Source organism: Anser brachyrhynchus (genome assembly GCF_964034855.1).
Source record: "Anser brachyrhynchus genome assembly, chromosome: 16".
Classification (NCBI taxonomy): domain Eukaryota; kingdom Metazoa; phylum Chordata; class Aves; order Anseriformes; family Anatidae; genus Anser; species Anser brachyrhynchus.
Genome location: NC_137734.1, coordinates 1738814 through 2012443, shown reverse-complemented (window position 1 = coordinate 2012443; position 273630 = coordinate 1738814). Strand labels below are relative to the sequence as shown.

Genomic DNA, 273630 nt, shown 5'->3' with positions numbered 1-273630 from the left:
ACCCTCTGGGTTTTCTGGCCCAGCTTCATGGCTGCCCCGTGCCGGCCGGGCGATGCCCAGCGCCGGGCCATCCTGAACACCCTCCTGGCCCTCAGCGCCAGCGCCGTCACCACCGTGGTGGCCTCCAGTCTGCTGGAGAGCGGCGGCAAGCTCAGCCCGGGCCACCTGCAGAACGGCAGCCTGGCCGGCGGGGTGGCCATCGGCGCGCTGGCCGACGTGCCCATCACACCGGCGGTCTCCCTGGCCCTGGGCAGCCTCTCCTCGCTCATCTGCCTGCTCGGCTTCCGATTCCTCACCCCGCTGCTGGCGAGGAGGCTGGCTCTGCACGACCACTGCGGCATCCACAACCTCCATGGCTTGCCGGGCATCCTCGGCGCGGCGGCCAGCGCTGTGGCCGTCCTGGTGGTCTCCAAGGACACCAATAGGTGCCAGCTCTCCCAGGTCGACGGCAGCGGGGTGGCGGAGGACCAGGGGGGCTGCGGTGGTGGCAGGCAGGCGCTGTGGCAAGTGGCAGGGCTGGCTGTGGCCCTCGGAGGCTCGCTGCTCAGCGGGATGCTCGCCGGCGCCGTGCTGCGCCTGCCCTGCCTGGCCCCGCCGCCCGAGCCGCTCTGCTTCGAGGACTCGCTGAATTTCAGGATCCAGGGGCAGGCCGAGAGCCCGGGGATGGGGGACACCACCGAGGAGGTGGCCCTGAAGGAGCGGGTGTAGGCACTTGGTTCGGGATGTTTCCAGCGCCCGGTGCCCTCTCGTGCCAAACGCCCGGCGTCGAGGCAGTGCCGCAGCGTGCGTCCCTTCAACATCCTCCCACCCCGAGGCTGCAGGTCCCTTCCTCTCCCCCTGGCCAGCCCCAGGAACTGACCATCCATCTCCACAGACATGGAAACGGCCTGCTTGGGGTTTATCTCCCGGGATGGATCTCCCCTGAGTGCTGGCCCGGGATAGCAAACATCCCCCTGCTATGTCCAGCTTCTCCACCGCATCACTCCTGCCTCACCGGCTGCCCCGGCTGCAAGCCCAGGGCTGGGAACAGCAGTGGGGTGAAGAGGAAATGACCACAAGCAAGGGATTTTAAAGGGATTTTATCACCTGTGCCGCACTGGGCAATCTAACCTCTGCCAGGTCTCCCTAGGCGAATTGCAGCAGATACCTCCCTTTTTCACCACAACGGCAATGAGGCCTGAGCAAGGAGAGGGGCTCAGAGAGCCAGGACGCACGGAGCACCCGCACCCCATGGCACCCTTGTCCTGCCCCAAAACCAGGCCTGGGAGAGCAGGAAGGCAGCAAGGAGGCCAGGGGAGCCGGGGGACCCCGAGGAAAAGCAGCAGCCCCATCCCACACGGCAGGGAGCAAGCCACTGCCACCCCACCGAGGACAAAGCCAGCAGCCCATCGCTCACAAGCAGCAAGCCGCGAGCGCGGGGCCGCATCCTGCCCAGAAAGCGCCGTGATTCAGAGCCCCCCCCAGCTCCGTGAGTCACCGTGCCCCTGCTCCGCGCCTCGTCCGATCCTGCTGCCACGCAGACAACGCTGGCGATGCTCTTGGGGGGGCGAGGGCAGCAAAAAGCCCCCCGCCACCCTCTGCAGGGACGGGGGCTCTGGGCACGGCGGCCCTGCGCACGGAGCCGCGCGGAGCAGGGCTCAGCGGTGCTGGATCCCCTCTGCCTGGCGCGGCCCCAGGCGGAGCCGACACCAAGATCGAGGCTGGGGAATTCGTCCTCCAATAATCACAAACAGGCTCGGGAGCCCGGGCGTGTTTGGTTAATTGTTAGAATAAAATATTGTTCAGCTCTGACAAAGGAATCCTGCCCCGCAGCCCGGCGCGGCAGAACAATGGGCCCCGGCGGAGGGAGCCGCGGGCCGAGCAGCGGGGCCGGGGGGCGGCGGGAGGCAGCGAGGCCCCGAGCCCAGCCACGGCATCCCACCGGCATCCCACCGGCATCGCCGGCCCCACGGAGGTGTGCGTGGCGGGGGCACGGAGGGGAGCTGGGGGCAGCCCGGCCCCTCGCCGCCATCCGGCTCCCGCTGGGCGTCGAGGGCCGCCGGAGCCAGCGCCGTCCCACGGAGCCGCGGTGCCACCGGGGCCCGGGTGGGCTGCCGCTTGTTTCAGGGCGAGCCGGGGCTCCCGCTGAGCCCGGCATCCCGTTGCTGCTCTCTTCCCCCCGTGCCGGGGCCTGCCGGCTGCGCCGTGTGGCTCCGGCTCCGGCGGGGCAGGGAGGAGGGTGCAGGCACCCTCGGGGAGCTGCCACGGGGAGGAATCGTGCAGGCACACGGCGATGTGTGCGCACACACACGGCCCAGAGGCTGCAGACCCCTCGCCCATCACACAGACAACGGCACGGTGGTGCAGAGCCCCCCTCTCTCCTCTCCGTACTCGGGGTTTTGCATGCTTTGGGCCACCCAGCCCCCTCGCCAAGGCTCCCCCCGGGAAGCCCCCCAGCCCTGAGTTGCTTCCCAGCGTTGCCCAGCCCTTCCCTGCGAGGATTCAGCCTCCTGCAGAGCAGCTCAGCACCACGGGTGCTGCTCCACCAGCATGGCCCCAGCACCCGTGGGGCTGCAGCAGCATGCCGGGGAGCTGGCAGTGGGGCCACGGGCTGGGGGGGCGCGGGGAGGGGAGCATCCGGAGCTGGGCCTGGGCACACCCCGCTGCTTGGTGGCATGTCCTCGCACGGGCACGCAGTGGCACAATCTGGTCGGCAGATGCCTCCGAAACCAGCAAGAGGCTGGGAAGCTGGGGTTGGGGGGTGGGGGGGGGGCTGCCCTTCCCCGCTGCGGGACCCCGGTGTTGTTTGTCAGTGTTTCCAGCACTGTGTTGCTCCCCCGAGGGCTCACCGTGCTGCTCGTCACAGCACCGCGTGTCCCACCGATGTCCCGCGCCTCCAGCCCACAGCCTCCACGCGGGACCTGGGCTCAGGATCTTGGCATCCCACGGCCAGGGGAGCCGGGACCCACCTGGGCCGTGGCACGGCTCCGTGCGGCCCCAATCCCGGCTGTCCCCGTCCCCCGGGACCGGCCGTCCTCCAGCTGGAGCCGGGCAGAGATGCCGCTGGGTGTGCCGCCCCGAGCCCAGCTCTCCCTGCTCCTCCAAAACAGCCGCTCTCCAAAGGATGGAGCAGTAAAATATTAACCAGAGCCCCTAGCGTTTATCACACCGTAAATCTGGGCTTTCAACAGCTTTACGATGCTGCAGGGAGATGGGAGAGAACAAAACGCTGTTCTTCTTAGTCAGACACAGGCTGCGTGTGCCAGTGCCCCCAGCGCTCGCTCTGTGCCCGCGCTCGGGGGCCGCGAGGGGCCGGCACCCCCCAGCCTCGGCCCCCCGAGCCCCAGCCTGGGCCGTGGTGCAGACAAGGACCGAAACAGGGCACGGCTTTCCTGATGGCCAGCAAGGCAGCTGCTGGTGCTAGGACGAGGATGGCTCTGCTCCATCCCAGGGACAGCCACATTTTGGTGGGACGTGGCGCTGCGAAGGGGCAGGGGCGAAAAGCGCCCCCCCCATCAGCTCTGCAGGAGCACAACAGCCACCATCCTGGGTGATGCTGTGTCCTGGGTGATGCTGGTTTTTGTTTTTTGTTTTTTTTTTTCCCCTCTCCCAGCTCAGCCCACGGCCAGGTCCGGGCCGCAGCACGCTGCTCTGGAATCAAGGAGCACCCCGGCCCCGCGGCCCCGTGCCCTGACCCCGATTCCCCGGGCGGTGATTGCAAAACAAGAGGTGAAGGGAGGAAGCCGCGGCCGCGCTGTTTGTGGGGCGGTCGGACGCATCTGGCAAGGCGATCACAGCCGGCAGCCCCGGGCACGCACACACCTGCGGCACGGCGGGCGGGAGCGTGGCACGCGCGTGCGAGGACGCGGCAAAACCCACACGTGCATCCTCACGGCACGGGGCGCAGCCCCCCCCCCCCCCCCCCAAAATTGGGGTGCAAGCAAAGGGCTGTGCACCCTTTTCTTGCATCCCAGATCTGGGGGGAGGCTGTGGGGATGTGCGCCGGGCTCTCGCCGTGCGCCTGCCTGCCCCAAGCGAGGCGGGGGCTGGCGCGGTGCCGACAGGATGCCCAGCGCCTGGCACTGCGCGGGGCGGCCACGGAGGCCGGAGGGAGGCCGGGAGGGAAGGAGGGAGGGAGGGAAGGAGGGAGGCAGCTCGGTGGCGGCTGCTGGAGCCACATCAGAGCAGCCCCCCCGGAGCAGCCGGGAGCGTGTGGTGCTGCCCTCGAAGGAAATGCGCTCACTCCCATGTGCTGCACACTTGGGTTTGCCTCGCTGCTATTTTTATTTGACTTTTCAGGCCCGTTTCCTTTTTCCGGCTGTTTTGCTGTGATTCCACCGAAGCTTCGACCTCGCTTTTCCCCTCCCTCCCTTTAGCCTCTTCCTTCACTCTTTCCTTCCTTTCCATGCACTCATTCCTGCCACCGCACCGGGCTCCCTCTCCCCCCGCCGCCGGCGAGCGCGGCAAGCTCGCAAACACCCCAAACACCCCCTGCACGTGCTGCCACGGCCAGAGGCACCACTGCGCACCTCCTGCCACCACCCCAAGCCAGGAAAATGATGCAAAACCACCAGCAGCGGGCACAAACCCCCCTTCCCCAACCTGCAGAAGCAGCCGGAGCAGCTGCACCCATCCCCTGCAGCTGGGTCCGGGTACCCCGGGGGTGATTTCCAGCACCAGCTCCTCGCTGCTAGGAAAGGGGCCGGTTACGGCTCCGTTTTATCTGGGAACGTGCTGACAGATCAGGGAGGGGTCCCTTTGCTCCAGTCTTGAGGCAGAAATGGAAGTGAATCACCCAAGACGTGGTCCTGTTTGCAACGGGGCACGGGCGTTGCTGTCACCCCGGCCGTGCCGTGCCGCGTTCCCGCGGCACGGCACGGCCGGGGCGGCAGCAACGCCCCCGGCGGGACCCCCCAACCCCATCCTCGGGGAAAAAAAAAGCAGTCCCAGCCCCGGCTGCAACCCATCATCCGAAAAAAAAAAAAGAAAAGAAAGAAAAAAAACAGGAAAATCGCTCGTTCAGGGGGTCTGTGAGTCACGCTGGTGGGCACCCGCGCGGAGCAGGGGGCGCAGGGTTATTTTGGGAGGTTTGGCGGGGTGTTGTTACACGTGGGGGTGGTTGGGTTGTGTTTTTTTTTTTTTTTAATTATTATCGTTATTTATTCTCTTTCCTCCCTTTAACCTGATTAAAACCACTGTCCGCATTTGATCTTTTGTTTAGGAAAACAAGGAGCGGGGGGGGGGGGATAAGAGGGGAAAAATAAAAAAGAAAATCCCAGCGCAAAGCCGCCCAGGGAGGCAGCAGAAAGGGCACGGGCGAAACAAGGCAGCGCTTGGGCGCAGCGAGCTGGGGGGCTCTGCGTGAGTCCCTTCCCCGAGCACCCCGGGGACCACCCGAGGAGGAGGATGGGGCTGGGAGGAAGGGGCCCAGGCCAGCACCGGGCCGGGGAGGAGCGTGGCACCGGCGCTGCGGTGGAGAAAAGCAGGGCTGGCGTCACCCTGTCTCATGCCAGGCTGGGACAGCACCTCCCAGGGCCGGATCCTGCCCAACACCCGGCCTGACCCCCACTAAAGCAAGGCCCGATTCGCGCCCCCAAAGCAAAATCCCGCTCCTTTCCCGTTAAACCAGGGCCAGCGGCGTGCCGGGGGACCCCTCTCCCACCCCCCCAGCAATGCAGCCCCCCGGCTCCGCTCCAATCCCAGAGGCAGGGCAGGGGGCACAGCCCCCAGACCCCCCCCTTCTCTCCCCAGTTTTCCCTTCCCTGCCTCCCCCCGTGGCACAGAACCGCTTGCAGCCCCCCGCGAAGCCCCCAGCAAAGCGCCCCCATCCCCTGCCGTGCGCACGGAGGGGCCCCCCCCCGGCCGGGCCACCCGCAGCCCCGGGGGGGACACGGGGGGGGGGGACCCAAATGGGGGGGACCCGAAGCGTTTTGGGGCCGGGGGATGGTTGTGGGGCCGCGACCCGCAGCCCGCTGCTGCCACCTCGTGTCCGCGCCGCAGCCGGGAGCGGGGATGGGGAAACTGAGGCAGGGCGCACAGCACCGCCCCCGAGCACCCCCACCGAGCCAAAGGGGGGGCAGGATGGGGCCCCGCGGGGTCCCCCAGGAGCACCGTGACCCCCCCACACACACAAGGCAAGGCACCAGAGAAAGCAGCCGGGGCGGGGGCGGGGGCTGCGAGGGAAGGAGAGGATTTATTTCTGGCTTCCCACGGTTTGGAAGCGGGGCCCTTGGGGCTGGGCTCAACGCCGGTGGTGCTGGGTTCCCCCCAGCCCTGGGGCTCAGCTCGGAGGCCAAACCTCTGGCTCCAAGCAGCCAGAGCTGCACCGAAGCTCTGACCATGCCGGGGGGGGGGGGGTTCAGTGTTTGTCTGCGTTGTGCCAGGGCAGCGGCTCACGCTGGCACCCTGCAGGCACCCTGGGCACCCTCAGCCACCTGTGGGTGCGTAGAAGTCCAGTGCCAGCAGAAGCCTCAGCCCCGTGGCCCGGTTTGTCCTCTTTGGGTCCAGAAAAGCAACCATTGTCCCCCAAAAAAGCAGCAGGTGATGCAGGGTCAGGAGCATCACAGAAATCCATGTCTCTCTCTCCTCCTCTTTTTTTCTGTGCTTCCCCTTCTTCTTCCCCCCAGCCTGGGGTTGCCCAGCTGGCTGCTGCAGCCACCCTACAGCACCCACCCCGTGCAGCGGGGCCAGTCCCTGGGGCACCGCTTGGAACAAGAGGACGAATTAAATTCGGGCACCCCCTGGTACCCCCTCAGCCGGCTTCGGGGTTGAATTTCCCCCAGGTCCCGAAACAAGGCGCCGTCAGCCGCGAAACCAGAGCGCGCGCCTCTGCGGTCCCGCTGGCCGCGGGGACGAGGTGAGGGGAGGTCCCCGAGGCAGCCTAGGAGCCCCGCTGGGGCACGTGCAGGGCGTAGAGCTTCTCCCAGCACGTCGCCAGCCGCTGCGCCTTCCTCGCGATCTCCTTCAGCTGCTTCCTCCTGCGGCGGGGCTGTGCCGGGGCACGGGGTGGGCTCTGCTGTTGGGGTGCCAAGGGGGCGAGAAACATCCCCACCAGGCAGCCGTTAGACACGGGGACGGCGGCCACCGCCAGGCCCCTGAGCCCCAGGAGAGGACACAAACCCCACGCACGGGAGGTTTGGAGCTGCAGGCTGCCCAGGCCACCCACAGCCACAGTGAGGACGTGCCCCACGGGCACAGGTCCCTAGGGTGGAGCTAGGGACCCCCCCCAGCCTGCAGCACCCACCCCGGACACCCCTTAGCACATCCACGTGCACGGCAAAAGGTGGTTTTCCAGCGTCCCCAGACCGCATCCAGGAAGGGTTAACCCCAGCTGATATCCCCACAATGGCAGGGAGATGCCCCCAGCTGCACTGTGCCATCCCGGGGCTTCCCCGCTGATTAATTGGTTAATGAGTTGTTTGGTTAACGAGTTGTTTGGGCAGGAGAGCCTCCAGGCTGGGGTTTCCCCAGCAGTTCCCCAGAGGAGCCCCGGGGACACCCAGGCTGGCGCCCTGGGGAGAAATCCCAGTTCTTGCCCACGAGCAGCTGGGCGTGAGAGCAGAACGGCTCTCGTCGTGACTCCCCATGTGCAGCCAGGGAACTGGGAGCTACTGGGGAGACTGGGAAGGGGCAGGGCTCCCACCTTGCCGATTTTCCTGCAGTTCTCCCTGAGCACGAACTCGGTGTTCCTGGCCACCTTCCACACCGCCACCTCCTCGGGGCCACGCAGGGTGCCGCCCGCCACGTCCCGCAGGGACATGCTGATGTTGTAGATGGCCAGCAGGATCTTCTGGTCCTGGGGGGGGGGGGGAGAGGGGAGAGCAGCCCCGGGCGGGGAGGGGGCTCGACAGCTCCTCGGGGGGCTCAGCCCGCACAAATCCCCAGCCCTGGGTGCTCACCTTGTCCGAACGGCAAGCCAGCCCTGCCCGGCTGCTCCTCTCCGCTGAGCCGCTCAGGTTTTTCTGGAGAAATAAAATAAAATAACGAGGGAAATAAAACAACGAGGGCATCAGGCACCCTAAAGCGCTTTTAAAAGGGCTTGAAAAGGGGCCGCATCCAGCTCGCCAGCACCCCCGGGCGCACCGGGCGGCCCCTGCTCACCAGGTTCTGGATCTCGTGGAAGATGACGGCGCGGTACTGCCGCAGGATTTTGGCGATGCTGCACCTCTTGCCCCGGCCCAGCACGGCGACGAGCAGGAGCAGCAGCACAGCGCAGGAAAGGGCCCTGGGGAGAATCTGTGCAGGGAAGGGCTCAGCATCAGCTGGGGGGGGAGGAGGGGGGGACACGGGGAGGGATGCAGGGGGGGTCGGGGCTCTGTTTTCAGCTCCTCGCCACAGGCATCAGGCAGAGCTGCCCCTGTGGATGCAGGAGAAGGGGCAGCAGCTGTGTCCCAGGGGTGGAAACCCCCCCCCCCCCCGGCAGAGCTGTCCCCTCCAGGGCAAAGCCCCCATGGGACTGTTCCAGTTCCAGCCCAGTCCGAGCAGCGCTGCCCTGGGCGGATGCTGAGCCCCCCCCGGTGCCAGCAGCCAGGCGCTCGGCACAGAGATGGGGCAGGGGAGCTCTGTGCATCCGTAGGGTCTGTCCTCATGCCCGGCTGCCCCACTGGGGACCCCGGGGGCTCTCCCCAGGTCCCCAAATCCAGGCCCTCAAGCACCAAAGATCGAAGGGAGCTGCCAGAGACCCGCTCTGCCCTTTGGAGAGGAGCAGGAGGCGTGCAGCTGCCTGCTGCCCTAGCGCAGCTCCGAGCAAACAGCTTCAGCCCCCCCCTTGGGAAGATGCCCCCTGCAATTCCACAAACCCCAGAGCAAGGACGCGGCCGTCCTGCCCCGGGACGGCTGCTCGGCATTTCTCCAAGCCCCCACACGGCCCCGTCTCGTCCCTGCCTTGGGTGCCCCGCTATGAACCCCGGCCAGCAGCGGCGCAGCCGCCTGCTCTCGCCAGCACATCCCCGCAGCCTCCCAGCCCCGAGGCTTCCCGGCAGCCCCGAGCCAGCCCCGGCGGAGCGGGGAAACCCAAAGGCTGACATCTGAGCCCGGCGGGGAGAAGCTTGGCAGTACTGGGCGGGGGCGCCCGGACCCTCCGAGGGACGAGTTGAGGCGCTTTGGAGAGAAGCCAGCGCAGCCTCAGGTGACCGGGACCGGGGATATTTGAGCAGTCCCCCGGCAGCGGGGTGAGGATGGGAAGAGGATGGGAAGCCCCACGCACGCCGCAGCTGCCGGGAAAGAAGCCCACGTGCTTCTCCTCCCCTGCACGCCGCTGCGAGATGGCACGGCACCGGGCCCCAGGCTGGCACCAGGGGGTTTCTATCAGCTCCTGTTCGCAGCGAAAGTCCAACTCCCTCCACCTTTTCCCCCCCCTCCAACTCCAAGCATCAGGTCTGGGCAAGCAGAAAGCAGCTCAGCACCTTTCAAAAACAGCTGCTGTGCTCAGGCAGAGCGTGCACAAGAAGGAAAGGGCCGGCGGCTCCCAAGCTCATGGCTCCCTGCAGCTGACCAGGTGGCTTCCAGCCATGGGGGGATTTCGTCTGCGGGTCAGGGCTTTCCCCCCCCACCCTCCTCCTTTCTGGATCTCTGAGCTCTCTGCCCCAAGGCGCAGCTCACACCTCGGTGGGTTTGCTGCCATCCCAAATATCTGGTTCTTGGGCTTGGATTTGGCTCAGGAGCACCAGCCGGTTCCCTCGCTGAAGCCCAAGCCCAGGCAGATGCCACCTGTCCTGCCCCGTGGTGGAAACCTGGGGGTTTGTTTGCAAAGCCTGCGTCTGCTCCACGCTCCCTACTCGATAAAGGGCTGTCCCTGGCTCCAAAGGGCGAGGAAACCTGTCCCCACCCTCCTGCTCCCGCGGCTCAGCAGGACGGGGAGCTCAGCGCCCTGCTGCAAACCCAGCACGATGCCAGGCTGTGAACCCAGGGGCACCACCCTGGAGCGGACACACACACACACGAGGATACCAGCAATTCCACACGCAACCGGTACAAATCCCACCGGGCTCCTTCAGCGCTCACAACCGATGCACACCTCGCAGGATCCTGGTGCTGGGCTCCATCCCTGGGAGCCGGGAAGGGCAGGGGAAGAGCCGCTCCGCGCTGCAAAGCTGGCCGAGAGATTTTGCCCGGAGATGATTCAGCACAAGATCCAGGAGCACAATTCCTCGGGGGCGCAAAGGAGAAGGCTGCTTCCCCAGGGACACCCCGACCAAAGTCTAAGGGTTGCTCTCAGGAAGCCTGTGCCGCCAGGAAGGCAAGGCCACGCAGTTTTACTCCGAGCACTAAGCCGGGAACGACTTCCCTGAAGTGCCTTATTGAACAACTGGGACCGAATTCCAGGAGCAAGCACACCATCTGCAGCATTTCCAGGCAGCCGATGGCACCGGCATCTCAGCCCCTAGCACGGGAGGAAGCGCGGCCAGCGGCTGAAAACCTCAGCGAGGGGCCGGGGCAGGAGCCAGGAGGGCGCCACGGGTGCTTCCACCGCCCCCATACAGAGCAGGGGGACCGGAGAGGGACTGGGGGGGGGAGATGAAGCCCACGAACCCAAATCTGTGCTCTGCTCCCCTCCTCCAGGATGGGGGAAAGTTCCAGGATGAGGGAAATGAGGTGTGCTGCCGGTCTGGGGTCATCCCGCCTCCCCTTGCCCCCGTGCCCGCGGCAGGAGGGTCGGGCTGGGCACGGCGCTGGCTGCCCCGGGGTCGGGCTCGTCCCCTCCGGCTGGCAGGGAAAAAGGAGCCGGGGAGCACGGCTGCGGGGCTGCACGGTGTCAGGCACCTGGCAAGGAAAGCTAATCCCTTCCCCGGCTCTAATCCTCCGACAAATACCAGGAGATAAGGGAAATCACCTCTAGCGATAGAGCAGCTCCCGGTGGCACCGCGCTAGGCTCGGCCACCCGAGCTGCAAGGCGCAGGCGTTGGGGTCCCCAGGCCCCCCCCCAGCCAGGTGGTCCCGGTCCCTATCCCCTGCACCCTCCTCTCCAAAGGGGCTCTGATACAGCCCAGGGTCCACAACAGACCACAGCACCGGGCAGGAGGAGAGCGGCCACCCTACACCTCAGGACCAGTGACACTTTTGGGACCAGCGACGCGTCCGTCCCCGCGTCCAAGCCCCGGCCCAGCCCTCCCAAGCACTTCCACGCCCTCCCGGCCAGACCAGCCCCTTCCCCACCAGCTCTGACCTCCATCCCCACCAGATCCAGGTCCTATCCTGACCCTGGTCCCATCCTGACTGCTCTGAGCCCCCTTGGGGCCAGACCACCCCCACCCCGACCGGTCCGAGCCCCATCGTGCTCCCTAGCCCCACTGCTCCAAGCCCTGTCCTGGGCAGACCAACACCAACCGCGTCCCGACCCTTCCCAAACCCCATCCCAACCCAAGACCCAACCTACCCCATCCCGACAGCTCCCCCACCCCAACCCCACTGGTGCGGGGGGCTCCGGGTCCATCTCCCCCAGCCCCAGCACACTCACCATGGAGCCGCGCAGGCACTGGGGGCCCCCAGCCCGGCCCCCCGCTGCGTCCCGCTCCGCCGCCGCGCTGGGGCTCGCGGTTTGAACTTGGCTCCACGCGCGGGGCCGCGGTGGGAGGGGACGGGCCCGGCCCCATAAGGCGGGGGGGGTGGGGGAGACACCGCTGGGCCCAGCCCCGGCTGCCCGCTGTCTCCCCGCAGCATCGCCCAGGACCCCGCAGGACGGAGCCCCCAACCAGCCCCGCTGCGAGCGGGAGCCGCTGGGCGAGCGCAGAAGCCGGGGAAGGAGAGGAGCGAGCTGCGGGCTCGGAGAGGAGCTGGCGGCGGCAAGCCAAGCGTCCTGCTCGTGCCGAGAAGCCGTGCCTGTAGGGTCAGGGTACAAGAGGCTCCCTCTTCCTTGAAGGGCCCGAACGGGGCTCGCAGAGAAAGCGCTGCGTGGGCTCAGCCCCGCGGAGGCCGGGAGGGAGACGCGGCCCCGCGCGGGAGCAGGGCAGCGCTGCGGGAATCCGCTGAAGCCCAGGAACAGAGGCCACCGTCAGCATAATTAGCATTTCCTTAATGACCATCATTCTAAATCCACAGGCTGCTGCTAGCCCTGGGTAGCACCTGTGGCTGCACACCGCAGGCGGCCGAAGTGACCGTCCCCGGAGAAGGCGGCGGGACACCGCTCAAATACCCGCACGCACGCAGCGTTCCCCTGCTCTCAGCCAAACCAAATCCTCCTGCTCCCCCCCCCGCCCCAAGTTTTAGGTTTAGGGGCGCATCGCCCTTAGCACACAAGCCCAGGCGGGGAAAACAAAGCCCTGACTCGCCGCCGCTTTCACGCAGGATGCGCTGAGAGACAGCCTCACACGCGAGACTCCGCTAGCGTGAGATAAAACAAAGAGCTGAAGAATCCGACTTTTCTCAGCTTGGCAAGTGCGAGCAGGAGGCATCTGAGCAGGCAAATGTTCCATCAGGCAACGTGGGAACCACAGCATATACAAGAGCATACCGCTGAAGACAGGACCCATATAACTTCTTTACGGAGCTCTATATATAGTTAAATTTCGTAGGTGCCATAATCCATTTGAAAACACAAAGCCATCTCCAAACGCTAAAAGGCTCTAAGATGGATGATCCCTCTTTTTTTTTTTCTTTTTTTTGAAAAAGAAATTCTAAAAACCCCAGGCCGCAGAACAGGGAAGGCTGCAGACGCAAGGAGCAGGTGGTAAAAGGAGTTGGGTGCTGCACAGCAGTGCAGGTGCAGGTCCCCTGGCCCAGGGCTTCCAGCCCATCCCAGGAAAGCCACCTCTCCTCTCACCAGCCACAAGAATCAACCCTGCAAGTCCCTCCCTTGCCTTTTCTGTTCCTGGGCACTTGGGTACCCTCTGCCCAAGAGATCCTTAAATACAATGCTGCCACCTGAAAGGGGCAGGGAAAGTGCACTGATCCTGACCAGCACACAAAGCGTTTAACTTTAGGGAGATGCTCCAAGCACTTCACAGCTCAGGAGTTTCTCCAGCAAGAGCCACGCCACTGTGGTTCCAATCACCTTTCCCATCTCTCCTCCCCAGGCACCAAGAGGAGGGCACCACAGGGCCGAGGAATTAAAATGCCACCTCGCACGCGGCTTTCCCAAGCACTTCGCTGTGCTTCAGCGCCACAGAAGCTGGAACTAACCTGCAACTCTGTTTTCACCTCCCAGACAGGTGAAACCCAGGCCCCACGTCCCAGCACTTCCACAGATGACGTTATGGAAGGAAGGCAAAAGCCACGTGAGAGGCACAAGGACTTGAACGCGCTGAAAACTACTGATTTCTTTCTCCTGCAGTTTTTGGCTCAGTCTTGAAACCCTGGCCTAGCCACGTTCCCTTCCCACACGCCCACCCTCTCCTTTTTCTCCTTTTCACAAGGGATTAACATCTCCATCCTACTCCCCAGCCTCGCCCCGCTTCACCTTCACATCAGCCCACATTCAGGGCAGATGCCAATGATGGCACAAAACCCCCAGGCGAGTCCCTCAGCTCCCAACATCTCTCACTCACCTTTGGGAAACTACAAGCCCAGGGGACATCCACGATCTACACCCTTCTCAATGAAAATGCAGCTTCACACATTTTCATCAGCTACTCAAGAGAAAGCACAAGCGCTCACAAGATTTCTGTTATAAATCCAAAAGACAGGCTTTTGCTTCAAGGCCAAACATTTCTGCTTCGGTGTTAAAACGCAGACTTTTCATGTGCACTGTTGCTTTTGGCAGAAGGATGCGGCACAACTTGGTGTAACCACCCCTGGCAGAAATGTTCCCAGAGTGGTGAGAGCCTGGCAAGTTCAAAGGTTTCTGCTATCAGAGCCACTCTTCCCAGTCAGAGTACAAAGGCGAGACCACATTCAAAGAGAACTTAAGGAAACAAAAAACACAAGCCATGTTTTATACATATTTTCCAAATAAGTTTTTTTTCCTCTAGCTAAATACATTACATAATGCACATACACAGACCTGAATACTTCTTCTACATCCTAATACAGCAGACATTACACGTTTCGGTTCCATGAACGATCACAAGTCAGTCAGGTTCGTTAAGTCAAAATAATATAGATTGCAAGTATAGAAAATTGAAGACAACTTTCAAAGGGTCCCAAACACAAAGATCTCACTCTAAATAATCCGCTCTTTGCCATCTGCACTCAAAGATGGCCATGCCAAACACCCACAATGAAAAAGAAGTTGCCACTGTCTAAGCGCACAGTCTCTTGATGGCTCTGACGAAAGGTGATTCCTTTAAAAGGGCCTTCAGGGATTGCTGGCTTTTGCCTTATTACTTTAAAACACCACTGTGCTTAACGCAATCGGACACCTAGAAGAATAAGGTTATACTATGTACATTTAAAAAATTAAGGAAAGTCTCTAAAAATATGCTCTGGAATTTCACAAAACGCTCCATCTGCTCAGGTTTGAGGAGTACTCGAGTTGTGTTGCAGCTTGCTTGCAGAGGAGATGAAGTTAGACCAGACCTTTGGCCAAAAAAAGATTTATTATTATTATTTTTTTTTAAAAAGGCTCACCCCAGCCATTCCCCTCAGCAGAGCCCTACCCCATCTCCTCTGAGGATATTCAAAAACAGCAACACAACAGATGCTGGCAAAGAAATTGCATCAGGTGGGCCAAACACCAAAGAAACTGCACAAAGGAGGACAAGGACAGGACAGGCGCTTCATGCTGCAGAGGAATCCAGAGCAACAGCTAACATCAGAAACCATACAAGCGCTGATTAAGGCTTGTATTTACAGAGGGGATTCAGGCATCAAAATGGAAATGCCAGCACAGCCTCACAAAACTGCTCAGCTCCCCTACAATTACACCAGCAGCAACATTCAAAGGGGAATTAGATGCACTTGTGCTGCAGAAGCTGATTACTGCATTGTGTGAGCCAAGAGCACTATCACCAGGAAAAGGAGGAGGACCCAGCTTTGCTTTTTGGAAGAAAGATCTGTCACGTTGCCACCCATCTCCTGTCCTCTGAAATCTGCCACTCTACGGGCAAATGAACTGAAAGCAGGTAAGCAGGCAGGTCCTGCAGAGGCGACTGATCCAGCTGAAGCCAGCGTACTCTAGAAGGTGTTTTTAAGCTTGGCTGCCACAAGCACGAGAATCTCTCCGATCTTCTTCTGCCAGTTTGCTATGTCCTTGGAAACATCACACCAGAGCTCTCCGTGGCGGGGTTCAGCATTCTCGCAGCGCTTCCTTACCTCTTCTTGTTGTTCCTATGAGGAAGGGAAACAACAGTTTGCAAATCTCTTAATGCCCTCGTTTGTTCCAGCAGAGAGCCAAAAATTTAAGTCCCCTCCCTAATTCAAACATTCATCCAAAGCTTTCCCCCCACCTCCCTTAAAGGCAGTTTGGAAGCCTGGGTTAAAATTCTCCTGCCTTGCTGAACAAACCGGCCTAATTACAGTCAAGCAACTTTTGGATACACCAAGGAAATTGCAGCAGAAACTTCCTTTGTGTTACCACCTGCATGAGACAGGTCAAGCGAGAGGGCTCTCTAAAGTCAGAAGATAAACACTCCCATCACTTCAGTGATATCAGGCAGTAAAATCCACCGTAAGAGATTAGAACAGATTGTTCCTACAGCTGTGTCCACGTGCAATCTGCACTTAACACTTGTGCAGACACGGGACGAGTTACACACATCCGGCACCACAATTACAGGAAAATCTCCCAGGAAGCTTGCGTTTTACAGAAGCAAGATTGATTTCAGAGCTTTTTTTTGCACGAACCAGCATGACTGTGGATGGCGAAGCAACCTGAAAGACAGCTCCGCTAATGACAGTGTCCTTTAAAAAGCACCACACATGCCTGTTCATGCTCACTCAAGACCAGGCGTGACAGCCTCAGCCTCCTCATCTGGAAGCCAGACAGGGAGCAGCAGCGGTGTGCGTGGCCCAGTGCTGCAGCAGCTCCCAGGACAAAGTAACCACCACCAGCAAGGGATTCCTGCTGCCTTCCCCTGCTCCCTGTGCCCAGGTGCACGCTCACCTCTGTGCCGTGCTGAAGCTCAAATTTGTAAAAGAAAGCCCAGGCGTCTCCCAGGTCAGAATCTATCTTCACTGTTCGGTGGAACCACTCTCGAGCCTTGGTTATTTTACGCTCGCTCCAGAATAACCTGTTGAGAAAAGCAGAAGGGAAGAGAGAACCTCTTCAGAGGAACACAGCAATCTGCAAGCACTCCAACTTAAAGGCTCTACAGATATTTCATTTCTTTGTTCTCCCAAGAAGGGAACACCAGGTTTCGCAGTCATCTGCAAACTGCACTTGCCCCGGGAAAGGAAGAGGCATGAGAGGACTGGAAAGAACATCCACCGCTTCCTCCTTACTCCCCACACGCTGTAACAGGTAAATACAGTCCCAATTAAAGGAAGAGACAGGCTCTCGGAGAAGGGAAGGATTACTCTGAGTTCCATCTTTGCTAACTCGTTTGCTTAATTTTGCTGTTCCAGATGTAGTGTACAAAGGGACAGGATCACACACACCTCCATCTATTTTCCCTCCCCCAATTTTTTAATATTTCAAGTTCATTTTAGCATCTAGCAATTAACGTCTTAACAGTTGCAAATTATATGCACTGGAGCCATTACCACATGCGGTCACAGGCTCAGGTACACTAATCTTGCTCCTTCCACCTCCACTTCACGAGGAAAGGCGAGCGTGCAACGTCCCACACTCAAATCCCGGCCTGGCGCTCAGCCTGACTGCTGCCATTTCAAAAAGGTACTTGTGAATTCTTAAATTTCTCCCCGGTAATTAACCAGCTGAATCAATAGTCTATTGGTTTCATTCCTTTGCATTAAAGAGTTCATTTGAGCTAGTCAGGTCCTTATCAAATCAAACAGCCATCCCTCATAAAGAGCTTAGCCAGCCATAAAATTATACAGCTTATGTGATTGTTTTTAAGCCCTATAATACTCTTGATTGTTCCGTGTTAAATAAACTGCGATTTAAAAGAGCACGAACAACGATAGCACGGGCTAAACACCTGCAGGTAGGGGCCTTTTTCAGGCAACATTTAAAGTTTTCCACAAATGTGCGGCAGGCCGTGGCATTACCGTACCTACATGCACATCGTGATGGGAGGTGGAAGCTGTTTGCGTTGGGATTAGCTGCTAAACTGCCTGAGGTTGTACCAGAAAGGGCCTGGAAGCAGCTTCAATAAAGCAAAAGCTAACGTTTTTCCTCACTTGCTCCTAAAGCAGAACAAGGCAGCTGTTATCTGGCAGAAGCCAGCGTTGCAGTCGCTGGAGTGTATCCTACAGTTTTCTTTGGCCTATAAAAAAGAGTTGTGAAAGAATTGGGCAACTGTTTGGGCAGCGTGCTTCCTGCATTAACCTCTTCTGGTCTTCACAAAGGAAGAAAAAGCAAGTTTGCTCCAATCGCTACTGCTGTAGTACTACACATCGTCTACACATCTACACATCAGATCAGAAGGGATATGGTGAGTCAATTCTAATAATAGTTTTCCATCACTGGAAGCCTCACAACTTGATTTAGAAAAGAAGACAGTTCCTAGTGGATTATCTTCCTGTTCCAGAGAAGCAAACTACAGGGTGACTTGTAGTCTGCATTCCAGGAAGGGCCACAACTGAAAGAAAAACTGACATAGCAGAAATTCAGGAAGGGAGAAGACTAAAACAGCACAGTCTAGCTCAAGATTAAAAAAAAATCTGACAATCTAGGATAGAGAGAAAATATGAAGAACACAGCCACATAAAAAGCAAAGAACCACCTGCAAAAATTGTCCGTATTTTCAAAAATACTTAGAACACACCCTATAAAACCTAGTGGAAACCTAGCTCATCTGAAAACACGCTAAAACTCCACTTAAGGGGAAACAAAGATGCAGTTTTCAGACTGCCAAAACCCAGCACTCAAAAAGGACTCAGCGTGAACGTATCACTATGCGTGCTGCAGCCCCAGGCCCACCAGAACAGCTGGAGGGCAGGCTGACATCCCCTGTTTTGAATCAAGGCAGAGCAGGAGATTTGCAACGTTACTAGGAGACAGCTTGAGAGCTGTTACTTGCTTTGAGGCTGATTAGAACTGCTGCAGCCAGCATCGTGTGGTCACGCTCAAGTGCAGTGTTTCATCACGGATGCAGCCACACACAAAAACGCGTATTTTTTTTTACTACATGAAGCACAGGAACTCACTTGGCCACAGCCAACAGGACATGTGGGTCGTGTTCACACTTCTTCAGAGCATCCACACTCTTGGTCTTTCGTTGCGGCCGCGCTTCAAGGAAAATTGCCTCTGACCACAGGATTCCTTAATTAAGTCAAGTAGGAAGATTTAGTGGCATTTCAGGCTAACCCTCCCCATCCTGCCAGCAGGCCAGCGCTCTCCAAAGCGAGCGGCACTCCTGCCCCCATCCTGGAAGTTATCCCCATGCCTCCACCCCACTTCAAATCACTCTTCCAGCACGCCTATTTCCTTCAGTACTCTGAAATTCGGTTACGGATTGTACCACACTGGACCTTCAGTTGTAAATTGTTTCTGTACCATAACAAAATTTAGTTACAGGTAGCACCACACTGGACCTTCAGTTCTAAAATGTTCATGTACCATAACCCAGCTGCAGCTTCCACACTCCCTGTGCGGGTGTGCACGAGACCAGAGCTTGTGCCTTTCCGATGAGTCACTGGAAGCAGTGCAGTGGCAGAGGGCAACTCAGCAGTAACCAAGTGAAAGACTTCCATTTGTCTGCACAGGTACCTTCAGCAGCAGAAGTCCCAGAAGTGAACCACTTGGAAGCAGTTCCAGGGGTGCCAAGGAGCACCACAGCCTTATTGCTGCTGGCTCCCCGCACCTACGATGAAGGACATAGCAGGCCCAGGGAAGCTGGGTTTAATCCCTAGATCCTTTCGCTGCCAAAAGCAAGAAAGGAAACGTGCTCAGAGGAGCATGAAATCTTCAGTTTCTCACGTCAGCCAGCCATACCTGCTGATCACTTCAAAGCAAAGCCTGAAAGCTCGTGTCTGCCAGGACTCTATCAAAGTGCTCTCACTTCCCATAAACTGCACCACGGGAATTTATACAAACTTTGATGACTGCAATGACAGACTGCAGCAGAACTCTTCCCTTCTTGCCTGTTTCCTCTTTGTATATAGGGTCAAACCCTATTTTACGGGTCTCTATTTTCAGGCCTGCTGAGGACACAAGCACCACTGTACTTCGGTTTCCTTCTTTGTGCCATGAGCCGTAAGGAGCAGTAACTAATTCAGCAACTGATGGACACAGGTCTCTGGTTTACATGACTGTAGGTGTCCAATAAACTAATTCCTGCAGGTTTTTTCTTTGGTTTGTAGAGTTTTAAGATAAAGGTTGGAAGCTATTTTACTTAAACAAGACCTGAGACCCTGCTGCCTATTTCCATAGCAACAGGCAGATTCTGTAAAAAAGCCTGTGGTGGCAAACACACATTAAGCATTAGGTCATTCACAAAACAAAGTGGGGCTTGTGCGGTAGCTTTATTGACCCACTCGCACAGCGAGCAGCTTGCAATGAGTTTATCATGTCATAAAAGCCACTTAATTCCCATTATTTCACTGGGGCTTCAGCAGCTGCCAATTAAACACCTTCCAAAACCAAGCCTGAAGGCAAACAAAAAAGGCTTGCCCTGTGGTAGGCTACTACTTTTTGTACTTACGTGACATCTTCTCTCCAAAGATGTCAACATATTTAGATGATTAAGCCTTCTGCCTAATTCTGCCAAAAAATAGGGAAGCATTCTGCACTTTCGCCTCCCATCCCAAGAGGCGAACGCTTCCACTGCTAGTTAGAACCATCTGACTTATGTTATATGACCTATCTGCCCTTCCTTAAATATATTAAAATAATGGCAAAGCAGGACTAAACATTTACGGTACACGATCCCCTAATCACGACTGACTGAAGCTGCTGTCAGTGCATGTTATTAAGCACAGGCCTGTCTCGTAGTGAAACCAGTGTGGGCAAACCACCAACAGAAGTCTCCTACGGCCAGCTACACTCCAGCGAGACAGGGAAAAACCCATCCTTTTTCCATTGAACTCCCTAACTGCAAACCCTTGAGTCTTTCTTCAACTTTAAACCCTGGCAGATTTTTTTTTTTTTTTTACCAGCTTCAGAGAAAAGCCACCCAAGATGCTTTACCAGGAAAGCTGGGAACAAGCTGGGGACCACAGACCCCAAGACATGAACACCAACCCGTGGCCTCTCCGGTGTAAGACACCAGAAAGCAACCAGGATTACTCACAAAAACCCTCAACATCTCCTTTGCAGACGGACGACCGACACCTCTCCGCAACGCGGTATTTTGAAACACGGCCAAAAAGGACATCTTGGCTGATAAAGGCTTATCTTTTTCCACGCAAATATAGTTGTGTTTAAGATAAAAATGAGACCCATCTCACCTGAATTGGGGCATTCTTGCAATGCCTTGGCCATCAGAGTATTTGCAATATTCTTTAGCCCAGCTCTGTACTCCAGTCGCACAGACTCTAACCTGGTAAGGAAGACACCCAGTGATGGTATTTATGAAAACATTCACTGCGTGGAAACCAACAGCAAATCACGTGGAAGTTACAAGAAATTACAAACATTTGCCCATATTTTAAATACATACGGGTCACTGACATCTTCCCATTCCTCTCCATTTAAAAACAAATGTAACCTTTATTTTATAATGGCCTAGGTTAAAAGTTATATGAGAAAGTGACTACAATAAAAACAAAAGACCCCCCCCGGCTGAGATGTAAAATAGCCGTCCTGAAGCATGTATTGGCCTTGCACGGACGTGAAGGGAATTTGGGCTACAACTCACCAGAGATCTGGATTCTTTGGATTCTTTAGCCGAGACTTTTCCAAGATGGCTCTTGCTCTGGTCAACTGCCCCACCTTCTCTTCCAGCCGGGACAGCAAAAGCCACAGGGGTATGGAATGGGGACACTTTTTCAACTGTTTAAAATAACAAAAAGCATATTATGTACATTTGAAAACATATTATAATCCCTATAGAAATCGACTTCCTTCCTTACATCCTCCTGGGGATTTTGGAAGTGAAATAAAGCTGACTACATCACTCAAATTTCTTCTAGTTAATCTTACAGCAGTGAACAGTACAGAAAATTAGTTTCTCCTATATCTAAAACAGCCAGATAACAGCACATCAGTTCTGACTGAGCTATCCCAGTAGCATGAGAAAAGAAAGAATACACTTCCCTTAACAGCACACCCACAATCTGTGCTGTCTGGAGATGGAGGGCTCTAATCCATAACCAAATCACAGAGTATGCAGGAAGCACACTGCCTTTGAAGCCTGGGAAGTCATTAACTTGCTTCCACATTACTTTCATGGCTGATGAGTTTCAGGAGTGTTCATACATGAGGACACCAATTACCATTTAAAAGACAAGTGTTCTGCAGACCACCTCCTTTTACAATGTCTATCAAAGTTCATTAGCGAGCTTTTCTATTAGTTCTACTGTTAGTCCTTACAGGTCTCAGAGAATTATTGTGCAATGACTTTTTTCATACTAGTGAGTAGTCAAACATACAGCAAACTCTCTCAAGCTAGAAAGCGAACATGGATACTGAGTAAGACATTTTTGCCGCTTCGTTCAAGATCCCAGTATTTTTCTGTTACTGCTTTAACCAATAACAGGGAGAGAACAGAAATCACCTCTTCATTTACCCTCCAAATCCAAGTGGAGGGACAGACATCTGTCCGTGCCAGAAGCACAAAGCAAACTTGCAATAACATACACCTTACCCCTTGATTGTAAGCCTCCCGTGCTTTCTCTACCAGCTCCTTTTGCTCCTCGATTTGTCCTTTCATCATCCACAGTTTGGGGAAGTCCTCATAGTGCTTCAGGGCTTCCTCACAGAGCTCCTGGGCTGCAGCAATGTTTCCAAGCACCCATTCTAACTTCACAGACTTCATGAAGACCTGAGAAAAAAAGCACAGCCATTTATCGCTAGCAGCCATTGAAGAAACTTTACTCTGTCAACGATATTATTCTGTCAACGCAGTGGGTTCCCACATTCATATATTCATTAGCATGTTATTCATTAGCTACAGTTTGGAGTAAAAAAAAAAGTCAGGGTTAAGTTTCAGGAACAGATAGCAATGAGAAAGGTAAAACACAAGTATTAAGGGAATTGGGACAGCGATCAATCTCTTCCTCAACAATTAGCAGAAAGCTGACAGAGCACAGCTTCAGGAGCACAACCAATAATAACTTTGAGCCAGCTTCATCTGCACAGAACGATCTCCTCACACCCAAGCTACCAAGAGCACCTATTCCTAGTTATGGCTTTAAGCTGCAAGTGCTGCCCTGCTAATTACACACTGGTAAATGTGCTTTTCTGCCCCCAAACACCTTCCTTTTTGCTTGAAGCTGTTAGAAATACATTACAGACTGAAGGCCAGTTAGCTGCTCTTTAATCCCTGTCCTCCCAGTTCCCAAACTCCCCCCATGACTTTGCAAAAGAGGCATCACATCTGCCGCAAGAGTTTCAAACTCCAGCTGGACAGAAGCTCCCTGACTGACAAAGAAGGAAGAGGCCAGTCTAAAAGATCAAGAACGAAGTACAAATCGGGGGCAAGGGGAATCTCATTTTCCACATAAACCACATCTTTTCTCTTACTTGGAAAAATTAAAATGGTTCTGTACGCACAGCTAAAAACTGACAAAGTTTATCATACCAGAAGTAAGGGTAGAGATAAACGCAAGTGTGTAACTTTAAACAAACTGGACTGGTGCTGTCTTTAGCACTGCAAGCATAAGTGAGTCTTCTGTGAAAGTATTTTCTCTCTCTTTTCCAAGACAGGCTTTTATGCAACAGGAACGTTATACAAACAGCTGTAAACTGGGAATTTCCTGACTTTTGCCATTTGCGTAGAAAAAAACTGAAACCCTTCACTTGATCCTAGCCTTTTTTCCCATCATGCCCCGATTTTGTGTCGCAATTCACTGGAGAAGCGCTACAGTGCCTGCAAAAGGCAATGGCAGGGAGCCATCTGGTCAATCACTAAGGCCACAGAACTAAAGGAACTTCTCCTTCCGACTCAACTCCCCCATGGGCACAAGAAGCCTCAGTCTCTCCACCCTTCACACATCCTTACCCTTGCCGTGGGGGCACTGCTGCGAGCTTTTGCCAGCAGCCTCCTCGCCCTTTCATATTCATTGTTTTCTGACTCGAGCTTCACGGCAGCCAGCCAGATCTCCTCACTGTTGGGGTTGGCCTGCAAGAACATAAAATGACAGACAAATGCATACAGTGAATCAACAGCAGATTTAATCCTTCATTTGATCCAGATTAAAATTGAAATCAGAGCTTTGTCAATCCACACTAGGATATTTTTTTTTTCAGTTCAAGCTCCTCCCAGTCTTCCTTGACCTTTGAAGTTTACAGAAATTCTACAAAACAGATGCACAACACAAAGATATATGCCAGTTGAGAAGTTGGATACTTCTCAATTGTTGAAAACCATTAATGCTTGATCTTCTGAACTTCCAGTTAAAATACTGGAAGAAATCACAGGGTCTGTCACAGTGAGACCCTCACTTTATTATCCGTGAACAAAAAAGCTGGAGCTCAGATTCTCAGCTGAAATCTGTGAACAACACTCCTCCAGTTCAAGTCATCTCAGTGACAACCACGTCAAGAAGTCTTCAGGATATTAACAAAAAGTGCCAAGAACAAGTCTAGGAAGTAACTCACTTCTACCTCCCTGCTCAGAAGCTGTTTTTTTTATTTTTTATTTTTTTTTACAGTCACTTGGCTTTTGAGGCCTCTTTCCCAGCGTACCACTCTGTCCATCTTCCAGCATCCAGTGGATGATTCCCTTCATTTTGCTGTGGATTAGTGGGTTTGGTCGAAGCCATAATTAATAGGGCAACCTCATTAATTAGGGCAGATCACTACCCTTTTTAACGAGTAGTAATACAGTCTGTTTTCCAGCTTGCTGCCACCTTACAGGAGGACGTTTTTGCCACGTAAAACTATCAAAGAACAGTGCAAGACCCCTCATATTGAGAGACAGCAGAAATCGGGTGAGTGTTGACAGAAAAAGCCTACTCTGTTCTCTTTAGCAGTCACACCGAACACCATCACACACGTGTAACATACCCACCTGGAAAGCCAGGGCCAGAATGCTTCTGGCTGCTGGCACATCTCCTGCCAGCCACTTCGACTTGGCACCCATGAGCCAGAGCACTTCTGCTTTGGGACAGTGAGCAACAGCTCTCTGCAAAAGAGCCTCCAAGGATTCTCTGAGACAAGAAGGAGCAAGTTACAATCACTCGAAATATTGCCAGAGGCGAGCTCTCACACACCATTTCCACTATCACTCAATGCTATAAATATTGTTGCAAAGTCCAACATTGTAAACCTTGATAAGTTGTTTCATTAACAAGGAAAGGGTGAGGTCTTTTTTCACAAGGGTTCTGAAATCAGCACTCCACAAACGGCTCATTGTTCAGACATCTTTGTTTGATAGCTTTTGCGGAAAGACTCTGTGCATAAACAGCTCATTTGTCTTGGAAAGAGCCAGTCTTCTAAACAAACCTTAGCAGAAACCAAGACAGGAAGTTTTTCAGAATTATTACATGAAGCTGGCTTGATCTTATTGATTTTTTTTTCCTCCTCTAGAAAATGGACTTCAGGTAGAATAAGGGGCTTAAAAGCAAGCCACTACTGGGAAAACATGGGAGAACAACATCAAAAGCAAAGACATAGCTGATCCAAAAAAAGCCTTGAATGATGTAGGACTCAGCATCTGCAGTCACTTCCACACAAACTTTAATAAGACTAACTCCACATCTGTAAGTGGTCTATTACATAGACTGTTTTATTATAAACTGTGGGCAAAAAAGGTTCAAACGTGTAGTACTTTATAAATAATCAAAATAAGAGGCCCAGGCCGTGACAGTATAATGCCAATCTTAGTTCAGATTCTGATACACATTCGCAGTACGATTAATCAGAAAATGCCAGAGATGCTCAGACAGACTCAGTGCTAAAGTAATTTACCTACAAAAATTAAATGAAACACATGCTGTATTTCTAGGTGACTTGTCATTCTGTACTCCTAATTTTTTCTAGAAATGCCTTTCCCAGGATGATTATCCCTTACCCATTCATAGCTATTTTTACTAAGTAATCCCATTTGTCAGAGAACTTTTTATGATCTTACAAAGAAAAAAAAGATTCTCTGACCACAACCTCAACAAAGAAGGTCACACCAGCAAACAATGCCGTTGAGTTTTCACCAGCTGAACTCACTCCATTTGTGGAACAGTATACTTTATTGCTGATCTCGTAGCTTTTCTACCTCCCTGGTCTAGCAGGCTGTATTAAGGAGCCACACAAAGAGGGTACACATACCTTGTTCCATGGTTCTTTTCAAAGTACGCCGCTCTCAGCCACACACTCTTCTTGCTTGGGAAAACTTGCAAGGCATATGCATAAATCGCTCGGGCACACTCCAGAGCGTTATGAGCAACACACTAAGGAAAAACAGACCGGAATTAAGTCAGCTTAGGGTTGCACTGAAGTCAAGGGCAAGAAAGAATGACACAATTCATAATTCAATACAGAACTCAGTGAGTAATATATGCATTGGGTCACTCTATATAACAGAGCAGTTGTTATCAGCTTTTTAAAGGGAAGCTGGGAGGAATTTCTATGAGTCCCTCTAGCAGCGCACAAGCATCACTGGCCTTCCAGAGGGACTGACATGCAGAGGCCAGCCTGAAAAATTAGCAAGGTTTTGCAAAGGCTTCCGTATTCACACTTTGCTTTTTACATGAAAAACTATAAGCACATTAGCATGTTTACCTACTGCTGTAAACCCAGCTCAAGGTCACTGAAATGGGTATTTCTCATGCTGAAATAGAATTTAGTTTGTAGTGCATGTTTAATGGCCAAACGCAAGCAGATAACATGTGAACCACATCCGCTTTCACTGATTAAAATATCCTAATTTCCCTGGTTCCAGTTCCATTTCCCCCACTTTGAAAAAAAAACAGTATCACAGCTGGACATACGCTGTCTGCATCTTCCATCCAGGTATGTTTCCGATCTTCTTCCTCAATCCCAATCCCAATCACAGCTCGCATGATTGCCTGGCACGTGGCCACGCTTCCGGCTTTATCACATTCCTCAGCATCCTAGAGACAAGAGTAACAGCCTGCTCACTTGGAGAATCAGCACAGTAAGTCAGATTCTGCAGCAGCAATTCCTCAGGCACAAACACGGGGACACTGCAGGTCACTGTACGTTACAAGTATCTTGTTACTCAAACAGGTCTTGACACCAGTGAGACTACACCCACAAGGAATGCACTATAGCTGTGCACAGAATCAGAGAAGGAGAGAAAGTGTGACAACGCGTGACATCTCCGGGCTGTAAGGTCTCCTCTTACCGCTGTGCTGACTTCCCCTGGGTTGGGCCAGGCATTAAAAAATGCAAGAATTCAAGAAGAATGAATCGTAGCATCGAAGCTACTGACCTTCTTTCAGCTTTGGTTTTTAAGTCTGAAAAAGAGCTAAGCAAGAACTGCTCTTAAATACACTCTCACCCACTGTTAAGTTACAGCTGCAAAGGCTGTGTCGCTAGAGTACATACAGAAAAGTGTCTGACAAAGCTTTCAGAAGGCTTCGCATGACTTGCTTAAACTTGTTAAAGAGATCTCTGATCAGGTAACAGAAATGGAACAGTTCTAGTACCAAAAAGGAACTCGAGAAGACAGATGCAGAGGGTTTTTTTTAAAAAAACAGAAGTTGAAATTAACCTTTAATTGTAAAAAGAGAGTTATAATTCATTTAGATGTTAACAAGGATATCCGTTTAATATTAAATAGTTTGTTCGTTACCGATACTCTTTTAAGCACTGTGCCAAGAACATTTTGCTGCTTTGACCCACTGTAAATTATATCAGTAGTAAATTGTTTTAAAAGGCTTGTGCTTAATTATAGCAACAGTACATATTCAGGAGGAAAAAAGTTATTTTAACCTGAACATCAAGCGATTTAAATGGCAACAGTCTTTGAAGTGTCTTACTAACTCAGGAAACTCAAGCACCACAGCTTTCAAAGGCGACCAAAACACTGAAAAGCCGTACAACTTCTTGCTGCTTTTCTAGTACAGAAGGTCAAAAATAGGATGATGTGTAACAGTGTGATGAACCTGCAGAGGTCATGTTTTGTAAACATTACCATGTAACATGGTTCCCTAAGTCAGCTGTGAGTACTTTGCACAGCCTCAGGAGGCAGTGTGAGCCAATAAAGGACAAGCAGAGTATTTCCTATCTGCTCCATACACAATGTTTGTATCGACTTCTTACAACACCACCCGGCAAAGACTTAGCTGGCAAACAGGTACCTTTTAAGCCAAAAAAGACATATGCAAAAAATATACAAATAATTCCCTGGAGATTTAAGGCCTCCATGCTACCTGAGGCAGCAGCTGCTTCAGCTTGAAGCTGGTTATTTTCCAAAAGAGAAGCAAACCAGGTATTCCTCAGCTCGACACACATAATGACACCCCAGGGTATCGCTTAAATTTGCTCTTGGCCCTCCTCAGTGCTTTAGTCTCACCTGTTGTATTTTCACAGGGCTCTCCACCAATAAGCCTAGTGCAGAATAGCTCAATCCCACAGTATCTAGCATCAGTAGCCTTCAAAACAGAATTTGAAGGGTTCACCTGGGTCGCTAACCAAGACCAAGCCAATACCTGTATCCATTGCTCTCTGTTGATTTCCACCCCGTTAGCCCTAAGAGATGTGATGGCTCTGTCAATGATTTTCTCCACCATCTGGGTGTTTCCATTGGCTTCTTCCAATTTGGCAGCAGTAATCCAGATGTGACGATCTGTTGGAATATTCTCACGGGCTTTGTTGAGGACTTTACGAGCATTCTCATATGTCTCCAGTCTTGCCAGCGCAAGCCACAGCTGCAGAGCAACAAAAGATGTATTTTAGATTAGAACAAGGAGATGACAGTGTCAGCCCAAAGAGATAAGCAGCTTCATTCTGTTTGCTACTAGTTGGCAATTGTCCTCACGTAGTATAAGCAGGCTGCAGAATACCAAAGCAGAAATAGTAGAACCAGACTCTACGACTGTCCTTAGAGCTAAATCCTAATCATCTCAAGATATCATCTTCGTTTGCCAGGCTGCTGCACACACTCTTTGGTTCAACATTTCAGAAACAAGCAACTTTGTCTTAGATTCCCCAAGCTACGCATATGCTTGTTTTCACAATTGTCAAGGCGCTAAACATGAATGTAAACATGGCTAATTGGCCACTGCAGGCACAGCAGTACACTGGCATAACTAATCTAAAAATTACGCAGGAAAATGAGGCATATAATAACTACCAGACAATTAAGTCTGGGGAAAAAAAAAATAGTTCTCTACTCATCACATCCTTCATAAAATGCCTAGTAGAAAACTAGTGCACTTACCTGCCTTTTGTTGTCAAAGCTCTGCTGCTAACCTAAAACAGAATGTAGGAGGTTGCTTTATTTTCCTTTTTTTTTTTTAAACTTACTTCAACGCTAGTTGGGCAGCATTCCACAGCTCGACTCAGCATGATCCTGGCATCCTCAGGTTCTTCTAACTCCACAGCTGCCTTCCACAAACGCACTGAATTTGGAACATGCTCAAGGGCTAGAGAGGCAAAAACAATTATGTAAATCATGATAAAGAAGTTCCCCAAAGAGAAATACTGTTGTCAGAGATGATGCGTTAAAGGCCTTGTCTTACTACAGATGAAATTTCCTGAAAGAACGGAGGGAATTGTACTTACACTAGCTCTTGCTTCAACGATGAGAACTTAAAATCAGAAAATAAAAAAAAAAATACTTAATTTTAATTGGAAACAGGTTTTGGCGAGCCAAGAGCTTTTCTCATTACAAGCTGTAATTGCTTCCTCTTCAGTAAAACACCTAGCTGAACAAAGCCTCAACTCTCAGCATGGTTAAAGGGTTTCTGGCTTCTGATAAACACTCCAAACATATTGTCTTCATACATACCAGGCTGGTATAAAATCTTGAATATATGAGGGTTAAGTCTACATTAATCTAATAAAGAATTTCACACTCTTTAGGATTTCCATGCCTCATTAAGTTGCATTAAGACAAATGCCTTGCAAACAGGGCTCATCTGACAAAACCAGAAAGTCCTTATTTTCTCTGAAATTTTTACCCATGAATGTACTTTCAAAACCAATGAAAAGCTAATTTTTTCTACTTCTACTAGTGAAAAGGATTTAGAAAAAAAAAATTAGCTTCTGTCACTACAGCTTAGATAACCATACAGGGAGTAGTATTGGCTTCATTGCCTCCATGGTGATTATACATAAATGTGACGTAGTAGCAAGGACTGAACACATCCTTTATCAATAATGAAAGTAAATGAAAGTATAATTGCAGGACCACATAAACAGGAGAGAAGATGCATCTAAAAGTACTTCGGAACTTGCCAGGCTTCCAGGCAATGCTGTTTCTTTAAGCACTCCTGCAAAGGCTGAGGCACACTGCTGAGCATGAACTTCAGAGCACATCCAAGCTCTACAGAAACGCACAGAGCATTTACAAGTAGTGTGCACCGAGCGTCTGGGCATTAACCATTCCTCCTAGAGTCTACAGCAGCAGGAGGCTTTTCTGAAGCATTTTAAGTGAATAATATCAGTGTGCAAGAGCTGAAAACACCGCTCAGCAAGACAGAGCCTGTTTTCATAGACAGAGTGTTCGATTTTTACACCTCAAGATGTATTTTAAACACTCAGCTTGCTGTCTCTGTAGCCAGAGAGAGGCTTTAAAAACTCCAGACGTTGTGCTAGACGGCAGAAATGCACACAGCCAACAGACCGGAGAGAGAAATGCATTATGAAAGATCACACTTTAGTGACATTACCTGGCAGTCAGCCTTTTATATTTTTGGACAAATACTGGGTTAACCTGCCACTTGTGTTAAGAGCATATACCCAAACAGTTCCAAGCACTGTGTTACTGATGCTCCCCGGGTAGTACAGGAGCACGGTGAAGCTGACTGCTAACATGCAGAGAGTGGAAACAGCACAGTAAAGCATATCCCACTCCACTAACAGCTTTGTATCAGAGGTTAAGTAGGTGGTTCCACAAACTGGAGTAAGATACAATGCTTAAAGGAAATGAACAGCCTCAGGACTTAATGCACAAGTCATTGCTTTCCCACCTGATGCCCTCCTACCTGAGCTGGACTCAGAAACCTACTTCTGCTCATGTAAAAGTGTTTTCCTGTTAAGCATCTGTTACTGTTCTTGCAGAGAACAAGGTGTCGCAGCAGCAACGCTCCAGAGAACACTGCGCTGCTTGGCCAACGAAAATAAAGCTACCAAATAATTAATATTTGAACTCCCACAGCCTCAATCCCAGCAGTCTTGAAGTGCCTTTCATCCACGCACTGTCACATGCAGTAAGGGACCGTTTCACACCGATATGCAATTTGCACGCAGTAGTAAGAAGGAAGCAATTTACTCCCTTTGAAGCCAAGTTATTTAATACTGCAGACTGCATCGCAGAGATTAAGCGTATTAAATCCAGACCCTTTTCCCTGTCTAGATTAAAGTCATGAGATGTAATTGATACAGTTGAATACTTGTGAAGGATCTAATCTCTACTGAGACAGGCACATCAGTCAAAGTAATCGACTAATACTGTGAACCTGCAAGGAAAACCTGGGCCCACGACAACACAAACTGCTGTTACAAGAGAACAGGTTTGGGAAAAGATGGCAATTCCACAAAAGAGGGAAACTTCCAAGTTCAATACAATAAAGATGTAAGGTTTTGGGTAAGCACCACAAAGAAAAGCTGTTTGTCAAGAACACAGAAATTGCTACACTAAAGCAAATCCCAAGGCTCACCAGGCTCAATGATATGAGAACCCCAAGGCCTTTAAAGCTCCTCCACCAAATATCACTGCGGTCCCTAACAGGTTATAGACGAGCCAAAACTCATATATAAAGTCTGACATCTTTTTTAAAACATATCACAAGAAGATTGTTAAAGCACCCTTTTCCCCTTAGAGCATATTTTTTTGAATTGCTTCCATCTACCTCTCTAACCTTGACCAAGATGGAATTGTTCTCAGTAAGATGTCATTTTGCCATTGCTCAGCAGGAGCAGCTTTCTGCTGGGGGCTGTTTTGCAAATACTAGAAGCACTCCACTCTGACCCAACGGCAGCGTGTTCCAGCGTTCAAGCATACATTATTAACAACTGTATTTTCACCAAGGAGGAAAAAAACAAAAGCATTTTTTAAAAAAATTATGGACATATCTTGAACAATTTACAAGACAATGCAGAGGGACTCGAAGACTTTGTTCCCTGGCGCTGCAGAAGCTCTCACCTTTCCTCAGAACGCGCTTCTTTGCCCGGATATCTGTCTCCAGCTCCGCTGCTCTTATATAGATCCGGACGGACTGCGGGAGGTGGCGGACAGCTTGGGCCACAACAGCCTTGGCTGTATCCCCAGGCTGAAGCCGAGCAGCTTCTAACCAAACATCTTCACTCTGTCAGAAAAAAAAACCTTTCCTTTATATCAAAACAAGTACTGTGAGAACCTAAAACCAGAGCTTTCAGCTAAATGTGTTTTTAATATTGCAGATAGAGAAGCAGTATCAGGCTGTAGCTGACAGGAGCTTGACAGACAGATGCTGCTGCTTGTAACCACCACATTTTCCTACTGTCCTGCAAGGGCCAGCAGGGAAGCAAAGCAATTCTGACCTTGGGGCACATCTCTGTTCCTTTCATGATAAGATTCCGAGCCACCTGCAGCTTGCCAGTGACTTCCTCCAGTCGGGCTGACGCTATCCAAGCTGGTGGGTGATGAGGGTTGGTCTCTCGTACAGATTTGAGGAGCAAACGAGCTTTTTTAATATCACTAATGAAGGGAAAAGACAGGTAGAAGTTGTCAGCATGCTAGCAAACAATCCTCCTGAATCAGTCAGTACAGTCAGCTCTTCTCAGCCACACTCAGATGCCAGTACCTGTGACCTCAAACATTTCCAGACTGGTAACAAACTATGTACTACCAAAACAAGCTTACTAACGTACATCAACACACAACATTGCCGTGAGAATTAGTTTAGTATTTAAATATATTTTTATATATTTATATTTTAAGGAATTACAGCCAGGCACTTGCAATTGGAAGCTAATAACCCACAGCATTGATTTAGGTCAGGTCTTACGATCAAGATTTGCACGTACTGTTTTGAGTTACGTGGCAATCCTTTATTACACATGGCTTCGGAGGTGACCAGTCAAGCCTGAAGTAGCACCACACAGGTACAATTATTTCCTGGCTGGCAGGCAGCTGCCCACTACCATCACTCTGGCATACAGTCCGGGGACAGAACAGAAACAATCCCCGCAATTAATTCATGCAGGTCAGATGCTAAACACATCAGTTGAAAGAATACTGGACCTCACGTTAAAAGAATTCATCCCCTGAACTCACCTACCATCTTTTACAAACTAAATATTAGCTACAAGCCACCCATTCCGGCAGATTTCCATTTATATGCAGGATCAGAGCCCTTATTAAGAGGCTGAATCAGCCAGCCCTTAAACTTACTTGATATCACCTCCGTGTGTGGGAATCATGGAATTCAGGTCTGTCAGATATCCTTTGGGATCCACTACAGTCTGGCCACTCACAGAGTCTGACACCTGGGAAAGTAAAGCCAACACTACTGAAACGACCGCTCACAGCCCCACAACCTGCCTGCACAAGGCACTGCTGCTACACAAAAAAAATCTTCGGGCACTTATCTGTTACCAAGACCGAGGAAGAAGGAAAGGACAAGCCCTTCCCTTCCTGATTAGCTTTTGTCCCCACTTCTAAAACACACGACTTTACAGTTAAAAACTTAGTACCACTGCAAAGCCAGAAAACAAGCAGCTTGGCTTTCAGCCACTACAAGGTCTTGCAACCTGGACAGCTGAAGCCCATCTTTTTTAGTTTGAACCAGATTTGGACGGGAAAATCAATAAAGAGGAATGAAGTCAACTACACGAGAGTAGTATTTTTCATCTTTCTGTCCTGAATAAATCCTGAAGAAATGTCTTCCCTGACAAAGCTGTCAGCATGGTCTGTCTGAAGTCTACCTCTGGTGTAACAGTGCAGTTCATTTTCCCATCACGACCAGGACTTCCAATGACAAATTGTTATTACTCAATAAATTGTTAGTGTAGAGACCATGAGACTGGGAAAGGAGGAGTGAAAAATTATTTCTAGTCGCAGCTAAGCTATTTCTCCCATCTAACACCCAATAAAATGAAAGACTTTCCTAAAACCAGGTCTTAAATAGCAGCACACCACCAAATCCTGTGACAGATCCCACCTTCCAACGTGCTTACCTGGCTTAGCCTCATATCCATCAGGGTGTTTCTGGCTTGGCCGATCTTCCTCATATCCAGTTCTCCTGTCCCAGGTGTCATTAAGCCTGGTGTCATTCCTCCTGGGTATGGAGTATTCAAGCCCCCTGGATAGGGAGTATTCAATCCACCAAATTGCTAAGAACAAGAGTGAGAGAAACATGTTCCTAAAAACCTCTTGAGATTTCTAAAAGAATTCAGGCTGTATGTCTACAAAGCAGTCGCATGGGCATTTGGTGCCATTTCAGGGCCAGTCAGCTTCTTCTGTAACCGTCATGACCACAGTAGCAACGAGCAAATGTATTTGACTTATTGTCAACTGAAAATTAAATAATTTTAACTCAAGCTCCTGGGCTGAGCAAGCCCCTAGGTGAAGTCGAACTTTGTTTTCTGTTCCATTTCTGCAAGACATTACTGTAACAAAAAAGGATGTTGGTTAAGCTCACTAGAACTCATTATCACCATTCTATGTCCAAAAACACTACAACAAAAAACACTTTTTTCCACTTTGAACACAAGAAACAGACTTCCCCTGTCCACCCTCAGGCTTTGTCTGGCAATGGGTAAGCACTGAAAGATTCCAGCGAGGACAGGGATTTAACATCCACAATTCCTTTGACAGACTTGCAAACTACAGCAAGATTTTCAGTCAAGAATTTTTTTTTCCAAATCCCACTAACGAACGCACAGATTAACCTTTGCCTCTACTCAAAAAGAGCACGTAAGATCATCAGGCCATACTCACCGTCTGGCGTGGGTCAACAGTGGTGTGATTCTCCCCCGACTGTAAATGTTTTGCAAAGAAGCTATCGGGTACAGGAGTCAGCTTCTCATAACGAGGGTTCCTCTGCCGTTTGTTCCTGGCATCGCCAACTTCTGGAATGCTCAGCCACTCTTCTTCCGTGACCTCCGCTAGCTTCCGCTACTCAGACACGAATTGCAATCATTATTTAGTTTAGAAATGTGTTCCTTTAAGCTACTCGCAGTCCTTAACAGATTTAATTCATTTTGAATTCTTTCAAGAAAAAAAAAAAAGACTTAGAGGTCAAAGATCAGATTTTTTTCTTCCCCTAATCCAAAGTAAGAAAAGAATTAGATGCATTTAATTAGAAGTTGGTTTTAGTCCAGACCGAGATTCCAAACCAATTTCGTTCTTAAACCCTAAGCTACAAACACGCAGATTAATCTCAGTGACTGCGGCGCCGCTTTATTACTAATCATTAAACAATAGCCAAAATGATACATTTTATTTAACAGAAGATTTAGTCAGCAGATCCAGTTATACTGTCTGACTGTGCAACTGTAACTGCCTGAAAACTACACGACAGAGTGTTCCAATCCTACAACAGCTTCTGCACCACCAGCTACCAGCTTCGTACTCATTTTTTTCCCCAACACAAAGTATTTGTGTGATAATACACAGATTTTAAGCAAATAAATGCAGTCACACGCCCACCTCCCACAAAGCAGAGACAAAAATCACACCGATGACAACATTTTGTCCTTACTTTCAAGTCTGAGAACTGCTGCTGAATTTTGGGTCGTTCCATACGGTATTTTTCGATTTCCTCTTTCTCCCGTTGCTCCCTTTGAGAAAGGAGGACCAAGGTTACGCTCAAAGTAACACCGGGCAAGGCGTTAAGTATTACAGAAAATGGGATTTGATCGGAAGGCATATAAAATATTTTTTTCCAGAGGGAAACTCTGAAATACAAATGAATTAGGAAACATCCCACAGCAGTGTCGGATTAACCCTACCTTCTCTCCTTCCTCCGTTCATCCATCCTTTTATCCAAAGCTGCATAAATAGCATCTGCTTCCTCGTCATCTTTCTCATAGGGACCGCTTGAGAACAGGCTCCCAGCATAGCCATTGAACTAAGAATTTGAAAAGAGAAGAAAAAAGGAGGGAAAAAGAGAAAAGAAAAGGAGAACGCTCAGTCTCATGCTCCTGTTACGCACCGAGCACAGCCCACTGCAACCCAGGGAAACAAAGAGCCCGGAGCAGGTGAGTCTTAACAATCTTGCACCAGACTAACACAGCCCTTAAATAAAAGCAGCTTCCTTCTACCACCCCTACTGTTTATTTTCCCAAATCATTTCAAAAGAAAAAATGCTTCAAAATTGCTTCTATTAAGCAATAAACAAGTTCCCAGTGCAGAATGGGCATTTTCCTCCGTGAACAACTTTTATTTTTAACTCCTGAAAGCAAACAAAAAGAATAACGCAACGTTTAACTAACCAAAGGGGGATTTAAACACCAGAGACTACACAGGCCGTGTAAAGACAAATATACTTCAAATCACACGAGTTTTGATTTCATTTGTGCAGGAGAACACAAAAAACTATATCCCACAGAGTACTTCAACTAATAATTTATCTATGGACTTCTTCCCAAGACGCTCAGTGCTCTGTACGGATAATTAAACCACGACATCTGGACCAACGCCAGAACAAGAAGTCTGCGAGCACTGTGCCATTACGTGTAACGGAGTCTCAATAAAAATAAATAAAAAAGGAGCATTATTGGCAGACTACAGGAAAGCCTGGCCCCGAAGCCTCAGCTAACAGAGGGTTTTTATAAAAAAAAAAAGGGAACGGGGAGCTACGGGATTTCTCTCCCCCTTGGGGAAGAGCATCTCTCCAGGACGACCACCATCCCATCACCTCGTCGTAATTGGTGTCGTTCAAATCTTCGTCATCGTCGTCGGCCGTCTGGTTCTTCTTCATCTGGTCCCCGACCGTCCTTTTCCCGGGGGGCGCATGGCGGTCATCCACGGGGTCGTTGGCGTCACGAGCGGGGCCGATGTCGGAGCGGGTGGTGAAACCGGTGGCCCTGCGGTGACAAAGACGGGGCAGGGAGTGAGGGCGCCGCAGCCCCACCACCGCACGGGCACGGTGCCACGGCCGGTACCGACCCCAGCTGCTGCCACCGGTACCCCCAGTGCGGGCAGGGCACCGGCAGCTCTCCCCCTCCCCCCCCCGGGGGTGGTTTTCCTGCAGGGTTTGGGGTTTGCGGAGCTCCCGGCTCTGCCCCTGCCCGGTACCGAGCGGGTCACAGCGAAAGGGGCGCCCCGGAGGCCGCACGGTGCTGGGGCAGGGGCAGGACGGGGTGACCGGGGACCGGGGGGGATGACCGGGGGTCCCAGCCCCTCACGCAGCCGGTCCCGGTGCCGAGCCACAACCGGGGGGAAGGCCCCGGCCCCACCGGGCCTGAAGGCCGGGCAGGCCTTGCCGTGAGGGGTACCGGGCCCGGTAGCGGGGGGAGCAGGGCCCGGTGCAGCGCCTCACCCGCGGCCCAGCCCCGGTACGTAGCCGAGGGGCGCGGGCATGCCCAGGAACGGCTTCTTCTTCTTGTTCATCGCGGCGGCGGGGAGAGGCGGCGGCGGAGCGACAACGGCGGCGGCGGAAGCAGTGCGGTTACCCGGCGGGCAGCGCGGCACTTCCGGTTCCGGGCGGGGCGGGGCGGGGCGGGGCCCCCCCGGTGCGGCGGCGGCATCGGGAGGGGAGGGGGGAGCGGGAGGAGGAGGAGGGGGGAGGCGGGCGCGCATGCGCACAGCGCGCGGCACCTGCACGCGCACCTGCACGCGCGTGGGCACGGGCACGCGCACACGGGGCCGCCGCGGGTGTTAGCGCGCGTCCGTGGGCACGCTGCGCGTGTAAACGGCCCTCGGTGTGCACACGGGGCGTGTGTTAACGCAGCTGGGCACGCACACGCGCTGCGCGTGTCAGGGCGCGTTTGTGTGCACACGGGGTGTGTGTGTTTACACGCCTGCCTGCGCGCACACTGCACGTGTAAATGCACATCGGCGTGCACACACACCTCGTGGCAATGCGCATCAGCGTGCACACAGTGCGTGTGTTTACGCACCTGCACGCGCACACGCTGCATGTGTAAATGCACATCGCCGTGTACACAGTGTGTTAACACACTTGTGCATGCACACACGCTGCGTGGCTGCACACATGTGCATGCACACACTGTTAGCACACTCCTGCCTGCACACACACGTGTTAATGCACGTCTACACGCACACACACTGCATGCTAACACATCTGCATGCACACAGTGTTAATACGCTCCCACCCGCACACACACTGCTTGTTAATGCACGCCTGCACGCACGCAGTGCATGTGTTAACACACATCTCCATGCACACACACTGTGTGTTAATGCACGTCTACATGCACGCACACTGCATGTTAACACATCTGCATGCACACACTGTTAGCACACTCCTGCATGCACACACACTGCGTGTTAACACACATCTGCACGCACACACTACACGTGTTAACACATCTCCATGCACACGCACTGCACATGTGCACACCCACCCGCATGCACGTGCACGCACGCTTGCCCACGTGCTCTCACACCCTGCACATGCACACACACACACTGCACACACATACTCCATGCACACACACACACACACACACACGCATATCACCCCCGTGCGTGGAGCACACCCGTCCTCACGCTGCTCACACATTCAGCCTGCACCAGCACAGCTTTCCCCCACGTGTGCGTGTGCAAGGAGCCACGGCCCTGTTGTTCCCCCCCTCACCCCAAACGCTCACTGCGGGGTGTGCACGGAGCGTGCCAGGCTCACGGCCAGCACCCCCTGCACCAGCAACCCCCCAGGTTTCCAAATGCCTCCAGGTTTCCAAACGCCCCCCGGGTTTCTGAACACCCCCCCCAGTTTCTGAATGCCCCCTGGGTTTCTGAATTCCCCCTGGGTTTCCGAATTCCCCCCAGGTTTCCAAATTCCCCCCGAGTTTCTCAATGCCCCCACAGTTTCTGAACGCCCCCCGGTTTCCGAATGCTCCCCAGGTTTCCGAATTCCCCCCAGGTTTCCAAATGCCCCCCACATTTCTGAACGCCCCCCATGTCTCAGAACGCCCCCCGGTTTCCGAACGTCCCCCGGTTTCTCCCCGATCGCAAAACCCTCCCCATCACCGCCGTGCCCGGCCGACGGCCCGCGCAGGCAGCGAGGAGCTGGGATCCTTGCTAATTAATTAATTACAGGCTCGATTCCCCCTCTCTGCCCTCGCCATCAGCACAGCAGGCGGTGTAGGCCCCGCTGGGAGCCGCCGGTGCCCTGCTGCGACCGGGCGATCCCAGCCTGGGTAGGGAACAAATCCCGGGGCAGGGAGAGCCGGTGCCGGTGGTCCTGAGGGGTTTTGGGGCAGGATTCGGCCTTTTCATGGCTCTGATCCCCGCTAGGGCTCGGCAGGAGGATGTCTGCGTGCTCCTGGCTGCTCCTAAAGCAGCTCGTGTGAGCTGTGAGGTGGCAATTATCGTTAACGGGGGACGAGCAGCCCCCCAGCCTGGACCAGGCCCGAACCTCCCTTTTCCACCTCTGCTGCCCTTTGCTGGGCGCCCCACGGCCTTTCCTGCCCACCACGGGGTGGATCGGATGCGCAGCGGGTCAGCAACCCGCCTTGCCCACCCCGAGGGGCTCGGGGACACCTCAGCTCCCTGACCCACACGGAAAAGGGGCAGCGAGGGGGGTTGAGAGGGGCCGGGGGGGGATTTTGGGGCCGTCCCCTCCCCGCACCCGGCCCCGCTGCAGCTCCCGCGCCTGCCAGGCTGCGCAGGGAGCTGAACCAGCTGCACGAAGACAAATGGCCCCATTTTGCATGCTAATGGCAAACCCAGCCCCCAGCCACTTCCCATCCGTCTATTTTTGGGTTTGGCTGGAGACAAAAAAATTTAAAAAAATAAAAAATTAAAAATCCCTTTTGCCGAGCGGTTCGGGTGGCAGGGCCGGGCACAGCACCCTGCGCCCCCGAGCCCTCACCCAGCACCTGCCAAGCGGGGACATCGCCGGCCCCTCCGCCTGCCAGCCCCCTCCATCTCCCTGCTTTTGGGGCAGGATTTGGCCCCAGCCCATCAGCTCTTACCAGCTCTTGCGGCTTTTATGGCCGGGCTAATAAAAGACAGCGCTGTCCCAGCACGTCTGGCCTCGGATGGGGGCTGGAGGGAGCTGGGACCTGAAAGCCCCAGGAGCTGAGCTGGGAGCGGTGGGGAGAGCAGGAAGGTGCCTGGATGGGGAACAGGAGGGAGGGAAAAAGATCCCAGCAGGGCTCTGGAAGCTGCAGGAATTCCATTTCGGGGGCTATCCCCCCAAAAACGCAGCTGACATGGTGGGCAGCGCAGCGTGACCCTGTCCCGGGGCGGATTTTCTGCTCTGAATTTTCTCTTTTCCCCCCACGCCGACACAGAGCTACAGAAGCAGCCCCTCCTCCCAAGGGTTCCCCTCTCCTGTCCGCGCTCCAGCCAAGGAGAAAACTCAGAGTAATTCATGGGTTCGGTAAAATCAATCGCAAATGATTTTTAATCATCTCTGTGCGCGTAACCCGGTGCTCGTTACGGATCGGTGAGCGCAGGAGGGAGCCAGCAGCCGGGCTCTGATGGAGCCTGAGCCTCTGGCCCCACACCCGGCCACCAACTGGAGGCACTGGGAACTCTGGTTTGATTTTCCAGTGGTGCTGGAGGGCAGCGGTTCAGGATGCGGCCTTCAGCCTCCTCACCAGCCAGGTCTTGCTCTTCGGAGACCCTCGTGGGTCTCTCCCCTGCCCTGTGTGTTTGCACAGCGCTCTCATCTCCCCAGACTGAGGTTTTTGGGGTGGGCAATACCCCCCCCCCAGGGAACGACACCAATAATGTCGGTGTCGTTCCCTCCCGAGCGGACCCAGAGTTGTCCAAGCCCGGTTCAGGGCTTTTCAAGTTCAATTTCTGCACGGCGCGGTAATAAAAGCCGGCGTCCGCAGGGGATGCAGCGCACGTAGGCGCAGACACGCGCGGTAATCGCTCACAAAGGCTTGAAAGTGAAAAATAATCACTTAAATGGGAGAGCGAGGCCAAGCTCATTTACTGCAGATCCCGCTGGGGGCCGGGCAGCTCCACCATCCTCCCCGCAGGGCAGGATACGGCCCGGAGCCGCTGCAGAGGGGTCGCCGCCAGCCCCGTGCCCGCACAAAGCCGCCTCTGTCCCCTCGCTGGGGACAAGGGGAGGACAGCGGGGGGATGCCGGGGCCACAGGGCTGCCCTGCACCCGGGGCCGTCCCCACGATGGATGCGTTCAAGCAGCACGTCATGCGGCAAGAACGCAGCCGTGGGGACAAAGCACCCGCAGGGCTCGCTCCCTGCAGCATCTCCTGGTGTGGGCACAGCGTGGAGCCTCCTGTCCCCTGTCCCAACAGCGGCAGGACCCTCTGCCACCGCGCTGTCCCAGCCCCAGGGTGTCCCAGCCCCAGGGGACACGGGTAAAGAGAAGCAAATTTGGCCACCGTGACCCCGCCGCCCTCTGCGCTGCGCTGGCGCCGTGCCTGCCGTGCGGAGGTGTCGCCGCTTTGCACCCAAAAATGGGATGATTATTTGGATTTCAGCTGGGGAAGTGAGAGAAAAAGACTAGACCGGGGGCTGGGTTTAATCCCCGCCTGCTCAGCTACTGAATTAACACTTTTGGAACCTGTTCTCACTTGATTATCACCCGGTGCCGTGAAATCCTCTGAAGACAGGATGTCCTACCCAGTGAAATCAGCGCCGCGTTAGGTAAATACGCTCCCTGGAATTGTAATTAGTCCCACGCACAACTGCGGAGGGGCCCCGAGGCTGCGGGCAGCCAGGTGGCGGGGAGGTGGCGGGGGACCTTCAGCCTCTGCCCCGAAGCCACCTGAGATCCTGCAGAGATGAGGGTGAAGGCCGGGAGGAAGGTGAAGGTGGGGAGGAAGGTGAAGGTGGGGCTGGAGATGAAGGCGAAGGTGGGGATGAAGGATCTCAAAGCCCAGAGCCAGGTGCTCAGCCCTGGCTGCACCAGCACCGTGCACCCCACAGCCGTGACCTCCCCCTGCACCAGCCCCACAAACGGCCCCAAATTCCCCCGTGGTTGCCATTTCTGTGCCTTCCTATCGCTTCTGATTTGCCCAGCAAGTGTCAGACCACTGCTCCAAGGTCTGGTCCTTCTGGTGGCAAAAGACAGCAGCAGGCAACGGACGCACCAGGGCGCAGGGGCAGCTTTCCACTGGCATCCCCTAACGCTGAACGCCCAGACTGGTGCCGTGCTGCTGGCCGTGTGCGTGCCGTGTAAAGGACCAGGAGCTTGAAGCGAAGGTTTGAGGCTGAAGCTCACAATTAAACACCACGCAGCTCGCTCACCACCGCGCCGTGACAAGCAGAGCAAAATCCATCCAAGCCAGGCCGCACCTCGCCCCTGAGCCGCGTAAATCCTAAATCGGGTGGTGTGAGTGACCCTACACAGCTGGCGAGCTCCGAAAGCGGGCTCGAGGCAAACCAACACCAGGCCACGAGCCCTCGACGTGAGCACAGCCTGCCGTGAGCCCTCTGGGGACATCCAGCAGCCAGGTGCTGCCAAATTTTTACCCCAGCGATGGTTTTCATCAGCGCCGGGCGCTCACCCCAGGTGCCCGCCGGGGCGAGGGAGCAGGATCCGACCTGCGAGGGCTGCAGACGCCTCGTGGAGCCCAGGTGGAGCTGGAGAAAAGTCCTCATCCAAAATGATCTGGGCCAAAAAAAATGCAAAATGTGTTAAGAAACAAAAATAATAATAATAATGGCAATAAACACCTGCACGGGGGGGGTGGGGTTGGAGGTGCAGGGAGGCTCCTGGGCAAGGCTGAGCCCCCCCGTGCACAGCATCCCCCACGGGGTGCACGCGACCCGCCACGTGCCTCCTCGGTTCGTAAAGCATCCGTGAGCACGGCGCACGTCCCTAAAACACTGTTTTTAATTTTTTTTCTTACTGGAAAGAATTAAAATGTTGCTCTGAGTCTTTTATTCTCGCTGTAAATTGATCGCGAAGCTAGGAAACATGAATCACGCCGCCTCGTGCCCTTGTAGATGGTGGCAGCGTGTGTGTGTGTGTGTGTCCCCTGATTGGATTAAGTTGCAAATTTACAGTTTCGTTTCGGGAAACAATATTAAAAAAAAAAAAAAAAAAAAAAAAGGGAGAAAGGAGGCAAATGGTGCTCTCAAATAATTACAGGCTGCCTTGAAAATAACTGTGACGTGCAAAAATCCAATTAAATATATCTATAGAAACCTCCGAGTAAAAGAGCTTCCATAGTCTCAAGTCCCCCCCCCCGTGTCCTAGGGAACATCCGTGAGGTGTCTGAGCAAGCAGCAGCAGCACAGCACCCTCCCCTGGGAGCTGCAGGGCCACAGGGTGCTGGGGATGCTGGGGACCGCAGCCACCGGCCGGCGAAGGGACATCCAGGTGGCCTTGGTGGCACGTCGGTGCCACCCGAGGCAGGCCTGCCACAGTGAGGTGTGCGGCTTTACGGTCGGCGTGGAAATCAGTTATTTTCCGGGAGAGAGGATTTTCGTAAGTATTTCCATGCCCAGCCTGCTCAGCACCATCCGTCAGCCCGCTCCGAGCGGGAGGCTGTGGGCACACAGCGGATTTCTCTTCTGTCTCCCTGCGAGCGCCTGCACGAAATCCTTTCAGGCCGTTCCCGTGAACATTCAGGGGAGCTTGGGAAAAGCCCTGGCAGCGTTTTGCTCCCTGGCGCTGGTCCTGAGCCCACGGCCAAGGGCGCGGGCTGGTGCTGTGCGTCCTTCCCCTGGCTGCGTCTTCGCTTTGCCGTGGGTTTCAATAAGGAGCGGGCGAGCAAAGCCCCGGCGAAGTGAGCCCCGTTTCTCCCTCGACAAATAACTTCCGTCTGAAGTCTCTTTATCTCCTCCTCCTCCTTATCCTTCGCGGGCTGCGTCGGGAGGAGAGCCGGTGGGTAATTAACCTCCTTTCTCCTCTGCCAAACGAGCGAGCTGAATCAGCCCACCCTGCACCCTCCGGGGAGGCGCAGGCACGGGGATGGGCACGCGCTGACATCGGTGCCCCGGCCCAAAGCCCTGACCCCAAAGCGGGGGGGGCACGGGCACCAGGCTTTGAGCTTTCCAAGCCATGTCCTGTGTTGGGGTTCCGCACGCGGGTTTTTCATCCCCTTCTTTACCTCCTGTTTTCTCTGACTGCGGAGAGCCCTCGGTTGAGAGTCCCGCAGGCGGAGCGGAGCCGCAGCCGCTCATTTCACCCTGAAATCTTACAGCCAGCTTCCCAGGGCCGGTTCCTTCTCTCAGGTGCTGAGATGTGGGGATGACAGCATCAGTCCCGAACCCACCTGAGCCAAATTGGGGCAGAAAAGGGAAAAAAATGGGAAGTCGGGGTCAGCAACACCTTGGCTGGGTGGCGGCTCCGTTTTGGGGCAGGGGAGGGATCCCCCTGCGGACAGCCCTGCACGGGGCTGGCACATGAGACCCCTCCGCCCTTTCCACACCCCTTGCAATCCCATTTGAAAATTTCTCAAGTTATCACATTTCTTTTTTTCTTCCAAATCAGCACATCTGAGAAAAATGGCTGTTTAAAAAACGGGGTTTACAGCAGAAAGGCCGGGAGATGCTCGGCCACGCGCGGGGCTGAGTCGGTGACCCCGAAATGAGGCAGGGGTGCTGCATGAGCCGAGGTGTGCGGCAGCACGTGGGAGCCTGGGCTCTCCCCGGACCCTCTCCAAGCCTCGCACAGGCACCACAGCCCTGCAGCTCCCCCGGGGTGGGATTTTTTTCCAAAAACGTGAGGAATTATAGCTGGGCCAGCAGCCCCGGGCACCCAGACCTCGCCGCGGCATCGCCGCACAGCAGGAGGACGGTGGGTTTGCGCAGAGCTGTTTGCAAATGATGATGAGGGAAGGAATTCTTTCCCCCGTGCGCATTAAACCCTTCCTGGAGAAGTGCAATTACCACTTAGAAAAACCAGGAAAAGCAACGGCTGGGAACGGCGCAGCACTTATTTTTAATAACAGCTTGGCGCAATCTGCACACATTTTTCAAACAACGTTAGCCTTCTCCTGCCAAGGCCCCTGCTTAACCGTATTTCTCTTGGAAGATTTCTGCCGTGGCTTGAAAGCTCTGTGCGCAGACGGAGATTTGAGGAGAACTGGGAATTTAAGAGTAATGGAAAACGGGCCCGCTCTTTATTTGAAGGAGCCGGATGCCTGCGCTGAGCAATATTGCCCCAGCTTCCCTCCCGCAGCAGGAATAAGAGGGATGCTAACAGCACGGGGGGTGTTTTAGTGCCGCTTGGTGCTGAGCTGTCCTGTCTGTGCCACCCTGGGGAGGACATGGGGCCGCCTGCGCTCCTGCTGGGTGGCTCCTGCTCCTTTTTAAAGAGGCGAAAGCTTTGAGAGGGAAGGCTGCACCCGCGCTGCACCGAGGGGTACGCAGGCGAGCCGGGTGAGCCCGTGTCGGAGCTTGAACCTCATCCACAGCAGCTCCTGAGCGAGCAGCCAAAATTCTGCAGCTTCGGTTTTGAACAGGTATGAGCCTGAGCAGCCCCAACGCGAGCCACTTCATCACCGCGGCGGTGTCATCTGGTGCAGAGCCCCCCGCGCACGGGCGGTGATGCCCGGTGCCTCGCGGCCGCAGCCCGCGGTGCCGACGTGCTCTTGCCCCACCGGAGCTCCCGGACGAGGAGGACGCGTGGTTTTGAGACCAGCATCCCGCAAACCTGAGATTTTCTGGTTTTTAACCAAGGGCAGGGCATCGCCTGGTGCCGGGGTGATGGGGAACACCGTGCCAAGCGGCGAGGCACCGTGGCACGGGCACCTGCTTGGCTTTGTCCCCGTCCCACCGCATGTGCGTGGCTGAAACCCTCCAGCACGTGAGCATCAACCCCTGGCCGAGATCCGCGCACCACGGGTGAAGGCGGGCGCCTCCAAAAATACTCTCGGGGTTGCCACTGCGGGGGAGCGACGAGCGCTTGTTCCACGAAACGCTGCCACGTGGCGCTCGGGGACATTTCTTTTGGGGGACATTTCTCGGGGACATGGCTTTTTGGCCACCCACCGGAGCGTGCACGGCCTGGATGGGGACGAGCACCCTCCGGCACCCATAGGGGCAGAAGGGAATTTTTTTGGGGGGGAGGGGGGGTTGGCCTTCGGCTGGGGTTGATGCTCAGTGCCGAGGGTGCTGCTCTTCTCCGCGCTGCGCCCGTGGCACGCACCCGCTCGCCCACCCGGTGTCCGCCGCGCGCCCCCGAACCCCAAATCCCTTTGCTTGGGGGGGGCGCTTGGGGGGTGCTGGTGCTGGAGGGGGGGGACCCGGAGCAGGTCGGGGCTATATGGGGGAGGGGGATGCGGGGGTCTCCGGGGGGCACCGGCAGCCCCGGGAGGGGAGCGGCGGGCGGCAGCGGGGCGGCGCGGCGGGCGGAGCGCCCGGGGGTGGCGGAGAGCGGCGCCGCCCCCGGAGCGGGCACCGGGGCGGGGCGGGCCGGGAGCTCCCGGTGCCGGCGGCGGCGGCGCTGTGGGGGGGGGGGGGGGCCGGGGGGGCGCGGGGGCTCCGTCCCCGCCGGAGCTGAGGATGAGCTGCGGCGACGCCAAGGACATGGAAGGTAGCGGGGATGGAGGAGCCGGGGAGGAGGGGGCTCAGGTGCACGGCGGGACGTGGCCCCCCCCTCACACCCCCCCCCACACCCCGGCCATCCTCGGGGGATGCCCCCCCCCCATCCTCACCCCCCACCCCAGCCGCCCCCCTCTGTCCCCGGTGCGAGCTCCGTGCTGGGGCTCTGCCCTCTCCGTCCCGGGGGGGTGCTTTCTGTGTTCCCCCCCCATTCCCCGAGCTGTCCCCACTGCCCCCGGGGGTCTGCCCCCAGCCCTGGGGATTCGTTTTTCCGTGCCCCCTCCTCCAGCCCCGGGGCTCTGCCCCTTCCATCCTTGGTGACCATCTGTCCCCAGCCTTATCCCCAGTTTTTTTTGGGGGGGGCACCAATAAAATGGGAGGGGAAATTTGGCCGGAGTGGTGCGGGTGCAAGGGCAGGGGAGGCCGGAGGGGTGCTGGAGCAGGATGGGACCCCCAGGAGGGGCTCGTGGGGGTGGAAGGGGCTCGCTGCAGGCCGGGGTGCCCGTGCCGGTGGGCTTCTGCCTGGAGAGCCTGCCCTGCCCGCACCCCCCTGGGCACCCGACCCCATCCTGGGGTGCCCGGGGACCTCCTGGTGGTGCCCCCGGGGTGCAGGAGCACCCCCAAAGACACACGCAGCCCCCAAAATGCTGTGCCCCAGGACCTCCCACCGCGGGGCTGCTCACCCCAGAGCCCTGCTCCGGAGTGGGCGGCACCCACGCAGGTCCCCCCGCTGCATGGGCAGGGGGAGCACGGAAGGGGCTGCTGCTTTTTGTTCCTTTCCTCCTCCCGCTCGTGGAGAGCAGTCACGGGCTCGAGCTCCATCCCCGGGCACGCGACGGGCTCGGGATTTGACCTCCGTGAGCAGGGAATTACAAGGAAGGCGCTGGGATGATGCTCGTCGCGGTGAGGTCCTGAGCCAAGCACGCCCCAGGGATGCCAGGGAGAGGCTGGAGCTCCCGGGTGTCGATCCTCCACTTGGGATTTGGTCTTGTCTTCCTCGGGGGCCAGCAGGACTTTGGGAATGGTTCAGGGCAGGACCTGGTCCCTAGGGACATTGCCCGGGTATGGCTTCAAGCACAGCGTGCCCCGGGGGTCCCAGAGAGCGGTGCCGTGCCCCTGCGGGCCTCTGGCACTCCATCCCTGCCAGCAGCGGCTCTGCCCTGCACCACGTGGAAGGGACGCAGGGGAGCGGGGCAATGGCAGCGCCAGCTGGGTTCGTGGCTCACGTGGATGCTGCTGGAAGCACAACAGAGCCCCCGAAGAGCGGCCCCGTGAGCAGAGGCTGTGCTGAGACCTGTCCCCCTGTCCCGGGAGTGGCTCAGCTCTCAGCCCCGTCCCCACCTGCCCCCCAAGGACCGGCTCCTGCAAATCCCCACCGCAAATCCCCCTGCGGCTGCCGGCAAACCTCTCGCGCCATTTGGTGCCAAATGTCCCTTCCCCTGGGAGGCGTCGGGAGCCGGCAGGCTGATGGCGGCGGGTTTTTGTTCCCTGCAGCAGGGTTCCCCTGGGGAACCGCCCTGCTCCCCGTGCCCCCCACCTCAACCCCAAGCCCCCCCTGCCTCTCCCCACGCACCGGCCTGCAAACGCATCCCTGCAGCGGGTCCACGGGACACCCGGCGGCACCAGAGGCGCAGGACGAGCGCCTGGTCCGAGGCCGTGCTGGAAACCAGTGGCGGAGGGAGCTGGTGCTGGGCTCCCCGCACCTCTGCGCCTTGCTCCTCCTCGCACCCTTAAGGTGTGAAGTTGGCTGCTTGCAGCCACTTTCCCCCCCTTTTTTTTTTTTTTTTGAGTTCTCTGTCCCAGGAGGTTCCCACCCACCTCTCCCCAGCAGGGACTGCTGCTGCCCTCAGCCCCCGTAGCGCTTTCCAGCCGGCCATAAAAGCATCTAGAGGGGGGGAAAAACACAGAGCGCCCATCGCCGTCCCACCGCCCGCTGCCCCCCGTGCAGCAGCCCGGCCTCTGCGCCCTCCCTCTGCCCGCCCCGTGCTCCTGGAGGGGTGCCCAAAAGAAAAGAAAGAAGCCACCGAGGGAAAAGGAGCCCGCGGCCATTCCCAAGCCTGCGGGGGGATCGAGCCAGCGGCGAGGCGCCCGTCCCGCGGGGCTGGCGGGAGAACCGCAGGGGGGACAGCAGCCCGGCTCGTGGGAATTCGGGAAGGCTGAAACCCCCCCGACCCCCCCCCCCGTGCCCAACGGGAGCACCCTTAGGGTCCTGGGAGCAGGGTGGCCCAGGGCTATGTATGATTTTGCCGTGGTTTTGCCCATCCCAGGGCGCTTTGATGCCCGGCCACCTCCCGGCACCACGCAGCCCCCCCTGCAGCCCCCTCCCGTCCCGGTGCCAGCTGCCCAAACCCACCCCCCCCCGGCCCCGGATTAGGCAGGGGCACGCGGGGCGAGCGCGGCGCAGATTCAGATCAAAAGGCGCGGGGGGGATTAAGGCCTTTGGGAGGTGCTGGCTTTGCCTGGCGGCACAGCCGGTGGGACACTGGGGAGGGGGCTGCGCGGGGTCAACGCGTGTCCCCCCCCCACCCCGAGCAAGGCCAGGGGGGGATGCCCGGCCTCGAGCCGGAGCCGGGGCGAGCGTGCGGCCGCCGCTTATTGGCAGGAGGACGGAGGCAGTGAGAGGAGGCAGTCAGGTGTGGAAGAGGCATGAGGGGAGGAAGGGATGGAGCTGCGCTCGTGACAGCCGGTGCCGAGCGCTGGCGCGCATCCCTCCCCCTGCGAGGATGCAGCAGGGCCGCCCGTCCCTCTGCTGCGTCTCCGCCGTCCGCGGCTCGCGGGGTGCCCCTGAGCCAGGTGAGGGGGGCACGGGGCTGGGGGGGCGGCTGCGGGTGCACCCCAGGGTGCGGGTGCAGCCTCCTGCTCGGCAGAAAGAGGGGCGGAGGGGATGGGGAGGCTCGCTCGGTTTTGGGGGGGGAAGGACAGATGTGCTTCTGGGGGTGGCACGGGGAGGAGAGGGGAGCTCGTGGCGGACCTGGGGGCTCCTCTCCCTGTGCCCTCCCCTTGCTCCGATGTGCTATGTGCGAGCCATTTGTCCTGGCTCAGCACTCCCTCCTCTCACCTGCACCAGGAATTTGGGGTCCCTGGTGCCGGGCTGGAGGAGCAGGAGGCTGGGGAGGTGCTGCTGGGGCTCTGGGCTGCACCACGGCCGCTGCAGCCCCCGCCACGGAGCAGAGCCTCCGACGCTCCCTGCTCTGCCGTATTCCGGGCTGGTTTCCCCCCAGCGGTTCCCCCCTCTCCCATCTGCTCCCGCTCTGGCTCTCCTGCCTCGCCTCCAGCCCCGTTTGCTGGAGGAGGAGATGCCCACGTCCAGCTGCTGCGTGAGCCCTGGTGCTCTGCGGTCCCCACGGGTCCCCCAGCCCAGCCCCGTGTCCCGCTGGTGCTCGGCATCCCCGCGGGTCTCGGTTCCATTTCCTTCCCGCAAAATCCCCAGCTCAAGGGCGAGCCCTTGCCAAATGAGACCGACCGAGCACGAAGTTTTATGGTTAAGCCATAATTTCCTGACGGTGGGGTTAGCAGGGGACAGCTTGGTGGCGGTGCTGGGAAGGGGCGCTGCACCCGGAGCTGGGCGGCCGCTGTCTTCGGCTCCCATCCGCGTCCCCAGCCTCGGTCCCCCCGGGGCAGCGAGGTCCATGCTGGGAGCAGGGAGCTGCCCACAGCCCTGTGACACAGCCACAAGCTCTCCCTGCTCCGTTTTTAGCCGCTTTGTCTCCTGGTGAGTCAGAAAAGGTGCTCAGCCGCTGCTGGTGCTGCAGGGGCTGTGCTGCCCGAGCTGGGGCCGACGAGCTGCTGCCCCCCGGGCTCTTCCCGTCGCGGGTGCCCGCAGGCTGCGCTCAGATCCCCTTCAGTTGTCCCCAGCTCCGGCCTCCCCTCCTGGGAGGCCGCTCTGGAGCCGAAGCGCTCGCGGAGCCAGCTCTGACACCCGGCTTCTCATTTTCCGCTTCCCGGACTGATCCAGCGCCTCCAGTCCTCAGCCAGGTTTATTTCCGTACCGGCCGTAAAGCCAAGGGGCACCGCTCACATCCCGCTTCCCCCCTGCCCAAAGGAGCGCGGGAGAAGCCCGTGAAACCTCTCCTCCCTTAAAATCCCTGGGGCCGAGCAGCAGCGGCTGTTCTCCAGCCCCGTCACCCTCCACCCTCGGTTATTTTTCGCCGTGGATCGTTTCTGGTCTCTGTTTTTGCGGGGTTTCGCTCTGTGCCTGGCTCGCCGGGGTCGGAGCAGGCGCTGGGGGATGCTCGGGTCTCTTATCCCAGCCGGCTGCCCCTATCCATGCGTATCCTACAGCAGCAGCCGGCCCCTTCGCCCCCCAGCTCCGAAGGAGAGCTTTCCCCCTTCATCACAACGCAATTACATGAAGTGCAGCAGCCTGAGCTTATTAAAAGGGGCGAGGGACAAAAGGTGGCCGTTGCTGATGGGTTCTGTGTGCTGGTCATCGCCTGGGTGAGCGCCGTCGGGGTGCCCAGGGTGGGTTTTGTCCCCCCGGGACCTCTCCAGCCCTCGGTGGGGACGGATCCGTCCCGGTCCGCGGAAACCGGCTGCGCTCTTCCCCTTTACGCGCCCTGCCACGGGGGTGAGAAAATGGGTTTTCCGATGGGTTTTCTCCCCAGTGAGGGGTTGACGGAGAGGGAGGGGATTCCAGCAGTGGGTACGCTCAGGTCCGTCACGACACGGGGCTGCAGCCTGGGGCTAAAAGAGGCATTTCTGGGCAATGCCGCTGGGTGATCAGATACCGCCGCCGCCACCTCTCACTCCCTTTCCCCCCCGCAGCCACCGCCGCTCACTTCAGCTTCTGCCGCAGCCTCCTGGAGCACACGGTGTCGGCCGAGAACCTCAGCTACCGCCTGCAGCGCAGCCCCGGCACCAGCCTCACCTGGCACGACGGCCGCAGCCAGCGCGCAGAGGGCGCCCGCGCCGTCAAGCTCCTGCGGCAGCCGGGCACCGAGGGCGCACAGGTACCTGCGGGGTTTGGGGGCGGGGGGTGGGGGCACCGTCCCCACGGCTGCGAGGGGGAATGAGCCCCGCATCGGTTCCCCAGAGATCCGTTTTTTGCAGGCTCGGGCCTTTAGGGGATGAGTTTTTGGGGGGTTATTTGGCAGGGTGTGGGTTACGGGGGGTGAGGAGGGGATGGGATGCGCTGGGTGAGCCCTGTGCGTCGCCTCCTCCACGTTCGGAGGTGGAAGTTGGCACGGCTCTGCAATAAATGTGCCGGCACCAAATTCCTTATATTGCCTTACAATCCCGGAGCATTATGGCATGTCGTTTAGGAGGTAAATGGTCCGAACCTGGCTACAGTTCTGAACTTTATTGCGTGAATGTGCACTGCTGAAGCAGCGAGCCCGAAGTTCCCAGGCTTCGCTTCCTTCCCTGCCTCTGTGCTGCCGTGGGAAGGGGTGGGAAGGGTCCTGGGTGCCTGGAAACCCCGAGCACCAACAGCTTCGCAGCTTTTGGTGCTTCACGAACCTGAGCTGCTGATGGCGTGAGGACAGGGCAGCAGCGACTGCGTGCCTGAAGCCCTTGGGAGAGGCATTGGGAGGCAGCAAATCCAGCCGGTGACCGCTGGGAAGAAAACCTGGGAGATAAAAGGGCACAGCCTCTATGGGGGGACACATTCACATGCTGGGGACCTGGCTGGGGGGTGCCAGAGGGGAGCAGGGCCCCGCGGTCCCGGCGGGATGCTCCGGGAGCAGCAGCAGGGCCTGGCTCCCGCATCTCCGCACGGGGACAGCGGAGACACAGCGGCCGCTCTCCGGGCTCCTGCACTTGTCTCGTCCCTCCCCGTCTGTCTCCAGGTGCCTCCCAGCGGGATTTGGGGGTGCAAATCAGGGCTTTATTTGTGCCACAAACGAGGGAAAACGCCCGAGGGAACGGAGGTGACGCCAGTGGCTCGCTGCAGGTCCCCACGCAGCGGCGCGGGGACGGCTCCCCCCGGGCACCCCCCGCTGCCGGGCACCGCTCCTGCCTGCTCGCCTCAAACGCCAGCCTCTGCCTTCACGGCTGAGGGTTCATCAGAGAGACAGCGCGGCTCAGCCGCCTGGAAAACCAGCCCGGCGCTTATTATCTCTCCGTCCCCGCCTCGAGGAGCCGGCGGGGCCGCGTCCCGCAGCCCCTGGCCCCGTGCTCGGCTCCGTGGGGCCGCATGGCCCAGGCAGGCACCTCTCCAATTTGTGCACACGAGCTCAGCCAGCGCGAGAATCCGAGAAAATTGCAGGTTGTCGGCCACCTCTCCCCCCGCGCCTCCACGGGCTATTTGGGTGATAGCTGCTGGGAGCTCCCCGCTATTTCCGCGCGCGGCGTTGGGAAGGTAGCGGTGGTGGGGGCAGCCTCGCCGCTTCTCATCGCCGCTTGGAAGGGAACCCCGGGCACGCAGCCCCCAGGACTGCCAGGAGCCCACCCAGGACCCCCGTTCCCCCAGCCTGAAGCCGGGTGTGAAGTTTCCTCTGCTTGCAAACCCCGCCGAGCCCATCCGGGGAGCGCCTGGGCTTCGCCTCGTGGCCGTATCCTGCTGCAGGACGGCCTCTGGTTATTTATCCACCGCCTCCCAACTTCGCCTTCTTCCCCCTCATCTCCTGCGGCCGCAGCAGGGGCTGCTTGGTCCCTCTCTGGCCCCAGATGCACCTCGTGCATCTTTGCTTTTTCTGGGCCCGGGGGTGCAGCACCACCCACGCCCCGGGGCTCACCGGAGCACCCCAAACCCCTCCGACCCTCCGCCACCTCCCGTTCGCCACCGCTCGGGGACGTGCTATTGGTTTCAGTAACCGCAGGATGTCTGGAGACCCTGTTACGCTAATTATCTCCGCTCCTCTATTAGGCATGCTTAATTAGCCAATGTTCACACATCGAGGTCGGCGCTGGCGCGCTGCGGTCCGAGCGCCGCCGACCTTTGCGGTGCCGCCGGGTTCCCGTGCCGGCTCCTTGTCCCTTCGCTGCCCGGGACGTGGGAGAGGAGCATCCCCGGAGGGCCCCTGGGAATCCCGTCCCCTCCTGCTCAGCACCCCCGGAGGGCTCCTGGGAATCCCGTCCCCTCCTGCTCAGCACCAGCGCGGATGGGGCTCATCCTGCAGCCCCAGCTCCGCGTGAGGCTGCCCTGCGAGAAGCGGCCTCGTCTCCCCGCGCCGTTCCGGCTCGTGGGGTTTGATTCGCCGCACGCCGAGATAAATCCAGGCTGCAGCAGCCCTGGGAGGCTGCAGCTGCTGTCACACGGGCGAGGAAATGGAGCCGGCGGGTCCTGAACGCCCCAGCACCGCGCCGGGCCGCGCGGCTGCGGAGGGAAGGATGCGGCGCGCGCGCGCCCCGGCTCTCCGTTAGCATCCCCCGGGGGACATTGGGGACCCCCAGGGTGACACCCAAGGGTGGCCCTGAACCCGGGCGATGCTCCGCTGGGCCGGGAGGCACCCGGGGAGCTGGGGCTGGCTTCCCGCTGCCGCTTTTGAAGGGAACGTCCCTGGCAGATGGGATGCTTCCCAGCACGGGGGGGGTTTGCTCCTCGTGGCGCTGAGCCCCGCTGACGCCTCCCTTCTTCCCCCCGCCCCGGGCAGGGCCGTGCCTGCGATCACTATGGCATCTACCACACCAGCCCCACGCTGGGCAGCCTCACCAAGCCGGTGGTGCTCTGGACCCAGCAGGATGTGTGCAAATGGCTGAAGAAGCACTGCCCGCACAACTATCTCGTCTACGTGGAGGCCTTCTCCCACCACGCCATCACAGGTACCGCGCGCGCTGCCCCTCGGAGCTGCTGCTCGTCGCCCAGAGCAGCTCCTCGGGGTCGCCTCGCACAGGTTTTAGGGCGGCTGGGGTCTGGGCCAGGCTCGGGGTGCTTGGGGAGGGGGCAGGCTGGGTTTCTGCCCCCCCTCCCTGGTGAGACTCCAGCTCCAAAGCAAACCCGCTCCTGGTGGGCAGCAGGCGTCTGCCCCTGGCCCAGGGTGGGCTGGGGTTTGAAATGAGCACAGGCAGCTTAGGGGGGATTGTCTTTGTAAAACAGGGAAGAATAAGATCCCCCTGGACCCTTTTTTTTTTTGGATTTTAGCAGCAGAATGTGCCTCCCACGCGTACCAGCTGGTCCTGAGCGGTGCTGCCCACGGGTCGTGTGCTGAGCCGAGGGGCTCGGGGCCACGCCGCAGACCCAGGGCAGGGATGGTGGCTGTGACCCTTTAGTACCAGCATTGTCCCCGTCCCACCACGACACCACGTCCGATGGCCGAGCAGAGCTCCTCAGAGCTCCGTGGGGTCAGAGCAGCGTTAGGAGCTGCTGCTCTGTGGAAGGTGCTGCGAACGGAGCTGCCGGGCACCAGCCATCCCCTCCCCTCCGTGCCCCAGCAGCGGCAGCGTGCGGGGACCAGGGCAGAGCAGCGGGGACAGGCTGGAGGGGGGGCAGCGCAGCCCCGTGCCCGGGAGGGACGTAAAGCCCTAATGCAAGAGCTCAGCGAGCCCTTGTGTGGGAAATAAAGGGAGCATTAGCTGGGAAGCGAGGACAAAAGCTTGGTTGTAAATCCCTCCTCTAATAGCCCCTGGAGTGGAGGAGAGTGGCTGGATGGGGACGGGGGCAGCAGCGCTAATGGGTTTTGATGGGTGCCCCGTTTCCCCCGGCTGCCGGCCTGCGTGGGGTCAGGAGGACGCGTCCTGATGCGGGAGGTGGAGCGGAGAAAAGGAGAAAAGGAGAAAAGGAGAAAAAATGGAGAAATGGAAAGCTTCTGCCCGCAGGGACGGGTTACGTGATCGCTGGAGCCAGCACCTTGTCCTGAGGCTGGCACCTTGAGCTGCAACCCCATGCTCTCCAAAAACAGGGCCACCCGCCCCGATGAGGCCAGGGCACACGGTGTGAGGCTTCTGTCCCTTCCCGTCCCATCCCATCCCATCCCATCCCATCCCATCCCATCCCATCCCATCCCATCCCATCCCATCCTATCCTATCCCATCCCATCCCATCCCATCCCATCCCACCCCATCCCACCCTACCCTCTTTCCCTATAGACAGGGTCCATGGGGCGGGAGGATTTAGGATTTTTAAGGATTCCACCCCTTTCCCCTCCCTTGCTCCCTCCACACGTACGCGTGTCCCCAGGCGGGGTGCTGAGCAGCGCTGTGCTTGCAGGTCGGGCGCTGCTGCGGCTCAACGGGGAGAAGCTGCAGCGCATGGGCATCGCCCACGAGGCGCAGCGGCAGGAGGTCCTGCAGCAGGTCCTGCAGCTCCAGGTGCGCGAGGAGGTCCGAAACCTGCAGCTGCTCAGCCAAGGTAGGCTGGGAGGGCAGGGAGCTGAACCCCGGGAGGAGGTCGTGCCCCTCTGCGGCCGGGTGGGTGAAAAGGGGAGCAGCGGTTGTGAGAGCCAGGGCCACCCGGCTGCCCTGCTCCAGCGGCACGGTGCCGGTGCAAATCCAGCCCGTGCTGCAGCTGGGGTGGGCGGTGGTGCACAGGGGCAGGTCGTGGAGCACAGGGACAGGTCGTGGAGCACGGGGACAGGTCGTGGAGCACGGGGACAGGTTATGATGCACAGGGAGAGGTTGTGGAGCACAGGGACAGGTCGTGGAGCACGGGCACAGGTTACGATGCACAGGGAGAGGTCGTGGAGCACAGGAACAGCTTGTGGCACACAGGAACAGGTTGTAGCGCACAGGGACAGGTCGTGGAGCACAGGGACAGGTCATGGAGCACAGGGACAAGTTGTGGCACACAAGGACAGGTTGTGGCACACAAGAACATGTCGTGGTGCTCAGGGACAGGTCGTGGTGGCAGGGAGAGGTCGTGGTGCTCAGGGACAGGTCGTGGTGCACAGGGAGAGGTCGTGGAGCACAGGGACAGCTTGTGGCACACAGGAACAGGTCGTAGCACACAGGGACAGGTCGTGGAGCACGGGGACAGGTCATGACACCCAGGGACAGGTCATGGCGCACAGGGACAGGTCATGGTGCTCAGGGAGAGGTCGTGGAGCACAGGGACAGGGCATGGAGCACAGGGACAAGTTGTGGCACACAGGGACAGGTTGTGGCACACAAGAACAGGTCGTGGTGCACAGGGACAGGTCATGGCGCACAGCAGCAAGTCCATTTGTGCCAATTGGCATTGAGAGGACTGGGCTCTCCAGGGCTGGCTCCACCGTTGCCACCCTGCAGGCTGTTTATTCCTTCCTCTCCCCTCCTTGTTCCAGCGTCTTTTGGAAATGTCTCCTAGCTGCTCCGTCTGTTTGGCAGATTGTACCAGCACTGTGAACCGAGCACCTCTGGGATGGACTGTGCACCGCAGATACGAGACCTGAACCGCGTGCTTGGAATACGAAGAGACAGCTTCCAAGCCGCTCCGGGGCTTCTCTCTTTCTTCTTCTCTCTTTCTTTTCTACGAATACGTTGCTGTGCAGAGATGGGACGCTTCCTTCAGCAGACGCGGCTCCCAGCCAGAGGAAGAGGAGCAGAACAGCCCCGGGGCTGGATGAACTTCTGCCCATCTGAGCCTGACCCTTCGCAGGGTGAAATTGCAGGGGGAAGACGGCGACGAGCGGGGCTCAGCCTGAGCGCGGCCACCCGCGGGACAGACCGGAGCCACGCGCGGGACGCTGAAACCTTGGGCACGTGAGCGGCGCCCCAGCACCTGGAGGCTCTCAGCACGGCTGGGGATTGCTCCGGGCTCTGCCCGTGTCAACGCCTCGGAGCTTGTCCGGGGAGCTTTAGCTTTCTCCTCAGGCTGGGCTGTCTTCCAGTGCCCTGGGAGATAAGGTTGTTGGTAGCGAATAAGGTGGCCTGATCGGGCAAAAAAAAGGAAAAGCGGGGCAGAGCGGCCAGCGCCTGGCTCCACTTTGTGAATTAAAGAGGAGCTGAGGCACCGATGGCAGCACCCAGGCGGGGCTGGCACGCCGTGGCCGTGCTCCGGAGGACGCTGCGCCAGGAGCTCTCCGCGTCCTTCGTCCGTCCTTGTCCTGCGGCCGCCTGCCTGGGCCTCCCATCCTCCGGTCCCAGGGGGTTTATTTATTCCCCCCTCCGAATTCTGGCCACACTTTGGCCGGGCTCCTTGCAGAGCTCTGCCTCTCCGGGGCTTTTGCAAACACCTGACCCTGGCGGGGGCTGGTGGCGGTGCCACCGATGCCAGCACCGTCCCGATAACCCGGTGATGATTTTTGGGGGCGACGGTTCCTGCCGAGCCGGCGGGCAGCACCCCAGGGCCACGGGCACCAGCTGCACCCCGGACTTGGCAGAGGTGGGCGCCCAGGAGCCAGTGGCCGCCGCGCACCGCTGCCTCCTGCTGTGTGAATAAAGTCAGACTGGTGTTTTAGTTGGCTGGGCTCCTGGCTCGTCCCACGGTTTGACCCGTTCCCTGCTCAGAAGTGGCCCCGGCACACCTGGCAGCAGGTTTCCATGGGGGTGCATGAGCAGAAAAACTGCCGTTTGCTCAGGACTAGCAAAAATGATGATGGCACCCAAAGGTTTTTGGTCTCCTTAGTAAAACCCCCAAGAACAACGTTCCTCAGGGCGCTCCGGGCACCTGGAGGTGCCCAAAGGGTGGCACCCGGCCCGCAGGTGGCTGATGCCCATTCGTGTGCTGCCCTCGCTGCCGGGGGGGGACAGGCAGTGAGCCGCAGGGCCCGTCTGCAGGCAGCCCCCCTGCCTCGGGGGCTCCGCTGCTCACAGCCCCTCGCCTCCCTGCGAGCACACAGAAATCTGAATTTCTTCTGCTGCTGCTGACCTTTTCAAAAATGCAGCCAAATTGGCTCCCCTCACCTCCCTAGGACTTCACCAGCAACAAAGCTGAGCGGATTTACTGAATTTTAAGAAAAAGAAAGAAAACAACCAGGGGGAAAAATGCTCTCTCCTGCAGCGGCGGGGCTTGTGCCAGCGCTCCGGGCCGTGGGCTGTGCCGAGCCAGCCGCGGTGCGCAGCAGAGCCCTGCGCAGGATGCGGCCCCGACGCCTCCTGATGCATCCCCTATTAAATCTCTGAGCCTGGTCAGATCAGGGCTGACTAAAGCCTGGGTAAGAAAACCCGTGGAGAAGAGCCAGCTCGATTCCCCCATGAGATCCCTGCCCCGGTGATGGGTAGCGGGGTGCGGAGGCAGCCGGCCGGTGGCACCGGGGTGCCCAGCAGCTGGTGACCGTCCCCATGGGGCCGGGTGCTCTGCCCCGGGGCAGCCCCGGCTGCTGGGCTCCTGCTGCGGGCGAGCATCGTTAGAGGGAGATACTGAGCTTTTTTGGGAGAGCTCCAGAGAGGCGAGGAGGAGAAATGGCTTCTCTCCCGGCTGCCGCTTCGGGCTGTGCTCACGCAGCGGTTTGGTGGCAGTTTTGCAGTCAGGGGACACAGAGCGGGGCTGCGGCTGTGTGGGGCCACCCGTGACCCCCTGCCCCCCCCCCCCCCCCCAGTCCATCCCAAGGCCCCGCCGTCCCTTGGTGGGACCCCTGATCCGACTCCATCTGCCACATCCACCCACTCCAGGCTGCGCTCCGGCTCCTTCTGGCTCCTCTCCTGCAGCCAGAAACCCACCGAGCGCAGGGACCCCACGGAGAACCCCCAGGTACCGGGGTGCCCGCCTCCCTTCTGGGGTGCTGAGGGCAACAGCTCTGCTTTTTTTCTGCGCCTGCTGCAGCTGGGGCAGCCTGGCTCTCGCACGAGGAGGACGAAGGAGGCAGGAACCCCACCAGCGCCCGTGGCTGAGCGCAAAGCACGACCCTCCCGTGGGGTCCCTATGGCCCACCGAGGGATTCCCGGTGAGGACGGGGCTGGAGGAGCAAGGGGAATGCTGCAGGCAGGGCAAGGGGGTGTCCCGGCCCCCCAGAAGCTGCCCTGGTGGGGTGAGAGCCGGCTGAGCCTTCATCCCCACCAGGATGGTGATGGGGAGCGCGGAGCATCCCGTGAGCAGGCTCTGGACCATGGGTCCTGCGCTGCACAAGTGTCTGGCGCCACCTAATGCCCTCGGGTGTCCGAGGGGACCCGGGCTGGGCTCTGCAGGGACACGTTTGGAGATCCCTGGGCCACTGGGTGCTGCACCGGGACCGGTGGCACGGGAGGGAGAAGGGTGCGAGAAAACGTCCTCTATTTCTCTAGCACTTACCTGCCACTGGTATTCCAGGCACTGCCCCAAAGCAAGCAGCGCCAGACAATGAAACGCAGATTAATAGGGCTCAGATTCGTGGAATATTAAAACCAGGCAACAATCAAAGTAAGCAGAGGACACCAGCGAGCATCAATCAGCCCCGTGCAGCGGGCAGGAGGATGCGGGCAGCAGCACCAGGGCGGCCGGGCAGGGAACGGCCGCGATCAGAGCGCACACGACCTGGACGCGTCTGATTCACTTCTGCTCTTGGCTGGTTTTTTTTTGCAATAGGCAGGACAATGAGCTGTTGGCATAAAAAATAACGGCTAGCTTTTTCTCGCCTTAAAAAAAAAAAAAAAAAAAGAAAAATCCAGCAATCCCTTCCCAGTGGCAGAGGCAGCTTGCAGATTGCAGTGAGGTTTTTCAAGCAAAGAAAAAAAACAAACCCACAACACAGTTGCACACAGAAAATGCATGCCTAATTTGTCCAAGTAATTACCGAGCCTGGCTTGATGATACAGATACCTCCAGGTCTGAAACGCTGCTGATTGCTCCTCTGATTCAGGAAACGCTCCCAGCTCCCCCGACAAGTGCATTCATGCTTGGCTACAGAGGCAGCCGTACATTTCCCTGGCTGCGCTGGGCTTTTGGGGCGCGATTTGCTGACGGGTGTCAGCAGCTGCTGAAGGGCTCTGCTGAACGGAGGCCGGTTCGGATCCTTCCCTGGCGGGTTACGTGCTCACCCGAATTAGGAGCCTGTCCTCCACCTGACGGGTGGCTGCGAGACCGCCACCCGCACCGAACCATTGCCTTCTTGGTGCTCCCGGGCAGCTCTTTAGGAAGCTCCCTGCACAGGAGACCTGTGGGCACCCGCACACGGGAAAGATCATGATCCTGGGCAAGGAGAAGTCCCAGCTGATGATGGCACGTGGCACCTAGCCGGACCCCACAGCCCTGGGCAGCAACGGGGAAGGCAAAGGGGGACACCAGGGCTGCCCGCGAGTGCTGCGAGTGCGCTCCTGCAAAGCACCCGTAAAGCAACTCGGGCTTTGGGATGAGGCCATTTAGGGGCTGAGGCCCAGCAAAACAGCTCCCCCAAGGACGCTGTGACATCCCAAAACCCCAGTCCCCATCCCAAAGCCCCGTTTCCCTCCCCAGAATCCAGGTTTCCATCCTGAAGCTCCAGCCCCTGTCCCCTGGCCGTGCCAGCGCTGCGCATCCAGGACTAATCAATCTTGAATCATTGCTAATGAACTTGGGAACAGCGTTGGGCTGGATCAGGTGCCACTCAGGGCAAGATGGATAATATAATTAAGATTTCCTCAAAGGTCCTGTCTTTCGTACCTTGTTAATTAAGCTGATGCAGGGGCCCTCCATGCGGAATGCGTAATGAGAGGCTGCCGGAGACACGGAGCTGGCTACGAACAGGAGGCGACGCTGGCAGAAACGCGGCGCTGAGGACGTTTTGGCAGCCGCCTGGGGCTTTGGTTCCCCCGGCGTGGCAGGGAGCTGCTCCCTGCCGAGACGCTGCTGCGTCCTTTGCACCGCACACGGGGCCGAGCACGGCACGAGGACACGGGCAGGGATGAGCCCGTCCCCACCTGGGAGCTGCAGGAGGAGGCTCAGCACCACGGCTGAGCAGCGTTCGGCCTCCCAAGGGAGCAGCCAGGGCCAGGGGAGCAGGGCTGTGCCCGGGGGAGGCAGGGACCAGGGGACGCTGCCGCTCCTCGCCGCTGTCCCCACGGCCCGGGCACATTTTCGGTGCTTGCACTCCTGATGGTGACTTATGACGGTGAATTAATAGCCTCTTAATAAGGGTGACAGTTCCCTTAATTAGAATGTATCGGAGCGGGGATAATTGCTTCATCCCTTTTTTTTTTTCCTGTGTAACTTCCTTTGCTTTTAGGTTCTCATTTCCAGGTCCTAAGTGACCGCAGGGAGCGATGCCCCCAGTGCCCCAAACTCTTCCAGGTGGCATCGGGCACCGGCGTGTTTCAGCTGGCCCGTTTTTGAAAAGTTTGGTGCTTGGTTTTGACCCAGCATTTCCAGGCTCAAGTGAAAAGCTCCAGACCCCCAACCTGAAACGAGGAGCTTCATTTCCCATCATTTGTTGGGTTTATTTCAAACCGGCAGAGATTGGGGGCTTCTTTACACCTCGTAGCTCTGTCCCCAAACCCGCTGTCCCCGTCCTGCCCCGCTGTTCCGGGGGGCAGCCCCCGCGCCCAAACCCCTGGCTTGGGGCAGGCTCCCCCCGGAGCCAATAAGGCCGTGTAAATCATTAATAATGAAATAATTAATAGCAGCAAGCACAGCCATAGGTTTTCTGGGAGCATCATTCCTCTCTTCAGGCAGGAGCCTTCTCCCCATTAACCTCCCCTCTTCGCACCGAAGCCATTTTGCTTCCTTGCCATATCTGAAATTAAATCTGGTCGGATTTTCTCTCGCTCTTTTTTTTTTTTTCCCTCTCTCTCCTTTTGCTTATATTTGCTGGATGTATTCAAGCACGGGAGGAGAAAAAAAAAAAAAAAAAAAAGCTATCAGCATAATTCATAGCTCGCGCAGCCATCTCGGCTCGGGCTCCCGTTTCCAATCAGAGGCCCACGCTGCGCAGCCAGCGCCTTGCAGAAGGAGGCTGGGGATGGCCCGGATGCTGCCTCGCGAGCCACCAGCGATCCTCCCTTTGTTCTGGGATCGCTCTGCTCCAGCCAAAAACCGGCCACGGCACAGCCCGGCCTCTGCTGCGGGTAGCGGAGGGCAGAGAGGAGCTGTGGGGCTTTGCTCCCCCCGGCGAGGAGAGCGGGGAGGGGGGGGTTTGCACGCGCCGTGCCCGGCAGCACCAGCCTGGGGACAGCTCTGGCAGACGTGGGTGTCCCCAAAATGCATCCGGACACCGTGGTCGTGCCCTTCCCCTCGCCTGGTCCTGCCCTGCTGCAGCACGCACGGGCAAAATCCAGGCTCCCAGTCCCTCCCAGTCCCTCCCAGTCCCATCCCCGCGCATCCCAGTGCCCCGTCGGAGCTGAGGCTGGTGCGGGCTGGCGGCGCGGGCACACATCCTGGCACCAGGCTCTTTCTCCCCGTGCTGGCAGCTTTCCGCATGCATTTCGGCCATGCCCCAAGAGTGGCGGCGGATGAAAGCGGCTCCGTAAATCCAGTGCCAACTTCATTCCGCAGATTTAATGGTCTGAAGGGCGCTGCTGCAGCCTGCTGGGTGTCACCAGCCAGCCCCGTTGGGGCGAGGGGACAAACAGGTGGCTTCAGGGACAAACAGCGCCCGGTCCCCAACTGCCTCAACGCCCATCTGCACCTGGGGAGGACCCGCATCCAAAACCCACCGATTACTGGGCTGTTTCCTGCCTTTCATCTGAGAGGGGGGGGGTTGCACATTTTAATCTGCTGGCCAGGTGTCGTTCGGGTCAGATCGGCCCCTGCTGAGCCCCAGGATGGGATTTTTTGGGGGGGGGCCACCCTGCTTGTTGTTTGTTCCCTGCCAGCCACGGGCGGCTCTGGGGACATCCGCCCTGTGCTCCCGGCCCGGCCAGGCGAGCAGTGTGGGAAGTGCACGAAGGATGGCAGCAGCTCGCTGCACCGCTGCTCCGCCACCGCTGCTCCTGCTGCAGGGCTCGGGAGCCGCCACCGTGCCGGCACCGGGGCTGCTCCAGGGGCATCCGAGCCCCGTGGATTTGTCCCGACGAGGATGCGGCCTCTCGGCGGCGACGTGTGGATGAAATGCGTCGCTGTTCTGGTGTCCCTGCAGCCGTCCCAAGCTGGTGACAGCCGGCCGAGGTCACCGAGCCACGGGGTCACCGGTGGCAGGGGGGCTGTCCTCGTGTCCTGCGCCCCACCGCCTCGTCCAGCCCTGGCTGAGATGTAGAAAATGGAGAGAGGAGGGGACCCACACGTGTCTGAACAAATTCTCCCTCTGAACAAATCCTGCCTCTGAACAAATCCTGCCTCTGACAGAGGATGAGGCCGTGCCCAGCCCCAGCAGGAGCTGCCTGGAGCTTCCCCTGCCCTCCGGAGGGGGCAGAGCCCCCGCAGCCCACCCCGGTGCTGCCGCCCTCACCCTCAGCCCAGCCCCACCAACGGAGCATCCCCACCGGAGCAAGACCTGAAATGAAAAGGCCTCCGCACAAATATTTATCTGATCCTTGCTCTATAATTGCTTTTCCCCCCTCTCCTCTTCCTGGGGTCCGTATCAATTTAATTTCCATGCTTGCCGGCTTTGACTGCTTCATCCCCCACCGCCAAACACCTTCACGGCCGCGGCGCGCACCGGGTGGCCTCTCCTCTGCCTCCTCCTGCCCTGTGGGGTGGAAAAGGAGACCTGCAGGGCAGAGCACTGGGGAGCTGCAGGTCCCCACGGGTGTCCCCCCCACGCCCCCACACCGTCGGCTGGTCTGTGTGGGTGAGCTCCCCTCCACAAACCACCCCTTTGGCAGCGCCGTAACACAGGAGGAAGCACGGTGCTTTCCCTCCAGCATGCCAAGGATGGCAGTGCTCGTCCTCCTCTCCCGGTCCTCCTGCTCTGCCTCGTCCTCCTCCTCCTTCTCCTTCCCCTCCTCTTCCTCCTCCTCGCCGCCCCTGCCCTTCCCAGCCGGGCTCTCCCACACCGCCGCAACCCTGTGCGTGGAAAACAACACCACAAAGCACTTCTCCGCATCTGTTCCGCGTTTGCTGCTCTTTTCAAGTTCATTCCTTGGCCCCCTCCCCTCCTCTCAGCGGGGCCTGAAAATAGTAACTGCGGTCGCCTTTATGCTGCATTATTCAGGAGTTTCTGTACCTCGACCAGCCGCAGCTGGCCGCTCTCCAAGCCCATCCACAACCTCCGAGGCCGCCGGGCTCCCCAGCCTCTCCCTCTCACCCCCACCCCGCACCTTGTGCTGTAAAACCGCGCTTTGCAAACGCAGAAAACGAGCGCAGCCTTCAGCGGGAGCGCCGTGGCAGGACGGGGACAGGATGAGGAGCCCCTTCCAAGCTCACTTCTGATGTCTTTGGGCTCTGGGGCCGCGGCTCTGCACGCTCTCGGCAGGACCACGTGCGGGATGCACGGGGGCGTTCAAGGGCATCCAGGCACACTTCGAAGCCGTACAATAAGGAGATGCTGAACGTGTTCAGGATGCTCCCGGGTCCCCCCGGGCACGTGAAGGCGCTTGCCAGCCCCGCTGCAGGTTAATAGCTCTGCTCACGGGCAGGCCGCTGGCTGGGAAGCGGAGCTCCCTCGGATGTGCCGCGTTTTGTACAAAGGAGGTGGGCTGTGCCTTTCCCTCCCACCCCGCTGCTCACCCTCTGCTCCACTGATAATAATACCTAGCAATTACACAAAGCTTTACATGCTCTCCGCAGACATTAATTAAGCTCTTTCCCCTCAACGGAGACAAAGAGGGGAACCGTGGGGGAACTCCCAGCTTGCGTTTTATTGCTGCGATGGCGCAGCGCGGCCGGACCCCGCTCGCAAAGGCACCGAGGAGCCGCACTGCCGACCCTGGTGGGGCACAGATCCCCTGCAGGACCGCGCCACGGTGCCTGCGAGCTGCCAGAGACAGCAGGAGAGACGTGCTTGGGAGAGGAGCTCGGCTGCAAGATGCTCATCGCCCTCCCCACGCGCTGGCGATGGCATCGTGGGGTCCCCGCTCGGCGCGAGCGGCACTGGGAAATCCCCGTCCCGCCGAGCAGAGCGGTGTTCCGCAGCCTTTTTAACCCGGAGACTGCGGCTGCTCGCCCACGTGGCCTTGGGGACAGGGGAAATGGAGCAGGAATGGAGCCAGGAGCCTCGTCATGTGCTGCCGGTTCGTGCCCAGAGCTGTCTCGGTGATGTGTGACGCTCAGAGCGGAGCCACCAGCCATGAGCGGACAGGCACGGGACGGCTCGGGGCAGCCCTGGAAATGACGGACACTCTGGGCTTCGATCCCACGTGGCGAAATTTGTCGGATTTCCCCTGATTTCTGGGCAGACACTGAGACGGCAGCACTGCCGCAGCGAAGCCTGGATCCTGGCACGTCCAGCTCAAATAACCGGGGACGGCTCCGCCTGTCACACCCGTCCCAGTGCCACCAGCCCTGTGGGGTGACACGGGGGCTGGGGAAAGCAGCAGGAGAGCTTTGTGTGCAGGGGCAGAGCCGTGGCTCGGAGGGGGGAGCCCTGAGGAGCCGGGGGCTGTGTGGGGTGGGCGGTTAAAGCCTCGGGCAGCGGTGACGGTCAGCAGCACCGCTCCCAGAGCCTCAGCCCCGGTTTCTGACTGCCACCAACCCTGCGCTGGGTGCGAGGGCGACGACTCGTCTCCGGCCACCAGCACCGACCCCAGCCAGGGAAACAGGGCCGGGGGAGGCCGTGTCCTCCCGACGGGTCGGTGCCGGAGCTGCTCCCTTCGCCCTCCGCTGCCAGCACCCACCACGGGGCTCGAGGCGCTCCCTCGGGCGCACCCCCGCCACCAACCCCGGGGCACCCGGGGAGGCCTCGGCGGGCCCCGAGGGCGACTTTTACGAGGGACTCTTCCGCCCCGAGGCCACACGGACGGCACCGGGGCCTCCTCCCTGCCCCAACCCCGCTGCCCCGCGTCCCGGGGCCGCTCCCCGGGCCCGCCCTACCGGGGCGGCGCCGCCACCCGCCCGCCCCGCGGCCGCGGCCCGGCAGCGGAGCCACGCGAGAACCGGGCGGCGCTGGGGCCGGTGCGGCCGGCGGCGGCGGGCACGGGGCCGGGCTGGGCCGGGCCGGGCCGGGCTGGGAAGCGCGCATGAGCCGCGGCGGAGCGGCGAGGGGCGGCGGCGGCGGCGGGCGGGGAGCTCGGCAGCGGAGCTCGGCGCCGCGGGTGTCGGCTCGCCGGGGAGCCCCGCACGGCGGCCCGCAGCCGAGGGGGCGGCGGGAGGCAGCGCCTCGCCGCTCGGCGGCCACCCGGCCCTAGCGCCCCGCACGGCGGCCAGCCGCCGAGGTAAGCACCGGGCTCGCTACGGCCCGGCCCGGCCCCCGGCTCGGCCCCGGCGCGGGGACCCCCCGCGCTCCCGCTCCTCCCGCCGCAGCCCGCGTCGCCATTTTGCCTCTCGCTTCCCCTCCCGGGGAGCGCGGCCCGGCGGCGGGACGGGCCCCGGGAGCGGCCCGGCCTCGGGGTCCCCCGCGGCCCCGAGGCCTCGCCGCGGTCCCCGCGGTGGCCCCGCGGGTGGCAGTGGCCCCGGGGGGACGGGGGACAAGGGGGGGAGGGGGGTGGGGGGGTCCGGGCCCGGAGGGTTGGGGGGGGGGTGACGGGGAGGTGGCAGGGCGCGGGGACGTGGTGGGGACACGGGTTGGTGGCGGTGGTGGGGTGGGGACAGGGCTTGAGGTGCCGAGGGGTGACAGGTGTGGAGGTGACGGGACGGCGGGGCGGCCAGGTGGCAGGAGGACGGGGGACAAGGGCCGGTTAGGGGACTGGAGGGTGGCACCGGCCGTGGAGGTGACAGACGGCGACCCGGAGAGGTGACAGGCGACGGGGCGGCCCAGCGAGGTGACAGGAGACGGGGCGGCCCAGCGAGGTGACAGCGCCTGTGTCCGCTCACTCCGAGGATGCCCAGAGCACGGGGACGTCCTGGTCACCGCCACGGCCACCCGCCGCCACTCGGTCACCGTGTCCCCACATCCCCGCTTGTCACCGGTGGCCGCAGCGGGGCAGGGTGATGGCTCTGTCCAGGCTCCGAGGCCAAGCAGGATTGGGGATGGGGCCGCTGCCGCTCATTGTCTGCTGTATTTTTTTTTGCGTGTGTGTGTGTGTGTGTGTGTGTGCGCTTTCCCCATTTGCTTTTGCGCCTGAGGATGGGCGAGGGGGAGGGACTTGCTAATGTGTTTCAAACAGAAACTTTAAACCATCAAAAAGCTTCACCCACGCCCAGAAATAGTCACTCGGCTGAAATGCGGACGGCTTTCTGCCGTTTTTCCTTGATGGGAGTTCTTTCCTGGAGAAGAGCCCCGCTGGGGGCGTTCGTGGGGGAACCACCGGCCCTTGGGTGCCGCTCGCTGTGGGTGACGGCGCTCCTGCGGTGCAGCAGCCGGGGCTGAAGGACCTCGAGAGGGACGTCCCCCGTAGCTGCTGGGTCCCCAGCTGGGGACGGAGGTCTGTGGAGGCGTCGGGGAGGCAGGGACGTGCGTGGCTCTGTCCCGGGAGCGCCGTTGGCCCCGCGAGGAGCAGGGCGCTGTGCGGCTGTCCTGTCCCGCTGGGGTTTTGTCACCCACGGGGCACCTCCCTCTTGGAAAACCTCCCGTGGTGGTGATTCCCCTCCCTCCCAAGGAAGTGTCTCCCAGCACTTCCTCGTCTTTTCCCCCAGAAAGTTTCTTCAGCTGCAGCTGAAGGTGCAGCCTGGGGTCAGCGAGCTCCCTTTGGTGACCGTCACCTGCGGTGGCCTCTCTGCCTGCCCTGGCGCACCTCTCGCAGCGGGGCACTGCAGGGGCGGGCAGTGCTCTCGCTATTTTGGCAGGACCTACATCACGCCGGGCCATCCGAAGCCGTCGATAAATTATTCACGATAAGTGGAGCGTATCGACCGGTGACTTCTCCCCCTCGGAGGGGGACGGATGCGCTGGGGCCGGGGGCATCGCAGCGTTCCTCGCTGCGTGTGTGCCCCACTGGCCTGGCCCCAGGTGATGGGCAGGTGTTTTTGCGTGGAGTTACTTCCTCGTCTCCGGTTTGTGCCAAATTTCCCGGCGGCTGGGCTGTGCTCAGCCCGCAAAGCCCAACACCTCTGCGGGAGGAGTCTTAACAGAGGGGAAGCAGCCTGCCAGGGCGGCGAGTGGCGGTGACGCTGCTGGTGGCAGGTTGCTCGCGGCGCAGGACCAGCGCCTCTTGTGGGACAGGTTCCCAAACTTCACTCCCCACCCTCCACAACCACGGGCTTCCTCCCCGTTAGCTCACGAGGCTCTGCAGGTTTGCTCCCTGCGCATCCCGTGCTGGCTCTCGTGTTGGCACTGGCTTTTTTTTCCGGAGCTGGAGTGGGATGCTTAAAAAACGCCGCTGCTGACTTCTGCGCCAGGTACCAAGAGGTGGGAGCTTGATCTGCGGAGGTGCTGCAGCGGCCAGGCCGGTGGCCAGGGTGTCGTGGGGCCAGCCCCGGCCTTCCCCGTGCGCCCTCGCAGTCAGACCTGCCGGTATCTGTTCTCCCGTCACCAGCTCCCGAAAACCAGAAGGGTTTTCACCAAAACACAGCGAAAGCGTGGCAAGGCGCACGGCGCAGGCTGTTGTCTGGTTTCTGCATGTGTTAGTCAAAACCAAGTGAGAAGTTTGGACATCGTAGGAAACAATGGGCTGATTTCTGCTCTCCGGCTCTGGGGCAATTCCTCTGGGATCCCTGGGGTTGTGTCGGTGGCCAGGGAGTGGAGTTTGGCTCTCGCTGAGTGGTTTATTTGCTTTTATTTTTCGTGTAGTCAAAAATAAGAGGGGGGGGGGAAACAATCAAAGTAGCATTTGGTGCGGAAAACAAAGAAGTTTAAAACCCCCGAAGCTGGCCAGAAAGGACCTCTTTGAGGGGACAGATGTGCTACAGGGAGGGAGGATCGATCAGCTGTGGGAGCAGGGCACGCAGCGGTAGCTCCTGGAAGGGATGCTCAGCTCCAGCCCCGGCTCCTGGCGCTCGGTGCACGCCGCTGCTGGGTGTTAGCGAGCAGGACGTCGGTGCCCCGGATCACAGCGGGGTCTTCCCCGAGATTTGGACTTCTTCAGCTTCCAGTTAGCTGGGTTCTCTCAAGTCTTTTATTTCTGCGAGCAGCTCGACCGCAGGGATCGCTCGGGGGAGCGGAGGTGTTAGGAGGTGGCAGGGGAGGACGGGGACTGGCACGTTTGTCCCCGGGGAGCGGGCACGGTGGCGGCGCGCACGTGGAGGAGCTGTTTTGGGGAGGGAGCCGCAGCTCCTACCCAGCCCTCCTACCGCCGGGTCCAAATGAGCTGAATAAACGATTCCTGTGCTCAGCACCAAGTGCCAGAGAACCTGTTGCCAAGGCTAGAACTTCTCATTTGATCTGCTTAACCTTTGCGTCCGTGCAAACAACCAAATATTTGTCGCCGGCTGCGCACGTGCCGGGAGGGTTTGGCAGCTCCTCTCGGAGCATCTGGTCCGCACGCGACGCGCGGTTCCCCTTTCCAGGACAGCAAGTCCCCAGGGCAGCCTCTGAAAGGGCGGCTGGACCTCAAAAGGACGTCCTGGTGTCCCACACCTGGTGGCAGGGCAGGTGGGGCTTGGGGGTCTGCGAAGCCCTGCCGCACCCATGCCTTTTCCCCGGGGTGCCGTGGTGCCGCCGGGTGCGCCGGGCGCCTCGGGGCTGCTCGGGCAGGCAGCACGAGGTGGGATGCTCGGAGCGGCCTCTTCGGCTCCGGCTGAGTTAAACGATGTGAGCAGGGCTTCGTGGGAGGGACTGGGGGTGACAAGCCGAACGCGTGTGTTAAAAAACCGTGTGCGCGCGGGGGAGAGAAGCGTTAAGGGAAGGTGAAGAAGGCAGCAGTTGGCGCTCCCCTCGGTCACGCTGCGGCTGTCTGGCTGAGCGCCGGCGTCGGTTCCTCGGCACGTCCCCTCCGGGGTCTCAGGGATGGACGCGGCCTCGGTGGTCAGCAGGGCTCGCTCCCGAGGGCCTGACGCCCTCGTTGCAGAGGTCTGGGGCACTTTTTTCCCCCGTGGCCCAGGGGATGGTCCCCGGAGCGGTGCTGCTCCTCGGCAGCAGGGATCCATAGACGTCTGGCGGGGAGGAAGCACCGCGGCAGCTGGCACCCATGGGGTGGTGGGCTCAGGGGTGTGAAGATGGGCCCGGGCACTAAAAAACAAGAATGAATGAAGCGGTGTGGGACCGGCGTCTGTCCTTGCTCCGGCTGGAGCCGCGTTGTGCCTTGGGCTCGGCGTCTGGGGGTGCTTGAGATGAGCTCGGGCGAGAAGCGGCCACTCCACGGCCTTCGTCCTGGCACGGCTGGAGCTGAGGGGTGTCCTGCCGTCTGCTGCCGTTGGGAGCAAGATGGGGCCTTCCGCGATAATTTCTGATGTTCATTATTTATAGAGAAGCCAAATTGAATTATTAATACGGAAAATTTAGATAACACGAACAATTCTCGGTTTATAACAGTTTCCCATTAATAAGGAAAATTGGAAATTTATCACTACATCTGCTCATTAAAACTCGCTATTTTTTTTTTCCTTTTGGTGTCTTAAATGAAAGCATAGAAATAAACGAGGAGGAAAAGCCATTTACTCGTTACTTCTCTGGACGGAGCCAGCCCATCATTTTTAATAAAGTCTTTGCCGTTGCATGTGGAGCGGAAACCAGCCGATAACGAAAGCAGGTTTTCATCCATGCCTGTGGCATTGCTCAGCCGTAGGACAAATACTCAGAAACCTGCCCCGCGTCTCCCCTTTGTGGGAACACTTCAGCTGTCGGACGTTTTTCTAATTTCCCTCCCTCCCAGCAGCTCTGCTCGCTTTCAGCATGTGTCGTCCGCGGCGCGCCGGGGGGCCGCGCGTGAATTCTAACGCATCCCCTGCCTGTTGCAGAGATGGCGGATTCCTATGCCTGTAAAGGTGGAAGGAAAACTGCAGGCTCCAACAAACCCGCTGCCAGCAAAGAAAGCAGGACAGACGCGAGGATAAACCCCCCGGCGGAGCTCCCCAAGCTCGGTAAGGAACCGGCCTTTCTTTCTCCGGAGGCGGTCGGGGCGGAGGGGACGGTCTCTCCCTTTAGAGGTCTCTCCCTTTAGAGGTCTCTCCCTTCAGAGGAACATGTGTCTGCCTAACGAGCTGGGTGTCTCGCCGTCTATTTGTCACGTCGGTAGCTAAGTGTTACATGAAAGGCTTTAAACGAGCGCAGACCATCTGCTGCCTCCCGTGTCGCGCCCCCCCAGGATGGAGCTCGCCAGCGCACGAGCCCTGGGGGACCCGCGTGCTGTCGGCGCTGATGGATGGCTGATTTCTCTATCCAGGAATCTCTGAGCCCGAGGAGATTTTTCTCCTGTCTGTTTCTGCTGGGTAAATCCGCTCTGGGACGCAGCGAGGCTCTCGGTGCCTCTGCCGGAGCTCCCGAACGTCGCGGGGTGCCTGCACCCATGGGTCCGGGCAGCCGGGACAGGAGTCGGGGCATTGCCAGAGCCCGGCGATGTGTCTCAGACCAGGCACCCAAACTCAGTGGCCTTGTGGGGAAATGTGCACCCGAAACGTTTCCCAAATGTTCTTTCTTTGTGCTGGTTGAAGCTGTGATCGCCAGCGAAGCACAACTTATTTATCGCTAAGGGGAGTGAGCTGCAGCGGTCTGTGTTACGAACGTACCTGCCTTTGGGGCATGGTTTTCGCCGGCACCACGTCTTATCAACGCCTTGCGAGGCAGAGCAGCCCTTGTGTCAGCCTTTCCCTCTCGTTTACATGGGCTGAAAGTGCTGCCGTGGGGTGAAGGGCTCTCCGTGGTGAAGACACTCCTTTGCTCTACCTGCGAAGGTGCCGGGGGTGCAACCATCTTCGGGGGTCCCTGTGCCAGGGCGAATTTGGCTCAACGCAGGCTGGGGAGGAAGGAGCCTCTCCTGCGGTTGCTTTGCTGACCCCATGGATGCAGCATGGCCGGGGCAGGGCAGGGGGGACGCTTCCCATGCTGCGCTTTCGGTCTTGGTCCAAAGAAACCCGAAATCTCTTGGTGAGCCATCCCCAGTCCCCGTTTTTAAAGAGCACGCCGTTCCCACCTTGCTGACACAGCACAGCCCGCTGCACGGGGACACGGCCGCGGTGCCAGCCCTGAAAATACCCGAGGGCAGGTTTGTGCCTCGGACAAGGGCCTGTAAAGGCTGGGGTTCAGCAGCGAGCATGCCATGGTGCCTGCTGCATGCCGGCACGGCACACCGCGGCTCACCGCGGCTCACCACACCGACCGCAGACATCATGCTGCGAGAGGAGAAGCGTTTTCTGTTCCTCCTGCTTGCTCTCCGTGCCTGTCCTTGCTGACCCCAGCCAGCAGCTGATCGCTGAGGGCATTGGGAGGTGCCTTGACTGGAAGCTCTCCTGCACTTGTCGGACTCGAAGCATCCCCAAAAGTTTTGAAACTTGCGGAAGCTGTAAAGAGGAGAGGAGAGCTGTCGCTAGAGCCTGAGCGAGCTGTGGCCCCAGGCGTGCCAAGCCCCAGGATGGGGATGTGCTCTTCCTGCTGCTCTGGGATCTTTTGAATTCAGGATAGTTTGAAGCATTTAAGAGAGAAAGCGGAAAAAAAAGGGGAGGAATAGCAGGTAGCGGCAGTGTCGTGAGCCGCCTCTTGCAGGCCTTCTGGGCTAGCGGAGTTCCCAGCGGATGCAGGATCTCCAAACGACGCCTTCGTGGCTATCAAAGTGAGGCAAACCAGCTGGCCTGACTTCACAGGGCTGGAAATAAATGAGGAAGTTGTCTTGCTTTGCTATTTTACCCCTGGCTGCCGGGGCAGGAGGCGTGAAAAAGGAGAGAGTGTATGTTTTTGGCAGTGCTTCTTTAGGTAACTGGATGGCTTTGTGCTCAATCTCTCTCACTTGTGCAGAAATCCTGCGTTGGCTTCTGAGTGCGGCCAGCGAGAGGCTTGGAGCTGAGCGGCGGTTTCTCGGGAGCTGGGGGGATTGCCGGCTCAGCTTCCAGCCCCTTTTATCTGATTCTCGCCAGGAAAGCCCTCCCAGATCTCGGTCTGAATATTCCGCATGACTCCCAGCATCGCTCAGAGTTCTGGGTTAGCCCTCAACACTCAGCCTGAGGAGCTCTGCAGCAGCTCCTCCGCCGCCGGCTGCCCTCTCCTACGGCCACGCTGCTGCTGTGCGCGCTCGCTGCTTGCACCCAGAGGAGTTGTTCGCAGCGCTTTGATCGCCTGGCAGTTTTCATTCTGCTCGGTTGTTGCTTTTGCTCCCCCCTTTCGAGCTGTGCCAACAAGTGCTTGTGCAGGCGGATTTGTGCGTGCCCGGCACGGACCAGGGTTAACAACGTGGCCCAGGAACCTGTGCCTTTCCCTTGGCCAGGGTGTTGGCTTTGGCACGGCTGCAGCCAAGCTACGAACCAAGCCAAAATGCGTGGCAGAAAACTGCCGTTTCTATTCCCTGCGCTCCCATCACCTCAGCTCTGCTGCCTGACCTGTATTTTCAGAAACTGCCCTGATTTGGAGTGTTTCTCCTAGCAATTGTTAGGCTCAAAAACCAGAGCACGGCAGAGGGACCGCGCGGCGCGGAGCACCCACGGTGCCGGCACCACGAGCGCCACCAGGTCCCAAGGGCTGCAAGCAGCACGATGAAAATAACGAAGGCAGCAGATTGCTGAGGGTGGCAGCCCTCTGCAAGCCTCCGGGGAAGGCTGCTTGTGGCCAAGCTGGGCCAGCGGGGACCCAGCGCGGTGGCCGTGATGGCCGGGTGTGCTCGCCGCCCCCAGCACGCCCTGGCGTGGGGCTGCGCCCAAGGGAGCGGATGAAAAACCTGCAAAGCCCGGGCGGCCAGCAGAGCGAGAGCTGCAGGTGAGGCAGGAAGCATTCGGCACCTGCCAGAGCTCTCCTGAGCCTGGTGGGGGTTGTGAGCGGGCTGCCAGGCCTCTGGTGACGGAGACGAACCCAAGCATGTCTCCGGTGTGCCTGGAAATCTTCCCAGCAAACAGATCCCGTGCCCGAAAGCGCTTTCGTGCAAAAGCAGCGTGAGTGAACGCAGCAAAAAGGCCCAGCTGCTGCCTCCGAGCAGGCTGTGCCGGGTTCTGCGGGGCCACGTTTCCATCTGTGGGATGCTCCTGCCCTTTGCTGGGGCAGATGGTGCTGGGCGAAGGGAACGGGGTCTCACTGAGGTCTCCAGCCGGCAGGGCAAAGGGGCTGGGGGGATTTCTGTGCTCAGCAGCTGCCCCAGCGCGCCTGCCCCGCACGGACTTCTTGTGCTAAGGAAGGGTTTCTTCCGACCCGAGTGGAAGCGCGGTTTTCCAAAGCAAGCCCCAGCTGTGCTGAAACTGCTCCGCTTTGCTTCTGCGCACGAAAGGAGAGGGGTCAAAAAAAAAACCACAGGAGAAGCTGGGCGGCGCGCAGCCATCTCCCGTACGGGTGTCCGCAGGTACTCGGGCTGCGCACCGAGCTGTGGGAAGCTGCAATCCCCTTCCCGAGGGGAATCTCCACCCCTGGCAGGGCAGCCTGGGGCCGGGGCAGCGGGTGACGTGCGCTGCGTCTGTTTGCAGGAAATGCGACCAGTGACAAAACCGAGGGCAAGAAGAAAGGACGGCCCAAGGCGGAGAACCAGGCGCTGAAAGACATCCCGGTGAGACCTCGCGCTCCCTGATTCCGGATGCGGCCCCGGCCCCTGCCCTGCTCCCCGCAGCTTGCTGCACCGCTCAGCCCAGCCAGCCCCGCTCTGTTAAACCTGCCCTTCGGGTGGTTTAGTCTTCAGAGCAGCATTTTCTTCGGCTCAGCAAGATCTTGGCCCCTGTATCCCCCCCGTGTGGGTGCACAGCATCACTAAGCACCCTACAAAACCCTGGTGGGGATCAGGACCCTCCACAAACCTCCCCTTCCCCGTGTTGCTCCCAGATAAGCTCTTGCAGCCGCGTCAGGTTTGGCTGATGATCAGAGAGCACAAGGGGCTGGTTGATTTATTCCCCCTAGAATTGTGCAGTTTAATTCCAGCGTGCCAGCGTGGACAACACGCAGAGCAGTTTGTCATGAGAGCGTGGGCATGGGGGGTGATTTACCGACCGGCTGAAATGTGGGGTGGTTAAATCACCCGGGCGGCTTCTGGCCTGATTTATTCCCCAGCCTGGCTGGGAGCAGGCTGTACGCCTCAGGAGGCACGGCAAGGTAAAGTCTCCGGAGCAACTAACAGCCTGCAGAGCCCGCGGCGTACAGCTCCGTCCCAGGTCCTGTCGCCAGCCTGCTGAAACGCAGCTCTGGGTGGTGGGGAGGGGGCTGCGGGTGGGCGGGGGTGGGCGGAGGTCCCGCATCCCCACCCCAGCCCTCAGGACACACCGGTGCCCAGCCAGGGAACGGGACGCTTTTCAGTCAGCCACGTCTCTCTTCTCTCCTTCCCAGCTCCCTCTGATGAACCAGTGGAAGGACGAATTCAAAGCCCACTCCAGGGTGAAATGCCCCAACTCTGGCTGCTGGCTGGAGTTCCCCAGCATTTATGGCTTGAAGTACCACTATCAGCGCTGCCAAGGGGTAAGGAGACCTGAGGGCTGCGTGTCCCTCCTGGCGGCCAACTTTTACGTTACTGCCTACAGGTAAAGCTCCTCTCGGGCTGCAAACCCCAGGAGAAACCTGAGATGAAGATGGGGAGGGCACAGACGGGCCGGGGACGGTGCGAGGTGCTTACAGGGGGGACCAAGGTCCCTGCAGCACGGCGGGACCTGTAGGCTGGAGGCAGTGTGGACCCCTGGGAAGAGTTGGGAGGAGCAGGGTGTTGCACGCCACCTGCGTCAGAAACAGCCTGGCCCTTTTGGGGCCTAACATCTCCGCCTGCCTGTCTCTCCTTGCCCTGCCCAGGGTGCGATCTCGGAGAAGCTGACGTACTCGTGCTCGTACTGCGAAGCTGCCTTCACCTCCAAAACCCAGCTAGAAAAGCATCGTCTCTGGAATCACTTGGACCGGCCGGTGCCAACCAGCAAAGCAGAAAACAAAGTGCAGAAGGCCATTGGGAAGAGCGGCGGCAAGAAAAGGTACCAGGCTGCGGCCGGGCTGCGTGGTGGTGGCGCACGGCCGGCTGGGAGCCGGGAGGAGGGCAGCGTCCCCACCTCCATTCCCACGATCTGGGCCAGGGAGTGGGGAGAGGTGTCAGGACATCTTGTCTTTCAACCCCTCTTTAAACAAGCCCTCTGTGCTTTGCCCTAGAGCTGCTGAGAGTTCAGCTTGCCCCACCATCCATCCCAAACAGGCAAAGACGGAAAAAGCCGTGGCCCAGGACCATGCCGAGAACGGCGAGTGCCTGGCGGAGAGCCGCGAGAGCAAGGAGTTTCAGATCGCGGCGGCCGAGGCGATCGCGGCTGCGACCCCCACGGCCAAGTCCTCGAGCGGCAAGGACGCCGGGCAGCAGGGGGGCAGCCAGGCCTCGCTGCAGGAGGAAGACCCCGAGAGGATGAAGCACAGTAAGATTAGAGCCTGGGGCTGTGCTGGGTCAGGAGCCCGGGGTGGGGTGTCCCCCGGGAAGGGTTGGGGCTCTGCTCCAGTGAACGCTGCTGAACCTTTCTCTCTGGATGTGCCTGAGCCTTTTTTCCACGTCCTGAGAATTTGCCCCCACGGGTTCTTGCAGCAGTGAGTTCCACTGGGAGTTAAAAAAGGGTTGCAGCTGTGGCAGAGGTATTTCCGTAGGACCCATCAGCTGGAAATGGATTGAATTACCTGCAGCACAGCAAGCTGCTTTGTCAGCTCATCCGTCCTGAGCGTGGCAGTTTAAACCAGGGTGATTGGCAAACACATTTTCATTGCCTATGGGGAGTAAGGAGTCTCCGTTAGCACTGCCTGGCCCTGGTTATCCCCGTCACAGCATGGGTTTACACTGCTTGCACCTCCAAAGGGAACCAGCAACAAACACCTTAGCTCGTGAGGCTGGGGAAACCACGAGGCTCTTGGCACTGGGCAGAGCCATGACTACAGTCACTGAATTGGCCGTGGATACCGTTATTTCTTCTAGTTTTGTGGTGTGGGAAGCAGCACCCTGTCAGTGGCTGCTGGGCTGCTTGTTTCGTTCAGCACCCCCTTTATTTCATCGTGGTGAAGGCCGCCTTGGGGCAGTCCCTCTGCCCGTTGCTGACACTGAATGTGCGCGCACCCCTGGCCCCGGGACTGCTGAAATGCACCCAGCAGTATGGGTATTTAACCAAATCTCTCTCTCTGTTTCTCTCTTTTGAGTCAGGAAGGAAACAGAAAACTCCTAAGAAGTTTACGGGGGAGCAGCCATCCATCTCGGGGACGTTTGGACTGAAAGGTAATACGGGATGGCCACGGGCAGCTGTAGGGTTGTAACTTCTCCCTGCCACGCTTCAGGCAAGTCCCTTCCCCAAGAGCCCTCCCCGTGGTGGAGATAACGTGGGGGCCACCTGGGCCACAGGAACATCTCTCTGGAGGATTTGGTGCCTTTGACCATAAAGGTGTCGGAGGGGAACTGCAGGGCAGTAGCACTGCTGGCACTGATCACAACCCCGTCTGCTCTGCTCGGGAGCCCGGTCCTGGAGAACGAGGGAGGAGGGGGAAGGACCCGGTTAAGGCCATAAAACAAAAATAATGAGCTGCTGACACCAGCGAGCCATGAGACAGGCAAACGCTGGCCTGAGATGTCACGGTATTTCCTGTGGAGCTGAGAAGGATTTCTGCTGCTTAGGGAGGCTGGGTGACGCATCCGTCCCTCAGACTGCCTCAGTGCCGGTCGCCCACATGACAGAAAATGAATTCAAGGGGGGAGAGACGTGTTCCCGGGATGTTTGCTGAGAGGAGACTCGGGAGCTGGCTGCTTCAGCCTGACGGAGCTGTGTGGGACCGTGGTCATGCTCCATCACTACACCCAGCGGGGTATGGAGGGAGAAAACCTGCAGCACCCCTAGCATGAGAGCAACTGGATTTGTACTGCCTCTGAAATTTGTTCACCTGGGGAAATTAAACATGGGCTTCCAGGCACTGGAGGAGGCAGCACCTTCCAGTACAAGTCCTGGGGGAGAGGCACTAATGGCTCTGAAGGAATTAAACACGCTCACCAGAGAGCAGACAGGATGTGGGCGCTGCGATCTCCTGTCCTCTGGCTCCTGGGAAGTCTGGGGTCGTTTCCCGTAACTTCCCCACAGGGGCACCGCTACGGACTGAAATGTCTGCCGCGGGTTCCTCGTGAATAAGCTGGTCCCCCCGCGACCTGCTGCCTCGAACGGAGTGAGATAGAGCTGGCGTTTGCCTGCGCCCCCTCGTTCAACGTGCAACTCGTAACACCATGAGGCAGTCGCCCCCTGAAGACAAGGGTGCCGCCGGTGTCGCGGGATGCTGCCTCTGTGTGCACGGAGAGCCCTGCCTTCAAGTCCCTCTCCCAGCCCGTCACTTCCTAACCGCTCTGCTTTGCAGGCGGCTTGGGAATGGTTGCCAGCAGCCCAGGGGTTTCCTCTTCCCTGGTCGCCTTCCCTCTCCTTCGGTCCTTCCTCACCTTCCCAGCAGCCGGCAGGATGGGGAGAGGCCTGCGTCCGTCGTGACGGCTGTGTACAGAGCCTGGGATGAGACCTCGTGGGATCTAGTGTCTGGGATCCCAGTTTGCCCAGTTTTCTAAGAGGGATCCCTGCTGAATGCAGATTGGTCTGATGGTATTAAATCAAGTGCTGAATAAGCGTCCCTTCTTTCCTCAGGTCTTGTCAAAGCAGAGGACAAGGCAAAAGCCCACCGAGCCAAGAAGCTGGAGGGGAACACCAACATGGAGGAGCTGAAAAAGAAAACTCCAGGAGCGGGTGTGAAGAAGGAAACGGCTGCACATCTCCCAGCAGGTAGGGCTGGATGGGAGGCAGCAGCTCTGGGCGCAGCCTCGCTGCTTACTGCCTCGGTCCTGTTCTCTGTGCTGAGCCTGCCCAAGCCCCACTTCCACAGTTTGTGGAAGCAGGAGCCAAAAACAGCAGGCGACAGGGAATAGATGCAAGCAGCTCCTTCCCTTTTGAGGTGCAGCATGATGACCATAAAACATTGCTGCAGTCACAGCCGACATCCTGAAAGGGGTATCCTAGCTCTGCTTCACCATCAGGACAGATCAGCTTACTGCAAGTGCTGGGAGCTGGCAGCCAAATCCTGGTTCCACCTGGCTTCGGTGTGACCACAGTTTGGACCAGCCTCTGGGATGATGGCATTTTCCTAATGTCATCTCCACAAATGACGCTGGTGTGTAATTCTAGCTGTGACTGACTCTTTGTGGAGCCTCCGGGGCGCAGCCTACATCCTAGCACAGGTTGCTGACTTTCCCTGGGAGTTCTGACAGCAGGAGGAGCGCAGGATGTACAAGATAAACACAGCTGCAATGCCTTGCACTGGTTTCAAATTCAAATAAATGACTCTCTGATCTCACAGCCATGCAAACGCTTCCAAATAAACAGACTTGGCGGATTTCATTCAGACCGGGCTTCCCTTGCTGGAAACCTGGCGTTGTTCTGCTGAGAACGCGGCATGAACTCTGGACCTGGGAACACGTTTTGGTCACGTGTATCTTTTTTATTTTGGGTGTTTTTTAAGCTGGTCACAGCCATTCAAATAAACACATGCCTGGAAGCCAACGCTCCCCTAGCTGACTGTGTGTCTGCTGGGAAGAGGAATGCCAAGGAAGCTTTCCAGGCACGCGTCCGGATGGAGCCGAGACGCTCACCTTTGTTTCGCTCCCACTAACTGTTTTGTTTGACGGGGGGGAGTTGTTCCAAGCAGGGCAAGTTCAGGTGGCCGGGGGCATCATAATATTTTAACTATGCAGGATACCAGCAGGGGCTGGAACGGTGAAACACCATGAAATACCAGCAGGCCAGGTAACCCCACGTAAGTGGCCCAGTGACCATTTGCTCAGGCTGCTGCAGGAACTGTGGGGCAGGCGTGGTTTGTACCAGCATGGTTTGGGTGCAGTTTCGGCTTGGCACATGCCTGTGAGTTTCTCTCTATTTTATAACATTGGGAACTTCCCTGCTTAAAGGACTTTCAGCATAACAAAGGGCTGTTCTCTGCTGAACAGTCCAGGCGGGTGCCTGTTTCTGACTGGGTGTCATACCTCCCCTCTTCTCTCCTCTCCCCAGCAAATCCCGAGGACCAGTGGCAGCGGGAGATCAGCGAGAAGGGAGAAGTTGCCTGTCCAACCTGCAGCGTGATAACCAGGAAAACTGTCGTTGGGCTCAAAAAGCACATGGACGTCTGCCAGAAAGTAAGGGCTCGCCGTATTCAATCACACACGTTTGGATTTTGGAAGGCAATGGCCATGTGCATGCGCTGCTCATAAATGCATATTGGTACTCCTAAAAGCAGTTCTGGGCTGTGGCTGATAGAGCACTTGCTAGTCGTCTTCAGAGAGCTGCTGCCTCACTTTATTTCAAATACAGAGAGGAATTCGGACACCTAATTCTCATCAATTCTGAATCCCTTTGTGGTCTGGGCCCTTTGTCCCCGTATAACCAGCAGAGTCAGTTATTTCTAGTAGCTAAATGAATACTTTTAAGGCTGGAGAGGTTGTTGGGGTTGTCTCTAATCTGGCCTCCTCCAGAGACCTGGCTGTGGGATTTCATTGCGTGCCATGCCTTGCATCAGGCCAGATAAATTGTGTTTGAATGAGAGCACGTCTCAGAGACACCAAGCTTGGATGTGCTCCGGCAGACTGTCACGATGCAGGAGTTCAGTAATGGCACAGTGAAAAATTGTCCCTCTGCCACACCGCCATCCATCAGAGCACAGGATTACATCTTCATCTGTCACCTGGCATGGTGCAGAGCCATTGCCACAGAAAGCCAACGTGGGATCAATGCCTCCCACTTTGAAAATACATGGCTCAGCTTTGATTCCACATTCATTTTCTGTAAATGCCTCCTCAGCCTTTGCCTCACTATTTATACAGCAGTGAGAGGCTCTTTATCCCTTCCAAACCCGCTATTACATCGATGCCGGGCAGAATCCTGCCTCCGCTAGCATCCTGGCTTCAGTGGAGTGGAGATCTTGGCCATCAGCTCCCCTATCTCCTGTGCTTTCCGAACGGCTCCCCAGCCAGGCAGGCTCCGCGTGGGCTGCGAGGCCAGCCAGCCCCCCGAGTGCAAATCTGTGAGAGCCGTCAGGCCTGTCTTCCCCTCTATAAATAGGCCTGTGGGTGTTCAGCCAAGCAATCGGGGCTCGCAGAGCCTGCCAAGCTCACGACAAAGCGGAGTTACCATGGCCTCGAGTCACGCCTGCCCAAGAGGACGTGCCTGCCTCTCCGTCTGCAACAGCAGAGTGCTGGTCCCAGTGGGCACGCAGGCTCCAGCTGTAGGAGCAGGTGTGTTCTTCCCTTTCCCATGAGGCACAGTCCCTCCCGGGTGGCCGTGCCACTTCGGGAGCTAAAGTGCTTCGCAGAGCAGCCTGTGGCCTGGCAAGGACAGTCCTCAGACTCTGGGTGTGTGACTGCAGGTCCACACCTCAGCAGCATCTCTGCAGGGAGCCTGCAGGACGGTCTTACCCTCGGGATACTCCCATCAGAAGTGACCCTGGAGCGCAGGCACCCTTAGCTTGCCCTCTGCTTTAATGATTGAAGTATTCCTTAGCTGGACAATGGGAAAAGGAGGTGCAGACTCCAGAAACTCTTGTGAAACGACTGAAATTGGTTCCTGCTTTCCTTGCTCACGCCTGTTGTCACTGAGCAGTCTGCCCTGTTTCCGTAGGCTGCAGAAAGGAAATAAGGGATGGGGACGGTTGCAATATCCTTGAGCCCAAAGGAGATGAGGGCAGGTGTATGCTCCCAGCATCCCAGCTGGAAGAGCTTGTCAGGATATGAACATTTGATGTTCTTCGGTGTTAACCAGAGTAGTAAACCCCACGTTGTCCAGCACTGGCATCTGGTGAGTCAAGAAGCTTTCAGTACCCACCTTATTAGGACTGGTGCTGGGGTATGGAACAAGATTAACCCATCAGAGCACAGGTACAAGGGGGTCATTCCCAATTAGCTGCTGTGAGTTTATTCTTCGTTTTCCAAGAGCTCCAGTATGAGGAGGGATTCACAGCTCCATCTGCATCCCCTCTCCAGCTTCTAGTCCAGACTTGAGGGAACGGGCAGTGGTGAAAGTGGAGGATCACCCAGGCAGGAAGAGCAGGAACGGCCATGGCCATCCCAGCACCAGCTTTCTGTCGAGACGTCCTGTCTCCTGGTGCTCGGAGCATTCACCTCCTGAGTCAATAAATCCTTGCACCAGCCCCAACAAAAGCCATCGTCTGCTTGCTCACTTTGCAAGTTCCCCTGGTGCATCGGTGTGTGCATCTCTGCAGTCATGCAAGAGACCGAGCTGGAGGTGGGTCAGACAGCAGAGTAGAGCGAGGCGGGAAGTATTCTGCATGACTGTGTCCAGCAGCATCTCCATTCCAAGCAGTCCAGATGCCCATAAAGCACGTCGTATTCCGGCGTCTGTCCTGGCTAACAGGGCACAGAGCACAGTCTGCTGACAGGTCGGTAGATCAAAGCTGCCTCTCTGTCCTAACCCTCTAACAGGAAGACTAAGACACCAGCTCCAGATGTTTCCAGCCAGTGGGGCTTTAAATCTACATCCAAAATGGAATGTTTTCCAGAAACTGGGGCACGTGGGTTTGATAACGGTATCCAGGCCAATACAGAGAGAACCGGGCGGCAGGCTCAGATGGGGTCGGGGGGACAGGGGTGCTGAGTTGCCTGCTGAGTCCCACCACGGGGCACTGACGCAGCAACAGCTGCCCCTGGGGCTCGCTGACGAGCAGCCCTTGGAAACCTGAAGGTGTAGCGGCCTCCGTGATGACTTGCTTCTGATTCCTCCAGCTGCAGGATGCCTTGAAGTGTCAACACTGCAAAAAGCAGTTCAAGTCCAAAGCTGGGCTGAATTACCACACCATGGCTGAGCACGTCAGCAAGGTAAGAGAGCTGCGAAGCTCTCACCTCACACCTTGTTTCTCCTCTCTCCCCAATGACGCAGATGCAGAAGACGAAGCAATCGACAGTTCGCTTTCCTTTGTCTTTTCAAAGGAGGGATTCCCACGACCGTCTTTGCAGCGTCTCGCATACTGCTGAGTGCGGGCGGTAGCCTTCCCCTTCCTTGCCGAGCAAAGCCGTGCATCCCCAGGCAGCTAGTTAGCTTTGTGCTCGTCCCTGAGCGTAGAGCAGGGAACTGGAAAAACGAAACAGGATTTCAAATCCCAGAATGGGGGAAGGTTCAGTGAGTGTGGTGAGGCGGCTTTTGAGGGGCAAAGCTCTGTTTCCAAACCTGCGCCCACAAATCCGGGACGGATGGGTGCTGCTTTGCACAAATCTCAAAATCCCACGTGTTGCTCTCCACCACCCACGTGAGAAGTAGCCGCAAAATTTGCCCCGAACAAAATCTGGCAGGCAGCGATTTAGGTGCTGCTCTTAAAAAGCCAGTTGCGTATGCCTCTGAGATAGCAGGGCAAGGCATAACCCTATTTCTACATGTCCCGTGTTTACCAGTTGTGACTTGTCTTTTACCTGTGCGTTGATCCTCCCGCTCTTTAGCCTGGCTGGTGAATTCTCTGTGCAGGAGCTGCTCATGGATTTCTCAGTTAGCCCTTTGAGTGCAGACACGGGAAATGCGTGAGCAAAGCTGGCGTTTAGCAGCGAAGCCACCAAGCAGTGGGAGACCCAGCTTGTCTAACGCGAGGTTTGCCGCCCGGCCAGGGCAGCTGCTGCGAGGCAGGGCTTGACCACCCACTCCTGGCACAGAGGACATGAGTAAATGGTTGACTCTGTCGCTTCTGTTACTTCCTTGTTTCCAGCCTGTTCCTGTGGAAACCGCTGGACTTGGTGAACAGGAAGAGCGGGAAAGGCTGAGGAAAGTGCTAAAGCAGATGGGAAAACTGAAATGCCCCAATGAGGTACAAGAACGATTCCTGTTTCTTGTTCTGTGAAAAGGTGGAAGGAGCGAGCCCTGAGGCAGAGGGGATGCGTGCTCTCCAGGCACCCCTCGGTGCGCCCTCGACTTCTCACACCACTCCGCCTTAGCTCAGCACTCCGTGTCCCCGTCCCCGTCCCGCTAACTCTAAGGCCGTCCCAGCAGCAGGGTGGCAGCAGGGCAGGGTGAGGAGGGCCGAAGGCCGAGCTCAGCCTCTCGAACCCAAAAAGGGGCACGGCGCTGCTGGCGGCGCCCCGAGCACAGCGTAAACTAAACCGAACCGCACCGAGACGGTGCCCAGCCGGTTGCAGACAAGTCACGAACAGGTAACGGGGGCGTGTGGCTGAGGTTTGTCTCTGCAGGTGGTTTGCTCGCTGCGTAGTGCGCATGGCAGCGCGTGCCCGCCACTCTCGCTGCTCCCTGCCTGCCGTCTGTCCGTCCGGGGAGCCCTGGCCGTGTGTCAGAGCAGGGCAGGTAGCTCAGGGGGACCGGGGCTGCTCGCTCTGCCTCTCCGTGTCACCGCCGTGGGCACCTGGAAGCCAGGGGGAGTGGGGCTGGCCGGCTGCCTGGCGGTGCCCTGTGTGCCGGAGGGGTTTGCAGAGCAGGACGTGTTCCTGCCGTGCCCGGAGCAACGGCACCGGGACCATTTCAGCACGGGTGCCCGAAACCACAGCCCTCCCTCACCCCTCTCTTCCCCCCTTTCTCCCCAGGGCTGCGCAGCCAACTTCTCCAGCTTGATGGGCTACCAGTACCACCAGAAGCGCTGCGGCAAGCAGCTCGCCGAGGCCGACAAGCCCGTCTTCAGCTGTCCACACTGCGGGAAGAAGTACAAATCCAAGGCTGGCCACGACTACCATGTGCGGTCAGAACACCCGGCCTCGGTGAGCCCCCCGGACACCTCCGCAGCCCGAGGAGCGGGGCCATCCCTCCCTGTGGGGGACTGCAGAGCTGCAGAGCCTGTGGGCAGGACCGAGCCGGGCAGGGCCGGGCCGGGCAAGGCAGGTGCAGACGTCGGACTGATGTTGTTTTCTCCCTTCTCATCACCGCACGCGTGCGTTGTACCTTGCAGCGTAGGTGGGGAGCGGGTGACAGCCCCCTTAGCTCATTCCAAAAAGCAGGGAGCTGTATTTAAGCGAGGGGAGTGGCAGGCGGTGTTCCCCAGCACCCACGGGGCTGCAGGGCTGTGCTCCAGCCGGCCCTGCAGCCGTGGTCTGCAAAAAAAAAAAAAAAAATAGAGATCAGATCACTCCCTCGGCAGCCAGCAAGCGCCGGCTGCTTGCCGCTGCTGGGGTGGCAGGATGCGTCCCTGGGGAGCATCTTTTTCTGTGCTGTTGATCCCTCCTGACGGTGCATCTGACTCTAATAACCCCGTAACTCTAATAAACGGAGGCGTTTATACGCGTGGGAAGTCCGGGAGTACGAAAGGACACGATCAGCCCAACGCTTGGGCTGTGTGGCTGTGGGAGGAGGTGGGTGTGTGCCTGGGGTCCCCGTGCTGCGGTGCTGGTGCCCCTGCAGCCCCACACGTGCACGCAGCAGGTCTGCAAACAGCCCAAACCTGAGTGTCCCCATCCCAGGGCTGGAGAGCTCTCTTCTTCTCCCCTAGTCGTAACTCTTGTCTCTTTTGCAGCCGCCAGAGGAGCCAGAGGTGAAGCCAGAGCCCAGCCCCGTAGAAGACTTTGAAAGGACCCCAAGCGGCCGCATCCGTCGCACGTCGGCTCAGGTGGCCGTCTTCCACCTGCAGGAGATAGCAGAGGATGAGCTCGCCAAGGACTGGACCAAGCGGAGGATGAAGGACGACCTGGTACCCGAAACGAAGCGGGTAAGAGGCTTTTATTCCTCCTCGCTTTGAGCTAGCTGTGCGCAGACGTCCTGGCATGGCAGCGAGGCCCCAGCTGGCCGAGGCCTCACGTTCTCGTGTTCGGTGCGTGCAGCGAATTAGCGGAGATGGCAAATTTCTTGCTCAGCGGCCCGCTCAGCGCAGGCTGAGCCCCGGAGCTGCCTCCGTGATCTGGAGGCTCCATAAAAGCAGTGGAGAGATCGGGGTCTGGCCCCGAGGATGTCATGGAGGAAGGTCCGTTGTCTGTGGCAAGGTGCAGGCTGACAAGCGAGGAGCACGTGGAGAGAGAGCAGGTCGGGTCTAAAGCAGTCACCTTGACGGAGAGCAAGGACTCCCCAGGCAGAATTTCGTCCCTTCCATCTCTCCTGCTTAATTTCTGGGAGACTCTTCCCAGGAGGAGAGGTGTTGCGCTCTCTTCTCCCCCTCGGTGTTTTCGTTCCTCTTTTCCTCCTTGTTCTTAACTTCGGGTATTTTGTGTCTGAGCTGAGGGAGGGGCCCGGACAGCAGGCCCATGTGCAAGCCGGCGTACAAAGAGCTCGTAAAGGTTTCAGCCCCTGGCGTAGCAGCTCCATGAACTTCTCTTTGTGTTTTTTATGAGGCGTTTCTTGTGTTCGTGGTCTGGTTGTTTCAGTTCCATGCGTGAGCTCCATCCCAGCGCTAAGAAAACAGAATTGCTGTGAGGTCGGTGGGAGCAGATTGGCCATGAAGATGAGAAGGGGGGAGTTAGCCCGGGTCCCAGGTGGCAGATGAGGCTCTCGGGCTGGAGAACGGGGACCTCGAGCCCTGCGCTGGCCCCAGCTGCACCGGGCTTTGCTGCACAGAGGAATTCAGAGGAGGTCAGAGCGCGGCGAGCGAACGCGTGCGGAGCTGCGAGCGTTTTATCCGTGGGCGCGTCTCGCAGCGGCTGTCACGTTCCCTTGACGACACCCTGAAATCTGCTCGGTCCGTGACGTTTTCTCTCTCGAGGCGAGGCGCTGGCAGGAGGCAGGTTCTGCCCGGGGAGGCAGGGGGAGCACGCTGACTTCGGCACGCCCTGCTGGGCCCCCGCGCTGCTCTGCAGGGTAACGTCTGCATCCCCCGGGACTGCTCCGCAGTTAGGAGCTGCTTCGGTTGAGGATACGGAAAAAACGTCCCAGCTCCGAGGGGCTCAAACACGCTGGCAAATACCCGGCTATGAAAATAGCCCCCCAAAATGGCCCTTTCCTCAGAGTCTCAGCCGTGCTGGCAGGACCGCTCCGCGCATCCCTGCGCATCGCCTGGCGCTCCTGCTGAGCACCCACGGTGCTCATCCTTCCGAGGGAGCTGGCAACCCACGGACGCTGGGGCTGCAAAAAGACAAATCCTGCTTAACCGTGACCAGGGCGGGAGGGCGGATGGTTCCCGGAAAAGCTGACCCCCCCCAGCACCTTTTCTTCCCACGAAGAAGAAGTTTCCAGACGCTTGGAGCATGCTGCCGGGCCCGCAGACCCCCTCACTGGCTTGGGCCTCGGGAGAGGTGAGATGTCGGGGGTCAGTGGCAGGTTGCAGCCGCACCTCGCAGCAAGCCCTGGGGATTTGCAGGGCCCCAGAGGGTACCGATGCTTCCAGCTCCGGCCAGTACCGCACTGGGAGCACCCACACCGCTCACCGTTTGCTTCGGAGCAGGACCTGCTCTGTCCCCGAGCTCTCCGGTGACACGCCACCGTCCTAGCAGCCAGCGGGGACGCTGAGGGAGGCGATGAAGAAAGCCACCCCCTGCTCCATCCTTCTCCAAGCACCAAAGCTCTTCCTCGGGGGAGGGCGTGGAGCCCCTCAGCAGCCAGTGGGACGCGGGGGTTGGCAGCATCCTGCCTCGCCCCCATCTCCTCTGGGTGCCCCCCGGCAGGCGCAGCCCCCCTGCGGCCCCCACCACCACCACATTCTGCCCACCGTGGCCGTGCCGCAGCCGGCCCTGGCCGGGCTGGGATGCTGGCTTGGGATCCCGTTGGTGGCCCGCGGTGGGACGCGTTCGCCTTCCCCCGGGAGGATGGATTCCTTCTCACCAAAGCAATGGCATCAGAATAAACGATTGCTGCTCGGATCCCAGGCCTTGCAATGCCTCCATTCTGCGCTAACCAAATCCAGCACTTCTAAATATACACTGGAGTCTTATTTTCTCGCTCCGATCTTTATTTGCCTCTGGATAAGCTGAACCAGATGAGGTATTTCACAACGGCCGCTTGCTGAGGATGTCAGATGGGGAAGGGCACACCCCTGCTGCTTTTCTGGGAAAAATCTCCTTTCCAGAAGCTCCGCGAAGATGGTGCCAATCCTCCGGCCCTCCTCTGGCCTTTGCTGGAGCCATCCCCTACCTGCAGTAAGGCCCAGCTCCGCCTCCGTGCCTTCAGCCTTTGGGCAGGGGAGTGAGAGGCTGGCAGGTAGGGGGACCCCGTGGTGGAGGTGGCGGTGGGCTCCCGGCTCTGCACAGGGGTGCCCTGACCCATTTTTGGAGGCCGGCGTGTGAGAAACAGCCTCCTAGAGCGGAGGGAGGTGAGCAGGGAGAAAACACCTTGGAAATCCGTCTGTTTGACGGGTTGGTGCCTTCGGTGCTCCCCCGTGGAGCAGCTTGTGCTCCCGGAGGTTTTAGGGAAGGATGTCTCGTGGTGTCACAAACCCAGCTCCAGCGGGCTCTGGCCGGGTACCACGGTCCTTCCTGCCCTCTCCATGACTTTTTAGGGAACGGTTTGCTTTCCTGCCTGCTCCTGGAGAGCGCTGCCTGCCTGCTCCGCTCACGGCGCTTTGGACTGCTGGGCATTTGATTTACGGCAGCTGGAGGCACGCACCCTGTCCCCCATCCCCTGGGGGTCCGCACGGTGCTGGGGGCCCGGCCGCTCTCCTGCAGGAGCAGGGGCAGAGGTGCTGAGCCCGGCAGGGTCGGAGCCGCCCGGCGGGACGGAAGGGGAGCTCGCAGCGAAGCGCTGGCGCGGGCCAGTCAACAAGCTCGAGGGCAAAAGTCATCCGCGGGCTTGAGTTTTTTTAAGAAAACCCCAGGCTGGAAGCGGAACGCATTCCTAGACCAGAAAAATCTGGCTCGGGTCTGTCCCCCGCCACAATGGCCCTGCGATCCGGGCAGAAGCCAGCGAGTCCTGGAGCCGGGCTGCGCCCCGAGGGCTCGGCTCCGCGGTGGCCAAGCTGGCTCCTAGCAGGGGGCTCAGGTGAGGGCCCCTCGGGGACCCTTCCTCCTGCCCTGCCCTCGCTCAGGAGCCCTGCCTGGGCCGCAGCTCCCGGCCGTGCTCTGGCTTTGCCTCCCAGGTGAAATCAGCCGCGGTTTGCACGGGGCAGGACCACGGAGAGGTCGCAGCTCCGTGCCCCGCGCTAGGGCCCTCCGTGGTGCAGCGGTTTGGCTCGGACGGGAGGTGTTGGCGTGCGTGGTTCTCGTTTGCTGCGGTGTGTTTTGGGGAAGGGGAGAGCCGTCTAGGGAGCGGAGAGGAGGACTGAAATCGGAAAGTTAAGGAAATAAAAGTGCCAGTCACAGAAAAGAAGCCTTCCCACCCCAGCATCCTTCGACTGTTCCGAGGGGATGGGCCGCGGCCAAAACCAGTTGTAGCTGTTTAATGATTTGGCCCCGAAGATTTTCACTTACAGGCTGTTTGAGGGAAATAAATGGAAGAAAATAAAATATTCCATGCCTGGGGCTCCTTCTTAATAGAGACATAAAGATGGCTTTGACATTCCCAGAACCGCAGCGCCCCAGGAAGACATGGGATTTGCATGTTATTGTGCAGTGCCTGTTGGAGCAGAGCGGGGAGGGATTTTTTTTTATTTTTTTTTCTCCGGAGTGGGAAGCCGGAGCAGCAGAATCCGCATCTCTGAACATCCCCCCCCCCCCCGCCTCCTCCCCGGGGACACGCAGGGGGAGAGGTTGTTGCCGGGGCTGCGTGCGGTTACCATTAATGTTTGCTCGTTCATGGGATTGATTGGCTTTTAATTAAGGAGGCCGCTTGGCATCCCAGCTCTCAGTGTCAGTGACAAAAAGAGCCTCCTGTGTTCTCCCCTGGAGGTGGCATTGCCTTCCCGGGGCAGGGGACCGGGGGGGGGGCGGTTGGTGGATGCCCCATCCCAGCGCTTCAAAGGGCTCTGCTGGCATCTTGGCGGCCGCAGAGCATGACAGAGCAGCAGCACGCCGGGGCTTGGGGGATTTTTCCACATCCGTCCTCACCGGCGTCCGTTTTGCAAGTCCCTTCGCCCCTGCCCTTCGCGTGGAGCCTCTCCCCTCTCGTCCCTTCTCCGGCTGCGTGCTGGGGGGCGCGGGGGGGGGACCCTCCCTGCTTGGCACGAAAATGAGCGGAGGGTCCGAGGCCAGCCCGCCCCGGCACAAGCCCTGCAGCCTCCGTGGGAGCTCCCCTGGCAGGGAGCAGGAGGTTTGGGAGCAGCCTGCCGGGGGGGGGGGGAGCCACGTTACCCCGACCCAGCCGGACGAAGGCAAATCCGCAGCTTATCAGCACGTTGGAGAAAAATCACAGCTGGGAAAGAAACGCAGCCAGCGGCCTCCCCGCGGCCTCCGAAGGGCGAGCGCTGAGCCCTGGGGGCACGTTGTGAAGGAACAGCCTGGTTTTCGCACCTCGCCGCGAGTGTGGTTTGAGCCTCCTTCCTCTGTGACGAGCAGGGTTACATCGGTGAGCCGGAGGAGCCCCGGCCCAAAAACCGCCCGGGTCCCTGCACCCACCGAGCGAGCGAGGGCTTGGGGACGCGAGTGGCATCCCCTGGTCCTTGCCAAGCTCCTGCTCGCGCGATCGCACGGCCAAGGGCGGCTCCAGCGGAAGGAGGAGCAGCCCCGTGTGCCCTGCGGGACTCGCTGCAGCTGCGCCGGCCCTGCAGGTAGGGCCACGCGCCCCGGCGCCGGGCAGGAGGTGCCCACGGACGCGCTTGCGTGTGCTGAACACGCAGAAACGGAGCTGGAAGGGCCCAGCCCGCTATGCTAACCCTCCAAGTCGCTAATAAAGCGGTAATTAAAAGCACTTGGAAGGCGCGGCGCTGCCAGAAGGAGAGGCAGAGACACAAGAGCCTTGCATTGTTCGATGGGCCATCCCCGTTAACCGGCGGAAGGCAGCCACGGGGGCTCTTCGAGCTTGGCTCTGTCCCCTCTGCCCAGCGTGCGGGTTACGAAATGCGGCCGAGGGTCTGCTCCGACACGAGGCCTGGCCCCGAGCGGCCGTGGGGAGCGTGCCCCAGGAGCGGGAGCCTTCTCTCGTGTCGCTGCCTGGAGGTGGCCGCGGTTCCTGCCCTGCTCTGCCGTCCCCACCGCCCCCCATCCCTGCTGCCCCCTGGCTGGTGGCAGGAGAGCCACCCCCGTGCTGCACAGCGCCCCCAGGGGGGGACATCCCTGGGGGAAGCTTCCCAGCTCGTTTTCGGCCCCGGTTCACTTCTCCAGGGGGGACGGGAGGGAGTCAAAACCCCTTTTGGAGACCAGGGGCTCCCCCACGGGCAGGACCCCGGCGTGCGCCGCTCTGCTAACGGCTTCCCGTTGTTCGCAGCTCAATTACACCCGGCCGGGACTTCCGAAGCTCAACCCGAGGCTGTTGGAAAACTGGAAGAACGAAGTGAAGGAGAAGGGCCACATCAACTGTCCCAACAACGTAAGGACCGCTTCTCCTCCCCGCGCCGGGCTGCTTTCACCCCGCAGGAGGCGGGGGGGGAATTTCGGGGGCAGAAACCCCCGGTTCTTCTCGGCCCCGGGCACCGAGGCCGCGGCAGTTTTGTTGCTGCTCAGCCCCGGGTTTCAGCTGCTCTCCCCACGCAGCGCGGGCTGGAAGCACGTCCCCTTTCAGTGCTCTCGAGCACGCGGGGGGCTCGGGCATCGCCCCCCCCCTGCGCTGGGTGCTGGGGGGAGGCAGGTCAGCTCGCGCCGCCTGCAGCGGGCGCTGGGGCTGCTTTTGGGGAGCTCCCAGCACCAGCACAGGGCACAGGCTGCGTGGTCTGTGCCTAAGAGCCCCTTTATGCACAGAACCTGCTTTTCCCAGAGTAAAGCTGGGGCCGGTTTTAAGTCGTTTCGTTTTTTTTTTTCTTTTTTTTTTTTAATCCGTGGTTTTTTTTTTAATTTTTAAGCGCTGGGATAGGCAAAGGCCTCCGGGACATGGTGTGTGTGTGCTTCATCTCGCTGTAAAACACAGCCTTGGCCTGAGCTCGCAGGGAGGTGAACTCCACCCTCGTGCTGGGCCATTGATTTATAATGTGAAACAAAGCCTTAGCAATGGGAATTTTGAGCGGGGCTGTTACCGCAAGGCCGGGGGAGACGCACTGGCTAATTAATGTCATACCCAGGCACTTTGAAAAGACGTTGCTCAGAAACTGGTCATGCTGCTGCCCTGGTGATTTCTCTTCTCCGTTAAGCGTCTGCTGTGGCTCCAAGAACTCCTGTAGCCCAGCAGGGCCTCCTGACTGCTCGCAAATGTACGTTTTCCACGGAGACGTTTAGGGGAGACGTTTTTCAGCCCGTTGCAGAGGGATGCGGCCACATGACTCCCATTAGCGCTAATAGGAAACGTGTGACCAGAGCCCTCGGCGTCTCGCACAGCATTAACCTCCTGCTGCTCAGCCTGGACCGGTGGCCTCGCTGGCACAGCAGGCTCCTGGCCACGGGACGGAGGAAGGCCCGGAGGCGAGGGGGGAATGGTGGCCAACCCTCCTGTGTTTCTTTCCGCAGTGCTGCGAAGCCATTTACTCCAGCGTCTCGGGGCTGAAAGCTCACCTGGCCAACTGCACCAAGGTAGGTCCCGCCTGCTGCACCTTCGGCTTGGAGGCAGGGTTGTTCTCGTCCTTCTCTCCCCGCGGCTCGTTTGGAAGAAGCAGGCCAAGGGGCAAAAAGGACGTGGGTTAAAGGATCGCGACCGCGTTCCTGTGGCCGCCGTTCGGCGCTGAGAGGAGGCGGAAGGTGCTGCGGCCGCTCCCCGGATCCTGCCCGCGGGGCTCGGCGGCCGCGCACCGGCCTGCGGCGCCCCGGCTGGAGGCAGTGGGGGGAGGCCTGCTGCGAGGGCCGGCCGGGCCATGCCACTGCCACCGAGTTGTCACCGCTCCGCCTGTTGCTCTGGTCCAGCCGCTCGCCCTCGGCACCGTCCTCCTGGGCAGGATCAAACCCCCAGCCCCGGGGCAGCCGAAGGTGGCGAGGCTGCAGCCCAGCAGACGTCGTGGAGAGCTTTTATCTCTCGGAGCTGAGCCCTCGCCTGTACCAACATCTGACCCAAGGACGACCCACAGCAGCCCCTGCACGGCTCCTGCAGCCCCTGATTTATCCGCGGCTGTGGCCAGCACCTCTCCCAGCCAGGTGCTGAGCACCGCCGAGAGCCGAGGGCGGCCCGTGCAGAGACCGCAGGGCCGCGGGCAGGCAGAGCGGTGGCACTGCCGAGCGCCGGGGGCTCCGGTGGCCCGCAGCCGCCGCAGGAGGAGGGATCGGGAGCTCGGCGTAGGTCCCTCGCCTTGGAACGGAGTGAGCTCGTAAAGCTTTCTGCCCTGAAAGGTTTCCAGCTGCGGCTTCCATTGAATGTAGCTTCCAGGAGGCAGCTCCAACACATACCCCGTGGTTATTAAAAACACAAACTCCCGCACTCCTCCAACACGAGCTGGAACATCAACCCCTAATGAGATCGTTTAGAAAATGGGCTGCAGAGATCCGGCAGAAGAAGCAGAATTTATACAGGATAAAAGCGCAAACGCAGGAGGCTCCAGCAGTTCCTTTGCTAGCGCGCAGAACCGGGCACCCAACAGCAAATGGTTTCAGAGAGAAAACCAGACGTTTTTCTGGCTGGTTCTGCTGTCACTGCTCTGGTGCCTGTGCACAGAAGGTAGCCAGGGCTTGTAGGATCATTTTCTTTAAATGTGCAGCTGCGTTGCCCAGGAGAGGCAAGCCTGGCATAGCCCACGCTAGAGCAAGGTGCTGGGGGTTGGCTTCGGGGGCTGCAGGTCCCAGACCCGCTGGGTCTGCCCACCCCAGCTGCAGACCGTGCTGGTGGCCTCTGCTGCATCGTGTCCCCCGTGTGCTGCCACCACCAGTTCTGCCCTGATTGAGTTTTGCAACGGGTACAAGCACCGCCAAATCCGGCGTAACCCACAGAGTCCCTCCGTAGCTGGCCTCAGCGATCCCTCAAAGAAAACCCTACAGAGCTGGTTAAAACGCATCGGGCGCTACCAAGGGTGGAAGAGGCTCCCGGGCAGTGCCCCGTCCTCGGTGGGGATCGATGAGCTGAGCTGATTTTCGCACGGGTGTTTACGGAGAGCCAGGCCTGCCCGCGTCCTGCCCGTCTCCAAAACGCAAGAGCTCTCTTACTGCAGATTTACAGCCCAGAGCCAGCCACGGAGAAATTCCCACGGCGCTATGTATGTATTGCCTGAGGGGGCCATCCATAAACCCCTAGTCAATAGAGAACACGTTATCTCCCCCGGGCCGTGCACTGCGGCAGAGCCGGGCCATCAGTCATCCCCACGGGGGCTCTAATGACAGGAATCCAGCGGGTAGCTGCGGCTCTTTGACAGCGTGAAAGGGAAACGAGGTGAGTATGTGGGACGTAAATTAGACGACGGCTCGGTCCCGGTAGATCACAGCTCTGCTGACAGCGAGGGAACGGGGTGTTTGGACACGCGCGGTGCCGGTGCAGCGTGGCAGCCGGTGTGGGTGGTGCGCAGGCACCAAAATTTGGCACTCGCTGCCCTCCGAGCCTGCAGGAGCCGGCACTCGGATGCCCGGGGAGCTTCGGGCTCTGCCCGGGGCTGCCCGCCGATGCTCTGTCTTGCAGGGGGACCACTCGGTGGGCAAGTACCGCTGCCTCCTCTGCCAGAAGGAGTTCAGCTCCGAGAGCGGCGTCAAGTACCACATCATCAAGGCTCACTCGGAGGTAAGAAAGCAGCTGGGGCTGCTCCGGGGCCCTGCTGCCACGCGCCCGCGCTCGGTCTGCCCGTCTCCAGCCACTCTGATCTGCCGGGAGCAGGGCACGGCAGCTCAGCAGTGTGGTGACAGCCTCCGGGCAAGGCGCGGACCTGATGTGCCGGCCTGGCGGGGCCTCACTGCTCCCCTTTGGGTTCCCAAAACCTCCAGGCTGTGTGTCCTGGGGGGGCGATGCCAGCAGGGCATGGGGCAGCTGGGGTTTGGGAAAAGGGGGCGAGAGAGCCCTGGGCTGGTGCGTGCCGTGCCGTGGGGCTGCCCGGGCCGAGGCGGGTCCCTAACCAGCCCCGTTATCACCCCGTGGATGCAGAACTGGTTCCGAACCGCCGCCGAGGCCAGCCGGAAAAAGAAAAGCAGGGACCAGCTTTCTTCCAGCAAGGAGGAGAAAAAGAAAAGCACAAACGGGAAGAAAAGGGGGAGAAAACCCAAGGAGAGGCCTCCGGAAATATCCCCCAAAGGCAGAGAGAGCGTGGCAGCAAAGACTAATCACAAGAAAAGCCCCGAGCGCTGGGAGGGCTCCCGCTGCAGCCCCGCCGGGGACGAGCGCGTCCCCAAGCCCCCGAGCCACCACCGCAAGGGGGGAGCCAGTAAGGTGCCCGAGAAGTGAGAGCTCAGAGACTCGTCTGCGAGGATTCGTTTACAGCCCAGGGTAACAGGGTGGTGGGGAGGGGGGGGGGGGCGCTCCCGGTTTTCTGTCCCCCCTCCTTTCCCTTCCTCTCCCCCCACCCTCCGCTCACTCCCCCCTTTTTACAAAAAAAAAAAAAAAAAGGAAAAAAAAAAAGGAAAAGAAAAGAAAACAAAACAAAAAAAAAAGACCGAAAATACCAATTAACCACTTTAAGCAAATCATGGACCTTGTTTCACACTGGAAAACCAACAGGACCGAGCAAGCTGGACCGTTCTCGCCCCCCCCCCGCCCATGTACATACCCCCCACCCCCCCTGGCCCGACGGGGCCCTGCTGCCGTCCCCCCCCATCCCCCTGCCTCCCCTTCTAACCCCGTGTGTGAAACTGGTGACGCTTGAGTGAAAGAAAAGTGCAATAGCAGCAGGGCCCCGGTGGCCTCACCCCGAGCCCCCCCTGCCCTTGCTGAAGCCTTTCCGTGGCCGCAGCCCCCCCCCGGGGGGATGTTCCCAAAGATGCTGGACCCAGGGGAGCAGCCGGGGGGGGTGGGAAGGGATGGGACGGGGGGGGGGGACCTGGTGGCACTTTGCCCACAGCCGGGGGGCCCCGCTCCGTGGTGCCTCAGCTTCGTGGCCGGCTCCGATGGAGCGGTGCAAGGGGTTTTTTTTGTTGTTTTTTTGGTTTTTTTTTGTCCCGGCGTGGGGGAAGGAGCAGGGAGGTGGCACGGAGCCGGGAGCCCCTGGGTGCCGCCGTTCCCCGCGTCGGGTGCGGGGGGGGGGGCTCCGGAGGTGCTGAGCACGCGCAGACCCCCCGGGTGGCGGTGGGCAGCGGGGTCGCCGGAGGGGTCGTGGGTTTAAGAGAAAGTCGCGGGAGCGCTGCCAGCAGCAAGGGAAGGGCCCAAAGGTGCCCAGCCACGGCGTCGTGTCCCTGCGGGGAGCCGGCACCGGGCGTCTCCAAAGGACTCGCGCGCCGGGCAGCGCGAGCTGCGAACCTCGGGGGGACCCCATCCTGCCCCCGTCCCGAAGGTGCTGATGGCCCGGGAGAGGGGAGCAGCTGCTGGGGCACCCGGCTCCTTGGCTGGGCCGCGCGGGCGGCCGCAATGGGGACACAGGGTCAGCGTGGAGTGACAATCACGGGTCCTGCCCTCGGGCGAGGCCCAGGCGCGTTGCACCGAGCCCGGCCACGGGGACGGGGAGCGGGAGCCGCCGCGAGGCGCCTCTTCCCCTTCCCTTGCTTTTCTTTTCGTGTCTGTGTTTTCCCGCACCGGTCTCGTCCCAACGCCTCGCTCTGGCCTGGAGGAAAGGGCCCCTGGAGCAAGCGGTGTCCGTCCGCAGACAAAAACCAGGCTACCTCCGTCCTTGGGACACGGGCACGTCCCGCTGCCGCCCCCCAGGGCGCCCGCAGCGCTTTTCTCTTGGCAGTGGGACGGAAAACCTCGGTTCGGGTTTTCCTCCATTCTCTTCCCCTGCCTGGGACTCGGGAAGGTGGTGGCCGGGGAGGAGAGGTTCTGCTTTTTTTTTTTTTTTTTTCTTTTTTTGGTCAGTGAAAATCTCAGCCCTCGGGTTCCTGTGCCGCTCGTCGCAGCCCGGCCTCCACCCGCCGCTGTCTCAGCGCCGTTCCCCCCCCCACCAGCTCCGAGGAAGCGTTCGGTAATTAACATCCTTCTCTGCTGATGAATCCTTAGAGCCCCGGGGGGATGACGGGGACAGACATCCATGGCCGAGGCCGGGGCGGCTTCTCTGGGAGCCGGCAGCTGGATGCCAACGCCTGCCTGGCCCCGCGGCGCTGCGGCCGTCCCACGGTGAGGGAACCCTGCCGTTGCCTCGGGCTTCGAAGCAATTAGTGAGAAAGCTTAATTAGTCACGGCGGCTCATCCTGTTTGCTGCTTGCGCTTCGTCCCGTCCCGTCTCTGTTTTGATGGCATCGCCGGTGCAAATCTGATCTCCACGGGGCTTGCGAGGAGCTGCAGGACCCGGGGTGTCCGAGGCTCGGTCGGCGGGGACGTGGGGATGCGGGGACGTGGGGACGCTGTCCCGCTGTCCCGCAGGTTTTCTCTACATTTCAGAGCCTGGTGGGGCTGGGGTTGGGTTTAGCAGTGGCAGGAAAGGGAGAGAGGGCAGAGCTGGGGAGCACACGAGGCTGGCAGGAGCTGGCAGCTCGAGGCACGGAGTTCTGCACCGAGACCCCCGTGTAGGTGCTTCGGGGGGGGCTCTTTGGGGGGTTTGTGGCTCCAGAAGGGCTGGGAAGCTGGCAGCTTGTGCCGACGTCAGAGCGAGCTGCTGGATCCGAAGATCAGGGCGCTTACTTGGGAGCTAAATGTGGTTTCCACTTGGCCTGCGACCGTGGGGCCGCTGCGCGCCTCGAGGCAGGACGTGCCAAAGCGCGCTCAGGAGCCCAACAAAACCGGAGGGCAGCGCGCGTCCCTGTCCGGGCCCTGCTGAGCCTCGCTTCGGGCAGCCCGTCCCTCCCGGGGGTACTCGGGTGATGCTTTTCCTCCTCGCCCAGGTCACGGCAAAAAGCAAGCATGCCCCAAACCTTCTCTGGGAGGGCCGTAAAGCGCCGGCGGTGCCGCCTGCTAGCGGTGGGGGCGATGCCTAGGAAAGTCCAAAGACTTCCTCCAGGAGGGATTAATCCCTTCTCGTCAGAAATCCGCCTTCCCCGGAGGGACGCGGCTAAAATTGCTGGGAATTTCTTCAGGCCCCTGCAACTCTCAGGCCGGGAGGTGGCATCGGGACGCTGGAGGAGGCTCCTCCGTGTCCTGGCCAGGGCAGGGGCACCCGCACAGCCCCGGCCGCGCCGGTTCCAGGTTCCCCTTGCAATCCCCACCGCCTGCCCCGGGGAATCTCCCCGGGCTCGCCTTCATTAACACGCGATTTATTTGATTCCCATTGATTAAATCGGCACGCGGCGCTTTGCCCAAAGCGAGCCACAGCCCGCAGAGCCTGGGCAGGGGCTGGGCAGGGGGCTGCACTGCGGGGCCGTGCAGGATCCGGCCCGAAGCCTGCCCGGAGGGGGGACAGGAGCTGGGCAGGGGGCTGCAGCCCCCACCGCTGGCCCTGCCCCACCACTTCGGGAAGGAAAAACCACCTCCGGAGGTGCAGCTTAGCTTGGCTTGGCGTGCTGGCCACGAGGGATGTTTACGCCTTTCCCCGCACTGCTCCTGCGAGGTGCAGAGGGGAGCCGGGGGATGTAAGACGAGCCCCAAAATTTGGGGCCGTGGGAGGCGAGCAGGGACAGCATCGGGATGCCAGCATCCCAGCCAGGGACCTGGGGATCTCGGGGCACGCGAGGGGTGCCGCGTGGTGGGGACGGAGGTCCCAGTCCCGGGCTGGCCTCTGCCAGCCTCCGAGCTGGTGGGGAAACTCCTCAAAGCCCCGCGTGAAAGCAGCTCCCCGGTCAGAAGGAAATTTTGATGAGGAATTGGACTCTTCAGGGTTGTTTTTTTTTTTTCCCTTAGAAGGTTTGGTGTTTTTTTCCCCCCACTAGTCATTACTCGGTGAGGAATACGTTCTCCCACTGCTTTCTTCTCCATAAAGAGCTGCGAAAAGCGTTAACGGCCATAAAAGCGTAGGGATATATTTCTTCTCAAGCGTGGCCGCGCCAACGCAGCCGGCGCTGAGGACACGACCCGGCCCGGCACCGGGAGCTCCCGGCTGGGGCTCGGACCCCGAGCGAGATGGGGCTGAAGTGGGAGGCGAGGGGCAGAGCATCCGTGGAAGGGGACAGGTTTGTGCGGCAGCCCCCAGCCTGCTGTGTCCAAGTCTTCAAAGCCAAGTGAGCGCACGTCCCCCGTGTCCCGGGTCCCCCGTGTCCCGGGTCCCTCGTGTCCCGGGTCCCTCGTGTCCCGGGTCCACCCGAGCGCCGTCCTCCCACGAGGGCAGAGAGGGCATTTTGCTTTGCTTTGCTTCGCTGTGGGCGTTTTTCTTTCCCTACCTGCCCGGGGGAGGCTCCTCGCCCCTCGCTGCCCACCTCCAAAGCAATAACAGGAATCGCGGCACCTGCCTGCCCCGGGGCGCGCGGTGCCGCCGCTTTGTGCTTGCTGGGTGCCTGAAACCTAACGGGTGGGGGGCAGCAGGGCGGTGGGGCGAGGCTGGCGCAGCGCTGAGCTCGGCCATTTCATCCCCTTTCCTGCTGGGATTTGGAGACGTGGTCGGGCCGGGGAGGTGGCCGACCCGCTGCCCTGGTTGCGCACGGTGTCAGTTTGGGGCTGGGGTGGCACCGGCTGCCCAAATTCATCTTCACGCCGCCTGCACCCGCACATCACCAAGGCAAGGGCTAAACCCTCCGCGTGCTTGGGGCCGGGCGGGCTCTGACCCATCCCTCGCACGGAGCCGGCCCCGAAAACGGCTCCGGCAGCATCCGGCACCGGAATTTGCCGTGAAACAAACACGGCGCCCCGGCGAGGTCGGCTCCGCACCGGCACGCGCGCCCAGCGCTGCGGGTCCCGGGGTCCCGCCGGGCACCGAGCATCCCCCGGGGCTGGCGCACGTGAACGCCGGGACCGTTTTGTTCTTTTCTTTCTCTCCTCGTGACACCCATCCCACGGCATATCCGAATGTTTCTCGTCGATGCCAGTTATTAGTGCATAAGTGTATTTTGGGGAAAAAAGCAAAATGGAAAAAAAAAAAAAAAAGAATTTTCAATTTATCACTTGTAACCATATATATAAATATATAAATATATATATTAAAAAGTGTTTATTTGCAAAAAATAAAATTGTTTTAACAGTAAACTATCTTATAATAAACTCCCGATTTGTGACGATCTGTTCTTTTGTTAATCATTGACAAATCCTCAGTTTGAGAGTACTGTAACAAGCAGCTATTAACCACAGCGCCGCTGAGCACCGAGGAGGGATAACTCTATGTACTGTATGTATTAAAAACAGCTGTATCGAATAAATGTTTATTGATTTTTTATTCTTATTATCATCATCGTTATTTCGCAGTTTGGCGTGAGGGTCTGCTGGAAGTGGGCAAGGCGAGCGCTGCCGTTCCCCTCCTGGGTGATGAAATCCCTAATGGGCACGGAGGTTTGCTTCTGAGAAGGGGCTCCCTTGGTTGAGTTTCCTCTGCGTCCAACACCTTAAAATCACCTTAAAACGTTTGCCCCAGCACCCCAAGCCCCGCAGGAGGGGAATGCCCTGCGCCCAATGCTCCCGGAGCCGCCTCTGGAGCTGCGGGGCTGCCATGGGGCAGCTCGGACCCCGCGGGGCAGTGCCAGGACTTGCTGCCCCTGCTCTGAGCAGTGTAGGTGGGGATGCGGCGGGCGATCTCCGAGCTCAGCTCCTGCTTTTCCCCCAGGAGCTTTGCGCTGGTGCTTGGAAGCAGAACGCGTCCAGCTGCGACGTTCCCAGCGGCGCGCTGAGGATCGGCTCCATTTTGTCCTTCCTTCGCGCACGGCCGGCCGAGGAAACCCCCAGGGACAGACGGGTTTTGTGCCACTGGCTCAAGCCCTCTGTGTGGCAGAGCAGGGGCCCAGCGGTGCCCCCCGGCAGGGGGCAGCCCCCCCAAAACCAGGCCGGGGGCGAGGAGCGGCCCCGCAACCGTCACCCCACCGGCGTTCCCGGCGTGGGAACAAATCCCCTGCGCTTCCTCATGTCTCTTTTGGCAGCCTCCCAAAGGAACATCAGGAACATCAGACGCAGCCCCTGATTGCTGACCGCTAACCCCGCGTTTCCCAGAGCCCGAGGGACCACCCTGAAGCGTGACGGGGGGGGGGGGGGGGGGGGGGGTGTGCGTCCTGAGCTTCCCCTGCGCCCCCCAGGCACCCTAACGTGCACCCCAGGGTGCGGGAATCGCCTGCTGCGCCCCTCGGCTTCGTTCCTGTGCCCCACCGCACCCAACGGAGTCCAACGGCACCCAGGTCTGCCCACAGCACCCACCCGTGCCCAAAGCACCCACAAATGCCCTCAGCACCCCCCCTGGGCTCCACAGCACTCACTGGAGCCCCACGGCACCCGCAGCGTCCCTACTGACCGTACAGCACCCACCCGAGTCCCAGAAGCACCCACACGTGCCCTCAGCACCCAGCGGAGCCCCACAGCACCCACCCGTGCCCACAGCACCCACACAAGTCCCACGGAACCCCCCCCCTCAGCCCTCAGCACCCCCTCGAGCCCCACAGCACCCACTGGAGCCCACAGCATTCGTACCTGCCTCGCAGCACCCACACGTGCCCTCAGCACCCCCCTGAGCCCCTCAGCACCCACTGGAGCCCCTCAGCACCCACACATGCCCCCAGAGCACCCACCAGAGCCCCTCAGCACCCACACGCCTCCCTCAGCACCCACAGGAGCCCCACAGCACCCACCGGAGCCTCACAGCAACCCCCCCCCCAAGCCCCTCAGCACCCCCCCAAGCCCCTCAGCACCCACTGGATCCCCACAGCACCCACAGGAGCCCCTCAGCACCCCCCAGCCCCTCAGCACCCCCCAGAGCCCCTCAGCACCCGCTGCATCCCCACAGCACCCACAGGAGCCCCTCAGCACCCCCACGGAGCCCACCCGGGAGCTCCCGGGCCCCACAGCACGCACCCACCCGTGCCCTCGGCACCCATCGGAACCCCTCAGCACCCCCCCGAGCCCCCCGGCACCCCAAGGCCCCTCACGGCCCCGCTCCCCCCGCACTACAAGTCCCGGGGAGCCCCGCGGCAGCTCCGCCCCGCCCGGCCCCGGCCGCGGCCCCGCTCCCGGCCCTGCCTCTCCCCGGTAGCGCCATGGCCGCGGCCCCGGCGGCCGAGGGGGCCCCGGCGGCCCCGGACGGCAGGTACCGGGGGGGGGGGGGGTTACCGGGGGCCTGGGGAGGGGGGGGGGGGCAGCCCGGGGGCTGGGGGCGGCGGGGAGCGGAGCCGAGGCAGCCCCAGCCCCGCCGGGGCCTCCCGGGGCAGAGCAGCGCCGGGGAACCGGGCACGGGGGGGGGGGGGAGCGGGGGGGGTCCGGCCCTAAACCGGGCTCCGGGGGGCTCCGTTCCCGTCCCGGGGGTGTCGAGGGGGCTGCGGGAGGTGCCCGCGGCCTCGGCAGCGTGCGGGAGGTGCCCGCGGCATGCGGTGCCCCCGGGCCGGGGCGCGGGTGCGGAGCCGTCCGTCCTGCGGGGGTCCTGAATTTATTTTTGGGGGGGGGGGGGGGTGTCCAAAGTTTTTGGGGGGCTTCTCCCGGCATCGCTACGGCTGGCCCCGGCCCCATGGCTGGGGAAGAGCGAGGGGTCGGCGCGTGTCGGGGTACGAGTGGTTGCCTGGGTGCGGGGCCGAAGGTGGGGGTGGCGGCGGTGCCCTTCTGGGGGACGGGATGGGATGGGATGGGGACAGGGATAGGATGGGATGGGATGGATGGAACAGGACGGGACGGGACGGGATGGGATGGGATGGGATGGGATGGGATGGGGACAGGGATGGGGACAGGGATGGGGACAGGGATGGGATGGGATGGGATGGATGGAACAGGACGGGACGGGATGGGATGGAAGGAATGGACAAGATAGGATGGGATGGATGGGATGGGATGGGATAGATGGAACAGGACAGGATGGGATGGGATGGACGAGATGGGATGGGATGGATGGAACAGGACAGGATGGGATGGGATGGGACGGGATGTGGGGCACAGGGCACCGCGGGGTTGTGTAAGCCACCGGCACTGACCGCCGGGCTGCGGTGGAGCTGCCTGCACCGGGTGCAAATAGCGGCGAGCTAATGGGATTGGAAGAGGAAGGTGTTCCCCCTGCCCCGCTGGGTAATTGAGGTCCTCCGCGAAGCGCGGGGGGCTGCGTCCGTCCCTGTGCGAGACGTGGGGTGAGGTGGGGGCACCAACTTCGGTGCTGCTCGGGTTTGCAGGGGCACCCCGTGCCCCTGGGGCTGCCTCCGTTCCTCAGCTGCCTCCATCTCCGCACCTCCTCTGTCCCGGCACTTTGGGCTTCCCAGCGCCTTTCTTTGCGTGCTCCCTCCAAGAGGTTTGCTCCCCAGCCTGGCAGGCAGGCGGGACCCAGCCCCGCTCAGCGCTCAGACGAGGGGGCCCTGGGGCAGCGCAGCCCCGCGGGGCGCAGGCGAGCGTCCTTGCCGTGCGCCAGGCTGTAGCGACGCCCTGAGGCCGGCACGGCTCCCTGTGGGAAGGATTGGACCCGTCTCAGTCGTCTCAGTGCTTTGCCGTGGCCCTTCCCCAAATCCCAAGGAGCCTTGGAGCCACCCCGTGCCGGCAGGCAGAGCCCAGCAAACTGCACCCAGGGGTGGCACCGGAGCCGATCCATCCTCCCGCGAGCACCGCTCGTCTTTGGCTTGGGCCCCCCCTGAGCTCTCCCTGGGACCCGATGGCGACGTTTGGGTTGCGGTGAGCAGCAGGGGAAGAGCCGCCGGCGGCTCTGCTTCATCCCGGCACCCCGGGAGAGGCGAGGTCCCGAGGTCTGCGCCGCCTCTCGTGGAGAACGTCCTCATCTCTGCCCCCCGCAGCAACCTTTATGCGTTTGGACCGGCTCGCGCTTGCTCTTTTATTTAAGGTATTTGGTTTTTAGGCTGAACACTTCCTTCAGCCTTCTGTTCCTTCAGCCCTTCCTCGCGGGGCGAAGGGAGCTGGAGTGGCCGCCCCAGCACACCTTCATCCACCATCGCCACGTCGCCTTTTTCTCGCGATGTTAAGTCCAGCTCCCCGGGCCCTGCGATTACAGACTGGATTTGCGCTTGAAAAAATCTTCTAGAAGGAAGGAAAAAGTCCGAAAACATTCGCCCTGCGTGAGAGCTCAGGAACCAGGAAGCGAAGGAGCACGCCCAGGGCCCAGCCCGCAGCGCCCTCGCCGTGCCGGCAGCCGCGGCAGCGCCCGGTGCCCGCGGTCGGACGCCGAGCCCCGGGGGCTTTTGTTTGCTGCTGGGATTAAAAATCGGCGCGGGTAATTCCCCTCCTACCTGGGAGCTGGCATGGGACGTCGAGTGAGCCGCTGGGAGCATCGGTGCCGCCGCTCGGAGGTTTTAAACAAAGGCAGGAAAGAAAAAAAGGCACCAGGGAGCGTGCGATAAGGAGCAGTGACACACGGGCAAGGGCTCCTTCGGTTCCAATTTCTGGTCCCTTTTTTTTTTTTTTTTTTCCTTCTTTTTGAGAAAGAGCAGAAATCGCTGCGGAAGAGGATTTTATTTTTAAACTCCTGAAAGCGCTTTTCCAGAGAAAGGGGAGCTCGCGCTAAAATCGCGGGACGGGAAAGGCTCCTTTGATCCTCGGTCGTTTAATTGGCTTCGTTCGGGGCAGCGGCCGGGGCCGCGTCGCCTCTCGCTCCCCTGGGTCAAATCCCGCTCTTTGGGGGCCAGCTCGGCGTTGTAGGGCGAGGAGGCAGCCGCTGAGACCCGGTTCGGGGTCCGGCTCTCCCGTGGCGGTCCCGTTGCCGGCTGGGGAGCACAGGACGCACGGACACCGGCGTCCCCCGCACCTCCGGAGCGCGCCCCCCGGTGCTTCGGGGCCAGAGGAAGGTCCTGGCCCAGCTCCGCGCCTCCCCCTGCTTGGTGCCGGGCGAACATCGCCCCCGCTGCCCCCGGTCCCCCAAAAAACGTGCCGGCTGCGTGCTGGGCACGGAGGTGGCCGTGACTTTGTGGGCGATTTCTCAGGCGCCGCAGGAAAACGAATCCGCGGGCTGCTGGTGGAGGGGGGGGGGGACGAAGGGGGGCAGCGGGACGGCCGCGAGTGCAGGCGGCCAGGCCCCGAGCGGCGGCGGCGGCGTTATTCTTAGCCACCCCGGGGTGTTGAGTTTCGAGGGCTTGTTTACTGCGGGGCTGCCGAGCTCGTGGGGGCGGCGAGGGGCAGCTCCCCCCCCTCCACAGCCGGGCACCGCAAAGGGGGGGTCAGATCCAGCCGGCCCCCACCTTGGCGGCTACAGGAGGGTGGCAAACCCCCACCGACAGCCCTGGTGCGGGCAGCACCGAGCCTCGTGCAGCCCCGTGGGTGCCTGCTCCATCCCCCGGTGCCCCCCCCCGGGGACCTCCCTCGCTGCCCACCGCCCCCCCACACACACACACCCCGCTGCCCCCCCCCACCGCCGCCGCAGCCGCACGCTCACCACCGAGCTGCCGCTGCCCCGGGGCCGCGCGCTGAGTGTCAGAAGCAGCTGAAGGAGCCCCGGACCCAAAGCGAGGACGTTCGTCCGCTGCCGGGGCGGTTCGAGGAGGTGTCACCTCGCCCCCCGCCCCCCCTTCCCCCCCCCCCCCCCAGGCTTTTTCTTTAATCAAGCCAGTGCTATTAATATCAGGTAATGAACGTAATCTCTGGGTTAAGCTATCCTCTTATGCACGCCGACCGCTCCGCGGCTCCCAGCAGAACACCTCCACTCCGGCCCCTTTGCCCCCCCCGGGGTCCTGCTGGGGTCGGCGCCCCCCCCCCCAGCCACGCGGGGACGCTCCCTGCATGGCTCGTCCCGAAGCCTCCGAGCCGAAATTCACCCCACGAGGCTCGCGGCCATGAGCAGCCCCCCGGCTTACGCCAGCGTCCGCATATCGGGCTGCTGGGCCCTGGGGCCCGAAGGCAGGTGAGAGCTCCTCCTCTGCCCCTTTTTGGGGTGGGTTTGGGGTTTTCTTTCTTTTTTTTTTTCCTGGAGCTGTCCTGGCTGGGGGGGGGGGGGGTTGGTGGGCTGCGAAATCACAGGGGGAAAGATCGGCTTCCCCGGGGGGAGGATTTGGAAGGCCGAGGCTGGCGCCGTGTCTGCAGGGCATGGGACCAAGGAGGAGCTCCCCCCGCGCCGCGGCAAGGTCAGGTTTGGGGTTTTTCCTCGCTGGCTGCAGCAGGGGTGCCGGGACCTGGGCGTACTGCCCTCACCCGGGGGGGGGAGTGGGCACGGGGAGGGGGGTCTTCGACCCAGTTGGGCTTCTGGCAAAGCAGCGCCGGTGACGCTGGGGAGGATTCACCTGCAGCGAGGAAGGGAAACGTCCCCGAACCTGGGGCAGGCGGGGGTGGCTGCCCCCAGAAAGGTGCTGCGGGAGGGGGCTCCCGAGCCCGGGAGAGGTTTCTGTCTGTACCTGCCTTGTTCCAGCACAGGGACATGCTCTCCTCGCACGGCGGGGCTGCAGAGGACGAGGATGAGGACGAGGACGAAGGCTGTGCTCCGCTCCAGCCGTCCTGGCGAGGTCTGGCCGTGCTCGCCGCCGGGCGCACGAAGCAGCCCAGGGGCTCTGGCTATAAATAAGTCGCCTTCCTCCGGGCGCTTCCCTCGTCAGTAGGTGCAGCGAGCGGGCTTTGGCCCCGCTGCGGGGAGCTGTACAAAGCAAAAGAAGAACCGAGCAGGGGAACGAGGGAGCTGAGAGGCGGCCGGGGGCCGCTTGGCCTTCGGAGGGGAGAGCCCCGGCCTGGCAAAGGCAGCCCTGGGGGCCGCGGAGCGAGGACAGAGCCTGAAGTTGGCATTAGGAGAAAAACTGTGACCTTTGCGGGAGTCCAGAGCGGTCACTGCCCCCGGAGCCGTGTTTATCTGAGATAAATCGTGGGGGACGTCGGTTTAAGAGGTGGGGCACGGTTTACGTAAAGGTCCAGAAGCGCTTGGAGGAGAAGAGGCGAAGCGGGCGAGTGCCGGGAACGGGATTAAAGCGCTCCTTGCATCGGGGAGAGCGAGGGCCCCTCTGTTTGTGCCCCCGGTGCCAGCAGCCTGGGTGCACTGCGGGCACCTCGGGGAGAGGAAAACCTTGGCCGCTGCCCGAAATTCTGGGCACGGCCTTAGCCACGGGGGCAGAGCCTCCTCGTCGCTGCCAGGAGCTGAGCTACGCCGATCCGAGGCAGCGCGCCTTGCGGAGCCCGGCCTGCCGCTCTCCGCTCCCCGCGGGCTCCCAAACCAGGAAGCTCTTCGGAGGCTGGGTCGAGTCGGTGGCCGCGCCTGGCCTGGGGCTCGTGCTTTCAGCCACAGCATCCTCAGGCTGGGCTCGGTGCTGCGTTACGCCGGGGACGGGAGCCGGCACCTCGCGCCCCTGAGACGCCTGCAGCCCCGGAGGAAAACGGGAGAGGGAAGCGGCCCCCCCGGCGGCACCGCCGCGGCACGGCCCGCGAGCACCCACGGTCCCGGGAGAGGGGCAGGGATGCGGATGAAAGGAGCGGTTTTATTTTCCGGTAGACAGCCGTGCCTCTGTCACCTCTGCCTTCAGCGAGCCCAAACGATTTTGTTTCTGCGCCAGGTCCTCTGGGGGCTGCTGCAGCGGGTGGGGAGAGCGGGGAGAGGAGAGCAAAGCGCCCCAGCTCCGGGGATGGATGGAGCCCTCTCACCTCGCGCAGAGGGTGATTCCCCCCCAGCAGGTCCCACCCCGGGACCTTGCTTTTATAACGTGACCTCTCCGACGTGCGCGGTTCTGGGTGAGCTGGAGGCCGGGGGCTCCTACGAGCGGTGGGGGCGACGAGCGAGGCTCCGGAGGTGCTGAGCGAGGCTCCGGATGCAATTTTCACAGCCCTGGCACTTCTGTGGGAGCTCCCGGTGCCGGGGAAGGCGCTGCACGTTGCTGGGAGGATCGCACAAGGCCCCACCACGGCCGTCCCCCCCCCCCCCCGCGAGGTGCCGGCGGCACGCCGGGCGGCTTTGCGCACAGATGGCCGGTCTCAAATTTTGGTCATTATCAGGAATTATCCTAAAAAGGGCTGCGGGAGAGGAGGGGACTGATCTTCGTACCGAAACGGCTTAAAACCGAGCAAAAAAAAAAAAAAATCTATAAAGCCCTGCGGTTTAAGCCCTTCTGGCCGTTCGGTGCCGGGGCTCCCCGAGCTGGCGGAGTTTTTATCCCCACCCGGCGATTCCTCGAGGCGCCTCGCGGTCGTGCCGGGGGGGGTGGCGTTGGAGGGCAGCCCTCGGCCTCACAGAGCCCCGGGTGTCAGGGGGAAAAAAGCCCCGTTTCCCAGCCGGGATCCGTCCTGCAGCGCTTGCCCGGCTGTGCAGAACTTGGTGCCCCCGGGGGAGCCGCAGCGGGTGGAAATCGTCCTCCCGCTGCGGCTGCAGCTTTATCTCCTGGCTGGCCGCCGCTTTATCGCCTCGCGGCCGCCGCATCCCACTGCCAAGCGCAGAGCCCCCGGGCTCCCCCCGCTCCCGGCCCTCCCCGCCGCGGGAGGACAGATCGGGGAGAGGCTTTTTACCAGCTCCAGGGCTCCAGCCCTGCCCTGCCCACGCGGCACAGCAGGCACAAAGAGCTTTGCAGCCCCGGGAAGGGTTTTCCTCCCTGCAGCCCCAGTCTGGCTTTGGCGAGCCCAAGGGGGCTCAGCCCTAAAGGGTGGGAGCTGGGGTGAGGCTGGAGAGCTCCAAGCGGGGAGGAAGAGGGTTTGTGCACGGGGGGTGCGTGGCAGAAGCCGGCTGAGCTCTAGCTCGTGTTTGGCCTCCGGCCCTTCGGGACACCTCGCTGCCCTCTGTAATGGCACTCGGCGCTTTGGAGAGCTCGCGGTGTTTGTTTAACCCCCTTGCTCCCTGTTCCCGTCCCCAGCAACAGCAGCGCCGAGTCCTTGGACCGTCTGTACCCGGCGGTGGGGTCCTCCAAGCCGCCCCGAAAGCGGACCACGAGCCAGTGCAAGTCGGAGCCGCCCCTGCTGCGGACCAGCAAGAGGACCATCTACACGGCGGGCCGGCCGCCCTGGTACAACGAGCACGGCACCCAGTCCAAGGAGGCCTTCGTCATAGGTAGGCAGGGGCAGCGCCTGGCCCGGCACCGTCCCACCTCTGTGCCTCAGCACCCTCGTGTTAGCTTTGGAGCTCAAATTGCTCCGGCAGCGTCGGTGCTGCCCTCCTGGAGACCTTGGGGCGGGGGGTTTCTGCTTCCCTCCACGCTCCCACAACCTGCTCGGAAACAGGAGGCTGGCTCCGTCCTGAGCTGCTCGGCCTCAGGGATAGTCCTAGCGGTAATTCCCAGAGCTTGCAGGTGGGGGGGGGATGGATTAGAGCTGGGCAGACCGCAGCCCCTCCTGGCTGTTCTCACAGCTCCGTACTCGTTGCCTGAGTCGTCACGAGTTCCCAGGGATTTACCCTTGGCTGGGTCTCGTGCCAGCTCTCCCCTTGTTACACAAGCATCACGTGAACGATGCACGTGGCTGGCAGTTACAGCACGCCGGGCGTTTCAAGGATAACCTCTCGTGGCGTCTCCCTCTTGACGTGGCCCCAACCCGGTGCATCAGAGCGGCCCCTGGGCCCTGCCTGGGGTCGGAAGGGAGGTCGTGGCTTCGTTGGCTTCCTCCCTTTCTCTCTGGCAGGCCTGGGAGGAGGCAGCGCCTCTGGGAAGACCACGGTGGCCACCATGATCATCGAGGCTCTCGACGTCCCCTGGGTGGTGCTGCTCTCCATGGACTCCTTCTACAAGGTGAGGCTGCCGGGTTCCTCGGGGCTGCCGTGGCGTTGACCCCCCCCCCGGTGGGGAAACGCGGCGTGGGTTCAGCGACAGCCTCCTGCTTCCCCTGGCCCCGGGGTGTTTGGGGCAGGAGGAGTAAAGGCTGCCCCAGGGGGGGACGGCCACGCGCCCTGACCTCGTCTCTGGGGACAGGTATTGACCAAGCAGCAGCAGGAGCAGGCGGCCAGCAACGACTTCAACTTCGACCACCCCGACGCCTTCGACTTCGACCTCATCATCGCCACCCTGAAGAAGCTGAAGCAAGGCAAGAGCGTGAAGATCCCCATCTACGACTTCACCACCCACAGCCGGAAGAAGGAATGGGTATGGGACACCGAGGGGCGTGGGACGGGGTTGGGGGGGGGACTGCCAGGGCGAGAGCAGGGTGCTCTTGGCACCCCTGCGCCCCACTGCGTGTCCTCGTGGGTCCCTACAGCCTGCTGGCAGAAGCTGGCACGTTGCAAGGGCAGCGGGCTGCGTGGAAGAGGACAGCTGCAGGGATCCTCCCTGCGGCATGTGCAGTATCCCACCAGCAGCTTTTTGGGTACTCCTAGTCACCCCAAAGCCTTGGAAATAGAGAAGGAGCTGGGCGTTCTTCTGTTTTTTTTTTGTTTTTTTGGTTTTTTTTTCTGGAATGGGGTATCTCTGAACTCTAACCGCGTCAATTCTGCCTCCGCAGAAAACCCTGTACGGTGCCAACGTGATTATTTTTGAAGGCATCATGGCGTTCGCGGACAAGGAGCTCCTGAAGGTGAGCCGTGTTATCACCGCACGTGGCAGGCAGTCCCAGCACCCTGTGTGCTGCCGGGGGGCTCCTGTCCTCCCACGGCTCCTGTCCTCCCTAATGCTGAGCCTCCTGAGGCTCAGCAGCACGGAGGTGGCCTTCTCATCCAGGTGAGCCCAGCTGCCGCGTCTTCAGCGTGCAGGAGAAATAGGCCTGGGCTCTGGTAGCAGCAGGGGAAGGGCCCCAGGGTTTAAGCAGAGGCCTTGGTCTCTGCCATTCGTGTCCAGGAACGCAGAGCCAAGCGGTGACCTGGTCCCTGGCAGCGACGGCGCGTAAATACGACCCGAAATAGCACACCTCTGCGCCGCACGTCTCAGCTTGCACAGCCAGAAGCAAAGCTGGCTGAGCTTCTGCTCCGCACAGGCTTGTGTTCCCAGGGCGGACTCATCCAGCACTTCAGGCATTCCTGGGAAGTGTTTGGATACACGAAAAATGCTATAGGGGGGGAGTGAGCCGCGCACAAGCTCAGCCAAGCTCAGTCTAGGAAGTTTCCTCCCCTGCCAAGTGAGCGTTTGCGCTGCGCTTTCGTGGAGCAACGATGACCTCCAGTGGACAGCTGGGTAAATCCCCGAGGAGCGTTTCCTCCGAATATCCCTCAGCTCTGTCTCTGGAGGCTCGGGGCAGTGTCACGGATCCCGGCCCCAGAGCTGACCTGCTGTGCCTGGCTCCCTTCCAGCCGCGGGAGCCCGCGGCTCCCGGGTTAACCCATTGGTCTCCGTCCTTCCATCCCCTCCTCGCTCTTAAATACCATCCCGCCAAAGCGCTGGGAGTGCTTAGAGACGTGCTCTGGAGCAGGACAGGTCCCTGGGGGCAGGCGGCAGTGTCTGCACTGGCAGCGTTCGCAGAGGCAAAGCTCGCTGCAGCCCGGAGCCGTGCAGGGCAGAGCCCAGCTCGGTCGGAGCCGTGCTGTGCCTTGGGCTCAGCCTCCTGGCCGTGCCTGCTGGAGGTCAGCTCCTGTTACATGCTCAGCCCGGTGGGATTTCTTCCCTCCCCTCTTGTTCCAGCTCCTGGACCTGAAAATATTCGTCGACACGGACTCGGACATCCGCTTGGTGCGCCGCCTGCGCAGGGACATCAGCGAGCGCGGCCGTGACATCGAGGGCGTCATCAAGCAGTACAACAAGTTCGTCAAGCCCGCCTTCGACCAGTACATCCAGCCCACCATGCGCCTGGCCGACATCGTCGTGCCCCGAGGTACTGCCACGTGCCTGGGTCCTGAGCGGGACCTGGGAGACGCCGTCCCCCTGCCCTCAGCTCTGCCACCGGCGGGCGAGGACAGGAGGGTGGCTGTCCCATGGCAAAGCGAAGGTTTTTGCAGGCGAGCGTCCCCAGACACTGGCCAAAAGCAGGTTCCTGGGGAATTCGTGCTACTTTTCCCTCAACTAGTCCTGCCCTACAAGCACCTGTAGCTTAGCAATTTAAAAAATAGAGGTGACTTCTAGATGTTCAGTAATAGATTACCAAACAGCAATGTAGTAACAGCAGGATTGTCTCCTGCTGGGTGATGCTTTGCTAGGGAAATGGGTAGGGTGTGACTTTGAACATAGCGGGGAACTTGGGGAAGAAGCTTGTTTGAGGCACGGTTAGCACTGTGGACCTCACCAGGCCTTCTCTGTTCTGCTTTTGCTTCAGGGAGTGGAAACACGGTGGCCATCGACCTGATCGTCCAGCACGTCCACAGCCAGCTGGAAGAGGTAAGAGCAGCCTGCTGCCCGTGCGGGAGTGCTGGGGCGACCCTCGCTGCGCAGCGGGGCGCTGGGTGCCGAGGTGGGGAACGGGATGGCTTCCCTCCGTGCTCCTGGGCTGTCCCCATGAACTCCTCTGAGCCCTGCTTCTCCAGGCCGGAGGAGTCTGCCTCGTCCCGGTGCTCTGGTGAGCACAAAGCCACTCTGCACGCTGCGGTCCCGCAGCAGCCTCCATCTCCCCGGGACAGCAAGTCGTCCACGGACAAAGCAGCCATCCTCGAGTGACCCGAGGGATGCGCCCTCCTGCGTCCAGCATCACGCCAAGCCCTGCAGCACTCCTGCTCTCTGGCTCTGGCTTCTCCTCTTGGCCCCCTGCAGCCACCGCTGCACTCTTTCCAATCCACAGCCCGGTTTCCCACTCGTTGGGTGCATCCCATGGGTAGCAAAACCCGAAGTCTTGTCCTGTTTCACCCCCAGCCTGAGCCATGCCCTTCCCCGTCGCTGGCTTTAGCAGGTCATCTTTTCCATGTCCTGGGCTGGTCCTGACCGGGGGGTTTGAGGCCAGGACCCTCCCATCAAAGGACACTGCTGTGCTGCCATTTCCCGGGCAGCGCAGCCCCCTCCTGCCCCACGGTGCCAGGCTGCTTTGTAGCTTTCATGTTCAAGCTGTGAAGATGCTCGGGGCGATGCTCCGGGAGGTGGAAGCAGCGCAGCCTGGGGACGGAGGCACTCGAAAGCCAAGGGCTCGGTTCCTGCAGGAGCTGTGCAGCCTCTGGTGCCTGTGACAGCACCGTGCCTCCTGTGCCTGCCCAGGGGAGGCTGCTCCGGCACAAAACCACGGTGGAAGGTTCCCCTGGGGACACCCCAGGGCTGAACTCTGGCAGCTCAGGAAGCTGCTTTCTTGCTAAACCGTGCTCCTAGGGCACAGGAGCAAAGCCCAGAGCCCTGGCATCATCGCTGGCGGCAGGTTGAGGGGGGCGTCAGGCCAGGCAGGGGGAACGGAAGTTTTCTTCCAGCCCCCGAGACGTGGCAGGGAGAGCTCCGTAGCCAGCAAATGCTGTCGGCCAGGTGAGGGGTTGGATGGGGGGCTTACGTTTACCTGGGGAGGGGAAGAAGGGGGAAAAAGCTACATGGGAATGCAGGAAAATATTCCTATTTTTCCTTTTCTTTTGTCTTGAAACGACCGTGTGGTGTTGACAATGCTTAATACCGGTTGCGTTGTGTCTTTGTGTTGCTGCCGCAGCGTGAACTCAGTGTCAGGTAAGAGCCCCTCACTCTGTCCTGTCTGTGCAGCCCGAGGCATTTCCAATGCCAGGCACTGCTTGGCCTAACCCCGACCCGCTGGCGAGACCGACAGCTCACGAAACGCATGGCAAAAGGCTGCCGGTCCCTGCCTTTGGGACCAGCAGGGACGGGGCCGGTCCTCGGGGACGTGTCCGTGCTGCGGGGGTGCCACCGGCCTGAGAAAACTGGGGCAGGGCAGGTCTGTAGCCGGGACCCTGCAGGAAGGGGGGCTCCGCGTCCCGGGTTTTGCTCTCATTTCCCTTCCTCCTCCAAGACGAGCGGTTTTAGAGCCGCTCTCCCTCCCCAGCCCTGGGGACGAAGCCACGGGAGGGAGGTGACAGCCCCGGGTCCCTCATCGGGTGCGGGCTCTGAGCCCGCCGCAGCCCTCACCAGGGGACTAGGCGGCCAGTTCAGCCGCAGTCCAGCAGGATTGCTCATTTCCCAGTGTCAGCAGGTGGATGCCGGAGAGTATAAAGCGATTTACTTAGCCTCTTCAGCGTCTGGATCCAGGTGGGACTGAGGCTCTCTTACTTCCATTAGGCAGCCGGCTAAATTTACGGGTATTTCTGTAGGAAGCGGAGGGGATGCGGTTCTGCAGATGGGTTTCCATTTAGATCTCCATCGTTTTGTGGAGACACTTAGCGCAAGTAACCCCAAGATTTACATGTGGCATACAAAAAGCTTTTAAAATACCTTAGATGAACAGGAAAAGGCTCTCCGCTTTACTTATTTCTGCTTAAGCCATTCATTTCCTGGACTAAGCGACTGGACGTTTTATTTTCTCTCTCGTTGTTTGCTTGTTTAACACCACGGGGCCTGACATTTCCATACAAACGCTGCCGTTCCCTGCGTAAGCTTCCCTGGGTGTCTGGAAGTTCAGGTGGGAAGTTGCTCTTTAGCACAGAGAGAAGTCTGTTGCTTAAAAACTTGCAGAGATGACATCAGAGAGCAGGCTAGCGTGTGTGTATATATGCCCATATGTGTATGTGTATATATATATATATAGGATTTCCTTTCTCTCCAGTGATTTTCCTTTTTATCAAATTGGCACTCAGCAGAGGTGATCTCTGAACTTTTTGTGCACCCTATAAACCAAGTATTCAGCAATAGTTGATGCGATGTGAGGAGTGTAACGATAGCAAATTTGGAAGGATGACTCTGCCCTCTGTGGTAATCAAGGCCGCAGAGATGCGTATGCTCCGTTTCAGGCTCCTGGTTTCCATTTATGCCTTTGCCAGAGGGTCTGGAAGAAAATTCCTGTGAAAAATCAGTTTCCGCTCCCGGCGTCCCGGTGCTTTCGAAGCCGGTGCAGCTCCCGGCGGCCCCGCACAGCCCTGCGCTGGCGAGGGGAGCGAGGTGGATTGAGGGATGGGCACCGGGCTCCGTGCTCTTGGGGTGCCATCGAAAACAATTCCCCGTCCTGAGTGGCTTCATCCAAATGTCACGCTTGTCGTTCCGATGCCACCGCCCTTTGGTGGCCCTGGGGATGCAGCCGGGCCTTTGTGGCCGGTGGGATAAAAGCTGGGTGCTCCGACCTGGCCTCAGCTCGAGGTGCTGTCCTGGTCCTGAGGGTGGCTGGGCGGGCAGGGAGTGCCTCTCCCTGACCCCAGCAGGTCGAATCCTTCCCTCTGAGCGCGGCGAGGCCCCGGCCCAGGCTGCCCGGAGGAGCTGGGGGTGCCGGGAGGGGTCGTGCCCACGGCAGGGGCAGGAGCTGGGTGGGCTCTGAGGGCCCTGCCAGCCCAAACCGACCTGTGGCTCTGTGAAATGAGTGAATTCTGAGGAGACAAAGAGGATGGTGCAGCCTGCAGGCCTTCCTCGGCCACCGCTGGCTGCCAGGAGCGCCTCCACGTCCCCGCGCGGCCCCTCAGGGAGCAGGCCGGCTCTCGGTGGCTCTGCAGTCGGGATGCCTCCCGTCTGGCTTCCCTCACGTTTAACCACGGCGGCGCAGGAGGCGCGATTACCTTCACGTGCCCCCTTTCCGCCCACGCCCGGGCGTTTCTCCTCGTGCCCAGCAGCAGCAGCGGGACCCGTGGGTCCCTCGGTCCTGTTTTCTGTCCCTCCTGCCCTACCGTTTTAGCAACAAACCCGGCTCTCGGAGCCGCCGCTCTTTTCAGCTGCCTTTCCCTCGCCGATCGATCCTTCTTCCGCTCCAGGTCTCGATCAGCTTGGCGTGCCCTTTGCCAATTGTGTCTTTAAATATCAGCCCGTGGTGCAGTTTTAATAGCCCTTGTTTGAAATGTCAGCCGTGAAAGCCAGCTGCTGTACGTGTTTGAAATGCCTTGACTGCATCAGCTCCTTTGTAGCTGGATGTCTCTTGTCTGCTTCCTGTTTGATAGCGTGCTCGACAAAGAGCTGATGTTCCCTGAAGCCTTCCTGGGCGATGGTCACCCCCTTTCTCTCTTTCTCTTCGTCTTCTTTTCTTTTTTTTTTTTTTTTTACCTTCAAACCTTTTGTTCTGGGGGGGAAAAAAAAAATTTAAGTTTCCAAACTGAGACGTTTTCTTGACGTGCTCATGGGCTGCCTGTCTGAATTTTCCGTCGCCGTCCTGCCCCAACGTGGGGGGGGGGCAGGAAGCTCGCAGGCAGGCTGCGGGTGCCGGCTGCGGGGACCGGCCGCCTCCAGCCCCCCTGGGCAGGGCTGAGACCCCCCCCAGCCCCCTGCCCGCGAGCCCCTCTGCGAGGATGGCAGGTCCGGGTGAAGGTCCCGAAGGTCTTCCCGCTGCTGGTGGTGGGTTCAGGGCTGCCTTTCTCCAGTGCTCCCAGCGCTCTCGGCTCTCCGAGGCTGGGGCAGAGCCCCCCGCAGCGTGCCAGGAGCGGGGCAGCCCCGCTGGCGTGCGGGGCGGGTGGGACGAGGCTTGGTTTTATGCACTTGCTTTGGGATTGCGGCAGTTCGAGGAGCCCTGGAGGCGTCGCCCCACAGCTCCAGGAGCTGCGGTACCGGCTGGGACAGGGATGTGGCAGTCCCTGCGGTGGCACCGGGGCGGTGACGTGGGACAGGGCCGTATCACTTGGAGCCGGGGCGTGGAGAGCGGCGATGACGTGACCTGGCCAGCGAGGAAGGGGCTTTGGAGGCTGTATGGTGCCGGCCCGGGCACTGGGCAGCTCCGAGAGATCACTTAGGGCTTTTTTTTTTTTTTTTTCCCCCCCTTGGACTAATGCCGGTGCTTTCTCCTTTGTTCCATGTCGTGTCTGTCCCTCTCCCCTTAAAACTCTGGTGTTTCCCGTCTTGTCTCCCCGAACGTCCCTCCCACCCGGTGACCAGAGGAAGCTGCGCTGGGATATGTGAGGAGACAAAACCGCTCACGGCGGTGTTCGGGGTGTGCCACTAACCGCGGGGAGCGGGGCGAGGGCTGCGCAGTGGGAGCCGTGGCACTAACCCGGGCGGGGGTCTCCGGCCGGGCTGCACACGGGGTCCCGCTTCGCTGGGGGGCTTCGCGGGCCAAACCGGGGCTTGGGGGGGGGGGGGGGGCTGGGGGGGTCCCAAGAGTTTGTTTTTTTTTTTCTAACCCCATAAATGAGCCCTGCCGCTCAGCAGCACCGCAGGGAACGGGGTTGCGCGCAGACCTCGCGGCGCCCGCACCGAGCACCAGCACCGCGCGGATGTCGCAGGATGGGTGCGGGAGGCTCGGTGAGAAGCCGCCGACGGCGCTTCCTCGGGCACAAGCCCCCCCAGCACGGGCTGCGGTGGGCGTCTGCGACCCCAGCACCGGGGCCGCTCCGGTTTGGGGGACGGCGGTTTCCAGCCCAGCAAACCCCGCTGGGGCCGGGAGAGGAGGGTGCGGGTGCCGTGCCGGGGGCTGATCTCTGCCCCCCACCCCGGGAGCAGGCAGCAGCGCTCACCCCTTGCATCGGTGGCTCACGCCGCGTGGGTCAGTGTTTTTGGGGGCCAGGAGGGGGTCCGGCAGGGCTGGGTGGTGGCCGTGTCCCCAGGACCTGTCCCTGGGCCAGGTCCCGCAGGAGGAAGGGAGGGGGCAGAGCTGCACGGTGCTGCTGGCAGCGCGGTCCCAGCGTGGGGCGTATCCCCGAGAGCGGCTAACCTGAATTTTGGGGACTAACGGAGTGAGCTCGCTTCGCTGACGGCTGGTGTGGGGCCTTGAGGGCTGCTGGTCCCAGAGGGGTGGGGGGGGGGCTCGAGGCAGCGTGCTGGGCTGGGAGCCCCCCGAGCCGGCCTCTCCGGACCCGCAGCGGGGGCACAGCCTGCCCCGTGTGCTCCGCGGTGGCCGCGAGCTGCCTCAGCTCTCAGGAGCGTTCCCCGCGTGGGGGCTCTTGGCTGGCAAAAGCAAGAAGGAGCCCTTAAGTTCCCCCAGGCCTTGGGAATGTCTCGTTTGGCACCGACCGGGAGATGGCTCTGTGGATGGAGGCCTCAAGCCATCGAGCCCTGCCCTCCTCCATTCCTACCCAGTCATCTTCTCTGCCTTCTTCTCCGCTTGTGTGCCTCTGTGTGCGTGTGTGGGCAATTAATCCAGGTTTCTGCTTGATTGGAAATCTTAAATCACCCGGTGCTTTTGTCTGTTTGCTCTCTTCTCCTCCTCCCCGACATCTCTCTGACCGGACGCGGCCGCTGGCACGTTTGTGGTGTGACGTGTGGCTTTGTGACCCCCAGCCCTCCTCCCAGACAAAGTCTCGCTTGCCCATCCCGCCCGGCCTCCTGGAAGCCAAATGGCTGTGACCTTCAGCTCGTTACTGCCGCTCTCAAACCGAGAGGTGACTAATGGGGCTCCATTGTGCGCTTCCCCGTGAATGGTGTTCCCTTGATCCCAGAATAGCTCCCGGCCCTATTCGTTATGTGGAGATGAGTCACACGCAGCCGGCTCCTGGCCGGCGGCAGAGCCTTGAAGCTGTTCCCAATTCGGTATCAGCCCGAGCAGCCCTTAGCAGCAGGCCGGATGCGCTCGGAAGCTCCCGGTGCAGCCAGCGCTGCGGCACGGCCCCGAGCGAGCCGGGGCACGGCCCCGCGGGGCTCGCCTGGCCCGCATCCGATGCTTGGCGCTTGTTTTGGTGGGACAGGGACCGCTGCGATGGCTCCTCCTCACCCCGTGGGTCGAGGATCCACCGCCGGGTCCGGCTCCCGAGCAGGAGGGCGTTCGGATTTTGTTTTCTTGGTAAACTCCGAGCACCCAACCCCTGCCCCTCCGCCACCCTGGGGTCCCGGGCAGGGCTGGCCGCTCGTTCGGCTCGGCCAGATGGCCTCGGTGTGCGTTTGCAGGAGATTTGACATCTGGGAGGATGGCTCCGGCCGTGTGCTGTGCACCAGCCCTCGGGCAGCCTCGCCCAGAGCCCTTCTGAACCGGGTGTTTGGTTTTCAGGGCCGCCCTGGCCTCTGCCCACCAGTGCCACCCTCTTCCGCAGACCCTCAGCGTGCTGAAGAGCACCCCTCAGGTGAGGGGCATGCACACCATCATCAGGTAAAGCCCCCCCCCGGGGCAGGATGGGGCTCGGCTGGGGTGGGCTTGGCTCGGTTTGGGCTCCCGAACCCCCAGAGCTCAACCTGTGCCCTGCCCCGGGGCTTGGGGACATGGGACGGGGGAGCTGGGAGGGGGGCCTGGGTGCAGGAGCGTTGCTGGGGGTGCTCTCAGAAGCACTCACTGGCTGGAAAGCGCTCCCTTATCTTGCCAGCGATTTTTCTGCTTTTTACCTTAGAACTTTTTACCTTAAAACGCCTTAAAACTCAGCCTGCGGGCCCCGTGCAAACAAGAAGCCGACAGCCAGGCGGGGCAGGGGCTGCCCTCCTGCACACAGCCCCTGCCATGTGCTGGGGGGGAGGAACGCGTTTCGGTCCCCAGCTTACGTTTCTTTTCCTTCCCCTCCAGAAACAAGGAGACCAGCAGGGACGAGTTCATTTTCTACTCCAAGAGGCTGATGCGGTTGCTGATTGAGCACGCGCTCTCGTTTCTCCCTTTCCAGGTGGGTTCAGGGCTGTACCTGGGTGACGATGCCTTGTCCAGCCTTGCTTTCCGAGGGGCCAGACCAGCCCCTGGCTGTCCCCCTGGCACCAGAGCTCCTCTGAGAGCCGCGTCAGTGCCTGTGGTAACACTTTTTGTGTGTTTTTTTGTAGAGTTGCACGGTCCAGACCCCTCAGGGACAGGACTACGAAGGGAGGACATACAGTGGGAAGCAAGTAAGTGGGAGCAAAAGGTACTGTGTACTCAAAGTGCCAGGTGGGGCTATGCTGAAAGCCCTCTGCCCGCAGGGGAAGGACAGCCCCAGCCTTTCAGGGCTTCCACCAGGTCTGGGGTTGGTGCCTGCTGCCACGAGTACGGTACCGTGTATCAGCAGTGTCACCGTGCCACCGCTGCCGTCGCGTTTTGGGAGGCAGCCCGAGCCAGGAGCAGCACAGACCTCTCCGGGAGCGCTTTGGGGTTGCCCGTGAGAGATCCCCAGTGTCGAGGCCCAGTGGCACACCGTGTGTACCTACAGCATCGCGCCTTCCTGTTTGTCTTTCCCATGCTGCAGATCACCGGGGTGTCCATCCTGCGGGCGGGCGAGACGATGGAGCCAGCGCTGCGAGCTGTCTGCAAGGACGTGCGCATCGGGACCATTCTCATCCAGACCAACTGCAACACGGGCGAGCCGGAGGTAAGCCCCGGGGGCCTGGGCTGCCGAGACGTCTCCTGCCCGCTGGGGTGCACGCAGGGGCCGGCTCGGGTATTTTCTGAGAGCTCTTCGGGGATCTGAGAGTCGGTCTGCATTGGGGGTGAGCGCTTAGGGAGCGAGTGCTTTGAATGCTGCCCAAGTGGGCTTTGCCAGCACGTTTGTGCACCAAGGGGCTGGTTTGCTGCCCACGTGTCTGCACCAGCACCTAGCAGCTTGGGTCCCAGGGACGGAGAGGCACGAAAGATCCTCCCCTCCTCTAAAAGAAGGGCTGGGGTTGCTGCGTTTGCTCCACTCTGCGCATCAGGAGAGACCCCTGCGTGAAGCCTGCAGCCCTCCGGAGCTGATCTCGTCTCTCTCTCCCCCCTGCCCAGCTCCACTACCTGCGGCTGCCGAAGGACATCAGCGAAGACCACGTCATCCTGATGGACTGCACGGTCTCCACAGGCGCAGCAGCCATGATGGCAGTGCGGGTGCTGCTGGTATGGGGGGTATCAGGCGGGTGCGGGGCCGGAGGTGGGCTTTGCCCCCAAACAAAGTTCGAAGGGCCAGCTGCAGCCCCTCCGAGGGGTCTTTCACTGAAGCTGTTCCATCCTCGCAAAGGAGGCTGTTGTGGGTTACAGCAAGAGCTGGAGTGACTCTGAAAGCGCCCTGACCCTGGCTCCTCGTCCCACACACCTCTGTGCTCTCTCTGTGCCTCTCCTGTAGGATCACGATGTCCCAGAAGACAAGATCTTCCTCCTCTCCCTGCTTATGGCAGAGATGGGTGTCCACTCAGTCGCCTACGCTTTCCCCCGGGTGAAGATCATCACCACAGCTGTGGACAAGAAGGTGAATGACCTTTTCCGGATAATCCCTGGCATTGGTGAGTACCTGGGGGTAGAAATGAGCAGTTTCAGAGGAACTTTCGGTGTTTCTGGCCCACTCCCCAAAGAGGTGAAGCCCTGCTTGCCAGCAGCAGCTTAGCCTTGCTTTAGTCTGGCCTTGTTTTATTGAGGGCCTCTCCCAGGTCCTGCTGCCGTGCGGGTGGTGGGATCAACGTGCACGCTGAGCACTGTCAGGCAGCCGTAGCCTCGTGAGCAGAGGGAGCTGTTCCACGTGCCACGAGCCTCATCCTGCCCGAGATGGAGAAGCAAGGCTGGGGCAGCTGGGGCAGACCTGTGCCCACCTCGTTTCCTAAGCTGCCACCTGAAACAAGCTTGTCCTGAACAAGCTCACCGTGTTCTGTCTCACCTCTGCTGTGCCAGGAAACAACCCTGCTAAAACAGCCTCTGGGGTGCTAAAACAGCCTCCAGGCTGCTCCAGTTTTGCTGCTGCACAAATTTTAGTGCCGTTCAAGCTGTCGGGTAAACCTGCTTTTGTTTCCTCGCCTGCTGGGCGGCCAGCAGCTTGGAGGGGGTTGGTCCAAGGCTCCCCGCAGAGCTGCACCGTGGTTGCAATCTTTCCTCTTCTCCCCACAGGGAATTTTGGCGATCGGTACTTCGGAACGGACGCTCCTCCTGACTGGAGCGATGATGAAGATGCTCTTAGCACTTAGCTGGATGTGGAGGTGCCTCTGGTGACAGGCAGCTTCAGCACCGCACCTTAACCCCTTCTGTCCATTGCAAAGATTTCTCCTTTCTCCTCACCAAGCATAGATATTTTTTTCAAATCTTACATTGGAGATCTAGGGCATATTTTTTCAAAGATACACAAATCCTAGTTTGACTTTGTGGACAGTTGCGTGTCCCAGCATAGAGTGGAGTTAATTTATTTTAATTTAAATATTTGCCTATATAACTTATTGGAGATATTTTATAAAGAAAAATAATAAATTTTTTCTCTGGTTTTCTTGAACGGAGCCATTGCTTGTCACAGCCCGGGGCCGACAAGAAGTCGTAACCCTTCAGGACTGCCACCCTGGGAGGGGAGATGCTGAAGTGGCGGTGGATGCTGCTGAGGGACGCTGACCCTGCAGCCATAGAGAGGTTCTTGCAGCTGTGTCTTTTGGCTGTGCTGTTTACAGCAGGCTGCTCATTGCATCCCTTCAGCAAGCACGGAAGTCCTTACACCCCTGCAGCCCTGTGGAGCACGTGCCCTCAGTCCTGCTTGCTCTGAGCCTCCTCGGAGCCGGTAGGGACAGAGAGCATTTTGTGGCCTTGCTGCAAGGGTAGGATAACCCCCCTCAAACCAAGGCCTTCCTCCTGAAGCAGAGCTGGGGCAGGAGGAGAACCCACCACCCCCATTCCCCAGCTCCCTCTTCTTGCTGCCTTGCTCCAGAGGGGAAATAATGTGCTCCAGATCCAGGTGAAGGGCTGGTACCAGAGGAACAGCCGTTCCTCCTTTCTGCAAGGAAGCTGAAGTTCAGCTTAGATCACGTCACACTTCAGCTTAAAAGGCACCAAGCCCTTGTTTCAGTTCAGCAGCCAAACTGAAACACAGCTCACGCAAGCACCAGGCTGCTCTTGCTGAATCAGAGCTGCTCGAGATGCGGTGCGGCATGGGTCTCGTAACGGTCTCCAGGAAGCTGTTAGCAGGCCAGAGTAACCTCAGCGGAAGGGAGACAGCCAGCCCCAGGAGGTGGATTTAGTCAGAGCAGGCTGTGACCCTTGTGGCTGAACGCAGAGTATTTTCCCTTCCTGCCTGATTCAAAGTACCAGCGCGACATCCTTGTGCTGGAGGTAAAGGGGCCAAGAGGAGCCAGCCCACCCCTTGTCTGGGCACCCCCAGCTCGGAGCCGGCCCCTCGGGGCTAGGGCAAGGCAAGCAGCCAGGGCAATGGGACCAGGAGGGGGATGATCTGCTCAAACAGAGCCTCCTGGTGCCAGCTCAGTGTGGGCTCAGGTGTGAGGAGCCCAAAATAACTGCCACCGCTCTGTGGCACGTTGTATAAATTCTCAACTAAATTTAAAAGAAAGCACACGCCCAAGTTCCTGCAAGCACTCAGTGAAAGCATGAGCCCTCTTCTTGAAAGCCACGCTCAGAGCCAGCACTGACACTTGATTAGTGCCTGCTAAAAATAGCTCTTTGCGTAGGTGGAAGGAGAGCTCATAAGCACAAACACAGGAGGACAGGCAGACACAGGGCTTTTGGGCTGGGGCACCAGGTGAGCGATGGCACGAGGTGTGGGACAAGGGACTGCAGCTTCACCAGGCCCGTGGAGGAGCGTGGCTGCACCAGCCGTCCTGCCTCCAGGCTGCGCAGGGCCGTGCTGGAGGAGCCCAGTGTCTGCTTGCCACACCATGTGCAACCCCATGAATGAACGCCCCGTCGTTCTTCATGCATAAAGCTCCAGCAGAGCTTTGAGCACTGCCCTTGGCCTCCTTGAGGGCGACAAGGCCACATGTGGGTCCTGAGCAGGGTCTGTTCCCAGGGTCCATCATGGGGGGGTGAAGAGCCCGCAACAATTCCCTGCTGGGGAGCAAAGCACCCCTTCTCACTCGGCATCTTTCATCCCAGCTTCCTCAAAACCTCACGGGTGCTGTGGCTCTGGGTCTCTCATCACAGCCCCGAACGAGCAGCACGCAGGAAGCAGCCCATAGAGCTGTGACTGGAGAAGAACTGGGTGCAGTGGGGCTGTGACCCACCATGGGGAGCACTGAAGGGATTCCTGTACCAACGGTCCGGCCCGTGACCTCAGGGAGCCTGTGATGAGCACAGCCAGCACCTGTAGGACGTTCCGCCATGGGAGGGGAAAACAAACCTGGGGTGGAGGGGAGGAGGCATCACCAGAGCCTCGGGCTGCCACATCTTGTTTTGCAGCACTTCCAGGCTGCTGCGTGCCACCCACGCACCCAGGCAGCCCCAGCACCCATGGACGGCAGCTGGCACACCCAAAACAGCACAGCAGAGCACGGCATGGCACCCTATGGCCTCAGGGCCAAGCACCCACACCCTGTGTCACAGTCATGGCCACGGGGATCACGCAGACCAAAGGTCCTGGAGACCTTTGCCCCCTGGGCAGCTCCCACTTTTATTGCAGTACATCCATAATTTTGTTCTGCACATCTACATTTGTCCTCAGCAGATCCATATTTTTCCTCACCCGATCTGTTTTACCTCACTGGAGCCACGTTTTTCCTCAGCACACCCACATTTAGCCCCGTAAACCTGTGTTTTGCCACCACAGAGCTGACTTTTACCTCAGCAAACTGGCGGTGCATCCATGCCACCGCTTCCCCTTTGGGCAGACTGCTCCTGCCGCTTGAGAACATGGCGCCTTCCCTCCCCGTCCCTGCCTGTCTTAACCCTGCCCTGCTTGTGGTGGCAATGGTGAATTTAGCAAAAAAAACGCCGTGGCGGGAGGCCTCGATGCCTGGCAGCCCCATCCCTGCTGCCATTGCCCTCGCCACCAGGTTGCGGCGCCATCTTGGATCCCCTCAGCCGCCCACAGCCGCCATCTGGCGAGGCCGCTGGGCCCCCCTCTCCCCGCCTCGCCATTGCCAGCACTTTGAGATTGACTTTCTTCTGTTTGTGACAAACTGCCGGCGGCAAACACACCGCCTCGGAAACACTGCGTGGGCGGCGGCCTGCTCCCCTCCCCACTTCTGCCTTTCTGTCCGCCCGGCCGGCAGGCATGCGCGCTCACCAGGGCGGCCGTGATGGCCGCTCGTGGGCCTGGGCAGTGAGAGCAAGAACAAAACCACCTTTTTTTTTGCCAAGATACTGATCTAACGCTTCTTTAGACAGCCCCAGCCACGAGGCTGCACCTCACTGGGGCGGCTGGTGCTGCCCGCACTGCTGCTGCAGCCCTCAGCAGCGCTGCCCTCCTCGACAGCCCAAAAAGCGCTGCGAAGGTCACACCACCCTTTTATTTTTTTTTTAGTGGAAGAAAGAGTAAACGTGCTGGTTTGTGCTCTTGGGAGCAATGAGAGGCCCTGAGATGCGGTGTGGTGTCCAGCTGCCATGGCCAAGTGCTCCCCAGACCCTGAAGGCGACAAGCAAGGGCTGTGCTCATGCACGGCTCCAGCTCCAGCTTGCTGCCTCTGTTAGCCAGCCTGGCTGCAGCCATGCAGCACAGGGGGACGCCTTGCAGGGCAGCCACAGCCCCTTGGCCTCCTCCTGAAGCATGGAGGTACTGGAGAAAAGGGGGAAAATATAAACACCACTTTTTTTTTCTCATTACACATCACGACAATGCCACACTTCCAGCTCTTCCGTGTGCTAATTAGAGCAGCCAACAAATCTCCTGAAGGAATTTGCTCTGTTGCCACCTCCTGCTGTCTCAAGGTGCTTGGGGAGCCCCCCAGCACTGGATCCCACCCCACCATGGACCCCAGCTCTCTGCAGCGCCTGCAGACCCCGCGCAGCCCCAGGGGCTGGTTTGGCTTCCGGCCCTGCTCTGGGAGCAACCCAAACGACAGGCGACATGACCAGCAGCAGAGGCTCTTCAACGCTATCCCCTAGGCACTAAAAATAGACCAGAGCGGTTAAAAAAAAAAAACAAAAAACAAAAAAAAACAACCACACAAAACCAGAGAACAATAAAAAAAAAAAAAAGGTCTGCTTGACCATCAAAGAGAAAGCACTCATTTTGAGGCAGGAGCGCCTGCAAGGAGAACTTTCAGGTTATATTTCTCTCTTTCTGCAGCAGGCAGGCCTGGGTTTTTCTGAAAGAGGTGGAAATGCTTCACGGCTGCCAGCCTTGGGCTGAGGCATCGCCACTACTGCCCCATTTGCGGGCTTGGTGGGGCTGGAAAGCCAGCAGTGCTCTCTCAGGTCAGAAGAAACGACTAATTTTCCTTTCGAGCTGTCTACCCGTTGGTTTCCTATTTGTACAGAAAGAGGCAGCACTTGTGGGCTGAAGCCCGCGCGCTCCCCCCCGCCGCCCATCCGAAAACTCAGCAGCTCATCGCGTGGCTCCTGCCCGGCGCTGGGGTCCAGCAGCGTGCCGGGGCTCCAGGCCTCAAACCTCATCCAGAAGCAGGGCAGAGCCCCAGCCAATTGCAAAAAAAAAAAAAAAAGCTCAATTTCTGTGTATTCTAAATGAGGACATTTGTCGCGAAAAGCCTCTGGTAGTGCATTAAAAACACCGCTCTGCTCACAGAGGCGTTTTTTCAGACGTCAGCATCAAAACGGCAGTGGAAAATGGGGAGTATTTTGAAGCTGTTGTATGAGGAATGTTTGAGCACAGCGATCAGACAATGCATGTGATACATGATCTTTAGCTGGTGCCGATGCAGAGAATCGTTGGAAACTTTTCAGTTACACCTTAAGCTGAATTAACGCTGTCTGCCACTGAAAGCAACCCTTGGTCATGTTCACTCACCGCAGAGACATTTATAACAATCAACGACATTTAAAATACTTTATTCAACATCAACAAACATATGCTGAAGATGCATTTGACCCCAAAGGCCAAAAAAAAAAAAAAAAAAGAAGAATTGCAATAAGAAAAAGGGTTGGGCAAGAGTGCAATAAAATGATCCGAAGCGTAAGCAAAACATGGAGTCCCCCCCAGTGCCCGGGACACAAGCTTTGATCGTTTGGGATTTTACGGTGCTGCATGTTGGGAAGCTTCTCCTTGTTTTGGGACTTCTTCACGATCCCCACAGAAAGTTTCCCAGTCCCGTTCGGAGGAGGGCTGTCCAACTGCCTTGCTGTTATCGGCACGGCCACGGCATCGGCCACGGCGGTCCGGGAGGTGCAGCGTTTAGTTAAAGGCTGCCACGGGGGTCTTGCACACACGCTTTTGGTAGCTTTTAGCAGCTGGTCCAAGCTAATCTGCTTTTTCTTCCAAACCTTATCCTGCAGTGTTTTATGTGGTTCATTGGCCAGTAAAATTGCAATGTGCCTTGAAACGCAGTACAGCATCCCCAAAATGTGGCAGGACTTTTTCAGCTGCTGTTTCGTTTCCCGGTGCCCAGCAATATATTTGCAAAACCGTGCCGTGTCATCCGTCTTCCTTGCTGCTACAATTGTTTTAATATTAATTATGGAGAAATTATATTTTTACGTTACTGCTAACTAGCAGAGTCTTAGGGCTTGAAAACCGTAGCCAGGAAGGCAGGTAGCTCTTGAGAGAGCCGGATAGTTTAGCTGAGGGTTATTTTCCCCTGCAGCACCACAAGCCGTGCCGGGAGGGCAGGTTTAGCGCAGAGCCCCCATCCCTGCAGGCTGCGGCCGTGGGGTTCCCTGTGGGCAGCAGCGAAGGGCACGAGGCTCCTCCTGCACCCCGGATCCGTGGGGTGCATCGCACCAAAGCCAAAACCAGGGCACCGCTTGGAGAAAAAGCACGGGTGTTAACCTGCACACGTTCAGAGCAGAGGAAGAAACCTTGGATCTGGAGTGTTCCTTCTCTGCTTTTTGGGAATGGGAAGAAAAAGCAAAAAAACCCATGCAAATTCCCCCCCCCCCCCCATCCTTTCTCGTGCCGACAATAGCCGTGATAAGAGAAGACGGGAGCAGCTCGCTGAGCCGCGCCAAGCAGGCCATGGCTGCAACCACACGGCCCCTGAGCAGCCCGGGCTGGGGCAACTCGCGCCTCTGCCCTGAAAGGAGACCAAACCCCACGGCCCCTGAAAGGGGGGGCTGCAGGGGCAGGGCGGGCGGGATGCAGCAGGGTGGTGGCCGTGCTACGGGCACTGCAGGTGGTGCCGCAGCGAGTTCCCGGACCTCCAGCGTTGCCCCAGGGCAGCGTGGCATCGCCCCCCCCCCCCGCCCCGAGCTCGGGGCCCCAGCACCCTGCTGCGGGGTGTCCCGCACGGGGGTGCTGAGGAAACCACGGCCCATCCAGCGTGGGTCCCTCAGCCCGCGGGGGCCTTCCTGCACCAGTAACGCCGCTCACCATTCAGCCCCGTGGCAGAAAGCAGCGTGAGGGGGGGGTTTACGTGCTCTAAGGCAGGGCTCAGTGCAGAGCCGGGAGCCAGCTGGGGGCCAAGGGAGAAACAGGGGCTGGAGCAGACCCGGAGCTATCAGAGTGCAGCAGCCGAGGGGTCGCGGCCCTTTGCAGAGGTGGCAGGACCCCAGCTGCCCGCAGCACTGTGTCCCCCGCATGGCCACGGTGCTGCAGCCCCGCAGGAACCACACCGTGCCCCTCCGGCCAAGGGCTGCTGCTTCGCGGCTGGGGATCTTTGGCGAGCACCAGCGCTTGCACGGCAGGTGGTTTTCCACCTTCCCCTTCGTTTTCCATCCACGGGACGTAAGTTCTACAGCCAAAACTGCTCTTCTGGGCCTGCCGGCGAGCGACGACAGAGAAAAATAAGTCGCTCCCCTTCGTATCTGCACTCGTAAAGCCGCGAGACGCAGGGGCTGCTCCTCGCTCCAGTTTTGGCCCTGTGGAGGAGCTGCTGGCGGAGGGGATGCGGGCGTGTGCCGCAGCCCTCGGTCGGGACGGAGCCTCCCCTTGCGCTCCGGCTCCATTCAGAGAGGTGGCAATTAGGACACGCACTTTTTTTTTGGCGGTGGGGATGGAAATGAAGGTCTCCTGCTTGTTGAACCAGGCCCCTCCGCGCCCCCAGGGTCAGGGAGGGGAGCACGGAGCGGCTCCGTGCCCAGGCTGAGCGCGGGCACCGGAGGCTGCTCGGCGGCTCCCACAGCTGGGGACCCCCGGGCATCCTCCTCCCCTCCTCGCCGGCAGCGGCTGCGTGCTTTCTCGTTTTCGGGCGAGTCGAGAGAACCACCGAAACACAGGGGCTGCATTTTTTTTTTATATATATATATATTTTTTTTTTTTCTTCACTTCTCTTTGCCGCCCTGTCTGTCCAGTGTGTGTAATGGAAATTTTACCACAGACGCTTGCGATGAACAAACAGGAAGCCAGCAGAAAGTGTGGCAATTCGCTGTAGCCCGGCTCAACTCCTCCGAGCGGCGAGGAAGGCCATAAAAGCCGGCGTGGGGGCGGCCGGGGGGGGGGGAAAGCACGCACGGAGGGGCCGGGAGCCGCAGGCTGGCAGGTAAGGCAGCGCTGCCCGCGCCTTCTTCTCCTGCCTCCTGCCGCGGGGATTTCTCCTCGTTCCTGGGAGCCCTCGCTGCCTTTCTGCTCGGCTCCTTCTTGCGATGGGGGAGGTTGGGGGGGGCTGCTCTGCTGCTCCGTCGTCGCTCTGTCCCGCAGGATCCCCAACTTAACCGTGCTGCTGGAAATGAATTCCATTTGGCTTTTTTTTTTTTTTTTTCCAAACCCGTAGTGCAAAGCTTAGAAAAGCCCCAAACGTCCAATCACGGGTTTGAAATGGAGTTAATCGGGAAGATAAAGCTGCGCTGTGGCTCTGCAGTCCCCTCAGCTCCCCGCCCGAAAGGTTTTCCTTCCCCTGAGCCCGGGCAAACCCGGAGTCACACCGCTGCAACAGCGGGTCCTGGCGTGCGGGGTGCTGGAGGTTCAGCCGGCCCAATCCATACCGGAGAGCACGGGAACGTGTTGGGGCCCAAAGGGAGCGAGAAATCCAGAAAGGGACCAGAACTGGAGCAGTAATTCCTCCGTGCCTTTTCTGACAGCTTCCTAGCCCCTGCTCAGGTTTTACGTGAAGGTTGTCGGTGCCGAAACTTGAAAAATGCTTCCCTTTGATTTTGCTGTTAGCTCATTTTTTTTAATTGTCGGACTTTTAACGTTCGTTTGTCCGGTGTCGTGGCAAACCGCTCTGTTGTGAGGCTGCCAGAAAAGGCAGCCCCAGATCCCCTTCCCCCAGAGGAGCGGTTTGAAGCACCCCGTTGCGTTAGGAAGCCGAAGTAGAGCTCCCCATTACCCGGCGGAGGCCCTGCGGGGCGTCTCCGCAGAGCTGGGACGTGGATTTGGGGGTCACCGAACAGCAGCGAGGCCCGGGGCAGGCCCTGCAGAAGGTCACTGGGACGCTCCCGATGCTCCCTCGGGCGCTGCCGCCTGCACGCCCGGAGCCGCCGCGGCGGGGGAAGGCAACCCGCTGCTCCCCCCCTCGGGAGGGCACGGGCCAAGGGACGGCAGCGAGGGAAGATGATTAGACACGAAGGCGATTTTAGGCTAATGAAGCGCTGGAGGGACTTCTTGGGGCGCTCACAGACGCAGCTAAGGCAGCGCCCTGTGCCGGTGCCCTCGCTCAGCACCGCTCCGGGTGATTGCAGCCCCTGCGGGCTCGTGGAGCCGCGGTGCTCAGCACCACCCAGCCGGGCGCAGAGCTCTGCCCGAGCGGGCCCGTGCTCATGCGGTTCCCCTTCCTCCCTGCTCCTGCGGAGGCAAACGCAAATTTTTCCGCCAGCGCCGAGGGCAGGATGAGCCCAGCCCAGGCTGCTCGGAGCGAAGAGCACAGCCCCTGCCGGAGCTGCAGCCCCCCGCCACACACACCATTTTTTTTGGCCCTGAGCACCCCTGCGGCTCCTTCCCCACCTTCAGTCCATGCAGGCGGCCCCGCTGGAGGCACTTTGGTGCTGGGACCGTCCCTCGGGGCTGCAGAGGGAGCAGCCTCGCAGCCGGGCGCAATCCCTCGCCTCCTGCCTGCACCTTGCAGCTGCGAAAGCCGCGGGGCCACGGCTCCCTGCGGCGGCGGAGGGGCAGCTCCCTGCAGGATTGGACCCTTGGGCAGCGAGCTCGGGATCCGAAGGCGCTGCCCGCGCGCTGCAGCGGTTTGGGTTGAGCGGGGGTTTCGGTCCCCGAGCGCTGAGCCAGGACCTGGGCCTGGGCACCGCCACGAGCCAGCCCCGCGGCGTGCAGGGGAGGGAAATTTTGGGCAGCACCGTGGGCACGTGGGCCTTCAGGAAGGGGACGATTTTCCACGGGGCCTGGGGCCGGGCACAGACAGAGGGGAGCTGTGGCAGGGCAGAGCCGAGGGGGCCACTTCTCTGCTTTCTGTCCCCAATTCCCCCAAAGGCTCGGCGGGTCCGGGCAGGTGCGGGACACGGGGCCGCGGCTGCCCAAGCGGGGGGCACCTCGAGGACTGTCTAACCTGAGAATGGTGAAAGATGAGGGTCAATCTCAGGTTCGTCAGCCCATGAGACGCCTTCTCCAGAGCGGGACGGGCAGCGCCGGCCCCGCGGCCGCCCCTCGTGCTGGGGGGGGACGCGTGGCGGGGAGGGGAACGGCGCCGGGGTTATTCTCACCCCAAAAAAATAAAAATAAAAAAATAATGCACGAGCTCTTTGTGGAGCGGGGACGGGGACGGAGCGGGGCGGGTGCCAGGAGCAAGGCGCAGCAAAATCCCACCCGCGCCTTGGGAGAAGCTGCTGGAAGCTCGGCCACGCTTTAATGCCGCCGCTGTCCCGGTTGGCGAGGCAGGGCCGCCGCTCGCGGCCCCGTGCTCGTCCCGCTGGCGGCTGCGGGTGCCGGCAGCGCCTAATTGGGACCCCCCCCGACCCCCCATCGCCGGCTGCGTGCCGCTGAGCGGAGCTGACGGGCGGATTTGGCGGCCCTAAAAGCATCACCAGCACGTCGTTCCCCGCAGTCCTGACGAGAGGAAGACAGCGCCGTCCCTCCCGGCGATGGTAACGAGTCCCCAGGCGCCGCTCAGGGCTGAGCGTGTCGGTAATTTATGATGGGAGCAGAAAAAAGAAAAAAAGGTGTTGTTTTGTTTTTTTGTTTTTAAATTTTCCAAGTTGAGTCGCTAAATACAACGAACGAGCACAAGATGCACTCACGGGCTCGCTGTCTTTCCTGAAATTAAGCGACTAATCCTAAAGCAAACGGGCAGAAGCAAAACGGCTCCGTGCGTTACCAGCCCAGCGCTGGCCACGGGGAGCCGGTGACGGACGAGCCGAGCCGCCTGTCCCCGGTGGCCGTGCAGCCTCGGCTCTCGTGCCTGAGCCATGGGATCAATCCCCCACGGGCAGAGCAGCCCCAAAACTGCTGAAAAACCCCCCAAAACAGCAGCGCCCCGGTGCCCGTGCGAGGCCGGAGCTGCGGCTGCTCCAGCAGGGAGGGCAGCTGGGCTGTCGGTGCCCGGCTCTGCCCCTCTGATCCCGCACCCTCCGGTGTTTTTGGGTCTGGGGGGTGCCCCGGGAGCAGCAGAGGGACCGGGACGGCCGCGGGCAGCGCCGCCAGGATGGGTCCCGAGGCGCGAGGCAGCCACGGCTGCGGCCAGCCCAACCTTGGTGCGGGGGAAAGGCGAGAACCAAAAATTTCGGCGTTTCTTGGCGATTCGGGGAGGGCACTCGCACGATGCTGCACGCACAAAGCAGGCGGGAGGCGGGTGCCCCCCCCCCCCAGCCCATCAGGCCCCTCTGCTCTGAGCTGTTCTGCAGCTGTGGGGTGCAGGGACCCCCCCCCAGCTGCCCCCCAGGCCCCTTTCGCCCTTTTTGGTGCCCCCCCCCGAACCCAGCAGCGTCCCCGTTTCTTGCTGGCCCCGCACAGAGCATGACGGGGGGGGGGCATCACCATTCGATCCAGTCCTATTTAACTTTGTTTTTTTTTTCTTTCCTCCTCTTGAAACGTTCATTCCTCACGAGGGAATTTTAATTTTAAAGACAGCACCTGTGCGAGGCGCGGTGATGGCTGAGCTCCACGTGCCGAGCGACGGCAGCTGCAGCGGGGAGGGGGGAACGGGGAACGGTGCTGAACCCTCTCAAATGGTGCTGAACGGTGCTGAACCCCTCAAACCCCACCGTGCGCCCCGCGCCCGCGGCTGGCCCGGGAGAAGGAGGCAGCTCTGAACCCCCCCCCCCCCCAGGGCTGGGAGGCTGCCCCCGGGGGCTCTGCGAGCCTCAGAAGGAAACTTTTATCGGGGTGCCAGGCGATGAATCCCTCGCGGAGCCGGGGCGGGCGCTGGGCGCTCGCTCCCTTCGCCGGGCGATGCCCGAAGGAGCCGCGGGTGCTGCTGCGGAGCCCGGGGGGGGGCAGCGGGCACAGGGGGGGGCCTGGTGGAGCCTTGGGGCTCTCGGTGGGAGCCGCGATGGGGAACTGAGCGTGGCAGGGGACAGGGCAGGACGGGGGGGATCGGGGGGATGCTCCCCTCACACCCCCCCCCCGTGCCACGTCGCACTCGGCCGTGCTCACACCCGTGTGCACACCCCCCCCCCCCCCCCCCGTGCACACCCCCCCCCCCCCCAGGTGTGCACACCCCAGCACCGCCCACCTCTCCACCCCCCCCCCCATGCACTCACCCCCCCCCCAGGGACCCCCCCCCAGGGACCCTCACCCCCCCCCTTTTGTCCCCATGGACCACCCCCAGGCACCCCTATGTGCCCCCCTTTACCTCCCCAAGTACCCCAACACCCCCATAAGCCCCCCTTTCCCCCCCCCAGTCCCCCCCAACACCCCCCACACCCCTTCCCCCCCAACACCCCCCCCCACTCCCCTATTCCCTCCCAACACCCCCCAACCCCCCAACCCCCCTCTTTGCCCCCCCAACACCCCCACACTCCCCTCTTCACCCCCCCACTCCCCTCTTCACCCCCCCAGCCCCCCCAAGACCCCCCCTCCCCTATTCCCTCCCAACACCCCCATACACCCCCCCCTTTCCCCCCCCCCAGGCACCCCCCACTCCCCCCCCACCCCTTTTCCCCCCCCAACCCCCCCATGTACCCCCCTGCCCCCCCCCTCCGGGCCACCCCATGTCCCCACGGTGTCCCCATGCCCCCCCCCCAGCCCCCCATGAGCCCCCCCCAGCCCCCCCGGTCCCATCCCCGTGCCCCCCCCCCGGCCGTTCAGCACCGCGGACAGCTCCCCCCCCCCCCCTCCGCTCTCCCCCCCCCCCGGCTCCCCCCGCCCCTCCCCGTCACGTGTTTTTTGGGGGGGGGGGGGGGGGGGGGCACCGCCCGGTTATAGCGCGGTCACGCGGCGGCCGCCACCGCCCCTATATAGCGCGGGGCGGGGGGCGCGGCACCGGCACCGGCACCGGCACCGGGAGCGGGTCCGGGAGCGGCGGAGGCAGCGGTGAGCGCGGGGAGCGGCCGGCACCGGGAACCGGGCACCGGCACCGGGAACCGGGCACCGGGACCGGCACCGGTAACCGGGCACCGGGACCGGCACCGGGAACCGGTAACCGGGCACCGGGACCGGGACCGGCACCGGTAACCGGGCACCGGGACCGGGACCGGCACCGGGAACCGGTAACCGGGCACCGGGACCGGCACCGGGCACCGGGACCGGGACCGGCACCGGGAACCGGTAACCGGGCACCGGGACCGGCACCGGGCACCGGGACCGGGACCGGCACCGGGAACCGGTAACCGCGCACCGGCACCGGCACCGGGTACCGGGACCGGGACCGGGACCGGGCACCCGACAGCCTCCGTTAGCGGCTGCCCCGGGAGGAGAGGGGACGGGAAGGGGGGGGGTGGTCCCAAGCCCCGGAGCGCGGGGGTGGTCCCGGGGGGGTTGTTCCGGGGGTGCCCCGGTCCCGTGTCCCGGCTGGGGGCGTCCCGTGTCCCGTGGGGGTCCCGTGTCCCGTGGGGGTCCCGTGCTGCTGGTCCCGGGTGTCCCGTCCGCAGAGGAAGGGGTCCCGTTAAGGGCGGGCTCGGTCCCGGTCCCCGGGGGGAGAACCGGGGGGGCTCCATCCCCACGAGGGCGCTGCCCCAAGTCCGGGGGGGCCCCACCTGCAGGGCTTTTTTGGGGGGGGGGGCGGTGTCCTCGTGGCGGGGACCCCATCCCCGGGGGTGTCACCCTTAGGGGCAGGGGTCCCCACCCCCCGTGGTGCGGAGCCCGTCGGGTGCCCCCTGACGTTGGGGGGACGCGGGGGGTCTGGGGGTGGGGGGGGGGTCCTTTTTGCAGGCATCCGGCCCCCGCCCCCACCCCCCCGGAGCGGCTGCCATGCGGCTCAGGATGATTTCGGCTGCCTCCGTCCTCGTCCTGCTCTTCCTGCCCTCGGAGACCTGCTCGCCCCTGCAGTGGCCCCGCAGGCTGCCCGTAGCCCCCCAGCCCAGCTGGGAGCCGTGGCCGGGAGCCCTGCGACCCCCGGTGCCCGCCGGCAGCCCCCAGCCCCACGGACAGCCCCGGCTCTGCCAGCCCCGGGGGGCAGCGCCCGCCACGGCCCCCCGCGTCCCCCGGGCGCTGCAGGCGGGCAAGAGGCGAGAGGGGAAACCCAACTCGCTGGACCTCACCTTCCACCTCCTGCGCGAGTTCCTGGAGATGTCCCGCGAGGAGAGACTGGCCCAGAAGGCGCTGAGCAATAAGCTGCTGCTGCAGAGTATAGGGAAGTGACGGGGAGGGGGGGCTGAAGGGCACCGACCCCATAGCGGGCACCCGAGGGTGGCCGCGGTGGAGCAGAGCGGGGAAGCTGCTGCCCGGCCGGGGGCTGGACCTCCCCCCACCCATGGGACCCCCCCCCCCAACGGCCGCGTCCCGCGTGCTGCCCTCGCGGTTGTGCATTAAAGTCGCCCTCGCACCTGCCCCGCTGCCGTGCTCTCGCGTTCCCCTGGCCCTGACGCCTCCCCGTGCTGCGGGGGGGTCCCTGGGTCCGAGCCCTCCCCCGGCGCAGGGGGCTGGCGAGGGGCAGGAGGCGAGGTTGGGACGGGGTTGAAACATCCCATCCGTCCGCACACAGGTCCTGAGCTGGGGGGGGGACCAGGAACCCCCTCAAGATGCCCCCCACGCCCCTCCAGCCACTTTGCAGACAGGGTTTGGGGGCCGCGACGCCGCACCAGCTGCGGGTACCGGGCGTTCGCCCCCCTCCCAGATCTGCTCCGTCCCTGCAGCCCAAAACCAGGTGCTCCCGGACCCGGTGTGCGCTTTCCGCAGCTCAGTGCCGTCACCGGAGCTCCCAAATTCCACCCAGAAAGATGAGAAAACAGAAGGGAGAAAAAAAAAAAAAGGCATTGGCACCTTGCAGGTGTTGGAGGAGGGCTCCGGGGATGGAAACAGGAGCGCGGCCCCACGCGCGTTGGTGGCCAGACCCAGTTCCCGGGTGGAAGGCAGCGGGGCCGGGGGCTGCGTCCTCCTGCCGTGTGCCCTGGTGCTGCGATCAATCCCATGGGAGGAGGAGGGGGGGGCCCGGGTGGCAGAGGGGCTGCGGCAGGGTCGGGGCTGCCCCTGGGTGCACCCCGAGGCCGGGTCCTGCCCCAGGCAGATTTGGGGAGCTGACGCTGGCCCTGGCTCGCAGCGGCGGCGATGCTCAGCGCGCGCGTGTCCTCTGGCCGGCGAGCCCAGGGGGTGGTGGGGTGAGGGGGGCAGCCCAGAGCTGCAGCGTGGGGCGGACACACGCAGACACACGCGTGCACCTGTGCGTGCACACGGAAAGCTGCCGTCAGCACGCCGCGAGGAGCGTGCTCAGGCTGGAGGCTGCGCTCGCACGGGACGCTTTGCCTCGCTCTGCTAATGCGCCCCGAGCGCGCCGTGGGCTGCTTTTTTTTTTTTTCCCCGTAAAAATACATCTTCTCCCATTAAAAGGAAAAAGTAAGGAATCCATAAAAGCAGTAATTACCTCAAGGAGAGGGAGGAACAGGTCGTTAAAACAGAGGCAATGACGCAGCCTGAGGCGGGCGGCGCAGCTCGGGAGCGCTGTTAACCCACTCCAGAAACCTTGGGGGGGTCCCAGCTGCAGGTGCGGTGGGGAGAATCGTGCGCCCTCGATGATGCCCCATTCCCTGCCCTGGCAGTGCCTCCAAGGCGCCCCGTTACCGTAGCCTGACGGGTGCACGGCTGCTCTGGGGGCTCCCCAAGGGGTGCAGCGCCGGGGGCAGCAGCTCTGCGGGTGCTTTTCCTTCTCAGGGCGCAGAAGGGCTGCGCCGTTCAGCATCACGCTCCGGCGGGTTGGGGGTGCGCTGCTGCACCGGGGCTGAGCACGGGGACAGGGGGGACCTCTGGGGTCCCGGAGACAAGGAGGGAGTGTGAAATGAGGGCAGAAATCACGGTGAAAGCACAGATACAGCAGGGCACAGAGCACGTGCTGTGCCGGGAGGTGCTCCGAGGAGGAATGTCATTAACTGCAGCCGCTCTGCTCAGCTTTATTGTGACCCCAGCCCCACCGGGGAGGGTGCACCGAGGTTCTCACGCATCCCCTGGGAGCGGGAGAGGTCTGAGCTCCAGCGCACCACTCACCACCCACGCGCCTCAGGACAGCGAAACCCCAACTTTCGATTCTCGGTAGGACAAACCCTTACCTGAGGCGCTTGTTGGCCCCGCTGCAGCACAACCGGGCCGAGAGCCGAGCAGAGCCGGTAGAAAAGGGGAAACCCGGCACTTCACCACCACGGGGGACAGCGGAACTGATGGCGATCGAAGGGCACCACGGGCAGTGTTAACGTGCAGGAGACCATGCACAGGGAACTCACTGAGAACATTTACGGCCCCACGCAGCCGGGCTGTGCTACCTCCTCCTGACTTCGGGAGTCACAGAAGCCTCCCGGTAGCTCTTGGTGACGGATTCGAGCACGCGGGTAAGGAAAGAAGCAGCCCAGACGTAGTTCTGCATTGAAAACATTTATTTTACAACAGTGGTTTCAGATAACTTAGCAATCTTTATTTTAGTTTATATTCAGACGTACGATACACAAATTTACCATGCTAGAACATAAAATAATTCCTTCTGCTGTAACTGCGGGTATGTACAGGAGCTCAGTAGTATCGAGTGTTACAATCCACAAGGTTCGGACAGCCACATCTACTTACATACAATTCAAAGTATGGTCCTTTAGTAACATAACAAAATATATATATGTCTATATTATAATCGCTTCTCAGATGCATTCATACTTCGATTGTGTTTTTTTCTTTTTTTTTTTACACCTTTTTTTTTGTTTTTAAAGACGGGCTCCCCCCACCCCGCCCCGCCCGAGTTGAAGTACAGTGCAAATGCAGAACGCATTCCCTCCTTCCGTCCTCAGCTCCCTCAGGCTTCAGAAAGAGGCCAGTACAACAAAACCCCGTGATGAATTACTTAGCTCAGGGCCCTGCTCACACGCAAAATTAATATAAACCGCCTTGGATGTCAGTGATGACGCAAACCAAACAACCCACGCCCAGCCCAAAAAAGCGGGAGAAGGTGGGGACGAGCAGAGGGAGGAATGACAGCAACTGGCTTAACGTGGCACGCGCCCGAACGAGGACACAGCGAGGGCTTGGGACTTGGCAAGAGTCAGAGCTCCTCTGCCGTGTGGGACACGGACAGACCGACAAACGTGGACGCGATGGGAGGAACCCCCCCGTCTCCGCTGACCGCTGTGCAGTGGGAACCCCCCGCGTCCTGCATCAGCTTCTGGAAGCGCAGGCGCAGCCGCGCGCTCTGCCCAGCACGACCAGCGGTAACTCGGTGGTGCTCCCACGAACGCTGGCCACAAGCTGCGTGTCCTTACACAGGCCGCCGTCTAACTTCACTTTCGTGACTCGCAATAGCTCCGAGTCTCACGGATCCAACCCGTGAGCCCTGCAAATTGAACAGCTGGAGCAGGCTGTGCGAAAACACCGTTCAAGTTTAAATTCACTCTAGCAAGGAGGGAAGGCTTTGGGAGTAAAGATTGTTTTCCCCTTTCCGAGCACCACAGCTCTCTGCTTCGTACGCCACCTATTTATTTATACAACAGGATCCTTCCGCTGGTTCCCCAGTCACTCGAGCCAACAGTTGTTTTTCCTGCAGCTGCAAGGAGAAAGCACGATTCTGGCCACACAAAACTCGCACCGTCCACTTGTCTGAGAGTTCACAGCAGCACTTTGAGCCAAATTTCACGTTTTACCACCAAAGAAAAAACAGCAGCAAGTACGAGGTGCACACCTGTTGTATAAATATATACATATGTGCATATATACACACACACGCACGGTGCTGCAATGCAAAACCTACAGCGCGGGTTTGGACCTCGCTTCGTGAGCTCAGAGACCCACTTGGTAGAGTACACCGTGGTGAAAACCAGTATAGGGGAAAAACCAACGCTGTGTTCTGTTCACCTCCGGAGATGAGCGTGTCGACCACGTTTAAACCAGCCCCACCTACCAGCCCACGCAAGCCAAACCTATTCCCTTGCCCTCCTTGCGGCTGCTGGGTTTCGTTTTGTTCCCTAAAGCAAGGCCGGAGCAGCAAAGCCCAGCGCCAGCCGAGCGGGCTGAGGCCAAGGGGCACAGGGGGAATTGAAGCAGATCGCCACACTCGGCGGAAGCCATCGCGGCACACAGAGCACGACCACGGGAATACACCCACAGCGCTGGCCCTGGGGGAAAGGCAGCAGAGAAGACGACAGCACTGGAGAATGAACGGCCGTTTTATATACGCGCTTCCTCTATACACATACATACATATATATATAGCCACCAGCACTTCCCAGCATCTACCCTTTGAACAACAAAACGAGCTGTGCACGTAACATTGGCGTCTGATTTCCAAACGAAGGTTTGTCTTCCAGATTTACGGCATTTGGCTTGTGCAGACAGAAAAAAGACCGACAGCTTCCCTCATGCAGTTTCTTCGTGTACAGAGAGCAGCCTCTCGGACTGACACAGGGATTTCCGTCTTGCAGAGTCCCGGACAGCGCTTACACCTCCCAACGCAGGACGTGGAGCAGACCAGAGTTCTTGCAGGACTTGAACACTGACAAATTTCCTGCCACCGAGTTAGCTATCAGTCAGACTTTCCAGATATTTTAAGCAGTTGTTGGTGCAATGGTACGCTACAAACTAGATGATTTCCACAATAACACAGAGAAGCAGCATCAAATGATTAAGCAAGTTAAGTTTATACCAACCTTACACTATAAACACTTGCGTTGGGGGGTTACGATTCAGTGCTCTGATTCTAAGATTAATGCATATTTAAACAGCATCCAGAATTATTAACACGAGGCAGGGGCCGCCAAGTGGTGGTAGCCTCCCTGACTACCTTGCGAGAATCTCCTGTTAAACATTACGCCAATATCCAGTTGCATTGGGCAGGGAAAACTGCAGCACAAAGACGTTTCCTACACTGTCTGGAAACGTCAAGAACACTGAGGGGCACCAGACAGACGAAGGGCACAAACTACTCGGGAGAACGGGGTACCCCTCTGCAGTGCACGCGGTGCAGATGCTCTGAGACGTGCCCCCCGCACAAAAAAAAAAAAAAAAGCACGCCAGGGTCCCTCTACACCACGTAACTGCCTTAATAAACGGGGCAGGAACGTATTTCCTGTCGGGTTCCTGCCCGGGTTATACCTGTAGTGTTTGTAGGCTCTGAGACGAGGGGTTTTTAAAACCGCACTCCCCCCTCGCACGGCACCGCCGCGAGCCCCGGCGTTCCTCAGCTGGGTGCCAACGCCGCCCTCCTGCGCGGGTGCCTCCGGTCAGACCGCGGGCTGCGCGCAGCCCGGCTTCCAAGAGCATCCCGTTTGTAATACCACTAGGAGCGCTAATATCTAAAGCAGTTTAAAAATATTACAGATCTAAAAATAAAAGACTGAAAAGGTAACATGGCTCTAAAACATCACCGCGTGGGATCGGCAGAAATGTACACCACATCGGACGCCACGGGGGTTTACAAAACCAAAGTTATATACAGATAAATATTTAAGAACTTCCTACATACATCACCAACAAAGCGATACGCGTCTCACTGGCACGATGCCCCTTCGTCGGCTTCGAGCGGGGGTACAGCCCTCGTACCCCACCATCTGCAGGGAGCGTAGGGAGTTGGGCACCGCGAGCCCTGCACCGCCGATAGCTCCCGGCCGCTGCGACGCGCCCAGGGCTCCCCTGACTTACCCGAAGCTACGAAGGGCGCTGTGCACAACGAAACTCGGAGCGAAGCCAGCAGCCGGCCCTCGACACCCGCGGAGTCGGGCTCCGGACGCGCTCCTCCCCGCGAGGAGGAGCCACAAAAGCGCTCAGAGATCGGCCGCTGAGCGGGGACCCAGGAGCTGGGCGGAGGCGGCCGCGCTCCTGGAACAGAGGTCTCAGGCAAATCGTAAAACAAAAGGCTGCGATGCAACTTTTAAAAACCCCAAAAAAAAAAAAAATCCGAGCTCAAGTTTTCGTTCTGGCAGGAGGCCGAACAAAGAGAACAGCGCTCAGGCTCAGTTCTGGAAGGAAACATTCTGCACGCAAGCCGGGGACAGGCTCCAGTGCCCGCGAAGCTGCTGCTTCAGCTCCGGCAGGGACAACGCAGCTCCAGCGACTTGAGCTCAGAATTGTGCCAGCGACATTTGTTAACTACTATTTCCAACACGACTTTGCATTTCCTAGGATTAAATTTGGCCATTTTGAAGTGCAACTCCTGTTCGACATTGGGATGCTCTTGTACCTCACAGCAACAGAAAAAAGAAGCGGGCATTGCCCTACCTATCTTCTGATTACACGATTTTAGCTTTTAAAGCAGCAACGTTTAAATAACTTTTTTGTACAGTTCAGGAAGAAAGACATTAACATACAATAATCTTAAATTCAGAGATTACAGAGGAACACGGGCAAACTAAGACTGTTTCAAAAAATAGGAATATTCACCTAAAAAGGCTTTTTCTCCTCATTCCCTGTGACTGGGATCTCAGCGTAGCTCCCCTCGGAGCATCTAGCATCTCCTACGGGCATCTAACAGCACACGGACTGATTCACTACTCACACGCCACCCACAGAAAGAGCTGGAAGGAAAGCAGAGCAGCATCTCTCAGACTCACGCCTCGCTAAAAGAGGAACCAAACCAGGCGGTTCCCCTGGATGTCACCTCTCCCAAGCAGCGCAGAACACAGACGAAGGCATCGCCTCTATCCTCCCTTTGCCCCGCACCTCAGACCTGCTGTCACCTCGCCCGCGGGGCTTCCCCACGCTGCCGCTGCCTCCTCGCACGACGCCAGCCCCGGCGCGCTCGCTCGCTCTCCCGGCCACTCGCTGCCTCCCGACAGCTTTTTTTTGGGGTCAGCAGAGATGCCTGGGGGTTAAGGAACAGAACCACAGTCAAAGCTTTTTGCTACCCGTCCCGAGGAACGCGTGGAGATGGGAGTGACACACACACAGCGCACGGGGAAACAGCCTTCATCTCGCTCTACCCAGTCAGTCGTATCAACTACGCTCATTTAAAAAGCCAAAAAATCCCCAAGGGCGGTTTTGTTTGTTAAAGCTGACAACATCAACGGATCTGCACGGAGTACAGGGGCCACTCTAACCAGCAAGTTCTCAGGGAAGGGAGCCTGTAGAGAAATTCAAGCATAATCCAGGGTGCAATTCAACATCAAGGACCAGCATCGGGCAAAACCTACAAGGACAGCCAACGTGATGTCATTTTTTTAAGCTTTAAAATTGCTTTTCTTTCCAAGGGGTCAAGCAAAGACTTAATTAATCGAAGACCTTGAGCCAAATCACACACAACGGTCCTCGAGCCCACCCAAGAAAGTTTTTGCTGACATAAATCAGAAGGTTCTTTCACTCACCCACAACATTTCAGGTGTGAAGGGCTATCTACAAGGCAGAAGTTACTTAACAAATGTGCTCCTTACATCTAGTCAGAGGGTTTTTTTAATTTTTGGAACCCGACGTGGTAACAAAAGCATGCTTATTTGCAACAGGCTCACATGCGAGCAATAAACATGTGTTTGTACCAAGAGCGACAGTAAAATCCCATTTTGGACGTGTTCCTCCCTCGGTATTTAGGCTGTGTTGATAACATTTTCTTCTACCCGCTACGTTTAACGTGGTTTCCCGTCAGATTTTATGTGCTCTATCATATTCAGCTCGTGCACAGATGGAGTGAAAATAAATTCAGAAAGATTCCCTGGCAGGAGGGTACCCTTCACTCGCTGGCAGTTCCCACCGCCTGACAGTGCCTTTTTTTTTTTTTTTTTTTTAACCCCGTTCGTAACGCCTGGACCTCGTAAAAGAGCAGCGTGAGAGACCTCCAAAGCCCACACCGGACGGAAGGCTGTAAACAGCCTCGGGACAGAAATAGGTGACAAATGAAAAGGGGAAGATGGGGGGTACAAAGGACAGGAGAGGCATTGTGATATAAAACCATGAAGAGCAGAATTAACGAGGCTGTAATTAACCGCTAGAAGCGCCGCAGGTAGGCTTACTGGTAGCTGCTCTAGATCCCGGCTCTGTATCACCTAAACCAAGAGGATTAACAACAAAATACACCAGCGATTCAGCAGCGGACTAAAATGCCTCTTTAACAGTTAAACAAATCTCAAATCGACCACAGTTTCAAGAGAAGTATTCAAACATAATTGGCTTCAAAACAGCACAGGAAACCTTTCAATGGTTTCCCCACAGTTGTTCTGAGGAAAAGAAAAACTGGTGTAAACAAGTCTAAACGCAAGACAATGTGCAAATTATACAATATAAATATAAAGTAAGGTGTTTTGTTCTTAAAAAGCCATTTAAGTACTCCACAAAGATGCTCATGAGAAAATTAAAGGGCTAATGGATTATAAAAAGTTTTAAAAAACACGTAATACCCCATTTGTCTATTAGTATCTCCGAATATTAAAGAAAAATTTAAAAGCCAATTATTATTATTTTTAACATTTACGCTGTTGCCTGCTGTCTGTATTTTATCCACTTGCTCAGTGCAAACCAATGAACCAGTTTCACTTTAAGATTCTCATGCATTCAGAAAAGCTGCACTATTTGGTCTTTAGCATTTCAGGAAAAGTCAAACCAGAGCAGAATTGTGCTCGCAGTTAAAATCCCACCGCCACCACCAAAGAAACCCATTCACAGTTGGATTTGTGACAAACTACAGCTTGTGATTACACTGACACTGAGGATAACCCTTACGCATTAGGAGGTGTTCATCAATTTAACTGTTCAAAGATTGGAAACTCTCCCTTTTTATTTTTCAAGGTAGATTTATTTAAGCTGAAAACCAGCATTAAAGAGAATTCCAGCTCTGCAGGACTGGCATTTTTTTGGCTCTTGGCTTTGTAAACTTGCTGAGACAACAATGCAGGAATAGGAGGAATAAGAGAATTGGCTTGCTGCACCCAAATGAAATTCATGAACTTTTAAAGGTCTTTGACAGCTTGGCTGTGTGAAAAAGTGGTGGCTTTATGAAACTTTTTTCTTTTTAAATCTCATTTTTAGGCCAGTACTACTGCTTAAAATGCAGAATGTCTCCCTCACACATATTGTGACAACTCAATACATTACACCACAGACATTTAACATAACTCCATACATGCTATAAAAAAAAAAGAGAAAGAAAACATAAAACCGTAGCTAAACTGCTTTAAATACTGCATGCTACAGCACTTCACGTATCATCAAGATACGACACTGAAAGGTGACAAAAGGCTGAAGGGATTACAAAATATTCTCGGCAGGTTGGAAAGCTGCCTTCTTACTCTGGCAGAATTTTTTCCCCCTCCCCATTCTCTACTTCTAATGTTCATGATTCTAGTGTTGAGTTGGCCATGTAATTTTTTATCCATTCTAATTACAGTGTTTCCTTAACTTAATTAAATCCATCAGTGTGGTAGCTGGGGTGAGAGTCAGCTGTGAGCTGGGTCGTCTCTGTGGCTGATGCTGGCTGTATCACAATAGGTGCGTCTGAGGCCTCTGAAAAGCAAAGACAAAAGGTTTAGCACACCAAGCGAAGCAAAAGCAGTGTTCTGTGTTCTGGTAAGCATAAGGTACGTCTCCCTGCAACACTCTGATAACACAATTTTACACTCCTCTAGAGCACGATGAGGATTTATTGTCTTTCAGTCTGCACACGCTACCATTAGCCTCGCAATAAATGTTCCATATGTAGGTTTATTTCTCTCTTCATTTAAGAGCAGCTGCTACTCTCCCACCGTTCAGCAGTACCAGTTAAAAACACAATCAGAGCACACACAAGACTCTACATTCTTTTAAAAGTGATCAGTTTAATTACAGAAATAGCATTAAAACTTCATAAATCGTATTGCTACAGTTCGTAGGGTAGCATCCTGTTTCCTTTACACCTGATGCAGTCTGCAAACTGCCTCTGCGCTCCCCATCCTCTGGGGCAAAGATTCCCTTCTGGAATCACAAGAGTCTGGCTGGTCTATTGATCCAGTGACATAGAAAAGAAGCTAAATGTTGGTCACCATCCTGGTTTTTGCTGGGATGGAGTTAATTTTCTTCACAGCGGCTGGTATGGTGCTGTGCTTTGCATTTGGGATGAGAATAATGCTGACAACACAACGGTGTTTTAGCTGTTACTGAGCAGTGCTTACACCAAGTCAAGGAGCTTTCAGCTCCTCACAGCTCCTCCTGCCAGTGAGGAGCCTGGGGGTGCCCGAGGAGCTGGGAAGGGACGGAACCAGGGCAGCTGACCCCAACTGGCCAAGGGACGTCCCATCCCACGTGGCGTCATGCAGAACAGTAAAGCTGGGGGGACTTGGCTGGGGGTGGGGGCTGCCGTTGCTCGGGGCACTGGTCAGCACCTTGTGAGCAATTGCCTCGTGCACTTTGTGCATCACTTGCTTTGACTGTTCTTTTTGTTGTTGTTATTTTCATTTCTTTCACATTTTTTCCCCCTTTCTTATTAAGCTGTCCTTATCTCAACCCACGAGTTTTTACTTTTCTTTTAATTCTCTCCCCCATCCCACTGGGCGGGGAGCGAGCGGATGGCTCCCTGCTCAGCTGCCCGCTAGGTTAAACCACAGCAGACACCCATTTCTCCGAAGCTCAACCCTAGTTCAGCGAAGACCCACGGGGACTTTTCAGCAGCTCTATTCCTGGTGGTGGTGTTACCCGTGTAACCCTTTAAACTCTGGTGCTTCTTCTCCCCCAGAGACCTGTGCTGATCTCTCTACAAAGCAAGCGCTGCTCCTTAAATAGCCCACTGAGCACGAGGTCAGAGACCGATACTCTCTGAACATCAGTCCTCCTAGACTTGTAGAAATCTCACAGCTTTTTTACCTACCCCTTTCATCTGACTGCAACTGTGCCTCCAAGTCCTCTGGAGAGACGTAGTATTCCTGTTCTTCACCTTCAGGAGGTTTAGGTTTACACTTCCCACAGCAACAATTACAGCAGCAGCACAGACAGCAACAGCAATAGCAGCCTGTGATGAGCCCACAGAACACAAACAAGGCCTGCAGAGGACAGAAGATAAAGAAATGTTCATAATCTATGCCTACCACGCCGTGATCACTGAGTTTGTGAGACTCTGATATGGAAACTAGACACAAAAAAAAATACAGTGATGTAGAGACATATCGGCTACGTTTTTATATTTAACCACCATGATGTATTTAAAATATGTGCAAAACTGGTGACAGCTACGAACATCTTATACTGAGCTGAACACTGTCAGTCTGGTTTACTTGAATAAATTCCTAGAAATTAGGTTTAAGCGGTCTATGTTTCCTGCTACATCTGCAAGATGACACCGAGGTATATCTGTAGTGAAATCCAGAGGCACAATAGTTTAGGACAGACTGTAGTTTGCATAATAACCCTGGAATAGATTTACACTAGCTAGCCGACGTACAGATTGTCATGTACCTACAGCAGGGACTTACCCAAGGCCGTAGGCATGGCTGCAAAGCTCATCACACCGAAGTTAGGAGATTAGATCCCACCACTACCTGAGCAAGCCAACACAAAGCCAGCTGAGTCTGTCTGGGTGCCCATCACAGTGAGTCGCAATGAGCAAAATGAAAGTTTTCAGAGAGGTCACTGCCTAACTGTTTGAAAAAATAATTGTACAAGGTAGCAAACCACCACGATTTGGTGACTTCGCTTCCTGCAAGGGAACTGAGATGGAGACAACGCTGGCAACAGGATAAAAATAACCACGCATATTATGCTTAAAAATAATGAGTCCAGTAAAATAACTCCTTGGTGCTGACAGAAGACGGCTATACAATAATTATTTCACCTTTTAAAAAAACCTTTAAAAGTACTGTGAAGAAACATGAGCTTGCTGTGCAATTTGGCATACTGTGAAACTCTTTTCTACCGCGCAAGAAACAAAGACGGGCAAGCGAACAAATGATCTGGAGTCTGTGAAGTCACCGTTAAGAGAAGGTTAAATTACAAGGTGTCAGAGATTCAACAAGTTCCAGAAGTAAAAGCAAGCACCATTTTCAAATGGAGTTCTTTAAAGATTTTAAGTGTCAATCCCGAATAACTTTGCACTTTTATTTACCTTTGCCCACCAGCTGGATAGGACGAAATACGTGTTCACATTTTCTTCACCAAACTGCTCTGCTACATACAGACCCAGAGAACCATACTTATCATAAATGTTTCGCTTTGTCGCATCGGTCAATATTGCATGTGCATTATTGATCTCTTTAAACTTTTCTGCTGCCTCTGGGTTATCAGGGTTTTTATCAGGATGATATTTCAATGCAAGTTTCCTGCAGAAAGCAAAAAGAGTATAGATTAACAAAATGGGATTTGTGTTCCTCATCCCCCCCACCCCATTCCGTAGCCTGCCACTCAAGAGAGATTTTCCAGTTCCCATTGAAAGTATCTAAGCAGCTCCGGTTTCCTTCATTTCTGATTCACTTCCCTGTTGATAACAAAACACTACAGCGCTGTCTAGCTTAATTTGCAGGATTGATTTCAGACTGCTGGATTGGATCCTCAGAAATCCAATGGAAAAAAAATGGGACACTGAAGAAAAGAAGAAAGCACTTTTTACCCCTCAGCCCCAGCAATTTCCACCAGTAGGTTTTCCTCCTGCTGAAGCAAAAACCAAGCTAACAGAAGAGAGACACCACACGTTTATCATATAGTATCAAAGAGTAAATATAAGCAAGCTGCCACAACTGATCTACAGCGGTGGAACACAAAAATAGAACAGACAATCACTTGTGGTTAATTCACCAGTTCCTGCGCAGGTACAAAATACTTTTCAGTTCAAGTCTTGCTAGAATAGAACTGGCTTTCGAGTTTCGAAATATCAGGAAATGATAACGTACCTCCCCATATCATCCTAGATCTTACAACTAAATGACAGCAGTTTACCGCACCCAGAGGTCACTACAGATAGCACAAAATATCCAAAACTTTAAGCACTGATGAATTTTGCAGGTTCAGACACGGCCCAAGCAGTGAAAGAAATCAGTACTGGCCAAACACTTCTTTAATGAGCACAGAAAAAACACTGTTTGGCCGTTTGAGCCATTTGTGCTCCAAAACAGAAAGTGATTTGGAATTCTATGCCAATAGCTCACCACCACCAAAAAGGTACTTGTCCTCTGTAGAAAATGACCACAAGAGCCTTGTTACCTAACAAACACATAGAAGCCTGCAGACATTTACACATCACAACTTTGAAGCTGGGCAACATTCAGATAAAAGATTTGTGCAAGAACAGGTTTGGATGCACATACACAACATCAGAGTTCAAATAATAGATCAAGTGTGCGCTTGAAGCATTTTTATACTATGATGGTGTTGCATGGGAAGGTAACACCCAGGGCTGCCAGTAATGCCATAGGCTCGGTGAGGACTGAAACAATCACAGTTTTTATAATTAGAGGGAAGTTATGTAAACTTGAAGAGGACTTAGCTACTATCAGGTTGCAATAGATAAATATTTTTCATTTCCCATGTGTACACAGATTCCGTAGCCCACAGGCCAGCAAAGGACATTCCAGATCAAATGGAACGAAAACAAGAGGTGGCCAGTAAAAGGAAAAAAAGTTTGCAGTTTTTACCTCCATGAGTAAAGTCGTTTTCTGGTCACTGAGGCTAGAGGATTACTGCCTCGAACTTCCAGTTAGGTTTTAGAAAGCCATAGCTAATTGTTGATAGTTTGTCTGCCCAATTTATTCATGGATGTCACTCTGCAAGTGCTATCAGTATTAAAAAGTGACTTTGAAAGGGAAAAAGGTTTTGGTAAATGTTGAAGACTAAAAGAAAACTTATGAAGCGTATTCTCAAGTAAGGATTTCTACTGACCCCTAGTGTAATGTTAAACACACTGCCACTTGGCAAATAATTAACAAGACCGTACGTAGTTCATGCTTCAGGTAAAAAAGCAATTGCACATAAGCAGGTCTGGGGGGAATGTGGGAAGATAAAGTCCCGTAACCATCCTAAGTTTTCACTTGGTCAACGTGAAGCCATTTCACATGTCCAACTTTAAGAAAAAAAAGTTGGAAAAAATTCTCTTTTAAAAACAACTCCACATAAAGTAAGAAATTTTGAATGTAATTTTAGGAAGAAGTAATTGTCAGCCTCCATCCTTATTTACACCTTCAGTCTGTACCTCGCTGTGTCAGAACTAGGAATGATGGGTGAAGGTGCAGGATTGCCCAGCTGTGTTCTCTAAGCCGGGCACAAAGCTACGTAACGTAAATGAGGAGTTAAACTCTGATCCCACCCTTAAAACTTGGTTCAGCTTTTAGATAAAGAACGTTCACAATGATACTGCATATCTGAGAGTTTAACTTGCTATAAATAAAATTTAAGGATCTAACAACACCGGCGCACACAGTCTAGGCATGGTTTCCACACCATTTTTAAAAGAAACCACGTGTTTTCACCTGGTGTCCTCGCAGATTTTTCTTGCAAAGGTTTTAAATAAACCAGCTTGAGCCTATACAGAAATACCACATCTGTCAAACACTTAAAAAGCTATTCGTGTTATCGGGCAACAGGTATGAGACTCAAAACTTTACCTGTATGACTTTTTAATATCATCAGAAGTAGCATTCTTGTCCAGTCCTAGCACATGGTATAACGACTCTCCAGAGGTAGACAGCGAACGTTGCCTCTGGTCTGCCATCTTAACCAACCTGAACAGAGGAGTGGTCCCTGGAAAAAAAAAAAAAAAAGATTAAGAAATGCTTAAACTAAAAAGAACAAAGACCTTATCAGACAAATCAGCCTTGAAAAGAGAGGCTTCAGGGTATGAGAACTGTATGTGAAAATTCACCTTCTAGGTTTTAACAGGCACTGAAGAGAAAAAGCTCTTCATATATGTGGAAGTTTAAAAGTTTCAAAGAACCCAACAGTGAACTACCAGTGAAAACTGCTACATCTCCAGCGCAGCACCAGGTACTGTAGAATCACCGGTGTATATACTCAATTCCACTCTTTAAAAAAATAAAATAAAAATCAACAGCTGAAGCGTAGCTACAGGTATGTACTACATGCACATCCCTAATGCTAGTTCATCTTCTTTCTTAGTCTTAATATTACTTATTCATGACAACGCCTAGAAAAATAACTGGACAACAGCTAGGCTGCTGTTACGCTGAGGCTGCCTTTTTGCACCACAGGTGCACGGGGTAAGCACAAAGCTCCACGTCCATCTCCCCTGTAATAACCAAATCAACCATTTAACTGGTACGCTAGATCGGTCACGCTACTGGAAAGCGACAGCCTCCTGCTCTAAATTCAGATGTGCAGACCCTGGAGGTCTCCCCGGTGACACGCCGCGGACAGATCTGGATACGTCCTCTAACATCCTTAGGAGATTAGCATCTGCCACTCTTTAGCTGCAGAACTGCAGCAAGGATGAGCATCGAAGAGAAGACTATTGGCTATTTTTGGATTATGTCATTACAGCTAGCCCACACCAGATTATGTAGACTTTGAAAAAGATATTTAAAGCACCAGACTTCTCAAATTTAACCCTTTGTCTTATATAACAAAGTTAATAACTTCAGCTTTTAAAATGCTACCTGAAAGAAATACGCTAAGATCTTTCACTGCTTGGGTCTTGATAGGATCTCGTGGTGCTGATACACTTCACAAAACACACCAGGTCTGTTTCCAATGCACAGGTATCGTCGTCCTGGCACAAAGGTGACTAAGTGGCATGGATACGGATACAGACATCAGACCTTCCCTGTCTGTCTCAGAGCCTACCTGATAACTGCTCTTCTGCGTTTGGCTTCCCCAGCTTTAACTTAGTTTAACACTGGTAACTGCAGTGCACCTGCTGAACTGGTAAACTCTCATCTAATTTCCTTCAAGAAATCATTGGCAGCTCTGGTGAGTTTAATTAAATGCTACCTAATAAGGACGCGATAAATTAATAATGATGATGATTATAACAGTAGTAATAATAGCAGCAGCTCTAAATTCATAGGCCAAGAATCCAAAATACACTCCAAGTCAGGAAGGAGGATATGTATGTAGGAAGAAAAAAATTTTTTTTTTTTTTCTTTTAAAAAGATAACGATAAGCTACTGAACCGTTTCCACAGGAGAGTATCAAGGAGGGGAAAAATATCAAGGAGAGGAAAAACCATCAAGAACCACCCCGTCCAAGAGCACAGGAGACAAAACCCTCTCCAGGACGGGCTTTCCACGCCTGCCACCACCAGCCTGCCCCCCCAGCAGTCCCACTGCTGAGGTCAAAGACCGGTGATCCTGCCGCGGAGCCGGTAATCTAGCTAATCGCACAGGCTGCTCCGATGGCTGCGCAGGCTCCTGCGCTCCATTCTCATCAACTGAGACCACCACCTCTTCCTCACGGCCTTCCTGGGAAATTCTCTTGCACTTTCTATTACGCCCACCGGCTGTGAGCAGCATCCTGCCCAGGGACGCTTCTCTGTCACTCCACTACCTGTGTTTAGCAGTCTGTAGCTCCACTTAGGCAAAACGAGCTCCCTTCCAAATCAATCCAACACGCCCCTGGTGCACGGATGCTGCAGATCACAGGTACACACCATGTTCTGCTTAATGAAATCTCTGCTGTTAAATGAGGGCCAATTGGTTTAGTAGAAACAAATTCAATTTGATCCAGGCTGCGTCTATCAGTCTGTAGGCTGATGTCAAGAATAAAGACAGACATAGGAAGAAAATTTCATACTGCTACAATTTGTAATCATTTTCATCTGAAAAGTTCAGGGTAGCGGGGTGCTTACATTTACTTTTTAATACCAGTACAAAGAGGACGCGTAGGTACCGGCAGAAGAATGGAGGCCAAGGTGGTAACAGGAATTCACCTGGGAAACTTGTTATTTAAAGGATCAGAGCAGCCTTATGACTATGAATGTAACCTTTGGCTTTTCAAATATGGAACAGAATTACAAATACAATAAAGGTGCGAGTTATTTAAGTTGACAGGATTTCATAAAGCAGGGTATTACCTACCCTACTGTTTTTACAAGTGGCTCTAACTCACAGCACTGAAAGCTGCTCTGTTTTTGAAGTGTTGTACCCAGCAGTAACAAGCCATCTGCTGCGTATCCTAAGCAAGCAGGATTCCCTGAAGAGGTTTCGCTCAGAAGGTCCTGAAGAAAGGTAATCCCCTGGATTAAACAGCACAGTTTTTAACCATCTGTGTACCAGAACGTCCTGCATTAGTCAGCTTTAATAGAACATGCAATTGTTTTCAGCGTGGCCAGATCAGTGTAATTGGTACCAGCTTAACAAAAAGAATTAGATTAAACCTGGACAGTTACATGAAAACTGGTCTTAACATCTTATATACATCAACGGCAAATTGGGCCTTGGACTAATTTTCTTTTTAACTTCCCAAAAGAATCCTATCAAGCTTCATGAAACTGTTGATATGTTATTTTCTGCCAGGTTTGCCGCTTCTTAGACCCTTTTATAACCTGAATTTAACCCACCAAAATGGCAGACTACAATTACAACAAAGAAAAAAGGATAGTTCCCTGCCATTTTTTAGGGACATCCCAGCGAGGATCAGCACCAAGAAGGACGACAGCAGGTCAGGCGGTCGGGAGCAAGGAGGGCTGAAACTTCTCCCTTCTAAACCTTCCCAGCCTCCAAACCCTTCAGCCTGAGGCCTCCTGAGCTAACAGCTAGCTGCCGGCAGCAGGGGCCCTGCCTCCTCCTCTCCCAGCCCCAGCCATAAATTTCCACCACTCCTCCGGCTCCGGCAGCCAGCTGACCCCGCAGCAAGAAGGTACAGAGACCTGAACTGGAAGGGGGCAGCGAGCGGGGCAGCACCTTTTCCAAGAAACCGCGCTTATTTGTGTGGTAGGAAGGAGGGTGGAGGTTACCTCGGCTATTCACGCAGTCAGCAGGCGCTTTTAACAGCACCGAATCACAGGAGTCACATCTCTGCTGGTAAGAACCACAACCTGGAGCAGCACAGCGCTGGAGGGCTAATTCATCAGACAGTGCCGGCATTATTTCAGTGCCACCAGCATCCACGAGCTGCCTAACAACAGTAGCTTTCCACTTCACTCCAAGGCTGGGGCATTAAATATTTAGGCATTAACAAACCTTTGGAAACTATAGCGCCAAGTTGCCTAAAATATCACTTTCCACATTTCAAATTCTTTTTTTTTTTTTTCTTCCATGTAAGCCACAAAGGCACAGCTGCTCACTCAGAACTCCTCACTGGGGGCAGGCTCAGGGAAAGGCTGCTTGCTAAAGGAGCTGTGGATGTTCAGCACCACCACCAGGTCTGGGAGGGGCAGAGGAAACCAAATAACTTTTAAAATCCTACCACAGAAGAACACTAGGTAAAATATGAGAACATGAAATGCAAAGCCATGCTGGAAGTGCTGGGCAGGAACCGAAGAGACAGGCTGCCATCCCGCACAGCTGCATGAAACCACAAAACCCAGCACTCACCTGGAATCTCGTTCGACTATTCTGAGGTAAGCGGTAACTGCTCGCAGGCACCTCTAGAACTGAATCTCCTAAAGAGAAAACAAAAGCAGTAAGTTTTTCACTGACTTACGCTGAGGACTTGTCATCCCATTATTTTGTTGGAACAATCCTTTGCAACATGCTAAAGATGAGAAGGAAGGGAAATAGAAAAAGTTAACCGTTATCTAATTACGCAGAATTTTCACTTGAAGTAGATAAATATTGAAGCCATCGGGAACACGGAGGCATCCTGCAGCCAGGACACAGTTAACATGCATACACCTTCCTACCGCGTGGCCAGCTGGCATCAGGGAACGTATTTTGAAGGCTGCATCTCAGTATTTCCACCATGCTTTCACTCACACGCTGCCTTGCTGTTAACATCCAAAATAAAACAAGAGTATTTTTATTGCCCAAAATATCCTACACTACAGTAAATCTCCACAATGTAAAATATTATCTTCAGAAACGCTTAGCTGCCAAATGAAGTTAGAAATACTTGAATCTATACTTAAAGGGCTCTGGGCTTCTATCTGTAACTTCAGCCTCTTCTCCCAAGCCTCCTACACGAAGAGGAACACGCAACCAAAATAAGATACCAGGCACACAAATAGCAATGGGCACACACAAACCATAACAACACTTATCAGTAAGACTTCAGACTTTTTCTTCTTAGGCATTTGTGAAAGATCTGGACTTACAACAAGGGAAGCGTGTTTTTTAAGTCCTGAGAACCTGTAATGTTGTTAGAGAGAGACTGCTAAAGAAGCTTAGCTACCAGGAGGGCTGCAGGAGCAGCAGGCACGCAGCCTCTCCTGCCTCCCTCGCCAGGGAGCAGCCGGCTGCAGGTCCAGGCAAGGCTAACCACAGCTCCGCAACTCCTGCACAGCACAGAGGGTTTAACAGTGTTCACATCTCAGGTGCCTTCCTGACAAACATGTATATTTCTTTTTATTTTCAATGGAAACAACAGCGCTGTCTGTACTGCACCTTTCTTCACCGTTAGTAGCAGCACTGCTACTCCGATGGCCGAGGCATGCGAGGAGACGGAGCGGCTGAGCTGCACTCTGCCAATTTCAATGTCATTTTACACCACGTCCAGACTGCTCCGTGTGTTTCAGTTGCACAGCAGCATCAGCTCATTTTGCCAGGGCAAATTTCCACCAAGAAAACCTCACTTTTAACCTAAAGGATGGCTCTTACGCCCTTAATAATATGCTTTAACTTCTGGTTAGCCCTGAAGTGGTCGGGCAGTTGGACTTGATGGTCTTTGAAGGCCCCTTCCGACAGAGCTATTCCATGCTAATTCCCATTCCCGTGCTCTAAAGCAGATTGCACAAGGGAGAAACAAGCCTCACTTCAGCGTACGAGGAGGAAGAGAACCTGAGGTGATGCAGCAACAGAAAATACTCCTTTTGCTGGTCAAGACAAAGTTACACCGACTGCTGCAGACCATGAAAACAAGAGAACATGAACAAGAAGGACCTTCACAAAGCTACGTGGTGCTGCGGGAAACCCTAGGGAAAAGCCATCACTGCGATAAATTGGAATTTATTTCTGATTAAGCAGGTACAGAACAAACCTACTCCACGCCAGGAGTCACAAAGTCACTTCTGGTTAGATCAGAGCACAGTCAGCTTCGTCTCCTCCTTCCTATTGCCGCCAGCGGGGCACCAGCCGCAGGGCGCCCTGGGCTCTCCTGCACCGCGGCCAGCAGCTCCCCGGCTCCGTGTCACACCCTGCCTGGAGTTACCCCCGGGTATCTCACTGCACGACGTTCAGAACAGAACCAAAGGGAGAGAAAACGAAAGGACAAAAATCTGAAAAGAAAAAGGAAGTGTTTTAAAAAAAAAGTCAAGATTAATGGATGTCACCTGGTTCCAAACAACTCGGCAGTATCACAACTACGGCACGAAGGTTTGTAGTGCAGCTGAAGAAACACGCTCGGGACGTCTGCCTGCTCTTTCAACTATTTTGCTCATACCAACACCAGTTCTTCTAGCTTCATTTGTTCTGCAAATCTGCATCCAGTTTATCTAAAATGTACTACATTTTCCACGTACACTGGCTGTAGGTACTGTTCAGCACCTTTTCTTCCTCCAGCCAAGAGATATAAGCCAACTTTTCCTTACAGAAATCAGACGTTCCCAGACCTACCCTTTTTGATAAAACCGTATTTTTCTCCTCCTGTCTGCCCTAACCTCTTCTGACGCGTGCCGGAGAACCATCATTATTCAACAACTGCACGAACTGAACTGTCATCGTCCTGCTCCAGAGGTTGTCAGCAGAAAGCGAAGCATCTTCAGGATGCCTTGCTTCAAAAGCTACGTCACGTACACGAGCTATGCCACACCTACCAAATATTTAAAGAATTAATGCTGCAATTAAGGCAAAAAATACAATTAGTAAACAGAATAGAAACTCCCAGGTTTTTTTATTCTCCCGTCCTTATTTGCTCACATCACTTCCAAGATGAACCAGTATCAGAAAGATGATGTGAAAGGCTGAAGGTAAACCACACTGGCGAGTAACTGCGCTCTGACAAGTCCTATTACCTGTTATACTCTTCGTAAACGTTCTCCCAGCTGCCTTGAAATACTGGAGTTTTAGCTAAGACATCTACCCATGAAAACCTTGTTCCAAGAGGCTTTTAAACTACAGAAACTGAGGACACATCCTACAAATCCTATATGCCAGAAGAATCGTTTCTCCTTCGTTGTACCACAGAAACAAAACCCTACGTTGAAGCGTTGCACCATAACTCACGCATGCCTTCTACTAAAGTTTGAATCAAAAGTTGGTAAAGTGTAATTGCAGAAAGCTGTTAACAGACCTTTCTGACCTTAATCCTGAAGAGCATGTTGACTCCAGACAGTTTTAACACATAAATACCCATGTAAGGCTGACCTAAGAGCCACGGAATTAATTCCAAACGCACACATCTTTCTCCCACAAAGAAGGCCAAATTCATTTCCCTTTGGAACAGAAGATAGGCATCCAGCAATGAAAGTTTTAATAAAATCTCCACTGGATTCTCTGAAGTACGCGCTAAAAAACAGTTTTAAAATAAATGAAGTCCCAGGTAACCCAACTTCCCTGTTAATTCAGGTCTAGCCTGAGATAAGGCCCGTCATTATGGCCTGAGCTTGCACTGAAACTTGGAGCAAACTTAACTACAGCGCCGCGAGTGTTGTTGCTCTAACAAGCTTAGCAGATTAAAATGTAGCCATTTAAGTCTGATTGACCAACCTGTTATAAAAACTTGTGACCTTGGACCTTATACTAGAGTAAGATTCAAACCTACTAAAGAATGGCTTCTATATCATGAAAAAAATTAACTATTAGATTTACATTTTCTATCCCCTCAACTAGAAAAATTATTCTTTAAAAGCCTGTTTTAGGATAGATTCCCTACTTAGGATTTCATTTCTCCTACTTAATCCTTTAGCAAAATTAAACTATTGCTTATGGCATTACAGTAGTTTATATGGCAGAGTGCAAATGTCACAAATTATATATGGCTATGGAAATAACTGCATTTGCTCACTCAGCCATTTAAAAATTTAAGAAAAAACAGCAGTTCTGTTGGTTGCCTCATTATTACTCTTAAACGTTTCTCCATAAACATCTACGCGGTGTTTGGATCGCTGACCGCTCATAGCATGAAAGTGCACTAAAACCAATCAGAGAAAGCATTCAGTGCTGCGGGTGAGTGATGCTAATGTCACTTATTTCTGCTAAAGAATGAGATCGTGCACTTTTTTAAAAGCGTCTATTCAGAGGTGCAGCTCCTTCCATGCTAGGCGAGTTAAACTATATTATTAAAAAGTCCTACTGCTACTAACTACAACAACGTAGCCAAAGCATTACACTTCAAATACAGACGTGTTAGAAGAAACACATGGGTTTACACGCATAAAAATACAGCTGACACTGCTAAGCCATGCTTGTGGGTAAGACGACTGAAGGTGGTGTATTAAAAGTCCAAACCCAGGCACCCATGGGGCAGAAGGTTCATCAAACTGGATCGTGCTGTCAAAACAGGAGCACCAAACCTTCACGGACTGCTCCAAGCACCTTGCTGCTTTGGGGGGTCAGGCCGAGCCCCGTGTAGCTGCAGACAAGCCGTGCAGGAAAGCCAGGCAGCTCCAGGTGGGTCACGGAGGCCCGGCCGCCCAGCAGCACCTTCTTGCAGCACAGGCGGTTTTTGGCGAGCCAAAAAGAAGGAACAAAGAAAGGTTACGCAGTACATCTCAGAAAAGCCACGTAAGCAGTCTGAGACACACACAAAAAAAAAAGACAGCATGACATTCCCAAACACGAACCCATCTTTCAAATTACAAACTGTCCACCAAAGGGAAAGAGATTTATTAGAAATTAACTGGGAAGGGCAGGGCGAGATTGCCCCGCGCTCATCTACAGCAGCAAGAGAGGGAGAAAAAAAAATCCATCTATCTTCTCTTGCTACCAGCCATGGAGGCAGACAAAAGGTACGTTCTTCCCCCCCACACCAGAACAGGAATATAGGAGTATGGTTTTACGCAGTGCAAATGGTAGACCTGAATTATTTCACAACTAATCGATTATTGCAATTGTCTGTCATTAAATAAACTCTTGGCCATTTCAATCATGAAGTTTTTGTTAATGACTTAATAGTTTAACGCATAAAAAAGCAAAAACGACCAGGCTGTACCAACAACGGAAGGTACTTTGCACGCGTTCAACCTGATCTAAAACGATCGAGTGGAACGTTTTATTTTGAAAACCTTTACCTCTCTTTTCAGGTCATTAATCTCTGCCATTCAGCTGTCTGTTAATTATCTCTTCCCCAGGCCAGCACACAGATCTCCCTCTTCAAAAGTCAGGAACAAAAACGCAAAAGAAGCAGAACACCAGCAGAATTTCGAAAGCCAAGCTCCCAGACACAGCCACCCACCACTCCAAGCAGGTCAGGAAAAAAAAAGGGCTTAAGTGCCTCTGTCCGACACCAGGAACCAACGTAACTGTCTCTGTTAAGCCACGTCCTCTCTTCCTATTTCACAGGGTAAGTAGGTATTAAAAATCTACAAAATTTCACCTTTTTTTTCCCTTAACCGATCAAGACAGAAAAGAAGAAGCTTCTCTTCTCTGACGTACTTTTACCTCAGGTATCCGATCGGGTCTCCCCAGCCTAGGACGACACGCAAGGATTCGAGCAGCGCTTGTATCCTTCAGCTGTGAAGACTTTCATTCCAAAGACCTGGCCTTTTGCACAGTTTAAAAATTAAGCATCTCTAAAAATCCCTTCTCCTCCTACTTACTCAACTGCATTTCCCCGGTTTTTGTGGAGCGGGGAGGAGACTTCACTGTTTCATCATTTCACTTCCTCACAGAAACTGCCAGAGAAAAGAACATTTTAATTTCCTCCCGTACGAAACAGAAAACCCAAGCTTCTAGCAGGCATTCAAAGGCTTCTTTATCAGACCAGAAAGAAACAAAGGCAAAAAAAAAGGCACAACGGATTTGTTTTCTTTTCAGACAAGATTAGGTACTAAGAAGGTACGTTTGAAAACAACAATAACAAACCACCAGGCTGTTTTTCCCTTCCTATTCTCCAGGTTGCACCCACACAAGAAGTGAAGCCTCCGAAGGAGTCACCAGGAAGAAGCGGGCCCTAAGCAGGTGGGAGAAACCCCTCCAAACCCTGGTGCTGGGCTGCTGTGAGGGGGAGCGGGCACGAGCAGAGCACCTCCAGGCCCAGGTAAGGATCTGTGAGGACTGAGACCACCTACGGGTGGCTTTTGTGCGGCCAGCGTCACCTCAGCTCCGGACGACGCTGCCCCAGCGAGCGCAGGACCCCAAGGCACACCCCTCACCTCCGCAAGCAGGAGGCAGCTTGAAAAGCCCCACGAGCCCAGAGCAGCAGAACAGAAACAAACAATAACCAGGTGAAAGTCATAACCATGGATTTACTAAGCCAGCTGATACAAACGAGAAAAGGTGGAGATGCGAAACGTTCTTCGGTCGCCTTCATGCTACCGATTCCGTCCCCCTGGGCAGCGCCAAACGCTGCCGAAATCACCTCCACGGGCACGAGGAGCTTCGTAGCTGCCCGTTCAGCTACCCAGCACGCTGGTACCCTGAGCAGAAAAGGAGTTACATTTCCACAACACAATCTGAACCGACCTGCACAGTTTATACAACTCGGCCTGTAGTTTTCTGCAGTTTCCTAAAAGTACCTTGGGGCTGATGACACACATTTGGCGCCTAGCAATTAAAAATGGCTTTCACAGCACCGAATAAAGTCTCTGTGAATGATTTGCTAATGTAACTCTCTCCTTATTACACCCCAACACGTGAAGCAGCATACGATCCCCGTGGTGGAGTCAGTCGGGACCGCGACGTGCTCCGGACCCAAGCCCTCGCTCGTTGTCTCTGCCGGGCTCATTTTGGCTGGAAACATCCAAAATAAAGCCCAGGGGTTGGTAAAGCGTGGCTTCCATTTGAGCTGCCGTTTGCTCACAGGGGATAAACTCCTCGGTATTTCCTAACTACACGGCGTGGTCTCGCCAAGCCGAGGTTTACGTTACCCTGCCCTCCCTCCTGCCCAGAGCGTACCGATAGTTATTCCCACTCTTCCCTCTCCCTGCCCACATTTCACCCGCAAGCCGTGCGTTTGTCTCCAGTTCCACCGCTCGCTCTGGCACCACTGTTTCCTGGCTATTTCCAAAAGAAGCAAGCCCGTAATTTAGACATCCTAAGGTAACGGAACGGAGCTGATTTTCCCACTCCTCACCGGTGATTAACAAGAAGACACAGCGGGAATTTGAGACCGCGGACCTGGTTTGCAAACCTGGCACTCAGGGAAAAAGGCGCCTTTTAGACTGACTGTAACTGAGTGATTTCAACGCGTATGTTTTTTATAAGGTAAGTTTTCTGACTGCAATCACACTTCAGAGGAATCAGGACAAAACCACCGCTATTATACTACCTCGTAATTTAATCGCTGCCATTCCTACTACACGTGGCTTTTAGTTTTGGTGTAAAGCGTAGCATTATCACATTTAGTCTTTTTTTTTCCACCCAAACAGCTGAGAACAAAGCCAGAAAACCCTATGGTTTTTGTGACTGCTGTTTTCATTCCTCCCTCTGATCCTAACTAACACCAGAGTAAAACATCTCCTTGCTCTGCCCGTGCCCGCGGTGTGATGCTGTGAACGCGAAGCTAAAGCACCGGTATCCTCACGATCTGGGAGTACCTCCTCCTGAAGACCCCCAGAATTTGTTGCAAAATACCACTGTTCCCTTACTCAGGGTTACTTTTAAGCAAGTTTATATATCTATATAAGCAGCTTCGTAACGGCAAGGAAGGAAGAGTGGAAGCCACCGCTGAAAGATAATTTTTGACACGCAAGAGGCTTTACGCAGAAGATGTCAGCAGAACAAGTCACGGGAAGAAACGTGGTTTTAAGATAAGATGCAGGAAACCGGGCTCCGAAGTTGCACCTGAGAGGACAGCTACGGGAGACGCCGGGTTTTCGCCACGCGAGGTATTTCATCCAACACGTCCCGTTTCAGGGCTGGTAACAAAAAATAAAGTCATGCAGATCGTTGTTCCTGTTATCTGAACCGCTCAGGGAAATGACGACGTGTGCTTGGGAAGCTACAGCCACGCAGCTCCCAAACAACTTCTGATTAATTCAGCTTGCCTGGTTTTCCTAAGCTAATTGTCAACAGCAAACGTTGTGGCAAAGCAACTTTTGTAAGGGCCATGAGGATGAATTAAGTGAGCACGGAAATAAGGAACTTGGTAAGGAAAGGAAAAAACACTGAGGGAGAGAGTCATTAACAAAGAGGAATATTTTCACTGTCATCCAGGTCAAGTATTTCTGTTCAACATCCATTTATTTTGCATATTTATTATATAACATGCATTTATTTTGCAATTGATCTATTTAAAGCTCAGTACGGTATTTCCTGGCACTAACTTCAGGGCCTCCAAGAAGAACCACCAGCCTGTTTGCCGAACCGAACCCCTGTGATAAGGAAAGCAGCTTTCTAAAGAGCAGACATGGTTCATCGCCTGCTTTTCTTCCCCTGCTCAGCCCCGTAACGGGAGGCACACGCTGCAGTCACACTCGGTGGAGAAACAGCTTCGCCGTGCGACTGATGGAGTTGGGTGGTTATCACGTGGAAAGCGCTCCTAAAGCTCACGAAGAAAGGGAACTCGAAGCGAACCTGGAACTTGAATCAATTCAGTGTTTTTAATAGTCACTGAATGGGGTTTTTCGACTCAATTTAGAGCTGAAAATATCACCAAATATCGCTGGTTACTGCCCATGAGAAACCTCGGCTGTAACTGAGGCACCAAGCGATGCCGTGCTCCCTTCCCTCCCCAGCAATGAGCAGAACAGGAGATGCCAAATGGGGCAAGAAGGAAAAGAAACCCCTGAGGAGGAAAAGAAACAGACAGCTGCCCCACCGACGTCCCCGAGCAGCGAGGTCCCCCGCCTGAAACGCAAGCCCGTCGTGGAGGGTGAGGCGAATCGAGATGGTGCACGGGTGCTCGCTCCAACCTGGCACCATGTCAGGACAGCACCAGCCCCTGCTGGATCCGAACTAGAGCAAAACTTAAAAAAAAAAAGTAGTTTCAATTCCCTGTGCAAGACAGCGGCTGATTTCACAAGGACCCCGCGTGCCCTTCCCAAGCACGTGAACACACGGTGATTTTATTTCACGCCCCTTCTGCCCGCTGCTATCGCAGCCGTCACGTGTCGGAGACGTGCAGCGCGACCCGATCGAGATCTCCACCGCGTCCCGTTCCGCTTCTCATCCCGCTTCTCGCATCTCTTAGCAGCAGCAGCAAGAACACCAACTTCCACGCTGCCCTCGTGACTTCAGAGAAGCAAGATTAAGACATTTCTTAGCGTGTTTGTTAAATCCTTTAGCTGCCCGCCAAGCAAGAACAGCTGAAACCTGAAATTATAAATATCTCACGCGGTGCAACCTTGCCTTGGTGGAAGGCATTTCCCACACCTGGCACGTCCCGGATGACTGCAGCCATCATCGCAAGCGACCGCCCACCAAAGCAGCTGGAGTTCGGCCTCCCAAGTCCCCCTTCTCCCGACGTGCAGCTTTAAACCTCCTTATGTTTCTCCGGGAAATGTTCCTAAATCCCCACGCTGTGAAAAGCAGATTCCTAAGGAAATCTCTTTAATGTCTGGCCCAGCCTAGGCCAAGGCCCACACGGCTGTTACACACCCCACGCTGGAATTGTGGCACAAAAACTGCAAAATATTTCCGAGCATAAATAAGATTGCTAAGGTATTGCCACCACAGGAACAGAAAATCCTGGTAAGACATCAAATAAGCAATGACAGATGGAAAGAAAAAGAATATTTTCCTTTGAAATACAGCCAGAACGTAAAGACTTAAAAGGACAAAAGCAAACAGACCTGTGCAAGTTTCTCCTTTTTGTAACTTCCTATTTGGCTCCTGTAACATCAGTAAACTCTGGGCTCTTCCTACCCTCACGGCGAAGCATTACCATGCTGTAGGTCCGACACGTTCCCCTTTCCTATCCTGGCCGTATTTCTGGCCACGAACGTGCCAGAAAATCACCGCTACCAGGTAACGCAGCCGCAGGAAGACCCAGGCGAAGCCAAGTGAGGAAGGCGTGACAAAAGCAAAAGCAGGATGCTGCACATCAGCGTTCTTGGATTGAGCAGTTAGCCACCGCTTCTTCCTACATCCTTCACAGACGTGGAAATACTCACCATGTGCCGCCTGGAACCAACCTCCTCACGCCTCAATCACCCACCGGGCTTGGTGCAGCGGATAAGGCAAGGCAGGGGCACGCTCTGCTCGGAGGGAGGGGAAGAGCTGAGCCGAGGGCTGCAGCGGGGAAGCACCCGGGTCTGGCTGCGGCTCTTCGGCCAGCTCCTGCCCAGCGCCAGGGCGCCCAGCTGGGTGCAGAGCCCGACCTTCAGAGCCGTCGGGCAGCCGCAGCAGCGCCAGCCCGCGAAAGCAGGCTCAGGACAGCTCACCTCGTGTCGCTGCGCTGAGTTTTTAGAACAGAATGACGTATCATGTCATAAAACAATGAGCCGGCGAGCAGCGCTTCGGGAAGAGGCGACTAAATGCCACTGGGGTTTTTACTTGCTCCATCATTCACCCAACAGCATGCAGTCGCAGTGCTGAGTTAAGAAGAAATCTTTCATCACAAACCTGTATTCTCATCACAACAGATTTGAGCGGGTGATGAAAGGGAAGGAAGGGAACAGCTGCTAATTTAGGCTGACCTGGGCCGAGAAGCCTCGCGCTGTTCGCGTGGGTACCACCGCGCCGCTGCACCTCCAGGTCACAAGAAAAACCTGCAGCTTGAAGAAAAAGGCACGGAATTTTAATGCTGCCCTTACAGCGTGCTGCCATTCAAAGTGTTTCGGCGTCTCCGAAGAAGGCAGAGAAGGATTTTAAACAGGCACGTTTTAGTGCAACGCAGATAAAAGTTCAGTGCAATCAGGAGAAGTTGCCAGGACGCGAGAAATCTGAACGCGTCCTAAGGCAGGCCCACTCACCCCAGCCCAGGAAAAACCTGCACAGCACCAGTGCACTAAAACCCCGCTACCTAACATCAGGAATTATTATTTAGCTACTGGATGCAGAGAAGAAAATCGTTACTCTTTTTGGTAGCTGTTATCACTTTATTAAAATATTTCAGCAAGGTTTTGAAGAATTTACCTTCTGAAATGTAATTCTTTGCTATCAGCTTACGCTGTCTGCGCTAGGAAACAGAGCGCCTCTTGAGCTAAAATGTGTACTTTCAAATAAAAACAGACGAAGCCCAGTTGTGAAGATAACAGTCCGACTGAACTTCTGAGTTAACCTTAAAATATACCACTATTCAAATGCCTGCCTTTCAATAACAAACCCAGTCGCTGGTTAGCAGACCAGCAGCACACGGCGGCCGAGACAGTAGCAAACCCCTCACAGAAAACACATTAAAATAACAGCAAGAACTCCCATGCAGCTCCCGAGCGGCTGCGAGCATCGGCAACCCACTGACAGCCACGCACCAACATCGCTCCTCCACTTCCTTTCTACTTCAAGCCTTTTCTTTTGCAAACACCCAGGCACCAAATCTTCCCGAAATCGGAGAAGAGCTTTGTTGGCCAGCGCAGGCAGAGAGTTAAACAGGCAAAGCATTTACAGGGACGCTTCTAAACCCATATTGCTTAATTCACCTGATTTAAGTTACCGGAGCACAAGGGAAACACTTTTCCTACGTTAAAGTAAAGAAGCGCTCCGTTCTGCTCCGGTCCTCAGCATTCGGCGCGCCCCTCGTACCTCCGCCCAGACTTTGCCACGACCCCTCCGCGTCCTGCAGCGCAGGCGGTCACACAACTAATTCCCGAGGCTGCCGCGCGGTCCGCTGCGCTGCTCCGCGCCGTCTGCTTCCAGGTTAGGGGTCCCATGCCAAAGGTGAGGCCACCTGCTGAACAGAGCGCAAACCCGGCTTTGGAAGCGCCTCTTCTTTGGGTGAGGCCTCCCAGGAATGGGTGGCCCTGCTCCTGTGCTGCCCGATTCCCACCCACTCGGTGGCAAAGAGCTGCAAAGGGGTGCTGGGCTCAGCAGGGGAGCTCAGCTACGAGCGGCGAGGCCAGCCTCCTGGCTGCCCAAACACACCGAAAACACGTTTTGATCCGGATGTCCACGTTATAGAGACTTAAATAAGAGAAAACACCAGGAAACCGAGGGAAGCACAGCATTTATCGCAGGCCGGTGACAGTATTGCTGCATGTTAAGGTATTTAGGTGGACAGAAGGGGTTTGCAGAACCACCTGCCATGCTCAAAGCATGCCCACCTTCCCAGAGAGGACTCTCAGGGAACTGAATTCATAAATTAAAAAAAAAAAAAAAAAGCCATATCAGCAACTTTTACATCTGACCTAAACCAAGATGTAAGTAACCCAGCGAGGCTCCCACTAACGTTCACCACCCAAGTCCCCGAATGCAGACAGATCATTTCTTGAAGCTCACAAAGAAGAAATACGAGGATGAACAACGCCCTCACTGACAGCGACCACCCAACACCACAGCTTGCAAGCCCAGCCAAGAGGCTCAGACCCGACCTGCGCAGCACCAGGCCCCCACACCACCTTCTGCGGCCGCTCCGTCCTTCCGAAACACGCGTGTCCAGCCTCACCGCTGCCATGACGGGCGCCTGCCCTCGGCCCCACAGAAAAGCTTACCCGTGGAGCGGAGAAATCTCCCCCGCCGCTCTGATCAGCTGCAAAGCCGGCATCTGCAGGCTCCAACCACCTCAGGTAGCTTCGCAACTGACGTTACTGACGGCTTTGCCACCTCGACCACAAACTGCGCCGGCTTGCTCACGCCGTGCTAGGGAAGGAGGCTCACCATCTTGGTGAGGTTTCTTGGCTTTTAGGGCAGCCCGAAAGGGTGTTTATGCTTGTGGGGAGCAATTAATGTGGATGTAAGGGCTACGTGGATACAAAACACACTACAAAGACGCTGCTTTGTGCAGCCATTCCCTGATAAAGGCTGGTTAAATATAGCGGCAGCCGCCCCATGAAGTTAGGAAGTCTCCACCTGGGTTTTACCACCGCTTCGGTCCTGCAGTTCATCGATAAAACACAACAGAAATCAGGAGAAAAAGGACGGGCTTGCAGCACCTCCCCTTCATTTAAATGCCACGGACAATCCCCAAAACGAAGTAACGGATGGAGGGAAGAGACATTTATTTATGCTTGCAAACAGCTGTGTGAGTCAAAGCCTCACCTCCAAGCTCGGGGTTACCCACAGCGCAGGCTGCTCAGCCAACATCACGACACGTTTCTCTGAAGTCCTCAGAGCACCACGACAAAACCGCAGAAAGCTGCTCAATAAAATTAAACTTCTTCGCATTCTGTACTCCGTCAAAATCAATTTCTCTTTCACTCCAGCTTCCGTCGCCCCTCTTTTCCCCCTCCCAAAGCAGGGCGTACTTAAATTATTAGAACTAATTCATTAATGCAAATTAATTTGGTGCCTGTTTCTCAGAACCTCTTAGATTAGGACTCCACCATTTTCTACCAGAGGTAAACAAAAAAGTAAACAGCGATGCTGTGCAGCCTGAAACCAACAGATGCCTTAAAACTTTAAAACACCTCTAATGAAATTGTTGTGAGCGTAATAATTTCCACTTAAACGTGGCTGACACTACGTAAGAAGCTAAATAGGTACAGTCTTGATATGTTTCAAAAGGAAAATCCCTTGGCTCCGTTCACATCTGGCTACTTGTGAGAGCTTCACCTGCCCAACGAAGCGGGTGAACCACCACCAGGTGAACGTGGCCTGCAAGTTTTTGCCTCGGTAGCAGCAAACTCATACGGTATTTAAACACACAGACAACGTTTTTATTTCCTAAAGATAAACCAGCACGGGAACATTTGACAGACATTAGCTAGGAGAATTATTTTATACTGCCGCATGATTATGTACCCAATGTACGCAGTTTTCTTCAGCTTTACCGCATGAGAACGGCTGTTAAGCACAGCCAGCTCTACAGCAACGTCTCTCAGCACTCATTACCCCAAAATTAATACCTCCATAAAAACAAACCTTAAAAAAACCATAGCGCCGGCTAGCTTTCCCTTCCGTGTCACCCAGCGACAGGCAGGCACGGAGGGTTTTCGCCTTGCTCTCCAAGGAGCGAAGGGCTCCCCCAGCAATAAAGCCCACGGCAGCGAGGTATCGATAATCAGAAAGGCAGGAGCGCGGCGTTACCAGCGAACTCCCTGTCTCTGCTTCATCCCGTTACGTTCGACATCACCGGGATTTCCTGCCTGGAATTCTTAATGCGAGAGCCACAAGACGCCACGCAAATAATTAGAATAATGCTGCCTTCGCAAGTTTCCTATTTTAAAGCTGGATTTACTTCCTGGTAATACGCCGCTCGTTAAGCACGGCATAACCTGAGCACTTCCGAATCATTTTTAAAAAAAATTAAGTAGAACAACGTAAGGAAGGGGAAGCAAAAACCCTCCGAGATCCCTCCAGCGAAAGCCAGTCATGGTGAATCACAGTCCCCGCGGCGCACAAACGGCTTTCATTTAGGATTCACCTTTGCAGGGCCTTTGCTTTGTCTCTTTCTCAATCGTTACAGCCCCGGAGCCTGAGGATCCAAGCCCCTAAAACGCTGTGGGGCGGCGGAGGAATGCGCATGTGGGTGGCAGACGAGGAGGAGGAGGAGGAAGAGGAGAAGGAGGAGGAGGAAGAAGGGGTTCCCACCCCCCCAAGCAGGAGCTTCCCAGGCAAGGCGCCGCAGTGCTTCCCAGCGCCGCAGCACGCAGGGATGGATGCTGGCTCCGAACCCCCCCCCCCCCCCCCCGGGCTCGCCCCGTGCCCCCAGCCCCAGCCGCATGCCCCCAGCCCCTGGTGCCTCCCCCGAGCCCCTCCCGCTGCTCGCCCCCACACCCCCCATGGCCCCCCAGCCCTGCGGCCTCCATTTGGGCCTCGGGGTCCCTCAAGGCCCCTCAGGGCTCAGCCCCCACCCCCTCACCCCCGCAGCCTCCCAACCTCCCCTCAGCCCCCCTTGAGCCCCCTCAGCCCCCCACCTCCTCCCAGCCCTCTCAGAGCCCCCTCAGCCCCCAGCCTCCCCTCGGAGCCCCCTCCGGCCCAGCCTCGCCTCCGTCTCCAACCTCCCCTCAGCCTCCATCCCCCTCAGAGCCTCCGCAGTCCCCTCAGAGCCCCCCCAGAGCCCCCCTCAGAGCCTCCTCAGCCCCCAACCTTCCCTCAGGCCCTGTCTCCTCAGCCCCCAGCCTCCATCCGCCTCAGAGCCCCCTCAGCGCCTCCTCAGGCCCCTCAGAGCCCCCCTCAGAGCCTCCTCAGCCCCCGTCCCCTCAGCCCCCGTCCCCTCAGCCCCCAGCCTCCATCCGCCTCAGAGCCTCCCCATCCCCCTCAGAGCCTCCTCAGCCCCCCGCATCCCCTCAGCCCCGTCCCCCCTCAGGCCCCTCACGTCCCCTCCACGGCGGGGCCGAGGACCGGGCCCTGCGCTACGAACGAGGCCCAGAGGTTGAGGCCGTGCCGGGCTCACCTGCACCCCGCGGCCGGGGTCGGAGCCGGGGCCGGAGCCGGAGCCGGGGCCGGGCAGCCCCGGTCGGGGCGGGGCGAGGCGGGGGCGGCTCCGGGCGGCGGCGGCGCCCCCTGACCGCTCCTGACGGGACCCGGCGACGCCGACCGCGGGCGGGCGGGCGGGGGAGGGGCCGGCGCCGCGCGCAGCACTCACCGCGCATGCGCCGCTCCCGGTCCTCCGCGCGGGCGCGTGCACGCAGCGCGCCGCCCACGGCGGGGGCGCGCATGTGGGGGGTAGGAGGGGGGGGAGAGGAGGGGGGCGCGTGCGCAGTGCGGGCGTGGAAGGGAGGGGAGGGGGCGAATCACGCAGTCACGCGTGGGGGGTGTGGGCACGGGGAGGGGGGTGGATAAACACGTGGAGGCCGCGGGCGAAAAGCGGCAGCAAAATGTGACTTCCCTGACCGGGAATCGAACCCGGGCCGCGGCGGTGAGAGCGCCGAATCCTAACCACTAGACCACCAGGGAGGGCTGGGGGCAGCTGCCGCGCGCCGCGCCTCGAGCTCAGCGTCGCCACCGGGGCTGTGGTGATGGAGGCCCGGTTCCCTCAGGGCCCGGCTCCCGCAGGCCCCGGGGGGGTGCAGCGGCGGTCCCGGGCCTCCTCAGGAGGTGCTCGCCCCCGGCACCGGCCGGGCTCCGTCACCACTACGTAACCCCTCCTCAGCGCCCTCCCCGCACGCCCTTTCCTCCAGGCACCACCTCAGTACCCAGCCTGCGCCCCCCGGGGCTGCCGGCTCTGGCCTGCCCCAGGAGCCAGGTCCTGAGCCAGTTCCTTTTAATGAACGACCCAGGGCTCACAATTAAAAGCGGGTTGTTATCGGAGCTCAGGGTCGGAGCGTTTTTCCCGGTTGCCCAAGTCGCTCCCACCTGCTCCCCGGGGGAACGCTGTGGCTTCCCACCGGCGGGTGAGATCCCGACAGTGCCCTGGGTGGGGGGTCCCGGAGGGGGGTGACCCCGGTGCCGGTGCGGGGACACAGCCGCTGGTTGCTTGCCCCGGCTTCAGCAGGGCCCTGCCAGCTCCTGCCCTCCCCGTGCGGCTCCGCCAGCCCTTCCCGGCTGCGCCGCTGACTCACGTTTCAAAGGAACGAACGGAGCCGAATCCCCTCTGCCAAGGGAGCCCCAGCCGCTAATTAAACACCCACCGCGTGCCCTCCTCGCTCCGTGCCCAGCTCCCCACCAGGCTGGCACCGACCCTCCCGGGGAGGCCTGGTCCCTCTCACCACCCCCCCCCAAAATGCAGGATGTCGCACCCTGGGACCCCCAGGCGCAAGCCCACGAGACGGAGAGATGTTGCGGGCGAGCGCTGCGCTCCCCCCGCTGCTCCCCCCCCCAGCCCACCGCCAGCAGGACCCAGGGGATCGCGGCCGCTGGAGCCGTCGTGCAAGCCTTCCTGCCAGAATAAACATCCCAGCCCTTGAAAACACGCTCGCCTCGCTTTTCGCCGGGAGCGGGAACATTGTGCCTGCAGGGAAGAGGGCTTCCTTTATCTTTTTGCAATCGGTTTGCAGCTTTGCCGTTTATCTGCTTAATCCTGCTTCACGGGAAAGCGATGCAGCCTCGACGAAGCCTCTGCACCTCGTGCTCCTCCCAGAGCCCTCCCATTTTCAGGTGTGGGTGTTCACCGCCTCCTGTGAAGCAACCCAAGTTTCCTTCTGAAACCACCTCGGTGTGGTTTTAGCGCCCTGCACCAGACTTTCCCAACTTCTGTCCTTTCCAGCGCATGAAGCGAGGGCACAGGACCCACGTCACCTCGTGCTCTGAGGCTCAGGAAGCCCCCAGCAACACAAGACATCCAGGGACAAGGACGCAGGAGCTGCTCTGTCCCGCTGGGGCTGCCACCAGAAGGGACCTCCCCAGTCGGAGCCTCCTCCCCAGTCACAGCAGGGGCTGCCAGGGCCTGGCCCCAAAGGGAAAACGTGTTTTTTTTTCCCCTCAGAGCTGCCAGGAGCGCTCCTAGACACCAAGAGGTGACAAAAACACCGCCAAGCCCGTAGGCAGGATGCTAGGTGAGGTTTAATTAGCCTTCCTTCCTCCAACCCACACGAGGTCCCTTGCCGGCAGGTCCCTCGCTGCCGCGTCTCCTCCACAAATTGCTCTGCGCCCAGGTGCGACACCAGCCCTTCTGCCCTCAGACCCACTTGCAGAGATGGAGTTTTACAAACAAAAGTGGGAAAAGAAAAAAAAAAAACACATCAAAACAAACCAACAAAACCCCAAACCCCACAAAAACAAAACCCTCGCCACCGAGCGGACGGTTCCGACTTAGCCAAGCAACCTCTCCCTCTGCAAGCACAGCACCACGAGCAGCTAGCGGCTCTGCTGTCCTGCTGCCCCTCTCAACCCGAGAGCAGCTCCCACCCCAAGTCATCCACTCGCTGCTTCCCCTCCACGGCGCTGCTTCACTCGGTAGTGACTGCCAGAGCTTCCAAGAAGCTGATTCCCGGAGGTATCGCGCTGTAAATCTGAGCCAGCACCGCAGCTGCTGCTTTTCCACATTAGAAGTTTCTCCAGCCTCAGCCCCGAGCGCCAAGGTTACTGACTACAGCCCCACGCCCCAAGCTCAGGAAAGCGGCGCGAGGAAGCCCGAGGCACGTCGGGTCCACCTGCGGCACCAGCGGCGAAGGAGCAACACACATCGCCTGGAGGAAACGCACGGGCTTGCCCCTGGCTGAGCACAGCTACGTTTCGGGAACCAGCCGGCGCTCAGCTTCTTGAAAAGGAAAAAATCAGACCACAAACACTACTTAACGTGTCACTTAATGAGAAAGCACCCAGTGACCGATGCACAAACAAGTCAGAGGGACCACTGCAGGTGGCTGGGATTCGCCTGACACGCTCGTAACGCACACCTCGGAGCAGAGTTCAGTGCCACGAGACAGAAGGAGTCAGACACATTCACCCGGTTTTCTCCTAAAGGAATGCTTTATTGACAGGTTTCCTCGGTATTTATCTGTAAAGAGAAACAGTTCAAGACCCGCGCCCCAGCAGTCCCCGTTTCACTGGCTCTGCTCCTCGCACGGAGGCCAGTTTTAGTCAAACGAGGAGAGCTGGTAAATGACACGCTACACTCCACCTACTGCCTAGCGCATCTGCCTTCTACTGCCTCATCGTGTGTCCCCGGATCAGCAGAGGGAAGGGAGTGGGGATGGGGGAAATGGAGATTAATCAGCAGACAAGTGTCAAAACTTGCTTCTCTAAAGAAGGGTCAAAGATGGTCCAGTCCCTCCAGGGCGATAAACTACTAAAACTACCCAGATATGTACACAGGCAAGTCTAAAGACCTGAGCAAGTCCCACTTGGCCTCTAAGGCACAGAAACACTCACTGCAGGTGTATTTATTTGGAGGCATCTTGCCTAGAAGAAGATCAGGCCTCTGTAAGAAAACTTACAATGTTTCAGCTCCTGAGCAATGAGATCGGACATCGGAAGAGCAAAACATCTATCCGCTTTGGGAACTGGTCGAGCTCTGTGACTCTGCCGGGTTTGTACACCACGATTACAGCCGGGGCTTTCAACTGAACAACCCACGCAGTCCCAGTCAGATGTACCAGACGGAGGAGCCCACAGAGAGCAGAGCAGAGTCCCTCCAGCACAGCGTCCCTGTCGCTAGCAACAGCTTTGTCCTCGTTAAACCTGGCCCTGCTGCTAGCAGCCTTCAGGATTTCTTCCTCCAAGAACGAAGGCATAAGCTGAGAAGGGAGAAGCAAGTTTTATACACTCAGGCAACAGAGTGCACCACTGAAAGTTAACACAAGAACTGGCTTATAAGCATGCTGCTACTACTGAACGATGCAAAACTCCAGTGCTCAATATCCAGCTTTATAACCCTTACAGTCCTCTCTATAGAAAAAAATCATGAACGAGTAAAGCATAAGGTGATGTAAGGCTTGCAATTCAGTTTCAAAGTCCAAGGGAGCATTTCCCTAATATGATGCCGAAGCTTTTTTTTTTTTAAGCTTTATTTCTTTAAAGTTCGTTGCATTTAAAAATAAAGATTTTAGTTTTGTTAAAGCTAGAGCATTAGTGTAACAACGAGGCAGCTGCTAAGTGAAGTTTCCCTTTTAGGAGCCCAGAAAAAAAAAAACCAACATGTAACTATTTACCCCTTTTAACAGATTTCTCCAAGGAGAGCCAGAGGAAACAGTAACGGGAGAAGCCTGGGAGACCGCTGAGTTGCTACATGGCATGCCCTGAACAGAGAACACAGCCAGAAGCTGAAGCTAAAATGCCCATGCACTCGGCTTCTCCTGTAACTGCCCAGCTCACACTGCTCAGGGCAATTTCTCTGCTCCCAGTTACGACAGACGTGGGAAAAACTGCTTTTTCTATGCCAGCGGCATTTCTGAGCTACTTTAAGGAAACTCCATCTTACGTGCTCTCCCAAAAGGACAGCACAGTGATACAATTCATCTACAAAGTTTAGTGTAAAATATTATTTGTGTACAAAACTTTGCATTCTCTTTATTTGACTTAGATCCAGCAGCAGTGTCTATGAATGGATTATGGATCTCTCCAGACTGGTTCTCAGCCCCTTCATGGATTCGCATGTCGTTGCTGTTGTGAAGATTTGGGAGGGAGGAGGCTTGCTCTTGGAGTTGTGCACAGCTGTGCAAAGCCACATCGCAGGTCTAGAAAGGAGCGTTGTCTTGTGGAGGCTTCTCTCCAGCTCCCGAGGGGGAGTGGAGGCCATCAGTGCTGTTTTCCCTGCTGCCCACCACTCTGGACTGAAAGGAGAGAAGCGAGTTAGGATAACAAGAAAGCAGCACTGAGAACACCAAGGCAATTCTCCCTCGTCAAGGTCACCTGCTGTAGCGAAGACTTTGCGTATCTGAGAGGCCATTTGCCCAAATACTAGTCCACAAGAAAAACATCTCAGAAATCAAAGTTTCTGCTTAAAGGCTTCACAATGCGCGTTTCCAAGACAAAGCAGACACTTACCTTTATGGTCCCAACTCTATCTTCAAATGACTTGAAGGTTGCGGAATTCCTTGAAGGATGGGAAGAAGAGAAAAAAAGACAAAAAAATCAAGACAAGTTAGCTCTTAACTGAACCAAACCACACCGTGTGACTGGTCTCCCTCGTCATTCCCATGCAATGCCAGCAGCACTCAGAGCACTTGCAGCTCCTCACCACTCTGGCCTTTGGCATGAATATCTCAGGCACACCAGACAAAACACCACGTACAAAAACTCTGAAGGAAAACATTTCTACCATGTGCAATTGCTCAATTGCTCAAGCTGAAAAGTTGAGGAAAAAAAGTCCTAGTTCACTAGGGAATCAGTGCACGATACGGAGAGAAGAAACCAGTCCTCAGCTTTACAAGGCCTCCAACTAAAAGCATGCTTTCTTAAATAATGGAAAATAAAAGATGAAAAAGGATTAAAAACAAGGCTTCAGTTTCCCATACTGCATCCTGCTGGCAGGAAGGGGAAGGGCCATGTCCCTGAACCTACGGGCAGTTCTGTTACTAGAGCAATGGCCATTTAAGTCAGGAAATGCCCATAAAAACCCTGATGTAATGAATTAGTCAGAGGACTTTGTGTTTGTGGCAAAGAAAGCCAGGTCAGTTGTAAGCACGGGGCTGCTCTCCCTGGGCAAGGCTGCCTAAGCACCAGGAGCTGGGCGACAACGAGCCTCATCTCGGTTATCGCTGCGCAGAAAATCACTTTATACCCGCGCCCACAAAATAATCTCTGTCAATCTGGAGTGAGGATGAGCAGAGAGGGGGCATCTGTGGGCCTCGTCCAGCTCTGGCAACCGTTTCTCCTACAAGATCCCCATCTAACGCACCGCAAGGGCACGCCGAGAAGGGCACTTAGCTTCCAAGCTGGAGGCAGAAGGTTCAAGTTAGGATTCCTCTCGGTACGAGCAACGGCTGTGCTGTAAATTGCCAGAGGAGGACTGTAATCCCTCCCCTCCAGGGACCTCTGAAAGCTGCGAATTTCAATTAGACTTTGGTACAGTTGCAACACTGCACTTAGCCTGAAAACAACACAGGTGCTAATGGCCATAAAGAGAGATTGGGTAAAAAAAAAGCCCCAAATTGCTCAAACTGCAGGACTCAATTACCCCACCGCTCCCTGCCGGAGCAAAGCACTTGCACAAATCAGAACCCAAGCCCCGATGGATGACGGTCAGCCACACTTTCCCACCGCACCCCCAAGGAAGCAGGTCTCTGTGACGTTACCTCATCGCAGGCATACTTATCGAGTGGCGAATGGAGTAACTGCTACTCGGAAGCATTCAGGAGGAGGAGGAAAAAGGTAAGTGGCAATTTTAAACAGACACCACGCAAGAGCAGCGCGCCCCTAGTCCCACGCGCTTACTGTCCATACACGGGCAGCTGCGGACTACTGCAGTGATAAAAGCTAGATTTCTTCCCTTATTTAAAAGCCGCAGCCCAGAACCAGTTTTCCAGTCATGGGACTGTAAACATGAGTATTTATTTAACTGCTATTATTTGGAAAATGCAAACAAAACAAGCCACACATCTCATTTAAAAACTTTCCTAAAAACTGGGTGCAGACAGGTTTGCTCCTGTCAGCACACAGAAATCACTCCCCTCAGTGAGATATTTAGAAAAGGGTTTTCAGCTACACAGGAGGTATCTCACCCGTTATCAAGGACGACATTTAAAAGAAGCAGAGACAACTACAGGGGACAAAAAACGCGCACGACTGGCTTGTCTGTATCGAGTTACACAAACGAGTAAGTTTTACTGGTAAAGGTTTCCTCCAAGCAGTAGTCCCAGAACAAGGCTGACAAGGACACAAAAGGCATGCAGCGAGTGCTCCCAGAAGGTGTGCTGAATTTGTACTTTGAGCTTGGCAAACTGTTAGAAGTACTCAGAGCCACACTGCTCTGCAGTTAAGACTCTTCTAGCTGCAGCTGTATCGTACGTCAAGCTGCGCTGCAATTGCAGCTGTGATACAGAAGTGAATCCCTGGGCACTGCACTGAGCTAGGTTTCCCAATCCGTGCCGGAGATGGAGGCATGGCTTAACTAATCAGCTTCCCCTTTAACACCTACGAGGGCCTGGCACAGAAACATCTGCTCTTCGAGCAACCTTGAAGAGTATCTTACCTAAAGGAATGCGAGAAGGGGTGAGCCCTGCGAGCAGCCACGGACAGCAGAGAGAAAAGGGAAGCAACAGTCAGACACTTGTGCACATCCCAACAGCAAGCGCAGGGCAGCTGAGCACGGTCATAGGATCACGGGACAGTAAAGTCACCTAACCATGAGGAAGCCTCTTAAAATAAATTAGAGAAGCAGGCAAAAAAAAACCAATTGCTTTTCATTAAATCAAATAACCCAAGCTAAGAGGTTTTTCAGAGGACCACACCAGCACCTACTCACCCTTACACATTGCTGTCAATTTTTTTTAGAGCTTGTTTTCCTAAACTGAGGTTTTTACCAAGTGCTAGCTAATTTGGCACAAAGATTTCCTTCCCCCCAAGCTCTGACATGAGGACAGCCCTGCCAGGCCTTCTGCTTGAGGACTTCTGTAACAGTAACCTGCAATGAATGCCCGCGCGTTATCTTGCCAAGTGTGCAGATCTCAAAGTCACCGCTCAGAGCAAACATACCTCAGCATAATAAAGATAAGAGTCTCTGTATAAAAGGTGTCACGCCTACCCAACAACCTGGTTGCCCATTTTTTAAGTTTCAAGGCAAATTATCCCCCACCAGGTTGCCAATTTCCGCACCCAATTCTGCAGTGCATTTCAGGGGTCTGAAATGTTGGAAATACCAGCCCAAGCTTTCCTTCTTGCACTAGTGGGATTACCAGGGCGTTCTAACAGGGCTTCTCCTACCAGAAGCAGTGTTTTATTCCACTTAGACACCATTTTTGTCTTGGCAGCAGAGAAGCAGTCATGGCAAGTCGGATCTGAAGTACTTGGCAAGGAGCACAAGGGCTTTTCCTTAGAGCCAGAGCAACAACGTTAGACTTTGTGATTTCATTTCCCCACGCATCCAAGTCAGCTCTTTGGCAAGGCAGACTCCTTGAAACGCTGTCTTTGCCTGTGAAATAAATTAACTTCCTACTGCTTTTCGCTAAAGAACGCACACAGACATGCCCATGCACCATGCTGCCCTGCATGCGACACCACAAGCACCGACAGACACGTTCAGCACCTTGGCCTGGACCTAGCAGCGACCCTTCTCCTCCAGTCATGAGGATTTAAAGTCGCTATGAATCCGCGAGTTTGCAGCCACCTTCGGGGCTCAGGCTCGCATTTCATAATGAATTTGCTCGTAGTATGATACGCAGCAGCAAACTCCATCAGACAACACAAAATGTATTGGGCTAGAGACAAAACCACAAAGCAAGCGGTCATCTGCCAAAAAGAAAACTCTTTCAATTTGCAGTTTACTGGGGTCAGTAAAATGCAGGAACAGAACGTCTGCAAGCCAACTTGTTTTCTAACTGTAAGTGGAGATAACAGTAAGAGCTTAATTGGCCAAGATTCGCAAAAATCCCACCCATTAATTAAGCTACATTTTCTCTCCTCATGGCAACCTAATAGAGTAACAGCATTAATACACTTAGCGTACGGTTATTGCATTAACTTCACAATCTCTCCTTAAAACACTCCTAAATGTTGAAGCCGTGGATTGCGACCAAAATGCAGCAACCCCGAAGATTTAACCCAGGGACACGTTACTGGTATTATACACCATTTCAGTCCAAGCATTTCTGATGAAATTACGACTACGCCCTCTGTGTGTCCGAGGCGTTTGTCCCATTCATCACGCCTTCCTTGCATTTATCAACCGGTGAAGGCTGACTAAACAAGGAAATCCCTTCTGTTATCTCAACACTTCCAGTGCTGGAAAATAAACCTCCGTTACAAGTGAATTTGGAGCGTAAGAGGAAAAAGCAAGTACAGTAACTGAGGTTGCAGCATAGGCTCTGAGGCCTGGAACAGAGATTCTCTAAGGACAGAGATCATCCCCATGCATTCAGGGAAGTGATCACGACAATAAACCAGATTCACTCCTTGTAAGCTCTGATCACATATCAGAACACCATTTACACTTTCACCTGGCAGGGGTAGCAAATGGGACGGTCCCTGCAGAAGCTTATGCTCAAAGCTAAACTTAATTCAGAATCTGTAATATCAAGACTTGAATGCAGCACGGGAGACAGAATTCTGTTTACATATGCACAGAAAAACTAAAAGTTTTCTTAAAAAAATAATTATCATTACTGCGTTCCCCCACACAGGGCCACAAATTCAAAGCGAATTCTTCTGAAATAAATTTGGCAGGGATTCCCTCAATTTATAAGACAGAAGCTGCCTCTGTTTTGTGGTATAACCCCCAAGGTATTATCTGTAAGAACAAATACAGGCTTTTAAATTGGTGATTAATGCTGAGCAATACCACTGCTGCAGAGGTCTGACATGTACGCAGTCAGCCAGGCCAGCATCCACAGCCAGCATTTGCACCAGGACTATGTCGGGCCAGCTCTGCCACCAGGAGTAGCCGTTCAAATTTCGCTTGGCCGTGCATCCCCTCCCTCCATCGGGTGCTCCTGGGATGGCACAAACATTTGTGTAGCCTCGTGGAGAAATGGATTTTGCCAGCAAAGAGAGGACGGGCAGGACCAAGGCTGTCAGAACAGCTGCTTCTGGTGGCGATGCTGGTTCAGGAGGTCCCCACGCGGTCTGAGGAGGACAGCTCCCATCCCTTTGTCACAACAGCCTGAGCAGACTGCAGAATTTAGAGATTTACCACGTTTACTTCAACATTATCAGTTTAGGAAAATCTATTACCACCACATCTTGTGCCAGTGTCTGTCTGCTGTGTCTCAAGTGATTACACATAAGTCTCTTCTTCCAACAGACAATGTCGTTTCCAGGAAAGAAAAATTAAGACTTGAATACTGGAAGGGGTAGGAAGCCAACTAGTCCTCTGCCAAATTCAGAGAAGTGAGCTACTGAAAACACTCACCAATGACTACCCTCCAGAAACACAGCAAATAACTCGATGAGGAGGGATCTAGAATAAATCAGCACTATGTGATCAGAGGCCAACAAGTTCTTACCACTTGGGTACTCCCAGCCACAGCGGAATAGGAAATTCCCTACAAAGAATGACAGCTACCCATTCAATCCAGGATCTGGCACGTTATATTAAATACAAGCTCTAAGGATACTTCCTTAATAATCCAGATAGCTCGTTTATTCAGAATTAGCTCCCAATTCCAAGAAAAGCGTAGGCAACGTATTTCACATGAAAACCTTGCACACCACCATTAATGGGGAAGCAACCTTCAGCTTTCATTTCTAAAGATCAGGAAAATCCCAGTGCTAACCTTCAGCTCTGTACAGATGAAGAACTCCCAGAGCAAGAACCTCAGCCAGCAACTGAGGAACCAGCCCCCGACTTTTCAACTGAGAAAAGTTTAAACTTGCAACTATTTCAGCTGCCATCTAAAGGAATCTAGATAATCACCAACACAAGAAGAAATTTCTGATGTTATCACGATCTGAGCAATTGATGATTCCAAGCTACATGACGTAACTGTGCTCAGAAGGCACGTTGTCCTTCATGGAAAACTGACACACAGCGGCTTGGAATTGCATGACAGGCAGCATCCAGACTTTGTCACATTTTGAAGTGTAAGAGAGCACAGCGATGACGACCTCCTTCTAACCTTAACCCATAACACTGAGAAACCACACCTCTGTAACACAATAGTGAACAGAAACGGTGAACTTTAATTCTACTTTCTTATATGTGGTGCAAAAGCTGCAGCGAAACCGTGACGGTAAAAGGGGGAAGGGATGTTCTGTCAGTTCTGCTAAGCTGAATTCAACGCCTTGGAACGGGTTTTACCCATCCACCAGTCTTTAACAAGTGTTTAACCTGTCCTGAACTACGATGGACAAGGTCACACTGAAGGTAGTCCACCAGCTGCAAAGCGCTGCCAACTGAGCAGAAAAATGGAAAAAAGCCTAGTTATTGTCTCAAGTCTCGTTACCGTTTGAAACCGAGATCAAAGCACCACAGCACAAAGCAGAAATCTTACCTCATGTCACCAAGTTTCCTGCTGATAACAGAACCTACATTGGAAAGGGCTGCTGAAGTCTTCTGTCCTGCCTGGGAAAGGGTTTCCTGGGTCTTCTTATAACTAAGTGGGGAAAAAAACAACAACCAATAAGCTGGACTAATAGGGTTAGGGTTGAAAGCAAGAAGCATCCGCCCATTTTGAAAAAGGAACCCAAAGTAAGGAAAGAAGCAGGATTAGTGAGCTGCACTGACCTCACTGAAAGAGCCCCCTCCAGTCTTGCATATATCAAAGACTTGAAGTTTTAAGAAGGCAGCAAGTGCAGGACTAACCTTTCCATACACTCACTTGGGTTCTCTTACTATTTTACTATCCATTCTTAAATCTAACAAACATTTGCCAAAAAAAAGCCAATTTTCCATGTGGAAGCTCTAATACCACAGCATTATACCCCACCTGCTCTACGAATCTCTTTTGGAATCTTTGAGAAAACAAGCTTAGGAATTTATTCCATTACACGCCTGTAGTCCTGAAGAAGTTAATAGCGTTTGTTGTAGCGTTAGGGTATGGAGGAAAGAAGCGAGTCTACCATCATTACATAGAAACAGAAGCACAAGAAGCAGCACCACCTCTACAATGCAGTTTAGAATGAAATTGATAGAGAAGTTTCCTATCAGTTACCATTAACCACTTCAGTGTTTAAGTCGGTCTGACAGCTTGCATTTGTCAGCTGCTTACATCTGAGTTTATGCAAGAGCTGGCAAAGACAGACACTTGAAGCCTTCTCATTTGACGGAAACCAAAGTTCTAGGTACAAAGACTCTTCAAGCCGTTTTCTTTAACTAAGCTATTCCACAGCTGGTGATTAACATCTAGATTTGTGGCGTTCTTCAAACTGTAAAAAAGACTCGGGATGGAAAACAATTCTAATAATTTAAGCCAAGTTTTCGTATTCCAAATATATAAGCTTACTTTTTTGCTCAACTGTAAAATTTAGAAGGACGTTTATAAACAGAGTAGAATATCCCGAGTTGGAAGGGACCCACAAGGATCCTGGAGTCCAGCTCCTGGACTAACGTTAACAGTCCGTTCTCACCTCTGAGCCCCCGAGGCTACCAGTACCACGATCCGCCCCTGGTGCTGAGCCCTCTCACGGGACTGGATTCACAGCTGTCTACCAGAGACATCGAAGACCTCGCGCTCACTAAAACGTGTTGTGCTTACTCCACTTCTGCCTGGCACTCAGCTCTCTCAGCTTAGCACTGAGCACCAGAGCAGCGACGAGGAACAGTTTACAGAATCAAACGACACCATCCCACCATGCACGCCCTGAACACTCTGAGCTATGAAGTTGAGCTTCAGGAGATAAGAGACTTTCCAACCGTTTTTTCCCCACGTGACAGCAATATTCTTCAAACAACTGAAATTTAGCACTCAAGCGCTACTCCTTTTGCCTCAGCGTGCTCCTTCGTGATGCCAGCACAACTGCATGCTGACAGTGATTTAAACAGGGAAACAATCCGGCTGAAATAGAAGCTTGGAATGAAAAATAAATTTAAAAAAAAAAAAAGATAGCAGCCAGATCGGTTTGCCAGTCTAGTCCTGCATCCACAGCTCCCACACGTACACACGCACCTCCACCACTGCAGCACAGGAGGCAGAGCCAGGAAAGCGCCGCTGAGATGAGAAGCTCGTTAACCCAGAACTGCCATCGACACAGATGTGGAGCTGCATCTGTGACAAGCAGGGACCAGGTTCTACAAGCCTTCAGTGCAACTTACCTACACCCAGCTCCGACCCAGAAGCCACAACTACTCTCCTGCAAGCAACACAGCTAGGTTCACCATCGCCATAAATTCACAGTCACCCGCTTTCCTCCCTTAATGCCAGCGTAAAGCACACTGGAATAATCCAAATCTGGGAGTAATAAATATGAGCTGTCATTAATACCTTGCTTTACGAACAGGCAAGTGGCTGCAGAAGTGATCTCTGCCCTGCGGTACTCAAACCCTTCGCTGCATCCCTCTCCCATAAACCCTGCCAGGGAGGGGCCAGGCCTGCATCCTCAAATCCTTCTTTATCCACTAATGCCAGCCTCCGCTCGCTCTGATCCAGCAGTCCCTGCTCGTACCGTCTAAGTCACCTTGCGTCCTGGTTACAACAAAACTGGAGCAAGAGAGAGAGAGGAGCGGCACCTACTAGGAAATTCAGCAGAGCCCCAAAATGCCATAAAGCGAACTGGGTGCTTCTTAGCTATTATGTAGAGAAGCTCCAAGAAAACAGGAGAGAGGAGGCATTTGCATAACAAGCCCAAAACAACCAACTAAAACCTTATCTTCAGTTTTCTTGAACTCGGCTCCTAGCACTTACTGAGCAATGGAATTGCTGGAAATTGCTGGAAATGAAATTTACTGACAATGGAAACAGAAATTTTGCTCATTTTCTGAAGTGCTGCCGGAATCGTACCCTTAACCCCCCTCGCCTCTCCATTTTAATTGGCACCTACCTCGTTAGCATGAATTGTCACTCTGCCTAGTGCCAAAGCAAGCAGGAAAACTAGCGTGCCATAGCTAGCCAGGCCCTGAGCACTCTACAGAAGAACGTTTCCGCCAGATCCTTCTGGCGCTTGTTAAGCACAAGGAAACAGATATAATGAGAATTCTTCTATTCTAGCAGGCACACCCAGGGAGGAACTCTGATTAACCACCACTGCAGTCAGTCCCAGCGTTGGCAAGCATAAACATAAAGGTCACTCTACTTAGCAAGTGAAATAGTGAGAATTTACATCTTCTTAATCTAGAAAACATCCACAGAACACAGCAAGTCGAACCTGCATACCTGATTTTTTTTTCGATACTCCTACTTTTTATCTACTCTCATCTTTCACCCATCTTATGAAGAAGACCTATACGCAGACACTGACGACAAGAAGCCAGCTCGAAGGACTCAATTTCATACATACTCCAGAGAACAGGAAAACCTGGCCTACGCAAGACCTACCTCATCATGGTTGAAATCAATTCAGAAATCAACGACACGATCTATCTGCTCCCACCGCATTACTGTAAAGGATTCCCCTACGAGCTGTGGAAAACATGCAGCGAGAAGGACAAAGGCCAACTTTCATAATATGCTTCCATAACTTAGTCCAGATGCGAACTTAATTCCAGACACTTAATAAAAACCTGGCTAAGAGACTTTTGCAGCCAGCAAATGGAGTACAACAGCAGTGAGCTTTAAGCTGTTCGCATCCATTTGGAGCCCCAAAATGACAGAACAGCTGCCTTGGACGCTAAAGCTCTATTTGTTCTCATCAGGTACCACAGCAAAAAGAAAGGCTCTTGCTCCCCAAAGAGCACGTTAAGTGGTAAGAAGAGAGCAGCCTGTCTATTCCACAGCTTGTCAGCTGAAGTTATGAAACCTGGCATGCAGCTCTCGGGTACCCAGTGGCTTCAGCCAGTTCTCCTCTGAGAGCAGGCGGGTGGCTGAAGATTATCACTTGGACCGCAGTGAAACCGTTCAGATACTGACCTGAGGAAAAGCTCCCTCTCCCAGAAGAGACAGTTATCAGGTTAAAAAAGTGAAAGCTAGAAAAAAAGAAATGCTTAAATAGATCTAGGCGAAGCAGAGGACTGCGAGCAGGGGCACAGAACATTAGAGGCAGCAGACTGTCATGAAAGCATTTGTTAATGCTGAAGGTTAAGACACTCACGCTTCTGATTGAGTTAATTTTTCATTCCAGTCCTCCAGTGTGCTGCTGGCTGAAAGATATCTACAAACACAACGGAGGTTAGATACAGTGCCAAGATTCATGACGGATGCTTCTTTCGACACTTTCCACATTATTAGTGTCTCTTTCCACTTACAGTATCTTAGGTTTTATTTCTCTGACGATGCCTTTCCACCTTCTCTGTTACAGCCAGAAGGAAGGGAGCTGCTGTTTGAGAGGCAGGAAGACACCCAAGCTCTGCTTTCTTTCTTATTTAAGCACCTTCAAACACTTTGCACAAAGAAAGCCTGCAGTTTAGGTGTCAGGAATTGAGAGACTTCAGATCTTCTCTTCCCTTCCTAAATACTGCATGGCAGCTACCTACTAAGAGCTAAAAGCACAGAGCAGTGAATTAAGCAGAGAGCCAAAAAATCTGACTGCTGCACCAAAAGCTGTATTTTATCAATATAGTGTGACCTTGACAAACTGCTAAACTGCACTTCATTTTCTCATCTTTAGAGATCATGCTTTCCTACACCTAAAACAGTATCTTGGGAGTTGCGAGAATAAATACTGCATGTACAGAACAAATAGAAGTACTACAAAGCGTCTGCTAGCTCAGACAACACGTAGAAGTGTTCAGAGGACGTAGCATATTGCAGGCAGTTCCTGTCACCCCAGAAATAAAACTATCCCCAATTAGATCAGAACTGTCTTTGCCTACTGATGGGAAACTTCCAACTCACATTTCTGCTTAGCTAAACAACCACCTCCTTAAACACAACATGCCGAAGGGAGAGAATCTTCAGTGTAGAAAACATTCAAGGTCTCCCTTATGTTCAGCTAAAAAACAAGAATCAAAGCGATTCGTGTCTAACGAAAACAGAGGTCTAATACGCTACAGAATATATTCTAGGGTCAAAAATAGCCAGCTGCATTTGTCACCTGCTTGTATGTACTGCCAGACTAAAACCCACTGCTTTCTAGCGTTTGACTGCAGCAGAAAGGTTCACATGCACCAAACCCCCCAGTCATGGCGTTACAGCTTGCAAAAGCTAATATATACATATTTATATTTGCACAGCCCCTATTTTCAGCTACAGGTTAATGCCTTCAAGCATCTTCTCTCCCCTGTGGCCATACAGAAAGTCAGTAAGCAAACTGATTCCACATCTGACGAGAAGAGAAATAGTTTCATAGCAAATACACAGGTTTGCTAATAAGACGTCTGATTACAATAAATTAACCTAACAGTGATCAGCTAAACTGAAACTGTGGTTGATTTGTCACGTCATTCTTTAATGAAGTGTGGTCTGGTAACTGATTGGAATTTTTCTTCTGCAATGGCAGGACTAAGAGAGAGATGACAGCAGTAACTTTTACTCATCTCCTCTGCAACTGAGGGATGCTTAGAGCTGGAAGTCAGGCATGCTGCTGCCAACAGTCCTGACTGCAGCTTTACCACGCCTCCAGCTCCCTATCAACCCCTGACGCCTGTGAGAACAAGGAGCAGCACAAATCGGGGAACGCAGCAAGGAGCAAGAAGGTGTTGCTGAGGAGCCCGAGGCACTCACAAGTCAGACTGTGTCACTTTGTCATTCCACTCTCCAAGTTTCTCAGATGTTTTCACATAACTAGAAACAGAAAGTGTTAATGAATATAACTTTTAATATTCATTTTTAGAAGACAATGATGCATTTCAGTTACAAAGGAGTAACAGAAATCGAGTGGGGGGGGGGGTAGGAGGGAAGACGAGGAAGAAAAGAACAAACAGAGATTAACAGCTCAAAGATCTGCCCTGCAGTAGCACTGTCAGTAACTCCAAATTCTAGTTAAGTTACACGTGACTTTTTAGACCAAATGATATCCCTGGGGGTACGAAGGGCCCCTTATACCTGGGCATAACTGCAGGGTTAAACTTACCCCTTTGCCTCTCCTTTTGGCACTGTGACTGTACCTTTAGTACCTGTTGAGGAGCAGTCAGCCTGATTTCAAACGTTCTTTAGGCAGAGATGCCTCTGCATACAGCATTGATGGCACAGTAATACAGATTTTTTTTTCTTAGAATACACAGACTTTTTAAATTCGAGCTATATGGCCCAGAAACCAGATTTCTGAACTAACACACCGTAACACTTTTAAGCCACCTAACCTCAGGAAGTTAGCTCAGTGAACTTTAGCACTTTTTGCACTTCTCTTTGAGCTTGAGTTCAGAACGAGGTAGCAGCAGTCTATGCCTCACAGAAACGGGCAGAAGTACGCAAACCAAACTGTTAAGTGGTGATCTAGGTTTCTAACGTTATACAAAAAAGCACCCAGCAACAATTTATCCAGATCACAGATATTAAAGTTCCATTTGCACTGACACGAGATCAATTAAATTAATATTTTAAAATAAATTAATAATTGAAATTAAATTTTGTTTGTTTTTTAAATGCTCTTTACATATTCATCACAGCAAAAGCCTTCAGACACTTGGAGAAGCCCTGGAACATGCTGCAGGGGAATAATTGCTACAGAGCAACATTTAAATGCGAAACGTGCATCACAAGCAACACTTACGCATTGGAGACTTGTACATCGTGCCAGCTTTTAGACAGGTTTTGCTTTAACCCATCCAAGGGAGTCAAACCCAGCTTCCTCTTCAACTCTCCACAGTGCCTCTCTTTAGCAGCCAGAACTTGTCTAAGAGTACCAATTTCTTCTTCAACCTTAGAAAGAGATAGACACAGATCTCAATATCACAATTTAATAAGATTTTGAAAATTAAGTCGACTTTCCACCTCCCTCAAAACTATTACAGTTTTACCAACGTGAATACAGAGAATTGGTAGAAGCTTCACGTGCACACAAAACAATTCGATTAAACATGAATGGTGTTGGAGCAGCAGGCCTGTGGCTCAGACTTCAGTTGGAAAAACATCCATAGAAGCCGCCAAACTGGTGACTTAATGGTAGCAAGATTAACAGAACAGCATCATAATTTCAACAGAAAATACCATTTAAAAGAAAAGATCAGTTGCCAAATACTTGCTAACTATGGTTTCAAATTTATGATTCTCTTCCCCTGCTGCCATTAGAACAAAGAGCTTTCCCCTCAGAGATATTTCTTACAAGATTTTCAGAATACTCTGGAGTTGTTTCAGGGCAGAGAGGGTTCATTTCTACTTTTAATTAACTGCAGCTTACCAGCAGCTGCATGACCATGCAAAACAGCGAAGTCCTCCCTTGCTAGAACATATGAATCAGGGAACCACCGTGAGATTCTTAAATGGAAGAACAGACTACATAAGAACAACCAAAATTACCTTCAGCTATATTTCAGATACAAATTATAAGCTGACCTTTAAAACTCGGAAAGTGCCTACGATTTGGGACATTACATTACAAGCTCTCAGCTTTTCAAAAGCATATGGGCACAAAAAACAACTGCCTGTAACGTGTAATAAATATTTAAGAGAAAAGACAGAAGAAGAAAGCACATTAAGTATGCCATTGTCTCGGTTTCATAAGAGAGTTTCATTTGCATACCGCTTGCCTAAAGTGTTTTCTTGCTTCAAGTACAGCTACAAGTCTGGATGAATTTCACTGCATCAAAGGCCCCGCACTTCCTGAGAGCTCTAAATTAAGATGTTCTGGGAAAAAGCGTGCAACATCACACACTGTTTGAAGTGGCTGCCAGCTTTGCTGATTTTAACAAAGCGCTGGGAGACGCACGGGTAACGCCGCCATAAGAAGCGAAATAAAACCCCCGAGCCCCGCTCCTGTGGCACCCCAAGTTCTTGCCCTTTCCCCCCCCCAGCAGGACGTGGCTGCGGCTCTCCCTACCTTGGCGATCTCGGCTCTCAGCTCCTCTTCCTCGGCGGCCGTCAGCCCCTCAGGTGCCGCGGTCCTGGCGGCGGCCGCGCCGTCCACGGGCACGTCGGTCATGGCGTCGGCCAGCAGACCTTTGTTGGGAGAGTTAAGGTTGATATCTGCCGCAGACGAGAAGCACACACGGTGAGCGGGCGGCAAGCGAGGACGCGTCCCCCAAACCCGCCCGGGGAAGGCCAAGGACGGGAAGAGGAAGGGAAACCGCGCCCGGCCGGCCCCGCGCCGGCTGTCGGACAGCCCGGGGCAGCGGGGAGAACCGGCAGGGCACCGGGACCCCTCCCCTCAGGGCACCGGGGACCCCCCCTCACGGCACCGGAACCCCCATTCACGGGGCTGGGGGGACCCCCTCACGGCACCGGGGACCCCATTCACGGCACTGGGGGTGACCCCCAAACGCCCCGGGGGACCCCTTCACGGCACCGGGGGGACCCCCCTCACGGCACCGGGGCCTGCCTCACGGCCGCCTCTCCCCTCACGGAACTCTCCCGGGGTTCTCCCCGTTTCCCCCCCAACCCAGGCCGAGGGGTTTAGCCCCGGGGGGACCCGAGCGCAGGCCCCGTCCCGCCGCGGCCGCCCCTACCCTGGCTCGCGCCCTCCATGGCGGCGCCCAGGCCCAGGCCCCGGCCCCGTCCAGCCGCCGCCGCCGCCCCCGTGACGCGCTCAGCGCCGCGCCGCCCGCCCGCTTCCGGGGGGGCGCGGGGAGAGCGCGTCACCCGCCGCGTCGCCATGGCAACGGCGCCACCTTCCCCCCCCGCCCTCCCTCACGCGTTTGGATGACGTCATGGCGTTGATATGACGTCATATGTGGCTGGGGTTGCGTCATATGGGGTTGGGGTGACGTCATAGGGCTGCCACCCCCCCCAGTTACCCCCAGAGCCCCCCCCTCAAGCCCATGGTGGCTTCTTTGTCTGCTCCCATCATTGCCAGCCCCCGGTAAGCCCAGAGCCGCTGCAGGGAGGCCAAAAGGGGAGGGCTCGGCCTCCCCTGGGCCTCCCCCATGGTCTCGCTCCCCAGCGTCCTGCAGCGGCTCCGGGTGCCCCTTCCCCAAACGCGGGGGCTGCAGCAGGGCACCCACTGGCTGCCCGCACCCTCACTGAGACGAGGAGGCGATGGCAGGGCCGAGGAGCTCACCCCGCAGCCGGCGGCGGCACCTCATTGCACCTCACGGCACCTCACAGCACCTCACGGCACCTCACAGCACCTCACGGCAGCTCATGGCACCTCACGGCACCTCACGGCACCTCATGGCACCTCACGGCACCTCACGGCACCTCGTGGCACCTCACGGCACCTCACAGCACCTCACGGCACCTCACGGCACCTCACACCCTCCTGCCTCTTCTCCTCCATCTCCGGGCAGCCCCAGCGGTTCCCAGGGGATGCTCTCAGCCCTGGTGCTGAGCCTCGGCCAAACCCCCCCCGGCTGTGACGCCCCGGCTCCTGCCACGTTTCTGGGAAGCGCTCGGCAGCCATCACAAGGGCACCGGGGAAGCCCTGGGCAGCTGATGGAGAACGTGCAACCCGTCCCGCTGAAAGCCCCGCGGCGCGGTTACACCGTCGTTGCCAGCCACTTTCATTTTCAGGGCCGTTTCCACCTGGTCTATTTTCATTGCCCGAGACGAGCCTGAAAAGGGAAGCGAATATAAATGGGGAAATGTGCATTAATTTTTCAGAGCCGTTTTCCAGCGGCGCTCGGTGGGCACCGAGCAGAGGGGCCGCGCCCGGGGCTCGCGAGAAAATAAAAAGCTGCTGGAAAAAATAAAAGCTGCTGGAAATACCCTGCCAGGAGCTGCGCACGTCGCCCCGGAGGAGGGCCCCGTCTTCCCGAGGTCACACAGCCGCACTGCCCGTCCTGGATGTTCCCTTTTGAAAAAGACGGGGAGCATTTTAAGAGCTCGACTTTTTATTATTGGTTTTATCGGGGGCGGGGGTTGTTTTGAAGTTCGGGCCCTTGGCACAAGGTTGGGCTCAGTGGAAAGCCAGGGAGCAGCCGAGAGCTGAGCCCGAGGGGAAATGCAGGCAGGGCCTGGGCTCCCGGCAGCCCCGGCCCCGAGAGATGGAGGCAGCAGGAGGCGCTGGGAGGTTCTGGCTCGCAGGGAGCCGCCGCGGCCTCCGACAGCTCCGCCAGGCACAAAAACCCGATTCAGCGTCCAGCAGCGCCGGGCTGCCAGCGAGCAGGGTGTGCCTCGTCGGCAGGCGGAGGATCGCCCTCCGAACGCCCGCTGCTCCCACCGCCGATTTTGCCGCACCTTCGAGCACTGGGTTTTAATTAAACATATCCCAGCGCCCGCTCGCTCGTTCCCTCTCTCAGCCCCTGGATGTGCGTTGGGTCGGATGTGGGTTGGTGCTGCATTTGGGGCGGAGAAATATCCTCCATGTGCCAGGATGGTGCTGCTGCTCGGAACGGTTCTGGCTCTGCCGGGGCCGGGCAGGTACCGGGGGCAGAGGAGGCGGCCGGGGCAGGGGCAGCACGCCGGGCTTCCCGCAGCACCCCCCGGGCCACCCCCTCCGCCTCCGCCAAGGCTTTCGGCCACAGCTCCGTGCCCTTCACGCTGCCCCCCAGTTCTCCTTTTGCTGCTGCCGGGCTTTTCGCTGCGATGGGGCTTTTCTGGTGAAATGTCAGGCCCGGGGTCGGTTCCCGTCGCTGGTGCCCTCCCAGCTGCTTCGTCACCCACACGGAGGTGGGAGGGGAGGGATGGGGACAGCTCTGATGTCCCTGGGGGGGGGGCAGCAGCATCTCCCCTGTGCTGGGCATCTCTCCGTGCCCCCAGCGATGACACGTCCCCGGGCAGAGTTACAAAACGTGGCTGTTTCCCAGCAAAGCCAGGAATTGCGTGAGCAGCCCTGCCGTGGGGACCGGTGTCCCGAGGCACCATCTGCTCCCGCTCGCTCTGATCCCAGCTCCCCCCGGCACTGGCGGCTCCGGGCCGGGGATGCTTCAGGAGGGCCGGGACATTTCCCGGCTGCCGTTCCCTGCCCGGCAAGGCGCTGCAGCGGCTCTGCTGCTTCACTTGGAAGCTGACACAAGCTGGGCTCCGTGCCCCTTTTAAAGAAAGCCCTGACCTAGATTTCGCTGCCCGCTGCAAAGCCGCCCGGCTCCGCTCTCCTCGTCACTCCTTCCTGCAGCTGGAAAGGGCCCAGCAGAGGAGTCCTGGCTCCTGCCCATTAACCCGGTGGCTGTTAGCACCACCGGGAGCCTGCGCAGGCTGATGGGCCCCTATTTTGCCCACTGTTACCCGGGCACAAGGCGCTACCGGACCACCCCTGCAGGTGGGGGCCCTGACGCAGCACCGATTGCCCACGGCCAGCCCTCGGCCCCACCTGCTCTCCCCACAGCCACATCCCCGTCGCCAACAGGCCCCTGAAATATCCCACCCTTCGACACCGGTGGGCAGAGCTTCTGCACCAGACCCTGTGAAACACCTCTGCATCCGTCCATCCTTCCATCCATCCATCCACTCATCCTTCCATCCATCCATCCATCCCTCCACCCATCCACCCACCCACCAACCCACCCACCCACCCACCCACATGTCCATCTGCCCTCCCACTGATGTGTTCACCACCCCTCCATCCACCTGCACGCCAGCAGCTGGTGCAGCCCCCCCGTGTCCCCGTGCCACCCCTGCTGTCCCTGCCGCCCCCCCCCCCCCCAGCTCCCTGGCTCGCCGTCCCGCTCAGCCCCCAGCACTTCCTCGGGCAGCAGGCTGCCGGGCAGGGCGGCGTTTACACGGGCTGCGGTGGCGAAAACCACCCTAACGAGTGAAAAGTCACCGAGAACTGCTTGCATCAACGCTGCCCCCGCTCTGTGCCCCGCGGTCTCCGGACACCAGCGGGCGGGAAGGCGGCGGGTGGGTGCAGGGAGCGTCGGGGTGTCCCTGCGCAGGCGCCACTTCCCCAGCATCGCCCCGCCGCAGCGGCGGGGCTGCCCGAGCCGCCCCCGTGCACCCCAAAAAACCCCGCTGTGCTTCAGGTGGGACGGATCCGCTTTCTTCAGCCCTGTGACCGGGCGGGAGCGGGGGGGGGGGTGTGGGCTGGTGGTGACGGCGATGTTCCTCTTTTCCAGCCCGCCCGCCACCCCCTGCGTGCTGCGGGGCTTTGCCCACCCGCCTGCCAGCCCTGCTGTCACCTCAGGCAGCCTTCCTCTTTTCTCAAAACCCAAAATAAGCCCCAGGCTGCAGCCGGGGGGGACGGGGGGACGCCAGAGGTGATGCTTCCTCTTTCTGAGACATCTCTGGGAAGGGACGGGGACTCTCGAACGGGGCCACAGGGGATGAGGGCGCAGCTGCTGGGGCCAGGGGACAGACGTCAAGCGTGGGGCCTGGGGGCTGCATCCTGAGCAGCCCCTGCGGGATGCCCAGCTGGTCCCCAGCAGGATCCCGCTGCAACCCAACACCCCCCCGTGGTGCCACCCCGCAGCAGGACAGACAGCTGGCTCCGGACACACGGCGCAGGTGGCACCGAGACATCAAACAGCCTGGGTGGGCTGGGGTCCCCCGAGGGGTCCCAGTACCCACGGCGGGGCTTGAGCCAGCTTGTAGCTTCTCTCTCTTCCTTCGGGGCCACTTACAGTCTTTGCACGCCTCTGCCTGGAAATGGGGCCCTCATTTCTGCCCCGTTATCTCACCTCGTTCGACCGCTCTCAGTCCTAAACAGCCCCCGGGGCTTCTCGGGGATTGCCTGAGCGCAGTGTCCCCGCCAGGGGTTTTCTCTCTCATCCCCACCATGTCACGTCTCAACCAGTTTGCATCATTCATCCCCACCCCGGGCGCCGGGAATTCCCCCAGCAGACTTTGGGGTGATGTGGTGATGTTGCAGCGGGGGCAGCGGGGATGCGAGAGCTGGAGGGGGGGGGGGGGGATTGCCCCGCTCCAGCCCCACGCAGCCATTTCTGTGCCCCCCGTGGTCCCCAGGCACTCGCGGGTCGATGTGCACACCTGGCACCATGCACACCCACGGGGCAGCGTGCGCCCAGGGGCACGGGGACGTGCACCCAAAGGACAGAACGCGCTCCCGCAGCCGCGTTGCACGCCCAGGACCCTGATCTGCGGGGGGAGCACGGGGCTGGGGCTCTGCAGCCCGGCTCGGGCATAAGAGCTGCGTCCCTGGGGGGTGCCAGGAGCCCCTCGGCCATGGGCGTCTGCGCGGGGCGCCCTGCCTGGCACCCGGCATCGTCGGAGCCAAAGCGAGGGTGCGGCCGCGGCCCTCCTGGTGCCTCCTATCCGGAAACGGGCTGGCCGAAAATCCACCTCCTCCCCATTTCTGCCTGATTTCCCCTGCTCTGCCCGGGGCTGCGCGCAGGCCTGCTTCCCATCCTGCTAACCTCGCCCTGGGACCCATCCAGCACCATCTGCCGCCTGCAAAACCCTCGCTCCCTAAGCCGCCCTAATCCCCCCGAATCCCATCCGTGTCCCGGCGCGAGCTGGTGGCTGTGGGCATCTCCCCCGGGTTTTAGGGGCAAGCTCCCTGGGGCCGTGGGGCTCAGCGGGGCTCGGCGGGGCTCAGCGGGGCTTGCCATGTCTCCGCGGTGTCTCCCTGCTGATGGGGACAGGGAGCCCGCAGCGGGCCTGGTGCTGGGCCAGGGCCTGGCCTCGGCTGCAGGAAAATGCAAAACGCAGAATTGATGCAGTGGTTCCGCGGGGTATTTCGAGAGAAGAGGGGAAAAAAAGCAATAAAATGCGTCCGACGCTTCCACCTCCATGCCCCGCTCTCTGCCCGGGGACTGGGGCGAGCTCCGTGGCTACGGCAAGCAGCGGGGCCGGGGGCTGGCGTGCAGGGTCTGGCCCCGCAACCCCCTGGAACAGGGCAGGACGGCTTGGCGAGAGAAGAAAGGGGCTGGGGGAGAGGTGTGGGGGGGTGCCCCGCTGGGGGGATCTTCCTGGAGGGCGCGGGGCGAGAGGAAGCGCGGCAGACGGCTGCACAACATCTGGCAGCGGCGCGGCCCCCCCGGGACCCCGAGGCTGCCGAGTGCAGGGTCCGAGCCAGCGATCCGCTTCCTGCCACCCCCCCATCCCCGCGGCCAGATGTGCCCCCCGCTGCCCCCCGCTGTCCCCCCCCGGGCCACCCGCGGGTCCCACCCTTCCCTCCGGGCCGTGCCCAACACCTGCTTCCAGCTCAGCCCGGTTCTCCCAGGCCCCCGTGGCCCCACAACGCCCAGGGGAAAGGCGGCCCCGTCACCTCTGGCATCCCCATCCTCTGCCGGCTGCCGGCCGGGCTGGATGCGGGCTGTCAGCTCTTGGCCCTCGGCAGCCCGGAAAATCCACCCAAAAGGGGGCACGGCCCCCCCCCCCGCGGCACCGCGGCGCCGGTTACGGCCAAAGGGTTTGGCCATCGCCCCACGCCGGAGCTGCCTGGGGTCGGGGGAGCACCGAGAACCCCCACACACACCACCAGCAGCAGCAGCACCCCAAATCCTGGTGGGTGCCACCCACCACGCCCGGGCACGTCGCTGGGTGAGCTTGCAAGGAAAGGATTTAGCCCCAGGCAACAAAAATAGGCTCCCTCCTTAAAAATAGCTTCCTGGGGTTTAAAAATAGACAGAGTTCCCAAAGGCGATGCTCAAGGAGACTGGGCCACCCGCCGCCTCCATGCCCGGGGACCGTTCCGGGGGGCTTTGGGCTCCTCGGAGCCACCTGGCCGCGGGCAGAGCCCCTCGGTGCCACCCTCGGGAGGCTGCTGCGGGATCAGGCCCCCCCAGGTGGGGGTAACCCCGTTACTCCTTTTCCCCCGGCGGAGTTTTGCCCGTGTTCAGGATCGGGCCCCGGCGCGGTGGAGCCCAGCCTGGCGTGTTTGTGGGTTTCCACGGCCGGGCGCTGCGGCGGGGCGAGCTCCCGGGTGCTTCCCTACAGTTCGGGGCCGTCCCCGGTGCCGGCACCCCACGGAAAACCCCGGCACGGGGGCGATGCTTGGGCGGGGGGCACGGCGCCGGGGTCACGCAGTTGCTCCCAGCGCTGCCTCACGGCCCCCGGCCGTGCCCCGGGGAGCTTGGGGAGCGTTGCCAGCAAGAGAGAAAAGAAAAAGAGGCAGGAAGAGAGTTTGGGCTGAGCCAGAGCAAAACTCGGCGGTAAACAATTAAAACCGGAGGAGAAAGCACCTCCAGTCCCCGGGATGCAGCAGGGGGAGAAGAAAAGCTCCGTGGCCGCGCGTCTCCCCAGGCGCGATCCCCGCAGGATTTGTCTGCGGACAAATTGCGCCTCGTGCTCGCTGTCAGTGCCGGGCTGAGCTGTTAATCCGGGCAGAGGGGAGAGGGGAAGGGGCAGCGGGCGCGGGGCTTTCTCCACGCCCCAAACCTGCCTCCGGGTCCCTCCGGCCACGGAGCTCCACGTGCCCCAGCCCCCGGCACCCCGGCTCGTCCCCGCTCTCACTGAACCCCCCCCCTCGCTGCTCCCCGCCGCCCTCACTCCGGCCCCGTAGGGGTGACGGGGTCTGGGTCACGGCGCTGAGCCTCGGGGACAGAGGGGGACAGCAGGGAGGACAGCACGTGGCTGGGAGAGGCCTCGGCAGCGAGGTCAGGGGCGAGCGAGCAGACGTGGCCGCAGCAGAGGGGCTCAGCTGGAGCCGTGACGGGCTGGGACACCCTGGGGATGTGCCCCCCCTCCCCGTGCCCCCCCCTCCCCAGGGCCACGCTCCCGGCGCCCTGGGACCGGCGCAGGGGCTCGCTCCCACGGCCGGGAAGCGGCGGCGGCTCGGCCTCCGGAGGCAGGAAATCAGCACGTGGGGGCTGCGGGGACATGGGGACATGGGGACATGGGGACATGGGGACACGGGGACAGCGGGGCGCCCCGGTGAGCCGCAGGGATGCTGCCTGCACCTCCCAGGGGTCCGGCGGGACGTGGGGCAAACCCGGAGGGCTCACGGGCAGGGTTTGTGCCCCCGGGGGGCTGCGGTTGGTGGGCGCTGTGGGCCCCCCGCCCGTGCCAGGACCCCTCCCAGCAGGATTCGTCCCCGTTTCCACCTTGCCCCCGCTGGGGCGAGGAGCGCGGCTCCTCCCAGCGCCGCAGGAAAGCGGCATCAAAGGCTGCTGGCGGGGCTGGGAACGTGGGGCTCGTGTTTTCCCAGCAGCTCCAACACCGGTGCGGGTGCCAACAGCCGGCAGCGGCTCCGTTTTGGAAGCGGGTGCTGGGGGTGACGGCAGCCTTGGCGACAAGGGGACAGGGCCGGTGTCCCCAGCACAGCACAGGGGGGGCGGCAGCGGGGCCGCGGCGCTGCTGGGTTTGACATTTCCACCTCCTGCTCTCCGCTCCCCTCCCACTCAGTGCTCGGGAGCAGCTTTTCTTTCCCTCCCCGCTTTTCTCCCCGCATTGCCATTCGTCACGGCAGCAGCACCGGGCTTTGCGCAAGGGCTGCGAGCAGGGCGAGGAGACCTCTGCCTCCTCCTCCTCCTCCTCCTCTCGCTGCCTCTCCTCCTCCTTGTCCTCCTCATCCGCCTCCTCCTCCTGCACAGGGACAGGAGGCCCAGCAGGCGACAACATTTTAGCAGCACCCTTGCGAAGGACAAAACTTGGCTTCTCCCCTAAACCCCCAGCTCCTGGAGTCGTGTCGGGGTGCGAGGTGCCCCCATCAAATTACCTCCGCGCCCATCCTGCGCTCGGCACCCCCCAGCCCCAAATACGAGGCCCCCGTGTCCCGGCCGCCGTGTCAGAGACTTGCATCCAACGCGCACGTGTGCCACCCACCCTGGCAGCCTCACAACCCCCCCCTCCCCACGGGAGCCTTGCACATGTGTGTGCACGGACACGGTGCCGCCCGGCCCACCCCACGTGCACCCGCGAGCGCGCACGCAGCACAGGCGTGCACGCAGCACGTGCCACACGTGTGCCAGCTCCCCGCTGCCGGGGGACACCGTGGCACCAAGCGGGGACAGCCAGACGGGGGGGGGGCCTCTCCGTGCCTTCCGTTATCAGTGTCTCCATCCCGGCCCCCCCCCTGCCCCGGCCGGGCATTATCCAGCTGATCCCGCTCGCAGCCTCCCTAAATCCCTTCGAGGGGTTAAAGGCGGCGCCTGTCCCAGCCCTGACCCCAGGGGACCTCTCAGCACCGTCCCCAGCTCCCCCGGGGAGCTCAGGGGGTGCGCGGATCGGGGGGGCTCCGTCCCCCCGCCGTACAAAGCAGGGTGAAACCGCAGCCCCCCCCCCCTGCACCCCCCGCACCAGCACCCCCTGCTCGCCCCTCTCTGCCTTCCCCGAGCCCCCGGCCGAGGGCAGGGAGATGAAAGCGGGGCTGGCGGCCTCCCACATCCTTCCCCGCGAATTCCTCTCCCTCCTTCATCTCTCCGGGGGTGCCCGGCTGCACTTAGCGCCGCAGCGGAGCGGGCCGGAGGAGACCTTCGCGTTTTCCCCTCCGTTAAAAATAGCACGAGATTTATTTTCTGGCAGCGCGGAAAGCCCCCGGGGGCGTAAGAGAGGAAGCAGACGGGCTTCTGCAGGCCGAGGGAGGGTGGTGGGGGGCGGGCAGCGGGGGGAGAGCGAAAAGGGCAGGAAATAACCCCCCGGCAGCAGCAGCAGCAGCCCTGTGGAGGGGGAAAATGCTCAAATGCAAACAGTGTGTGGTTAATGTGGAAACTCCCAGGGCAGAGACAGGCTGCCCTGTGTCCCGCTGTCCGGCCAAACAGCCTCTTCCTGCTGCCAGCGGCCAGGCTCCCGCAGCACGGCCCCCCCCTGCCCGAGATTCCCCCCCCCGCACCCCTCTTGGCCACCCTCAGCCCCTCGCCCCCAGCCCCTACACCCCTCCCCAATCCCCCACCCGGGGGTGACGGAGAAGGACGGGCACCCCTGGCCCTGCTTCGTGGAGGGGGAGATGGGGATGCACACAGGGCCCCCCCCGCACCAAGGCTGGGACCTTCCAGGCTGGGCAGTCCCTGGGTTTTGTCCCCGTCCCCCTTGCGATGGCCGAGCGGGGCTGGCAGCTGCCAGGGCGTAAATCACCGCTGCCTGGCTCCCCCCCTGTGGGGTTTTCTCCTCCGCTCAGCCTCCTGCTGTCCCAAAACAGAGCTGGAAGGGGCTGGGGCTGCCGGCGTCCCCGTGCCACCCCCAGCACCCCCCTGCCCCTCACGGGGGGCACCCGGTGCCCCGGGGAACAGGCAGCCCCGGGTCGCCCCCCCCCCCCGTGCGTCCCCTGTGCCACCAGCCAGCCCCGGTGACCTTCCTCCGCCGCCGGGGGGGTTTGTTCCTATTTCCTGGGGACATTTTGTTGCTTTTCCTTGCGGCAGACTTTCCCCCCTTCTCCAGCCCCCTACGTTATCAGTCTCGCGATTATTTCCTCCCTGTCCACCCACCTGCTTATTTTAGCCGCTTCTTCCTTCCTCCCAGCTGCTCCCGGCCTCCAGCCCCGCTCCCCCTCCCGCAGCCCCGTGCCCCCCGGCCCCTCCACGTCCCCGTCCCCGTCCCCGTCCCCCCGTGGCCCTCAGCCCCCCGGGATCCGCCGGGTGCCACGCCGCTGCCCGCCGTGCCCTGCCCGCGCGGCGGCCGGGAGCGGAGGCTCTATTTAGGGCAGGATCCTCGGGCTAATTGAAGCCTGCGGCTGCCGTTTCGAGCCTCCTTGGCTCGCCGTCCCGCTCCTCTCCTCCGTGCCGAGCCTCCCTCCCGGGCTGCCTGTCCTCTGCCTGAACCCTGCCGCCTGCCGCGGCTCCCTGCGCCCCTGCCCGTGCCCCCCACGTCCCCCCACGTCCCCCCCACGTCCCCCCACAAATTCCTCGCTCGCCTCTCGGAGGCTCGGTGCCGTGAGGCCCCTTCCCGCGGGGACGGCCCCGTGCCCCTCATCCCCTGCTGCCAGCGCGGGGGGGGAGGCCGGGGTGGGGGGGCCGCCAAGCAGAGCCGGGAGATGCCGGCCTCGGGTGATTTATGGAAAGCAGCATCCCCGTGTCCTTCAGGAGCGCGTTTGGAGCCGCCGCCGCCTCCCACGGCCCTTCCTTTCCCCCTCCATCTCCCCCGCCGGTGCTGGGCTCTGCGATGTCCCCAGCCCCGTGAGGCGGGGGGGGGACACACAGCCCCCACTGCGGCCGCCTCTCGCCCTCTCTGTGACATTGGCCATGGCACGGGGCTGGGGGGGGACGACACGCTTCCCGGCGTCCTCCCCATGTCCCCGGTGGCACGCAGGGGACACCGTTGGTGTCACCACCCAGGGAGCGCCCCGGGGCTGGGCTCGGGGTGCCTCGTGCGTGGTGGCCGGGCCGTGTGGCCGGGCCGTGTGGCTCGGGCGCAGTTTCCAAGGTAACCCCGGCTGAGCGCGGCCTCCGCATCCCTCCGTGCCCCCGCGCACGTGGACGAGCCTCCGGGGGCCTCGCTGCCGCGGGGGCTCAGTGGGGGCAGCGTCAGATTGAGGCAGGGACGGGGACAGGGAGAGGGACAGGGAGAGGACAGGGACAGGGACAGGGACAGGGACAGGGACAGGGACAGGGACAGGGACAGGGACAGGGACAGGGAGGGGACAGGGACGGGGACAGAGATGGGGACAGAAATGGGGATGGGGACAGGGACAGGGACAGGGATGGGGACGGGGACAGGGATGGGGACGGGGACGGGGATGGGGACGGGGATGGCGATGGAGATGGGGTTGGGGATGGAGATGGGGATGGGGAAGGTGACAGGAATGTGTTACGGGGACAGGAATGGAGACGGGGACAGGGATGTGGAAAGGAATGGGGTCGGTACTGAGCCTGGGGAGGAGGGATGGGGACGGGGAGCGGTGCAGGACATCCCTGCCCCCCTCCCCGGTTCCCAGCACAGCCGTCCCCCGGGCACGGGTGTGTGCGGCACGTCCCGGAGATGGGACCTCGGGGACCTCGGGGAGCGGGTCAGGGTGTTCCCGTCCTCCCCAGGGCCGGAGCCTGCGGCACCTCCCATGGAGAGCACCAGAAATAGGAGCTGTGGGTCCCCACCCAGCCACGGGCACAGGGCCAGGGCCGCGGGTGGGAGCGCGGGGAACGAGCCCGTGGGGAGCGTCCCCGAGGCCCAGGTTTGGGCCGTTTGCCCCAGGGGACGCCCTCGTTGGAGCCCGTCCCCGAGCCCCCCGTGTCCTGCGGGACGGGATGAGCCGTGCCAGCGGCACCAGGCCTGGCCCCAGCACGGAGCCGTGGGGCCGGCTCCAACGCTGCCGCCCAGCCCCGGGTTCCCCGGGGTCGGAGCAGACCGGGGCAGGGCAGGGCAGGATGCTCGGCCCAGCACCGGATTGTCCCCAGGGCAAAGAGGAAACTGGTCCCAGTACGAGCATCGCAGCACTCCCGTCCCCTCTGTCCCATCCCCGTGCCTTCCCGCGCCGGGGAGAGCCCGCGGCCCGCTGGCAGCAGCTCTGTCTTATTACGATATGTTCCGCTCCGCCGCCTCCAAGATCTGCATCCCTGGGACCCGTGTGACTAGGAATTAGATTCCTCCCCGCTAACGAGTTTACGCCAGGAAAGGGCTCTGAAGATGTAAAGCCCCGCCTGGGAGCCGAGCGTTATCTTGGCCGTCGATTCCATTGCACGGCCCCGGGGATGGGGTGACGCTGCCTGGGGACTCCTGTCCCCGGGGTGAAACCTTCCGAGCCCCGCGCAGGCAGCGGGGAGGGATGCAGAGAGCAAGAGGTCCCCGCTGGGAGGACGCACGGCTCCTTAATGCGCCAGGTCCTCGTGCTTCCAGGAGCAAAACAGCTCCGCGGGCAGCTCGCCGGGCGGGCAGGCTCCCCGTGAACCTGGCCGCCACTGGAAGAGGAGGACGGGGCCGCATCCTGCAGCCAGAACTGCCCCGGCTCCACGCCGCCGTGGGAGCTGGGTGGGAGCCACGTGCCCACGAGCCTTTACTTTAACCGCCCAGCGCCGTCCTCTCTTCACTAAATGTTGTCTGGGTCGGTATCTGTGCGCTCTGAGGAGCTGCTCGTGACAAAAACCCGCCTCGAGGGCCAGGGGGAGCGAACGGCTCAGCTCCCAGCAAACAGAGCTCTCACCCCGGCAAACAGCGAGCGCTTAATGACGGCATCCGCCGGCAGGCGACGTTGGGGTAAAATCGCTCCAGGCTTATTGTACGTGGCCAATTCCTCCCTTCGGCAAACAATTGCTGTACTCTAACAGGGCTCCTTTTATTAATTGGATTAATTTATTCCTGGCCTTCTGTAAGACTTCAGAGCCTTCTTTTCCTTAGGAGGGAGTTAACAGCCCCGTGCCGTGCAGGGCACGCTGGGCAGCGCCGGGAGGTGAAGCCACGGCTTTCGATGGAAGCCGGCCCTTCCGTCCTCCTCCAGGGTGCTGCGGCCGTGGCTCGCCGTGCTCGGGCTGCCTGCCCTGGGAAATTGGCACCAGCAGAGCGGGGAGCTCCCTGAGCCGCGGAGATCCCCAAATTGTAGAGGTCTCTGAGCCACGGAGGTCTCTGAGCCCTGAAGATCCCCAAATCGTGCAGGCCCCTGAGCCGTGGAGGTCCCCAAATCATGGAGGTCCCTGAGCCACAGAGGTCCCCAAATTGTGGAGGCCCCTAAGCCCTGGAGGTCCCCAAATCATGGAGGCCCTTGAGCCATGGAGGTCCCTGAGCCCTGGAGGTCCCTGAACCACGGAGGTCCCCAAATCGTGGAGGCCCCTGAACCCTGGAGGTCCCCAAGCCACAGAGGACGGGGCCAGGGTGGTGCCGCAGGCCTGGCCGCCATCCCCTCGCCCGGGAGCCGCAGGAAGGGCGGCCGGAGCCTTTTGTTCCCCTCCGCTGGCGGCGGCTGCGGAGCGTCCTTGAGGGGCTCCGTGCCCGTGCCCCGGCCCCGCATTGGCGGCAGACCCCAACCCGCCCTGGCCTGGTGCCGGCTGCGCCACCTCGTTCGCCCACGCTGCGCCAGCCTGGGGGGGATTTGGGGGATTTTCTGCCTGTGAAGGGCACCGCTGCCCCTCGGCACGACCCCTCCCGACCCCACATTTTCGGGAAACACCTCCCCGATCCCACCCCGGTTTCCGGCACCGGGATCTTCCCCCCCGCCGCCCCCCGAGCAGCGCCGGAGGCACGGCACGGCCGAGGGCTGAGCGGGACGGGGCCTGGCCGGCGAGCGGCTGGGAAGGAAATCGGGAGGGAGGGAGATGCTGGGCCGGGGCCGGAGGGTGGGGAGAGGAACTGTGCAATTCCCAGCCCGCGGCTGACTCAGCCCTGGGAACGGCCACCCCAGCCCCTCGCCGCCAAAGGCGCCCACCGTGCGCGCCCCCCGGCCCCGCTGCCCCCGCCTGAAGCCGGTGTTCACCCCAGCTGAGCCAGCACCGGGCGCTCAGCACCGCTTTGTACCTCCCCGATGTCCTCGGGGGGAGGAAACGGCGTTGTTTTCCCCAAACTCAGCCCTTGCCTCGCCTGCTCCCAGTAATGGGAGGAATCCGGCGGGGCCGTATCCTGATCAGCACGGCGCTGCTGCGAGGGCGGCACGTTCCCTCCAAGCTTTACTCTGCGCCTTCCCCCAGAGCTCCAAGGGCTGGGGCTGGTGGGGGTCAGGATGAGGCCCCAGCCCACGAGCAGGGCTCTGAGCCAGCCCCAGCACCGCTGCGTGCAGTGGGGGACCGGGGAGGGGGGGCTCAGCAGCCGCCTCCTTCTGCTCTGCCCCCGGTTCCCGCAGCGGGGCACCAGCTCTGCCAGCCGGGTGCCCACGGCGTGCCAGGGCAGTGGCCGCAGACCCGACGCCCTCCCAGTAAACCACTGGTTTTCCCGCTGTGCTCTGACCCTCAGCATCCGTCCCCAGGGGGCTGCAGAGCCCCAGCGGCCGTGGGAAGGGGGGCGCGGGGTGGGACGGGGCGAGCGTGGCAACCTGGCAGCCGCTTCAGGAAACGGCTAAAAAATGCAGGTTAAAAACAACAAAAAAATAAAAAAACAGAAAAACACGCCAAAGCCCCGTTTTTGGTTCCTGTTTCAGGGTCTCCAGCAGCCCCAGCCCCGAGCCTGAAGGATTCGGCTTGGCGCGAGAGGCGAGCGGCCCTCGGTGCCGGGGGTGCTGCCGTGCGCGCGGCGGTCGGGACGGGGCTGCCCGCTGTTTGCTCGGCGTCCGGGGGATTTTCGGCGGGCCTCCCACGGGTCCTTTCTCACGGGTTCGCCGCCGCAGCACGGGAGGAGCCCTGCTGGCCCCTGCACGGCGTGAGGCAGGAGGGGGCACCGGGAAAGAAGGGGCACGGGTCGAGGCCGGGGCGCTGCGCTCCCCCCGCGGCCCTTCCCCACCGCTGCCCTGCTCTGAGCCGTTTATCAAGGTCGCGGCGCTGGGCAGCGCGCAGCAGAGGTGCTGAGGCTATTTCTGTGTGCTAGGGGAACTTCACTGGCCTGATTCCCATAAATAAAGCACGCAGGGAACAGCCCCTGCTCTGTCCTAGTAATTCTGGACCCCAGGGGCCCTGCCGGGAGTGCACTCAGCAGAGCGGCGGCGCCTGCTCCGCTCCTTGCCGCCGCGCCTGGCCGTGCTCAGAGAGGCTTGAAAGGCCTCGGTTTCCGTAAAATGCCAAGTGCGAGTGTTTCGAGGGCGTTTTAGTGAAAATTCATCGGTTTTTGGAGACGCAGGGCCGGCTGGGGAGGCTGGTCGTGTGCTGGGTCGGGGCAGAGCCCGGTGGGCTCAGAGCAAGGCAGGAGCCCGGCTGGCTGCAGCCCCAGCCCCAGCCCCAGCCCCGATCTCCATTTTTTGGACCCGGAGCTGCTCCCACCCCTCACCCTTCCCCAGCCCGGTGCCCCCAGCGCCTCCCGGCTCCTTTCGGAGGCAGATGAGCCCAAGCAGGTCAGCTCCTGCAGCCCATCCCCAAGGCGTGAGCAGGGCACGGCGGTGTAATTATCTGGGTTTTCTTCCAGGAGGGCATGGACCTGGCTCTCTGCTGGATTTATCTGCTGCCGCTAGGCTTTATCTCGTGCTTTCAGTTCTTCTGTGATGGTGTTTGCTGCACCCGGGGCACCGTGTCCGCGTCCCCCTGCGCTCCCGATGGACGCAGGCACCAGACGGCTCCTGTGCCGCCTCCGGCTGGGGGTCCCGTCCATCCCCGCTGCCATCCCGCCCTCGTCCCGCACCACCCTGGGTGCTCGCCTTGGATTTGCGTCCATTAATGACCGCGGTGCCAATTAACAGCCAGCGCGTCCCCGTGGCTGTGGAGCAAGAGCTGGGGAGCAGCCAGCAGCGGGGGCACGTCCCTTGCGCACGTCCGTGGCCCCACCAGCCTTACCCAGAGAAGAAGGGCCCCCATTTTCAAGTGACTCAGACTCACCCTTCCTTCCTCAGGAAAACCTGCGATCAGATAAAGCCATCAAACTATCTGGTAAGAATAAACAAGCTCGCATCTGCACGGATGCAGGCCATACCCCTTCTAACCCCTAGCAGAGAGGAGGCAGCCTGCCTTCACCCTGCCCTTATCAGCGGTGGCTCCGGCCCCGGGCAGACACGTGTTTGCTCGCGCTTGTGCAAGGCTGTGCACCGCGCTCCCGCTGCGTCTGCCCTTGCTGGAGGTCGGCCGAGTCAAATCCCGGCTGGCACCGACACCGGCACCGGCACCGCATCTCTGCATCCTGCCCTGTGCCCGTGTCGGTGCTGCGCCCGCGGTAAACGCCCGGAGAAATGCAAGGTGCCCCTTAGGGTCAGCAGAGGGGGAGCAGAGGCGGCTGCGCAGGCACTTGGAGGAGGAGGAGGAGGAGGGAGGGAGGAAAATGTTTAAAAACTGCAACTGCTGACAGATGGGCACCTGCCCCCACGGAGGTGACGCGCTGCCAGGCTGCCGAGGAAAAGAGCAAAGGAGGGTGTGAAGATTTCCCTGCAGATTAAACCGAAAACACATGGCGTGTGCTGCTCTCCAGCCCAGGCTTGGGTGTGGGGGGGAAGGCAGAGGGGGTTTGGGGGGGTTCACAGCAGCGGCTCCACGCCAAGTGGCTCCGGGCACCCTCGGGCACCCATCACCAGGGCTCCCCGGGTGCGGTGACCCCCGGGTACCTCCTGCGGGGACGGTCGGCATCAACCTGCTCCGTGCGGGGCTGTGCCCCGCTCCTTCCCCAGCCCCTGCCTGCGGAGGAGATTTTTCTTCTTTCCCCTCTTCTCTTGCAGCGTGGCGGCTCTGATGCTGCTTTCGCCGGGGAAAGAAAAGATGAAGCGCGGTCTCGGCCGGGTGCGCAGCGATCCAGCGGGAACAGAGAGCAGAGGCTCTGCGGGGCTGTTTGAACCGGTGTCAGATGCAACAATCGAGGGCAGGAATTAAAGCTCGGGAAGGGTCGGGCGCTGGAGGGGCTCGTGCAGGGATGCTTTGTGCTGAGAGCAGTTAATGCAGCACCGAGTCCTCCAGAGCAGACTCACCAGAGGAGTAATGAGAGCAAGTAGGTTAGGCTCAGAGAGCAGCGGAGAAGAGAGCGTGGACATTTTTTAAGGGGGGGTGGGACAACTGAATCCGGGGGGAAAGAAAATGAAGACGTCCCCAGCACAGCCCCTCTGCTGCTGTGATTACCTGCGGCCTCTGTGCTGTGTCCCTGGTGATTGCAGGAGTGGCTTTTGTCCCCCTGCTTGTCCCTGTCCCTGTCCCCATCCCTGCCCCTGTCTCCACCAGCACAGATCCTGCTCGGGACTTACCGAGGTGGTGGCTGTTTTCCCACGTGATGGTGTAAATCGGGTCAGACCCCGTTTTGTTGCAGGGTGTTCACCCTCCAGAGACCCGAATCTAGGGTCCAGAGACCCGAATCTATCACTCGCAGCGTGACCGGTGAACGCTGAACACCAACTGCCTTCAAACAGCCTCTGATACGAACGAGTTTATCGACAGCCACATCGCTGCTCTTGACAAGCAATTGAATAATTCAGATATCATGCAGAACGCTTCTTATTTACTTAATAACAGTTCGGGATGTCTTGCCAGGGTTCTCATTTATTGGGTTTTAAATTGGGAAGCAGCCACATCGAGCTGCTGCTACCCCGCGGCTCCGTTCCAGGCACTGCCGGCCCCCGGGGCCCAGAACAAATCCGGGACCGTGGGGATGAAACACGGAGCTGGGGCTGAGCCCCGGCTGCTCGGGCAGGGCACAGAGGGGCTGCGGGAGGGAGATGGCTCCAGCCCCTCGGAGCATCTCCCATCTCCCATCTCCCATCTCCCTTCTCCCATCTCCCATCTCCCATCTCCCTTCTCCCATCTCCCTTCTCCCATCTCCCATCTCCCATCTCCCATCTCCCTTCTCCCTTCTCCCATCTCCCTTCTCCCTTCTCCCATCTCCCTTCTCCCATCTCCCCTTCACCGGTCCTGCCCGTCAGGGGCAGCCAGGGCTCTGCGCAAACGAGAGCGAAATCTGGCTTACCGTATTTAACCTAGATAAACTTCAAATGTGGCCTAAATTGTTAGGCGAGCTACCAGTTGTCGGACTGAACCCAAAACCACACTCGCCAGCCTTCGGCAGTTATATATATTTCAACTGTTGCTTCTGCGTTTTTCAAGCGTGGCTCCATCACGCACTATTTATATAGCCTGCATCAAACAGCGGGCACGGACACAGGCCTGCAATTCGTTTGGGTTCTAGGGAAAACAAAATCTTTGCGAGCAGAAGAATAAACTTCGGCTGAACCTCTCTTAACCATCAAATAGTTTGAGATACTGCAGCAAAAGGAGAACCAAGGCAGGCTTGTAAGGACGAGCGCATCGTCAGGGGTCCGTCCCCGGCCGGGGCTCGAGATGGGTCCCCTGGAAGAAGGGGATGTGCCCACTTCCAAAGGGGCTGCAGCACGAGGGGAGCTGGAGGAGGAAGAATCCAGCTTTACTCCAAACCTGCCTGCGTGGCACCTGGGGCAGTGGCACGCCGCCAGCACCGGGTTCCTCTGGGTGCGCGGAGGCGAAGCTGAGCAGGACCCGTGGAAGGAAAAGCTCTGGCTAAGGAGCGCACTGCCTGTCCGCCCGGCAATTCCATCAGTAGCTGGCAAAGGAAGGAGCCTGCTAAAGGAACAAACACGGCTCAGGTGTAAAATGCAGCGGGGAGAAACCCTGGTGGAGGTGGGCGGCATCCCCGGGGCAGAGCACCGTCTGCTTGGGCTTGGCCCCCGGGGGACGAGGGGTGGCTCTGGTGGGAGCCGAAATGGCCCCGGGGTGGCCCCAGGCTCCCCGATGGGGCCGGAGGATCCAAACACTGCTCTGGGCGCCCCTGCGCACCCTGTCCCCGTGCCACCCGCAGCAGGACCCGGACCCGCGATGCTCCACCAGCCCCGGGGAGCCGTGCTCGGCCCTGCCTGGACGCTTCCCCGCTGCGGGGCTGGAAGGGGAGGGCGTTTCTGGAGCATTAAAGATCAACTGTTTGCGAGTCCGGCCAATCCCCGTCGTCGTGAGCAGCACCAAAGGAGGTCAGCGGGATGCGGCTGGTCAAATGCTTTGCGCATGAACATCATCTCTCACCCCCTCGAGTATTTGCAGACCTGGGAGCGTTTCGTGCTGCTCCCCGGTGCCGCCGCCCGCGCGGGATCCCCGCACCCTTCGGGGCAGGGCACAAGCCCCCAGCAGCGCGGCGCGCTCGGCTGTGCAAACGGGAATGGATTCGCCCGGCCAGCAGTCAAAGAGCGGCGCGAGATAATGAGAAAGCGCAGGCGGGGGTGGTGGTGGTGGGGAGCTGGGTGGGAAGGGGGACTTTTATTCTCCAGGGTTTGTTGGTTGTTGGTTTTTTTTTTTGCAGTCTCCATTCACCATATTTAGTAGGCTTGTGACTTGCCCTCGCTAGCTCATGGAGAATTCCCCCAAGTGTTTACTCCCACAACCTAGCAAATGCCTCAATACACATCATGGAAAAAATACAATCGACATGCTCACTCCCACTAGAGCAGGAATTCCAACTCGCCAAGCACCGGCTGGGAGTATGAGCATGCGAGAGAGAGAGACAAACACAGCTTCATTAGCTCGCCTCAGATGTGGTTCACTCCTAAAATGACCTGGTCAGGGTTGCACACCACCTCCCTCCCTTCCTTCGTGGTAAAAAAAAACCCGCTGACCTTTGGTCCTGAGCAATAGGGACAGGAATGTGGGTCCCTTAACCCTTTCTTTCAGCCGCCGGGAGCTGCCCCGGGCTTGGCTGATGGTCCTTGGGCATTCAGGGCTCAGGGGCTGAAGCGCGGGGCAGGAGCAGAGCCCTGCGAAATCGCTTCCTTCCTGCACGGGTTAGAAAAGAGCAGGCTTTGGAGATGGAGATTCACATCTCCAGCACGCAGAGCAGCCACGTGGAAACAAAAAGGGGATCTTTGCAAGCAAAGCTTGCAGACCACTGATCTCTCAGGATTTTTTTGCACCTCTGTTTCCTCTAGAAAATTTGGTAGGGAGACCAAAGAAAAAACAAAACAAAAACAAATTAGGCAAGTTGGCTTTTTCAGCACGCTTCCAAACCAACCACATGAAAAAGACACAAGTAATCATCTTTATTTATTAAATGCAAAATCTCCTACAACCGAGACCAGGGTAAGACAGAGCAGTGCTGAACAGAGGACCTGCAATCAGAGCCCTGTGGCGCAGCGCGCGGCGTGTGAGCGGGATGCAGCTCTCCCCCAGCACCGCTCCCGACCCCAGGGAGCGCGCCTGGGCTGTCTGTGACCACTGCTGCGTTCCTTGGGGTTTTCTCCTGAAAGATCCCAGCCACGGGCACACAGCAGCCGGCAGAATCCACCAACACGCGTGCGTGCCCCTGCGCGCTTACTTTGTGCGGCCAATTCCCCTGATCAGCCACCAAGCATTTGCATGCGGCTTCGCCTTGGCTGTAGCTTGCAGCGTTCACATGCTCCTTGTAAAGCAACGGAAAATGTGCTGGGGCCATTCCAGGATCTCTTGTGCTACGGGAACATGACTTCTACCTGCTGCCCCTGGGGCTAGAAGCTGGGGCAGCAGAAGAAAAGTCCTGGAGGAGATTGGTGACATGGTGGCTTGGGAAGGGTGGCACATAAAGGGCCTCGATTCAGCCCGGACACGCGGAGTCTGCAGTCTCTGACACTCCTCCGACGGGGTGCATCGCTGTGCTCCTCGCCTCTCCTCTCACATCTTGTTTATGGCGATTTGCACACCAAAACCACATGAACCACGCTGATTTTTCCTCCAGCCTCTCTTTTTTCCTTTTCTCTTCTTTTTTTTTTTTTTTTCCTCCCCCATGTGCATTCTTTCCTTCTTAATGAGGAGAAACCACCTCTCTTCTAAGGACAGGCTGAGTAATTGCGGTATTTACCTAAAACACAATACACACTTCTCATTAAGGAGGGGAGGGAGCTACACGCGGCGGCAAAAGAATATGAAACCTTCACGGCAAAAGAATACGAAACCTTCCCAAGCTGTTTGAAGCCCGTGGGGAGAGCGGCCCCAGGGGAGAGTGGCTCCAGGCACAACACCACCCTGCCCTCCGGGAGGGCTCCCAGCGCCATGTCCCAGCTGCTGCTGGATAACACAGTGAGATCCATCGGCACTTTCTGCCAGCAAAGATCCGAGGAAGAAACACGGGGCAGGAAGAGAACCGAGGGGACACGGGCAGAGCCCCGTCGGTTCTGGGGCAGCGGGGTGGGCTCGGGCTCACACTGCGGGGCAGGGACTGGAAGGGAGCTTATAGCAGCAACCACGTGTGACAGATTTTATGCGTAAAAGATAAATTTGCCTAAAGGTGTAGCTCTGATTTCCATCAGTCCCTGTATCGGTACTTCATGTTTCGGTGCGGAGCCTTCAAGAGGCATACGAGGATCCGACACCTGCAGGGCGCAGAGGGCCCGTTTCGCGTGGAAACCGGCGCGAGCGTTTCAAGTGAAACAGGGATTTTGGTCGTTCGGCTTGGTGCTTTTCAGCCGCTGGTTACAGGACTGGAAAATGCGTGTGGGGTGACGTGAACGCTCGAGGCTTGGGCGCGCAGAAAGGGCGGGTGGCCGCGGGGAACTCCAGGGGCGAGCCTGCGAAGCTGCGCGGTGCAACGGCTGCGAGGCGCCCGCTGCGCTGCGCCGGGACTCTTTCGAGGAAGGCGCTGGTCGGGCTCCGCGGCAATATGAACCAAAAAGGTAATTAAAAACTTGCTGGAGTTACGAGGCGTTTCGTTTTCATCCATCGGGCCCGTTCGCGTTCTCTTCTAGATTCAAGGTATTTAGGGTACGTGGGAGGAAACGGCGAGGAAAGCACGTGACGGAACGTCTGTTTATTTAAGTCGCAGATAAAAAAAAGTGGAAAACACGCTTCGTGCGAGGGGGCATCCTCGAGATAAGAAGCACCTCGTGGAGGCGGATCGAAATAGAAGAGCACTTCCCACGGCGGCACCGGGGCTCGCTCGGGATGAGGGGAGGGAAACCATGAGGGGAACCGCGAGCCCCGGGGCAGTTTTTTGAGCCGGGGCTGATTTCACACGCTCGGCCAGCCCTCGGGCGTTTATTTCCACGCTTTTGGGGCACGCTCGTGATCGGCAACCGTTGGTAAAGCAGCCTGGAAGCCCAGCAGCTTCCTGACCGCCTCCTGCTTCGGCAGGACCACAGGGGCGACGGGCGCAGGCCCCTCGCTTGCCCGCAGCCACGGCGGGGCCCGGGGCGACCGGGGCCGGTGGCGGTGGAGGACCGGGGGGGGACCCTTGGAGGACCCGGCCCCCCCGCTCCCCTCAGGCCCCGGCCCCGCGCCGTCCCGTCGTGCCCCGCGCGGCGCAGCCCCGGGCGCGCGCCCCCCCCCCCCCCCGTCTCCTCTGCTCTCTCCCTCACTTCCGGTGTCCGGCAGTGCCACAGCCGGCGGCGGCGCCCCCGCTCCCCCGGCGCAAGGGCGGGAGGGGGGAGGAGGAGGAGAGAGGGGGGCGGAGCCAAGGGCGGGGCTTCTCGGCGTCCCGCGCCCCGCGCCAGCCAATCAGCGCCCGCCCTCGGGGCACGAGGGGGCGGGGAAGGCGGCGGCACGCGCCGGGCGGCCCCGCCCCCTTGCCCGCCGCGGGCCCGCGCCCCGCGCGCCCGAGGGAGCGGCGGGAGCGCGCCCGGGTGCCCCCCCCCTCCCCCTTTCTTCCCCCCCCCCCCCCCCTCCCTCCCTCCCCATCCGCCGCTCCCCCCCCCCCCCCCCTCCCGCCCCCTCCCGCCCCCGGTGACCGACGGCGCCCGCGCGCTCCGGCCGCTCCGCGGGGCCCAGGTAAGCGGGGCCGCCCCGGGGGCCGCGCCCCCCCCCCCCTCCCCGTTACCACCTCCTCCCCCCGTTACCCCCCCCCCTCCCCCGTTAACCCCCCCCCCCTCCCCTCGCCGTGCCCGCACCCCGCCCACGTCGCCGCCCCGTTGGTTACCGCGGCCGTGATCGCCGGCGGCGGCGGGGGTATTGTCACCGGGCGGGCGGCGCTCCGCCCGAGGGGGGGGCACGGGGCGTGTGTAGCCCCCCCCCCCCCGACCCCCCCTCCTCCCCGGTGTGCGTGACCCCTCCGGTGTGTACGATCCCCCCCCCGGTGTCTGTGACCCCCCCCCCCGGTGTGTGTCCCGGTACCCCCCCGGTGTACCCCCCCCCCCCCCGGTCCATCCCCCCCCGGTGTCGTCCCGTGTCCCCCCCTCCCCCCGTGTGTGTGTGTTTGTGTCCCCGTGTGCCCCCCCCCCGGTGTCCCTTTCCCGGTGCCTGTCCCCCCCCCCCCGGTGAACCCCCCCGGTGTGTTGCCCTCCCCCCCCCCCCCATCCCCGGTGTGTGTCCCCGTGTGCCCCCCCCCTCTCGGTGTCCCCCTCCCCTCTCCCGTTGCCTGTCCGCCCCCCCCCCCCCCGGTGTGTGTCCCGGTGCCCCCCCCGGTGTGTGTCCCCCCCCCGTGTGTCTGTGTCACCCCGTTTGTGCCCCCCCCCCCCGGTGCCTGCCCCAGGGCTCGGGGGGGGGGGGTTGGAAGAAGAAGAAGAAGAAGAAGCGGAGGAGGAGGAGGAGGAGGAGGAGGAGGGGGGCGGCCCCCCCCCGGCAGGGTTTAACCCCCCCCGGTCCCTCCCCTCCGCCCGCCCCCCCCCCCCCCAGGCCCCGTATCCCCCCCCCGGCCCCTCCGAAAGGGGAATTTTCCAGCCGGTAATTTCTGCTGCGTCAACACCCGGGCGGCCGCCGGAGCTCCGCGACCGCCCCGAGCCCCCCCCCCCCCCCCAGCTGCGAGACCCCGGGGGGGGGGGGGAGCCGTTGGGGGGGTGCTCCGGAGCCGCCTCTTCCCCGGCCCCCACCCCGCAACTCGCGGCGGGACCTCGCGGGGAGCCCGGCCCCGGGGCTGCGGGAGGGGGGCGGGGGGGGGGGAGCCCGGCCGGGCCATGGCACTGGTGAGGCGCGCCGCGATCCGCTGCCTTCCCTTCCCTTCTTTCCCCTCTTTATTTTTATTTATTTAATTTTTTTTTTAATTATTTTTTTTTTTTCCCTTTCGAGCCAGGCCTGTTTTGGGTTATTGTCTCCCCCTAAAGCCAGCCGCAGCCCGCCCGGCCTCGCCTCCATTTTAATTGCGGGCTGAGATGGGGGAAGTGACCCTCTGATTATTTAATTTATTATTAATTTTTTTTTTTAATTTTTTTTTTTTTTAAACAGCGAGGAGAGAAAAAAAAAAAAAACCCTCGGAAAAACCGGCGCAGCTCCTCCGGGCGGATGGAGGTGGGTTCGGGGGGGGCCGTGACAAGTGCACGGGCGCCCGGGGGGGACGCTCGGTGCCTTACGGGGCGGGGGGCACCCGCTGAGCCCCGGTGTTGGCGGCGGGGGGCTCGGGGCTGCGGGGTCCCGCCGCCGCGGTGCCCCCACGGGTGACCCGTGGCGCCTCCCCGAGCCCCTCCGCCAAGTGCCCGGGAAGTGAGCGCTGGGTGCCGGGCGGCGGACGGGAGCCGCTTTCGGGACGGGGGCGCTGGGAGGGCGCCGAGCACCCCTCGCCGCCCCGCTGTGATTTATTTCTGCACCTGAGCGGGCGAGGATAAACAAAGGGGACCCGGAGCGGTTCTTTAATGAATCCTTCCCCCCCCATGCACACGCACACGCTCCGCTTTCGCTTTTTGCGATCTCAATGATTCGCTTGGCCCAGCCGTGGTGCGGGGAGCGGGCTCGTTAGGGGCATCGTTGGGAGCTTTGCTAATTGGGCAGCGCGGTCCGCGGCGGTGCAGGCACCTGTACCCAAGTTCTCGCGTGCGCTTTGGCGGCGGCGCCGGCATCGCTTCCAGCGTTCGGGCGCCGTAACCCAGGGCTGGGTCCCGGCTCTTGAACTCGATAAAGTATTTATCGCGAGCGCGGCTCCTCTGCGTACCCAGGTTTAATGCCTCGGCAGCGGAGCTGCTCTATTTTCTGGGCGAGGAGAGGATTTTTCCCTTTTCTTTCTTTTTTTTTTTAATGTTTTTTTTTTTTCCTCGGGGATCGAAAGCAAAAGCTCAGGTTACCCCCAGAAGAGTGAGAAAAGGTAATTGCGAGGAAGAAGCTTGCTGCGCCTGGGTAGCTCTCCCACTTCTGCCCGTACCTTGCTCACGTTTTTATTTTTTTACAGCACTTTTTAATTGGAAGTAGGATCTGCCTTCGCTGCTCTAAATTCTGCCTGTCTCGCTGCTCGTCAAGTTTTGTATTTTGAAATCCTCGATGATGGGGGGAAAAAAAAATGGGTGGAGTGTATTATTAGTCACAATATTTTCAGCGTGTGGCAAGGAATTGTTGCTTTAAGGTGTTTTTTTTTTTGGGGGGGGGGGGAAGTGGCAAGAAACGGGCACGGGGCTGGCAGCGAGCTGCGGCGGTGGCGGCGTGGGGGCGCCGAGCGCGGTGCTCCCGTGGGATTTTGTGGGGTTTGGTGCACGGGTGGGATGGGGTGGGATGGGATGGGATGGGGTGGGGTGGGGTGGGATTGCTGCGACCGAAACAGGAAAAAAAAACCAGCTTAGGGTTTGATACGGCTTGTCCAGGAGGGGGAAACGCGCTTGCAGCTAAACTCGCAGCTGTAATCGAGGCGGTTTTAGGTACCGGAGAAACGGGATCTTGTACCCATTGTAATGATTCCCACGTCGAGCAGTCGTTTGTAGGCTTTAATCGCTGCTGCGTTCGCAAGCGTGCGCGGCCGAGCCTTCGGAAACCTGACCTGGACGCGGGGTTCTGGGAGGCTGAGGAAAATGGGCCACTTTCTCCCCGTGGTCTTTGTTTTCTGGGACAGTTGTACAACAGTGGATACGTTCTTCGCCAGAGGTTTTCTTTTTTTTTTTTTCTTTATAACTGGAAGTGCTTAGAGGGAAACCAGTTTAGCAACACCCCCCCCCCTGCCCCCCCCCCCGGTCCTCTGCTGGGAGGAAAAATGAAGGATCTGTTATTTGCTGCTAATACGCCTCCTCCTCCTCCGGTGCCGTGTTGGGTTGCTGCGAGGCTGGGCATATTCTTAACACGAATCTTTTCGCCTTCCCTATCCACTTGCGTGGACTTTTTTTTTTTTTTTTTTTAAGATTCGTGTTTTTGAAGTCTCTCAGCGGAGTTTCCTGTCCTCCCAGCAGCGCGGCAGCAGGCTGACACCCAATCCAAACTGTTCCTGCCTGCTTTCAGGGCAGAATTATTTCATAAACAGCTCAGCCTTCCCCGGGACTTTTTCCCCTGGATGTTCCTGCCGGCTCTGCTGGCTGCTCTAGAGCTCTGTCGCGCTCTCTGGGCTCCCCCAAAATCGGTAAAAAAAAAAAAAACATTCCTGTTTTTTTTTTCTTGCTCCTGCAGTTGCCGTGGGTATCCCGTACACGCGTTACAATTCCCAGAGCCGGCAGCTTGTGTCCGTAACTGGCTGGGGGCATTGCACTAGGAAATTCTGGCACTTAGCGCAGAAGGATTAATACCGCGTTTCTATTTTGCTTTCGCCTTGCTACCGCCTGGGATATTTTTAAGCACGTGGCTTACCTGTGTTTTGCGCCTGTGATATTTGAACCTCGCAGTGCTGAGGAGCCGGGGGAGGCGTCCCGGGGGGAGCCGGGGGCGCGCTGGGCGAGGGCGAAGAGGGAGGCGCTCTGCCTGCCCGCAGCACTGCGGCCGGGGGGCTTCCACCAGCTTTTTCCCGGTGTTCGGCCAAGGACAGCGGCGCTGTCAGAGCTCCGTGTTCAAATCTCGCTTTGTCGCCTCAAAACTTGCATTTATTCCTTCCCCTTTGCTTCTCTAGGCGATACGTTTGTGCTGCAGCCCCCTTACCCTAGAAGACCGCTGGGGACTGTGGGTTTTTCTCGCCTCCCACCAGACCCTTGGTGGATGGGGAATACAAGCACACGTATTTCTCGTTGCAGGGTGTCTTAGGCTCGAGCTGCAAGAGGCCAGCATCTCGCCTTCCCTGACACCTTTCCGTGCCCTGCCTCGGTGCGCTTGGATGCACAGCAGCGCCCGGCTTGCAGGACAGCTGCTCGGGATTCGGTTCCCGTCCTGCGTCCGTCGCTGGGACGTGCCGGGGCCACGCTGCTCCCCGTCAGATTCCCCTGCACGGGTGCCAGCGTTTAGTCACCTCTTCTAAATAGTCACCTCTGTACTGGACAGCGTAGCGGTGAAACGTCAGAGCTGTGCTCAGCGTGCTCGCTCTTAGTAAACGCGAGCTGGCCCCCGGTCCTCCCCGAATTTCCCACGAGATTTTTGGGGGTTTTCTGTCCCTGCAGAGAGAGCCGCCTGCAGTTATTTCCCGAACAGTTGCTTGAGATTTCCTTCACGCCCGTATATTTAAGAAGCATCGGTTTTTTGTTTCGGCTGGTACCGAGGCGCTGGGTTTGAACGCCTGCCGAGTGCTTTGCAGGCACAGGGTGAGCTCCGTGGCCGTAACTCCGGCCAGCTGCAGGCGTGCTCCCCGTCGCTGCATTCCCTCGCGCGCAGGTACGGGCGCACCCGTGCGTTATTTCGAGCGGTGTGGCTGCAGGGGGTGCAGCGGCTTTGCGGGTACCTAACAGGTCCCGAACCCGACCTTTTTTGCCCGGCTTTTTGGCATGTGGCTGGCTTTCCTTCCAGCCCAGGCGGCTGTGATCCTTCCTGTCCCGTTGCTTTGGGTGCGCGTGCATACAGGAAGGAAAACATTCTGCAAATGCTGGAAGCTGCCTCGTGTTGGCTCTGTAGGAGACCCCAACTCCGTTTTTCTATAACGAGGCACCGAGGCCTCAGAAATATTCTACAAACGCAGCTACCAGCTTGTGTATGGATTAAAATAAACTTAGTAACAAGAATGTCGGAGCGTGTGCCAAGAACTTGGCTGCTTAAGAACCCTACTTAGAAAAGTGAGTAGGGTTTTACATATTAAGGAATATGTTTATACCTGTGAGCACTTAAATTCCTGGTTACGTTTCATATTTTTTTTCCTCTTCGTGTATTGAACAAACTGCTTATTCCATCCGAGCTACTTTTCTTCCTGATATTTCCCTACATGTGCGGAAGATTTCTGCTGAAAGCGAGCAGATATTCCAGGCCATTAGCTGGCCCTTTGATGAAAGGATCGCCAAAACCTGCACCTTTTGCACTAATACACCCTTGGAGGAAATACCTTTCTGCCTAGCACTCAGATCACGCTCTGCAGCAGGGGGATTGATGGTCTGTGTTAGCCATTAGGCGCTTAAAATACCCAAACCTGACACCGACTAATTTAAGTACTAATAAACGAAGTCATCAGGATGCAGCGCTCCTAAAAGTCTTGTAGCGGAGAATGAGGTGGTGGCTAAAGGCAAAATTAGCCGATTGACTTCCTTCTTACTACCTATGTATCCTCCTTGGCTTCCTTCTGCTTCTCGGTTTGGTCGACTACGACAGGGAAGGGAAAAATAGAAAAGATTGATACTAAAAAGTACGAAGGGGATGCTCACCCAGGGCACGAAGTGCTTGCAGTAGGAATTACGGAAACAAATACAGATTGCTCACAGAGCCCCTTGACCGTCGTCTTCGGTTTTGCCCTGCTTGATTTTACTCTTGGGTCATTCCTGATGCCTTAGGTCCCTCTTCTGCCTTTAGGTGCCCTTCTCGGCTCCTCCCGGCACGGTACTTCTCTTTCAAAATTACGTCTCGATGCTTCCTCCTTCTTAGACTCCCGCTGTTTTTACACCCCGGGCTTGGGAACTTCACCAAAGATCCCCTAGCGAAAAAGCCGACGAGAGCGTTATTTTGGGGGAAGCGCTCTTCAGGGCAATTCCCAGCGCGGCGTGCCTGCTGTTCACTTGCTTTTCCTAAGGTGCTTTTGAAGTTGGTTTTTGGCTGACAGATACGCAAGTGTGAGGTCTTTTGCATGGGTTATTTTTGTGGCTCCTTTCTTTTAAGTGGCAGCTGAGACCTCACGGGCGTTAGCATCGCTCGGACAGGTAAGCTTCGTGCTGGCCACAGGCAGCCGGCGTTTTTCAGGGTGCCTTTAATCCCTGCTGCTAGCGTAGCAGATAGGCGTGTAGCTGCGTTCTTCTATTTTTTGCTATCACCGGATTTAAACCTCATACCCTGGAAGAAGCTTGGCTTTTAAACTTTAGTGGGCTTTTCCACCTTCCTGCTCCGCTCGGCGGTGCTGGGTCTGTTCCTCCCCTGCTGCGCCAGGCTGGGGATGGGGAGAGCAGGGCTCAGACCCCGGGCAGCGAAACCAGCAGCCGTGCCGGAGGGACGGGCACGTGGACAGGGCTGGAAGTTACGGGGAAATGAATCGGTGAAAAGCAGAGGGGGGCGCGGGGTGCGAATACGGCACACGGGAGCGTTGAGGACTGGCGGTGCGCGCGTGGCGCCCCGCGGGGAAGGTGCCTCCTGCTCTGTCGCCGTCACGGCGTGGCACGTAGAAGTCCTGCCTTCTCCTGGGCGCTCGTGGCTTTTCGTACGTCTTGGTGGGTTTTCTTTAGAATTCATAAATATTCACAAAGAGGAACGAGCGGCACGCACGCAGGTACGGCGAACGGCTGCGCTTTAAAGCGAGCACGGCTCCGGCTTTGCAGGCGGTGATTTGGTAGAGTTGGAGGGGGATGGAGCTAAAATTTGTTAGTTCTGTACAGTGCAGACACTTGGTTTTTCTGTAACCTTGGGCAAATGCTTTGTTTTTTTGCGGTGGCGGTGGGGATCATCGTAACCGCGAGGTTAGGTTAATGTTAACCCCATGTAAAGTGTGCGGATTGCAGGTGTCATGTAAACATTAATGAGGTCTTTGTGATGCTAATTAGAACGTGCACCATTGTTATAATATATCTTCACGCAATTTTAACAAGTACTGTTTATTGCCGAGACTTCCTCAGAGCACTGTGGTTTGGGTGCATAGTTTTTTCATTGTGCTAAATTTTCGTGTTAAACTCTTCCTTCAACTTACTACAAGGTCTAAGTCCCTTTCCGTTTGCTCAGTTACAGAAATATTTCAGAATATGTACTGTTTGGGATGGGAAACAGTACTGTAAACGTTCAGTTATTTGAACTGTTGCTTCTCATTAAGTGACAATGAAGTTTTTGTATGAGTGTAGATTTTCATTTTTCCCCTCCTGTTCTTTCCGTTCCCAAACACAGGGCATCTGAAGAAACTCTTGGAGCTTGTTACCAGAGACCATGTTCCTCTGATCACTAAATCATGCGCTGTTCAGCTGTGAAACATCGTGGCATGTGTTTTTGCTAACAGAAAACGTCAAATATTGGTAAGTTCTGAGCACCTAAAGATATTTTTGTAAAGTGGTAATGGTAAGAGAGAGAATCACTGGAGATTACATTGTCGTTAAGGCTTCCAGTTTTTTAATACAATTTGACTTACCATTGATTACAAAGGCTTGTTTAGAAATGTTACCCCACTGTAAAAGTTGAAGAAATGCCTGTGGGCTATTCTCCTGCTCCTACCTTATGGCAAGGGTGCCTCCGTTAATGACAATCACTTGGTTTTTGTCCATTTGATGAGACACAGGGAAAGAAGGTGCAGAACTCAGAGCAGGAAAAATTGAAGAGCGGTACAAAATAGGGTAGGTCTCAACTTTCCTGGTCTCACCAGGCTGTTCTGGCTTATTCTGCGACTCTGGGACAAGGGTGTAAATGAGAGTCTTAACAGTAACAGTTCCAAGACTATATGAAAGTACATATTAATTTTACACTTTTCTAACCAAATAATTTCCCATGTATTTGTGTTGGTCATGCCCCTCCGACCCCCCTTCCTTTTATTTTTTTTTAAACTGTCTAAATAATAGGACTAAAAAGAGCTAGCCAACACAATCGCTATAGAGAAGCAATCAGAATTAGAGAAAGGCAAGACTTGGCAGTCTGAAATAGAAATTGAGAACAAAGTCGATGTTATTTGCTTGAATTGGGTTGTATTTGTTTTCAAGATTTTCACAGTTAAGCTTGTTGCCATAAAAACCCTTGGATTTTCATTTTTACTTCATTTGTTTATTAGATACGCTATTTCACCATTTATAATGATATTAGTTTATATTGGAAAAGCTTCCTAATTTGTATCTTTTGATGTTTTCTTTCACAATCTGTTATTACAGGGGGTCAGTCATGAAGTCAACACTATTGATTTATAACATATTTTCACTAAAAGAGCCAGGCTGTATCTATTGAAGATACATCTAAAATACAGAGATGGAAAATACTTTGCTGTAATAGCTAACAGTATATAAGCTGTATAAAGTTTGGAATAAACCAGAGTCAAAAGTTTTAGCTGAAGTTAAATGCTGCAGGTGTAGTGAGTGTATTCTGCAGACGATCCAGTCTCTTTTGTGTAAGAAAAAAGGTGTGTAAGAACATACAGTGGGTGCATCCTCACCAGACAAAGCCTTTGTGTAGGTGAATTATTCCTGGTTTCTTTGCCTTGTAATCACAAATGTTAATGTTTCATTTCAGAAGTCTCTGAATGTGCCTCAGTACACCTACACTCATATTTTACACAGGAAAAAATCTTGGGATTGTGTAGTCTCTTAACCTAGAATGGCATTGGCCAGTAGAAACTGGCAATTTAATGCCTCAAGAGGAAATTCTCTTGAATATTCCATTGCAAATGTAATTTTTCTAAAGAAATTGTACCGGTAGTTTTTTAGCCTCAGTGTTATATAGGTCAGATAAGGTGAATTAGTGTCCTTCAGGCCACAAATGTCTCTTTAAAAAGTCATTAAAGCGAGAATGTTTTGAAAAGCTACCAAACAGGAAACACTGTTGTTTCAAGGATCTGTTTGAAGTTTTTGTATCCAAAATTAGACTTTTTTTTTTTTGCTGTACTTTGAAGAAGTAACTCTTGATGCTCTTATAAAAAGGTAATCTGGCTTTAATTACCTGTAGTGTATTGATATGCCTTGAGTCTACATCTTTTTTGTTCGTTAGGTCATAAATAGATGTGTTATATCTGTGAGTTGGGAGGGAAGGGACTTCATAACGTATTGTTCTGCTGTTCAGAAATCTTGTTGTTTAATGTTAATAACTTCTGTTTTTGTCTCTTATCATAGTTCTGCCTTTCTCCTACAAGAGTTTCTACCAGTGCTGTCAGAAGGTCAAGAAAAGTGCACTACCTGTGCTGCCCTAGGACTGTTGATGTCCTCAGCTGTTGTAGGAAAAGCACCAGACCTGGAACCCAGTTTGTTACTGGTAAGAAGTAATTGTCTTTTTTCTTTTTTTGTTTTTTAAATTGAAGTTTGCATGTTTTCTCTAACAAGATCACTACAAATCTTTTCACTAATTATTACTCTAAGAATACTCCAGCAAAAACTGCATTTCTGGTGCTTTCGTTCGTTCGTTTTTCTCTACTAATTCTGATTTCTAATTGTTCTCCTTCCAAACTGTGGAGGCTAACAGTTTTCCCCTAGATTTCACTTTCAGACCTGGTTTTCTTGTGAAATTCTTCATGCGCTGCCAGTTAATGATGATTAATATCTGAATTTTTCTAAAATACCTTCAGAAGAAGTCCCGTCATCTTGCTACGTTTTTGTAGTTTGCAGCTTCAGCAGGCTGTATCTGGCCCAGTAGCTTCAGGTGGATGGTTCAGCAGCTCAAAGCCAAGTCACTGGCTGAAAGTTGTGAAGCAGCCTGCGAAATGCTTAATGATAGCTCTGTTATTTTACATTCTGCTTATGGGCATTAGGTTTTGCTTGTGGTCCTGGTTTAGGTTGCAGAAGCAAAGCTTTAGCAGCAGGGTGAAAGACTGGAAGCATGCAGGCTTTTGAGCGTCCTTATTCTTCTTGCTGAAATTGCCCTTCCTTTAGTTCCTAATTGCATTTTGATCTATGTATTTTCACGGTGGAAGCAATTACAACCTGATAATATGGTTGTAGACTTACTGTATTTCCTGACTAAATCGGATCGGGACCGATGGGGGTGAAATCCCTTTCACCCCGCTGATAATCAGCGTTGAAGTGAGCTCTGCCAGCGTTACGACTACTGGAGGTGTAATGCTTCCCTGCTGCTGCTTCCTGGAGAGTAACTGCTACAGGGATGCTGAGTGGAAACGCTGTTGTGCTGTTGTCGGTGGGTGGCGTGGCATTGGCTTGAAATTAGAGACATTTTAGTGAACCCCCTTCAGGCAGATGTTAATTAAATATTGGTAGGAAGGTGGTTTATTTTTTTTTTAATTATTTTTTTTTGGTCCTACAGTCAATGAGAATTGAGGGTCCCTCTCAAATCTGTTAATAAAAATGCAGCTAGGTGCGTGGGGTGTGTTTTTGGTTTTTGTTTTTAAGTTCACTGAAAACCGTATGCCTCAAATTCTTGCATTTGCTCTAATTCTGCAGTATTTCTCAAACTGAATGATGGGACTTATTTTCTTCATGTGATTCCTAACCCGTAAGGATGAACGTTCACTGCTTGGCTATAATTAAATGTTGTTAACCCCATTCATAAGGGAAAAGTGATACGCTCTTTTCATGAAGCCAGGAGTTGTGAGTAACCTCTTTGGGCCAGCGGCCCAAAAGTTTGGTCTGTGTACAAACATCTGTCTATTTCTCTTTGAATTCAGAGTTGTGGCTCCAACGACCAACTTAAACAATGAAAGACTGGCTTCTTGAATTGAAATAGAGTAGGAGAATTTGTTTTGTGGCAACTGTTCATAAGCTGTTAATACTTGAAATAAAACACAAATGCAGTTTTGGGGTATCCAGTGTAAAGAAATCAACGCTCCTCCAGAATTGTGTGCCCTTCTTCCACAAATCCACTGGTGAGAAAACAGTTTAGTTGTGGAGATATGTATTGAAAAGCCTCGTAAGTGGCGTCTTTGCGGGGAGTTGACATCCATTAATATCCCGATTCTTCTGCTTTCTCTCTCATTTAGGAGAATAATCTAAGTATAGGTACTGTCCTTTTCAGTTGCTAAGGTTACGTTGTGGTTTTCTTCTTTTTTCTTTTTTCCCCTCCAGCACAGGGCACATACAGAGGAGGAATCCTTCCTATTTCTGTTGTCTTTAACTAGGTAAAAGTGAAACCCGTACACGTTCTGTGCCTTGTGGAAGGAGGAGCTCCAAGCCCAATCTCACCTTACAGAGCGCCTTTGTAGAGGAATTTAAAAAATGCTGGAATGTCTTGGGAGTGGAGACATGGAAAGGACATGGGGGAAGCAGAGAAATGGGGTGTGTTTGTGTTTTGTTTGTTTTCTTTTTTGGTATAATGAACTGTTGGAGTGAATTTAAGTTCTTCCTTAATCTGTTTTTCCTTTTCTCTGGAGGGAGATGGGGGAGGAAGCAACACATTTTTGGTTAAATTCCAGTTGGCCTCTTTTCTCCAGGGAGCGCAGCGTGGCTGATGGAGCAGCACACTGCTGGGAGTGCTGGTGCTCGCTCGCGGGAGGCCTTAGCATTAAGTGCACCAACTTAAGCTTAGAAGATTACGACAAAATAAGTGTCACGTAGTTTAGTTTTTCGGTTAGCTTATATTTTGCGAGAGAGCAAAAAGTGTTTTTCTCTTGTACAGGACTTCCAGTTGATGAGAAAAACTGTAGTCCAGTTTTTGCAGTTGCAGCTTTCTTTCTGAGCGAAGGGAATGAAGCACTTTGGAGTTTATTTTTGTCCCCACGATTTCCCAAGGGGCGGTACGGCAGAGGCTTACATCTGTGTACTGCATTTCTTGGCTGTGGCTTTTTGTCAGAATTCAAATAATTTACTGAGTTTAGGTGCAACTGATTTGAACCCCTTAATTTTACTGGTGTTGAGATTTTGGCCAGAGGACTTATTATGGGTATGCGTGCTGAGAAATTGGCTCTGTAAGTATTACTGGTTCTTCTTTGCTCCATAGGCGGAATTCACATTAGGTGAATATCTTGTTTATTTAGACTGCTATTATGCCATCAGGTGATATTTTCACGTTCAAACAACTGCACTGATAGTGTAAAATAAACAGTTTTCATAAATGATATATTTGTAGAGCTAGGTTCGTTCTAGCTGGGGTTAAAGTTTATATAAATTATTAATGCTTACTTTAAGACCACGGTTTTGACAGCACGGAAAAACAAAAAGCTGCACTGTAGCTTGACACAAGTTTGCATGAAGGTGATGATTAAATCTGCTCATGTTTTGTTCTTTTTTTTTGCTGTTGTGTGCACATGTTGTTTGTTTAGGGATTTTTTTTTTGAAGTAATGAAATTACTGTACTATCTATGAACTAATTTATGGAGAAAACCTGGTGTCCTACAGTTTGTGGAAAATCTACAGATGAGCTTTTATGGTTCATTGACTTCTTGGAAAACTGTGCTGTCATCAGAGGCCAAGGCCAAAAGAATTTTAGTAGGTGTTCAGCTCTGAAATCCTTCAGAGTATGGAAAAGACCTCAGTGATAAATATTGTTAACAGGAAAAAGGGGACGGGGGGGGGGGGGGAAACAACACCTGACAACAGGCCACAAAACAGCATGTAAAACTGGAACACAAGAGCACAGGGTTTTGAAGCTTCCTGAATTTTTAACTACTAGCAAATTGCCTTAAATTTAACTTGGATTAGTTCCCTAGAGATCTTTGACATTAAACGGGTGTTCTGGTTTGACATGGGTAGACAGAAAACTAATTAATTCCTCTGAATTTGAGGCATATTTAATTTTCTCCCCCAAAGACCTCTCATTTAAAAGGTACAACGCAGTGACAAATGTCGAATGCAGAACGATGTGTATAAGGTGGCAGACCTTTAGGCGGGGGAAGATCAAGACATCTGCAGTAACGATTGCTGGCTTGGTAGATGTTAACTTATTGATTAGCTTGGAGACATGAGTATCCCTTTCCTTGCACGCTGGAAAATGCTGTGACGTGGCCACCTGTCAGGGGAAGGGATGCTGCTCTTTGTAGTGGCCGTCTTTGTTCACCTCCCTCTCTCTTTTTATACTTACATTTTACGTCCTTTTGAAGGAAGATAAGTTGTCTTCCCTTTGGAAGAAGGATAAGTTGCCTCCCCTTTGCACAGAGGAACGTACGCTCTCATTGTTTTTACTTCTTTTATTATATTCATTCTATTTTAGAATGTCAGGTGGTTTTGCTTTCTTGTCCAGAAGGCACCGACCCACCTTCTGTGCCTGTCCCCCGTGCCCTTGGAAGCGTGGGCAGGTAGGGCACGGGGTCTGTGCGATGCTGCCGCAGTGACACGCTTCTGTCTGCTCCTGGCGTGCCTGGAGGGTGTCTTCTGTCAAGAGCCCGGTGGGCGGGAGGGAAGCCAGTAAGGAATCTTGCACAGATTTAAAAACCTCTTGATAGGAAATTAAGTCAGAGAGAAGCTATTTCATAAACAGCCTAGCAAGTGCTTCGTCCATAAGAAGCACCGGGTTAGTCTCTGTCTGCTTCTCAGACTGGTCCAGTATGAACCAAAGGTAGAAAGAGACGAATACTGTAATCCAGATTTTTGGCGTAGGCATCCTAAACAAAGAGTGAGGTGTATCTAGAGTAGGCCGTTATCAACACTAAGGGGAACCCAACCATGCACTGAACTAAGCTGAATAAATATACAAAATAGTAAATAAATGAAGTCTCAAGGACTCAGTGTAATTTCTAGCTGAAAGACATTTGAGAAGGAATCCAGGAAAAGCTGCTGTTGCATAAACGCACAAAAGCAGATGACCACATTGACGAATACTCCTGACGTTAATCTGTATTAAATTGAGGAAGGGAAAATCATCCTTGCAGGAAACAATTCTTTTTTTCAACCAATTCCAGGGAGATGCTGCCTCGGAGCATGGATTTTGATACCTGTAAAGGAAGAGCAGAAGGAACTGCCAGATCTGAAATCTTCCGATCATTTCTTAATTGTATGCTGTGAGATTTCTTGTATCTTCCCCTGAATCGTGTGGATACAGCAGCTGTTGAAGACAGAACTGATGATGGACAACTCACTTTATCCTGTGTGGCAATTCGTATTTCCTGAGGGGACGAAGCTGACTCTTCAGCTCCTAAAAGTAGATGCAGTAGTGGTTTCTGGAATAAGGACAAAACTGAACTGTCACTCGGCCTTAATAGGTGGTTCTCTCAAAACTAAAGATGCTGGGAGGCGGTGGCAGCCACCTTCAGAGCACGGATTAGGGAGTTTCTGTTCTGGCTGGGTCTAAGAGGATCTTTTCAGGCCTTTCCAAAGGCCATTTCAAATATCAATTCTGGTTCTTGCTCCCCAACTGTTTCTTGCTTGGCTATTTTTATTTATTGAGGTGGAGGTGGCTTCTGTGTGAGACCTTGACTGAGGTCCCCAGATGGATTTCAGCATTACATGGGTAGTGTTACTCAGCGTAGAGCTGCGCTGCTATTGACCTCTTCCCCTTCAAATAAAAAGGGTAAGCTTCTTTGTGCCTTTTGTGCTTAATCCTGTAGAAAAGCTGCACAGAACTGAAATACATAAACACCAGTTCAGCCTGTTTGCGTTGCAGGAAGGAAGATGGTCCTTCCTCTTTGGGGGAAGCGAATGTTTTTCAATGGTTAGGGCCCAGCTGCTATGGCAGATCAGCATTTCTGACACTGCCGAGGAGACAGCTCGGTTCGTGCAGGCCGAGGAAGCCTGTGCAGGCAGTGGTGGTGTAACCATCAGGTGGGTCCTCTGGAGGAGAGGTCCTGGGCGCCATACGTTCTGTGGGCCGAGGGGCGGCTCTCCAGCCAACGGTGTCGGCGAAGCTGTAGCTGTTCCGCTTCTGCGGGGGGTATTAATAGCGCAGAGTAGGGAAGGGGGCACGGGCGTTACGTATCTGTGCCCCACGGCACTGGGAACCCGCTTGCACGTGTCAGGAAGCTCGGAGTCGCGGCTGTCCTAGGACGGCCCTCTGCTGCGAGGCGACTCGAACAGATGGGCCCGAACGTGTGTCTGAACTCGATGCATGCTCAGAAGTTGCTTCGAGCTAACAGCAGCCTCCTTACTGACAGTGCTTATATTTAACCGTGTGCGCTTTAAGCCTGTAAGACCTCAGCGTTTTGTTCTCACAGTGATTTTGTTTTTATCAGTAACCACCGGGATCCTGAATCCAGGCCTCTGATGCGTGTGCCTGCCCATAATTGCACTCCAAATCTGGTCTTGTCAGCACATACCGATTTTACCGTTGTATCTTGAGATGTAGACCCCCGTATCAACTTTACAGTTGGAACTCCTTTTGTTGGAACAAATTTAAGCTTTTGAAAGGAAGAAGTAGTTATAGTTATCCTTCACGCCGTATGGCAGCTTGGCACTCTTAATTAGTTGAACAGTTAAACCACTGTGACGTGGGTTATAAATCTTGACGACAAGCTCCAAGGAGCTGGTATAAGCGAGGTGAAATGCCAGAAATCAGGCAAAGGAATTTGTGAAGTTGTGGCAGGAAAGGCGAGCATGGCATTGGTGTGGTGGCGACTTGATGGGGTTGTTTGGCGCTGGCAGCCTCCTCCCTTGGCCAACGCGTGGATGCTGGGAGCCGGGGGGCTGCGCTGGCACGCTGGGTGTCAGCCGAGCACTACCCTGGGAGAAGAAGGACGAGGAGCCCCTGAGAGATGCTGAACAGGGAACCGACCAAACTGCATCATAGGAGACGTAAAGCTGTGCCAAACACCCGTGCGCGCTAGTCCGTGTTGATGTATCACTTCTCTTACTTCTGCTTTGCAGGGAGAATAAAATTCAGTCTGAAAATACAGTGCTATTGATTACTGTTAACGTATCCAGATTTAAGACCTCTTTTTTTCCCTGGTTTGAAATATCAAAGGTAGATAACTTTGGATGTAACTTACACGACACAAATGTCTGTCATGCTGCTAGCACTAACTAGTCATTTTTTCGGAGCACGCTGTCAAACGTTATGGAAGGTGATCAAAAGTCCTAAGAATTCTTATCAGCTTGATGGATGCCTTGTTATTCTGGGCATAAAAGCATCCTTGCTAAAAATGACCGTTTAGGTGATTTATTAGAATTCTTTACCCAGTGCTTTAGGGTGGCTGTGGGGTAAACTTGGAGATAAAAAGCCAAGGAAATAACATGTTTTATTGTAAAGTTAAAACCGTTGTGCCTATAAGTAGTTAAGCTTCAAATAACATTAATTTTGTAGTTCTGATCCGTTGCCAGTTAGTTTGGGTGGGGACTTGAAATTTTGTGATCTGTGGTCTTGGATTTGTCTATTGCTCTTCTGACTTGAAAACAGTATTTATAGCCCCTCAACGGCAATATAGCAAGGGAAATAGCTGGTTTCAATTGGCTTCTGCTGTTTGAGGATTTCAGCTATTCAGTGTGCTACGCATAATGCTTTTTCCCTTGAGGAAATTGTGTTTCAGAGTGCTCTTCAATAGTTTGTATCCATCAGCGTGGTTTCAAGTGTAGTACTTCTGTCAAAACCAAACTTTACTGAACCCAAACAGTAAAAACTGGCAGCTGTTTTACCCGAGCAACTCCAGACAGGTTTTCTTACAAGTCTGCGGCGATTTAAAGAAACATTTCTCTGGGATGCTATGAGATGCTGGAGGACTGAGCTTCAAATCTAGCCTCTTTTAATGTAAATTATTCGAATTCAGGTAAAAATATGCTGCGTTGTGTAATAAATGTAGAGTCTTTCTAGGCAGTTGTATTTCGTGGGATTCTTTCAAGAGGAACCTGTTATTTAATTTGGTACAATTTGGGGGTGGTCTCATTGAGTCTTAGAAAAGCAAGTCTGTGAGTTTGTTTCGGGTGTTGTAATACAGTCGTTTCCTTCCCCATACAGGACTTGTGGAAGAGGAAACACAAAGATTTCCAAATGAATAACCGAAAGGAAGATATGGAGATTGCTTCCCACTACCGGCATCTGCTTCGTGAGCTCAATGAGCAGAGACAGCACGGCATCCTCTGTGATGTTTGCATTATAGTGGAGGGGAAGATATTTAAGGCTCACAAAAACGTTCTGCTCGGGAGTAGTCGCTACTTCAAAACGCTGTACTGCCAGGTACAGAAAACCTCCGACCAGGCCACGGTCACCCACTTAGACATTGTAACTGCACAGGGCTTTAAAGCAATCATTGACTTCATGTACTCGGCACACCTCGCGCTGACCAGCAGGAACGTCATCGAGGTGATGTCGGCTGCCAGCTATCTGCAGATGACGGATATCGTACAAGCCTGTCACAACTTCATCAAAGCAGCTCTTGACATAAGCATAAAGTCCGATGCCTCGGACGACCTCATCGATTACGAACTCGGAGCCCCTTCCAGCAGCAGCACGGATGCTTTGATTTCGGCGGTGGCGGCTGGCAGGAGTATATCGCCCTGGTTAGCCCGACGAACGAGTCCAGCCAACTCTTCTGGAGACTCAGCTATCGCCAGCTGCCACGAAGGAGGGAGTAGTTACGGAAAAGAGGATCAAGAACCAAAAACAGACAGCCATGAAGACATTTCATCCCAGTCCCTTTGGTCTAGTGACATGGGCTATGGGTCTTTACGTATCAAAGAGGAACAGGTTTCGCCGTCACATTACGGAGGGAGCGAACTCCATTCTGCCAAGGATAGTGCAATACAGAACACTTTCTCGGAACAAGGAGTAGGGGATGGCTGGCAGCCCACTGGGCGCAGAAAGAACAGGAAAAATAAAGAAACTGTGCGTCACATTACGCAGCAAGTGGAGGATGACAGCAGGGCGAGTTCCCCAATGCCGTCTTTTTTACCTGCCTCAGGATGGCCGTACAGCAGTCGAGACCCAAGTAAGTCATTCTTCCGCTTCCGTTGCTGACATGGGAAATGTTGAGTTAATTATATCTGTTTATGGTATGATCTTATCAGTCTCTGAGATATATTAGCTTATCGGAGTGTGAGAAATGCAGAAACCTGCGTTGCCAGCAATTCTCAGGCGCCGCGCGCTGTGCAGCTCAGCTGGGAGCCCGTGTTGCAGCAGTGCTGGTCCTTCTGTGAAAGGAGGTGGTAATTCTTTTTTGGTCTTGAACGTAGATCGGCCTACATCGCCCCCAGAACCCCATTATAATCATGGGAATTAATGAGATGGAAGGGTAGAATTTATTTTGGCAGGTCTGTAAAGCTCATCACTTCATGTCGACGTTGAGGAATTTTCCTTGCAGATATATTGATGTTGTAATTAGCCGCACAGAGGTGTGATTTAGTGAGTCTTAATGGCACGAGTTTCAGTACTCTTTGATACTCAGGTGTCACTCTGATCTGTAGGGAAGCCACCAGAGCTTGTTGCTGGTAGTAGCAGGACAGGTGGCTGGTAACTTTCAGGATACTGTTTTTTGAGGTATTTCCAAAGCTTAAAAATGTATTTTGATGTGTGATTATTTGTAGTCTGAGTGGCTGCTTTTTAAAAAATTATAGCCAGGGAGGAAAATGTTTTCTTGACTTCTTCTGAACCTTTGGTAGTTATTTTTGTCTCCAAATGAAGATGACTGTGCTTTTTGATTCACTAATCATGTGCAATAGATCCAGGAACGCTGGTGATGTAGGGGGGTTTGGTGTGTATTTTTTTTTCCTAAGGACTTGAAGAGAGCGTGGTGTGGTACTCCCTCAGGCTGACTTGAAGAATTTAGTCTGATGTGAGTTAGCCTCCTTCATTGCATACCAGAATCCGAGCCAGCCAGGAGAAGGGTGTGTGAGATTCTGTTGTCAGATTCAGATGAAATAAGTGTATAAGCAATACTGAAAGTCTGAGGAGTCTTCATGGGCTGAAAAAGGATGTTTAAGTTGCTTGCAGACTGACGTTTAAATGTGGCTTTCATTGGTATTTAAATGGATGGGTAACTCGACAAATATCTTTAGATGCATTACATTTTACAGTTATCTACTGCAGTCGGCTTGCGTGTAATTATTCTAATTGGCTGATGATAAAATCTAAACAACTTCAGTTAGAAGAAAAAATGTGAGATAACTTAAGATAATAGTGATTTATGATGAATCTTGGCTTTACAGTGCTTGTGCTCTAGAATTGCTTTGAGTGAAGACTCACCATGGGCTGCTTAGGATGCTATTGGCACACGTTTTTCATAGCATCCCATAAAAACAACTCAAACGCTTGTGCTGTCTACGAGGTGTGCGGGTTTTGGACAGGTATATGAGGCAAACCACACGTGTTGCAGTGACTACAGAGGCAGAAATGCAGCACTGATCTTAGCCAACTGCCTATAAATAGAAGGTCTTTATGCTTTTGAAAAGAGTGCCAAATGTAAGAGATTGTATTACGGGAGGCTGAATGGTGGCTACATCTCTTAATTCCTAAGTGTTAAGGAATTAAGTAGAGGTGGCCCTTTTCTTTACAACTGCTTGCAGATGAGAAGATGGCTTCTGGTGTCGACTCAGTGCGGCAGATGCAATCACGTTATTTATTGCAAATCTTGTCTTAAACACAGTTCCCAATAAAAGAGGCGTTCCTAATGAATGGTGGAGGCTGGGTGAGGTGTTTTCGTATTCCACCGCTCCTAGCAGAGCAAAAAGAAGAACCGAACAGCAGCGCTTGTGGTGCTCCGACACCCCTGCGGTGCAGGGGGAGCCTTGTGTGTGGCTCGGGTTGATTTCCCTGATTCTGGGGGGGAGACTTATGGGGTGTGATGTAGGTGGATCTCAGATCCGTGCACGTTCAGTTTTAGTTTGCACTTGGAGGTTGGGAGCAGCGAGCCTTGTGTGCTTGTGTCCCTAGGTGTGTGGTTTTGTGAGGTCACGGTGGGCCACGCAGGCGGGGTCGCTTCTCTTCCAGTGCACAGAGAAGAAGAGAAGCATCCCTGCTGCCCCAGACCATCGGTCTCTCTCCACAAGCAGTGGGGTCTTTTGGTCTCGCATTAATGTTTCCCATCTCCAGCAGGTGGAAGCAACCCTCTTGCGAAGTGCTCGCCCTCCAGCTGTGAAGCTGCAGGGTTCTGCTTGGGTTACGTAGGGGTGCCCCAGGTGCTTCCCTTTCCTGATGGAGGTCAGGAGGAGTCTGGGGGTACCGCAAACTTAGCTCCAATACACGAAGAAGAAACGTTGATTCTCTTGCGTAAAAGAGAATGCATTTTGTAGTGAGTTTTTGGGATGTGGTTGAGCGCTTCGTTCCTTACGTTTCAGCTTAAAGTTGTCTTTGAATTGGGTAGTGTGAGGCTTTGTTCTTTAAAACAAACTTCATGGTCTGGGCTTTTTGTTCCTCCCCTCATGCAGAAGTGTCCCTAGCCGTATGTTCGTGGCCGAGATGAAAAGGTGCCCTCTGAGGAAATGGCTGAATGTTCCTCCATGAATATGCTGAGAGGAAAAAAAGTTACCTAGAACTCTGTTCTTTGAAACTCATTAACTTTTCTGATCTAATCGGTTATTTTAAGATGCTGCTTGCGAAGTCTGAAAGCCCTGATGATGGGATAGTTTGGGTACCGTTGGCAAATGCTTCTATTCACCCGATACAAAGCTGATTTAGGAGAGTCCATCCTAAAACTTCAGCGTTAGTGTCCTCCTCCTGAAACTGTTGCAGGTAATCATTTGGCCTTTTTTGCATGCAGCGTTTTGGAAGGCGTATCTTGAAATAACTGTGGCATCAACTTCTTAATTCAATGATTCTTTGAGGAAAGGCAGTTACATGGGAACACTTAATCCGTTGTATTTCAAGGAAGCTCACTGGTCATTGGACCGAAACAACTGACAGCTCGTTTTCACCTTGCGGTCGTGCTTCTTTCAGTGGGAAACTCTTGGTTCAAGAAGGGTGTGTTGGGCTGTGTGCATGACGTGGTGCAGCGGGGCCTAAAACAGGCACAAATCTTCTTTTTTAACTAAAAGGACAGTAAAATTCTTTTCAAATCAGGTGATTCTCTTCCAGTTGCTGGTGGGATGATGCTTAAAGGCTTTGGATTTGATTACACTACAGATTAACAGAAAAAGGAGTGCCTGGAGTAATCCCATAAACGGTAATCTAGCATCATGGAAGGAGCTAGTGAAGCAAGATTCCTGATGTCTGTCACGAAGAGCGTATCTTCTTTCTCCGCGACAGAACGATCAAACAAGATTTGCAAAAGAATCCAAACTAAGTCAGGATGCTGGATGGAGAATGTGATTTAAGCTTTCGGTTTCTGCCGGGTGGTGTCAGTCAGTCACGCAGCTTGATGAGGGCCATCTTTTCACGCTCCTGCCAATTTGGTAATTTGGGTTCTCTGTTGAGTCACAGAGCACATTAGGCTTTTTCTTTCTCATCCTGTTTGGGTTGTTCAGGATGTCGCTCTGTCATTCCTTATACGAAACATTCAGATGTATGTCTTCCTCGCCAAGCCACATTAACTTGGAACAGCAGTTCTCCAAAGTAAACGCGAGGATGGGCTTTTATAAATAATAACTTTCTTCATAACTGAGCCAAGAAGAATTTCCTCCGCAGACTTGCGAAAATAACAGGTCTGCATTTTATTCTAACCTTTTTTTTCTGGACCTTCGTAGAGTTTCTAAAGAAACCTACTGCTATTTATTAGTTGTAATACCAAAGGTTTTAATGAAATTCTGAAGTAGTCTCGTGTCTTGAGCACCTTCATTTTCCCTGGGTTGCTGTTCAGTTAACGCTTGTGGATGAAGCTCGTGCAGGATTGTAGATCTTGAGGGCCTTGCCTGCAGGATGGGGTGATATTTTAAAGGCTCTCGCCAAAGAGGGTGATTATCTTCACTGCAAGAGCTGTTACGCTAGCAAAATACTGCTGGTTTTGCTTCTCCGTATAATGGAGAACCCTGTCACATGGGGGGTGTCTTTTGAAGAATTTATTGATGGTTTTATTAATGCGTTAGTTCAAGCATAGTAGTTGTGATTCAGGAATTTATTTCTAAGGAAATACTCCCACACGTCTTCTGAGTGTTTGCACCCGAAAGCTGCAAGCAATCTTTTTTTTTTTTTTTGATGCCAATTGACTGTGAAATGAAGCTAATTATTTTCAAAACAGAACAGTCATTTATAAAGACATTATAGTTTAGGATCTTTTGCCTTTACTTTGGTGACACGTAGTGAAATTGTTGTATTCTGCAAGAAGAGCTTCAGGATTTACGTTAGCCCGGAGTAGTAATCCTCACGGGAAGGACGGACAGGACTGCACTGTGTCCTCCTTTGCAGAGTTCCAAGTTACCTCAATATTTCCCTTCAAAACCTTTTGCTGTGCACAGGTTTCCTCCCTCTTGGTGAGGAGAATTTCAGGCTTGTTTTTGGATGACGCAGTCTGATTGCAGCGCCGTGAGTCGTGCTACTGGCTCTCCGCGCAGATTGGAGACAGCTGGTGGCGTAAGCTTTTTCCCATCCCTTTTTCCTGTCTTGGTTCCTTGGGAGTGAGTTACGATTGCGGGAGCTGTTGGCGAGCCCAGATGCTGAGCGGTCGGATCGTGTAGATCGGAAGCGTTTCGGAAGGCTTCGGAGAGAGGAGAAAGAGCCCCGTGCAGGTGGGCTCAGCCAACTTGGTGCAGGTGAGGCCTCAGCACCTGTCTGAATGCGTAGGGGGTCTCCTATGGAGTTATTTATGCTTGCAAAAAATATCTTTTTCTCAGCAAGCTGCTGGGTAACTAATCTTTTCCGTGCAAATCTTCAAATCCTGATCTTGTCGCGTCATCTTCAGAGATGAAACACAGATTTTTTGTCAACATCAGTGGAAGACGTCTGCTGTAGCGAGGACCAGGAATTCCTTCTATTGCTTTAGGACGTCAGGGGATACTCAAACAAGACAGGAAGCTGTTTGCCTGCCAAAAATGTGTAGGCATGCTAATGGGGCAGTGATGACAGCCGAAGCAGAACTGGGTAATTATTTTTGCTTTTGCTGTATTCAGAATGACGCTGCGCTTCGAGTCCTGGCTACAGGTTTGTGTGCGTTGTAAGCATCTGTGTATTTATCACATTCTTTTCATGATCCAAACACTTTAAAAAAAAAAAAAAAACACAAAAAAACCCAAACCAAAACAAAAAAAAACAAACACAAAAACTCCACCAAATCACTTTCTTGAGCTGGGGTGTTGGTTGTGGGTTGGTGTGCGGTACGTATGTTTGCAAGCCTCTTCCTGGAGAGAGAAGGGCAGACCTCTGTAGGAGAGGACAGTGGTGACTAGAGCATGCAAACTGCTTGGTGATGACTGCCAAATGTGAGAGACAAGCCGTGTGTACGTAGCCGTATAGCCAGCAGATGCAGCCAGTCCAGCGTTTGGGGAATCGTCAGCTGTTTGGTGGTTTCTGTAGATGCAGCTACTGCACAGTAAAATCTGGTTTCAATAGATACTGTTCAGGAAACTTAAGTTGCTGCAAATCCATTTCTTAACCCCAGTCTCCTCGTTTTCTTGCTTTTTATTTATTTATTTTTAAAACATTGGAAATTGCATTGTTTTTATTGTGGTATTTGGCAAGCGTTTTAGTCCATGTGGTGGAATAAAGGTCTTAAATATTGAGAAGAGGAGGAAAAAACTGAACATAGTGTTTGTATTCAGGATTTGGATGTTTAAGGAACTCTTAAGGTTTTTGTTTTGCAAAAACGGAATAGTTGTGGCTTTACGTGTTACTTTATAAATAATCAAATCGCTGTCCTCAAGAGCTGGTATTGGAAGGAGGAAGAAAGAAGATGCACAGGCTAGCACTGAATGTTAATGAAGACATAAGGGAAAAAATATGAATTCAGACAGATGGGGGCTTTGCAGTCTGGGACAGAGCTCTTTGGCATGAAGGAGTGTGCTGACACAGAACGGAGATACAGAGGGGGAAGGAGCGGTAGCATTTGTATGAGAAGAAGGAATAAGGAGCAGGAAGAGGGGCAACAGAGGATGGAGAACAAGTTCTGAGAAGGAAAAGCTTGCATTTGGTGTAGTAAGGGACAACCCAGCGAACATCCGTGGTAGCATCTGAGAGCGGCTGAAGTGACGAGGGAGCAAGATTAGACGAGACCATGTCTGTGTCGGGAATACCTGCTGAACGTTGAGGCACAGTGCATGAATTTATTTCCAATTTCCTACCCTACTATTTCTGCTAGAGATCGATAAACCTTACGTAACTGAACTCCCTCCTGTCCAGGCATTCGCCATTCTTACCTTTCGCAGACAGACATTAGAAAGCAATGCCCCGCTCACATCCGTAACGTTTCTTGAGATCCCTTAGATCTTACCTAAACCAAGATTTTATTGGTGAGTTGTAGATTTTCTGGGGGGACAAAAGCAAATACATTGTTACAGCAATGAATGACAACTAGGGTGGTTAACGTTTCAGTTGTCAAATTAATATGTTTAAAAATGGGCTTGACCTTTAATAGGTTCCTGCTGTTAGTTCGTTATTTAGATCATTGTTTGGTGCTCGGTTTTGGAAGGATTGCCTTCCAGTTTGGATAGGTGTTTTGAGTCAAAATGTTCAGATTATTGTAGAAGCGTTGAGTATTTTTGAGGATAAGCACGAGTAAATTCCAAATATCTTGCCACCTTGGAAAACAAAGTTACTGCATTTTTCCACCTGCTTTACAAGAAGTTGTAGTTACGGTGCAAGGTATTCTACCTTGCTACTCTTTGAGAGGGTTTTAATGATGTTCGTAATCACGGAGCAATTCCGCGCCGTACGCCGTGGCAGTCGGTGATGCCGGGCTCCCTGTCGCAGCCAGGCCTGCAGGGGTTACGGATTTCTGCCCTAATTTCTGCCACCCCCAGAATTCTTTCTTAGTGCCGAAATCAGCTTAGCCCCTGTTCTGCATTCCGCTGCCTTACGGAGCTGCCCAGGTTTCCAGACTGTCTTCGGTGCCGTCTGCCGGCACGTAAAGCCAGCAGTTTGCCTTCTGGAAGCAGCTGCTGGTTGCAGCAAAATGCAGAAACAAAGCAACCAAACCTCCGTGCCCGTGTGCTGGGTTTTGCAGAAGGGTCGTGGAGGGTGCTCCGTGAAGAATTCAGGTTATCCGTATCACCGCAGTAACAGGCTAATGAAATTATTAGGATGCAGTCTTCGCAGGAATAACTATATTGAGTTCCTGTTATTAAAGGGTTAGGTCAGGTTATTTTCGAGGCTGGAAACGAAAATCATTGCTTTTAAACCCAGACACTTAGCCATGGCTACACCCTGGCTTTAAAACGGTTCCACCCTAACCCAGCTTTAGCTCAAAGCTCTGTGTCCGTTTCCTTTCCCCGCCCTGCATTCCGTTTTCCCCAGGCTCCAAAGCCGCCCTCCTCCTCCTCCTCCTCTTCCTCCTCCCTATGGTAACGGCCCCAGCTCTGCTAATCTGCTTTAACCCTGGAGATCAGAGGCACTTCCCCTCTCTGCAGTGCCCTTCTCCCCATGTTTTGTGCCTTGTGCCAGGCACAGCTTGATAGATGCAGGCTCAGCTTGATAGACATCTCTTATCCAAAAAAAAATTTTTTTTTTACTCTTGTTTCTTTACTGAAATTGAAAGCAGTAAGAAATCAAGCTTTTAGGATTTTAGCACTTTGTAATCATCTCTGTTCAGGACTTTCACTTTCGCATTTGAAGCGATGCTTTTGCATTCGCACACAGTAGGAATTCGTTGTTTGGATGCAGTGTCAGAACGAAACGAAAACTTACTTTGCTGTATTGATCTCAGATTTTACTTTTTTTGACATTTCATGGATACTACCATTCATGTTTAATGTGGCACTTGAGTGTTGTACCTCTGTCTCTTCACGTCTGTGTTGTCAGGCAGAGACTGCGCTTCACTACTTCTCTGTACTGAAGAGCAACAGAAAATAGTATCAGACGTACTAAGTTCTGACTCTTGAAAAAAGAGGTTAAGCTTGCAGTCAGGCATAGTAGTTTTGAAGTGATAGCCTGTGTGAAGTTAGCGCACAATTCTCCGCATATTTTGGGGAAACAACAGTAGTTCAAGATATTTCTGCATTGGCCATTCTCTCCTGCTCAGACCACTTAAATATTACAACAGTTTCAAAAAGAAGTGACTCGTCCAATTTAACCATTTCTGTCATCTTTGGGGGTGGGTGTTCTGTCGTGTCTTGGTGCTTCGGTCAGTTCACCGGCCAGGCTGACCTCGCGGCCCTACAGACAGTTGAGTCGAGGTCACCTGCAGGCGGTGACAGCGACACCAAGCAGCTGCCTTTGGGGCCAGGAGCTCCTTTTGTTGACACAGCCCACAGGAAAAAAAATCTGCGGAATTCGATTTGGTGATAGGAAAAGTGAATATTGCAGGAACAAAATTTAAAAAAAAAAAATAAATTTCAGATACCTGGAGGAGTAGAGAGAATTTTCCAGTTGACCTTTGTACGCTGCCTATTGTTCTGAGGAAAACAACGATGCTTCTGCTTTTGGTATACCACTGTGGAAATATCAGTATAAAAACAGGTTGTACCCATGTAGAAATAAAACATCTTGTTAGAACATCTATTCTAGAAGTATTGGGGGAAGTTTCCGTTGCTATTGATACACGGTGAATCCCTGATGGTTGTAGGCTAAGACCTGTAGGTTAAGGTTTGCCTGCGGGGGTCACAGGGCCGGCCCGTCGAACCCCACGGTTTCCCCCAGGTCTTCCAGAAGCAGCTAACAGCACCCGAAACCTGCTGCTTTATGCAGGAGGTGCTCCTCAGCGCCTCAAATCCAACAACACAGGACAACGTCCCAGGTCCCAGGTTTGTATCACGGTCGAGGAGCTGAAGGAGGGCACGAAGCTGGAGGAAGAGGAAGGTGAGGGAGCGTGGCCCGAAGCAGATTTCATTTTCGGCTCCACGACGATCTACTTAAGGTGTCTGTTGTTAACCTGAAGGCGGTTTGTAATGATCGCGTATGTCGCGGCTAAACATCCATAGTCTCCTGAATTTGGGGTTTGGAACTTATTTTGAATGTGCCGCGGATTATATCCATGTGTACACTATCATGTTAGTAAAAACGTTGCTAATCAAAACCACTGTAGTTCATGGCTTCGATTCTCTGTGTAAATACTACAGTATGTGAGAATGCTGGGTTTTGTTTGACAAATATTAAGTTTTGAAACACTTTTTCGTAGAAACGGGGTATCTAAAATACAAACTTCAGGGATGTTTTTGGCAGCTGGTAAAAGAAGTCATTTTGTCTATCAACCTGGGTACCCCTTTTTTCTTTACTGACAAGAGAAAACGCTAGGAAATGAAAGCTTTTCTTTCCCGTTAGTTTACTTTAAGCCTTTTGCACGTAAGGACATCTAGCTGAATCTTCCTAAGTTTATAGAAGAAACATCATACGTGATGTTTTAGATGAAATCCACTGTCACGGAGATCTGTGCGGGTACTCTGCACAAATAGGTAGAAGAACCTCAGAAAACTGTCTTTGATTTTACCCGTTCCACCCAAAACAGTTCGGTTCAGGTCAGAATTGGGCAGTGTCCTTGAAAGAAAAGCTTAGTTGAAGTGGATCCCACTTTCCCCTGGTACTTTATTTCCACCCCCACGCTCTATTCAGTTGTTCCGGTGACAATGTTTGTGCAACCCTGTCGTGAATCAGATTGGGGAACTGATCTGGGTTTAAAAATAAACTTTTTTTTTTTTAATAACCTAGTTTATTTTTAACATATATTAGTTCCTGTCTCAGTTTCACTTCACAACTACGCAAACAGCTGGATGCAACTGAGGGGGGTAGTGGGGGGCTGCAGGAATGAGCATTTGGGGCGGCAGCAGAAGTTGGTATCGTTGGTACCTCTTCCCTCGCATCTCTCTGCCCCTTCTGCTTGTCGGGTTGTATACAAAAAAGGTTCAATTTGCCACCATGCTGGAAGTTGTCCAGCTAGCGTGTTGGAGGCCCTAAAGAGCTACCCTGGTGGCTGTTACTGCAGCCAGTGAGCGAGAAAGCAGCTCTGCAGAAAATGCACTGTGGTGAGCAGGAGGCTGTGCCCTGGCCCCGGGGGGGGCTGGATGTGCCCGGGCTGTGTTGCAAAGAGCACGTAAGGGAAGTGAGACCACGGCTGGAGTACGAGATCCAGGTTGGTAATCTCAGTACAAGAAGGAGTTTGAGCTTGAGCAAGCCCAGCAGAGACTGTCAGGATGGGCTAGAGGGTGCTGTGTACAAGGAGGGGCTCAGCTTGGTTTAGCCATGAAGAATAGAAAGGGGATGGGAGGTTGTCCAGAGCCAGACCCTGCCCAGATGTGTACAGCGAAAGGATACGAAGAAATGGACGTGAGTTACAGGAAAGGAAATTCTCACGGGATAAAGGGAGGAAATTCTTTACAGAGTGGTCATATGATGGAGCAAAGTCCCTGAGAAGTTGTGGTGTCTCTCTCCCTGCAAATATTCGAAACTTGACTGTACAAAGCCATGAGCAACCGGATGAACTCTAAAAGCATCCCTGAAGTCACCTCCAACCTAAGTGATTCTCTGATTCTTAAAAATGGAGCCGTATAGGAATACAGCAGTCACACAGCCACAAGTCAGGACTCCTGCTCGCTGCTGACACCGCTTGAGACGTAACATCAGTCGCTTGCCTTGATGCTTGCCTTTCTGCTTCCGACAGTGGGACTCGTGTGCGTGAAAGCTTGTCTTTACTTCTCTTCATCTTCCCACCCTAATTTATATATTGAGAGAATGTTCTCTCCCTTGCAAACTATTTGTTATTTGCAGTATTCATACTCAATATAAAGAATTGGACAACTTGTATTGTTGTAGCTGAAATATTCTGTATAAAAGATTCTTGCATAGTATTTTTTTTTTGAGTACCGTTTCACCTTGAACAACCTTTATTTCACTTTAAGAGAAGATGGCTTAGAACGTTGCATGCAGTGACCTTGGCCAGAGAAGCCACGTGCACCGTTTGGTTCGTGTAGCTCAGAGGCTATACTAAGCTGCACTTGCTGGAAGGTATCACTTAACTGGTTTGTTGTTAGCAGTAGCAAAAGTCTGTTACCTATACGTTGTCCAAATGCAGTGATAATAAATACATAGGTGGATTATTCTACCTCTTCATTGAGTAAACTGCGTCAGCTTCTGAAGAATAAAAGCCATAATTTTGGGGGCGTGGGGGTGTCCGCCTGTTCATGATTGTAAAGTGTGCTTTCTGAGTTAGTGGAATGTAAGATTAGCCGGTGTTTCTTTAATTAGCTCCAGATAGTTGCTGTTACCCCTACCTTTGGCAAGTGTCCACAAAACACAAGCGTCCAGAGGCTGGCTGGGTTTAGCAGATGGCGTTACTGATGTTGGGGAAGCCAGCGGGACGGTGCTGATAAAGGTTTAACTCTGCCAAAGCAGGTAGCGGAGCTGTGCAAGCGGGCGAGCTGTGCAGAATGGGTAAAGGGTGTGTTTTATGGTCAGGAGGTGCTGTGAATTGCTGCTGTCTGGGGAGGTTGGAGGGATGGAGGGCGGCTTGTGGGGCTGCGGTGTGTTCCCCAGGTGCCACACGGCGATAACCTTCGGCTCACGGCGTGGTCCTGGAGGGAGGGCTCGCTCTGCGTGACGAAGCACTGGCGGCGAGGAGAGCTGAGGACGGGTTGGAAGGCATCCTAAAAGCTTCCTGATGTTTGCCAGGGTGATAAAGAAAGCTTTGAGAAACTGGCTGAAGGCTTTGGCTGCGAACAATAAGCTAAATGCTGCTGTCCTTGTCTCACGGAGCGCTGCGTTTGCGGCTGGGCGGCCGATGTGCCGTGCAGCCAGCGGGCCGGGAGCTCAGCGGGAGGCTGGGGCCTTGAAGGAGGAGAGGGCAGCCTCGTGGGATCCCCTCTTACCTGGAGATGGGGATGAAAAGAAGAATATTTAGGAATAGCAATCCGGCAAAATGCTCGCTTGAGCGCCTGGGGAGCTGCTTCTTCCAGCAGGAGATGTGATCTTGTGTGGCTTTCATTCGCACCTCTCTTCCACGTGATAAATGGGGTTGGACATCTAAGTATCTATTCATCTATGTACGTGAGAGAGCAAGAGTAAAAGTTGGAAGAAGAGATGACTGCAAAGCAAATAATAAAAGAGAAGGATAGCACCGGGAGTCTGGGAAACAGCAGAAGGTGCCGGGGACGTGCTGAGAAGGTAAAACCAGTACAGCCAGGAAGCGAGCGGTGAGGGGGAGCTGGCTGAGGAGCGGGTCCACAGCGAGTAGACGGCGGAGGTCGGCTGCAACAAGGGAAAATGAGCAAAGCAGGGAGAAGACTTACAGCAAAAAAAACCTTTGTGCATCAAATAGTAATTAAGGTACTCAAATGGGTTACTCCTTTAATGTGGAGAAGCTTTTCCTTGGTCTTTCTGAGGCAGCACATGTATTTTTCAGTTGTTGGACCAGATACAATGCTTCTTGCTGTCGGTTTTGCTGTCACTTTTCTCCCAGATGTAGAAAAACAGTTCGTTGCGTTAATGTTTTGTTTGGATGCTTCGGTAAGTTGCATCACCTTCATTTCTGCTATAGCCCTTCCCAAGGAGCTGGCAGGCACGGGTAGTGCCGCTTCGTCTTTGAATAGTGCTGTCTGAGCTCAAAAGTGCCTAGGGCTGTATTTCTTACCGGTGACAACCTCGATGCTGATACCCTGCAGCAGGTAGCTTCCTGCCTTTGTTTTGGGTTCCCGATGCCTGGATTCGTGACAAGATCTGAGCTTATTCGACTTTGACATAAAACCTTTTCTTTTTCAAGTGTTAGCAGTGGCATGCCTGCCGATGAATGGGATTTCTGGTCTGGGTTTGCCCTTCTCACGCTGTAGCCACGTCGCTGCCTCCCGTCACGGAGCAGGCGCCCGCTCGGTTTGTTGTGCCGAAGGGATGCGTGGTCCGTGCAGGTAGCCAGGCTCTCAGCGCTCCTCTGTGTCGGGCTTCTGTGTACAGATAAGAAATTTCCTGGCCAGTCTTTGCTTTCGGACTTTCAGGGATGCATCATTGCAGAAACTATAAAAAAAATAGGCCCTGCGTTTCGTTTCTAAACGCAACTGAACGCAAACTGCTCATCCAAGTCAACAAGCTAATAAAGCTTTCCTAAGCCTTCCGCGTTTTGGAAAGTAGCCTTGGTGTAATAGAATAACTGCAAAATAATTAATTGTTGAGGAGACTAATGAGCTCAGTTTTTGGAGCGGCGCTAATCCCGTGTTTAACTTGCTGCACTGAGCGGGATTTCCTGCTCGTGGCTCCCGAAACCCCTGCAGCCGGAGGGGCGGCGCACACAGCGCGTGGCGTAGGAGCCGGCCGGGGATCCGGGGCTGCCCGTGACCCGTTGTCTTAAGTCATTACAAAACAGAAGCTCATCTAGTAAAGCTTGGTTTACGTACTTCTGAAGAACTTCAGTAAACAGTTTAGATTACTGGGCAGTGACGGATGCTTCCGATTCGTGTAGTTCTTTGGCTAAATCTCGTTAAATGAAGCTGTGTCCTGGAGAGAAGAGAGAAGTGGTTTTGGAGGCTCCGTGAAGAGGATCTTCGTGCATTTTTGGGTTTTGGTGTACTGAGAGTATTTTAGTACTTACGTGACTAAGTGGATATTTATTTTGCCTTAATGTGTATTTGATTAGCTATAAATACTCGACGCTCTAAAGCCTCTATTTCACTGTCTGTCTCTAATCTTGGCTTTTGAGGAACGTTTAATGTGTCGTTGTGGTTACAATTAATCTGCGTGTGTTTTAGCAATTAGCGTTTATGTGCGGCAGGCAGTAGCAGACTCTGGCAACTGTCGATCAGCGTCTGCAATGGGCCATGGAAAGGGAAGGGAGAAGACGGCAGGTGAGTTACTGCCCGGGGACTAGGCAGCCGGGCCTTGGTGGCGGGCACCCCTTGTGGCCCGAGGGGTTTCTGCCGCTTGCGGTGGCGAGGAGCACAGGAGCAGCAGGATTATCGTTATCGTGGTGTCTGATAAAGCCGGCTGGTAAGTTCCCGTGTTAATGGGGCAGAATTTACTGTTTTCACCATCTCTTGTAACAGCTGTTGATTTTTAAGTTCTTGTAACCTCTCTTTATGCGGAAATTGTTTGCTTTAAAAACAAACTACGTGATCTTCCAGGGAAAATGCATATACCTGTTACCTGAGGCAACAGTGTACCAACGGTTAACACAACAGTTAACCTTAAATGCATAAATAAAAATCAAAGCAATGAGTTCTTCAGCCTGGCTAGGAGTTAATCTCGCTTTATCTGTTCTATTGTACAGACAGCAGCAGATGGAGGAGGAAAATAATTTCTTTAAAGAGAGAGAGCACCTCTGGCAGCGTGCGGGGTTGCTCCGTTCGGAGCCCCCAGCCCTGAGCACTCCTCACACCGCCCGAGCGCAGGATTGCTCTGCTAAAGATTGCTTTTCCCTCCTTGTTTGCTTTGAGGCTTTCTGCTTTTTAAAGGAGATGGAAAAAGTTAACAGCGAGAGGGAGTGGCGGCATAGTGAAGTGAATCGGGACCAGGGGAGGATCTGACGTGCCCGGGGCTGCCGCCGGCTCCTTGAGCAAGGCGCTGCGTCCCCCGGCCGCTGCCACCTGAATGCAGATGGGAGCGATGGTCCCTGCCGTGCCGGAGGTTACGGGAGGAAGGCGTTGTGCTGGGGTCCCCGTCGGCGTGCTTTAATAAGGCCGTGCAAATGGACGTCTTGGCCTGGTGCTGGAGCAGAGCATTGGCACGCTGCTCCTCCTCCTGCCTCGTAAGCCCTGTGCTGCCCTGCAGCCCTCTGCAGGAACAGGACTTACCACCGCGCTCTGTGGGGACAGCGCCCGAATGCCCCATTTACCTGGATTTGCCTTTTTACAACCTTTTCGTTTTCGTTTGGGTTTAGTAACTGATGTTTTTGTTAATAGTCCGTTGTGACTTTATACAGTTCCTTGGTAGCTAGCCCTCGTAAGGCAGCTGGCTGATCTGTTTTGTGGCTTTGTGTTTTGCTTTGTTGACTGCTTCACTTCTGTGTGAAACCTACCCTGTGATATAAGCTGGAAACCACTGATCACTGTTTATTTTTCAAGTAAATGACCCCTTGGAATTTATATTAATTAGCATTCCTCTCTTATAGGCTGTTTATCCCTTTCAAAACCTTCGCCGTGGGGAGCGGAATGAAGGAAGGACGGAGGCTAGCAGGGCTGGGTGCCATCGGGCTCCTGGGCAGGGGGACAGGGCCCACAGGCACCTCTGTGGCGTGTGGGGCGACTCGCTAGTGTACCTGTGGGGACGGGGATGGGTGCAGGCAGAAGGCTTGAAGTCCCCTGGCCATGGGGGCCTGTGGGCGGCCAAGTTCATCTTTGGGCTCTCGGAAGAGGAGAGGGGAGAACGGCGCTGTCGTCTGAAAGGCGAAAACGGGCCATGAGCTGGCTCTCGGTAGTTGAGACCCACGCCCGCCACGCACGCACGCCTTGTCACGTCTCGCCTCAGGAATCAGTGGCTCTCTGACGGTGTCTTTCTTCCCACAGGTGCCGACGTGGCCGTGACGGAGCCCAGCAGCTCCGACAGCCGAGTGGAGCGCTCGGACCCCTACGCCAACGTGGACGAGGCGCTGGTGGGCGGCGAGGCCAGCTACCTGTCGCAGCCCCTGACGCCGGACAAGGAGGACGCGCTTCAGGCCGCCACCGTCGCCAACCTGCGGGCCGCCCTGATGAGTAAGAACAGCTTGCTGTCCCTGAAAGCCGACATGCTGGGAGAGGACAGTTCGCTGCTGTTCGAGTACTTACCCAAAGGCACGCACTCTCTCTCTCGTAAGTTTGTGTTTTCGTATTTTTTTTTGTTTGTTTGTTTACTGGTGCTTTAAGTGGAGTCGTTAGTGAGGAGAGAAGAAAACGCAGGTCGCTGTCTCGTTTAGTACTGCCGATGTGTTTGCATCCGGTTGTAAGTTCTGCTCAGTCACGCTCGCCATGGAAGTTGGAAACGTGTTTCTGGTGCCGATCCAACTTAGTTAGCTGGATCTAACAACTAGTTAGCAGCGCTAACTGCTGAAGCTGTGGAAGGAAAGCGCGTGGTGTGTGCGCGTAGCTCTTGGTGTCAAACGCCTGGTTTACTTGTTTGCAAAAGGAAGTTACAAACGGAATACAAGTGTTTGAGTCCTTCTGTAGCCACAAATGTTTTGAATCCCAAACTGACTGATGTTGAAACTGAAAAGGGGGAAACTTGAACGTTCATAGAAACAGTTATGATGTTGTAGATGGTGCGATCTTTACTTTCTGCTGTTCCTGGCAGGATCTCTAAGTAACGGGCAGCTATTAAATTGTTTTCTTACGCTTGTGCATGGAAATGAGTGTTTCTCCGAGGGTGATCTGTCGGATGCAGCTGATTCGCACCAGCCTGTGTGGACAGCCTCTCTCTCAGCACATTTTCTTCATTGCTGTTGTAAAATACTTGGATTCTCTAGCACACAAAGAAAGAAAAATGATTAATGCTGCATTTTAGTAATACTCTCAAAAGATGGGGATATCTTCTGTGACATAGTATAGAGCAAGCAGTGAGTTGTAGTACCGTGTGTTCGTTTTCAGCAGAAAAAGAGTATTTTCATTTATACTGAGAAAATTGACCAATTAAATAGAATGAAAGTTCACTTAAGATATCTATTACATTTTTATTTTCCTCAATGGCAAAAAAGAGAACTTGTAATGGTCACCTGGGTTGCATGAAAAAGGGAAATAACTGTACGACATAATGTCAGTCTTGGAGCCTCTTTTCCCTTTACATGTCTGAACAGAAGAATTTATATTTATTTATTTTAATCTGTCTACATTTAGAGAGAAAATAAAGGTTTTGTGTCTTATTCTGCAGCTTATAGGTCTGGGTGGAATTGCTAATGCAACATTCTTGTTATTCCCACAGTAGTTCACTTACTGAATGATCTCCAATTAAATCAGATTTAGAAGGTTCCAGCTAGGCTGCTGTGTTGAAAATCCCTTCGTTGCGGTGATCCAGCAAAGGTCCTCTGCAGCAGGCGGCGTGCAGTGAGAAGAGTGCCCTCAGCTGGCACCGGGGTGGGGTGGGAGCACAGATCACTGTACGGCTGCGAGAGAGATTTATGCACTGTGTGTTAGAATCTGTGATTCATGACGGATGAAATCAGTGGTTTTGTCTCTGTCATGATAAAGTGGAACAATGATGGGACTGCACTCCATCCATCATCTCCTTCTTGGTTGGAGGATTTTAGATTTTCCTTAAAAGCTGATGGACCACTTGGCTTAAAGACAAATGAGTATAAAGCAGCCATAAATTTGGGCTGGAAACTACAGATTGCCTACCCAGCTGAGAAGTGGAGTTCCCAAACAGGCATGGTATAGGCAGAAGTCCAGCTGGGTCTGAAATAAAGCCGGAGAGACTGAGAAGTCGGGGTAAGCGTTTGATGGATGCGGTGACTCGGGAGGTGCCCTCCAGTCTATATTTGAGGTACCTGTTTTCCAGCCTTCTTCCTATTACTCGGATTTCATTCAGCTAAGCTTTAATTAGCTCATCTTTCTGGAAGAGAATTGCTTAAGACAAAAAGATAAACTGCTCACTTTGTGTCTAGCTCTCAACAGTAAGTCGATGTGGCTGTGGCTTGTTAAGAGAATTTTTACAGAAGCAGGGAATTAAGGGATGTATTTTTTCTTTTATGTTATTCAGATCACAGCTATCTATTTGTTTTAATCACTTGAAGAAGATGTTCTGATATGACTCGCTTGTTTTTAAGTGGTCATTATTGAATACAATAGGACATCAAGTTTAATGAGAATTTTCAGCATAAAAATGACAGCGAAGCAAGTGATGAGAAGAATAAGGAGCTCTGAAAACACAGCCTAGGTTGGTGCTGGCTTTGTTAGGTGTTCTTCACATTTTTCTTCAAACACAATTTGAGGATATTGAGTCATTTTAAGTCCTGGGTTGTACCCAAAAAAAAGGGGGTGGTGGGGAGGGCAGGAACACGGCGAACGAGATCCTTTTTTTAAATACAAAAACCAGCACAGTGTGTGGCAATTCTCACCTGCCCGATTTGAAAAGGAAACCTACCGATCTCAAGAATTTTAAGTGATAAATCTCTGGGGTTTAAAAAATGTAAAATGTATTTCGGATCTTAACTGTTGTCTCTAGATTGTCTGTGTTTTCTTAGGCGCTAATACAGTGAGTAACTGACTCAAGCAGTGGGTTTAACATCCATTTTTCTTTTCTGGAGGAAAAGACTTAGTTGAAGTGGAGAGATCAGAAGAGTATATTATGCATGTTTAGAAACGGCTCATCAGGATTGTAAAGGGGCCATAAATCTCAAAGTTACCACATACATTACAAGTTTTAATTTTTCTTCCACATAGTTCATACTGTTATAAAAGTTAATAGAGGATACCCCAAGGTTTTCATTTTACCTCATGTTCTTTTTTTCCTAATTCAGTATGTATTGTAACGATATATGAGCTGTGAAATTACTTAACACTCAGTTAATGGAAAAGGAAGCACAGGATGTGGGGAGTTGTTGTCTTCTTTTAGAGGAGCATCGCTGCATCACTGCAATACAGTCAAACTTAAATACAGTATTTCTAACGTTAACCGGTTCAAACTAATTTAAAAACTGAAGAGCAAAGTATCTTGCCATCCCGGTGATAGGATTGCCAGACAACCTGCAGCTGAATGGCTTTGAGAATTCATGAAGCTCATGGCATATGGTCAAGATTGACTTTATTACCATGCTAGTCAGAAACCTAAAGAAACTTTTGCAGGAAAAAGTAAGTATCAGATGTTCACGGGTAACACTGATGTCTTCTTGGGTACTGTTAGTTAATGAACCTGCGTAGCTTCTTTTTGGGGATATCTTCTTTTCAGATGAGACAATGTTGTTGTTCAGTTTTCCTCATCTTTACATGTTTTTATGGGCTGTCTGCTAAAGGTTATTCTTCGCCGATTCCAGCGCCAGCAGTGCCGTTGTACTCCGCTCCTTTGTCTAAGAACGTCTGTTTTATTTCACTGATGGTACTGAACTTTGGTGGCATTGTTATGTGCGGTTCCACCACATCTACAAAACTCTCAAAGGCTTTAGTTGAATGTTCTCAGAAGTTTTTGCCAAGTGTAATCAAGAGGATGAGGATTTTAATACTTACTAGAAAGTGAGTTGGTTACTTTACATCCTTGTGTTCTCATTTAAGAAAAGAAAAGAAGCCTTTCAGATTTTGGGGTGATTGAGTCTGACTGCCATAAAGAGCAACTCTTCCACATTTTCGGAACAGTACATTGCACACTTCTTTATATGTCTAACTTTGGCTTTTCCTGTTTACCCTATTGCAACTGAAACTGTTTATAGAAGCAATTCCTATGGAGCGTGTTGTCCAAGTGATTACATGGTACACAGAGCCCTTTTCTTTTGGGCAGACCAGCTAATACTTTATTTTTAGTTAGCGGTTCATCGGAGCCAATAATTTATCCTTGCGCTAGATGTTAAAGGAATACATTTTACACAGTGGTCAGCTCTCCCAAGTGGGAGTTAAAGGTATTCACTTTGGCATGAAAATTTTGTACATGGTAAACCAAGATTTAGTGGAGAATGGATGTAATTTTAAATGAGATATAATAACCTTTGCCTTTGTTTGCCACAATAGCTTACTGTCCAGCTGCCAGAGAATACTGTATTCATGTAAATGCTGCTAAACCAGCGCATCATCTTCCATACGCAAAGCTGACTGAAGGAAAGCACTTGTAATTTCTGGTTTAGAAGTTAAATTGCTTTTCAAAATTTGCATTCATTGGATTTTAATGGAGGGAAAAAGGTTTCTCACAGTTCTGGCCAGAGCGGGACAAAACGTGAATTCGGGTGCTGCTCGCGTTCCTGTGTACGAAGTACGGGTCGCCTTTGTGGGGTTGTCTTCTTGTGTTACTTGCACTAGTCAAAACCAAATAAATATTAATGATTGTTTTAAAAACCACATTTGTACCTTTTTGCTGTGTTGTACGTGTCTGTGGCTCGTTTTGGATGACTGGGTTTGTTTCTCCTTGCTCTGTTTCATTGCTCATTCATTAACTCGCGCTTTGAGAAGTGTGCAGTTTCTTAGGGACCTGTGTAACTCCAAAGGTGCTAATAAGGAATTAATCAAGTCGCCCCCCCCAGCTAACCTCACTGCATCATGCCAGAGCACTGCTTTTGAGGGAAGCACAACCCAGCGCCGCCTGTAAGCAGCCTGGGTCCCGGTGTACAGCTGCAGCGCAGTCGGGACGGTCTGACTCGGTTTGGGACCTCCACACCCAGGGAAAAATGTGGATGGCTGGGCAGGAATTCTGTGGCCAGCCTGGGGACATATTCCTGGTAATGGTTTCTGGCAGGAAATAATGATAAATTCACTTCCCACTCCCCACCCATTTTTTCCCCTATCTTCCCTTTATGGGGTTTTGGCACTCTGGTACCCTGCCCTTAAACTAAAACAGCAACAGATGAGCCCCACCAGAACAAAAACTTGAAGTATTGTTATCACACTTAAACAGAGTTATCTAAGTTGTGAAAGATTTCAATCTGCGATCAAAGCAGAGGAAGGCAAATCAAACATCCAGTTTGTGGCGCTAGAGGAGAATTTCCTTTGATAGCTGATTTAAAAAAAAAAATAAAACAAAAGGTTAGGTTTGGGATTGTTCGGATTTAAAAACCTTTGTGCAGTTTCACTTGAATGCTTTGTTGGGACCCTGATCGCAGTGTATTGTATTCAGGCAAAGTATAAACTTTGACTTGTTATTCATAGCTGCATTAAAGAGTGTGGGTTTTTATGTGCATAAAAATTTCAGTCATACTCTTTTGTATTACAGATAAAAAGACTTCAGGCCACAGTTTGCTTTAAATATGAATTTGCTTATTTTTTATGAATTTGCTTATTTTTGTGCAATATTTGCTTCTGATTTAGCTTGCTTGCTTTTCAAAAAAAAAAAACACCCAACCGGCTCAATACATCATTGCAACACACAGTCAAGGTGTTTGTTAATGTTTGTTCACCTATTTGTGATGTACACCGGTCGTGATTATACGGTCTCCGTTTCTATATGGATTTGTCATTGATCGTCAGCGTAGTTTTGGGGATATTATGTACTGTTTGGCTCTTGGTACAGTACGGGTGAGCAGGTATGACTGCTTCCATCAGACAAATGATACGTTTTCCTTTAACTACAGTAGGATTTTAGGATGTAACAACTGTTGGGTAGCATTCAATAGCTTTGTACAACTATTTGAACGTCCATGCTTGCTAGGTACAGAGTCAAAGCAATACATATGTATACTTCTCATCTTTTGTAAAGCACTTTGAGATCAAGGATGAACAGACTGTGTTAAATAAAACACCGAGGTCAAATCTTGAGATCTGAAGCTAAAGTTTCAAGGAAGTTGAGTAGCAGAACGTTTGTCGTGTGTACGTTATTCAAAGATTTATGTGTACACGTTTGAAGTGGTGCTTCTCGAAGAAGTGTCTTTCAGAAATGTGATTGCTCTGGATATTTGTGCCACACCGTGCTCCTTTCTCCCACCGGACTCCTTAGTGGCCATGCCATGGGATAACTCCACCGCATGCATCTCACGCAGACGAGACGTTTTGGGTGGGGAGGCTGGGTTTAAAAAAAAAAAAAAGCCTGGCATCACTGTACTGCTGCATTCCCTCCCACTGCCAGAAGATAAGCTGCAAGTGCTCATTCACTGCCTTTTCAAGGCCTTTTTAAAAACCACCAGCTGGTGCTAGTTCACGTGGGTGAGATTCGTTTCCTGTGTTCCCCAGGGCCTGGCACCAACTTGAATCGTTCAAGGGGCGAATGTGATGGCAAAGTGGAAGCACCATCTCCCCCGCTGCCTTCATCACACCTTGCCACTCAGAGCCCCCCTGCGATCTGCTGTTCTGGTGACATGTCACCAGAAGCCATGGCAAAAGGAGAGATGCCTTCCTCAACCCAGGTAAGATCATGGGGTAAAAAATCCAAAGATACCTGTGTAGTTGAACTATCCCCAGTTAGGAGTACTTTGAAAGGCTGTATTGTCTTTTATTTGATCTATTAGCTGTTTTTTAAAAAGATAAGGTAATTTTAAAACTAGAAATCCATTGAGGTTGGGGCTGGCATAGTCCTTATTTTCCCCTTTCAGCCTTACCTCAACAGAACGTGCACTCAAAAGACTGTATTTATTTTTTTAAAGAAAAGAATGTTTAAGAATATTAATAATGGCATAAAGGTAGCCAAGTGCCCAGCTCTCCACTGCCCATTTCTGGTGTTTTGAATTTTAGTTTCTTGTAACGATCTAGATAAGGTTAGAAGCAGACTGTATTTATTAGGAGTTAGGAGTTTGACATAAAATCCATACCTTTCTGTAGCTTTTCTCAGTTTTCATGTTTTTCAGCGAGACTTTAGTCCCATTAAGCACGTGACGGAAGCACATAATTTCCTTCGCAGTCACAGTAGTGCAAAGCGGGATGGTGAGATCGGCTGGCAGCCGCCTCCCCGGCCTGCAGCAGACCTGCCCGGGCTGCATCACACAGGGTTGCCATCTGCCGCACGCTGGCATATTGCAAATGGGTTAGGGAAGGAAAAAAAAAAAAATCAGCTTTTATTTATAATGTGGATTAGCAATGCCAGGGAGCGTTGCGTAAAGGGAACCAAGCAGAACGTGTTTGTTTTGTGTGGGCTTTTCTGTGTGGACAGAGAGATTAGCTGCGTGGGGCTAGGGGAAGATTTTCTGCTCCTTTTTATCTGCTAGAAATCTTCTGTCCTTGGCTCTTACTGGCCTGAGTGGGAGCTACAGGTGCTATGGGGCACTGGAAACTGAGTAGTGACTCAGTTACTGACTTCAGTAGGCATGTTGATTACTGCCTTTAAGCACCAAGTCTTGCAGAATATGTCTGGTTAATTTAGCTGCTTTGACAAAGCTTTGTAAAGGTGAAAGCTTTGTAAAGGTAAAGCTTTGTAGTGTTGTCAAGCCCCCCTTAAACAAGGGACGAGGGGACTGATAAGATGGGAGGCCAAGCACTTGCTACGAAGATGCCCTCCTGTAAATGCTTGCCTTAACCTCGGTATGCTTTTCGTTTGCAGGCCGCTTACGATGGATTTCTAGCACTTTGGCAGTTTAATAACTCTGACACAGGTAAGTAGAGAGTAAAAGTACTTATTTTTAATTACCATTATTTTACGCCAGAAGACGGTGATTTGTACATGTGTGTGTGTATTTCTGTTTTAGATCCATGTTTTTTGAGGTCCGAAGACATGGACTTAACTAACGATGGCCTGTTCCTAGATTCAGCCCTCTCCAAGAGACTGACCTGTGGCTTCTGCAGGAGGGTTTTTGAGTGTGCCGAGAAGCTGAAGGAGCACATCCACGAGCACGCTTTCTCCATGATCTTCCCGTTCGACTTGGCTGCCTGCGCCTGGCCTGGCCTCGCCGACGGGGTGCCTGCTGGCCAGCTCGCCCGCTTCCAGTGCTCCAAGTGCCCCGCGAGCTTCACGCTGAAGTCGAACATGGATCGGCACGAGAAGACGATCCACTTCAACTGTAAGAAGATGCAGTGTCCTAAGTGTGCCAAGCTGTTTCGCGACAAGACAGACTTGAACAGGCATCTCATGTCTGTGCACTCGAATGAGCGTACCTTTGTGTGTCTCTTTTGTGGCAAGGGCTTTGGTACACAGAAGAACCTCACTAACCACGTGAAGGTGTGCTACCTGGCCTCTGCCCGGCTGGGCGGCCTGGGGCTTTTGGACAGCGTAGAGCAAAATGAGGAGCCTGAGGAGGTGTAGCTGCTGTCGCATATACTAGATGTTTCTTTTAAACTAGGAAAAGCAAACTGTTTCCTCGTTTTCTTGCTGCAAATAAACTTACCGCAGGTGTAACGTAAGAGTAATTCCCCAAAACTGATCAGGTCGATAACGTGCTGGTTCCGGATACTGTGTAACTGCAGCCATGGTGCAATTTTTCTGTAAAGATAACTTTTGTCAGTCTGTACAATGGCACTTTGGATATTTTATTGGTATGATAATATGGTGCACTTAGTATCTTAAACTTTATTTATCAGTAGATCTCAAAGTGCTTTATAAAAGAAATGGTTCTATTTTTTTCTTACATTCCCTACGAAAATAACATACCTAAACTTGTGAGCATGTGTTAGCAGTAGAATTAATAATAGAATTCAGTCTTCAGTGTTCTGCTCTGGTGCTCTGTCCATTAGAGAATTCAGGCATTTCAGGGTTTTTCAGCTCGTGATGAGCTGTGAAAGCACAGGGTTGCTTAGCACTGTAAGTTGTTTATGAAATCTGTGTTTCTGTCTCATTTAAAAGAGAGGGTGGAAAGCATGCTGCTTGTTCACATGTGCAACAGGGTGTGTCATTTGGGCTTGAAAATTGTCACAAGGTTCGTATAGCTTAGTACTTGATATGTCTGAGCATCTTAGGAGTTCTCAAAAATCTAATGAAGCAGGGCTGGGGCTTTCTGGAGTTCTGTAATTTTTTTTGACTAATTTGTTTAATATAATTATGTTAGCCAAGCTGAATCCACGTTTTTGAACTTGAGGATTTTTATAGAAGATCTAACTGTAAGGTATGGTGTACGTACAAAATCAGGAGTGGTTGTTACTGGAAGGTAGAAATCTTACTGTAATTCATATTTTGTTACATGAAAATCATTTATTTTTTTAAAAAGTTAAATATTTACATCTCTTGCTATATATTTACATGCAAAACCAGATTATAGTAACAATTAAATGAAAGTAGCATAATTAAGTGTAGTGCTCTCCAGCTGCGCTGTGCAAAGCACAGCTTGTCAGCAGTTTGAGCTTTAGCGTTGCATGTCTTGTAGCCTTGCTTTCCTCAGTGTGCAAGGCATACAACGAAGGAGACTAAAGCAGTTTCTTTAGAGGTCTTCAGAAAAGTTAGTTCTCTCAATACAGTTGCATCTCAGGGAGACGAAAATGCAAAATGGTTGTGCTCAAAGTGGACTGGAGCAGCCTGGAGGTCTCCGGTGGGGAATTTCTTGCAAGGCGTTTTCCTGTGGAGTGGTGGACGAGAAAGACCTGCTGTTCCCTTCTGCCCCATCCCAGCAGAGGGCGGATGGGTTACGCTGGTGTAGGGCTGCTCTGCCTATTCCTGCTGGAAGCCACAGCTTTAGGGATGCAGGTCCATGCTGCACAAAGGCTGGGCTTCTGACAGCTGGGAAGCCAGCGTTTCCCAGCTTGCCTTAGCTCTTACTCTTCATTTAGGAAGGGTGTAGTCAGAGCTGAGAATACTTTCATGCGTAATCATTGCGATACACTGTACTTTTTTCTTTTTTTTTTTTGTCAGCATCTCATTCATTTTTCTTGTGGTTGTTCCCATCAACTTCTTCGGCATCGTGTCTAGTTCATAGTGTGTTAGCTGTTCTTGTTACAGTTGTCATCTTAATTGCCTCGTAATTTACTTTGCTCTTAAGTGATCAGCAAAGCGAGATAGGAGAAAGGTGAGTGGGAAGAGGAAGTTGTTACCAAAATGAGTCTTACCTGGTAATTTGGGAGCAGCATGGTGGGATTTGTCTGAATCAGAAAAGCAAGGAGTCAGCAAAAGTAATTTCAGCAAGTTTTAAAAGGTTTTGTTCATACCGTAAGAGTTTCAAAGACATTTCAAGTTGGTTCACTTTTCTGTGCTGCAAATTTTTATGCCATTATATCAGTCAGAAGACTGACTTCTGTAATGTATTCACGGGACAAAAGGGATGGTGTTGGAAACCCAGTCACAGGCATCATCACAGATGCGATGCGACCCATATGTCCAGCATCGGCACGTGTGCTCGCCCAGTCACATCTCACCATTCTTAATTAAAAATTATGGCAGAATCAACTATTTCAAGGTTGTGACTTATGAACCTCGAACTGTATATGAAAGTGCTCATAGAACTTTTTCGAGAACTTGAATTCAACATGGAATTATTTTCCTGCAGTCAGGCCAACTCATTATCTCTGGCGGAAATAGAGGTTTTCCAGTGTTTACCCTCAGGTTCAGGAGCAGATTTTTTGTTTTTTTAGTAGAATCTTAGGGTATGACCAATAGTGTTTGCATAAAAAGCTTTTTAAAAGGAGGATTTTTGTGTTAGAAAACAGGAAGACGATGGGAATCGAAAATTTGATAAATTGCATATTTCTATTTACAATCTTAGATGTTAGGAGGATTAAGTGAGCAAGAATGGTCTTAAAGTTTTTGAGTTCTTCATAACGCACAAATGAGTGTAGTATTTCAGTGTTTATTAACTTCTTATTGGTTTACACAGTTAAAGTAACTCCATCAGGCAGTAAATCATCAGTGCATCGGGGCTACTTCATTTGACAGCCCCGGTGAAATAATTTTTCGAGATGACAATACCAAAGACGTGTGGTTTTTTTTTTTCAAGCACTATTGTGTTGCTTTTACAAATGCGCATCTTCTGTAAACATTCCAGTGAAGTTAAGTACATACACTGTGATCCTATTTGTATTACTTTCCCTGGTTTGGGTGCTGTTTTTCAGACGGTAGCACCCGGTAGCTCGTCACCTATGGCGCTGCTGTTCAAGGTCTCAGTGATCTTGTTAAAGATTAGTTCCTAGGACCTTAATGCTGCTATGAAATACTGTCATTTAGACAAAAGATTATACATATACCAAAGCTGGTATGTTGTTCCTTAAATATATGTGCTTGTAGGTACATATATTTAGCGATACTGTGAAAGTTACAGTTATTTTTCTAACAATGCTGTTATTTTTCAGGTGTTTACTTTTGTAGATACGAAAGCTAAATACATGGCTACTTGGTGAAAAATAGTTTTCAATAAAACTGTAGCTGCAACAAATGTTTGTGACTGTTTTTAAATATAAGCATACTGGAAGCTAAAAACGTTATCCTGTAGTGATTTCAGATGGTACAGGCGAAAGTAAGCATGAGGGATAATGGCATCAGAGCGTTACTAGCGTGATGTTGGGAACATGTTTGGATTCTGACCTAAAGACTGACTTCTCCCACTTGATAAATGGAAGTAAATTGGTACGATGAGTTTGTAATCCTTGTCTGAAAGCGTATGGTTTTGTTGTTCGGGGCAGGTGTGCAATTACGCGTCCTACCGGTGTGAACCCGCTCTGATTGTGCAACCCAAGTGGGGTACACACGGCGGCGTCTGGGTGGCTCGTCGTGCGCCGAAGTAGCGTGTCAGCGCTGCTGCTGTGCGCCCGAAGGTTTGCAGTTGCCTTTTCAGCTGCTGTAGGAGCTGAGGCATAAACTGAAGAGAGAGATTTGGACAGTAAGGGGCAGAAGGCAGCCAGACTTCTAGGAAACGACAGGATCAGGTGCATCTGGTGGTGTAGGAAGTGGAGGATTTTGCTGCGTTCCCTTCTCGTAAGCACTTTTCCTTTGTAATCGTGGGCCCTGGTGGTCTCCTTGTCATTATTTTCTGAAGTGAGGGGGTTAGACGTGGTGTGCAGAGCAGCTCCTCTCTGCTAGCTGTCTGCCAGGGGCACTGGGGTGGCCGTGGAGCAGAGGAAGGGGCGTTACGTGACCTCTGTTGGCTTGGCTTGATCAGCTTACAGCTTGTTTACCTCGTCTAGACTGCACGGTAATAGGTTTACAGTGATCCTGGGGAATATAAGTGCTTGCGTGGCCTATCGCTAATGCTCAAGCAGTTACAAGATCAAACTGGAAACATGTTTATCATAAGTAGCTCTGTATCATAAACCTGAAACTTGCTTATGACTTCCAGGTGGGCTCCTTGCCTCTGAACGTGTAGATGGGGGGTGTCAAATCCAAAGGAGAAGACGCAACAGAAAATGATTTTCCTGTAATTTAAGTTTTTCCAGGAAGGGAGCAAATAGAATTTCATATTCTAGTTGTTTCCAAAAAAAAGTCTTGTAAATAGGAAGGCAGGTTTGTGGCAGGAGAAAGGACTGTGTGGGCCAGCTGAGTTGGTGCAGTATCAGCAAGAGCTTGCACAGGGCTCTGGGCATTAGATGTGTTCATGCGGCTCTTCTCGGAGGTTCCCAAGGCAGCGCAAGTGCATGTGCGTAGGATCACCCGAAACCAGCCTTGTAAAATTCTGCCTGGCTGCAGCGAGTAATCCTTAGTGACAGGTGAATGAAATATTCTTGGCTTTCGCTGTCCCTGTCATCGTCTGTACTGCAGCCATGGCCAGGTGAGTGGCAGGTAGGCTTTTCTTCTTCCTTGGGCTAGAAAGTTCTTGACAGCTTTACAAACGTGCTGTTAGAAAGAAAGGCATCTGCGGGACGGAGAGAAGGAGTTGCTGAGCAGCCCGGCGCAGCGAGTGAGGAGCGTAAAAGCGTTGGGTCGAGTTGGGAGCGTTGTTACACAGCGGTGCAGTGCGTGCGTTTTCTTCCAAGCAGTCAAACGCTAGGACAAAACTGATATCATGGCAGGCTTCAAGAGCTCGAAGCTTGCGTGTCGTCTGCATTAGAACAACAAAAAAAAAATCATGTTGGAATGCTTTTCTAGGATGAGCTTGTGTTGAAGTGTTCGTTTTGATGGCGAAAGGTGGTGGCAGCTTGCTCAGGGATGTCCGAATGTCAGGAGCATCATCCTGTAGTTTTCACTAGTTCTACATGAGCAGGGCATGTAGTTAATTACAGTATTGTTTTATCTGTGTTGGAAATACAAGGCAAAGTAAACTGTAAAAAAAAAAATAATTTTTTTTTAAAGCCCACAAATTTGGCACTAAAGTAAATAACGCCGAGCACACAGGCCTGCTGAGTTCCTTAAAACAGGCCCTCTCTGTTTCTCAGCACACACTTCAACTCCCTGGGCATTATTTGCGGTATGCCAAGAGCATGCAGTGGACTTTCAGCTAGTAGGGTGTTTGTAGGGGATAACCTTTCAAGAAGCATCCAAAAATATTGCAAAGTACTCAGTATGTTAGAAGCCTGTACAGTAGGTACGGTGTTTCCCTCATTCCCTTAGCTTTCCTGCACAGACTTTCATTTACAAAAGCCCATTAGCATACATGCTAGCGTACTTAAGATGATTAACTAGAATTTGCTTTCTTTTTTTTCTCCTTGTTATGTAAACAATATACTGCTTTGGGAAATTATGATAATTAGGACAAAAGTGGGTGAAAATTAACATATTAATGGAAAGCAATAGAATTATTAGAAGGTAGAGATTTAAAGTCACATCCACGTGGACAGTCATTTCCAAATTCCTGGTGGGTGGATGCCCTCGGGGGATAGCAAATATTCTGTTTTCACCTGCTGTATTTTGCACATTGCGCTCTCGTTTTGTTTGGAGGAGGAAATACCAACACAGCTGCTATGTGCATTCTTCTGACAAATTAGACCCTTGGGCTGTCAGTACTGTGTGTATCCCCCGAGCCTGCTTTCCCCGCGCTTCTAAGGAGATGACAAGAAGAAAAGAACCAACAATGTCAGAATAGCTTCAAAAAAAACCATCATTTTCTAGCTCAGCAAAATACGATTTGGGGAAAAAAAAAAAAAAAAAAGACCATCAAAGCCTGTGCAGTTGGCTTGTAAGGAGGCTTACAGGGGTCATGCTGTAATTCAACATGATGCATTCTTCTGTATTTCTGTATCCGTGCCACAGTAGTAACAGTAGCGGGAGGTCGGATGATGTAGCATACGTGTGTCGTAGCTTCCTGTTTGCTCTGGGTGAAGCTCAGTCTTTGCACCTTCACTGAACTGCTCCTGGAGCACGTGGGGGAGCACTTAATAAATTAAAAAAAAAAAAAAAGGCAAATTAAAGCAAAGCGTGCGGCGCTGTCAGGGTGTTGTATCTGGGGTCTGCTGTTCGTGGCTGGCTATTTCTTCCACAAATAAGCGTTGGAATTTCAGATGTTGATATTTACGATGATGATTGCATATATGATGATTGCATATAGTAAATCAGACTTGCAGCATGTTGCCAGCCCTCTTTATTTGCTCTTTAACGAGCTTTAGGCAACGTGGGTCAGGCTGTTGCTAAATGCTTGTGCACTGGCTCGTTCAGAAGCTGCTCAGATGAAGGCACTTGAAGTTCTCAGCTTTAATAGGACAGTATAAGTACACGGGTTTAGGAGACTGCAGGTGGCGAAGAGGTGAGGATGTGATTTCACAGCGAACTAACCTAACAGTGAAATACTAAGCCAGAAGACTGACCGTGTGGAGACGCCCCGAAAGTAATCCCTCTGTTCTGCTTGCTCTCTTGCAGTCAACGAGTTCACCGTGATCAGGAAGAAATTCAAGTGCCCGTACTGCAGTTTCTCCGCCATGCACCAGTGCATCCTGAAGAGACACATGCGATCCCACACGGGAGAAAGACCTTACCCCTGCGAGATCTGCGGGAAGAAGTTCACGCGCCGGGAGCACATGAAGCGGCACACCTTGGTAAGGAGGCCCCCCGTGAGGCAGCTCGGGTGGGTGTTGGCTGGAAACGGAGGTGGCTTGCTCAGATTAAAAGATAAGAGGAGCTTCGTCTGATCTAGGTTTGTGTTTTGTTTTCCCCTCTGGGGCTCCTCGAGCCTCTGAAGACTTCTCTAGTATCTTTTCTCCCCACCTTTCGAAGGCCCAGTGTTTTGCTGACTGTTCATCCAGAGCTAACCAACACCTGCTCTCCTAACTCAGCCCGAGGGGTTCCTGAAGAGCAACCCGAAGTAGTCTGCACTTCCCGCTTAGTGCTGCTAGCCCGCAGGTGAGGGATTGAACTAGCATCTCAAACGCGGCCTCGCTTTCTGGTGTGATTTTCTCCTTTCCTCGTGCGCCGCCGACTGCCGCGGAGAGCCTGTGCGTTAGGGCCTGGAGGTAAAGTAGCTCGTGCTGTCGTCTTCAGGATTAAAAGGGAAGTTCCTCCGTGATTCGGTACAGAAAGTTTTCTAAAATATGTCACTTGGCAAGAAAAATTCAAGCCAGCGCCACCGTAGTCTGGCAGTAATTAATTATATATAAAAAAAAAATGCAATGCTTTATTCAGGGCTGCTACTCAAAACCGTCTAGGAGGCTGTTGGCTTTTCACAGCTTCTTCATAAATAAAAATTACAAGCCTTTCTTTTTTTACAGGGAACAATTAATTTGCCATCCAAAAATGGTTTGTCAAAGCTTAGCATAAAGATGATGCTGTGGAAGAGCAAACGGTTTCAGTGTAATTATTCCAGTAATGCACGCCAGCAAGTTCTGTTGGCCCTCTAATTAGGCTTGCAGAGAAATTTTGATATATTTTTTAAATACTGGAGATTGTAGCTGTGAGGCTCTCCTACAATGAGAGATTTAAGAAAAAAAAAATACACGGGATTGACAGTTTTCACTGACTCTGAATTAATTTGCTGAAGTCACTTAAATGACTATTTTTCAATTTTTACATTACCTATTGAATTTTTAATGTAAAGAATATCTTACTAGAGGATGTATGCTTAGGCCAATTAGCATTTTTCTGCTTGGAATTTTCAAAGCCACAAAGAAAGTCATTGCCCTCATCCCAGTCCTGCAAGCACGTGCGTACCCTTGCGTACTTTCTTTCAAAGGCAATTTAATAGTAGTGATGCAGCTTGGTTCAGGTGTAAAAAAAAAATAAAAAATAAATTTAAATTCCTCTCCAGCTCTACAAAGTAGTTCTACGCTCATGAAAATCAGCATATCGTTACATACTGTGGCAAAGGCAGGAGAATGCACTATATCCTTCAGGAGTGAAATCGAGGTGATCCACAAATTAATTTTAGTTGTTGGATTTTGCTACTGGAATCATTCTAGGTCACTGATTTGGTGCATTGAGCTCGCAGTTCAACTTCTTTTATTATACACACGGGGAAATGAAGCCAGATATGAATAAATGTGAATAAATGTATGAGAGGATATCGTATCTGAATCTCTCTCGGACTACTTTTGTGTCAGGAGTTAAGCTAGTTGAGAAAATACCAGCTGGATTACCAATTTTTCGTGCCGGGAGAAATTCCTGGAAAAAAAAAAAGTGCAGTGCTGATAATACCAATTCGTTTCCATTTCAAAGACCACAGATGACTCAGAGGTGTCTTGTAAGAGAGAAAGTAAGGAAAAGTTTCTTGTTTTGTTGCTGTTGGGGAGGGAGGTGTTCCTACAACTGAAGGAAACTTAATTTTGTTTGGATTTGGCTTTGAAATATTTCCGTGTGAAAGAAGACAGGACGCGGTCCTGCTCCTGGTGGTGGGATCACTTCGGGAACCTGGGAGCCTTGCGTGGGTTGGCGTAAATGAGACCCCGGAAAAACGACAGTTTTGTCATTCAGCTGAAGTTTCTTTTGAAATGAAGCTATGAAAAGGGGCGTTTTGTTATCCCCAAGTGGCGCTGCGGTCTTCGTTTACAGAAGAGGCAGTGCAAGCTTTCTGAGGTGCTGGTGGCGCGATTAACTTCTGAGTTCGTACGCGCTGCTTCTCTGGTAATCTTATTTCCGTTATGCGTAACATTGTAAGGCTTAATTGTCAATCTCGGGTAAATCTGCAGAGATGAATGCTGATACGCATCAAGTGAAAATACGTTACAAAAATAACATGTAGAAAAAGGAAATAGGTTTAGCACAAACAAAAATACATTTTTTTTTCTTTCAGTTCCTCAATTGAGAACCAAAGACAAGAGGGACTGTTTTAGTTTTATGTTTAGCTCAAATTCAAAAGAAATTTTTTTTTTAGTCTTTACATAAATTTAAATTAAATATAAATGCCTTTTTTAAATTGGGATGTTGAAGTAAATACAGGATTTCGGAGGTGCAAAGACTTCGGGACGAATGATACTTCTGTGTGGTTTTAGAGCACAAACCGAGGTTTCTGGACCCGTTGCAGTGATCAGGTTGTGCCCAAAAGGAAGTCCGTCCCCTCCTGTGATACCTGCAAGGTTTTCGGCTAAAATCCATCAGCACTTTCTCAGTTCTGGTTCGAAGCGACTTGTCTCCGTGTGTACAGGACTTTGTAACTTGGCCTGCTGGCTGCTCAGAGCAGTGAGCCTGGTTCTTATTGCAGGTATTTCACGGCGTGCCTGGCCTTGTTTTTCCCCTGTCCAAAGAAATATTAGCGTTCAGTTAGAATGTGTTTTTCCTAATGACACCTTAAAATACCCAGTGCCAAACGCTGTTTTTGTGTTTAATACTTAATAATTCAGTGACGCAGGAAATGGGCTGCTTTCTGATCAGCACCCGGCACTGTCGTTCACTTTGAACGCGATGACTTTACGGTTGGCACTGGAAAAGAGGGAGGGAGATGATCAGGCTTTTTAATAGATGTTTCAATCACGCATCATTATAGCGTCTGTTGTGTAAATTTTTTTTCTGGCTCTTCTAGCCCCTCTTCTGCCCTTTTTCCTGCCTTTTGTAATAGCATTCAGCTTCTGGTTCCTGGAAACCATTCTGCCCTCCGTTAAAAATGAGTGAGCTGTACTGAGCCTGTTAAATGGCTTTGACCAGCCTTACCCAACTGCTTTTGAAAAAGCCTATGTGTAGTTAAAAAAAAAATAAAATAAAATAATGACTTAGCTTGAAATGGTTGAAGAACGCGACACGGAGACCAGCTCAGAGCAAGGAGAGCCTGAGAGCATCAGAGGAGCGCCGAGGCTTTGAGCACAGCCGGGGCTGGGGAAGCACAAAGGTTGAGCGAGTGTTCGGCAGCGGTAGGTGCTTGGGGGGGTGAGATCGGTCGATTTGTCTTCTTGCCAGAGATCTCCAGCTCAGCTGGGTTTGCCGTGTGAAGAGCGAGTGCGGGGTTATGTGGGAGCCGGCGGGGAGAGCAGATTATCCTGTACGCGGGGTGGGAGCGAGGAGCCGGCCTCGCTGTCGATTCCCACGTGCTCAGGCCAGAGCTGTGCACGTTTTCCTCTCATCGGCTGCATTTTGCTTAAACAGCCCCTGCTGAGCCGGGGTCCAGGCAGCCTCACGCTGAGGACAAGTGACAGAGAGCAAGGCAGCGGAGCCATCGATGTGCAGACTGGTAAAATCTTACCAGGCGGCTGATTTAAAATAAAAAGGAAGCGCTTTTTTTTTTTTTTTCGCACGAGGCATGTTTAACCGGCAAAACCTTTCATAGAGGCAATTGTGAGGATAAAAAGAGTAAATGAGTTGAAAAAAGGATTAGACACAGGCGATACGTGCCCAGAGGCTCCGATAGCTGATGGTCTGCACGTAGCAGCTTGCTCGGGATGACCCTAAATCGTGGGCTGCTGAAACTTTGTAGAAGATGGATCGTTCCCTGCTTTTATGCTGTTTCCTCGGGTGCTGAGCACTGGCAGTGGTAGGACTCTAGGCAGTGTGGTGCCTCCAAATGAAGCTTCACCCTGCTCTGGGAGCCTCCACAAGGGCCTGCTACCTGGCCCCTGCTCCCTGCTTTTATTTTTATATATTATATGTATGTGTGTATGTCTAATATATATATACACCTACATACATGTGTATACTACATATATATAGCTTGCGTATGTGCGTATATATATGAAATTCAGGCATTCTCGCTGTACCGGTTGGCCATTCCCTCCAAGAGAGGCGCAGGTGAACATTTTGAGCCAATTTCTTGGCTTCCACCCATGGCAAAAGCAGCCAGAGACAGAGTTCACCTTTGATCAGGCGTTCCCGTGCTTCTCAAGGTATGCAGTCTTGCCCGTTGTGCAGCGCTGTTTGGATCTTTAAGCGATTCCTCTTATCCCGCGCAGCGTTTTGCCGCTCACAGCTTACCCTGTAAGTGTGATGGCTCCATATGCCTGTTATTCTCAGAGGTAAAACACAGCATGGTTTTGTGGAGCAGACGTTTGTGACGAACCATTTCTCAGCCAGCAAAGCAGTCAGAAGTAGGATTAAAAGCGTATTGGGCAGCTTTTTTAAGAGACGGGGTGCACTGACAGTGCTGCTGGTCTCTGCTTCTTGGCAGCAGTGGGCTCGGCAGAGAGACACCATTAAATTAACGCGGCATTAATACCAGTTCGATCTTAATACCAGTCCGATCGCGCGTTGCTCTGCTCTTGCCTGCAGAGGACCGATGCTTGGGGTGGTGTGGGGTTTTGTTGTTGGGTTTGATTTTTTTTTTTTTTTTTTAAAGATTTTCCTCGTGTTGCTGTAAGGCAGCTGAAATTGCATCCACGTAGTGTTGGTCCACGCAGCGCTGTGCCTCGCCACAGCAAGCCCTGCCGGGCACGGTGCAGCTCCCCCTCCTTACGGTCCCTGGGCGTAGCTGTGCCTCGTAGCCTCGTGGATGAGAAACTCGCAGAGGGAGCTACTGCCTCTGGCAGGCCGGCAGAAAACTTCACGTTTTGGTCTCATTGGTGTAACTTGCAGGAGCGTTTCCTGGCGGCTTGTAACCCTCGCGTCGTCGAGGTTATTTTAAGTTAGTTTGCCAAAGCTGTACTTGGTGAAATGATTGCACCCCAGGTTTGAAAAGAAGAAAAAAAAAAGAAAACCGGGGGGATTGGAAGTTCCTCTCAAAACTGCCAGTTTGATCGGAAGGCCTTCTCAGAAGGGTTTCCCGCCGTATCGCAGCATTCGAGTCGAATTAATTGTGATGGGTTGAGGTTCAGCGATGAAGGCTCGCGGGGATCTCGGTTCGCAGCCGGGGGCTGCGGCGTCGTGCCTCGCAGAAAGGGAGCGTGCCCTCCTTGCAGCTCTCGGTCTGTCCTCGTTGGCAATTACATTTTCTGATCGTTCTCCTTTCCTAGGTCCACAGCAAGGATAAAAAATACGTCTGCAAAGTGTGCAACCGGGTGTTCATGTCCGCAGCCAGCGTGGGGATCAAGCACGGCTCTCGCCGCCACGGGGTTTGCGCCGATTGCTCGGGCCGGGGCATCGCGGGTCACCTGGACCACAACGGCGGAGAAGGTTCCCCGGACGAGCTGTACCCCGGCGAAGGGCAGTACATGGAAGACCCAGACGACATCAAAGTGGAGGGAGACGAGGAGATGGGAGACGACGACGACATCAAGTGGAAAGACGACGTAGGAATGCCGCAAGATGACGTGATTTTAGATGATGACAAAGACGTCGACTCTCCGCAGGAGCAGGAGAACTCTGGGGAGAACGACAAGGATTTTACCTGGATTTCTTAGGGATTTTTTTTTTTTTTTCATTTCGTTCTGTTGTTTGTAGGGGGAGGGAGGGCGGGGGAGGAAGGAGTATGTTGGAAAAACTGCGTAGCCTTGTTGTCGTCCATGTGTGCAAAATAATTTCTGTGTTTTCTAAACGAGTCCTTCTCTGTTCCACTCAGATACTGTGTTAGCGGTGTCGCTTCCAGTGACATGACCGACTTCACCTTCCCCCTTCTCCCTTCACGAAGAAACCCGACCGTGTCCGCCTCCCCGGCGGAGCGAGCCAGGCTCGTGCAAGTGACTTACGGTGTCCGCAGGTGTGAGCGCTGAGCGGGGAGGAGCGGGCGGCTCGCAGGCTGCGTGAAGCTTGTTTCCCCTGGACCTCTCCCACCCCGAACCCAACACCGGGGAGATCTTGTGTCCGAAGCAGGTTTTTTGGTGGTGGTTGTTTTGTTTTTTTTTTTTTAACACCTTTTCTGTGTTACGAAATCCTAGCGGCGGCGGAATTGCGAACTAACGTTGTGGAAACAAATCGATGTACGTGTTTGAGGGCTTTCCCTGACGATGCGGGCCTTTTTTTGCAAAGTTATTTAAAGAGTTTTTATTATTTTTTACGGAGCCAAATAGATCAAAAGGCAAGTCAGATTGCAGCCTTACGAGTTCTCGTCATACAAGTAGATTCGTAGCTTCCAAAAGAATCACCGTCAGAAAAGATCATGGCATTTCTTGGACCTCCTGGCACCTTACCCGTGTCCCGTCTTCCAGCCTTGCTTGCCGCATTCACCGAAATGAGTGCTGGTGTTTCCACAGAACTCTTTGCTATAAAGGGCACGGGTAATTGTCTACCTGTCATCGTCTCCCACAGATATTTTCACTTTTCTCCCTTTGCTCAGCTGCCTTTTTCACGAATATATGCAAACTGTAGTAAAAAAAAAAACAAAAACGAGGCATTTAGCGAAGTGCAGGACGGACTGTGAAACATAGGAAGCCAAGGTGAGGAAATCCTAGGGCAGTGGAAATCCTGCTGCTCCTGCCCAGCAGGCTTCAGCGGGGCCAGGGTTTCACCTGGGTGCGTTGCTCTTCCTTGCCAAGCTGAAAACTTCGATTCATCCTTGGTAGGCGTAAGGCCTATCAAATTCATAAAGGAAACCTTCAGTTTCAGCTGCACTGGTTTGATGTAAATTTGCAAATAAATTTTATTCTTAACGAGAACCAGGTTTCTCTCCTAGCACGTCTCCTAAAAGGTTTTGTGGGTCTGCTCCAGGTAGTTGGATTCTCCTTGTCCATATCGGCCGCTGTTGCCTTCTTCCAACTACAAGGAAATGACAACAACTAAGTGCATTGGAAGTGTCTTGTTCCTGCGAGAAAGCTTTTACCTTTCACCTCTTTGCTTCTGGTGCTTTTTTTTAACAAAAGAAAAGAAAAAAAAAAAAAAAGCTGAAGACCTCACTATTTGCTTGCCGTGGAGCAATTTTATACAATGTCTGTGATGACGGTATCTTGAAACCTGCCACAAAAGACAACCTGTTGCCAGAAAGCCAAATGACTAAAAGGTGCTATTTTTTTTTTTTCCAGTGCTGGGAAAGGCAATCTCTGTGGGGAGGGAAAAAGTTCTCGCAGGCGTGTTGTTCCTTAATGAAAAGCGTGGTTCCCCCCAGCAAAGAAAATAGAGTTTATTGTACAATAAACCCCGGGAAAGCAAACGGTCTTTCAGGATTTAAGCTGCTGAGCACCAGGGCTTGTTTTTGGGGAGCGTGGCAAGGTGGGAGCCTTGCTTCTGGCCCTGCAGTAGCTGCTTCTCCACTCGTCTCCGCAGCACGAGCCGCGTCCGGGGGTCGTGGGGTTTTTTTTGAGTCCCTTTCTCCGCAGCCATCTCCCGTTCCCCGCAGAAGCTCGCTGCCTTCAATCTGCGTTTCTTCCCCCTTCGTGCTGACGGTCGCCGTCACGGAGGAGCCTCCAGCACCTCCTGGCTGCCGCCTTTGCAACCCTCTTCTCGAAATATTTAAAGCGTAGAGCGGTAGGGGCACGTAGAAACGTTTTTATTGAACTGTACAAACCTAGTTTTGCATTTTAGCTTCTTGTAAAGCCCTGTTGCTGTATTTAAAAGACGTGAACAGAACCGGTATTTTACGATTGGACCTTTGTATGCTTTTTTTTTTTTTTTCTAAGTACAAAACCATCAGTGGTTGTCTGTTGGGGGGGGTCCCGGGGCGTTACCTTGCACGGGCTCTGTATTTATTGTACCTGTACCTGCGGAGGGGCGGGCTGGGGGTGGCCGACGGCCTCGCAGCCCTCACTTGTTACGTGTAGACAAATACATACAGTACTTAAAAGATATCTGTAGCTTTGCTTTTTATACGTAAGATCTATTTTATTTTATTTTTTTAACCCAAACCGTTCAACCCCCCTGTTTCTGTGACATTCCATCTTGCTCATCTGTTCTGATTCAAGAGTAGGAGTTCGCTACCTTGCCTTCGGAGGAGAGCCAGAAGCGTTGACCCCAGGTTTTCCTTCTCCTCCCTCTCCCTGCCCTAGCACTTAGGTGACTCGATTTCCGTGATCACTTACGGGGTGCTTAGCTTTACTTCGCTTGGCATTGGGAAATATTTCTTTTTTTTTTTTTTTTCCTTCCTTTCCATTTTTTTAAATGGTGGACAGTAAGCCACGCGGCTTTCAGAGACGTTTCCTAGTAGTGCCACTTTGAAGCTCTTTGAGCTGAGAATGCAAAAAAAAAAAAAAAAGAAAAAAAAAGAGAAAAAAAAAAGAGAAAAATCCACAGAAAAGCTAACTTGTTATAATGTTACCATTATAATATAGCACATGCTTCTATATTACTAACATACACTATATATACCAAATAAAATCGTTCTAATATGTGATGTATATTTTAAGTGCTTTGTTTCGCTGGAGGTGTGCAGACGTGGAAACGCAGGTCTTCAGGAACTGGTCCTGACACTTCCGTGCTCCGGAGGGCTCTTCTCGAGGCTCGGTAGTTAAAAAAAGGGCAGTTGGGGTTTTTTTTTAATGCTGAAACTTTATACGACGCCACCGGTTGCTGCGAGCGGCCGGTGCTGGGGGCTTCGGGCGCGGGACCTGGGGTGGGATAAGGGGGGATAACGGCTGCAGCCCCCAGCCTGTGGGGTTGTGCCGTGTGCCCGGACACTGCCTATGCAAACTCTGCTGGTCTGGCTGTGCAGAACGCTCGCCCTGCCCTGCCCACCCTACCCACCTAGCTCGGGTGGCCTTCGGCACCGCGTCCTTGTACGTCCCCTCCGGGCTTCGTACGCCTTGCCGGGGTTCCCTTTTTTTAATTTTTTCTAACTGTATATACGTCTGTGTGTGTGTATGTGTGTGCATGTGTGTATATATCAGTATATACGCACATACAGGTCTAGTTTCAAGAAATATCTCCCTTATAGATGAAAAATTGATGCACGTAGTCCGGTGACAATTTTTTTTTTTAAGTATTCATACATACTTGTAAATGTTGCTCCCTGAATTTCTTTATTATTCTCTTTTTTTTTTTTTAAATATAAAAGCGTGCCAGGAATTGGAAGAGCATTTCAAGCAGTACTTTGCGAGCTTCTCGTGCAAGACAGCACCAGGGTGTGTAAGCATCCGTGCGCTGTCCTCGCCTTCAGCAAACGGAGCCGAGGAGCAGAGACATCGCGCGCTAGGCAGGCTTGGTGCAATGTTTAAGGGAATTCTGTAGCGATTAAGGCAAATTACCTTCTTGCATCCCCTCCTATCAGTTTATTTCAAAAATAGATTTATTATAAATTTATTTCATAAATTATCTGTTCTCGCGTAGGTTTTTCCCTTGGCCATGAGGCGTGAGGTCACCCTCAGACCTCTCAGCTCGGGGACGGTTCGGTGGGGAGGTGACAAATGGGGTGGATCGCAAGGATCGCAAAGTGACTGTCTTTTTTTTTTTTAATCAAAAGTCAGTGTTTTGGACTACAAAAGGAATATTTTTCATACGAAAGGAAGCCCGCTCTGGCGTTAGGTCCCGTTTTCTTTTGTCTCTCGACTTATGCCTTTAACTACTCCACTTTTCCAAAGTGAAAGCTGCATTCGTTTGGCGTTTTGTACGGATGTTTGGGGACTTAAGGACTGCTGTCAGCCGCTGGCTCCCAGGACGCCGCGATCCCGCGGGGGCCGAGGGCGCGGGGCCAGGCCCTGCAGCCCCTCTCCCCCCGCTGCTTCCCGTTTTGCACATCGCCCCTTAGGAAAGAAACTCCATGAAAAAAAAAAAAATGCAAAAACTGGAATTTTTTGCAATATTATTAAAGATAATCTTATTTTAGCTCATTCTGTGACATGTGCGACTCCTAAGAAAGCCATACTTAATGGTTCTTTTTATTTTTAGTTCCTCTATTGTGTTTTGAATTTCTGCCTTTTTTTTTTTTAGTCCTGCATAGTGAGAGTGCTGTGTGTATGCTTTCATATATATTTATTTTTCAACGTGCTTTAAACCTGTCTACAAAAAGAAAGCTAAACAAACAAACAAAAAAAAAAAGGACAGCGTTTGAAGATTGTTATTTTTTTTGCTGGGAATATTCTATATTATACTGACTTTATATTAATTATTATAAACCTGTGTTTGTATTGAAGATGTGTTTAATATTTTGGGGGAGGTGAGGCGATTTTAGTAACCAGAAGTCAGTGGGAGAACATGGCTGTGTTGTACTGATTTTCTGTAAATGTAGTTCAGGTAAATATGACCTTATTTTCTAGTTGATCTCACAGTTTCTTGTCTGCCTGGGCACACCAGAGGTGTGCCTCTTGATTATAATTACTTTGTGATGGGATTTAGCTTAGACATACTTGCAAAAATCAATCAGTTTCAATAAATTGGGAAATTGCTGCTAAAGTTTTGCTCTGGCTCTTTTTTTATATATATTTTTTTTCTTTCCTTTTTTAACCCTCCCTCCCGCCCCCGGCTGTGCCGGCGGGGTGCTGCTGCCTTGCCCACCCTGGGCCCACCTAAGTCCCGGTGGCTCAGCCCCGACCTGGCACCAATTTCTTCATCCCTGGGGGCTTCATCTGAACTGAAAACGGTGCCTCGGGCCCTGCTCCCGGCTCTCAGGAGGACAGGGGTGGATCCGTGCAGTCCCCTTGGTGATGGGGAGGTTGCAGGATTGGGGCGAGGGCTGCACCAGGACCCCCCCTCCCCGTCCTCCCTTACACCACTCCCTGACAGCAGAACCCCAAAAGCAAGCAGGTAAATGGAATCATTAAAAAAGAGGGGGAAAAAAAGAAAAAAAAAAAAGAATCCAAATTTTTTATTTTTCTTCTGGATCTGACACATCCCACGTCGGCGCCACAGCCGGACACGAGCGAGGGCTGAGCCTGGCACGGGCCCGTCCCAGCCCACGGGGCCAAAGCAGCCGGACCCCCTGCTGGGGGAGGGGGCGGGGGGGGGGCACCCTGCAATGGGAACCCCCCCCATACAAGGGGGAGCAGCCCTGGAGCGGGACGGAGGGGATGGGGTGGGGGAGAGAGGGGCAAAGGCCATAAAGCCCTGTACAGCCCCAGGCTGGAGGCAGCACGACACCACGGCCGGCACGCTCTCGGGCCCGGGGAGGGAGTAGTTTAAAAAATAGGAATTTTTATATATTTTATTTAAAAAATAAAAACACACGAAGGAGAAAAAAAAAAAAAAAAGGAAAAAAAAAAAAAAAGAAACGTCTTTGTGCAGTTTGGCTTAGTGCAAATGGGCGCGTTCCTGCAGGCACTTCCCGGAGCACGGCCCCCGGCGGGAGCGTCTGCTCCCCAGTTACAAAAAATAGAGAGAAACGACGATACAAAGAGTAAAACCCCCCGGGGGGGGGGGAGGAGGGGGGGGGCACCCACGTCCACCTCGGGCACCCCAGGGTGCCCAGTCTGCCCCAGGTTAGGGCAGGGACACGCGGGTCGGGGGCAGGAACAGGCACCCCGATGAGGAGCCCCCCCCCCGGCCCCAGGCACAGCTTATTTGAGCAGCGGGCAGCCCCCCCTGCCCCGGGGGGGGGGGCCCATGGGACCCCCAACCCCACACAGGGATGGGGGCTGGGAGCAGCCGGCCGCCCCCCCCGGCCAGCCCCCACCGCTGTGCCAGAAAGGGAGGGGGGGGGGGTACAGAGAAAGGTTTAGCTTATTTTCAAAGGAAAAGAGAGGGAAAAGCTCTGTGGTGGTGATCGGGGCGGGGGGGCTGTGTGCATAAAGCTTCTTTTTGGGGGGGGGGGGGGAGCGCTGGTGGGTCAGGGTCAGGCCCTGGTGCACATGGCCCCCCCCCGAGCCCCACGGGGCCCCCCCATGGCCGCGGCAGCGCGGGGCCGTTCCCTGAGTCCGGCGGGGGGCCCCGGGGTTTGGGGGGGGGGGGGGGGGCGCAAAGGCACCTCAAGTGCAAAATGTGCAAGAAGGGGGGGGGGGGGGAAAGGCTGGGGGCGGGGGGAGAGCGGTCGGCGGGCTCAGTCGAGGAAGCGCTGGCAGGCCTTCTTCCAGCGGCACGCCGTGCACCACATCTCCCGGTTCTCCATGCCGTACACCTTGCGGCACTTCTTGGCCTCCCCCCGCGGCTTCCTGCGGGAAGGGGACCGAGACGGGGGGGGGTCACGGAGACGTCACGGGGGTGTGGGGTGGGTGTGGGGTGGGGGGGGGCCACCCATGGGTGCCAAGCACGGGGCCTCGGCGGTGACAACTCACCTGGGGACAGCGGGCGGCTTGGGCAGCACCGGGGCGGGCACCGCCGGCGTCATCGCCACCGGCGGGGGGGGCACCAGCGGCCGCTTCTCCCCCACCGTGAGCCGCGGGGGGGCCGGGCAGCCCTGCGGGGAGAGGACAGGACGCCCCCCCCAAGTCAGAGCAGCACCCACGGGTGCAGCACCGCGGCCCAGCGGGGGAAGGGGGAGGCCTCACCTGGTACGCGTGGTCGGTGTGGACGTGGCAGAGGCCGCCGGGGGGGGCCGCCGGGGGGCTGAGGGGGGAGGCCAGCGGCAGCTCGGGGCTCAGCAGCGCCGGCGCCTCCGTGCCGGGGAAGGCGGGCGGCACGGAGGAGGTGGGCGAGACGGGCGTGAGGCTGGAGAGCCCGTCCGTCAGCGAGTCCACGTCGACGTCCAGCTCCGTGTAGTAGAAGTCCTCCTCGCCGTCGCTCTGCTCGAGGTCGGCTTTCCGGCTGGAGGGACGGCGGGGTTGGGATAAGCGGGGGGGGCCTAACCCCCTGATGGGAACCCCCCCGCCAAAGGGTGCCCAGGGAGCCCCGGGTGGGGAGCCCCGGGGTGAGGGGAGCCCCCGCGCTTACCCAAGGTGCACGGTTCGGATGTGCTTCTGCATCCCTGAGGAGCTGCTGAGGACTTTGCCGCAGCTCTTCCACAAGCACTTGAACATCACCTTGGTGGAGTTCTGCAGGCAACAGGGGTCAGCCCCGTCCCCCCATACTCAGCCCCACCATCGTTCCCGTCCCTATCATCATCCCAAATTTCATCCTACCACCACCTCCAGCCCCGAGCCCACCACCCTCTCCAGCCCCCAAGCCCACCCCAAGACCTCAACCCCAACACCAGCCCCATCTCCGCCACCATCCCCAACCTCATCCCCGTCCTCGGCCCCGTCCCTGTCCCCGTCCCACCTTCCTCTTCCGCGGGATGGGCTCTCCGAAGACGAAGTGGGTGCCGTCGGGCTCGTCGGGGCCCTCGTCCGGCGGCGGGGCGGGCAGGAAGGCGCCGGGGACGTGGCTGGAGAGCGGGGGCGAGGGGGTGGAGGGGGTGGAGCGGTCGCTGGGGGGGTCCCAGCTCCAGTCCCCGCTGGTGTTGCTGCTGCTGCTGCAGCTGGAGGACATGGCGGGCGCCTCCAGCCAGGGCTCGCCACCAGGATCTGCTGCAGAGGAGGAGGAGGAAGAGGAGGGTGAGGTCCCACCGTGCCACACGCCCAGGGGGCACGGTGTCCCCAGGGTGTGCTCTTACCTGGGGCGGGGGGCGCCGGCGGGTGGCCGAGCACCAGGGGGCTGGTGGAGAGGCTGGTGAGCACCGCGGCCGCCATCACCTCGTCGATGCCCGCCTTGCCCGGGAGCTTTCTGCCAGCGAGAACAAACGGGGGCTGCGGTGAGCACGGCCGGGACCCCAGCACCGCAGCGCATCCCCTTCCCTCCCCGTGCCCCCCATCTCCCACCCGCGGTGTTGGGGTGATCCCCCCAGCCCCCCCCCCCGCCCCGGGCTGAGGCGGCACCGCGAGCCGGGGGCACCGGCACCTGCATCCTGCGCCGCGCGCAGCTGAGAAACGTGGGTTTGCTCAGCTGGGGCCAAACAACTTCCTGAAGTGGAAAAAAAAAAAAAATTAAAAAAAAAATAGAAAATTTAGAAGAAAAAAAAAAAAAAACCCACGAGCGAGAGGTCAGGAGCGGCAGGAGCCATTTTGCAAGCGCGTCCCAAAGCTCCGGCCCCGCAGGAAGGAGCGGGACGGCCCCGGGGGGGGGGGGGCTGGATGCTGGGGGGGCTCCCGGACGGACAGACGGACGCACGGACGGACAGACACACGGCTCCGCTGTGCCCCCGCGGAAAGCGAATCAGCGAGCGATGAGCAAGCAAAGCGAGATTTATTTTTTTTTTTTCTTTCCCCTTTCCCACCACCCCGAGCGCTTCAAATTCGCGCCTCGCCGCAGCCGCACGGCGCCCGCGCGGCCCCGAGAGTGGGACCCGGGGCTGGGGCGGGGGTGGAACCCGGTGCCCGGTGCCAAGCAGCTGCCGCCGCCGGCTCCGGTTTCAACCCCGGGCACCGGGCCACTGCCGGGCCTCCGGGTCCCCGTGGCGGGTGGGGAAGCCCCCGGGGGGTGTGTGTGGGGGGGGTCCCCGTTGTCCTCGTCCTCCTACCTGTGCCGGGGCAGCGGGAGGCAGGCGGCGTGCAGCGCCAGGCACCGCTCCAGCCCCGCGTCCAGCACCCGCAGCATCGCCTCCTGCTCGGGGGGGTCCAGCCCCAGGGGCTCCCCCAGGCGCCGCAGCCAGCCCCGCGCCCCCCGGCGGGGCAGCGCAGCCTGCGGAGAGAGGGCGGCCGTCAGCTGGGGGGGGGGGGGGGGGGGGCTCGATCCCGGGAGCCCCCCCCGTTGAGTCGATCCCGCCGCTGATCGGTTCCCCATGGGGGTGTAGGGGGGGTATGGGGGGGGATGGGGGGGGGGATGGGGGGGGGTGGGGGGGGTCTGATGGATCTGGGGTGGGGTGGGGGGGGCGAGGAGGCAGCGCTGTGCCTGGGGACTGCGGGATCCCACTGGTGTGCCCTGAGTGGATCCCAAGTAGATCCCCCCCCCTTACAGCTGGGATCTGTCGGGGATCCCCCCGAGCCTCACAGCACCCCCCCCCCCCCCGCGGGACTGCTCCCCACGCCCCCCCCCCCCCCGGTGGATCCCGCACCCAGCGGATCCCCCCGCGGGGCTGCGGGGGGGGAGGGATCCGTCAGGGATCGGGCCCGGCACACCCCCCCGCCCCCCCCCCCCCCCCCCCCCCGCTCCGTGGGGCTGCTCCGCCGGCTTGGCACTGCCCCGCTCACCGGGGGGGGCACCCCCGCACCGGGCACCGACGGATCCCGGCCGGTGGATCCCCGGTAGATCCCGCGCGGGAGGGGGGGGGGGGGGGGGGGGCGTGGCCGCCGGGCCGGCCGCCAGCGGATCCCTCCCGGGGGGCGGGGCCCACCGGCAGCGCGCGCTTCCCGGGGGCGGCACCGGCGAACGGGACGGGACCGGGGCTCGGCGGGGCGGGGGGGCCGCGGGGGGGGGGCCCGGAGGGTTACCGGGGGGGGTACCGGGGGGGGTCCGCTCCCCCTCCCGCCGCCCCCCGGTTCCCCCCCCGGCGCCATCTTAGCGGCGGGGAAAGTTTGGGGCGGGCGCGGCGGAGCCGCTGTCAGCTGCCACCGGTCCCCCGGCCCGGCCCTCCCGGCCCCCCTCCCCGCCGCTCTCGCCGCCGCCGCCGCCGCCGCCCCGGTACCTGCGGGGCCCCGTCGGGCTCGGGAGGGAGGCGGCGGCGAGCGCGGCGGCGGCGGGCGGCGGCGGCGGCGGCGGGCGGCGGCAGCAGCAGGGCGCAGGCGGCGGGGGGGCGCTCGGGCTCCATGCGGGGCGGCGGCGGCGGCCGCGGCCGGGGGCCCGGCGGGGAGCGCTCCGCCGCGCGGCCCGGTGTCGGCGGCGGCCACGCCCCCCCCGCCCCGCCGCCTCTCGCGATTGGCTCCGGCGCGCCGGGATGGAACGCGGCCGCCGCCTCCTCGGCTTCCCATTGGCCGCGGCGCGCTGCCACTTGGCCCGCCGCGCCCCGCCCCGCCCCGCCGCGCCCCGCCCCGCCGCCCCGGCCCCGCCGCCGCCATCTTCTCGCCGCCCCGCCCCGGCCCCGCCGCCCGCCGGCACCCCGCGGCCCCCCCCACCCGCCCCGCCCCCGGCCCCGAAAGTTGACGGAGTGCCCCCAAAAGTACCGTTCCCCCCCCAAAGGAGGCGTCTTCCCCCCCCCAGGGCTATGGGGCGCCCCCACATTGTGCCCCCCCCAAACCACGGGGTGCCCCCAAGTGATTGCCCCCCCCAAAGTGCCCCGTAACCTAAAATGCTCCCCAAAAAGTTGTGCCCCCCCCAATAAAGCTTCTGCAGACTCAGAGGGAAACCTGCAGGGCCCCCTAAAGGCCAAAGCCCCCCCCAGAGTTGTAGCTGCCCCCCAA

At 55.5% G+C, this 273630-nt stretch overlaps 12 protein-coding genes and 3 long non-coding RNA genes across 51 annotated transcripts in view; 8 read left to right on the top strand and 7 right to left on the bottom strand.

The window, feature by feature from the left end:
- LOC308178624 (ammonium transporter Rh type B-like) overlaps window positions 1-4805 on the top strand; it is a 7255-nt gene extending 2450 nt beyond the window's left edge. The window contains exon 1 of the mRNA XM_080557556.1: window positions 1-4805. This exon is cut by the window's left edge and continues 2450 nt beyond it. Coding sequence (XP_080413682.1) covers window positions 1-708 — 708 coding nt within the window. The 3' untranslated portion in view covers window positions 709-4805.
- A 78-nt stretch (window positions 4806-4883) lies between these two features.
- LOC308178605 (uncharacterized protein C20orf204) lies at window positions 4884-12549 on the bottom strand. Of its 3 annotated transcripts, none has more exons than XM_080557488.1 (5): window positions 8778-12549; window positions 8080-8214; window positions 7878-7940; window positions 7622-7774; window positions 4884-6994 (listed from the first exon to the last, which is right to left on the bottom strand). In XM_080557488.1, exons 1-5 carry the CDS (start codon window positions 9003-9005, stop codon window positions 6860-6862), a joined length of 714 nt encoding a protein of 237 aa, XP_080413614.1. In that variant the 5' UTR covers window positions 9006-12549; the 3' UTR covers window positions 4884-6859. The 3 variants fall into 3 exon arrangements, with proteins under 3 accessions (XP_080413614.1, XP_080413615.1, XP_080413616.1); XM_080557489.1 differs by having other exon boundaries at window positions 4884-6991; XM_080557490.1 differs by having other exon boundaries at window positions 11435-12549.
- A 1295-nt stretch (window positions 12550-13844) lies between these two features.
- PRPF6 (pre-mRNA processing factor 6) lies at window positions 13845-36831 on the bottom strand. Its single transcript, XM_080557555.1, has 21 exons — window positions 36673-36831; window positions 36049-36217; window positions 35141-35259; window positions 34891-34969; window positions 34128-34304; window positions 33365-33520; window positions 32580-32674; window positions 31727-31883; window positions 31350-31512; window positions 28508-28626; window positions 27691-27909; window positions 26005-26127; window positions 25343-25464; window positions 24090-24228; window positions 23079-23198; window positions 21723-21899; window positions 20775-20908; window positions 20365-20456; window positions 18124-18238; window positions 15956-16082; window positions 13845-15180 (listed from the first exon to the last, which is right to left on the bottom strand). Exons 1-21 carry the CDS (start codon window positions 36741-36743, stop codon window positions 15028-15030), a joined length of 2826 nt encoding a protein of 941 aa, XP_080413681.1. The 5' UTR covers window positions 36744-36831; the 3' UTR covers window positions 13845-15027.
- An 8888-nt stretch (window positions 36832-45719) lies between these two features.
- On the top strand, window positions 45720-56062 carry SAMD10 (sterile alpha motif domain containing 10). 2 transcript variants are annotated; one of them, XM_080557553.1, is made up of 5 exons: window positions 45720-45789; window positions 50562-50746; window positions 53330-53498; window positions 54883-55023; window positions 55977-56062. In XM_080557553.1, exons 1-5 carry the CDS (start codon window positions 45759-45761, stop codon window positions 56039-56041), a joined length of 591 nt encoding a protein of 196 aa, XP_080413679.1. In that variant the 5' UTR covers window positions 45720-45758; the 3' UTR covers window positions 56042-56062. The 2 variants fall into 2 exon arrangements, with proteins under 2 accessions (XP_080413679.1, XP_080413680.1); XM_080557554.1 differs by having other exon boundaries at window positions 55934-56062.
- On the top strand, window positions 48174-50531 carry LOC308178621 (uncharacterized protein). The gene is given in 2 exon segments (XM_080557552.1): window positions 48174-48494; window positions 48497-50531. Coding segments are annotated over 2 exon segments (1068 nt in total). The 5' UTR covers window positions 48174-48443; the 3' UTR covers window positions 49514-50531.
- Window positions 56063-65474: 9412 nt separating the features above from the next.
- Window positions 65475-99541, top strand: ZNF512B (zinc finger protein 512B). 10 transcript variants are annotated; one of them, XM_080557549.1, is made up of 17 exons: window positions 65477-65726; window positions 70285-70407; window positions 73921-74000; window positions 74768-74896; window positions 75221-75393; window positions 75566-75819; window positions 76581-76658; window positions 78052-78186; window positions 79465-79589; window positions 82188-82280; window positions 83156-83254; window positions 83982-84152; window positions 84902-85093; window positions 90604-90705; window positions 91773-91835; window positions 93856-93954; window positions 94312-99541. In XM_080557549.1, the coding sequence occupies exons 2-17, from the start codon at window positions 70287-70289 to the stop codon at window positions 94606-94608; spliced, it is 2211 nt and encodes a 736-aa protein (XP_080413675.1). In that variant the 5' UTR covers window positions 65477-65726; window positions 70285-70286; the 3' UTR covers window positions 94609-99541. The 10 variants fall into 10 exon arrangements, with proteins under 10 accessions (XP_080413671.1, XP_080413677.1, XP_080413673.1 ...); XM_080557542.1 differs by having other exon boundaries at window positions 65478-65726; window positions 83982-84269; XM_080557550.1 differs by having other exon boundaries at window positions 65483-65726; window positions 76587-76658.
- A 1729-nt stretch (window positions 99542-101270) lies between these two features.
- Window positions 101271-121102, top strand: UCKL1 (uridine-cytidine kinase 1 like 1). 5 transcript variants are annotated; one of them, XM_080558798.1, is made up of 15 exons: window positions 101271-101392; window positions 108030-108223; window positions 108790-108896; window positions 109077-109247; window positions 109603-109674; window positions 110712-110901; window positions 111340-111401; window positions 115938-115957; window positions 117982-118080; window positions 118486-118579; window positions 118731-118793; window positions 119129-119251; window positions 119641-119748; window positions 119975-120131; window positions 120727-121102. In XM_080558798.1, exons 1-15 carry the CDS (start codon window positions 101343-101345, stop codon window positions 120801-120803), a joined length of 1587 nt encoding a protein of 528 aa, XP_080414924.1. In that variant the 5' UTR covers window positions 101271-101342; the 3' UTR covers window positions 120804-121102. The 5 variants fall into 5 exon arrangements, with proteins under 5 accessions (XP_080414924.1, XP_080414925.1, XP_080414923.1 ...); XM_080558799.1 differs by lacking the exon at window positions 115938-115957 and adding an exon at window positions 112636-112652; XM_080558800.1 differs by lacking the exon at window positions 101271-101392 and adding an exon at window positions 104881-105118.
- Window positions 121103-128106: 7004 nt separating this feature from the next.
- LOC308179124 lies at window positions 128107-130742 on the top strand. Its single transcript, XR_013940179.1, has 2 exons — window positions 128107-128138; window positions 128370-130742. It is a non-coding gene; the product is annotated as an uncharacterized lncRNA (long non-coding RNA).
- A 2147-nt stretch (window positions 130743-132889) lies between these two features.
- Window positions 132890-134468, top strand: LOC308179122 (uncharacterized protein). The gene is made up of 2 exons (XM_080558796.1): window positions 132890-133015; window positions 133903-134468. The coding sequence occupies exon 2, from the start codon at window positions 133904-133906 to the stop codon at window positions 134279-134281; it is 378 nt and encodes a 125-aa protein (XP_080414922.1). The 5' UTR covers window positions 132890-133015; window position 133903; the 3' UTR covers window positions 134282-134468.
- A 2011-nt stretch (window positions 134469-136479) lies between these two features.
- On the bottom strand, window positions 136480-167733 carry DNAJC5 (DnaJ heat shock protein family (Hsp40) member C5). 4 transcript variants are annotated; one of them, XM_080558792.1, is made up of 8 exons: window positions 162762-162839; window positions 162507-162656; window positions 162237-162320; window positions 152464-152531; window positions 148579-148714; window positions 146091-146304; window positions 144861-145032; window positions 136480-143524 (listed from the first exon to the last, which is right to left on the bottom strand). In XM_080558792.1, exons 5-8 carry the CDS (start codon window positions 148683-148685, stop codon window positions 143421-143423), a joined length of 597 nt encoding a protein of 198 aa, XP_080414918.1. In that variant the 5' UTR covers window positions 148686-148714; window positions 152464-152531; window positions 162237-162320; window positions 162507-162656; window positions 162762-162839; the 3' UTR covers window positions 136480-143420. The 4 variants fall into 4 exon arrangements, with proteins under 4 accessions (XP_080414918.1, XP_080414920.1, XP_080414917.1 ...); XM_080558794.1 differs by lacking the exons at window positions 162237-162320; window positions 162507-162656 and adding an exon at window positions 167555-167733; XM_080558791.1 differs by lacking the exons at window positions 162237-162320; window positions 162507-162656; window positions 162762-162839 and adding an exon at window positions 167555-167733.
- A 2756-nt stretch (window positions 167734-170489) lies between these two features.
- TPD52L2 (TPD52 like 2) lies at window positions 170490-186932 on the bottom strand. Of its 6 annotated transcripts, none has more exons than XM_080558785.1 (8): window positions 186770-186932; window positions 186145-186290; window positions 184879-185027; window positions 183891-183950; window positions 182320-182379; window positions 178629-178730; window positions 172528-172576; window positions 170490-172313 (listed from the first exon to the last, which is right to left on the bottom strand). In XM_080558785.1, the coding sequence occupies exons 1-8, from the start codon at window positions 186915-186917 to the stop codon at window positions 172218-172220; spliced, it is 810 nt and encodes a 269-aa protein (XP_080414911.1). In that variant the 5' UTR covers window positions 186918-186932; the 3' UTR covers window positions 170490-172217. The 6 variants fall into 6 exon arrangements, with proteins under 6 accessions (XP_080414911.1, XP_080414912.1, XP_080414913.1 ...); XM_080558786.1 differs by having other exon boundaries at window positions 186145-186263; XM_080558787.1 differs by lacking the exon at window positions 182320-182379.
- Window positions 186933-206487: 19555 nt separating this feature from the next.
- Window positions 206488-209467, bottom strand: LOC308179118. Of its 2 annotated transcripts, none has more exons than XR_013940177.1 (2): window positions 209340-209467; window positions 206488-207290 (listed from the first exon to the last, which is right to left on the bottom strand). It is a non-coding gene; the product is annotated as an uncharacterized lncRNA (long non-coding RNA). The 2 variants fall into 2 exon arrangements; XR_013940178.1 differs by lacking the exon at window positions 209340-209467 and adding an exon at window positions 207385-208853.
- Window positions 208996-267841, top strand: ZBTB46 (zinc finger and BTB domain containing 46). Of its 12 annotated transcripts, XM_080558779.1 has the most exons (11): window positions 208998-209191; window positions 210581-210643; window positions 216464-216588; window positions 218380-218518; window positions 226028-226997; window positions 242500-242781; window positions 248764-248936; window positions 250064-250115; window positions 250209-250520; window positions 257162-257337; window positions 262603-267841. In XM_080558779.1, exons 4-11 carry the CDS (start codon window positions 218465-218467, stop codon window positions 262987-262989), a joined length of 2406 nt encoding a protein of 801 aa, XP_080414905.1. In that variant the 5' UTR covers window positions 208998-209191; window positions 210581-210643; window positions 216464-216588; window positions 218380-218464; the 3' UTR covers window positions 262990-267841. The 12 variants fall into 12 exon arrangements, 10 of the variants coding, with proteins under 10 accessions (XP_080414902.1, XP_080414905.1, XP_080414906.1 ...); XM_080558780.1 differs by lacking the exon at window positions 210581-210643 and having other exon boundaries at window positions 209105-209191; XM_080558778.1 differs by lacking the exon at window positions 208998-209191 and having other exon boundaries at window positions 210211-210643.
- On the bottom strand, window positions 244902-250057 carry LOC308179117. The gene is made up of 2 exons (XR_013940176.1): window positions 249339-250057; window positions 244902-248596 (listed from the first exon to the last, which is right to left on the bottom strand). It is a non-coding gene; the product is annotated as an uncharacterized lncRNA (long non-coding RNA).
- SLC2A4RG (SLC2A4 regulator) lies at window positions 265575-273098 on the bottom strand. The gene is made up of 8 exons (XM_080558784.1): window positions 272919-273098; window positions 271815-271975; window positions 270912-271021; window positions 270578-270825; window positions 270251-270351; window positions 269869-270124; window positions 269656-269777; window positions 265575-269532 (listed from the first exon to the last, which is right to left on the bottom strand). The coding sequence occupies exons 1-8, from the start codon at window positions 273039-273041 to the stop codon at window positions 269421-269423; spliced, it is 1233 nt and encodes a 410-aa protein (XP_080414910.1). The 5' UTR covers window positions 273042-273098; the 3' UTR covers window positions 265575-269420.
- Window positions 273099-273630: the final 532 nt, after the last annotated feature.

Excerpts from the sequence above, each read along its gene's own strand:
- LOC308178605 (XM_080557488.1), bottom strand. The coding sequence starts at position 9,005 with ATGTCAGCCTTTGGGTTTCCCCGCTCCGCCGGGGCTGGCTCGGGGCTG. Across the intron at positions 7,775-7,877 it reads TGGCTTGCCGTTCGGACAAG|GACCAGAAGATCCTGCTGGC; the intron begins GTGAGCACCCAG and ends CCCCCCCCCCAG. Across the intron at positions 6,995-7,621 it reads ACTGCAGGAAAATCGGCAAG|CAGAGCCCACCCCGTGCCCC; the intron begins GTGGGAGCCCTG and ends GCACCCCAACAG.
- PRPF6 (XM_080557555.1), bottom strand. The coding sequence starts at position 36,743 with ATGAACAAGAAGAAGAAGCCGTTCCTGGGCATGCCCGCGCCCCTCGGC. Across the intron at positions 36,218-36,672 it reads GTACCGGGGCTGGGCCGCGG|GGCCACCGGTTTCACCACCC; the intron begins GTGAGGCGCTGC and ends TTGTCACCGCAG. Across the intron at positions 28,627-31,349 it reads GAAGCGCGTTCTGAGGAAAG|CCCTTGAGCATGTTCCAAAT; the intron begins GTGAGAGCTTCT and ends TTGCCTCTCTAG.
- SAMD10 (XM_080557553.1), top strand. The coding sequence starts at position 45,759 with ATGAGCTGCGGCGACGCCAAGGACATGGAAG. Across the intron at positions 45,790-50,561 it reads CGACGCCAAGGACATGGAAG|CCACCGCCGCTCACTTCAGC; the intron begins GTAGCGGGGATG and ends TCCCCCCCGCAG. Across the intron at positions 50,747-53,329 it reads CGGGCACCGAGGGCGCACAG|GGCCGTGCCTGCGATCACTA; the intron begins GTACCTGCGGGG and ends CGCCCCGGGCAG.
- ZNF512B (XM_080557542.1), top strand. The coding sequence starts at position 70,287 with ATGGCGGATTCCTATGCCTGTAAAGGTGGAAGGAAAACTGCAGGCTCC. Across the intron at positions 74,001-74,767 it reads AGGCGCTGAAAGACATCCCG|CTCCCTCTGATGAACCAGTG; the intron begins GTGAGACCTCGC and ends TCTCCTTCCCAG. Across the intron at positions 85,094-90,603 it reads TGGTACCCGAAACGAAGCGG|CTCAATTACACCCGGCCGGG; the intron begins GTAAGAGGCTTT and ends CGTTGTTCGCAG.
- UCKL1 (XM_080558800.1), top strand. The coding sequence starts at position 105,051 with ATGAGCAGCCCCCCGGCTTACGCCAGCGTCCGCATATCGGGCTGCTGG. Across the intron at positions 111,402-115,937 it reads TCCACAGCCAGCTGGAAGAG|AGGAAGCTGCGCTGGGATAT; the intron begins GTAAGAGCAGCC and ends CCCGGTGACCAG. Across the intron at positions 118,794-119,128 it reads GGACATACAGTGGGAAGCAA|ATCACCGGGGTGTCCATCCT; the intron begins GTAAGTGGGAGC and ends CCCATGCTGCAG.
- LOC308179122 (XM_080558796.1), top strand. The coding sequence starts at position 133,904 with ATGATTTCGGCTGCCTCCGTCCTCGTCCTGCTCTTCCTGCCCTCGGAG.
- DNAJC5 (XM_080558794.1), bottom strand. The coding sequence starts at position 148,685 with ATGGCAGACCAGAGGCAACGTTCGCTGTCTACCTCTGGAGAGTCGTTA. Across the intron at positions 145,033-146,090 it reads TATCCAGCTGGTGGGCAAAG|GCCTTGTTTGTGTTCTGTGG; the intron begins GTAAATAAAAGT and ends TGTCCTCTGCAG. Across the intron at positions 143,525-144,860 it reads GTTGCAGTCAGATGAAAGGG|AGGCCTCAGACGCACCTATT; the intron begins GTAGGTAAAAAA and ends TTTGCTTTTCAG.
- TPD52L2 (XM_080558785.1), bottom strand. The coding sequence starts at position 186,917 with ATGGCGACGCGGCGGGTGACGCGCTCTCCCCGCGCCCCCCCGGAAGCG. Across the intron at positions 178,731-182,319 it reads AAATTAACTCAATCAGAAGC|TTATAAGAAGACCCAGGAAA; the intron begins GTGAGTGTCTTA and ends TTCCCCACTTAG. Across the intron at positions 172,314-172,527 it reads ATAGAGTTGGGACCATAAAG|TCCAGAGTGGTGGGCAGCAG; the intron begins GTAAGTGTCTGC and ends CTCTCCTTTCAG.
- ZBTB46 (XM_080558774.1), top strand. The coding sequence starts at position 220,429 with ATGCTGGAATGTCTTGGGAGTGGAGACATGGAAAGGACATGGGGGAAG. Across the intron at positions 250,116-250,208 it reads GTTTAATAACTCTGACACAG|ATCCATGTTTTTTGAGGTCC; the intron begins GTAAGTAGAGAG and ends TTTCTGTTTTAG. Across the intron at positions 250,521-257,161 it reads GAAGACGATCCACTTCAACT|TCAACGAGTTCACCGTGATC; the intron begins GTAAGAAGATGC and ends GCTCTCTTGCAG.
- SLC2A4RG (XM_080558784.1), bottom strand. The coding sequence starts at position 273,041 with ATGGAGCCCGAGCGCCCCCCCGCCGCCTGCGCCCTGCTGCTGCCGCCG. Across the intron at positions 270,352-270,577 it reads CCATCCCGCGGAAGAGGAAG|AACTCCACCAAGGTGATGTT; the intron begins GTGGGACGGGGA and ends TGTTGCCTGCAG. Across the intron at positions 269,778-269,868 it reads ACACCGACCACGCGTACCAG|GGCTGCCCGGCCCCCCCGCG; the intron begins GTGAGGCCTCCC and ends CTCTCCCCGCAG.